General features: G+C 45.3%; 3 protein-coding genes across 15 annotated transcripts; 2 read left to right on the forward strand and 1 right to left on the reverse strand.

Moving 5' to 3' along the window:
- Nucleotides 1-15,614: 15,614 nt before the first annotated feature.
- Nucleotides 15,615-183,984, forward strand: RBFOX2 (RNA binding fox-1 homolog 2). 13 transcript variants are annotated; one of them, XM_054168058.1, is made up of 15 exons: nucleotides 15,618-16,061; nucleotides 54,457-54,507; nucleotides 129,717-129,941; nucleotides 139,529-139,675; nucleotides 152,061-152,114; nucleotides 161,388-161,480; nucleotides 164,341-164,401; nucleotides 166,707-166,760; nucleotides 166,897-166,989; nucleotides 168,113-168,245; nucleotides 173,466-173,505; nucleotides 178,550-178,626; nucleotides 181,098-181,186; nucleotides 182,157-182,229; nucleotides 183,666-183,984. In XM_054168058.1, exons 1-15 carry the CDS (start codon nucleotides 15,864-15,866, stop codon nucleotides 183,718-183,720), a joined length of 1,443 nt encoding a protein of 480 aa, XP_054024033.1. In that variant the 5' UTR covers nucleotides 15,618-15,863; the 3' UTR covers nucleotides 183,721-183,984. The 13 variants fall into 13 exon arrangements, with proteins under 13 accessions (XP_054024038.1, XP_054024036.1, XP_054024034.1 ...); XM_054168061.1 differs by lacking the exon at nucleotides 161,388-161,480 and having other exon boundaries at nucleotides 15,616-16,061; XM_054168059.1 differs by lacking the exon at nucleotides 166,707-166,760 and having other exon boundaries at nucleotides 15,617-16,061.
- Nucleotides 183,985-211,020: 27,036 nt separating this feature from the next.
- On the forward strand, nucleotides 211,021-215,558 carry MB (myoglobin). Its single transcript, XM_009902531.2, has 3 exons — nucleotides 211,021-211,187; nucleotides 214,127-214,349; nucleotides 215,409-215,558. The coding sequence occupies exons 1-3, from the start codon at nucleotides 211,093-211,095 to the stop codon at nucleotides 215,553-215,555; spliced, it is 465 nt and encodes a 154-aa protein (XP_009900833.1). The 5' UTR covers nucleotides 211,021-211,092; the 3' UTR covers nucleotides 215,556-215,558.
- Nucleotides 215,559-241,286: 25,728 nt separating this feature from the next.
- RASD2 (RASD family member 2) lies at nucleotides 241,287-249,860 on the reverse strand. Its single transcript, XM_009902532.2, has 3 exons — nucleotides 249,130-249,860; nucleotides 244,972-245,251; nucleotides 241,287-243,486 (listed from the first exon to the last, which is right to left on the reverse strand). The coding sequence occupies exons 2-3, from the start codon at nucleotides 245,240-245,242 to the stop codon at nucleotides 242,957-242,959; spliced, it is 801 nt and encodes a 266-aa protein (XP_009900834.1). The 5' UTR covers nucleotides 245,243-245,251; nucleotides 249,130-249,860; the 3' UTR covers nucleotides 241,287-242,956.
- Between the last annotated feature and the right edge of the window lie 36,214 nt (nucleotides 249,861-286,074).

Below are 286,074 nucleotides of genomic sequence, written 5' to 3' on the forward strand. Positions count from 1 at the left end.
GGCTGATGTGGTCTACCACCAGTAAGCAACAGGCCCCAAGGACATTTAAAGCAATAATTGTTGGCCTGTACTGTCCAGGAGCATTCACCAGTGTGGGTGCAGAGCGTGGTTTGTGGCACTTGGTGTGGGAAGGAAGCTCTGGGGCTGGTGTGGGTCCCCCATCCTGGCTGGCTACAGGGCTGGTCTGGAAGCCCTGTTCAGTCCTGAGCTGTTTGGTCTGTTCTGGAGAGGCTTTGTCCCAACCCTTCTGGCAAGATGCCAGCTGCCTTGCCTTCCCTGAAGAGTCTGGATCTGAGCTTTGCTGAGGGCATGTCCTTTTGAACCTTGTCTCCAAGCATAGCTGGAGATAATATTCCTAGTTCCAGGACAGATAACCAATGCTAGTAGATAACTGTTTGCTGACCTTCTGGACCTAGTTTTTTCCTTCCCCTGATGCTCCATCAGTGGAAGCAAAAGTAGAAGGGTAAAGGAAAGAAAGAAAGAAAAAAACCAAACTACAACAAAACACCAAAAGCAAAACCAACCAACCAACCAACCTCCCACAAATTCTCCAGTCCTAAATTTGTGACTCTCCCATCCTTGCTACCATTTTGAGCCAGCATGGCTGAGCCAAACAAACAGCTGAGCAGCAGTGCAGCAAGAGGAAAAGAAAAACATGAAATGTCTTGAGAGGTGATGGTCTGGCACGTGGGAGAAGAGGTGCTGGGGTCCCTTCTCAAGTCAGGTCCCTGAAGCAGGGCAGCTTTCCTCACTGAGACTGAGGAGGGCCAGCCTGGGGTGGTTTCAGTTCAGGTCAAGTGCACAGAGAAGGACACTTAAAAGTTGATTAGGTGAGAGTAGAATCAGCTTTGGACTGGGTGATCACTTGGTTGTACATGAGCAGCATTTAAGGCAGGCTGTCTTCTCCACCCCCCACCGGTGGCTGAGGCTGGGTGCAGGCAGCAGAAGCCTGTGGGCCATGGTGCTGGGTGCACATGTGCCCTGCAGCAGAGGTCTGCACTGGAGGTTTCACTCTTGCTCAGCACCACAGCCATAAGGAAGAACAAGGGAGGAAATGGAGAAGTGATGGTGATGGAATGGCTGGACTTGCCTTGCTGTGTTACTCATAATGTGGTGGTGTGCTGCTAATTAATCTGGAATTATAACTAGGGATGGCTTCATTGACTACTGCCTTAATTGACTTCTGATGGAAATTGTCTGGAACCCTGTAGAAGAGGATGTTATGGCAGGGTGGATCACGCAGGATAAATGGATTGCTTTCTCAGACTGATTTTTAGGAGAGGAGTTATCACTCAAATCCCTGGCCTTGTGTGAGGCTAAGGCTAAACTGGGGCTCTGTGGCCAGTAAAAGTATTGCTGGAGACTAAGTGCCAGTGGGGGAGACTGGGGGTGGTCAGCTGAGAGAGTTGCCTAGGAGCACTGAGATGCTGAACTATATAGCTAAGAGATGTGCTGTCTAGCTGGCCCTGTAGGGCAGCCTACACCAGCTTTGTGGGTGAAGTCATGACTTGATGGAGGAAAATAAAGGAGGAAAAAACCCCAAGCCCTTGGAGCTGTGATTGAAGAAATTTGCTTCCAGCTCTTCATTCCTGCTGTATCCAGGGAAACATCTCCCTGTGCTGCCTTATAAAGAAACAGCACTGCACCAGAGTCAAGCCCACCTTTCACTTTTCCTCCCCCAAACTCCAGGCACTGAATGTTCCTGATGCAGCAGCAAGGGAATCATCCCTTCTCCCAGCCCAAGCTCTTCCCTCCCAGAACCCACTTCTCAGACCTGGCCTGTCGCTAGGGCTTGAGAATACCCTGGCAAAACTTCCCAGCCCATAGGCTGCAGGATGGCTGCAGCCTCCCCAGGCTGCCCTGTGTGCATGAAATGAAAGCTTCTTTTGTTTCCTTCCCTGCACATCCCCACCAGGGGCAGTGAGGGGTATGGGGGCTGCGTGCACCATGCCCACGTTCACAAACTCATCCTGGGTTGGAGTTGGCTCTTTCAGAGCCTGTTTCTGCCTCCCCAGCAGTTGTGACAAGCTCACCTCTGGAGAAGAGACCAGCTCCAGTCTCAGGCAAGGCTCTCGGCTTGCATAAGAAGTGCTAATGTTGTTGCTAGGAACTGCAGCAGGCTTTGAAGCAGAGGTATTGGCACAGCCAAAAAAAGGTTTTAACGAGGTAACACGCAGCCCAATTTGCTGTGCAGGCTTTTGATCCTTTCTGCTGTCGATGTAATTGCGTGCGGCACAGCTCGCAGCGAGCAGGCTCATCAGTTTGGGAAGTAGGAGGCACCCAGCTGCCTTGCCCTGATGTGTCCTTGTGAGTAAGGCATGGATAAAGCTCTTGATCAGCTTTTGCTTGAAGTCCAGCTCACCATTTCCCTCTCACCTGGGAAGTTTCTGGGAGGTGACTTCAAGGGCATGCTCCAGAGAGGATCTGCAAGTTAAGAAGCTACAGTGGGACACCACAGGAGGAAAGTGCCGTGTTTGTGCTCTCCATGTTTACTCAGGCCCTTGCTGTGAAGCTGAAGGGAGTTTATTTCCACCAGGACCCTCTCTTTTGCCTAGGGAAGTGCTCATCTCTCTGCTGCAGCCAGGGAGTTTGATTTGGAGGAGAGATGTCCAGCGTGGCTGCAAGACGTGTTCCACTGCAGGTACTGTACAGTAGCTACACCAAGAGTAGACTCTCACCTACCCCAGAGGTTGCTTGCCTGCACCACTTCTCTGGGCAGAAGGTGAAAACTGCAGAGCTGTTTGAACAGAAACAGCCAGTGGAGTGGCTGGGGACAAGCCTCTGGATCTGTGGGGCGGACTGGTGCAGGGCACACGTCCTGGCACACTGAAGATGAGCAAAGCCTGGTACCACATCTTCATGAAGGGGCCTGGCTTGTTTGCTTCAGGCAGTGGTTGCATGAGGATTAGGGAGAAAATCATAGCGGGAGACTGGATCGCAGCTCCTCTGTGGCCTCTCTCATAACCCAGGAGGTGTGCAGTGGAGAGAGGAGGTGGGTGCCCACTGCATAGACATGGGGCCTGGCACAGGACTTGCCTCCAGGATTATTGTGCAGGATCATCTGGAAGTAGCTTCTCTCCAAAGCAAGACTTCAAAGGCTTGGTCCCCAGGGTGGACAGAGCAGCTGTTCCCTGTGCTGCTGTCCAGGATCTGCCAGAGGAGCCCCCCCCGAATCTTCCCTCAGCGTTTCCCCAGCACCTCCACAGGCTGTGCTGCGGGACACCTGCTCTCCGTAGGGCTGCAGTACCTATGGCTTGCCCAGCAGGAGAGGCTGCCTCACAGCACACCACGAGTTATTAAAGGCAGCAAGATGATTAAAATAAACTGTCACGGGATGCTCATACCAAACAAAAAGCACAAGCTGCACTCCTTCATTTCCTTGGAACGTTAATCTGCGTTTGCAGGCATGGAGAAGCCCAGAAGGCAGACAGGCGGTGCTGGCGGGAAGCTCCTCAGACCCACTTCACTGGCGAGTGGTGTGTGGGTAGGAACACTGCTGTGGGCAGCTGATTCTGGTTTCCCCTGTCAAACAATGCCTTTCCTGACAGCTGTGGAGGAAGAAGGAAACAGCCCACAGCAGGCACCATGGCAGGAGTATCAGGCTGGAAAGGCTGGTGCTTTCCTCCTGGCCGTGTCAGAGCCATGTCTGTGCTGCAAAAGGGTGAGAGCCCACAGGGCACCACTCAGCCACAGCCCAGCTTGATGGGGTGTGGGATCGAATCCAGTGCTGGTGTCTCTGGGGTAGGTGTATTTCAGAGGCAGGAAACCTTCCTGCCCAGCTCTTGCAGGGTCAGCTGTATGTGCTTCAAAGGATGCAGCGTGACTCTGCTCACATTTCCTGGTATTCCTCGCAGCAGACGAAGCGTGGGGCTGAGGTCTTCCACATGGCTGAGTGCCTGGCTGGGTCCCTACCAGCACCAACAGCCCCATAGGCTGTGCACTTTCTCTGGATTCAAGTTGAGCTTTGAGCAGCTCTGTCCCACCAAAGCAAGAAGTGCTCCCTGTGAACTGCAGCAGGCTGGTAGGACATTCACCCACCCCGGGGCCAACCAGAAGAGCTCCCTGCTGTGCTTGTTTTTCTCTGACAGGTTATAGACGCCCTGACAATCCTCCAGCTGGTTCCAGCAGCCCCCTGCCTCCATGCGGGTGAGTCACACCCCTTCCCCCACCAAAACCAGGCACTTAGGCTCTTGTTTAGGCTGGGGGTAAAGGCTGAATTGTAGTCACCTGAATACCTCAGCTGGGGATGATCACAGCCACCTCATACCAGCCCTGCACTGCTCCTCTCATGGCTGAGACCAGCTCCACCCGTGCCCAGAGCAGGGCAAACCTCTTGTGTTTAAGCTGACAGCTGAGAGCAAACCAAGCAGCAGTGAGGAGCTGCACAGGTAGAAAAATCTGCTTCAGCATGAATTGTTCCCTTTCCCTGCTTAGATTTCAGCTGGAGCCTTTTCCTCACCATCTGCAACCAGTGCAGTCCTCCTTGCTATCTCAGGCACTCACTGCACCAGGCCAGTGTCTGCTCTCATGTGTTTTTGCTGCTGCTGTGCTCTGATTTTGCCAAGCAGTAAATAGATAAAATATTTACTGTCTTTCTCCTTTTCTTTTTTCTTTCTTTTTTTTTTTCAAACTCCTTTTTTCTCCTCTCCTCTGAACCACCTAGCAAATGCTTTGATGCCAGAGCCAACAACAGCACAACATTTCACAGCAAATACAAAGTGCTCGTGGCAGTTCCTGCTCTGCAATCTGAACTTCTGTCCTCTTAAGAAACCCCAAGAAGACAGACATTGATGGGAGAGGAGTGTGACCAGTGGTGAAAATGTAAGACCTGCCTTTTGCAAATGCTCACACCCACGCCTGCAGCTGGGCACAGGCTCACGCAGAAGCTGTCAGGTAAAACTTGGAGTCATGGATCTGGTGGAGGCCTCCTGCTAAAACACAGCCTTAGAGGATGGTGTGGGAATTGTGGAGGGAGAGCACTGGCTGAGGCTGATGGACTGGGATGCATTAAAAAACTAAGTGTCTCAGAAAACTAATGAAGAACAGTTTCAGCTGAAGAAATTCCTCTGGGAAGGGGAGGAACTAGCAGGTGAAAAGGGGTGGCCTTGCTTCATTGGGAAGCACAGCGAGAGGCGATGTGTACTTACCTGTGTGGATTATGAGCCCTGCTGAGCTTGATTAGAATCTGTTCTCCCAGGCGTGAGTGCTGTGCTCAGTGGCACAGGGGAGGTGCAAAAGGAATTTGTCTGCAGCAGGATGAAATATCATTATTGGCTGCATGCTGCAGCAGGAGCTGCTTTCAGAGGGTCACGGGTCCCATGCCTCTCAGCTAGCCTGTGAGTGCTAAAGGACATGGAGGGAAGTTTATTGCAGCTGATAAATTCTTTTTGGCCTTCTTCTGACTGGTTTGGTGCCGTGACACCTAAACTGGTGTTTCATCACAGCACAGAGCTGATAGCTCACAGCATAGATTGTCAAAGCCAAGCAATGGTTTGATAATAGCTTTCTATTAAACAGGGAGCTCTGCTACAAACTAATTCCAAAGCAGCCACCCTGCAGAAGCAGAGAAGGTGAAAACCACTTTAATAATGGCTTTGGTTGGAGGCTGAGCAATTTATGAAAGGGATTACCTAGTGTGATGTCTGTGCTAGCAGAGCTCTAGCCTCAGTGACACAGGATGGCCAAGGGCAACATGAGTAGGGATTTTGAGTATGCTGTGGAGGGATTTGGGAATGCTGCAGAGAAGTGGGTGGGTGCTGGGGAAGAACAGGACTGAGTGGAGTTAGGGCAGTGAGCTCTCTGCTTGTAGGCTCACACTCCTGGTAGCTCTGGAGCCTTAAATGAGGTTTTGGCAGTGGAGGGGTGAGTTCAGGCCTGTTCATGATCTGAACCTCTGGCTCTTGTTTCTCCTTGTGTTCCTTGCCCTACTAGTGGCTCCCAAAGGAGAATTCCTGCTGCGTGAAAGAGGAGGGAAGGGAAATCCACAAAACTGGAGGGCTGAGGGATGCTGGGGGGGAAGCAACCCCCAAGGGGATGGTCTGGAGTAGTTGCAGAGATGTTGGTGAGGGAGTTGCAGTGGGGGGCAGACAGCACCTGCCCCACATACATCCAGGCTTGGGTACCCGTTGGTCCAGGCCGGTGGGAAGCTCTACAGGACATGCCCCCAGATCTCTAGTGGCCTTCTAACAGCAACATCTCCCTTGGGACCCAGTATCTGGTGGGTGTGGGCAGAGCATCCCCCTTCAGGTGGGGCAGGAAGATGGAGGAGATGGAGGCCCTGGACCCCACTGTTGAGGGGTGGGCAGCCAGTGTGCACGAAGCAGCCCCCTAAAGGAGGAAAGAAGGGCAGTGCTGAGGCTTTCTTACACCCTCAGGTGTCTGTGTGTGCATACATACCTGTAGACATAGCTTACATATGGGTGGAAACAGACATATGTATGTAGGCTGGCATTAAGCAGAATGTGGATCTTATCCAGGGTAAAGTCCATCACAGGAATATTGTAATTAACCTCTAAATACATATTGCAAACTGAGAACACTCAGCATTGCAGTCAAATGCAAGGTGTATTTGGTAAGTGTTTTAGGGGAAGAGATGTACAACTGAGGCACCCTGCTGGGCTGACAGCTGGAAAATGGGAATCAAGGGGAGAAAAAGATACTGTGCCTTTAAAAATCAGTGTGAGTCTGGGAGATAAAACTAAAGGGACTCAGCCAGAAAGGCATGGTTAGAGCCTGGAACTGCAATTACATTTACTTAGGTGCCTTACCTGTGCATTCCCACTACTGAAAAATACACTCAGATTACTTCCAGTTTTACCTTCTGCCCTAAACTGCCTGAATTTATAGCACACACTTTGGAGGCCCTGGCAAGTTCCCCCTTCCATATTTAACCCATGTCACCCAAACCAGCATAACCCAATCTGAGCGCAGCTTGTGTAAAGAAAAGTGGTGTTAATGAAGCCAGAGGCAAGCCTCTGGAGGGAGTGAGGTCAGCGTGGTGGTGGTAATCTTGAATCATACAGCCAGTTTCTGGGTCAGCTGGACCTTGCAGGGCAGAGCTGGTGTCCCTGGCTAGCTCCAGTGTCACTCGGGCAAGGATTTCCACCACAATTTTATTACTGTTTTTACAGGGCTGTGGATTTTCCCTTCTGAATTTTGCATGGGCTGGCAATATTTTATTTTGCTTTGAATTTGTAGCCTTGCTCACCTTCCAAATGGCTGTTGAGCAGGCAGGAAGAGGAGAAGGGGCTGGAAAACATGACTAAATATGGCTGTGTTTCTGATTGCTGCAGACTGTGGGATTAGCAGCCCCGTCTTGCCAGCAGACACAAATGAGGTTCCCAAGGTTTGAGGAGCACTGAGAAGAGCTGCAGCCTGGCCCTCCCCTCTCCTCTTTCTTTCCTCCTTTTCTTTTCCTTTTCTTTTCCTTTTCTTTTCCTTTTCTTTTCCTTTTCTTTTCCTTTTCTTTTCCTTTTCCTTTTCTTTTCCTTTTCTTTTCCTTTTCCTTTTCTTTTCCTTTTCTTTTCCTTTTCCTTTTCTTTTCCTTTTCTTTTCCTTTTCCTTTCCTTTTCCTTTTCTTTTCCTTTTCCTTTTCTTTTCCTTTTCTTTTCCTTTTCTTTTCCTTTCCTTTTCCTTTTCTTTTCCTTTCCTTTTCCTTTTCTTTTCCTTTCCTTTTCCTTTTCTTTTCTTCACTTCTCTTCTCTTGGTTTTTCTCTTCTTCTCTTCTCTTGGCTTTCCCTTTCCCTTTCCCTTTCCCTTTCCCTTTCCCTTTCCCTTTCCCTTTCCCTTTCCCTTTCCCTTTCCCTTTCCCTTTCCCTTTCCCTTTCCCTTTCCCTTTCCCTTTCCCTTTCCCTTTCCCTTTCCCTTTCCCTTTCTTCTCTTTCACTCTTCTCTTTCGCTCTCTCTCAGTCTCTTTCTCCACAGAGAAGTCGGTAACCTATTGTGTGTGCTCACAAACTTGGCACCCTCCAGCCGCCTAGCAAATTGCATTAGGGGTTTCTGTTTCCTGCAGTGGATTGTGTGTTGTCTGCCTTTGGGATGATTCCGGGAGAGAGGGTCAGCCTCTTTTTTTTTCCAGTTGGGGGGGGGGCAGGGGCTAGAAATTGCATTGGAAATAATTTCATTTGTCTTGGAGATAAAAGAGAGCACTGGCAACTGGCAGAGCAGATAGGACATGTTCTGAGGCAGATGCCTGCATCTTGTGCAGCCACTCTGGCTGTGCACACCAGGCACAGCCCCAGTGCAGCCCAGCCCAGCCTTGCCCAGAAGCATGTCAATAACCTCATTGATTGCAGTGATATGTCTCATGCTTAAAGTTAAGCAAGCACTTAAATGTCACGCTGCATCACAAGAAAAGGATTGCTTCGTGCTCTCTCAGAGTCAGTTCTCCTGACCTAGCTGGCTCTGCCCTTGTGCACACATCAGGTTTTTATGTGAACTCTCAGCATTTATGCAGATGCAGCATGTACAGGGGATTTGCTTCACAGACTGGAGTTGGCCTAGCTTTGAAAATACGCCCTTGGCTCGTACGCAGCGTATTTATTGTGCTTTATTTCTCTTTTTCTGTTTTGGGTCTGAAGCCAAAGAGGCAGTAACTATTTCTACAGTGGAGAAATCATATTTAAAAAAAAAAGGCACCATGTTTTCAAATTCTGTTTGAAATATGTGCTGTACCAGCAACAAATGGCATGGTGGAAAGGTAAAACCAGTGCTTATTGGTAGAATAGAATAGAATAAACAAGGTTGGAAAAGACTTTTGAGATCATCAAGTCCAACCTATCATCCAACACCATCTAATCAACTAAACCATGGCACCAAGCACCCCATCCAGTCTCTTCCTAAACACCTCCAGTGATGGTGACTCCACCACCTCCCTGGGCAGCCCATTCCAATGGCCAATCACTCTTTCTATGAAGAACTTCTTCCTAACATCCAGCCTAAACCTCCTCTGGTGCAGCTTGAGACTGTGTCCTCTTGTTCTGGTGCTGGCCACCCTGGAGAAGAGACCAACCTCCCCCTGGCTACAGCCTCCCTTCAGGTAGTTGTAGACAGCAATAAGGTCTCTTCTGAGCCTCTTCTTCTCCAGGCTAAGCAAGCCCAGCTCCCAATGCTATCATAAACTCACATATCAATTTCTGTGCAAAGAAGAGCTGCTAATCTTTTGCAGAGCACGTACAATCCAAGGGTATGATTTTGTGATCGTATTTATGTGAGCGGTACGCGTTGCAGGGTCCCTCTGATACGAATGCTGGACTCGGGAATAGCCAGCAGGGGGAGTCATCTAGAACGGATGCGTTGTGATCTGGAAAGCTGAGTAAGTGCGACTGGACACGTGGAAATTTCAGCTGAAAGCTGAGAGCGAGGAAAATATGAGGAATGGAACTGGAAAACTCTGTGAGTGCAGAGGAGACAAAGAGCTAAAACTTTAGCAGCAGAAGAGGAGGGGCCTGCAAAATGTTTGGAATAGCAAAAAGCTGGAGCAATCCTGGAAATACTCCTGTGGCTTGGATCCCGGGGCATAATTCATGCTGTTGTAATTCGCACAGATGGCGGCTGTCTCGAGGGAAGGCTCAAACAGCTGGGAAACATCAGGGTGTGGGTCTGCTTCAGCCACACACCCCTTCTTTATCCCTGCATCAGCCACAGAAGTGAAAGGTGATACAGGGATCACTGTAGAAAATAATCTGCAAGCTCTCCTGTGCCCTAGGAGATGGCTCCTCTTGCTAGCTGAGTTCTGTCAAGGCCCACCTCAGTTTGGCATTTTGTGTATAGCAATGCACTTCCAGATGCTTTTCATTAAACCCATCAGGGAGAAGGAACCAGCCTTGACTCCAGAGACCAGCCATGTGGGAAATCGAGTTGTAGCTAAGGGGCCCTAATAAACAGGGTGCCTCACTGAAAGGGGCAGCAGTTAAGTGCTAACACCTGCTCTGTTTGCATGGTGTGCCTGGCCACAAACACAGGCATTTGGCTTTGTCCTTTACTCCATCCCTGTGACACCAGGAATGAATACTGCCTCCAGTGCCACATTTACCCTTCTCGAGGTGTGCAGCCTCCAGTGCCGCGTTTGCCCGTCTTGAGGTGTGCAGCCTCCAGTGCCGCGTTTGCCCTTCTCGAGCCGCGCAGCCTCCAGTGCCGCGTTTGCCCTTCTCGAGCCGCGCAGCCTCCAGTGCCGCGTTTGCCCTTCTCGAGCCGCGCAGCCTCCAGTGCCGCGTTTGCCCTTCTCGAGGTGTGCAGCCTCCAGTGCCGCGTTTGCCCTTCTTGAGGTGTGCAGCCTCCAGTGCCGCGTTTGCCCTTCTCGAGGTGTGCAGCCTCCAGTGCCGCGTTTGGCCTTCTCGAGGTGTGCAGCCTCCAGTGCCGCGTTTGCCCTTCTCGAGGTGTGCAGCCTCCAGTGCCGCGTTTGCCCTTCTCGAGGTGTGCAGCCTCCAGTGCTGCGTTTGCCCTTCTCGAGCCGCGCAGCCTCCAGTGCCGCGTTTGCCCTTCTCGAGGTGTGCAGCCTCCAGTGCCGCGTTTGGCCTTCTCGAGGTGTGCAGCCTCCAGTGCCGCGTTTGCCCTTCTCGAGGTGTGCAGCCTCCAGTGCCGCGTTTGCCCTTCTCGAGGTGTGCAGCCTCCAGTGCTGCGTTTGCCCTTCTCGAGCCGCGCAGCCTCCAGTGCCGCGTTTGCCCTTCTCGAGGTGTGCAGCCTCCAGTGCCGCGTTTGCCCTTCTCGAGCCGCGCAGCCTCCAGTGCCGCGTTTGCCCTTCTCGAGCCGCGCAGCCTCCAGTGCCGCGTTTGCCCTTCTCGAGCCGCGCAGCCTCCAGTGCTGCGTTTGCCCTTCTTGAGCCATGCAGCCTCCAGTGCCGTGTTTGCCCTTCTCGAGGTGTGCAGCCTCCAGTGCTGCGTTTGCCCTTCTCAAGCCATGCAGCCTCCAGTGCTGCGTTTGCCCTCCTTGAGCCACGCAGCCTCCAGTGCCGCGTTTGCCCTTCTCGAGCCACGCAGCCTCCAGTGCTGCGTTTGCCCTTCTCGAGGTGTGCAGCCTCCGGTGCAGTGTTTGCCCTTCTCGAGCCGCGCAGCCTCCAGTGCTGCGTTTGCCCTTCTTGAGCCACGCAGCCTCCAGCCTATTTGGGAACCAGCAGTTGCAGATAATGACTTGAACCGTGTGTTTGTCTCTGTGCCCATGTAGACTGAATAATAATGTTGTGGTCATAGCTGCTACAGGCTCATGTCTGAGAGAGGAGAGGGTGGTGCAGCCCTGGGGTACTTCAGAGACACAGCCAGGGATGTATTTATGCAGGGGCTCTTGTTCCAGCAAGGCTACCAGAGGACTGCATCCACCAGCCATCATTGCTGGCCTGTTGAAGTAGGCTCCAGCTTCCAACCACCTCTGGTTCATTCACAACAGGCAGCTGAGTGGAATAAGGGCCAGGTATTTCCACACTTCATCTCTGGCACTCAGATGGTTTTTTGTCTCCTGGTCTGCATCCCTATGCACTCCCTGTGGTATCACCAAGGCTCACACTACTCATTTTAAGTCAGTCATCCCTGCTGCCTGAATAGGAAAGCAAAAGCCCTTTGGTTTCCCAGATGTGGTCTTCATACAGTTTCCTATTATTACATGTCTTGGGGATAAAATAGGAGGCCCTTTTGGATTAGGAGTGCTGAAGGACCTACTTTATTCCTCATCCTCCCAGGCATATACAGTGCAGGCAGGCAGTGTTTTGATGCTATCTGCATACAGGCAGATAACTGCATCTGCACTGCAGGTGTTGTGCTGCCTTAGCAGCATTGGTGCACCTGAAACAGCACAGCTCCAGTACGTGACGAGACCCCACAGAACCACAGAGCAGGCAGCAGTTACCAGCAATGAACATGCTGCAGTGATATTTGAAGCCAGCAGGAAAATGAGTCAGGGAAGTTCTGCTCTGAGCGATCTGGTTGATTCCCAGCTGTTGATATTGCTGTTTTGCTGAAGCACCAAGGTGCTTGGTGGCATGTGCTGAAGCTGGGTGTCCTCATTGCAAGAGGTGGAAAAGACTGGGTGCATTGTAGGTCTTGACCCACTGGCAGCTGCCAGCACCCTTGCATCAGAGTGACACATTGATGTTGGCCTCTTGCCATTGCTTGGGGACTGGTATCCTTCCGGCAGACTGTTCAAGCCAGGTGACAAGGTCTTTGGATTTTGTTGACTCAGGTTATGCATTTTTATCTGTGTGCTAAGTGATGGCAACAAAAGGCAGTACTCTGTTAATGAAATGTTGTATGTAGCAAAGAGCTGGCCTGAGGTGAGCATGGAGAAACGTGTACCCGTGCTTGTTGCTACAGAAAGTTCCATCCCTGCTTCCTGCAAAAGCAGGACCAAAGTGCAGGCTGAAACTTTACCTTGGCGGCACTTCGTTACCTGTGGGAGTACTGCTGTCAGGAGAGAGAGTGTTTGGTTCCAGGAGCTTGGCTGGCAGGACAGAAATGGCAGGAATGAGCAGGGTTGGGCCAGCTGCTAGCCTCCCCTGAAATGCTTGGCAGAGAGACTGAATCCTCCAAGAAGCAGAGGGGCAAAGCTGCAGGAGGCTGCGAGGGAAAGAGGGAGCTGGTCAGCAGGATGTGACATCATGCTGGAAGCAGCAAGAAACCTTTCTCAGTTGTGGTGGTGGAGAGATTTGCCTTGGACTGTCTCAATGATTGTCATGCCTTCAGGTCAAAGACTAATAGTTTGTGCCTCGCTTCATGCCTGCGCCTTAGAACCTGCATGAGTCATTGTCTCTGCTCCCTCCAAGTGCATTGTGGGACCCAGCTTTTTTAACACAGGTGTTTCACACCTGATGTCCTGATGCCACCTGATCTCCAGCCCAGGGGGAGCATCAGCCCAGTGGAAGCACCATCTGTCAAAGGATATCTTTCGGGGGTGTGTGTGAAGAACACACACCCCAGCCCCACCCCCAGTTTACTCTAAAATGATATGAATTTGAAGGCTACATTCTTCACCCCAGCTTCAGAGAGCTCTCTGGAAGGATACCATTTCTTACAGGAGCACCTTGTTGATCTGTCAAGGACAAAGCACTGGTGAGTGTTCTGCAAACTTGTCCATAAAATCATGGCATGTAGGAGCCTTTGGCAAGAGTGCTGTGCAGCAGTGGAAGGGTTAACAGAGGAGTCAGCTGTCTGTTTAGTATGTCTCAGATGTCACATACAAATACCTAAAAGGCAGCTGGGTTGTGTGAAAGGAAATCAAGGGATTAAGATTGCAGCCCCAGCTCAAAAGCTTTTTTGTGACTCGAGGAATGCCTCATATCCCATCTGTTAAATGGAGATAATACCTATCCCACAAGCATACGGTGAAGATTAATTCATTAATCTTTTTCTAAGAGGAAATGGAAAGAGCTAGAGGAGAAATAATGATATGAAATATCATGGCAGTAATGACAAACAATAGCACAGAGCATGGCAGCAGCGGCTACAGGTCAGTTTGGGAGGGAGAGTGCAGCACCCTGCCTCAGCTCTTTTTGTCCGCACCATACATGAGGGTGCTCTGTGCTCTGTGGTGGTCCCAGCTGCTTCTCTGACAGCCTGCAGAACATGCACAGACAGCAAAAAATGCCTCACCAAGGGACCTGCCTATGGCACTGCCAGTTCTCCTGGGCACTGCTTGCTCTGCAGCACAGACCACGTGAACACAGGATGCAAGAGGGAAGTGATAATTTTGGCATCTGCATGGCAGGAGATGGTGGAAACGGGGTAAAGAGAAGATGAAGAGAAGCATGGAGTCTGGGCACTGTAGAGCAGCTCCTTCTTTTGATAACCCTCAAGGAGAGTACCAGGCAGATGTCTAGATGACAGTGAGCAGAGCACTCCCAAGTGCACAGACAGATTGGGCTCAAAACTGTTTATTGCTAACTTGTGCTCAGGTTGAACCCATCTGCAGCAACTCATGGGCAGTATCCTAACCTGTGTCATTCAGCTACAACCCCCCCATGAAAATTAGGAGGAAGATGAACACAAAAATGCTGCTTTTCTCTGAATGAGCAGATTCTTTTCAAGCCAAGGGTGGACTGAACATGTTCCTTCACTATTGTTTGACAGTCTGGCTCATGTTACCAAACCAAATCAAGATGAGTGAGATGTGTGCTTGCCCTTGGTGGGTGAGCAGACAAAAGCTGTGTGTAGTTGTCCACTGGGTGCCTGACGCTCCATGGGGATTTGTAATCATTTGGAAAAAAGAAGAGCTTGTCACTGGAGGAGACAAGCTGGCACCTCAGCACAAAACATACCACTTAAAATAGCTTTTAATGTGGCCTTGAAAAGTATTTTTGGATCAGGAAAAATGTGGCATAAGGCTGTGTGGTGTCTGGACTCACATACTGTAACTGTCACTCAAACCCAAAGGTGTTGCCATTTTGTGAAGATTAGCAAATGTGCAAAGAAATATCAGGATAACCTAACTAGTCTACAAGCTTTATTATACATGGTGGCACTTAAGGCGGCTATGTGTATCAACTCACAATGACCACCTCCCTTGCCAGTTTTCTCCCTCTCTTCTGAAGCTTGGGGAAGGGAAGAGGGCCATTCCCCTCCCATTATGAACTGCAGCTTTGTATTATGATTTGCAGATTAGTTCTCCCTCAACTTACCATGGCTTTCAGACCTCTTTCAGGACAGCACAGGTTGCCTGCATGTTCCCCGTTCTAGAGCAGATTGTTGTCCTTGGTGCTACCAGACAGCAATGGGGAGACATACACAAGGGCTGATGAAGAGGCTTCATTTCTCTGATGACTGGTGTCTCCTTCTCGTTTGAAGTCACGTGCAGTAGGAGGAATGAGGAGTTATGTAGAAGAACATAGGAGAAACTCATGGAGGCTGTTAAGAAGGGGAAAGCAGATCAGCCTCTCTCTCAAGAATCAAGTGCAGACTGGGGCTGTGAGATGAGCTCTGGGGCGAACTGCCCAGAACAGCAGGGAGCGAGCCTGGAAAAGGCCAGAACAGGCATGTGCCACAAGTGATGGGAGGTTGTGCTCAGTGGGAGCAGCACTAGGTACCACCTTGGGCAGTAGCTGGATGCTTCTGAAGCAGAGGGTGAAGTCAGTAACCCTCACTCCAGCTTCACCTCAGCTCACAATCGCTCTTTACAGGAAGAGTCACAGAAACTCTGCCTCGAAAGGCAGCCCCCAGACCAAGGGGGACAGGAACGTGGGTGAGCCTGTGGCGGGGATTACGGCACACGGTTCTGCCCGAGGCGTGAACGCTCTGTGCCCCTTCAGCCAGTGCGACCGTCCCATCCGTGCCGGGGGTCCTGCACCTACCGCGCTCCATTATAAAGAAGCGCCGGCCCAAACCACAAAGCCTCTGGCCCAGTCCCGCTGTAACAAGACGCAGGCAGAGACTAGGCCGCCTTCGTGCCACCACCCGCCGGCAGAGCTGCGCGCTCGTCTCAGCCCAAGCCACGGCGAGACGAGGCAGCGCAGCTGCGGGGCTGAGCGGACGGCGCCTGAGAAGCGCCGTAGCACTCCGGCCGGGCAGGCAGCCATTTGCAGCCGCCCCGCGCGGCTCCTCTGCGGCGGCGGGCGGCCAGTGCCCCGCGCCGGCCCAGCCCCGCCCCGAGCCCCGCCTGCGCCCCGCCCTTCGTCCCGCCCGCCGCCGCCGAAGGTTGCCGAGCGGGGGTCGCGCGGCTCCGGCGGCCCGGCCGGCGTTTCCGGAGATTGCCGAGGGGCTTCGGCCCGTCCCTAGTCGCCGCCGAGCCTGTGACCGAGGCGCTCCGGTGGGTCGGAGCCTACCGCGCCCGCTGTTCTGGTCGCAGCGCAGGGCTCGTCCTCCTCCTTCTCCTCCGGCAGCGCCGGGCGTCGTGGTGACAGAGCGGGGTGATCGCGGCGGAGGGCGGCCGGGGCTCCGGCGGCGCGGATGGCGGAGGGCGGCCAGCCCCCGCAGCAGCAGCAGCAACCACAGCCGCAGCTCCTGGCCGCCGGTGGCGGCGGGGCCGCCCGCGGCGTGAAGCGGGAGCCGGAGCTGGAGCAGCCCATGCCCGGTGGGGACAGCGCCGAGGGTGGCCACAGCAAGCGGCTGCGGACGGAGGCGGAGGCCGACGGCGGCGGCATGCAGGTAGCGGGCAGGGCCGAACCGGGCGGGCCCTCACCGTCTCTCCCGCACCGGAGCTCCGTGGGAGGGGGGTGGCCAGTCCGGGCCGCGTTTAATTTCGGATTGCGGGACTCGGCGCGTTGCTGGTGGGCGTGCGGCCCTTTCCCTCGCTGGCAGCAGCGAGGGGGAGCGGGTCTCTTGCCCGGGGCTCCCGGCCCGAGGCGGCCGGCTCCCGGGCACAGCCCAGCACGTGGGGCGGCGGCGGCGCGGGGCCGTGGCCCTCAGGGAGCTGCCGCTGGGTCCGGCGCTCCTGGCACCGCCGTTCTCGGCCCGCCGGGGACGCCTGGGAGGCCGCGGATGGGTACGGGGCGCTGGCGAGGCTTTCGGAATTGCCCGCGCTGCCTTGGCTCTCGTAAACCACGGGGAGAAATCGCAGGTGATGCCTGGGAAGGGGGAGAAGAGGTCACGGGGCGGTGGGGCAGGCGGGTTCCAGCCTGGCACAGGGACTGCCAGCGGGATCTTAGGTTCCTGTCGTCTTCTGCCAGTACGTTTTGATGGCCCCCCAAACATTGCTCTTTCCAGGTGCATTTGCTTTTGTGTTTGTGGGGTGATGCTGCCAAGGTATTTCTGCTTTCCTTTGTCTGGGTGTTGCACAGGGTTGTTTTATTATGGCAAGTGCACGGGCCTTTAAAAATTCTTTTTAACTTCTGCTCCTTGTGACGAGTATATTGGAGCTCTTGGGAGGCAGTGTGGTTATTAATCTGAACTTGTTTCTCCTCTCACCTTCTCTCGGGCTGGGAGCTGCTGCTGATAGTTGTCAAGGGGAGCATCCTGCCCCTGCCAACGTGCTTCTGAACTAGATGCCAAATGCTGGCCAACGATCTTCCATTTTTATTTCCTTGGCTCTCTTCAGTTTGCTTGCTCGAGTAGTGGTGGGTTTTTTTAAACAGCTGGCAGCAGGAGAGTTTTGTTTATGGTTCTGTTTGATGTGGAGCCTTCCATGGTGGTCTCTCCACCTCACAACATCACTTTTTTCCCTGTTGTATTGGTGTGGGCTGTACCTAGGCTGGAGCTTCACACGAGTGCTGTCTTTTGTGCTCCTGCAAGGGCCAGCAACAACCGTGCTGTGCTCTTTTATTCGTTGAAGTAGTATCTTCTCCCACACGTAGGTGTCAAACATGACTCAGACAATGTGTATAATTGCAAAGAGAAAGATGTTCAGCACTGAAGGAGTGCTTATATGTTGTGTCTTGCTAGGAATTATGAATGAATGTGTGAACATGGTGACATGAAACTCTTCCAGCTCTTCAGTGTTGAGCTGAGGCACAGATCCTGTGTAGCTGGAGGAGATGCACCACTTTACCAGCAGTTAATGGTTAAACTGGTTGGTGTTGATATAAATCGACTAAAAATTGCCTAGGAAGGGATTTGAACAGATTTAATGAAACAGCCTTCACATTTTAATTTGTTCTAAATTCCAAATAAGTACAATTTCTGTATACATAAAAAAAGCTCTCCTCAGTATTTATGTTGAGGGGTGCATTTTATTTTCTTTTCAGTGAACACAGTACAAGGCAGCAGCATTTAACCAAGGGCTTATGATGGTGCACAGTAACATAAAATACTTAGTGGTAATGATAGTAGGGATTAATTGTGAAGCTTAGTGGAAAGTTGGGTTTTGTTTCTGTATCAAAAGCTGGCAAACAGTGGAGAAATCAGGTGGAAAAGTGAAACTATCAGACTTCAGTTTTAAAGTTAAGTGTGTTTATAGGCAGTATAATTGTTCTTCAGTCTGGGACCTTCATATTGGAGTTACTTTTTTTGGTATTCTTGGCATAAATTCATACACATGGAAAAGCTTTTACAATCAATACAAGAGATGAAAATAAACATATCTATAAATCACAGAATTGTTAGGGTTGGAAGGGACCCCAAGGATCATCTAGTTCCAACCTCCACTGCCATGGGCAGGGACACCCTTCACTAGATCTGGGTGCCCAGAGCCACTTCCAGCCTGGCCTTAAAAACCTCCAGGGATGGGGCATCCACTACTTCCCTGGGCAACCTGTTCCAGTGTCTCATCAGTACACACATACATACATTATATCTATCTGTGTCTGTCTATCTAGCTATCTCCGTATCTATCTATGTAGGCACTCCTAACATTATGTCTAGAAGTTTCCCTTGTTTTGTTTTTTTTAACCATTAAAGAGTTTGGTTTATTTATTTGGAAGTACTTCTCATGGTTTTAAGCAAGAAAAAAACCTATGAATTTGAAGGCAAACTTAAAAATCATATCAGAGCTTGGAAAAATGTGTTCTTTAATGCTTGGGGAATTTGATATCTTCTTACCTAAAAGTCAAAACAGAAGACTGTTTTTCAGGAGGACTTCTGTTCAGATAATGTATTCTTTTGAAGTACCTAGTTTTAGAATAACAGCTTCCTTTTAGTTTATTCTCTGTGTTTAGCTGTACATAATGCTTACAAGAGGAATAAAGAGCCTGTTCTTTGATTTTTCTTTTTTCCCCCCTGCCCTGTACTAGAGGTCTTCTGGAAGCTGGAAGTAACACCAGCAACTCTTGTACCTTGTTTTTCCTGCAGATCCTGTCAATTTTCTACTTCCTGTTCCAGAGTCACAGGCTGTTGCTGTGTAAACTTGGTGACCTCCTGTCTCTAGGCTGATAGTGAGGACTCCTGGAGTGCCACACTTTCTTCTTTGCAAAAACCCTTACCTACTGATGGTTCAGGATATGAACATGGCTTGTAATGTTGAAATAAAGCATTTAGCCATAGAAATTACTAATGCAGTTGCAAAAGTAATAGCTTTTTGGGGATTCTCTTAACATGAAATACTAAAAATTGCCTTATAAGAAGGTATGGTTGTAGCTAGCTAGTAAGAACTTGGGGCAAAGTGTGCCTTAAAGCTTCAAGTAGCCCTTCAGTTTACTGGGCTTCTTGTTTTTTGATGTCTCAGGCCAGCATGCTCAGACAGCTTATGCAGTTAGGGTTTCATTATCTAATCCATCTTTGATCAGGCTGGATAAATGGTGTTTGGTCAGTGCTGATCTCGTTAGGAGGGTGGTGTAAAGCTGCTTGAGTTGGGATTGGGACAAATCGGATCATGGCTGCTATCTGCATCTGGGGCATATTTCAGTTAATCGTGGCGTGGGAGGAAAAGGTCCAGCAGAGACCGTTGCTTTTTAGCTCCCTGTGGTCCATAAGTCGCAAAAACCAAATATCACTACCCAGGAACGTCTCCTGGAAGTACTTGGTTATGTTTGTAAGCTTTGAAAGTGAAGGGCCTCAAAGGTACTGCTGCTTTTTAACTGTATGAAGACTAAATAGGAGCTAGCTTGCTTGGCTTGGATGAGTTGAATCATTTGGATCAGCTTGCTGATCTGGGTAAACACAGGCCCTAACAGTGGGGTAAAAAACAACCCCAAAAGTAAGTTATATTGGCTTAAAGCACTTGCAAAACTGAAGTGAAGTTGTTGATGAAGCTGTATTTGTTGCTCGTCAGAAGAAGTCAACTGCTGCACAGATCGAGAGAGTGCTCTTTGCGGTAATCTCTCCTCTGTTCCTTGCATGATGGAAGATAAGATGCATTGTGGCTAGCTGGGAAGTGTGCTTTCTTTCTCTTGAAATCTGCAGACAAGGATGTTGTGTTTTGTCTTCCCAACTGATGTGCTAGAAGTGTAGCAACCAGTTTACATTGCTGAGGAAAGCTATTAAAATATCCTTCAGTTGCTTTGCATGGGGTTGAATTAGTTAATCAATTAATCATTTGATCCCCAAGCTGAATTTGAATTGAACTTTTTTATGGGGTCTAGGCTGCTTACTGAATTAAAATTGTACCCAGAGGTATTATGTCATTGGAATTAGATGCAAGGTATGAACAGAGCTGATCCTTGCTGTTCTTTCATGTATGACTTGGGCTCAGTATCTCCAAGTGTTTGGGGGTCTTACTCTTCTACAACCAGGAGCATGGCTGACTGGTCAGGGAGGACAGTTAATGCAGCTGTGGTCGATGCCTTATCTGGTCCATGTAAACTTTTAGTGGTAGTGCTGAGCGGTGACTTTGTGTTGTCATTCAGGCCTGTGTGCATAGGGTTCACAAAGATGACTAGTGGTGTTGAGATCAGTCCTCTGTGACTAAATCACAATGATTCAGACAATAAGGCTTTGCTCTGCAAGGAAGTCTGTGGTTTCTCTTCCTATGGCGAGCCAGAAGATGGTCTGCCAGCTCAAGTCCTTACAGCTTGGAAGACTGGAAACCTTGAACAGCACTGTGCCACAGAAAAGGGAGAGCAGAGGGATGTCAGTGGTGCTTCATGGCAATGTGTCCTCATTTACACTGTAGCCTGTTTGTGGTGCTCCAGAGAAAGACAAGAAACCAACCTTCTGATAATTTCCAAAGACAGACTTGGGTTTTACATGTAAGAGAGCTGACTGGCACTGTAATCGAGAAAGGACCAGTGAGTAAGTTGTTTATGTTGTAGGGCACTTATGGAAAGTTGTATTTTTAAATCTTACAGGAGAGAACACGTAGTTCCAAAAGTGTGGAAAATGTGTGTAATCAGTTTAGCTTTTTCCTCCCTCTTATTTTTCATGGCACAGCCATCTTTGTAAAGAGATGCAGAGCAATACAGGGGGTACAAGATATTCTAGAAAAGAAATGAAGTTCCAGTTTCTAAGAGCTGACTTTGCATCCAGGATGGGGTTTCCTGGGATGCTGTTTGGATAGACTGTTCCTGATGTGATGAGACATAATGAATCACCTTTTAAGTTTGTTGTTTTTTCTCTCTTTGCTTTTGTCCTTTGGTTTTTAAAAACATTTGAGTGTTATGAGTTAGACCTGACACAGTCTGGGAAGACTTAGAAAATCTCCAGTTCAAAGAAAACGTTTGGCAAACAGACTGAAAGTCTTAAAGATTTTGGAGACGTTTCAGTGCTTTAATTTTGGCTCTTTTCTTGCCATAGTGAGGAAAATGGAAAGCCCAAGTGAAGTGCTCTGGATGCTTTTAGTACTGTTCCAGGGTCTGTTGGAATTTCTCTGTGGATTTCAGAGGTTTGTGTGTTAAGGTGATGGCCCTAGTGGTGAGGTTGGAAGCTGAACAGAGGTCTGGCTTGACTGGAGATGGCTTCCTTCTGTGTGTGTGTACCAGCCAGAGACATATGCTTTTTATTTTTACTTTCCAGGTTTCCCCTTTAGAAACAGGAGCGTGCTGGCGTTCTGCAGAAAGCCTGGCATCGCCCTTGCATCTTGAGAAGGTTACCCACCTGGCTGAGTTCAGAGCAGTGTGCCTCTCTCCCAGGCATGTCCTGTGAGATACTCTCAGCTTTCCCTCCCAGTGACCTAGCAAACAGGGCTCCCACCATGCTCTTTTTCACCTGGGATTCATGCCTGTGTTTTCATGACTGCCTGAGTGAAAGAAGTGCTGGTCACTGAAAGTTTAGCTGCTGTGTTACTGTGCTAGCTTCACGCTTTATTGTTGCTATTCTGAGGGCTTTCAGCAGCTCTGCTGTGGTGAGGCTGATGGCATCAGAAATACCAGAAGAAGAAGATGCAAGGGAGGTAGCAGTAAAATAGAATAAAAAAAGACTGCTTTATTGGCACTAGTGGTAGGGAAGCCGAACTGTGGTAGAGACAGACCTGAAGTGGATTCTGTGTGTGGTCTGCGATCCCCTGCAGACTGCTGCTGCTGAAGGACATACCCCTGTTAGCTTGGAAAAATAAAGCCTGTCACCAGCAGCCTGTGGCTTGCTGCACAGGAACCTCTGCCCCTTGGAAAAATGTTAGGAGTTGCATTGGTGGAAAGTGTTTTAAAACCAGCCCCTCTGTGCTGCTGACTTGTCCCATGGTGTGGCACAGATCTCAGCTTTCATACAAAGCCCAAGAGGAGGGCAGGTGTTTCAGCTGACTGGAAACCTCTTACTTAGCTTGCCCATCTTAGATATTGCTTGACCTTGCGTGTATGTGTGCTTTTGAAATGTGGTGGCTGAGGGATCAGAGGAACATCCAGGAGCAAAGTGAGAGAAGCAATTAGAGGTAACGAGTTCCAGTTCATTGAAGCATTCTGCTGATCTACATTTTACAGTGGTATTGAGTGGACACTGGAGTGTAGCTGTCATGAGATAATCCCGATGCTTAGGGATTAGAGCTGCTTGACTGGATTTTGGGCCTTAACTCCCTTTGCTCTCCAGTAAATTTAATTTTGCCAGCAAGCTTTTTCTAAATTCAGGACAATGCTAATTTGTATGTATTTTCCTTAGCATGAATCTCCTTCCCTTTGCTTCACTTTTCTGAGTGCATCTCCTTTTCTCCAGGCTGAACTTGAGATGTTTGTAGCAGCGACGGCAGGGGCAGTATGAAACAGACTTTGCCAGGCTTGGGCTGTGCCACCCTCCTGACCCTGCAGTGTCAGGGCTTGGCTGAGCTGTCCCACTGAGCTGTGTCAGGGCACCTTTCCTGCAGGGAAGCTGTGCTATCTGTTGTCATATGCTGAAGTTTCTAACCTGCGTTCTTGGTTCTGGAGGATTTCTAGAGTGTTAGGGAAGAGACCTGTGTACTGTTACAGTCCCCTGTTGGGCTTCTCAAGCATACACATGGCATCTATCAATACCACCCCTAGCAGCTCTCTTGCTGGCCTGAAGGAAATGAGGCATACACACCTTAGCAGTGATGGGATGCATTTAAGTACCCACAAAGTGAGAAAGGTTGTGTCCAATCCCCTCTTGTTTAATGAGAGGCAACAGCTGAACCTGGGCTGGATCCAGCATCAGTTTGGACAGAGCAGGAAACTTTGGCAGTTTCTGCCAGCTCAGTTGGTGCAATATTGGTGTTCAACCAGCTGTACCATTGCCACCTCCTAACCTTTGGAGTGTGAGCAGAGTGTGCTACTGATTCATACTGATTAGAAAAGAGGTCATGAGATCTTTTACTTGCATCTCTTGGGTAGGACAGTGGGATTTGATCTGGTATGTTTTTGAAGTGTCTGGGTGTTCCTTGGGCTGTTGCCTGTGTTTGCCTTTGACTTGGAGAGTTTGTTGTGCAGGAAGATTGCTTCTAGCCCACAGTCTTTGAAGCCAGCACCCAATTGTTGCTTTTTCTGTGCAACTATCTTGGGTTTTATCTGCTCATAACTGCCTCAGCAATAATGCAAGTATTAACATAGAGATGGGAAGAACCTGCACTATTTAAAGGGGGGGAGAAACCCACCACCAACATGTCAGCACTTTTTACCCTCTGGCTGTATGTAGCTAAATTTCCTTTAATAGAGAGGCTAAAGAAGCAACCTTATGTGGGATTTTTGTGTTGTGCAAATATCAAGATATTCTCCCCAGAGGCCTTTGAGGCTCTGGGATCTGGATCCAGCTCAGCTTTCTTCAGGGGACCAGACTGTGCTCTTTCAGCTGAGGCTTTCTGCACAAAATTTCCCCCTGCTATTTCTGTAGGAGATTCTTGCAGACACTTGGGGTGGTTGTCACTGCTGGGGGCGATGCCTGGGAAGAAAATCCCACCAAGGCATTGCTTAAAAGCCTTGATTTAGTGCTGTGTGGGCCGAAGAGAGGCTGTAGCTGGGATCCAAGGCCTATAATTTGCTGCTTGTGGTTGCTGTTCCCTTACCCGGAGAGGGACGGGAAGGTCACCTTCTTTCCAGCCTGCCTCCCCCCTTGGGCAGGCGAGGCAGGAGGAAGGCTGGGCTCTGCCCTGCGGCAGGGCTGGATGCCTTCTCCTGGGGCCTTGGTCCTGCAGGCAGCGTAGCCAGGCGTGAGCCTCTGAGCAGCTGCTGAGAGGTGGTGTTTCTGAGCCATCTCAGCCTGGCATTTTATTTTTATTCTGTTCTGTGGCTTTGCTGCCTTTTTGTGGAAAGAAGAAATGAGGGGAAGTGTGTGCATTAAAGAGCTTCTCCATTACCCTTTGTACTCTCCTGTGCTGGGGAGATGGTCTATCAGAGGCCTCTTTCCCATCCTTGTTTCATGTTAAAAGCCTTAGAGCAAAGATGGACCATGTTTTGTACGTGCTTCTTCGTGACTTCTCTCAAAGATCATCTTTGGAGTGACCTGGCATGATTCCTCTTTCTACTCTCAAGAGTGGGACCAGCCACACAACCCAAAGAGATTGAAGTGGCTCTTTCAGGGAAGGAAACCAACTTTGGTGTTGCTGCAGCAGATTGAACCATGGGGTATACTGAAGGAGGTGGAAGCTGGCAATGTGGTATGGGACTGGTGGGGGATGTACAGGAGCAGGAAGCATGAACTTGTGTGATGGTGGTCTCCAGAATGATCTGAATTGTGTAGGGCGCTGAGGCAGTACAATGTATGCATCACTTCTGCTGGTTTCCTGAGGTCTGGATGTCAGGAGAAATCAGTTGACTTCTGAAGCTCCTTCCCATCCAGTTACTTGTTTTGTCCAGGAGTGGAAGTTGAAGTGTGTGAAAATGCAGGATGTCCTCAATGCTCCAATTGTAGGAAGAGGTGTGTTAGGCTGTGGTGTTGCTGTGGGAGTTGGTGTTTGTCCTGGGTGGTCTGAAGGTGCTGGGCACTGTGCCCTTGATGCAAAGGGGTGAGGGCATGAAGAGTATACCAGAGTGGGAACCAGTGGGAGATTTAATACATGGCACCTCCAGCATGTTAGAGCTCATACTCAGCAAGTGCCCAGCAGGAGGATGTGACAAGAAGGTACAATGCGAACTCTTAATTATACAGTTGTAACTTTTATGTTTTTAGAAATTACTTCATCTCTTAAGTGTATCACATGGATAATGCTCATAGAGATGCTATTAAAATCCAGTGGGAGTTTTGTTATCAGTTAAAATGGGTGTGAGGTCAGGACTGAGAGCAATCCAGTATTTCATTTCTTCCTTTTCATCTCATGGGTGGCCCCAAACTGTAGATCATGTAAACCTTGCACTGAATACAGAACAACTCATTTTTAATGGTCTTTCCTATGGTACTCACCACTATAGTGTGGTTGCTTCACAGATACTAATGATCTTGGTTTTGCAGTTATCCTGGTAGGTAGAAAAACTATATCATCTCTTACTGATGAGGTGGAGAATTGGGGTACTGGTAATGAGACCAGTTTTGCAAAAATCCCATTGACACTTGCAACCTGATTTTGGTTTTCTTTAATATTAAAAACCAATATTGTAGCTGATGGGGCTTTGATGGTGCTTAAATCCTTGGTATATAGCTCTCTGCAACTTCCACTGTATGTAGCAATGCCTACCACTTACACAGGCTGATCCCTCCCTCGGTGAGTCGTGTTGGACAAATGTGAAGTGAAGCTGGTTGACAGTCAGCTAAAGAGGAGTCTGCAGTATGCCCAGGTGGCCAGGAGGGCCAGTGGCATCCTGGCTTGTGTTAGAAATGCTGTGGCCAGCAGGTGATCATCTCCCCATACTTAGTACTGTTAAGGCCTCACCTCGAGTGTTGTGTTCAGTTCTGGGCCTCTCACTGTAAAAAGGACATTGAGGTGCTGGAGTGTGTCCAGAGGGCAGTGAGTCTTGTGGAGGGCACTTGGAGTGGTTGAGGGAGTTGGAGTAGTTCAGTCTGGAGAGGAGGCTGAGGGGACACCTCCTTGATCTCTACAATTACCTGGAAAGAGGTTGAAGCAAGGAGGGGGCCAGCCTCTTCTCCCTGGTGGCAAGTGACAGAGCTGGAGGAAACGGATACAAGCTGTACTAGGGGAAGCTTAAGCTGGATGTTAGGAAATATGTCTTCACTGAAAGGGTTATAAAACAATGGAACAGGCTGCCCAGGGCAGTGTTGAAGACACCATCCCTGGAGGTGTTTAAGCAGCATGTGGACCAAGTGCTTAGGGACATGGTTTAGTGTTAGCCTTGCAGTGCTGGGTCAAAGGTTGGACTAGAACATTTTCAAGGTCTCTTCCAACCAAATATATTTTGTAATTCTGTGATGTTGTCTTCATCTTAAACAGCAGAGAAGTGTGCATTAAGTAACTTGGTCATCACTGCAGAGAAACTTTACTTGGAAGAGGAGGTTTGAAATCTTAACTTTTTAAGTAGAAGGAATGTTACTTGTCTTTAAGTACAACCCCACATACCTTTCTGTTTCTGCTGCTCAGAATGTTGTGCTGCCTAGGCTAGAGTGAAGCAGGAGTCAGGAAAAAATAGCTTCTAAGCCTAATTTGTTGTAACATCCCTGAGCATGAGGAAACTGATTAGAAGTTGCATGAGTAGCTGTAACTGGTGTTTTTTAATCCACAGCCCTTGACTTTTGCAGCTGAAGTGCTATTTTAGGAGAGAATGTAGCTATCTTGCCATTTGCCTTAAAAGCATGTTTTGGTCTGTTAGCAAGCAGAAAGCTGCTGTGTGGACAGGAGAGGTGGGAATCAGCTCTCAACTCACTCCCTGTGTTGGCCATATAGGGGATCACCTACATCATCTCCAGGGAGCCTGGGAGAACAAGACCAGGATTGGAGAAGGGCTTTTCATAAAGGACAAGGTATAATGGCTTTAAACTGAAAGAAGCTGGAGCTATATTAGATGTAAGTAAGAAATTCTTCACTGCGAGGGTGGTGAAGCACTAGAATGGGTTACCCAGAGGGGTTGGTTGTGCATGCCCCATTCCTGTAAATGTTCAGTGCCAGACTGGATGTGGTTTTGAGCAACCTGGTATAGTGGAAGGTGTCCCTGCCCATGGTAGGAGGAGTTGGAACTACATGATCTTTAAGGTCCCTTCCAAGCCAAACAATTCTGTGATTTTGGACTGGATGCTCTGTCTTGTTGCCAGGATTGTCAGGTGACTAGGATGGAAGTAGTATAAAACTAGAGAAGGAAAACACACTGCATCTCACTGCTTTTCTCCCAGAGGAGATAAAGACCAACCTGGCAACGCCTTTTTTTGTGCCTCTGCATGTCTTCTATGAACTCCTGTTGCTTTGAAGTGAGGGGAGATGGCACTGGAGCTCCACAGTTCTCACACAAATCCAGTGGAGACCTGGCACCTGTTAATGTCACCAGCTGGATCTAACAGCTTTTTCTTTATATGACCTTTATACCTAAGCACTTCATGGAAATTTCTGACTTCTTGGGCTAGTTAGATTTCTCTGAAGGTGGTGGTCTGCATGCCAAATGCCTCATGTGGTGAGAATTGGGCTGAGAGGTCACAGTCACAAACAGCAGAGGCAGGGCCATCATTTGCCAGGGTGGGATGGATTCAGCAGGAGGTGGTAACACCATTTGTGAACAGTGCTTTCTATATGGTGGTTAAATGTCAACCATGGGCCAGAGAAAGCTTCAGGGAAGAGGAAGAAAAAAGGAAATGGCCCAACTGTGGATTTTGATTTTCAAATAGAGGCAGAGAGTGGGAAAGGGGACACAGTCTCAAGCTGTGCCAGGGGAGGTTTAGATTCGAGGTGAGGAAAAAGTTCTTCACTGAGCGAGTCATTCGTCATTGGAATGGGCTGCCCAGGGAGGTGGTGGAGTCACCGTCTCTGGAGGTGTTCAAGGGGAGATTGGACATGGCACTTGGTGCCATGGTCTAGTCGTGAGGTCTGTTGGGACAGGTTGGACTTGATGATCCTTGGGGTTTCTTCCAACCTTAGTTGTGATACTGTGAAAAACCCTTTGTAGTGTTTCCATGTGCTGTGATTTAACCCTGTCTGGTCAATAAGCACCACACTCCGCTGCTTGCTCACTCCGCTCTGGTGGGATGGAGGAGAGTGAAAGTAAAATCTCAACTGGTGGGTTGAGACAAGGACAATTTACAAAGTTAAGCAAATGCCATGCATGCTGGCAAAGCAAACCAGGGAATCAATTTGTTGCTTCCCATTGGGAGGCAAGTGTTCATCCATCTTCAGGAAAGGCATCCATGACATGTGACGGTTGCTTGGCATGAGAAACACCATCACTCCAAAACTCCCTCTAATTTTATATGCTGACCATGTCATATGGTATGGAATATCCCTTTGGTCAGTTGTGGTCAGCTGTCCCAGCTGTGTCCCTGCCCAGTTTCTTGTGTATCCCCCAGCCTACTTGCTGGCGGGGTGGAGTGAGAGGCAGAAAAGGCCTTACTGCTGTGTAAGTACTGCTCAGTAACTAAAACATCCTTGTGTTATCAACACTATTTTCAGCACAAATCCAAAACATAGCCCCATACCAGCTACTGTGAAGAAAATTAACTCTATCCCAACCAAAACCAGCACACCATCTATCCACTCCTTCTCACTTTTGACGTGTAAGTTAATCTTGTCCCAGAACTGGACTGCTGTGATGGACTTGGATGTGGTGAGACAGAATGAGACTAGCATTTGAGTATGTGTTGTCTGCCCAGTTACCTGATACATGTCTGTATATACGTCTGTGTGTGGCTTTACTAGAAAATGAAAAGGGTGCTTGTAATTAGATCTGTGATTTTGTGTGTGCCTCTGTCCACTGACTGCATCCTTTTAGAAAAGACTTGCTGCACTTCAGCATTTTGCCCAGTCTCTTCTGTCATCCTCCAACAGGAGCATCTTGTAATCAGTGCCAAATATTGCTGATTCAGAAAAATCACTTTTGTTGATAAATCACAACTTAGCACCACTTAGAATTCTTCATGTTTCGTGTTCTGTCCTGAAACCTCTGTCTATGAGGCTGAGAACATAGCTGAGCATATCTCTTTCAGCCAAACTGTGAATAATGTAAAGGTTCTCCTGGGGATAGGTGTTTCCCATGAGGAAGGTGTTGACTAGAATAGATGGAGGTGCTGTGAGAGTTGGGTGTTTTCCTCCTGTTATTCAGTGCTTAAAGGGTTGAGTAATGATTCCTCCCCTGCTGGTCAATGAGTTCTGTTTCTATCTTGAGTGGTATTGGGTATTTGTGACTGCTTTGCATGCCAGGAGGAGCATAGGCTGGATCTGTGGCTTGGACCATGACTCCTTTAAGGACTAGGAATTTAACTGTGCTGTTAGTTGATGGATGTAGATGGAGCATGTCCATGTTGCTTGGGAAGGTTTCCTTAAATAGGCATGACCTTTCCAGTGAATACAGGAAGATAGTTTTTGCTTTTTTTTTTTTTTTTCTTTTCCCCAGCTTGGTGTTTGTTTCATTTTTGGAACTCATGATTACTGCAGACATTTACCATAGAAGTAGCTCACAAACTTGGTAGCTTTGTGGGGCAGAGTTTGGCAGCTCTGTTGAAGTTTGATAGGGAGATTGGCTTGCTTTGCAGTGCAGCATTCAATAAAACATTTGTTCATCCTTTTTCTACCAGCCATTGTGGTTCACCTTTGGTGATCTGGTTCTCATTCCCTATCATGCTGGCATCCAAAAATCTGAGGCATCTCTACATAGAGTGAAAAGACTAGCCAGTCTTCATATTTTAACATGTAAATGGGGTTGGACTAGATGATGTCCAGAGGTCTGTTCCAACAGCTCCCATTCTGTAATTGTGCAAATGGATAGTGCTTCAGTAGGCCTGATGCATCCTATGATAGAAATGTTCCTGTTTCTGGTGAGGTTTGATATCTGTTGGTGTGGGGGATTGCAGGCAAACAGAGGAGAGTGGTCCTGTCTCCTCAGAATGAGGAATCCCCTATGACATGAATGTGGTGTCAAGTCTGCCTGATGTAGTGCCTGTCCCAGACCATGCTTGGGAGGTATAGCTGGAGATGAGTGGTTTTTGACCCCTGTGTGCACTGAGTTTTTCCAAGATGCCTAGTTTCAGCTATTTCTCTGTTTGGGCTGCCATTTCTACTGCAAGGTGTTAAGTAGAGTTGTTTCTTTTGAATTTGGTGCTTGATAAAGAGATGATACAGATGCTCTGTAAAAAGTGTAGTACAGTAGACAAACTGTCCAGCTGTGACTGCACAGTAGTATCAACTGTTTTGTGTGGCTTGCTCTACTTGATCCTGAGGGTTAATCTGAAATACAACTTTTCAGGCCCATTCTCCTAAGGAGTTTCTTATTCTAGGTCACCAATTTTCTTGTTGCCTGAATTCTTGGAAGTTTGCAATTAAGATTCAGATGTGTGCAGATCTCTCTGGCTGGTTCTGAGATTAAGAATTTTTACTTTTGTTTTCAGAATAGGATTTAAAAGACAATCTCTAAATCTCTGGGCCCTTTGGGCTGGAGTAAACATGTGGCATTGTTCCCCTTCCATGGGTGAATTCCTACCATTGTAAGACTTTCTCTGCCTCTGACTTCCTGAGCAGGATTTCGATGATTAATGCAGTTGCAGTAAGTAGTGGAGAAGTTCTTAATAGGTCACTTCCTAACTCGAATTCCTAGGTAAGTATTTTCTGTCTTGTGTGGATTTTCCTGGGATGCAGAGGCTGTTGGACGATTAGCTTCCCGGTCTGGATGATCTACTTGCCTACAAGTGGTTACTGCATAGTGCTTGTCATGGAGGCAACTATCTCCATGGTAGGAAAAATTACAATTAATTTTGTACAGGCTGCATTCAAACAGATGTGCATTGGGAAGAGAGGATGGGTTGTGGTGCCACTTGTCACCCAGAGGCTGCTCCGTGCTAGCAGAGTCAGGGCAGGTGGTGCTGCGTTCTCGGTGACTCACTTGCACCTCCGGCTACTGCTAAGTCAGCCCTGTGCTGGAGCTGCTGGAATTGCGTGTTGTCGAACGCTCATTTAGCATGTTATGTCAAATGCTAATTTAGCATGTTAGGCATGAAACTAATTGGCAGGATGGAAAACACAATATGCCTGGAGGAAACCTTTTTCTTACGTGGAAGACCTTAAACAGTGAAAATGTGAAATGTCCAGTAGGAAAATGTCTTTCCTTGTACGGTTAGCAGTGATAATCGAAAGCAAATTATACAGTGCTGTGTTTGGAGCCCTCTGATAGTATTGTCATGGCTTCTGCTCTTGTTTACAGATTTCCCATGTAGCTGAATTAAATTAACAAGACTGGTCAATTCATTGCTGCTGTATTTAACCCCCTGGGCAGCATTGAATCTGGCAGGGATGCAGCATCATTTTCACGTGCTGCTTGGAAAGGGAGGATGTACAACAAAATGAAGTAGTGTTGTTGCTCAGGGGAGAGGCTCATAGTCACAGCTTGGATGTCAGACAAAGGGAATAGAGAAGGTTCCTAAAAGTCCTTTTTTTCTCCACCACTTCCAGTGTAGCTCAATCACTTGAGTGAGTTAGGTAGTGTGAGGTTTTTTTTGTCTTGTGTGGGCCAGCCAGAGACTAGTGTGTATCCACAGAGTTTGTTCAAGGCAGATAGCATTACAGGAATCAAAACAGATCTTTTGGTTCCTGTTCATAGATTTAATCCTTTGTTTTTAGCAGTTAAATAACTCTGTGTTCTTTAGCCTAGCCTCCATTATTGTGGATTTGAGCCCTTCTTAAATTCTCATGCATGTAACAGCATAGCATTTATGTTAGGAAAAAAAAGGGTGGTGCAAGGTAATGCACAGAGGAATCAAGCAGCTCCCATCAGGTCACCTGTGGAGGAGCACAAATCTTGGAGCACTGGGCTCAGTGAGCCATCCTTCCTCCCCTAGTTTGGAGTAGGTGACCTCCTCGCTTAATTGCTGCCCACTCCATCTAAGGATGGTCCTCGAGGATGTCTGCACATGTCTTGTGCTGCATCAGCTTGCTATGTAAATAGAAGGTATGCTTTGCAGCATTTTAACTACATCTTTCCCCTAGCACTAAAATTCACTTAAATGCTTCTATGGATCTCTGCATCCTGTTGTTAGAGGTATTTCATCAGGCTTGTGCAAAATACTTGGTGTGATGGAAAAGGCTGCACAGATTTCTTTTCTCTTTTTTTTTAGTGCCCTCTCCCAGAGTCTGTGTAGCTTGTGAGACTGGGATTGGTGCTGTGTGCTTAGTCTTGCAGCAGAGCTGGAAATCTGGGCTTCAGCACACCACACGTGCTAGTCTTGTCTGTTTGCTTCAACTTTTTATGTGGAGTTTACAGATACTGGTGCAGTTTGCGTTGCAGAAAGTGCCCCTTTTAGCAGCTGTTGAGTGCATGACAAACAGCTGATTTACCCAGGCCTTCAAAAAGCTTTTGAAAGTAATAGCATGAAGTCTATGCTTTGTAAATGTACTGCTGGATTAAGCAATATTGGTCTGACTGGTAGCACGCCTTTGCTCTGGGCCACTAAGGGTGCGTGTCTCAGTGGCTATCTACAGTAGGCACAGCCCCTATGTAGTGACTCCCTGGGTTGGGGTGCCTGGTGTGAAACCTTGCCTCGAGGCTAAGCTGGTCTGATGGTAAACAGCTGCTGAAATAAATGATCCTTTCCCTCTGCTCTCCATTTAGCTCTGAACATCTTTTTCATGATCTCATAGAAAATGAGTGAGTAATGCCAAGGAAGAGTTTATCACTAAATCCAGCTGACTCAACCGTAGTGGATGTTGTGCCTGTCTGCCTGCTAGGTCATGTTTTAAAAGAGAGGATGGCAGGTGAACCCACTGTTTATTTGGGGAAGAGTGCAAGACCATGTTTTTTTTTCAGCCTGCCAGGTGTTGGAGTAGTTTATCTGTAATGCTCAACCTTGCTCTCAATATGCAGCAACTGGATTTTCCATGGTAGTTTAAACTGATCTGCAGAGCAGCCTGAGGTACCTGACCTCTGTGCCAGTGTGCTGGGAGCAAGGAACACGGGGCACCAGGGACTGCCTGGCAAGACAGGGTGTCCTGGGGGACTGAGGTATGCTGGAAGGGTGCAGGTGCCAGTAAAGTCCTGCCTTTGGGTGCAGTTGTGAGAGGGGAGAAGCTTGTAGCTGAAACCATGGCAGGTAACCCCAGATGTTGAGGGGCTTATGTAAAGCAGTAAACTGGCAGGATTTTTCTGAGTGTGTGCATGTAGCAACAATAACAAAACTTTTCTTTCTCCTTAATACTGATTTTTTTTAAATTTAAAACCCCCTGAACTAGTAAGTGCATGTTAACTTTCTGGAGCCTGGGAGACTCAAGAAATGACCTGTAGAAAAAAAGGTTGAAAAAGATGTTGAAGAGGATGAATTGCATCTGTTGTCCCTTTGAGAGGGAAGGAAGTGTGGAGTGCTTGCTCTGCCTGCCTGGTGCTGAGAGCAGCAGTGCATACGTGGACATGGCATGCTGTACCCACAGTGCAGCTGCATGTCACTTCTGTTACCTGGCCAGCATATGTAGCTCTTCCAAGGGGAGCCCTTTGCACGTTTACTACTATCATTATCAACATAAGGAGAAACTTCTTTACAATGAGGGTGATGGAGCAGTGGAACAGGCTGCCCAGGAGGGGTTGTGGAGTCTCCTTCTCTGAAGACTTTCAAAACCCGCCTGGGTGCATTCCTGTGCGGTCTACCCGAGGTGATCCTGCTTTTGGCAGGGGGTTGGACTCGACGATCTCTGGAGGTTCCTTCCAACCTCTACCGTTCTGTGATTCTGTGATCACACCACTGTCGACCTCTCTCACACCCTCACCGCTTTCAGAGTAAGCGGTTGGCCTCTCCTGCTGCAGAGGACGTGGGCAAACGCTTGTTCACCTGCAGCTTCTCCAATTAACCACATTTTAAAGTCTGCCTTTGTAGCTGACGGCAGCCCCTCCTCGCCCTCGGCGTGCGTCCGCAGCACGCTCATGTGCCGGCACGCTCCTGCTGCCCTTGAGAGCAGACCAAACTTATTAAAATCATTGCTAGTTGCCATGGCAGCTGTTGTCGCTGTGGGCTAATAGGGAAGGCAATTACTGCTGCATGCTGGGGAGAGTATGGGGAGGGTGTGGGGGACAGGCGACTGCGTGCTGATGAGCTGTGCTACTGACAGATCGGCTGCCACAGTGAGCAAGCAGCGGAGGAAAGACCGGAGATGCCCTGTGATGAAGTTTGGCCAAATATGCTGTATTCCCACCTCCTGGGCAGGCTCATTGAGAGATTCCCACCCTTCCTTTGATTGTCAAGGGAAGTCTCAGGGTTGAGGCTCGTGCCTGCAGCTGGGTGCTGCTTGGTAAGTCTCAGCTGGCCCAATAACTGAAACAGGGAGCTGGAAAACTTAAGACACGTTGAAGATGCTCAGCTGGCCCCTTTCCAGCTGCTTCCTCTCTGTAAATATTCCTCCTCATCTCATACTTCACTGTTTCCTGAAGGCTGAAGGTCATGATATAAAATAACTCCAGTTTTCTAGGAGTGAGGATGGTTAGTTATGAAAACTGAGGTCATTTGTGTTTCAGGGTGAGTCTTCTGCGCTGCTGTGCCAGTAGAAGGCCAAAATGTTTTGATTATGGACCTGTGTGTAGACCTGTGTGTGTTTGCAGGTGTTGTGTGGGCATATGGCATATGCTGTGTTTTCATGCTTTTTGTAGTGAATTTAAAGCGAGAGGGAAATGCTACCCTTCATCTTTTTTTCACTGAATTTGGGCAATATGTGCCTGAGCAGTGCCAGTACTGTTTGTGCCCAGGCAAAAATGAGAAAAACAGGGAACATTTTGTAGTGAGGAGTGTGTAAGGAAATTAATAAACTCCTTGGAAGATTCTACTTGGTGAAATAGGCAAGAGCTGAAAGTCTGCAGCTCCTGTAAAAACTTAAGGATACCAAAATCTGTTTAGGCAGTGTTTGACAGAGCCCTACACCCCCAAATCACAGCCCTCTGTCCCCTTCAGTTTGTGCTGCTTTCCTTTTCTCTTAGCCTGAGGCCATGCTGTACAGAAGCTGTTCCAGTAGGCCCTCCCTGGCCGTCAAGAGGCATGTGACAGAAGTTCCTTCTGGCGTCCATCAGGATGTCAGAGAAGCTAAAATAACAATTGTGATCACCTTCAATGGGGAAACAGTTCCAGGAGGTGTGGTAGAGGCTTATGGTCCATACAAAGTGAGAAGAATAAAACAGTTATCTTGGAGCAGACAAAATTGAGACCTTGTCTGAATTTCTTTCCCTGTTTCGGCTGATCCCCCAGCAGCTGTTTCCAACTGCCCTTTGGATCGTGCCCCATTGGGATAGCAGTGATGACTCACTTGGCTTGGGATGGTTTCCGCAGCGTGCAAGAGCTTGGCTTCCCAGGGAGCCGTGGCACCAGGAAGAGGAAGGTTTCTGGTGTGTTTGATCCTTCAGTAAAGATTATACTGTGTCTGTTTAATTAGAGGCTGCTGCTTTCTTTACTGGTGTACTATATATAAATGGAGGAGCTTGTCTAATATACTCAAAAGTTGCAAATGTCAGGAGTCAACAGCTTCATTTTCCTCTCGCCAAATCTGATTTGTTTTTAAGTACTACCACTAAATCTAATGATGCAGTAATTCCTGTTTGTTAAAAGGAATGAGAGATTCAAAATGAGAAGGACTTCATACTCTTCTCCTGTCTCGTCTTACCTTTGTTTACAATGGCAGAGCTGCTGGTTTGCAGGTCTTTGTACAGTATGACCTGAAGTGTCAAAAGACTTGATCTAAATATGCTGTGTAACAAGTATGCATTCAGCTAAAATGTAGTTATTAAGGTTTTCTCTTTCCCCAGTTTTTGATGCAGATTTGTACATTGCAAATGTTACCTTCATGACAGTCAGCAGAGTACCAATAAAAAGTAAAAAAATACAAATTGCAGTGAAGATACAGAAGCTGCTGCTGGAGCCCAGGCTTAAGAGGATTTACTTGAGGCTTCATGTTCAGTTTGGGATTCTTTGTTTGCTGAACTACAGTCTAAGTCTTTCCTGGCCCCAGGGAGATCTGTAATGGGACAGACATCTGTGCTTAAGATGCTTTGCTCTGTCTGTTTGCCTTTGCAGGAAAAAGAGTAGGTAGCAAATTACATGGAAAAAAACCAAGCCATCCCCCCCTGGTGCTCCCACTGAGCAGAGTGGACCTGATCCACCTGCATCTGCTTAGCCTTGTACAGTGCCATAGCATGCACTGTTAGCTTGAGTGTGTGTGTGAGCCGTAGCGTGGTGCCCAGGAAGTGTAGCTCCCTAGGACCCTCCTGGGCCCTGCTGCCCGGTGAAGTGTTTGGCCCCAAATCGGCTGATTAGAAAGTCCTTGAAAGCAGAAATGATGAGGACGACTCCTCATGGTGAAGACCGACTCAGTGCTGTTACCAGCCGCTCAGTGTGTGGTCAGGCCCTGTGTCTTGCTGTAACTGCTGTTTGCTCACGCCCTGCCTCTGCTTTTATTCCAAGCGGTGGGGTAATGTAGGCTCTTGGGGCAAACCTGGTTGCTGGGCTGGAGGAGGAGGAAGCACGCTCATTACGAGCTCATTTTTGCTGTGTTGCAGCATGTGCTGAGGGAGGCATGCCATAAAAGCAGAGCACCCAGAACATCGGGTTAATCTGCCAGGTCTCTTTGGCTTCAAGACTTGAGGTCTGGCAGGACAGTTTCAGCATTTGATGTGTTTTTGTGGAATTGGGAGGAAAGGAATCCAGAGATACTTCCTGCTCTTCTTGAGGTTTTCAGGTTCCTAGTGGTGCCAAGAAGAAATTGTATTTCTGGAGTGTGTTGAGTCATCATCAGTGTCTGTCTTCAGCCTGGGTGGAGAAGGCTGAGACTGTCCCCAGTCTTTCTGTGTGCTCCTGGTCATCACTAGGTATTACTGACCAGCACAGAGGATTCTTTCCAAAAGCTGTTTCCTCTGCTGCATGATGCAATGTTGAGTCAGTAACTCTGTCATTTTGAAGGTTACCATTTTTGATATCCCCAGCGCCTGTTTATTGTCTTTTCTTGTCACTTTTTCCCCCCCTTCAGCTTTTCCTATTTGTGCTAGGCTCACCTAGCGCCGGGGCAGAGTGCCGGCTGAGAGAGCTTTATCTGCGTTGTCTTGTGCTCTGAGCTTTGGGAGCCGGGCTGATGGAGAGCACATGACCCTCTCGGTGCCTTTTCCTTCCCGGCGGGACACAGGGAGCTGTGTGTGAAGGGAACAAGAGGTGCTGTGTAGCGAGTCGGTGCTCCGCTCCCGCTGGTGGCAAGGGTGGGCATGGCTGGCCAGCTCCTGCCAGCGTGGCACGGTTTGGCAAGCCGGCAGCTTTCCCAGGCAGCACGGGGCTTGCCCACCCATATGCACACTGGCTTCCCAGGCTGACCCCAATGGCTTGAGGGCGGTGCAAGCTGGCTTCGTTTTCCCTCGATGTGGTGTAAGCGAGCAGAGTGCCTGAATTATTCACTGCTCCTCGGCCTGCTGTTCCTATTGAATTCCCAGTGTCGGGGCATGCTGCCAGCACCCAGTGACGAATGCACTGCTGCGCCTGGCCTGGGGGCATCCTGCGCCCTGTGTGTTTGGGGAAGTGAGGCCGAGGGGGTTGGCCGCTAGCTCTGGAGTTTTGTAGCCGCGGGTTGGTGAGACTCGGTTGCCCTGCAGTCTTTCCATCCGCAGCATAGGTGGGCGCCGACCCTTTTGCTGCTGTAAGGGTTTTTGGCTGGTTTTCAAATGTTTGTCTATGCCTTGCAACCGCGATGAAGTCTGCCTGGGCTGCCAGGTCCTAATCTTTTCCTACCATCTCTCCAGATGCGGTGTCTGCTATTGTGTCCTATCTGTATTTCGTCTTGATGGCATGGAGTTCTCTGCAAACCACATCCTCATTTTTTAAGCGTGGTTTGAGGTTCTCCTCTTTCCACATCCCGCCTTTTCAGGGGTGGTTGTGCTAAAAAGCAATCACATTTCACATTTTCTGAGAGAAAAGGTTTCTTTTGTTGGGAAATGGTTTCCATTAGAGCACTTGCCTGTGATGTTAGTCTTACTAATCTGAATAATTGTTTAATAAACCTTTCAAAGATCTCTGCTCTTCACTTTATCACAATTCAAAATATACCTTTGGTAGCTTTTATGTACTTTTGGAAGAGATTATCACATCATTTTGCCAGAACTTGTGTGTGCATGTATGTTTGGTACCATCTTTGTTGTGTTGATCCTCTGCTTTATTCCTCTGTATTTTCTTTTCCAAGCAATTTCAGCAGGTGGCAGGTCCCTTGGGAAGCTTCCTTTGACCAGAGTGCTTTCTGGTCTCGGTTGATGGGGTTGGATGGAGTTTCAGGTCCTCCTCCTGGCTGCACAGAGGAGTGTTTTTTCACCTCTAATTGGATCATGTAAATCAGCTCTTTCTTTGTCTCATCCTCTTTGTCTAGAGTCTCCTTCTGGTGATTTTAATGAATAAATCAACCTTGACATTGGGTTGAATTTTTGTTTACTAGTTATGTTGATATTTAAAAACTAGTGTATCCGACAAGCAAAATAGGGGCAATAATCAGAATTATGACCATTAATTTCCCTCAAAAGCTGATAGTAGAGGTGATATGTAAATGAGAACAAAGTGGCAGGGTTTTGTTTTTTTTTTTTGTTCTTTAAAATCCTGTACTGTTACAGCCCTCTGGGGTTTTAGTATTTCATAAAGTGCTAAGGGGTCCCTGGGGTTTGACAGATGCTGGAGAAAACAGAACTTCCTTCCAGAGAGAAACCCAGTCCTTTCATGCCAGTGCAAATGCTGGATGCTGGAGGGGTGCACCTTTTTGCTGGCCAGTGGAAGGCTTTTCCTGCTAAATGCTGGCACTTCAGACAAAGGCCAAAATCTCTCAGAGTTGCTGCTTATCTCCCCAGCCTCAGTCTGCAGCATGTGACTGTGATGGGCAACCAGAGGGGAAGAGTGTGCCATCCTTCTTTTCCTTACTTTGGCTCTTATGCCTGGAGCAGTGGAGTATGCAGTTAACTCTGAGTATCGCTTGTGGTGGCTCCTCTGCAGCAAGCAGCAGAGGGGACTGCAAGTGATTCGATAGAGAGAAGCAAAACAAGCCCTAGGAAAGCCTAGATGATGTGTCTGAGCATTGATCAGTTACTGAATCAAACAAGGTAGGAGGAGGGAAACAGGATAAAGTCACTTGTTCTGTTCTTTATACAGGCAGAAATGGAGAGAGGTTTAGTATTCCTTGTCAATAGAAGAGAGGGGAATGTATGCAACAACCTTTCTCCTGTTGCTTTTAAAGTTAGGTGAGTGGAAGGGAGAGAAGAAGTTGTGAAGGTGTGAAGCCTGCAGTGGTGTTCATGCAGCAACTGGGAGAAAGTCTGAGGCTCACTTACCCATTATGAACACCCAGGGCTTGCAATTAAAAAAACCCAGTATTTTTGTTTCTTCTGTGAGCAAAAGTGTTCAGTCCTTCTACAAGTCGATACAAAAGCTGATGGACTGGGGCTCATGAATGGCATGGGCTACGTGTAGTCAGTTGAGATATGTGGTGTCTAGGATGCTGGAATTGCCATTGCCAGAGTTTGGGGCTGTATGCTTTTTGTGTAGCAGGAATTTTAAGTTTGGGGTCTTCTCGCTTATACCCATTTTGGCTTTGATAATGGCAGCAGGAGAAAGGGAAAAATTACTTTTCCTTCCTTCTTTTTTCTTCCCCCAGGAGATTTTTTTTGACTGTTTCCAGAAGGGAGCAGATTTCCAGCTCTTTCCCTCATCCTCCTGATTCGATTAAAGAGCAGTGGGGAAGAGAAGCAATCTCATTCGGTCTGTGACTTGCATGTGTTCAACCCTTCTGTCCTAAATCTGTTCAGTACCTTTCTGTGCAACTGGTAACAGCTTTCCCATGCAGCAGCAGCATCTGTGCAAAATTCCAGCAGCTTACATTTTTTTTTTTCCCCTTCCTTATTTTTTTTTTTACCTTTTTCCTTTTTCTGCTGCTGCTTTAAAGCTGCAAGTAATCCTCCAGGCACCAGTGTTGTCTTTCAGTAGACTCAGACTGATGCAATGCTGTCTTCATAAGGGATGGGATTTGGGAGGTTCGGTTTTTCACCCAGGAGGATTACAAGCTTCGTTTTGACACAAACATTTATATACTACAGGAGGTAGTGTTGGTGTCTCAAGACTTGGTTTTTGGCACTAGGAGGACACACTGTAAATACAGCAACTTTCCTAGGCCTTTCTTCCTTTCTGTGACACTTTTAGTGCTGCAAAATCCCCACTGGTATTGGTTATTGCCTAAAAAGTTTGGGGGTCTGTTATGTTTCAGGTTTGGTCAGGTTCATGTATAGATATGTGTAACATATGTGCACAAAAGTATATTTTATATACACACACAACATTATCTTCTGCAGTCACAGTTTGGGTGCTTTCTTGTAATGCACGAAGCAATGTGCCTAATGAGATGATGTTTGGTTTTTTCCTGTCCTCTAGCAAAAGCAATATAAACTCCTGTAAGATGTGGTTTTGAAGATTTCTCTTCATTAATGCAACAGAAAGGTTTCACTTTTGTTTTGCTTTGTTTATTTTTTTAAAGATTTGAAGTAACCTCTCCTGGAAAGTGATGAAGTTTGTGAAGCTCCTTGGCTTCAAGAGTAGTGTGTTTCGCAGTATGACCTCTGTAAGTGTTCACCCTGAGATTTGCTGAGCTGCTGTATGGAGAACTGCTTGTGGTTCAAAGCTTGAAATTGTCAGCTCCCAGTTTCTGTGTGAGCTCCAAAGCTTCCTAAAAGCTGAAGTATCATGCTGTCACTGTCACCATTCTCCAGCTGAGAGGTAATGAAAGCATTAATCATTAAAGCCAGGTTATGTTGCAGGCTGGGATAGAGTCACTCTGCCCTTGAATGTGTGCAGCTCTTGCATGTGTGCAGATCTTGTTATTGAAGGCTGTAGCATCAGGCTGAGAAGCAGGAACACTTTGAAAATTTGGATGGCTGTGATGACTGAAGATGTGTGCTTTTAGCATGCTTAATAGTGAGGTCTTCTACGTGCCTCATCCTGCCACCAGCATCCTCCCCAGAATCAGTGTCAGTTGATACTTCCGCAGATGGTCTTGTAAAATCCTTGGCATCTCTTTGTGACAGTAGTATATGGGTCTGTAGCAGAGAGCAGTGCTTTTTGTCTGAAAGTCATGGAGGTCACAAATCCAAAGCATTGAAAACAGAAGGGGTCTATTTATGTTTTTACAAATGCAGTGGGGAGAAAATATTATCAGATATTTCCCCAATTACTGATCTGAAAACTGGCTTCCAAGCATGGGTAGATTTAATTGATAAAAATGCCTTTTCCCCTCTTGGATTCTCACAACTGGTAATAATTAACAGACCAAGCATGACACCTTTGTTTTGGATACTCATGGTTACTCTCTGTGGAGCATCTGTTTGCTCTTGAAAACTCAGTTAAACAGCTGCAGTCTTTGGGTAGAGCAGCGGCAGACATGAGTTGTGCTGTGCTTCTGAGGGATGAAGAAAGGAGAAGAGTATGAGCAGACATAATCTGTGTCTGGTTAGGCCATGCAATATTGGAGACATTTTGGTGTGAGAAAGGGAAGCTGTGAAATGTGATCAGAAATAGGACTTTTTTTTCCTGCTGCCTTAGGTGACGACATGGTATTTGTTTTGATCAGTTCTTCAAGGGAGTAAAAACTCTGGATCTTAAAGCATTGTTAAAGATGCCTGTGTTAAAGATAGAAACTACATCACCCTTGCATTTCAGAGCCTAAGAAGGAGGCCTGTTGGCAAAGCTCATGTTTTTGTGCAGTTTCATCATTGGTTTAAGCTGATCTAAGACCATGCTTTCATTGAAAAAGGACCCCTGCCTTCTCCAGGACTCCAACTACATGGTCCTACACCCTCCCATGTACAGGTGTTGGGGATTATGTGGCCTGTAGTGACCACCTTTATTCATGAAGCTAATCCTCCTTTTTGAGGGATTAGTTTCCAGTAGGATCAGCAAGCTGATCTGACTTGCCATGTTCTTCTGTGATCCCTACTGTGCATGCAAGAGGTGAGGTAGGGATGCACACTTGGGAGCAGTTTGCTTTGTTGGTGGTGTGATTTTTGAGGTTGGTTTAATCTGACTGTAAAAAAACCATGCTCTTAGAAGGTTTGTATCACTGTGTAGCTCAAGAGAGTTGAGTTTTAATCTCTTTATACTTAGGCCAAGCGATTGTTAGCAAGTGTGCAGAAAGGAGAGAGTGAGTAGAACAATTTACAGGGCTGCAACTGTCCGGAGCTTTGTATAGAAATGTTGGCTGTGCTTGCAAAGAAACCTTGAGAAATGAAACAAAAAATACAAGTGGTGCTTTGGCCTGGTTTGAAGCTTGGACTGGCTCTCTTGTCTGCTGTTTGCCGTGATGCCTTTGGTCTGCTCCAGTGCAGGAGTTTACTGCCAGTTTCTCTGCACCTAATTTAAAAAACTTGTGTATTCCGTTGGTGGTTGGCTCCCTTTTTTGTTACCTTCATCTGAATGTGCTGCATAGGAAGATGGATGGTGCTGTAATTGCAGGAGCTGAGGATTTTTATACCTCTTTGGCATTTTATCTCTAGACTCAGAGAGGGAAATGTAACTTCCCAACGCAAAGGTGTCTCCAGGGACTGCATGCAGACACAGTTTTTACACTCAGTCACGAAGGAAACACTCTGTAGGTGCATATGCTGAGACAATCCCTTCCCACGCAGGGACACTTACAAACCAAGCTGTAATTTCAGTAGCACTTAAAAGATGGTAGAATGGCAATGCTGTTGCCTTTCTAAAAGCTGTGTGAAAATTAGTGATGGGGTAGGAGTGGAGAGAGATGCAGACAAGTGTCCTATAGGGCAGTCAGGACTTGAGGATTACAGGCTCTGTGTGGAGCAGGTAGAGAGATTGGTCCAGCCATGCTGTGGCTTGTGCTCCCTTCTGCCTGGCAGGACTCTGTTGGGAAACATGACAAGGGGGGCTGTGGTTGTAGCTGCAGGAGGCTGGGATGGGAAGGAGCCAGGGTACAAATCTGCAAGGAACTAGTTATGAGTAGTTTGATCATTGGTAGAGCTGCTTATTTATTAGTGTTGTGCAGTCAGGGAAAGGAGAGAGACTTTGATGCTTTTGTGTGGTGTTGATAGGAATGTGCAGTCGGGGAGGAGCGTGGGGGTGGAGGGGTTGAGGTTTGAGACCTCCTGGCGGGAGGGTGTGGATCTTTCCCCAGTGGCTTCAGACTATCCATAAAGACAATAGGGTGCAATTTAGGCTCTCTGAGAAGATTTTCTGCTCTTTCTGAGGACTTCCTGGGACTTAACTAAACTTAAAACTGATAAAAAGAGAGAAATGCATTGCAGGCTTGTACAATGCTGGATGAATTGGGCAAGAACCCTGTCTACCTCCTGCCTATTTGACAAACCCAGGTCTAGGTGCCTGGGGCACGCCAACCTGGTCCTTTAATGATTCAGTCATTGCAATGATTTCTGACACCTATCTTGACCTTTCACAGGCCTGATTTGTTCCTATGATCACTTACTATTAAAGTGAAATCTTATTTTTGTGGTTGATGGCTGTGTTTTGTGGCTTGGGTGGGTGGATGTTTCACTGGGTTAAAAACTGGTGGGATGTCTGGGCTCAAGGAGAGGTAGTGAATGGAGTTCAATTCAGTTGACAGCCAGTCACAAGTGGTGTTCTCCAGGGCTCAGTGCTGGGGCCAGTTCTCTTTAATGTCTCTATCAATGATCCGAATGAGGAGATCGAGCACACCCTCAGTAAGTTTGCAGATGACACTAAGTTGGGAGGGAGAGTTCATCTGCTTGAGGGTAGATCAACAGTACTCTCTGCAGGGGGATCTATCTGGACAGGCTGGATCAGTGGGCCAAAGTCAGTTGTGAGATTCAGCAAGGTCAAGTGCCAGGTCCTGCACTTAGGTCATAAACACCCCATGCAATGCTATAGGCTTGGGGAGGAGTGGCTTGAAAGCTGCCAGAGGTTAAAACAGTCTGGAGAGCACTGTTGGCAATGTGCCCAGGTAGCCAAGAAAGCCAACTGCATCCTGTCTCATATCAGGAACAGTGTGACCAGGGAAGTGATTGCGCCCCTGTACTCAGCACTGGCAGGGCCACACCTTAAGTACTGAAGTGAGACATTACTGCTCTGACTACCTGAAGGGAGGTTGTAGTGAGGTGGGCATTGGTCTCATCTCCATAGTAACAAGTGATAAAATGAGAGGAAATGGCCTCAGATTGCACCAAGGGAGGTTTAGATTTGATATTAGAAGAAATTTCTTCACTGAAAGGGTTCTCAAACACTGGAATAGGCTCCCAAAGGAGGTGGTTGAATCCCCATCCCTGAAGGTATTTAAAAGACACAGTGAAGTGGTACTTATGAACATGGTTTAACACCAGACTTGATAGACTTGGATAATGGTTGGACTCAATGATCTTGAAGGCCTTTTCCAACCAAAACTATTCTATGATATAAGCACAGGATGTATAATAGTGTAAGACTATCCAATGTCTGAGACTGCTGGCAGCCTCTCTTTTCCATTAATACATAAAGTTCTTGGCCCTTCTGGGTAAAATACAGGTGGCAGCAGCAGCTTTTCCCTTATAAGCAGGGCTAGCATGCCCATGTGGGCCAAACCAAAGAATTCAGACCACTTACACAGACAGATGCCTTGCTGGATAATTGTGTTCTCCACAGTAACGTGGTCTTTCTTAGAAATGCCTTCAGAGTAGCTTGCCTTGCTTCTGTGCAATGAAAGGGAGACTAGCATACTGCAGATGTCTGGGTTTGTCTCCACATCTGGGCTGGGTGGTGTTTTCTTTTGAGTCTTCCTTTCTGAACTTGGAGCACTCCCTCAACTTTCATGATGCAGCATTCTGAATGAAGGGCAGATCTTTCTTCCTTTCTCTTAAAATTTCAAAACAAAGCATGTACTGAAACTCTTCTCAAAACTGCTCCAGAGAGGAGGTGTTTCTTCTTTGACAGGGAAGGAGGTTCTTTGGTTATTGCTCCCTTCCTCGTTTTCACTCCTTTCTGGTTGTGACTGTTGTCTGCATGGGGATGGATGCTTCATTCCTCCAGCAGAAGTTATTTGGCTTGGTTAGGGTATCAGCTACAGCATGCCACACTAGACAATTTGTCTTGGGAAGGTATTTCTCTTAGCTTAGGTAGAATTGCTCTCTTTTCATAGACTCAGTAGAGAGGTGTGACCACAACTACCATGGTGGCATCTTGGGGCAATCGTGTTTAGCAAGAGTTAGCTTTGCAAGAGCAGTGAGGAGGTTTGGGTAACAGAAGTGGTTTCCAAGGAGTCCTTAGTTAATGGCTGATAAAACATGTTATTTTGAGACTCTTTTTTACTTTTATGAATTGCACTCTGGTTATAGAGGGCCTTGGCATGTGGCCACATCCCATCTAGACTGTCTGTGGTCCATAAAGAGTTGGCACTCTTTATGGCAGGGTGGAGGTAAGAAGAAAAGCAAAAGCTTGCTTCCCGTAGTGAGATGGCATTGTGCTATAGCAGGAATCACTCATGTTACTTTTCATCCGTAATTGCTTAATTGGGATGTTGAAAGGTTAGCTTTGATTTTGTTTTGATATGTTTCTGCTTTTTCATAGGCAAGTGTGTAGCACTTGGCTGTCTAATTAGAAGAAAACCCCTGAAAAATACTGATGTGTGTGGGAGAAGTGAATAAAGGTAAAGGCAAGGAGGGAAGGTTAGAGCCCTGTAGGCTTTGCGTCTTGGTGGAGATAACAACCTTTGCAATGGGAGTACCTCTGTAAGAAATTGTTACATAGGGATTTGTTCTGGTAAAATTCAACAGTCATGACCTCTCTTTTTCCCTTTTAAAATACTAGTGAATGGCATTTTTGAGACAGACACCCTTTTTGTCTCCAGAACATGTGCTGAGGCACTAACAAGCTGTCCCAGCCCTTATCAAAAGAAGCCCTTGGGGGTTGGAAATGGCTGCATCAGTCTCTGTTGCCCTTATGATTCTTGGTACCTTTTGAGGCAGCAGGGGAGCATCAGATGTGCTTTGCATCTTGGTCTTTCTGCCCTCTTAAGAACAGAATTCTTGTGTGAGTCTGGAATATTTGTCTCTGATGGAGTGGGTTCTCTTGCCTCTATGTGCTGATTTATGGCACAGAAATGAAAGCTCTGAAGGGGCCAAAATTCAGGGTGAGCTGTCAGTGTTCATGGCTCCCATATGGGGATATTCTAGATGCTGAATGACTTGCAGTTGATGTTTTCTCCATGTTGGTCTTGGGTACAATTAGTGTCCTGGATGCTCTTTCATCAGTGCCATTTCTGAAGTAGTGTGCTGCCCAGGAGATGGAGGATTTGGTCTTTTTCTGTCCCTTGTGATGCTACTTTGGGATGCCCATTGTGAGGAAAAGGAGCTGCCATGCTGTGCAAGCTGCCCTCACAGCACTCGAGGGGCTTCATTCCCTTGTATAGATGCCCTTTTGTTCCCTGCTGTTGCAGGGAGAGGAGCTTTCCAGGAGGGGGATGAAGAGGCCAGGCTTTAATGGTCTTAAAAGTGGAATTTTTTTTTATTTTTTTTTTTTTTTTCAAATTTGGGAGGGAAGGCCTGGAAGTTGTTTCTCTCTAACTGTTTCCAGATGGTGCTGCTGGAACACAAAGATTTCTAGTGTGTTTGGGATGGCGGCAGCTGAGACCCCCCCAGCCCTCCCCCACCCCCCCGGCACTTCCTGTACAGCTCCACAATCCTGCAGACTTAATCAGAAACAGCCCTGGCTGCTGAGGCACTCCTGAAGCTTGCCTTTTCTTCACCCTGTGCCCCAAGCCCTGTGATTTCTCCTTCCTTCAGACTTTTTAACCCCTTGACATTACTGCTTTGGCCCATCATCCTGACCGCCTCACTTCTCTCTTTCCTCAGGATGGCTGTGTGCATGGCAGTGCCCCAGAGGTGAAACTGCGTTTGGCTGGACTGCTCAACAAAATGATGTCTTTGGGGAAAGGGAAGCTAGTTTTTAATGTGAACCTGGGAAAGTAATTTCTGTAACTATCTGGGGCAGCTTGTGCAACGAGGCCAGCGTGTCCAGGACACTGAAAATTTCTCTCTCGCCTATTTGCCTGAAGCACATGGTATACAGCATGATTTTGTCTGAATCGTGCTGTTGTGCCTCTGTGTGGGTTTTTTGTGCGCCAATTTGCCTAAAAGCAAGGCAGGTTTAATTTTATTTCACAGTCTCTTCACACCAAATTACTTGTAGCTTTCCCTTCTGCAGGTGATATAACAAGCCTGATTTCATTCTGGAAGGCAGGAGAGCTCTTTCGTTTTAGCCTTTGAGCAACAGCCTTGGAGTATCTGTAAAATCAGCCAAGAAGGTTGTGATCAACTGACTTCCTTTCTGGATCTGTCATTCCTATCTGGTCTATCATTTCCTTGTCCTGTTTTGTCCCATAATTTCCATCCTGTTTTTAGGAAAGCAGAAGCAATGATGCCGTTGTTTAAGACAAAACTCTGTAGTATTCTTCACCTATTGAAAGCTTGTAGCCATCATGTTTGAGCAAGCTGAATTTTTATGCCATAAGCATGTTGCTTTGTAATGAGTGCTTAAGCATGAATTGTGTGAAATGCTTCCACAGCCCCATGTAACAATTATGGCATCCAAAGGTGCCCCTGGTGCTGGGGTTTAAAGCCTTGTTATGTGACCTGGCCTGTTCCTGTTGAATAAGAGTGGAAGTGAAGATGAGCTGCCATTTTAAAATGCTTCTGTCTAGTAAAAGAGGAGGGAAATCAATATTCTCTGCTATTGACTCCTGTGCATGCACAGTGTCCTTGTATTTACTGGATCATAGACGTCATACTGTGCACAGTATTCCCAGGGGCTTTATCTTGCACTGGATCTATTGTTGCCGACGTAGGTCATGGACCAGCAGAGGCAGGCTGTATTAGCTTTATGCCTAGAGTAGTGTGAGGATGCTGCCATATGTGGTCTGAAAAAAAAAAAAAAAAGTGTGTGTTTTTCACATTTAAATTACAGTAAATTAATGAGATTTCATCTCTTTGAAAAGCTGAAAATGCCCCTTGGCTGATCCGGAAAATGAAAAACCCAGTTGGTGCAAAGCAGCTTCTGACCTCCAGAAAGCTGCTTCCATTATTTATATACTCAGGGAAGAATCCACATTGTTATAAAGGATCTTGCTAAAATACATCAATTTTAGCTCTTCCATTTCAGCTGTGAAAGTGCCTTCTGTGTATGAAAGTCCTCCTTTTCGCTGCAAAATCAGATATCTGTGTTGTAACTTCATATGGATGCCATCACCTTGAAACCTGAGGGTGCATTTGTAAACTTGTTGCGTACTGAATTTGTTAATTCACCCCAAAGTTTAAATATTATCTTTCTGTGTGGCTAGGTCAGATGTGTATTTGTGTGTATTCCATTCTGCAGCTTCTGCTGCACCAACTAGTTACTACAGAGGCAAGATCTGATGGAATTTGTGGATCAGAAGTGCCAGGAGCATGGAGCCAAGAACGTATGTATTTCAAACAGAGAAAATTCCACTGACACATTTGGGTGGCTTCACAGGATCCCTGTCGGACAGGGATTCAGCCTCCACCAGAGGTGCCCCATTCTGTCTTGCTGGCCACCTCATGGGCTTGCCTAACTAATTGCTCCAAACTAGTCAAACTCTGGTCAGGGCAGAAAGCTATTTTTATTAATCTGACATCACCTTCCTTTCTCGTCTTTACTGTGTCTCTGGGCTTCCCGCCCAGGGAGCCTCTGGTGGGCCTGGCCTCCCTCCATCCTGCCCGTGAATAATGGCTGAGAGGGGGGCCTACAGACCCCATGGTGGCTGGTGAGCTGCCTTGGGCTGAGGGATGCCATGTCCCCACTACAGAGGAACGTCCAGCTTTGGAGAGCCATGAGCTTGCGCCAGTGAGGGTGCCCAGGGTGGGACCCCCTTGTGCTGAGGGTCTGGAGTGAGAGGCTGGCAGCGAGAAGTCTTGCCAGCCATTTCACCTCACCCTGTGAGGCAGTAGGAGCCTGGCACAGGAGCACTCCTGTCTCATGCATCCAGTGTGCCAGCTCCTGTTGAAAACAGGAGAGGAAACCTGGTTTGGAGTGGGGAGGGCCAGGCCGGAGGCCTCTGTCGCTGTGGCAACAGGGCTAGAATTCCAGGAAGGAAGAGGGGCCGGATGGGCCTCCATCCCGGCCTTTGCCAGGCCACAGCCTCTCTAGGCCCTGGAGCAGGGAGCCTGCAGAGGCTTCCTTGTTCCCTTCCCATGGGGCAGCCATCAGCATTAGACCCCCCCGTGGCTGCGGCACTGCCCTGGCTGCCGCACCTCTGCTTTTCTGTCCCTCCAGAAGTGGCCTTGGTCATTTGGTGGGGCGTGGGAAGCCAGGGCTTTGCTAGCCCACATACATCTTCCTAGCCATCAATGGCAGTGACAGCAGTGTGCTTAGTGTGGCACTTTTTACTAAAATCTTGGGCTTTTAGTCCCTAAATACACTTAAAAAGGGAAAAAAAAAAAAAAAAAAGGCATGGGTAAGGAGTAAAATGTGAATTCTGTTACTTGCATCCGGAAAATCATTTGGGCCATTGGTGTCAGGACACTAACAAGGAAACAAAAAAATGAAAGTCCTTTGCTAGATCACAGAATGTAGATGATGTCTGTGCATCTGGAAACTGGCCAAAGCCAAGGAGCAAGTTTAATTGAAAGTGACGAGAGCTGAAGGGAAGCATCAGACACTATAGATGCAGTTATTGGAACTGCAATGATTAGCAAGAGCTATATATCAAATTAGGGTAACTATCAAGGGAGGAGAGTGACATTAAGAACCATTTAAAAACTACTTCAGTTTTTCATTAATAATTGGTAATTCAGCCTTCAGTGCTGCTTTTCCCATTAATTTTATCTAGACACTACTTGGGATAGGGAGATGGCACACAATTGAGAAGGCAGACTGAACACATCAGATACACTTGGCTGAGGAAATGAGTGTCTCTTTTTTGTTTATGTGCAATAGTTTGTGCAAGTAAAGCCATAATGAACAATTGCTATTTTTCTTGGTGACTTATAAATAAGGTCAAGGCATTTAAAATTTTACTGCTGCTCTGCCACAGTTAAGTACTGAAAAGCCTTTTTCCAGCCTCCCTCCCATCCTCCAGCGTCAGGTTTCTTTCTTGTGCAAGAAGTAAAGCACAAAAGATGGTGAAAACACAGGGCTGTGGTGAACAGTGCTGGTATTTCTGTCTGGCTCACAAGCTTTACTTTTTTGTAAGTGTCACTTTCAGATTTATAGCTTTGCTGGCAGTGTTTTCAGCTTTTTTTTTGGTGGGGGGGAGGGTAAGCATCTTTTTGTACATTAGAAAAGTGGCTTCCGTTTGTCTAGCACAAGTCTTTAATAAATGTGTAGCTTGTTCTGTCTCACCCCTTCAAAACCACATTTTTCTTTTGGGAGGAACAAGTAATTTCTTGTAGCCTTTATTTTGTTGCTTTATGTAGTCCAGGAATTTCTGTCTTTCCAGAGCTGGGCCTCTCCCATGCCATTTTTGTCCAAGCCACCAGGCTGCTGTGCTGCGTGTAACTCTAAGGTAGCAGCCAGAGAAGAGGCAGAGAAGCTGCCCTCCTATCAGTTTTGATGCTGTTGGTTAGAACCTGGGAGGTGGTTGTGAAACTCAATTGCATGAACTTCATTCCACTTCTCTCAGCATCATTAGGAAAGCAGATCCAGGGAAGAGATTGCTTGGTCGTGTTTCTGAGGTTATCGTTGCTATCAAAAGGAATCAATACTTCAAATTTGGCAGGAATTGGTTATCTGGCTGGGGAAATAGGGAAGAACTTCCTCAGCTAACAGTTCCTAGTAGTAGCATTTTAATCTGCAGGTTTTAGGTTTAGTTCAAGTGTCAAGAAACAACTGCTAATGAAACCTCACTGATTGTTGCGTCTGGCAAAACGGCAAGTCCACGATGTAAAATTAATTTGTTCTGGAATTAAGTTAGGTCAAAGAGAATTATTGCCTCTTTAAGCTAAAAATGTAGGTTTAATTAAATGGGGGGGGGGGGGGGGGGAAGAGGACTTTCAGACCTTCCATTACATATTATGACTGTGACCTTTCCTCCAGAGGACTGATTTTACTCCAGTCCTCTGTGGCCTTTCATAAGTTAATAGCATCTGCAGAGCCTATCACTTCTTACTGGTATTCTGGTTTATTGACAGTTCCTCTTGTTTTCAAGATATGTCTAATTCAGCAGTTAAAAAATTTACCAATTTCAGAGGTGTCAAAAAGCCCAATGATCTAAAAGCCTGGCTGTTTTGCTAGTGCAGGAGCATCTCCTTTGCTCTTCCGTCATCTGTAAATGGCTGTACATTGTTCACCTTGTGACCCAAGATGGTACCCATGGCTTGCAGTTTGTGGCAGCCTTTTGTGTTGCTAGTGCCAATGGGAAAGAACTTGTGTTAGCAAGGCTGGGAAATTAAATAAGGGGGGAAAAATTAAAGTACAGAGCAAAGGTTAAAGGCTTTGTGGATATGACTGAGCTGTGACTTTCATCGTGTTAAATCCAGTTGGCTGGCACAGTGGCTATTACTATGGGGTATAACCACAGTGCTCACATGTCCTATGGAAGCGTGAAAGCCCATCTGTGAGACTGTCAATAGGGTTTGAATAAAATCACAATATGTGTTGCAGAAAGCTGATGTGTTCTGTATTAGTTTCTTTTTTTCCTCTTCCATCTCTAAAGCAAATCACAAGTACCTGAGTAATGCCTTTCAGTGGTAAACAAAGTAATGAAACATCCCAGTGTCAATTTGATTTGATTTTGCAGGCTAGTGCTGCCTAACTCAATTTCTGTGGGAATGTCTGGTTGCATGTTGGTATGGAGAGAGAAATGCAGTTGGCAGGGGGGGGAGCCATGAGAGCGGTGGTGTTGTCTGGGGATTCCCTTTCCCACCAGACTGCTGCCAGAAGGCAGGGTCCCTCTGTGTTTGTGGGCAGGGTATTTATATGTGTCAGACCTTCCTCCTCTCTTTTCTGTTTCGTGTGTGTGCAGGCAGAGAAGATTGAGCTGTATCCCCAGCCTCTCTTGTCGTCAGTCGTCTGCTAACAGGGTTTCTGTCTGGATGTTGCTGGACTGTCCTGTTCCAGTTGCAGGAGTTTAACACTTTCACTTCTTGCTCTGTTTAGTTTTCAACAAAAGCAAACTCTGTATGGAATAATCATGCAGCAGGCCCTGGATTCACCATTAGTGACCTGTAAAATTGGCAGCAGTGGAGATTATTGGCGGGAGACGGTTTCCCTAGGCGCTTCCTGCCTTCTCGTGGAGAGTTAAGTTCAATTAGAGCAATGATACGCACAGCAGGGATTTTTGCAAAGAGTTCAGTACTTGGTGGTAGCATTGCTTTATGAAAGGCAGAGATATCTTTGGCCTTTTTGTGACCTTAATGCTGCAGCTGCTACCCTCATTCTAATCTCCGTATTCTCCAAACTCTCACTTTCCTTAATAAAACCTTTCACCTCTTCTGTCATCTTCTGACGCAACCGTATCCCTCAAGTGGTTTTAGTTTGAGATTTGTGGAGTTTGTCTGCAAAAAAACATACTGGAAATTGCTGGCAGTGGTTTTTGGTTGTGTTTTTTGGTCATGGAGGTTTTTCCTTTTAGTTTATTTATTTATCACTACACACACACACACACCACACACCCCCTCCAGTTTTTCTTGTTTCTTTGTGTCCTGTCACCTACTGTGGGTTGCCCTCAGATCTCTTCCTTTTCACACTCTTGTGATTTGCTTCTGCTTATGAAAGTGTTCTGTTTCTACAGGTGGTTTCTGGTCATCAAGATCCTTTGACTCCAATTTTGCCTCTCTCTGCCACAGCCTTGTGGTGACAGTCCCTTTTGTTAGTCACTGATGCAAAGAACCTTGCAGTACAAGTAGTGTTAAAAGCATGCCTGGAATGAATGGTCTTCCAGGATGAGACTATCTCCTGATACAAGGTGGACGTTTATGGCACTGAGATCTAATTTGGTAAACTGTAGTGTGTGGGAGAAACAATCACAGCAATTTCTTACAATGTGTACACATGGGAGAAGAGAAGTATACTAGCTGTGCCTTTTCATTGTGGTGTTGCTCGAGTTTTAATGAGGTTCACATTTAAAACCCAACAGCTTTGGGTGGTGCTGTAGCTGTCGGTCTCCACTTGCTTCTTCCAACTTCTCCGTCTTCCCTTCTGTTTCTGTTATTATTTCTGGAGTTTTGTGCCTTACCTGCTTGCTGGCTGTCAGTATTTGAGAACAATGTGCTCACTGGGTGGTCAGCCTAAGTAATTACTGTTAATCCCCAAAACCTGGTTGCCAGAAGTCTTGCTGTCCTTGAAGCTCTCATACTGTGAGCGCTACTGTAGCATTAGTGTGAGAGCCTGGATGTTTCCTGGCAAGTTTCCATGGAGATTCCCCTGGGCAGGTTTGAGGTAAAGCGGAAGAGAGGGAGGACGAATACAAACTTAAAATAGCATTGCTAATCCTTGTATTGAAATAGCACCTTGCCTTTTAGCAGAAGTTGTGTTCAAGTGTTCCTGTGTAAACTGTGAAACTGCTAGTGGTCACACACCCTGTGTGGGGCAGAAGACCTCTTTCTCTGGTTTGTTTTAAGCCAAATATCCCAGCACAAAACCCCAAACATCCCAATGTAAACTTTCTGACAACGCTACTACGTCTCAGTCAGCTTCATGCCCACAATACTTTTACTTTTGACAATCTGGGATTGTTTTGCTGTGTTCCGCTTGGGCTTCTCTCTCTGCTGTCTTTCCCCAAAAGCTCCTGCACAAAGTGCAGGGCTAGCTTAAGAGTTTCTCCTTAGAAGTCATAACAGGAGATAGCAATAGACTTAAAAACTGATTATGGAGGATGACTGCCTCCTTCCCTTCTCTTAGCAATCTGCTGGGAGTTGCTTATGAATGCACAGAGGTACCAGAGTGGAGTACATACAGGCTCTATCTAGTTCAGTTTGTCCTCCACCCAGAGAGGAAGATGCATGCATGGGGTACATGTGAGTGCCCTCTCCCTGTTTTGAATAAAAGGTGTTGGAGGGAGAGTAACAGATAATAAATTAGGATGCAAAAATAAACATTTAAGAAACATGATGAAGTGTATTACCTTAATTCCTATAGTACTGATAAAATAGAGGAGTCTGGGAATTTCATGGAGAAATTCTGACGCATTGGGGGTTCATACAGTCCCACAGAGCCACAAAACTTGTAGGCTCAGAGTCCCTTCTGGGGTGAAGAAAGGAAGTCTGAAGGACTGATTTCCTGTTGGGAGTGTGTGAAGTGTTTCTTAGGCTTACCAGGGTGTTTGAAGTTACACTGACTGCTTTTAAAATGAACTCGATGTCAATGTTAAACTATTAGTGTAGTTTTGTAAAGGAGAAAACTGACACTTCTGTGGCTAACATTTAGGGAAACATTTCTTCAAGACTGGGCAAGGCAGGCAGCAGCTTCTGTAATTTTATGTTCTGCTTTGTTCGGTTTTTATGATGGCAAATGAAGTTTGCATGTAAAAATTCTTTGCAAAACTACAAAAATTATACACAGCTGAAATCAGAGGATAGGTAGGATTAGTTTATGGTTATTTTATGGCTTTAATTTTTTTCTTTTACCTCTTCCTTCTGCACAATTTGGCATAAGCAGTTGAAAATTAATTTTAGATGGATTGGCTAACATGGAAGATAGGAGGTTGGCAGAACACTTTAATCTTGGCTCACGCTTTCCTCGTTTTATGCAGGTCCTTGGTTTTGGCTGAGTTAAGACAGATGTATAATTCCTTGGTTTCTACTCTGTGTAACCCCCTGCTTTCACTCTTTGTTTTCTTGTCTTGCAGAACGAGCCTCTGACTTCAGGTTATCATGGATACCCAGCAAGAGACAATCAAGTAAGAGTCTGATTGCAGTAAATATGTGTGCGCGTCTCTGTACGCTTAGGGGTGTTTTGTTCAACAGCTTCCTTTCTGTCTTATTATGGAGTGGAAATTGCTTTGTTCTATTGTGGAATGCCTGTGGAGATATATGTGGTAAACTAAATTTTATTTTTACTTTTGTGGCCTCCAGCAGTATGTGGCAGTGTGCCTGGCAAGGGGTTAAATGTGATCCACATTGCCAATGGCTCAGGACATTTTTTTATCCTTAAAAATGTTGTAACTTAAAATCTCTGTCCTAAGCTCCCACTATTATTTCCTCAGTGTTAATGAATGTAGATGTGTGGTGCCAGTGCATGCTTGGCCCTGTTTTATACTTATTGCTGTAATTCTAGCATCTGGGGAGCAAAGCAACACTGAGTTTTTTGTGAGAGTCTGCTTTGCCGGTGCAGTAGGGAATGACAAGTCCCGTTGGGTTGTTTCTAATGTCTGTGAGCTTGTCTTGCTTTCCTGTCAAGTCATGCAGGGCCCCTGCCCCTTGCTCTTGCTCAGGATGTTCACCTCCAGCAGTAAAAATTACACTCTTCAGCGCATCGCATCTGTAAGCATTCTCTTGCCTCCTGGCAGAAGAAAGAGAAATCCCAGTTGATGAATTTGTGCGATGGAAGGAGAAGATGCTTTGGAACAAATGAAATGTAATGGGTGGTAGGCTGCAACTGTCACGCATTAAATCTCTTTCCTAGAATGAAGGGTTGGGTTGTTTTTTTTCCAAGTGTTCTGCAGTGCTACTGCAAAACAGAGGGTGAACCAGTGTAACAGGAAATTAATATGCATGGAAAATCAATAATGCAGCACATTTCAGTAATGAGCAAATAACAAAACCAAAATAAAATTCTTTAATACTCTCAAGTATTGCTATATACAGGAAGTGATTTTCATCATGCCTTGATGAGGCCTTGGTATATGTAGCAACAGCTTCACAGGAGATGTTTTTATGAGGGAAGTGCAGCCTCAGCAACTGAACAGCTCGAATCTTTGGTGCTTGTCATGTATGAGTTTCCATACAGGAGGAAAGTATTCAGAATGTCTACTGGGATATATTAAACTGTTAACTAGCACAAATAAATATTACATGCTGGGATGCTGTGAGGGTTGTGTTCCTACTCTGTGCAGGCTAAGTAAGGTATGCTAGGTTAAGAGGCAGAACCAGTCCCAGATTCTTAAAGCAGTTTACATCTGCTTTTGGCTTTTCCATTCTGGTGGCACCCTCTGCATCCTATTTTTCACTTCACTCTACCTATCCAATTAGAGGTGTTTAATTTTGGTGACTACCAGTATGTCCTGCTTCACAGCTTTCTTTTTACTCATCCCTTAACTCTTCTTATTTGAAAGCCCAGACCTGCTTTCACTGGCTGGTCACCAGATCAGTGGAGATGGGCAGGGGAAGCTGCAGAGCAGCCAGGGTGTGAAATGAGAATTAGAGCCTGTGCAGCCCTGCAGGGCTCTGTATGGGTGAGCACAAGGAGTGATGTATATTGGCAGGTGTGTATATGTATTTCAGAATGCAGATAGCTTTATGTAAATGTCTTAGTGGACACAGAGCTTCATTTTAATTCAGGTCTTTTCAGCTTAGTGAATACTTCTGAAAATATTCCACTTTTTTTGTTGTTTTGTTTGTTTGGTGTTGTTGGGGTTTTAATTTTTTTTTATTTATTTCTTGATCTGTGGTGTGTGTTTGTCCTTCTGTCTTGATTTTTGGCCCTTAAGCATCTTAAATTCAGGCCTGTTTTTCACTAATGAAGTTTCAAGGCTTTTAGCTAATCTGATTGGGAGCCTCTAACGTGATAGCAGCAGAGAAAGAAGTCTCCTGTTGCCGTGGACTGGAGCTGGTGTGGGATAGACAGCAATGGCTGATCCACCATCTGCCTTTCTGCACTAGGGAAGGAGGGAAAAAGTGGTGTTGGAATATATGTAGTGATCCTGACCCTGTAACACAAAGTAAATACAAGGTTCAGGAGTATCGTATTTCCTCAGATTAGGAGCTGGCTTTGACCTGGTGAGTGTAAGTGCCTGTATCTTGCTCTCTCACAGTGCAGTTCTTTATTTGTAAATACTTGCACCGCCTTTTACTACGACGTTTTCCTTAGCAGAAGTAGCAAAGCAGAGCTTTCTTTGTAGGGCTTCTCATCGTGTGATGACAGTAGTCCTGCTAGAAATTCCATGGATATAACTTGCCCTTTCTGTCACCTTATGTAGCATCCTGCTCCCTCACTTGTTTGAATGTTGTTTTTGCACCTTCAGGCTCTAAATGCTATTAATTACTGGCTGCAAACCTTTCACTATGCTGTTTTTACACCCTCTAGTGGTTAAATCATACCCAGATGTTCCAGATTGTAGTTGTTCTTCCTGCCCCTGGAAATAAGTGATTGATTTGAGTCCTTGCTTTGGCCATTTGAGAATGCTTAGGTCTGCAGTAACAAGTTTATTCTGTGTCCTTTCCCAAATATTTAAGTGTTTTGTCATCATCAAGCATGGGCACCAGCACTGAGGCAGATGAGATGGGTTCATGCTGAGGCTGTTATTTGTTGCACGATTGCTTTATGATAACTCAAGAGCTTTGTGGTGTTGTCTGACCTCCTTGTTCCTCACCTGTCCTGCAAGGGCCTGGGGAGCATGTCTGCTTAATCACTACCATGCAAGCTTGCCTAAAAAGAGGTGGTTTTCTGTTGCTGAAGTGTTGCACTACTGGGTCTATGTTACAACCATGTAAGGAGCTGGAAAGCTCTCTGGGACTGTTCGTAAGAATTCAGGTTTTGCTCTGTGGATGTCTAATGCATATGCATTAATTGCAGGCTTGCCCCTGCTTTTCCCCAGAGCTAGATTGATGGCAGGGAGGAAGCCCTCAGTAAAGGGGAAAATAAGGGAAGTGTTAGTGTAACATTTTTAACTGAGATAAGAACCAAGTCTCTTGGTGAGGGGAGCTTATTCTCAGGGGACTGTTCAGTTCTTAATCCCTCTGCTGGGCCTGCCAACAAAATGGTGTTTCTTTTTTTTTGTGTGTAATATGAGCGCCTGCCTAAAATGCAGTGAACCAAGACTTCCTTGCTTCATTTCCCAAGCTGTGACAAATAGCTCTGAGGTACTGTGAGTTGGTCTCAACATGGAAAATGTCTGGTACAGCTATACTGATAAAACTTACATATAGACAAACTCATCAAGAATAAATACCTCTAGAAAGCTATTTCATGCTAACTGTGCCAGCTCATCTTCTATAAAGCTAGGCCTATGTCATATTACTGTAGTGCTTTTCATGTCAAATATATTAGACATGATATCTGAAATTCGAGTGCTGAATACTGGCACTTCTGTGACAGAATTTGGCAACTGCACAGTATAATTTTATTTCTCATCAGGAGACAAAATGAGCAAGAACACCTTGTTTAGCTGCCACCGAAGGGAAGAGAGGAGGAGGGAGAGTTTATGGAACCAGGAGGTAATTGTACACACCAGAACTGGGTCAGGATGTTAGAGCTATTATACCTCTTCTGTTATGGAAAGTGATCCTCAGCTATCACAACAGGTTAGGATGTTGGTTTGAAGCCTCTTTTAAAAGCTTGTACTTCCATGAGCACAATTCTTAAATCAAACTGGGCCATTGGCTCGGTACTAATGTGGTGGAAACATCATTACCTATCACAAATGACACTTCCTTCAACAGCTTAATTTCGGTGGCTGGTTTTCCATCTGAGCACTGACCAGGCCTGACCTGTTGTTCTAGTGTATGTAGATGAGACTGCAGCCCAAGGTAGTGTGGGTGCCCATGGCAACTGCTGGGAACAGCTTTATCACTGTCCCCTCAGTCTGAGTTCAAGCTTAAGGTGAAATGCTGTTAAATCCTCTCCTATTGTCAGCCTGTTCCCCTGGGTCTCGCTGCTTTGGAGTATCTGTTGGGGCATCGTAGGCAGCGGGTGGCTGTCTGTAGTCCCCTCCTTGGAACCACAATCTGGTCTGGATGAACTGAGCAGTGGGGGTGGCAGTTTGTGAGAACAGGAAGCCTCCCTGGTTGCTTTCCACCACCCCACTCCCCGATTGTTTTCTTTGCCCAGTCCTTTCTGATGTGGGGAGTTGGGCAAGGAAGCTCTTCATCCTGATATGTGAAGGGTGTGTGAGCTCCCATAGGGAGTCAGGACTGCAGGTCACTGGGCTTCCTGTTGAAGCTGGCTGCACAGAGGCACCACTGTTCCCACTAGTGGCTGCTCCCGTTGGTGGTCTCTCTGCAGCAAGCAGTGGGAATCTCTGCAGAGATGTCAGAGGAGGGAAACCTCTGTTCACTTGTCTGTGTGATCTGAGGCTCCTTCACCTGTCTTCCTTCTCTTTGTCATGTCAATGAAGCATGAATTTGGGGATATTGACACAACTTGATTAGCAGCTGAGTGGTTCAATAGGAATTAGGATATCCACAGAATCTCTTGGTTTAGTATTAACAAACTGGCATGCTCTTGTCATAAAGCAAGTAAGAAGTGACCTTCTGGAGCAAAATGGTTTGGCCTTGTGTTTGTTTTTAATTGTACCATGATAGCAGCAGCCAAAGTCTCTCCAATGCCCTACTTGCATTGGTCTTGGAACAAAGACTCTCTTTCTCAAGAGCTTAAATCTGTAAGTAGTGTTCCTGAAAAGCATTTTGGTTTTTAACTTGTTTTCCTGCTTGTAAATGACCGTGAAAATAAACCCTGTAGTGTGTATACTAACTGGCTCAGTGAGATTGTGGCAGTGGAAGTGTTAAGTTATTCAGGAGCTAGAAAGGAGGGTTGTTTGTAGGTTTTTGGTATGTTGGTTGCTTACAGTTTTGGTTAGAATAGAGTGTATTTAAGACAAATGCTTAAACTGTGGGACAGGGGGAAGTTCTAGGAAAGCCTTAAATAATTTTTTAACATTTTACTCCTTGAGTGAATAACCAGGACAAAGATCAGGAAGTCATTGTGGTCCTCCATATGAAATGGAGAAGACAATGCTTGCTTTTCATGGTGCTTCTGAGGAGTGCCTCTTTGCTTGAAAGCAAGCAATCAAAAATTTGGAATGGGACCAAGCTAATAAAGGAAACTTATAAACATCTTCCTTATGTTTAAAATGAGGTGAACTATACCTAAGACTGCCATGTCTACTGCTTCTTCTCTTCAGACAAGCAGTGAAATGTTTGTACTAGAAAGAACCAAAGGAATAGACTGTTGCTAACCTAACTGCAGTGTCCCATAGAAACTGAAGAGCTTTAGAGAATGTGGTCTGGGCAAAAATGTCCAACATATTTAGGAAATGGGAAGCATCTGTGAGGCAGCTGTACACAGAGGAGTTCAGAGGTATGTAGTGGGATAACTGCTGGGGGGTTACCACATAGCACCTAAGCTGTGAAGGATGTGGGCAAGTTAGGATGTGTTATGGAAAGGCATTTAACACTGCAGGAGGGGAGGAGTTTGAGAAATGATTTAACAGATTGCATCCAACACTGCTTGTAACTCTCAGTTCATTCAGAAGGTAAAAAAATGTTGCTAGAGCTGAGAGAGTAAAATTAAAAGTAATATAAATAATGAAATCCAAGTGGGAAAATGGAGAGCAGAGTGTTTAGCTAAAAACTGAAGGACTTGGTTACACACTGAAGCTCAAACAATGAGTTAGAAGAGGAAAGGTTAGTCTCGGTGGATCCTATCTAGTAATGCTTCTCTCCTAAATCCAGAACTGTCTTGGTAAGACACTTAGTTGAGATCACTTGAAGTGTGAAGAAGTGGTTCTTTGTTTTCTCAAGCCCAGATTATATCCCATAGAAACTGCAGAAAAGATTCAGGCATTGAGATCAGAAAAAAACCTGTAACATACATCTCTAAATAACTGAGCTTCTCTCTGGAATTTCACTCTGAACCAAGTTACTGTACTTATATTGCCACATTCCCTCAGATCTCTCCTTTCCTTTCTGTGTAGCTTATTTCCTACCATCAAAACTCTTTAGATACTACAGGAAGTATGGTGTCTTGCATTTGGCATGAGTCTTGCAAACAGATCAGTCTGGCTGTATATTTATTTCCCTTTTCCCTCATGTCTGCTGCCTTTTGACCTCTCTTGAATACAAGGCAGAGAACTCTTTCCATATGAAACCCTGAATACCTTTCATAAACGCCTCCAGCAAGCTCCATACCAAGGGATGTAAGGTGTTAAGACTTTAAATAAAGCCTCGCTGTTACTCAGTAGCAAGAGAGGAAAAATAACCACGTGGAGAAAAGACATATAAGAAGAAGTGCATTCGATTGAGGTATGTGGGAATACTTCCTGACAATTAGGTCCTTCAGCCCTGTAAACATCTTCTCATGGGTAGTAAGGATTACCTTGCTGATGAATAGTCCGGCCAAAGCTCTGGAGTTGTAAGGCGTTGGCAGGAAATGGGCTAGATGATGTAATACAAATTCCTTTCATATTTGACTCCTTTGATTCAAGCAATTTCTCCATTCTGCTTGGGGTTAAAAAGAGGAGATGTGAGTCACCCTGGGGAGAAGACCAGGAGGCCACTTTTTCTCCTGCAATATACTTTTTGACCGTTGAAGTGTCACTCGATACCCTCAAGAGTCTTGGAGACTCCCAAGCCCCTGTTACTTTTGCAAGAGGGTCAGCATCTTTAGATTTCTGCTTCAGAATGGTGATACAAGCTCTGGAGAGCGTGATGTGTTAGAAGTAGTCTGTAAAATGATCGGTTGGAGAACCAAAACCAAATGGTGTGGAGAAAACAGCCTGTTGATGGATATTATATCCTAGTGAGGTCATAAACATGGCTATTCTGGGTCAGACAGAAGGTCTCTGTCTTCCAGGGTTCTTGCTTTGACAGTGTCTAATAGCAGGTACTCAAAATAGAGGGAGCAGTGCCAAGCTTTGGTGGTATTTCCCCTCCTCCATCGTCTTGAAGCAATCCCAGGGTTTTGGGATTTCCTGCACATAGAGTTACTTATTTATTTACTTATATATGTTTGATGGGGAAAAAGTTCTTCAGTACACGGCTAACTCAAAGTGTAAGTGGTTTTAAAGCTTTCAGGTGGGGAGATCTTGGGGTTTTAAGCTTGCACAGCTGCATTGTCATTTCATAGGTGAGGAGTTTCTTCTTAATGGGAAGAAAAAGACCCTAGTAAAACAAACAAAAAGGGAAAAACGAAAAAAATTGATTTGTGTGCATTTAGTAGAAGTATTTTTTCCCCCTGAAGGATTATTAAAAGGGAAAAAAAAAGTTCTGTCTGGACACCCCTAACTGCACACGCATGTTGCTGGGGGAAGGTACTGCTGCAGCGGGGCAGAGGGCTCAGCTTTTCCCTTCTGGCCGTCGTGTCCTGGCGCGGTGTATCCCCGGGAGAGCTCGGACGGCAGGAGGGAGAGTGCCGAGTACAAGCATGTGCGCGGGGCACGGGCCGGGGCTGGCCGCCCGGCGGGGCCAGGCCCGCTCTGGCGGCGGGCTGCCAGGAGAGGGCAGCCGGCGCACGGCCAGCACTCTCCGCCCCGCCCCGCCGGTGCTGGGGGCCTGGCCCGGGGCGCGGTGCGGGGGCGCCGCTCCTTCCTCCCCGCCTCTCCCTCTTCCCCGCGGCGCGTCTCTTGGCACAAGCCACTGGCCGTGTCCGTGGGGCGGAAAGGGCTAAAGCTGTAGGGGAACAGGAGGAAGAGAGTTCGCAAGCATTTTAGGATGACTTAGGTTTCTGCCAAGGGGAGTTTTGCTCGGAGGGCTGGGGACAGGATGTGTCGCTGCCCAAACCCAGAAGCAGGGAGCATCCAGGGAGGGCTGAGACAGGCCCTGCTGCCCCTCCACGGGGCCTGCCTAGTCATCTAATTCTTCAAAAGGCAGGAAGGAAAAGGTTTCCATAATGCAAATCTTCCCTCTGTTCCAAAGTGTCTCAGGGGTGAGCTGAGGGGAAATACCGGAGGGAAATTTGCGGAGGAGTGGTGGTAGGGGAGAGCTGTGTTGGAGGGGAGCTTGAGCAGGCTCCTGGCCCCAGCTCAGGATTTAGCCAAAGGCACGTGTGCTGCACAGCGCTGCTTCCACTGAGACACCCGGGCAAGATGGATGCATGCTTATGGGGAGAGTTTGGGGGTGTCCTCCTTCAGGCCTGCAGAGGTGGTGCTTGAATGACTGGTCGTTTCCAGTTCGGTGTGTGTTCTGCGTATCATGACATCTCATGGCTCTCAGGCGAGTGAAGGCTGTGTGTGTGAATAAACATTGTTCTTCCATCTTAGCGTTTTGGTTTGTTTTGTTTTTGTTAAAGGAGGCTGTAGACCCCCAGAAATACAGTGTAGTTACAGAACCTTGAAAGATGCTGGAAAAGATTCCATGCGTCTGGTCAGATCCTTTACTAAAGGAAATTAAGGCAATAACAGGCATACATTGCTAATTTTTAAGGACAAATCACGTCAGATCAATTTAATTTTCTCCTCTGACATGGCAGCAGGCCTGGCAGATGGAGAAAGCTACTGGCTTTGAACTGAGTCCCACATGACCTTTATATAAACTAGGTAAATAAAAGGTGAAATTAAGAAGGGGCTGAGCATCTCAGCACAAAAGCCTATTTGGAGAAATTATGTCATGTTTTCCTCTGTGTGTGAGATCTGGAGTCTTAACATGGCCTGTTGTGGCCACTCTGCTCATCTAATGTTCATCAAACTTGAAGGTAATGAAATGTATGTATGTATGTGGAGGGGCTGGCAACCTTTGGAAGGCAGGGTTAGATGTCAGAAAGATCAGAGTAAATTACAGAAATGGTCTAAAATCTAGCAAGGTGAAATTAAACAAAACCAGGGGTTGTACGAACAAAAGGATCTGTGTATGCAATATAAAATGGAGAACAGATGGCTAAGCATTAATATCACAGGAATGATATGGGATGATAGGACATAAACTGGATAGGTGGTGCTGGTTTTTGTGATCTTGAAAGCTTGGAATGCATTTTTATATATGCTGAGTAACTGCAGAAGGTAAGTTATACATCAGAGGTCAGCACATTGACTGGAGCACTGTATCTAGTTCTAGGCATTTGAGGGAAGATACAGGCAGAATCTATAAGAAGTCCAGGGAAGAAGAAGAACAGGATTCTCAGAGAGCATGGCATAGGAGGAAAATACTGACCTCGTTCCTTCTTTAAAAAGAAGAGCAGAGAAATATGGAGGATGAGGATTATTTACTATGTCCATTAAAGGCAGCTTTATTTACATAAAGGAAGGCTAAATTGGACGTTGTGGGGCAAAACAGCATTTTCTAATTCAATGTAGTGAAGCACTGGAATGGTATTTTAGGGGACTAGAGTTCCTGTTTCTAGGAGTCCGTAATAACAGGTTAGGCAGTTCCTGATGGATGTTTGTCTAAACATGCTCTGTGCTGCCTCCGAGCATGGAGGACCTCTTGTCTACCCTGCCCTCTACTTGTGTTACTCTCTGACGGTCAAAGGCAAGTTGTTGCCATCTACATAATGCCACAGCTATATTATTGCTATTGTCTTGGGCCTTTCTCATTTTTATGTTTTTAAATTGTAAGATAAGAGGGTCCTCTGCTCCTGTATGATTTTAAAAAGTGCCAGAGATCCTTTCTTTGACAGCTGCCTCATAGCTCTATTTCTTCCTGAGCTTGCTGGTTATATTACTCAAAGGGTGCGTGGTGTTCACAATCTCTGAGTCAGTCCTTCCCTCTGTCTCACAGGAATAATGTGTATCACATATGAACCTTGGAGCTGTTTGATATCTTGATTTATTTTTAAGCTCTCTGGCCAGATCTCCATCTCCAGTGTGCTTGAAAGGGATAGATTTTAACACTTGTATTTTTTAAATTAACATAAGCTCCTCCTTGCTACCCTACCTGCGACTCCCCGTGCATGAAGACAGGACTGAGAGATTTCAGCAGGAGCATTTCCTCAGTCTGGGCAGGGAGCGTGCTTCCGCCAGCCTGCGGTTGGGATCTGCTGTGGGAGAGCAGCTCGTGTGTGTTACACCGAGTACGGCAACTGCTTCACTGCCCTGCTCCCGCCGGCCGCTTCAGCAGGATCCTGAGTAAATGAATGGGATCACTTTCTGTTCTGCTGACTTCTGCATGGTGAGTGAGCAGCTCTGCATTGGCTGGGGAAGGATGCTGTGTGCAAGTAGGCTACCTCAGCAAGCTGCGCAGATGCTCCTAAGAATAGCTGGTGGATAGAAGATGGTTTCATTCTTCTCAATATTAAGGGAGAGGTATTTCCAGCAGTAGCATAATGTTGCTCGGAGCAGGCATTTGCCAGATGGTTTCAGCTCCCCTGAGGCTTTGGGATGTGAAAGGGAAAGGGCCAGGAACACACTTTCGATTCATTCCATTAGTAGATTAATCGGCACTGTCCTGGCTTAATAAGTCTCTTAGATTTCCCAGTGGAAATGGCACATGTAATTCTGCCCAGGTCACGCTCTGCACACCTGTGTTGAAGCTTTCACAGCAAGAAGCTATGCTGCTGCAGGCAACATCTGCAAAACAAGATTTTGGAGGAGGAGGGGCAGGATTTTTTGGTGGGGGGAGAGGAGAAAAACCTTTTTAATGAGTTAAATAATGCTAATGGGAGCAAGATGGCTTGTGAGAACATGCTTGAATTCTTCTGCCATTTTGTTGGAGGATGTATTTTCAGAATCTTGCAATGGTAATTTGATGTTATGAAGCTTCCCTCTCCCCCCCCCCCCCCCCCCCCCCCCCCCCCCCCCCCTTCTGTATTAATTGCAGGCTAGATTGCATTTTCCAGGAAGTCTCTGATTAGTGGACAAGGGTGCTCTTCCTGATAAAGGTCAGAGGCTGCTGTCTTGGGGGGCTGGTGATAAAATGAAGAGAAATGTCTCAGTGATTTTTAACTGAAAACCTGAGCAGATGCTGTGGTGCTATTTACTCGGGGCGGGTTGTCCCCCATGACCTGTCTCTTCCCCGCCTCTTTCCGCAGGCCAGCCAATTGTTGGGGAGTGGATTTAGTTGCTGCTGCACCCACACAGGACAAGGTTTGTAGCTCTTGGCAGTTTCAGCAGGAATCTGGGATTTTAACTCTTTAGGTGCCTGTAGGCTGTGATGAGCTTCGATGTCACAGCAGCACTGAGCTGTGCTTGTTGCCAGGCCTGAAAAAGGTTTACTAGTGGGATAGTATCTGATGAGATCCGTTGAAATTCCTTCACAGTTGGATTTTATTGAGGAGAGACTTCAGGTTCTAGCAGCAAAACACATCCTCACCCTTTCTGGTCCATTGTTCCTTACATCTGGAGAACACAAGTTAGCCTTTCTTACAGGTCAGGAGGATAGCAGTGGCTAATGTTGGCAACAGTTTGATCATAATTTCTGTTTCTGGGGCACCTGTCACCCTGGCTCCTTGCCATGGGCTCCCTAAGCTAAAACAGTGCTCCTCAATTCCAAGTGCTTGGAGAACATCTTGTTTTCCAACCATTTATGGCAACTAGCTCCAATCCTTTGCAGGGTCTGGAGGAAGACTGACAGGGGCCAAAGGAGTAAATGTCATGAGACTCCAGAGCTTTCTGTTGAAAGCTGAGATAGAGATATCTTACATCCCATGGTATACATAGCCAGATTTAGGCTCTTTGGTATTTCCAGTAGAATGCCATTTCAGAACTGGGAGCTGAACTCTGACAGCAGTGTTGTCCCCAGTTGCTGCCAGCTTCCCCCCAGACACAGAACTGCAGTATTTCTTGAGCAGCTGCTGCTGTGGAGCAGAGCACAGGAAGAGCGATAGCCTCTGAAATAATTTAACATATATGAGCATGATAGACACATAGAGCCAACTCCCTGAATTTCACTCAGGAATTAATCCAATCACTGTGTAATGTGTTTTTACTGGTCTATCCTAGCTAAAGGGCAAACTTAACTATATTAAACACAATTTGGAGCATTTGATTTCCTTCAGACTTAGAATCAGGATAGAGCTGACTATCCATGTACATATTTCGAGGTTTCTGGGCGCCTCTAATACAGTTTGTAGTGGCACTAGTATTAGATAACCATAGTGAGGCCTTTATCTGAGAGGAAATGTGGTCTTCAGGGCACACAAGGATGAAAAAAGATTGTTCTGGTCACTGTTGCTTTCTGGGAATTTGGAAAAGAGGAGAAATGTAATACTTGTTGTTGCTGGTTACTTTGTTATCAAAGTGAGTACTAGCAGGTACAGGAGTTGTTGGATGGTATGGCTACCCTGCAAAGCTTTAATTTGGATTAAGCTAAGCTGAGAATGTATTAAATAGGACCTAAGGTACAATAACTGCACGTGCCGACTGGCCATAGTTACTGCATACTGTTCATCTCATCTCAAACAAATGTGAGAGAGCTGTTGCTCATTGAATTGGTCTGTCTCAGAAAGGAATCGGAAGAGTAAGAAAGTGGCAGGCAGTCTCTGATGGAAGAGTCTGATTTTGCTGGGAATTGATAAAAAACCCTATCAGAATGGAATTTATAATATTTTTTTGTGTTGTGGCAGGGTGTAGGAGAAAGAAAGGAGCGTGGAACAACCTTAACACAAGCTGAGCTGAGGTGTTTGAGGGTCACAGTATGTTTGTACCCCACAGACTGCAGTGGTGCTGAAGACCCAGATCTATAGCTGGTCTGCTCCTAGGAGGCCAAAATTCTCCTGATTCAAGTACAGCAGTTGACATGTAGCAAGAAACACATCTGAATTTGTTGGAACACCCCATGTTATAAACTCTCTGTTTTCAGCACTTACTGCATGTGAGATCTGCAGAGTGGCAACATACCCCATTAGAAGATACAGGGTACCTATCTATCTGCATGTTGTCTTGAAAGCCCTATGTTAAATATATCCATGAAGAATGGACTACTTTTTGCTTATAAAGCAGGAAACAAGCAGCCAGTCTTTACATACAGACTCTTTTCTAAATTGCCTTGCACTCATAATTCCCTGAGGAACCAGTCAGATGGAGGGAGCTGTTTGCTGCAGCCATGAAAACAATCCAGCTCGATGGTGGTGGTGGCACAGGTATGGTTAAGGACTGCTTTGCTCAGAACGAGATCAGGAGCAGAATTGCTTTTCTGACAGCTGACCTTTGCTGATCATTGTCAATTGAAGTTGGAGATATTGTATCCTGTAACTAAATTCCTGCAGTAGCATTTCTGTCCTCTAGAAATCTTCTATAGTTTATATCTATTTATGCCTCTTGTCTTATGTTTTATTAATGCCTTTTACATCGGAACAGTCTGCTGTTCCTTCATGTGGTTTGACAACTGCCAATACCTCTGTTGAAATATTTTGCTCTTAGTTCTCTTAATGGCAGCTTTGCCTGGATTTTCTTACTATGGTTACATAATGGAAGCATCTGCAGTCCCCTGACACGTGTGTTTGGTCTCTTTACATGCACCCGTACTTACCACAGGTTGATGCTGTGTTCCACCAAAATCTTTTAGCAATTTAATTTTGTTGTGCTTCAGGAGATGTCACTCAGTGTTTATCAGTTACCTCTTCATCATCTGGAACCATTTCTTTGCTGACTACATGCTTGTGCCATTTCCCACACTGAAGCCATGTTTCAGGCATTCAGCTGTTTTGTCTTCATTAGGTACATGAAGCTTCTAGGTTATACCATGGACTATTTTTCTTCTCAGAGAGTCAAATGAAAGCATGTTATTTGAATAAAAGAAGAAATAAAGTGGCTGTGACAATACTGATAAAAAATGTGCACAATGTAGCATTTGTTAAGCTGATTTCTTTCCTCTCATAGGCGTATTTGCAGTCTACTTCTGGGGTTTATTAGTCTTTGAGTCTTTCTAAGTTGGAGAGAATGCATTTTATACTCTTGAAAGGGGATGTTAAAACCTAGTCTTTAAACAAAGTGATACAGGATAGAATCTTATTGCTGTTTCTAGCAACTTCACAGGATTTGTAAACTGCTTTCTATGCTGTAGTAAATTAGATCCCAGCAGTACAGGACCTCTGTAGATAAATATAACAGCCATTATAGCTTGATATAGTTGTATTGCCTAGGAAATTACTACTGTTATTGAAAAGGAATTTGCTCAGGGCAAGAGGGTATCCATTACTTCCTGAATAACTCGCTAACATTGTTAACCTTCCTTTGCACAAACAAGCCAGAAGGAGTCCTTTTCTGCAGGATGGTATTGTTCTCTGTCTGTATTCCCCTTTCTCAGCAGCAGGCCTAAGCCAAAGTTTCAGCATATTAATAAACCCCTGTGTGGTCTGGGGAAGAGAGCTGTGCCCAGTCTTCTCCTTTGCCTACTGTTGCAATCCTCTCATCTTCATGACCTTTTTCAATTTTCTGGGTTGTTGCCGTGCTGATGAATTGCTGAAATGGTACAGCCACTTCATATGGTAAGCATGGAGACAAAAAATGATGTAATAACGTTGTAGCTCCATTATGAGGTATTTGAAGCAGTTTCTCTCTTGCCACCTAAGTCTCACACCTTAAATGGGATAACACTTGGACACCATTAGTCCATCCTTTGGTATGGCTTTCCTTGTGGACTATAAAGAGATGAGTGGTTGATGTAGGAGCTGAGTTGCATTCTTTTAGTTATGACTTCCTCTTCAAAAATCTGCAACCAAATAAAAACCCTCTTTAGCACAGAGAACTTTTCTGCCCTTTATCAGTTCAACTGGATATTCTACTCCTTATTTGACACTAAAAATAGTATTTTGATGGAGTGTACTGTGTAAATCTTTCTGCTGCTTTATGGAGAAGTTGAAAGGAGGCAAACTTTGTTCTCTGGATATTACTTGTGAAGATTTTAAGGCAGCTAATAGTTAACTTTTATTTTTTTTTTTTAAATTTACATACCAGGGTTAGAGCTTATTCTGATTCCCTCTAAATGTATTTGCTATGTGCCAGTTCAGTTTGGACTCGAGACTAGAGCCAGGTGTGATAGAATGAAGAAGAGAGTTTGAAAATCAAGTCTGGGGTGGCAACACAGCTGCAGAGGTGCTTTTTCTTCTTCAGACCTTAAACTGTCTAGCCTGTCCTCAGAAGGTATTGGAGGATTGCAAACTTCCCTCCTGTTCTGCCATAGTAAAGCTTGCAACTGTAGGCCGTGAGACTTCCCACTTGGCTGCCCAAACTCATCTTTGCTATATCTGGGGAGCAGTTGCATCAGCGTTTCATTTTTGCAAACGAATGCCCAAACCAGTATACTGCAGGTCTGAAGAATTCCTTCCTTACAGAATTCCTGTTTGCACGCTCTTGAATGTTTAAACTGTGAATTCTCTGGCTTCATGATTCAGTTTTGTTGATATGTGGGTGTATTTTTGTCTGGGAACAGATTTTCAGCAAAATACCTTTCCTAGTTACTGAACTTACTGCAGTTCTCCTAAAGGATTGACAGTGCCTTCCAGAATTAGTGCTCTTGAGAACACTTGTGAGGAGGGGAAAATCCCAAACAAAGTCTGAAAAGCTTTTCTTGGTACCCACTTCCTATTTTTTTTTTTTTTTACTAGTACTTGAATGATAAGCCTGTGAATTGAGATCTTCAGTTTAATTACTTTGTGAAACAGTAGCAGGACAGTCACTGAAAATTGTTGGTTTTGCTTGCATATCAACATGTTTTATTGTTTTAGTCTTTCTGGTTGTTGGTTTTTTTTTTTTGTATGGAAGATAAAGCCCTTGATAGTTTGCTTTTAAATAGGTAATCTCTTTTCAGAAGCCTCTTGCTGTGTAGCCCAACTGTACCTGCAGGAGAAAGAACAGGGAATTCAGTTTTCCAGTGATGAAATGGGTTTACTCTAACAAAAAGTTCTTTTTTCCCCTGTAATATGCCAATGTTTGGCTTATTCACTTGGCTAAACGTCTGAAAGAGATTGTGGCATTTTTCAGGGTGATCCATAGTATGCACTTGGTATTGCTTCCTTTCACAAGCAGGATAATGCAGAAAGAGGCTTCCTGGAGTCCTTTTGGATGTGGATGTTGAGAGGAAATCTACCTGGTGGTTCAGAAATTCTGATAATCGGAGATATTGCCAGGATCCTGAGTTGAGGGAGGCTTTGCAAATGAGCAGTACTCTGCCAGTAGGATAGTCTCCAGCGGTACCCAAAGGAGTAAAGCAACCTCAAAGAAGATCCTCTTATCTCCATGGGAACTGCATGTGTGCCCAGGGCTTCCTCCTTTGCCTTTCCCCAGGTAGCTCCCAGCCCCATTTCTTATCTTTGAAAAAAACCAAACACCCACAAAACAACAAACAAACCAAGACCCAACTGCCCAACCAAACTGAAAAAAAAAAGAGAACCAAAGCACAAGGCATGGCCAAGCCCCTCAGTCAGCAGGAGTCTGATTCCCCTGTTGTCTTGCAGGGACATCCTGCAAGAGCCAGATAAGCCCTGGAAGGCAGCCATTGAGTTGGAGAAACTTTCCTCAATGCTGCAGAACATGTTTTCCTTCTCATCTCCACTCAGACCTTTTGTAGATGGTTCTTGAAGTGTTTACCACAGTGGGCCAACAATTAAGTCTTCATCCTCAGTCTGAATCTACTTGCTGCATAAAACATGACGGCTTAGTCTGACAGTTGGCTGTGAGAGCAACTGCTTCCTTTAGTTTGAAATGAAACTTCCTCTTCAACCTGCCCCAGTCTCTGAGTGCCTCCTCACCCACTTTTTGGCCAAGTAAAGCTGCACAGTGAGGGGGAACATGTAGATTTAATAGCACTTACTAACTATAAAATAATTCCATCTTATTTAGAGTTCAGTCTGTTTTAAAAACTACTTTATGGGTTAGTTTTACAGGAGAGGTGGCCAGGGAGCCTTATTAAACATCAGGAGTAGATATTTTTATAATCAGTATTTTTCATTTGTGTATCCAAACGTTCTCCCAGCTCTATTCAGTTTGTGCTCCCTTACCTGAGACCTTCCATCTGCCCCTTTGGTCTGCAAACTTCTTATTACAGACTCCCACTTCATTTTTTTTGTTGTTTCAGAGGTCCCACCGGGATGCTTCTAGGCAAATCCAGATGCTGCAAAAATTGGTGTTAGCAGCTTCAGTGGTAGCACTGCTTTCCTGATGCAGTCTTCTGGCTAAACTTAGCGAGCAGCCACAGAGCTGGAATAAGATGAGCTCCAGCAAACACCTGCATCAGAGGATGTCACTGCATCACAGTTGTACTTTTGACCTTACATCAGTTTTAATGTTAGTATTGTACTCAGAGCTTAGTTGAGCTGCAAATGCAGGTCATGCAGTTGGATGCAGACTGCAGGCCTTCCTGAGTGTCCACTTCTGAGTATGTGTGAACATGAGCCAGCAGTGTGCTTGGGTGGCCAGGAAGGCCAACAGCATCCTGAATAGTGTGGCCAGCAGAAGTAGGGAAGTGATTGTGCCTCTGTACTTGTCACTTGTGAGGCTGCATCTCTAATACACTGTTCAGTTTTGGGCCTCTCACTACAGGAAAGACATTGAGATGCTGGAGCATGCACAGAGAAGGCTGTAAAGAGTCTGGAGAACAAATCTTAATGACGAGTGGCTGAGGAAACTGGAATTGTTTAGTCTGGAGAAGAGGAGGCTGAGGGGAGACCTCATTGCTCTTTATAATTACCCGAAAAGAGGTTGTAGTGAGGTGGGGATTGGTCTCTTCTTCCTTGTTTCAGGTGATAGGATGAGAGGAAATGGCCTGGAATTGTGCCAGGGAAGGTTTATGTTAGATATTAGGAAAAATTTCTTTACGGAAGGAGTGGTCAGGCGTTGGAACAGGCTGCCCAGGGAAGTGATGGAGTTCCTGCAGGTGTTAAGAAATGTGTGGAGATGGCCCTTCAGGATGTGGTGGCGTTAGGTCAGTGGCTGGACTTGAAGATCGTAGAGGTATTTTCCAACCAAAACAATTCTGTGCTTCTATGATTCTGTGTTCCCAGCTGTAGTGTGGTTAAAACACACTTGTTACTTGGTTACCTCCCTCCTGTTTGCAAGCTCAAGCTAGGCAAGAGGATGACAGTGCTGTTCATTGGTAGCTGTTGGAACATCTTCCTCAGCTGCTGTTGGAATGGAAAGCATTTTGTTATCACAGACTATGACAGCTGACTTTTATCCAAATATAGAACAGAAATACATATTGAATGCTTTGGCTCTTCACTATTGGGGATGTTTCTATCCTTGTGGCAGGTTCACCAGTTGCTGGGGCTGCTGTCCTTGAGAAGCTTTGAAAAACTTGTTACCATCTTCTAGCTCTGGCTGTGGATTTCACTTCCTGTTAGGATTCCCTGGCAAATGTTATTTTTCCCCTTCCTAATTTTATTTCCTTTTCCTTCTCTCAGCTGTTTTTTGTTTTTTTTTCCCACTTGTTAGAATATATTGAAGTGTTCAAGTGTGGGGATGTGACAGGGAAGCCAAATTAAGCAATCTGCCTGTCCAGAAGAAATATGCTGCTGTACCTCAGGTCCCACTTGAGTGCCAAGTGTGTGCTTGGATGCATTGGTTTGGTCTCTGTTCTCCTTCTGTATATCCAAATGCAGTTGTCAAAATATTTTTTTTTCTGTTTTTTTTTTTTTACCTAAGCTATTGCTAATTTCTATTTGTACTAATGATTTTTCTGTCAAGATGGAATCTAAAAGGGAATTGCTCATTTTCAGTGTAACACTCCTTGAAATAAGGAATTGGTTTTTGTAATTTAGAAATTTCAAGGGTGTTCTTTGGCATTAGCCCCCCTCTGCCTCCTGCGAGTGTCACTGCATTTGAAATTCTTGATCAGATGGGTTTCTCCCTCTGTTATGAAGAGGTGCTTAGCTAGCCACTCATCCTGCATGCTATCTAATGTGATTTCAGTAGTATGTAGCAGACACACCAGCTTGTACCCTGTCTTGAGCTTTATCTGCTAGAATGTTAATCCGTGAGTGTTTGAAATCATATGCCTCTGAGACACAATCGGCTGGAAACAGATAACGTCAGTTTGAAACTGTGCCATACCTATCCCCCCTTTTCTTCACTTGGATCTTTTCCTAAATAGGCTAGAAATTTTTGTAAATAATTTTTAGAGCATTTGGCTTATTAGAAACTTATATACCAGCAAAAAATAATTATATATATATATATAGGGTTGAATTAATGCACGTGACTGAGCAGCTATGGTTTTTCATATATGTAATTAAGGCTTTTGATACTGCCACAGAAGCAGATAGAATTTTCCCCCCCCTGTTTTACCAGTGCCAATTATTTTGCCAAATATCTTGATATAATATTAAATAGGTGATTACTTGCTCCCTTTTTTCCTCTTTCCCCTTTTGTTACTTGCTAAGATTTTCCTTACCTCTCTAACAAGCATTAATATCTTTGCAGATGGCTTTCTTCCTCTTTCACTTTGATTCACACAACAGCCTGCCATTAGAGAAGAGGGACCACTAGGATACAGTTCTCTGAATGTTTCTCTCTTAGCTCAGTATATGTTAATTTAAAAATTATTTTCCTTTTTGCTTTTAATCCTTTTTGAGACAGGAAAGAGATCCCTGAGAGCTCATGTGTATTTCCACACACAGCAGCCTTTCAAGTTCCCTGACATATATCCTGTAAAGCACCATTGTTAGGATTAAGACAAAGCATTTTCAGAGGATTCTAGCTACCTGTTTCAGAAGCCTTAGTCATGTCTTTGTTTTTTTGAATTAGACTCATTAACATACTGTTGTCATCTGACTGCTTACAGAATATTTTGTGTTTCCCTAGGATAAGTTTCCCAGAAAAAACCCCTCACATCTTTTATTGATGTATTTTACATACCAGCTAATGTAGTTGAAAATCTCTATAATCTGAATAAAATCTTAAAGAAGTCCTAATAGCTCATCTCGTTCTTATTCCTCCCACATAATTATATCAGCCAAGTAAATCTTTTTTTCTTGCTTATAATCTGAGGCTAACATGGTTACCCTGCTGCCACCAGTACTGTTTGCAACTGGGGCAGTCCTGCGTGCGCACTTCATATTCTTAGCGTTGGTTTGAACATTTGGGCAGCAGCAGCTCTGCAGAATCAGAGCAGTGGTGGTGCCTGTAGAGGCATCTCACAGGATCGTTTCCTCACTGGTCAGGTATTCCTCTCACTGCTTAAGAATATTAAGCTTTGAGAATTCTGCTCTGTGCTTCATCAGAAAGTGCTCCAGGATGAGGCTATTTCATCACCAGAGGTCTCTTGTATACCTTCTGCAAGGAGATGATGACCTAGTAGCAAGTAGCAAATGAAGTTCAAGCCAGTATTTGGATGATTTGAGGAGAGGTCATAGGTTTTGTTTCACTTTGGCTGAATGCAGCCTGTCCAGTTGTAGCATTGCTGGGATGATTTGTTACAAGTCTCAGCTGTTGAAATTAGGGAACAGCTTTATTCTGAAAGTGTTTTGGGCTTTTTTTTTCCCCGTGGAGAATTGGCCTGAAGAATGAGAGAGATTGAGGAAGAAGGGGGAGACTTTTTTCCCTTTCCATTTCCCCCCCTCCTTTCTTTTATTAGGGAGCTTGTTGGTCACTTCAGCTTAGTTTTAAGCACTCATCTTTTTCAAGTCTTTTGAGGAAATACATTGGAAGTAGGGGTTTTTTGGGCTTGCTCACCTGGTCCACATCTTCTCACTTCTTTTCTTCACACAAGGAATCTTAAAAATTACAGTAAGATCATTTTTGGATTGGGATTCTGGATTGGAAAATGCCATCAAGATTATTTGGTGCCAAATTACTTGCCTGAATCTGTAGGCTGGCTGAACTAGTAGGTAGTGCTGGTGTGACCCTGCTGCTGAAATGTTAACTGAAGTGTCTAACCCTGATGCAAATGTCAACATTGCTGCTGTTTTGCTTCTCTCTGAGTATTTCAGAACAGCTTTAAAATAGCTCACATGCTTTGCTCTTTGAAGACTGTGATGCATAGGCTTTGGTGCAATAAGTGATTTTGAGGAACATTGCTTTTCATTCTCTCAACATGACCCATTATGTTGAAAGGTGACAATAGATGGGAGGGCCAATAGATGCTGTAGTTGAACGTGTTAACATCTGAGCCTCCCGAACTGGGGCTTCTGCTCCTTCCCCTGAGCAGCAGGGCTTGAGTTTTCTTGTCTGGAAAGCTAAGTGGCATACTGCCTGTCTCTACTGAGCCTATCTCCATGGCTGCTGTATCGCGCTCATGATGCCTCCAAGTTTTTGTGCTGGACTGCAGCGAGAGTCATGTATCTCCTTAGAGCCTGTCGGCATCCCACGTGTTTGCGCCTGTTGCTGGGACAAGCCTGGCCTGGGGTGCGTTTGTGACTTGCTGAAGGTGAGGGAAACCTGGGCAGCGCAGAGCGTGCCTGCGCTCGCTGCAGCAGGAGCCACATCCATTTGTCGCCCCGCACAGACAGGGCTTGACTTGTGGGTGGAGCGCAGCAGGCCGCATGGCTGCTTGCTTTGCTCCCAGCTCGCTGGATTGCGCTTATCTCTAAGTAAAGAGAGAAGAGGTGATATATGAAAGAGCACCATTTCTGTATCTATCTATAGCCGAGATAAAAATATTTCTTTAAAACTCATTTCCAAGGAGACCAGTGCCTCAATGAAAACACTTTTTTTTTTTTTAAAATTTATTTTTTCCTTTCTTTTCCCCTGTTGGATAAGAGGCAAATTTTAATTTAACATTTGAAGCCCAGCAAGGGAAGTCGATTCTTCATTCTGAGGTGGGAAAGGAAGGGGGCGAGAAACCAGTTTTCCTAGTTTGGAAGAGTGGTTTAACTGATTAATGAGATGAGAGGTGACACTCGTCCTGTGGCATCGGCCATGGGGGATGGGACGAGGACTGGCTCCTGCGGGGAAGGGCTTGCTGGAGCCTGTCGAGGTAGCTGGGATGAGAGTGTCTTTGCTGGGTCTGCCACCCCACTGGCAGAGCTTTGCAAACTTGAAATTGGAGCAGGCTGGGAGTACAAGGCTGTGAGGGTGCTTGCTCCAGTCAGACTTGGGGGGAAGCTGCCTCCAGGCAAGTGGGAACCCGATACGCTCAGAGGAACCGGAGCCAGCTGCTGCTTTCCCTTTAGCAGTATGTAAGTCTGTAAAATACTCATGCAGAGCCACCTGCGAAAGCAGATTAATTCCTTTATCTGCGAGTCGTTCCTCCTCCCCAGCTCATGCTGACAACGACACTGGTTGTTTCTCCTGCGGGAGGGAGCCCCAGGGTGGCTGACACACCACAGATTTTTCTCCTTAGCGTCTAGATCCCCGTAGTTGTGCTCCTCGGTGCCTGTCAGTGGCTAATGATTAAATACAGTTACTGAATTGTGACCGAATTTCGGGTTTTGACTAATGGGGTAGATGAAGATGTGCAGAACCTGCCAGTGGCATAGTGCACGGCTCCTGCATCTGTGGATGATTCCTGGAGAAGCAATTCGCGGGTAGGGGGGGAGTGAGTCGTCACCCCTAGTGACTTCGGAGGACAATGCTGTGCCTCATTCATGTCCCTTTTCTAAAGTAAGCATGCTCCGGTGCTGGGAGCTGGACTGCATTTATTACTAACCCCACCCATCCCTGCCTCTTGCAAGAATCTTGTGAGGCCGAGATTGTGTTTTTAGAAGCAGAATGACAGAGAGAAATTCCCTGGAGGCGAATGCAGAGTGTGTGCTGTGCACGCCAGTACAGACACACGGGGCTGGGAACTCCCAGGGAGAGATTAAGTGCGAGAGAAGAGTGCAGAGCCGCCAGAGCTGGAGGAGGGGGGTGGAGGAGGCGAGACGCTTTCCAAGCCTCAAACTGAGGCGTTTGGATTTTTTTTTTCCCGTGAAAAAAAACCAAAACAAACCACCAGCACAGCCCACCTCAACCAACCTCGGTCTCGAAAGTCTTACTGAAGTGCCTTTTGCATTGCCGGATCATTTCACTGCTGGGTTTGAAGGACCCAGACTAACATGATGTACCTCTGGGTGAGTAGAGAAGCGTGTGTGAGGGCTTGCACACTGTGCACATATAAGGAATGGAAAGCTGAAGGGCTCTGCACTAATGTGAGCGGCCTTTGCTGTTGGGCTGAGCTCTCTGCAGCCTCTACACACAGTGGGCTGTAGTTTTCCTGTGTGAAAAATACTATTTAGAGCAAGTCCTGTTGACTGGGTATTGAGCAGGCTTTTCCTGTAGTTCTAAGTTCCTCTGGAGGAAACAGTTTTGGCCAGGTGTCTTGGAAGAAAACAATTTTGATGTAATGGTGCTCACTACCATCTGTGAGACCTCTATATGTGTGTGTGTATATAATATATATATATTTTTCTTTTTTTTCATGGATAAGACTGTTCCCATGTAGCTCTACAGTATGTGATTTTGCTGTTACTGAGAGACAGCCCAGGTAGTGGAGGAATGCTGCTGAATGGGATCTGTAGTCATTGAAGGTTAAGAGAGAAGCGGCAAACAGTTTTGCAGTTTGGGGCTTTGGGGGTGGGGGGAGAAGCTGGTTCAACAAAAGTTGGATGCAAGGTTGTTTTTCCAGAAGTGGCACAGTTACTGGAGTTACTGGTGGAGTATGGAAAATAATGTCAGGAAAAACATGTGTGAAGTGTTATATAGATCCAGCAAGCAAAGTAAAAGCATATATAAAAGTATATATATTTTCAGCCTTTGAGCAAGGACTGGAATTTCCTCTGGAGCAGGCAGCTGTGAGGCTACGTGTGGTTTTGTCTGCTCCAGGGCACCATTGAGATCAGCATTTTGTCCTTGGATTCCTTACCTTGATACATGGGGTGAAGAATAATCAGTCCCCAACTTTTTGTTTGTTTGTTTTTTAAATGTGTTCATAGTCTGAAGGTAGGCTCTCACTGCTGCTGCTTTTTAGAGTCCAGCTCCCCATCGCTCCCAGGAACAAACACTGGTTTATTTTAGCAACAAAGCAAGCCTTGGAACCCAGGCAGAAGGATTTGACTTCCCTCCTTTGCACACACACACACAATCTTTGTTGCAGGGTAACTTGATTCTGTGCTGGGGTATGCACACTTGCCTGGTTTTGCCCCACAGGCTCTGCTGGCAGGCACGTCCACCTTCTCTGCTCCTCTACCTTCTCTGCTCATTGTACCGCCTTCCCTTCCCACCCTCCCACCCCTTCCTCTTCCCCCTCAGCCTGGTATGCAGGACCCCAAATCGGGGTGCCAGTTTTTAGTGATAAAGGCTGGGCAGTCCCCATGGCTCAGCTAAGATTTGTGCTTCATTTGGTGGGTGGAGTAAGAAGAGAAGTAATTCAGCCATGCTGCTGCTGATTTTAGATAAGCAGTAAACAATAGAGATGTTCCTTACCCAGCTGAAATGTGGAGGATGCTGGAGTGTGGGAGCCAAGGAGAGCTGCCCTGCTGTCTCGCCTCCTCCTGCTGGTGACGGGTGCTGTACTGTAGTATACGGTGGAGGTGTCAGCCTGCATCAAGACTGGCTTTGGTGCAAAAGGTGAAGTGCTGTTGTGGATTGTTGAAAGAGAATTGAATTTTGGGAAGCTTTTTGACAAATGAAGACTGGTACTCTTCTGTGGGTTGCTGCTTCTGCCTGCACCCTAAACTTTGGGCATCACTGCTGCTGTGCTCATGTTGCAGTTAAACTTCAGAGAAGTGAGGGAAAGAAGTATTAAATGCTTGAATAGCTGAGGAGGGTTTAAGGGCATCATCTGGGCGCTGTGCCATGATAATTACAAAAAATTAGTGAATTTGTTCTATCTGCATATGATCTTTCCCTTCTCAGCACAGGTTACCATAATACTTTCGGGGAATCTTCCCTTCCATGGTTCTTTCATGAACCCTTTTCCCCTGTGCCTGTTTGTATTGCTACCTTAGGCTCTCTTTATCCTAATGGGATGCATAACCTTTAGTGGTGAGACCAAGCAGCCCCAAGTGACAGATCGGGTTTGGTGGGGGGGTTTACCATGCTGTGCTGGTTTCTTGCATCCCTGCTCACAGCTTCCCCTTCATTCCTTCCTCATTCCCTCTACTGTGGTTTTTTTCCTGTTCAGTGCCTCTTGTCCTTGGAACATCAGGACTAAAGTAGATGCATGGAGATTGGTACTGAGTCATTCCTTAATTCAATGCATGAAGCTACATTAATGCAATGTTAAATTTGAGGCTTTAAATATGCAAGTCCTGAAATCCAGAATTAAGGTTCCCACAGCAACCATAATGTTTCTCCCCCCATCCCTCCTAAGGTGCACGTTACTGAATTATTTCCTTGAAGAGATTATGCAATATTGGATGCTGTCACATTTGACAAATAATGAAGTAAAAAGGAGAATGCTCCTTCCTCTGAAACTGTAGTACTGCATGGATACTGAACCCCAAAATATAGGCTAACTGCAGCATCACAGTCCCTGATTATAGTGCCGTCTCTGAAATGAAGTGGTGGTGTGGCCATGGTTCAGACTGACATTCCTGCTTGCTGAACTGTATTCCCTCAGGTGAAACTTGTTGCAGGATACTCTTAAATGAGGGCCTTGTAGACTGAAGGGAATTGTGGGCTGTGGAGTGGGAAACTTAAAATATCTATCATGGTGACCTAATGCTTGGCATTGTGAGAGAAGTGAAGGCGGCAGACTAGCTGTGCCATTAAATACCAAGAGAGATTATTTATCTTAACACTTTTATTGTGTAGGACGCAGTTGTACAAAGTTTTTGAAGCAGAGACAGTACGATAGTTTTTCTGATGATGCATACCGTTCAGGTCCATACATCTGATCTTCTGTGTGTTGAAACTCCAGGTGAGTACTTTGCCGTGTGTATGGGAGGTATGTATATGAGTTCTGGTTTTGCAGGTGTTTGTAGGGGACCATCTAAATTTGACTTTGTCTCTTCTCTCACTGATTCCATATGCCTGCATCTGTTTGGGCTCCTAAATTGCTCAAGAGGGCTCCTAGTTGTCAGTGCTGTGGATGGGACATGGAGTGATTTGGGCTACCTAGGGGAGAGGGTATATGCTTGGAGGGAGGTGTGTACTGACAATGCAGGGGCAGATGTTCTGGTGGTGACAGCCAGAAGTGGAGTGGTGTGAGTGTGGGAAAAGTCCAACACTTTTCTGGATAAGAAAGCCCTATTTTTTTCATTTATGAGCAGATGAATCTTTGTGTGCTGTGAGTCATAAGATATAATCTAAAGTCATTTCATTCCAAGTATTTTCTAAAGAGCATGATGTGTTCTGAGAGTTGCATGTATGAATGTTGCCTTGTTGGAGGTCTGTTGTTACAAGAAAGGTTGAAAGGAAGGGGCAGCAGCCCTAGTGAGCAATTTATCAACCATCCTTCTCCTGTGCTTAAAGACAGCTGAAACTATCAAAGGCAGGAGGGACCAAGGTAGGGGAGGTCCATGCTGTTGCTAGGCTTCTGGTAGGAGAGCACTGGATTCATCACTCTGATCTGAGATTATAGTGGGTATAGATAATTTCCTCATTTCTCACAGCCATGTACAGAGTACATGCTGAGTGTTTGTGAGAGCACTGGCTGCCTATTGCCGCTAGAAATGATTTCTTTCTCCAGAGCACTGTGAAAGTGAAGATCTTGCCTAGACCTACTAATTATCTGACGTACAAGCAAAAATAGTGCTAGTGAGCTTGCTAAGCTCATTTTGAAATCTATTTTGTTGGGTTTCATCTTGACCTGCCTTTTGCTTGCCTTTTTGTCACTCAAATGCCTCTCTTTGCATTCACTGACATAATTTTTCTCTCTAGGCTCCAAACTCATCAGCTTTATCACCAAGGGATTGGAAATCCAACTCTGCTGCCAAACTTGGGTCTTAGCAACATGCTCTTCCTCACTCTGTGCCTTTCTATTTTTTGTTAGATATTTTTTTTTTCCTTTCATGAGAGGTAGCTACTGCCAGTGAAAAGCACAGCCATTAGGATGTGGTTGTCAAAGCATGCATTTGATAGCCCCAAAGCAAGGGACTATCTGGGGGAAATGGCCTCCCTGCTCTGTTCTGGTGCCAAGCCTGGGGCAGGTATTGCTGGAGAAGTCTGGCTGTGCTGTATGTCTTTGGCTGGAACCTGTTTGGTAGGAATGGCGAATAAACATGTCAGCCATCAAATGAAGCTCTGGTGGGATGGAGAACACGTGGTTGCTGTATGTGATAGGTGCATGCATGGTGTGGTCAGTAGTAAGATAGGTTAAGAATGTGGCTGTGAGAGTGCAGGAAGGTTTTCCTTAATGCATGACAAAGGTTAGGTCTGGGTAAATTTCTTTGCGTAAGTGAAAGGCACTTTGTGTTACCATAAACACTGATGGTTGGATTCTTGTTCTGGAGCAGGAGAGTCTTGAAAAGTCAGGAAAAATTGTGCAAATATCACTCACCTAGTAACCTGTAAGCTTGTTCCCCAGCCTGCAAGTCCCTGTGGTGCTATACTGTGGCATGCATATGTAGCAGCTTTAATCCAGAAGTAATATAGCTGTGTTTGTCCAGCACTGCAACTGAGATAATGAGTTCTGCTGCTTGATAAGCTTTATTAGCTTTGGTGCAGCATCTCATGAACATGGTTATACTGCTTCCACACCCAAGCTGCTCTGTGCACAGCTGGTTTGGGGGTGTCTGCATTATGTTCCCCTGAGGGTTAGTGTGACAAAGCAACTTGTGTCTATTTGCATCTGGGGTTTTATACAGGCTTTACAGATATGGGAAACAGAAAGAAGAGTGTGTGAAGGAGATATATAATGTGACCGCCTGTGTCATTAGAAAATTAGAGTTGATAATCCAGGTGATCTTTTCAGTTCTGTGTTCTTCCAAGCCTGTAATCCTGGAAGAAGCCAAGGTCACTACTGAGACAAGAAAGCCCATTGCAATTCAAAAAGAGAAGGCATTTCAAATTAAGATACTCAATTAAGATATTAAATAATCTTCCATTAGGGAAGGGAGATTTGGGATCAGGGTGATCTGTTCTAAAGGCTACATTTGATTAGTTTATACCCAGCTAAAATCAGTGCCCAGCACGTTGTCATCACATTCAGGAATTTCCTTCCCTGATGAGTCTAAGCAAAAGAATTAGAAGGATGCAGGCTGGTTGAGTTGGTGTGAATTTCTCCAGTGGCACTTCTGCTCGACTGCACTATTCCCACCTGTCCAAACAGTGATGAGCACAGGGTACTCTGCTGTAAGCCTGTCCAAGTCTTGGAAGACTGACAGGGACTGTGTCCTATTTAAGTTAGTTTTTCACAAAACAGCCTGTTTATCTTGGAAGGAAGAGAATAAACCTCAACCTTCCTGATTTCCAGATGAAAGCTTGAGGAAGAACACAGATAATGGTGATCGGAGCCTGAACATCTGTGTTTCCTGCACTTCCCGTGGTGCTTATTTGCAAAGCTTAATTCCAGCAATGCCAGAACTTTACCCTTGTCCTAAGCCCCAAGGTTATGGCAATGATACAGGAAAGGTCTTTGAGTGCACCTGAATTTGGATGGGTTTTTTTGGCACAGCTCTAAGCAGTCACTAGAGTATCACTGTGTATGTGTTCGTGCTTAACCAAAAGTATGATTGAATGGCTTGTGTGATTAGCTGGAAGAGATCCCTTTGTCCTTCAGTGGGGGATACTGGGTGCAGCTGGATTTTGAGTCAGGCTAGGATCAGACAAAATGATTTCTGTAGGGAGTTACCAGTTTTGAGGAGGATCTAAGGTCTGTCCACAGTACCACAGCTCTGGATGGCACTCTGTACCAAAGGCAATATGACACATCCTGTGGCTGTGTACTGGAGAGTCAGGCTGTGCTGATGGACCATTGCAGATAGTTCCATGCTGGAAATGAAAACAGGCTTGGAGAAAATGAAGAAATCAATTGAGGATGTGCTTAGTGCCCTCTGATGTTAAATTCTTTGGCTGAAAGTGTTAAAGATTCTTCAAAGCTGTGAAGAAGCTTAAACAAGTAATTAAGTTTCCCTTGTCTGTCCCTTAAATTTAGGTTTCATTGTTCTCAAAGTCCTACGTCTCATGACTAATATACTGCCTGCACAATGCTCTGGCTGATTTTTTACCAGATGGTTCTTGGGTCTGTAGCGGAATCCAGGGCAAAGGCAGTTAGTTTTTCTTTGCCTCAAATGAAACTTGCTGTCCCCCACACAGTACTCTAATTGAATCCTGGACATTTAGACAATGATGAACTGAAAATATTTTGACCAGATGACAATTTTTTTTAGATATTCTTAGGGATTATTATTCATGGTGCTTTAAGAAGCTGGCACAGGCTGATACTGGAACACTCCTCTGTACTTTTAAAAATAATTTATAAATCATCCAGTGTTGAAAGAAAGTTTAAATGGAGAAAAAGACTGGAATTCAAATACGTATCTGTGGCTAGAAAAGAGAATGTGTGCAATGTTGTTTGCTGTTGCTGCTGCTTAAGTTTTTTGTTTCTGTTGTAATGGCCTCCTTTTTCATCCCACCCTCAGTCATTATGGTGTTGTCTGCTTGCATCCGTGGTGTACCTTTTGGATGGAGAATCCTGCTGCTCACACCTCCTGAGAAGCATTGTCTCTCGGGAAGGTGTTTGACATCCTAAGTGGGGTACGGAGCTCCATTAGGACCATCTCAGTAACGCTGTAGGGCAGCTTTGCTCACAGAAGCCTGTTGGATCCAGCAGTAGTTTCAGCTATTTTCCCCAGACCTCGATTGATTACACTGAGATTTTTGGCTACCGCTCAAGTGAGGAGGAGCAGTGAATGCCAATTACTTCTCTTGGCCCAACCAGCTGAAAAGGAGAAGCACATTCGGCACAGGCAAAGCTATCGATTGTGGCGTCTTTAACGAACTGGGCAGTTAACTGCGTTTTGAAATCTTAGTGTTGGGGAAGATTTTATTCTGCGGCAAAAACTTCGCTGGAGTGTATGTAGGATGTATGTAACTGGGGTTTTTAAACACCCCTAGGACTGAGAAGTGCTGTGGAAATCCGAGATGCTTCTCTGCCTTTTCTCTGCGTGGGGAGTGTTGCTCTCCACTGCAGCTGTTTGAGCTGTTGCGAACAGGTGTGCAATAAACACCCCCTCCCTCTTCAGCCAAGCTGGGTGGTGATGGATTCCCTCTCATTTAAACATGGTTGTTTTCTCCCCTACAAGAATTAAAACTTTAAAAATAGTATACATATCTAGAAAGAACCAAGTGCCTTGTCTCGTTTCCCTTTTTTCCTCCCCCCTGTTACCAACTCAAATTACCGGCAAGCTTTGGAAAATTTGGGGCAGGGGAATAGAGGTGCAGCTGGCCTGCATGTGTTGCACTAGCTGTAATGCAAATGATACATGCTGAAAGAGGCTTTTCTCACTTTTGTCATTCTTGGATATTGTTTTGCAATGGGGACATGGGACAATTTGTCTTAAACGTGTTTGCTGATACGTTCCGCAGAGTATACTGCGTCCTTTGTTCCTCGCCATCAAGAGGCAATATCAAATCCAGTTGCCTGTCGGCAGCATGTCTGAATGCAGCTGGAACTGTCCTCCTGGCTTTCCCATCCATCAGTCCTGTGGTGATCCCCTCACACTTGATACCAGTTAATTTAGAGCTGCCCGAAATGTGGGCTTTGGTAAATGCTCAGCTTTCTTGGCTGTTTGGGTGGTTTGTTATAAACCACATGTTTTAAATAGCAGTACCTATTGCTCTGCTGCCCTAAGAGGGCTGAAGAGGGAAGCACATGGCTGACTCGCACGCTGGTTGTCTATAGGTACCAACTTTTTGCTGTTTACCTGAAGTGACAGAAGCACAGGCACTGGGGGTTCAGCTGGGTAAAAACAAAAGCTGATGTTGATTTAATCCCATTACATTGCGTTGATCTCTCAACCACTGGACTCTTAGTAGGATTCCAGCTTTAATCCTGTAAGGATCAATCTGGCCCATTGCTTTTCTGTCCTGATCCTAAATCCCCCTTTAATCTTGTTAATTATACCAGGCCTTTTTTGGTTTCCTTTTTCCCCCCTCTGTGGACCAGAAAACCCACACTAAATCGTCACGTTTCCATCTCTGACCTTGTGTTTTTACCCTTTGTTCATCCTGTTGAGAAGAAGGGTGCTCCTGAAGGCTGGTTTTACCATTACAGCAGTGCCTCATCAGCCTTTGGTGGTCTGGTGGCCTGCTTCAGGCTCCCGTGGAGCTGGCTAGTCAAACTGTTGCGCTGACTTCCTCCTGGTTCTGTTCAAGATGGGAATTTAAAAAAAATTCAGTCTCTTGTTTGATACTGTGTTGTCTGAAAGGGGTGGGGAGCCACTTCAAGGAAGAAATTTGAAAGAAAGAAAAAGGCTTTTTGTAGCAGAATCCCACTGACTGGCATTGAGAGCTTTGGGGGAGAAGGCAATTTTGGGGAATACAGAGCACTCCTAGGGTGATGAGGGGAAAACTCTGAAAAGGAAAGAGGCCCTAGGAGAAGACGTAGTCCCATGGTCCACAGATATATTCTGAAGGTCACAGAGAACTTTAGCTGCTTAAATCATCCTTTTTATGTTTTTGTGTGTTTGGTGGCTTAAGGATAGAAATAACGTGCAGTCGGACTGGAGGCTCTTTGTCTTCACATTGAACTGTCTGCAGGCCTCCAAACCTAGTGCTGCCTTTTCTGTCTAATGCACAAGGCCAATTTCTCACTGTGACAATCTGCTCCTGGCACTTGCAATAATAGAAACTAGCTGTGCTTAATGTATTCATCTCTGGTATTTCCTATACTGTAAAGAAGAAAACCGACCCAAAATTGCACCTCCATTTGCTGTAACTCGATCAAGAGCTGACAGATCATTTCTGGAACATGTCTGTGCTGGGATCCTGACTGTTCTGCCAAATTTTATGCCTTTATCTTGCAGTGCTTTCCTTCCCTCTTCCCTGTCCATGCTGTTCTGCCTCACCCAGAGCAGAGGCTTCTGCTTTTCCAGCCTTTCAGCTAGATCCCAACTTCCTACCATCTTGCCAGAGCACTGCGGGTATGATTTACCTCCTTGCCAGAACGCAGGCTGTAGGGATGGGTCTGCAGTAGAAGTTGCCAAGCTGATTCCCTTTTAACCCAGAGGGGAAACTGGTTTTGGATCATGGAAGATGAGCTCTCTTGATGCATTTATTCTAATGAAAGCTGCTGGTGCTTAGTTTTTGGAAAACACTTAGAGCCATGACAAGAGATGGCAATTGCTTTCAAGCAAATGAGGGCATTTCCCCAGCAGTTCTAGGGTTAAGGAAATTGCAGAGGGGTGACATGGTGACTACGTTCCCTATTTTTGTGTGTTGCCAGTAGCAAGAAGGGGGAAACTTTGATTTCTAATCCGCTTTGGAGGAGGCTCCGTATCAGGGCTGCACAGAAACATCCAGTCAAGCAGCTCCTTTATCATAAAGGGGATTTTAATTAAAACTGTTCTCGCATCATGAGCGGAATGAGCGTCAGTGCCAGCCAGCCCTGTACTGGGCATTTATCTCCTTCAAACCACATTACCAGTAATTGCTGCATTAAATCAAAGTCGAGGGAGATTACAGGTCTGAATTGGGCAGGCGGCCGGTGCCAGTGTGGGGAGCTCCGTGCTGCCGAGCCACTGATATGGGAACCCCCTCAGCCCCCCAGCTGGGGGTGAAGAGTCGGAGGGCTGTTGCATCCCGAGAAGCCCTTCTCATTACAGGGCAAGAATTTTTGTCCTAATCCAGGAGGAATGGCAGGCTGTGTGCTTGGAGCATTTTAAGCTGCTGGTGTTTTTCTGTTAACTTCCTTTCAAAACAAACAAACACAATAACGAAACAAACCCTGTGGCATTGCCATCCCACCCTTCTTTCCTGTTTGGATCCACCTCAGACATTCCCTTTTGTTCCATCTTCTACTGCTTATTCCAGCTCTGAAACTCCAGAGTAAGTTGCCTCTTCTCTTGACATGTCCCTTTCTCTTTACCCTTCTTGCCACAGCTCCGCTTTGGAATTGCTACCTTCTCTGCCCTGACATATGAGAGCTTGTCCCTTTCTTCACTTTTCCCCCCACTGAGGAATTGTTTTTTCCTTGACCTGTAGTTCCTTTGCCAACTATGGCTCATTAGTTCATTTAATTGTTTCTCTAGGTTTTTAAGCATTCTGTCATCTCTAGAGCAGCTGTTTCCCCTCGTCCCTATACTTGGACTGCAGTGGCTCCAAAAAAATGTTAGATCATCCCAGTGCTGCTCTTGCTTCTACTCCCTGGACCTCTGACGGGGCAAGGATGAGGAACAGCCGTGCTCACGTGAGGTTTTAGGCATGCAAACTGGCTGAGGTAATTAGATCTATGTGGGCAATCAGTAAACTATCAAAATGTGACAGCTGGATTTCTAGGGGCTGTTATTAGATCTGTCCCATAACTGTCAAAAAGGTAAGTCAGGAGCAGAATGTACAGAAAGCATTTTTTTTTTAATGTTATGTGTCTGTCACTTCCTTTGTTTTCATCTTGATGGCAATTATGTGTTTTCCTCTTCTATTGTAGGCAATCTGGGGCAGTTGGGTGGCAGTGATAATTTTTCTTCATTTTGCCCAGAGATGCCTCTGACATTCTGAATTGTGCTTCCTGGGGAGGGTTTGTGCACCTACCATGTTCTTGTGCTGCAGAAATGGGTCTCATTCCCAGCACCATACTGAGGACCCAGTATTGTATGTGAAAGGGAATGCTGCAGCTTGACCTGCCTGCTAAAGCAGTTCAGTGTCAGGCCGTTGAGCTGAGATTTCAAGATTCACACAAGTTTCTCAGAAGCTATCTAATTCAGAGCAGTTGCAGGAGGTGTGCCTGCTGTGCCCCTTCAGAGCTTGAAGTTGCAGCTTTTGCTTCGTTACTGTGTGAGCTTAAGTATTGCCCTACTTTAACTCTGGCCTACGCATGAATCTCTAGCCTGAGATAAGTGGTTCTTTTAAATTCATGTTAAGAGTCCTATAAAGCTCTAGAGGCTCAAGTTTGAGTGCTGCTGATATCCAAGCAGATAATGCAGAGAGGTTGCAGTTAATTTTTGCATTGCTAGTCCTCTTAACATGAAGTGAGAGTAGCCCCACTGCAGAGAACTGTAGATACCTGCAGAGAATGTGAGCCAGGTTTAGTGGAGATTTCTTCATAGTGACAGAAAAAAAGAGATAAAGGTTTTTGTGGGAGCCAGGAAACCTCTTCATGGATTCCTGATTTTTGGGGCAGAGGATGCAGGCAGTGGCAAACTGAGGTGAATGAACGTGTGTGAATAACACAGAATGCCTTTGGTGATGGTTGCCCAAGCTTTTCAGCTGCTGTGGTTTGGTTTAGAATTTGCTGGGAATTGAAGCTGACACATATGAAAGGGCTTGAGCCATGCCAGGCTTTACTCTGTCCTCTTGTCTGCTGGGAAGAAGTGTGCGTAGCAGTTAGCTTGCATGTCTACAGCAGACCTCTGTGCTCATGGCTTGGGATGCTGTGTGAGAATAAAATGTCCAGAATCTTGATCCCTGCTGCTTTCTCACAAAGAGACATTTTGACAAACCAAGATCTAGGTATTTTCTATCGTTTACTATTTTTGTCTTAGTCTGAGGCAGAAAGTGATGTGAAGACTACTTTTTGCTTAAGAGCTGACCTAGCCTTAACATACCTCTTTTCCACCACAGCCTTCTACCTCTCCACTAAAACCACCATAGGAGGGGTACAGAAATAATTAGCACCTCTGCCTCAACAAGAGTAGTCCCCGGGGTCACTCCCTTACGTTATAGCATGACTTGTTGCTGTCACCATTCATTTAAGTTTGCCTGACTTTCTTCTTTCAGGGTAAACTGCCTTCTTCTTGCCAAACCTTGGCTTTGCATGCTATTTCTGGATTCTTTCTGTGCACTCAGCAAATGCACCAAACTGCAGCACTTCTGGTATTTTGATCTTGAATATCTTTGGGAGCTGCCAGAGTCTGGTTGTTGTTGGTTGCTTTTTTCTTTTTGAATGGGAGAGAGGAGAATTCATCATCTGAAGTTTAGCAAGCAAGCAGGATTTTGAAGTGAGGCCTACAGAAATTAATGGGCAGATGTAATTTTTCTGTCATGAAATTGTCTTTGCAGATTTATGCTGAAGGTGTTCTGTTCTGTATATTGCTGTGCTGGAACTGTTTCCTAATGATTTCCTGAGATTTATTTGGTGACCAAAGCTAAAGATTCTGCCTGCACGATGATCTCCAGTTCCTTAGTTCCTGACAGGAATGCAGTCTTAGACCCAGCTATCTCACATAGACTGTGCTGCCTGGTGATTTCCTTTACTTCCATTCAATTAAGAGTTTAGTTTAGTACTTTTGACATGTTTTGTCTCTTGCTTGTGTGGTTACAGCATGTGGGTAGCTGCTCTGCTATTTTGTGTGGGCAGAGCTGGGCAGGGAAAGCCTTTGCTCCTGTGTCAGAAGAAGAAAATGCTGCCCAAGAAAACCTTTCCCCCAAAAGTCTGCTTTTGCTTCTGCTGCTCTAAGACAGGGATAAATTTAAGGTGACACTAGTGTAATTTATTGTGTAGACATGCTTTAACTTGGAACAAGTGCCTTTTTCTATTTTAGTTTGTCACATGAAAGCAGTTTGGTACGGCGGGAGGCAAGGCGGGGAGGAAAATCCATAGCAAAACCATCTCCATTAGGGAGTGAGCACTCAGCCGGATGAGCAAGACATGGCCACATACTGAAATGTTCTGCAATAGTTGATCTGTGCTCCCTTCACCCCAGGCAAAGGCGAGGTAAAACATGTTAGCTCAAACCCTTGGTGGAAGTGGTTGATCCCGCGGGCATTTGCTGGGATAGACTGGGAATGCACATGGCATCACTGACGGCCCCAGGTGGCAGCTCACTGGTAGAGCTGACAACGGTGTAACTATACTTACACTATGGGGTGCATCACCAGTGAGGCCCAGCCATAGTTTGTGATTCATTCAATTAAAAATACTTGGTGAGAGCATCTCCGATTCTACCATCTGGTGACTTCTGTTAATACTTATTCTTAGGAAGATCGTCCTTTAATTAAGGAATTAACCTTAATTTTTGTAGCCTTAGCGTAGATCTGGAGAAATGTTCAGGCTTAAGCTGCTGTATTTTATGGAAGAGTCAACTCTTTTTCCTGTCTTCCTGATGCCCCCTCAAGAATCAGCTAATTGAACTGCTGCTGCTTGATAAGTGAAAAACAAAATGTGACTATGAGAGACAAAATGGTCAAAGTTTTTCCCCGATTGAGGCTTTGGAGCTAGCCAGTAGATCTAGCAGCCTCTATAGTGGTGGAAAACTGCCTCCACTCTGTTCTTTCCCCTTTTCTCCACTGTATCCAACTGAATACAGAAAGGGAGCATGACTGTCATGTAATGTCTAAACTACAAAGAGAAAAGCTTCTTATGTTGAAATTCTGTATCTGGACACCTTTGTGTTTTTCATGTAACAGGCAAAAAGCATTTTGACGGACATGTAGCATTACTAAGATCATATTCAAGTGGTCCCAAAAGAAAGCTGTGCTATGATCACCTTCTTTGCCAAATGGCTTATCCCAAAAGTACACTTATATTCTTCCTGAAGCAGTGCCAAGCACTTGGAGTTCTCCTTGACAGTAGGCCCAGGCCCAACACATGGATTCTTTTTTGTTTTCTTCTTTTTTTGCTCTCCTGTAAAATCTGTGTCTACTTTCCCATTTTATACTGTGCCTCTGGTAATAACTAAGGCAATGGAGCCTGTCTAGTTTTAGAAGCTCCTTTTGGACTTGTTGCATGTTATACTTGGGCGTGCTGGAGTTTTCTCAAGATAGCATAATTAAAGCCTGTTTCATGATCTGTGTAAAGCGCTGGGTTGGGGTAGAAATGAAAGTTGACGTTGTGTCTTTTGTATGCTACTGGTACATCCAGGCTGCTGCCAGCTTTATTTTGCAACTTAATCACTAGTATGTTTTTGTGAGTTATTGTTCTGTTAAAGCTGCCTTCCAGGGAGGCAGCTCATTAGCTAGTGCCATGCATAAAACCTTGGTTCTGGGAGCCCAGTCTTTCATCAGAGGATTTTTCAAACTTCAGATGAGTGTTCATCACTGCCTTACTTTTTTGCTTTGTAGTAATTTCAGAGGCAGACTTTGGGCAATCTGAGTATTGCCTGAACTGACTGTGGGTCCTAGTCCAGCAGCTGAAGTTGTGTGAGCAGGATCTGTACTTCCAACTTCAGGACAGCTCTGCCTACACAGATCTAACTTTAGGATCAAGAGTCTTTCTTCTCCAGCAATTTCACCAAGAGCCTTTATCTTTCTTGGCAGCTGTTACTGCATGATCAGGTACTTTAGAGAGCTTGGTTTTCGCCTGAGGATGACCCAAGCTTGTGATTTCATGAGTCTCATAGTGGTCTGTAGGTCTCTGGAGTTTGCTAATGCTACCATCCTACTGGTAGGATGTAAGAAAGGTCATCAAAACAACCCCAAAAAAGCAGTTGTCCATATAACAAAGGTCTTGTAGCATTGTTGCTTTAGCAGACCACTGTGGTATATTTGCTCTTCCTCTATTTTCAGTGTCCTCCCCTAAGGCACTTTATTAAGGCTCTGAAAATAAGTGGTACTTAAGAAATAATTATTTTTAATTGTGACCTATCCTTTTATACTGTGTATTTGTAATTGCATTTTAAAACTACTAGTTTTCCAGTCTAGACAAACCATTAATATTTAATAGATATGTGTGGCTTCTGCAGTGAAGAGCTGAGGACGGTAACAGGATTCAGGTATCTTATGTCTATAGTTCAGAGCATGCCTGGTGCCTAGCTGTTAAGTGACTTTAGATCAGTTTCAGGACTACAGAGTTTGGCTGAGGAGTGTTAGGGCAGTAGAGGCAGATGCAGACTCCATTGCTCATAAAGTAAATTGCCTTTCGAATAGAGAATGTGTTGCCGAAGAAGATTGAAAAGGGAGATCTCCAGTGCTCCAGGGCATGACTGGGAGCTATTTCAGATCTTCCATTTGATAAAATATTGTCTTTGGTATTTTTCTCTCTTAAATTTTATTTAAACCATGCATCTTACCATTGAAAATTAGAACACGTAATGACTGAAGTTCCATCCTCTGCCTGAGGTATTTCCTTGGCAAGTAGTGAGTGTGATGGGACTGTCCTTTCTGCTACATGTAACCTGGTATTTGCTAGTTTCTCTAGCTTTGGGCTTCTTAGCCCTTTGCCAGAGGGATTTTAGATTCCTTGGAGTCAAAGTGTATTTTTGGTAATTTCATTTGAGCTAATGTGTTTTAGGAACATTAATCCTAACGAACACAAGGAATAGTAGCACTAACTAATCAGACTGAGTTCAGGCAAGCAGTGGCTCCTGTGGCTTTACCAGCGCCTTCCCTGTGATGTCCTTATTATGCTAATCCAACGTGCTCTCATTTACTTCTGCTGCGACTCTGCATCCCCCAGAACCGCTGGGTCCATATTTGCTTGATGCATCCCATTCCTGATCTTCAGCATTTGCATGCTTAACATGTTTCACTTGCAAAGAATGCACTGGCTTGGTGTGGAGTTATTCGTTCCCCTGCATAGATGATCTACTACCAGATCTTTTTGCTCTGGAGATGAGGACACCTGTGTAAAACTGCTCAGTTTCTGAAATGTGAGAAAAACCAATTCATGCAGTCACCAATTTGTCATCATCTTTGCTTCTACTTGCCATTTTGGTATATTGGGCTTTCCTGTGCATGCTCTGCCTATGTGTTTATGTCCTCTCCACTTGAATCTCTGATGATTTCAGGGTCAGAATAACAACTAAACCACGTGTAATATTTCTGGTCCTTGGTTATATTAAAATTGGAAAGAAAAAACACCCATAGAGCTTTCTGAAAAACATTATGCCTATTCAAACCAACCAAACAATACAGTCTAGAAAATATAGCCCTATAGAGGAATGACGACTCTCCAGTATAAATTCTCACCTGGAATGAGTGAAAGCCACCTTTGTGCTCTGCTCATGGGATTTGCTTTGGTGCAAAATGAGGATATCTTGCAGTTTAAAGATGTAATCTTGGTACCGTGTGCTGTTTGTCTAACACCGGTAGGAACTGGCTGAGCTGCTTGATCTATTTAGCTGCTATGGAAATCAGTACATCCCCAGACAGAAAATGCATCCTTGCTTGCTGGCGTCTTTCCTACATTTACATCAGTCTTTAAAAAGCAGAGACATATTGTAAGCTGCTCATCAGATCCCTGATGACCCAGTTTAGCAGATGTAGTGATTGGCTAATTGTTAAAGATGCCATTTTTGGTGGGTGAGAGGAAGAGCATCAGCCAGGCTTCTAGCGATGAAGAGTTAGAATCAGCGGAGGTAAGAGCTTTTTAGTGGGAGTAACTAGATAAGGCTTGGATTAATTTGTCTGGAGAACAGAGAATTATACTAAAGATTTTATAAATTCAGTTTATAGAATGAAACTGTTGGTGTAATTTCCTTAGTAAAGATCAACGTGGTGTAATGACTGTGCAGCATGGAAATGTCTCAGACTCCATGTATTGCTGTGTCCTCACAGTAGCACAGTTTTTGGCAGTTGGGGGTGTGGGGGGGGAATGTACATGGAAAATGCCTGGAACTACCATGGCTGTGCTATGAAGCATAGGGACACTATGGCGAGTTTATGTTCTTATAGCTGTGCTTGTGATTGTGACTTAGCATGCTTGCTATAAGCAGTATGAAGAACGCAGGCAAAGCAGAGCCTGAGGCTGTGGTCTTGCATTTTCCAAAAATGCTGCTCAATCTGCAGACATCAAAGAGAGCAGTGAAACAAAATCCTGGGTTTTGAGAACGTTGGGGAAAACTTGTGTAATCTCTGTGCCTTGCTTAGTACGCAGAAAGAGGAGAATTAGGTACGTGCTATTAAGGTAGCCTGTAAAACAGTATCTCTAGGCAAAGCAATGGGTGGGCAGGAGATGGAAAATAATAAAATGCAATGTTATAAAAAGAAGAACAAAATTCAACAGTAACTAGATGGGTGAAAATTCAGCAGTAACTGGATGGGTGATGCTCTTGAGGGAGCTGGGAGCTGTGTGATTGGTAAATGCATAAACGTATCAGGGTATTTTTTTCAGGCTCCTGGCATTAGAAATAAGAAGTAGAGGAACCAAAGCTACTGGTGCAGAACATGAAACTGGATATTATAGGGATAATATCAATCTGCAAAAATAGTAATCATGGCTTTAACATGTTTTCAAGATTATGTGTGGCTCAGATAGGGTAGATGTAAAAGGTGATAGGCTGTATTGTGCGCAGTAGACTGTAAAGAAGAAAGAAGAGTAATACTGATAACACAGGATCTGTTTCTGGTCAAAATTGCTGTGGGGAAGAATGGTAAAAGAGATCCCAGAGGGAGTACTGTGAGTCTGCTGTAATCCCTCACAGGACTGGGTTTGGATGCAAACTTGAGGCTCTGAAATGATACTATTCTCAGTATCATTAGAGAGATAAATATTGGTATGAGAAACTTTAGTTTCTCAGATATAGCTTGGAGGACAAATGCTGCTGCTAATAATGGGGTCAAAAGATTTCATCACAGCATCATCAGTAGGTGTTGTTTAGACAGTGGATGAATTATTGGTGTTATGACTGTTACAGGCAAAGAAGCTGTTTAGAAGCCTCCCTGTCCCCACTTTTGGATGCAGTGATTGTGACACTTGAAGGAAAATATTTAACAATATCAGTGAACTGGATTGAAAAGACAGATTTATGTGTAGAAGTGTGTGGCTTTGGTTTGTAGTTTTGTTTGTCTTTTTTTTGTGGTGGTGTTTTTTGTTTGTTTGGGGTTTTGTTTTGTTTAGAGTTGTTTGGGGTTTTCATTTTTTGTTAGAGGTACTCTGGATACAGATCCTTGATTATAGAAAGGGGGAAACACTTGTAAGAAAAAACTTCAGTGTAACTGAGGCATATTCACCTCATGGAGGTTGTTAGGTGGAAAAAGAAATTTTGCAAAAGAATTTGTCATCTGAGATTGTTGTGCCCTTAAAGTCAATAGGGATAAGATAAGAGCTGCCCAAACTTGGGCTGCCTTAAATCTTGCAAATGTTGCTAGGGAAATGAGTGACAGCTTCTCAAAATACAATTGAAGGAAAATGTGGGGCTGCTTAGTGTTGGCAATAGTTAATGAGGCTACTCCTGATGGGAGGACAGAATTGAACAAATCTTTGTGGTGGTTGATGTTAGAGCCAATCATGGGAGCAAGGGACAGGGTGGGTGATAGGCATGAGCCTACTGTGGAAGCAAATACTGGATGTTTCAAAGACCCTAGGGACATGCAGTCTAGGCTTGGGAGCAGGGTCGCCTGGGGAAGGGTGATACCTGTTCCTGAAAGAACCAGTTCATGAAATTGCATATCTGGTACAAGTTTTAATCTTATCAAATCAGGACTGCTATCATATGTTTGGAGAACAGGAAGCATAATAGACTGATTAGTGGTGGGGCATACTCTGAATAAACACAGACTTGTTGATCTGACCTTAGCTGTCTGCTGCCACAAAAATATTAATTGAAGTCTGGGGCAGAAATGAAAAATGCAATAAAAGGCAATATAAATCCATCAAAATAGTGTTGTGCCATACCAGCCTATCTGTTCTTAAGATAACCATTTTTTGTTTAAACTCAATAACATGCAATTTTCCTAACAAGATGATGTTTCTTGCTGTAGATGGGTCCTATGGCATCTGATGTGGTGCTATAGAGGAAAGTACTAATGAGGCTAGAAAAGATGCTGTTTAGTGCTGGAATTGTAAAAGGGATTAGGAGCTAACAGTGGTGTTCTGCTAATGCCTTTTGGAAAAAAAATAATGAGATGAGCACAAGCTAGATCAGGTGCAGAAAAGGGCTTGCAGAGATTGGGGAATAGCAAGCCTGTGATGTGACAAAGGACTGGAACAGCTGCTTGCTTGGGTGTGTGGAGAAGAGGTACATAAGGAAGGTTGATTGTAAGGGAAAGAGAAAATAGAGAGGACAGGCAGAGGACAGGACTGGCACAAGAACAAAGAATAAGCAGAAATTGCTCAGGAATAACCAAGCTGGAGGTGAACACAGTTCCCAGCTGCTGGGGAGTGCTGATCTAGAGCAGCCTTTGGGCCAGGGTAGCATAGCTGTAAGATCCAGTTCTAAGATGCAGCATGACAAATTTTATGGAGAGATTCAATAACGTTGTGTGATAGCAGTTGCTCTGGCTGTGTGTGTGAGGAGGTCTTTTGCAGTTTTCCTGGTTTTGTAAAGCATTTGCAGCAGCAAGGCTATGGTTGTTAGTTACCCAACTTGTGTTACTGGAAATGCATGTGCATAGCAGGTTATATGGTATCTCAGAATGAGATTACGGAGTGCAGGGCCATCTTCTACTTCATTCGTATTTGTTGTGGGTCAGTGTGCAGTAGTAAACCAAACATTACAGTCTGCAGAGTATTCAGTAGTTCACTACTGATCAATAAAGTCCTGCTGTATCCATCTTGGCACATACACATTTAAAGCTAGTTTTTGTCCTTTATTTTCCTGTGGGACACAGGAGGTGCAACACTGCCCTTACCAAAGTGTCACCCAATTATCTTAATGCTGGTTAAGGCAGAGTACTTAAATCTGCATCAAAAACTTGAAAGCATAGAGGCTCTATCTGGATTGTAGTTAAAATAAGAGGAGCTTTGGGGATGCTCCTGCTCCCCCTCCTTGTTTTGTTTTGCCCGTTTGATGGTTATTTATAGATAGTAAGATATCTGCACTAGGATTTGGAAACATTTTATTCCCCTGAGGCCTGGTTGGAAATGACAAGAACTAGACTGTGAAATAAATGGAAGGTTTTTAACTTCGTTAGGGATTTGGTTTTAAAACCTGGGGCAGTAATATGGAGCAGCAAAAAACAGGCTGTGGCAGAAACTTCTCTCTCTTCTTTTCTTTTTTTTTGGCTAAATTAATGCCTTTTCATGAAAAAAATGTTAATGGACATACTGAGTTGCCTGAGTGCATAGTAAGGATCTATGCAAAAGAATGAAGGAAAGGCACCGATTTGAATGTGTAGTGACAGAAAGGAAAAGGAAAAAAACAACCTTATTGATTGTTCAGAGAAACCCAAATATTGTCTGTGCTTCAAAGCAGGGCTTGCAAGGGTAATGCTGAGAGGTGGCCAAACAGCCCTCTGAAGATCAGAAGCAGGCATAATGTGAGCTCCAGAAAGCTAGTTTGGCTCTGGGGTGAATAAACTGCCCAGAGGCAGAACAAGATGGAGTCCATTGTGGCAGTCTCATCCTTTTTCCCCAGTGAAGAGATCACAGTGGCTTTCCCATTTATGGGCAATTAATTTCTCTCAGTACAAATCTTCACACAGAAACAATGCCTATAGAAACTTCCTTTTTTTTTTTTTTTTTTTTTATTTTTAAGATACAGAAATTGTCATGCTTTATACTCCTCAAATTGGCCGTGCTCCTTTTGTGAGGAGGAGGCGGCCCCATGGCCCTAGGAAAGATGATGAGAGTGGGTGGCAGCTGCTGTAACCACTCACCCAGCTCATATCTGTCCTTTGCTGAGGCGTCTCAGAAGGAAGGGGCAGTGGGAGCAGAGGATGAGCAAAGAGCTGTGCTGCTGGGCTGGATGGATAGGAAGGATGCAGGTTAGGCACTCCTTACCTAAATTACAAAGTCCTGCGCATGCAAATTGTGCTAGATAATGATCCATGTAGTTAACCTGTTGGGAAAAAAAAAGGCTGAAGTTTAACTCTTTCTGAATGGGAAGAAATTATCACTAATGATGGAAAGGCAGGTACCCCAGAGCTAGGCTGAGGTAGGTGTTTACTGGTGCACAGGAGTAGTGCAGAAGTGTTGAGATTAGAAATGCAAAAACCCCTGGTGGTATACATTTAAAATGGTGGGAGTGGGACAGAATTGGGATAGCCCTTCTTGGGTTTGGTCACTGTAACATCTTTAGTTTTGAAACCTTGAAGGGAGGGGTTTTATCACTGCTGTCCTTTGGAGGAAGGTGGGAATCTTTTGTAGTTCGGGGCTGTTAGCTCACCGGGTTTGGGCCATCAGCTTGATGTGGTTTGGCACAGTGATGGGTGAAACCTCATGCAGTTTGCAGCGGGAGTTCAGGCCCCTCCAGCCACAGTGGAAATCAGCAGTGGGCTCTTGGGTGTCCAGTGACATGGCCGGCGGGGTGAGCCTGATGGCCTCTGTCCCTGCAATGTTCCATCTGTCCCTGTCGGTCATGGAGCAGATTCCTCCCTGGGAATAGAGAGGACGAGCTTCCTAAAACGGACACAACTGTCCCTCCCAGCCTTCTCCCCTTCTCCCCACTGCTCACTGTCCCCTTTGGCAGAGTTAATCCCCTCCTCCTACCCTAGTTTGACTAGAACAGCTGAAGGGGGCAATCTGCTGGCCCAAAGCTGGGGTGATGGGGGCCATCCCGGGGCCCAGCTCCCCTCACCAGCCCCAGTTCCGGCAGCTGTCCCTGCCCGCCTCAAGTGCAGAGGGAGGGAGAGGTGTTAAATGATACGGGCACATACTCCCTTGTGAAAGAGATCCCTTCAGCACAAGATATCAATGTGGCTTCTCCCCTCTCCCTCCCTCCCTGACACCAAAGGGTTTTACTATGCTAATCCCAGCACCTGTCCCTGCCGAGGACAGCAAGAAGGGTATGGAGATGGGGGAGGAACAGACCCATATGTTTTTCCCTGTCCTGGATTGGGAGTGTTCCCTCTGACGCACCTAGAGCCCAGAACATATGCTCTTTTCCAATCCTAAATGCTGTTTGCTTCCTCCTATCCCTGGTGGCAGTGGCTACGAAGATCCTGTGTCCCCCTCTTTCTGGCAGTCTCTCTGTTTGCTGCCCAGGAGTCGCAGGACACTCCTCACTCGAGGCTTGCAGGGCTGTTTTCAGTAGGGGATTTCTAATTTTAGGAGCCTCTGCCGCCTATGGTTGAGCGCTGCCTTGCTGGATCCCAGAAGAGAGGGGCTGAGCTGAGCCGAGCCAGGCAGTTCCTTTTTATTTTCAGCTGAGCTAGTGTCAACCTGAGTGGCCCCAGAGGCCTGAGCCAAGCACTGCGCAGGGCTGCCAGAGTCCTTCCCACAAGGCTGAAAGACGGAGACTCGGCTTTGAAGCTTCCAGTCCATTTGGCCTTTAGCTGGAGGATCTTTGGCTATGTATGGTGTATATTGTATGGATTACCAATACCCAGTTGTGCAGGTAAGCAAAAGGACAGCGGTGACTTTACAGTAGAGTGTTGGTGTTTGCTCTATATGTTCTTTGGGCAAAGCTGGAGCTTACGTGCAGGCTTTGCAGAAGAACATTGCTTCCATGCTGGGCTCCTTGGCTTCCGTGTCACAGGCCTTGGCCGCCCAGAGTCTCTGTGGAGGGCTTTGAGGCTCCTGCATGAGTGGTACCGCGTGACACTTTAACTCCAAGGTCTGTATTGTTTGAGACTTGTGTGTTTTGGTTTGCATTTTTTGCCTTTTTCTGAATTTTTATGTAGGGGGGTTTGAGCTGACAGCAGAGCCATTCTCTGCAAACCACTATGGTCTTGTGTGCCTCATTGCATTGTCCCGGTTCATGTGACTTGTACGTGTGACTACAATCTGTGCCACAGGGATGGCAAGCCACTCAGAGTGGCTTCTCACCTATTTTCTTACTCCCTCCTCTGAACCCCCCCTCAAAACCTCTGACAAAGGCTTGTTCATCACCTTTTTGCTTTTGGAGGTCCAGTGAGTATGTGTAGAGTGAGGAATGGGTGGGCTTCAGAGCAGTGCTCAGGGCTGGGCAAAGCCAGTATTGCAGCCTCTGCTGGGGGAGGGGGCTATATTTGGAGCACACGTGAGATTTTCTGGCCTGGCATGTAGAGTCTTGCAGAAGCCAGAGGCCGTGGGTCAGGCTCAAATACTTTTGGAGCCAAGTGAAAGATGATGTTCTCTGCACAGTCCTTGGCTATTCAGTGTCAGCATTCCTTGCCCTCACAGGCACCAAATTTATCCAGAAAACATGAAATGCAGACGAGTCGTTGAAGATTATCTACGCTGAGATACGTCAGATAGCCTCTAAAGAGTATTTTGTTAGGTTACCTTGTACTGGGGCTTTTATTACACACATGAATAGAATCCACCAACAGAAGTGTGTCTTTTGGTTGTTAAGATTTGTACCTGATAAATTGGTTCTTTGCACTTGAAACCTCTTTTTTCTCTCTCTGGCCTTGATCCAGCTGGCAGGTTTGCTCCATCTAAACTTGAGCCAGCACAGAAATGCAGGTAATGGGATGTTAAAATGGAAGACTGTGCTTTCTTTCCACCCCAGCAGCAAGGGGGTATTACAGGCATAGTAAAAGAGAAAGGAAATCTCATCCTGAAACTTGCTGAAAGTAGAGTACTTGTGGCTTCCTCATCTCTCTCCGTTTCTGTGAGTCCTATGAGTGTTAAACTAACCTAAGCATTTGGAAGCATGTGTGTAGACCACGTAGTCAAACGAGAGGTTAGTTCTTCAGCTGTGCTGTCACTAGTCTGATTTCAGTGGCCTTGTCCTGTCACCTGCTGCATAAACATACCTCTCCAGCTAATTTTCCATTAGGGTTTGAATGGTAGGAGCTAACCAAACCCCATCATGTACACCTGAGCAAACACAGAAGATAATATAAAAACGGCACAGATGTGCTCAGGTGGGAGCAATGAGCTTTGCCTGGCACAATCAGGATGATAAGCTGTGCCGTGGCACTGCAGAGGCAGGCTAGTTAAATTTGCCCATAGTTATTTCAGAATGCTACTTCTCCAGCACAATAATGAAGCTTCGGTGCTTACGTGGCTGAGATGCAGAAGAAATCATGAGAACTTGTAAGTATTGGCATCTAGGGCTGTTCTGAAGATGTTGCTTTTTGAATGACTTCAGTAAGTAGAAAGGGATGATCTCATGGCTCTGTGTTACCCAGGCTTCCAGCCTTTACTTCTGCTTCTGTTTTTCTGTTGTTTTCAGCAGCATGTTGTGCAGTTTGAGTCTTGGCTTTCCCTCAGTGGTGGCTGGTGATGGTAAATTGGGTAGTGGTTCCATGACTTGCATTTAGAAGCTAAGTGGAGGCCCTCTAAACTTAATTCACTTGTCCATAAGACAACATCTGAACTTCCAGACCTCAGTGAGGAAAGGTGAGTTTCGCAGATTCACCCATTAATTTTATCAGTCTTATTGGTTATCAGGTGTTGCTTTGTGAGTTCCAGTAGAGCCCAAGACAACCAAAACCTCAAGTGTTATCAAACCTGGTCATGTTTTCCGTGGTACCCGTGAAGCCTTTGAAAGTCTGTATGAGATGTTTATTTCAGTTGCTTTTTTGGCACTTGGAGGTCCTGCAGACCCATGTTTCATGTTGCCTAAGCACATCCATTGGAAATTGGTGCTTTTTCAGTAAACAGGAGCAGAGGTGGATTTATTACAAGCACAGAGGAGGAGGTGCTTTGTGGCCTACAATGAAGATGAAAGAGGGAGACCAGCAGTAGATCATGCTGAAGGGAATTCCCATTCAGCTGGCACATGAACAAAGCAGTTGTACCAACTGGGTAGTGGGAGGCAGTACAAGTGAGGGTTCAGTGCATGGTTGGGCACCTCTTTTTCTTAAAGGGTTCTTTATGATGGCAAATATTTCTAGAGATTCCTAAGGAGAAGGATTAGAAATGGTTCAATTCTGGTTAACTGCGATGGGGTCATGGTGGCCTGTCCTTTTTCTGTTGTGGAGGTCTGTTGCAATAGCCCTAGATCTGATACAAGAAGTTGCCACCCTATGGCATGGAGGGGACAGAGGGAGTGCAGCAAGTAAATTTAAGTGGAGAAAATAAAGAGATTATCCTGAGTGATTTGCAGAGGGCTAGTGAATGAGATGCATGTTGCTGAAACCTGGGTGCTTTGTTGTGGCAAAGATACAAGGAGGTCAGTGTGTTTTATGCTGCTTAGAAATGGAATTTACATTTGACCTGGAACTGTGCTCTAGAATCTCAGGTTTGTAATAGGGGAGGGGAAAAAAAACAGCCAATGCTTTCCCTGGTTTTGCAATATTGCCTGTAAACCTGCAGTATCACAAGATGCAAGGATGAGAGGATGAAATAACCCAGAAAAATGTGGACTCTGACTTGGAGCCCTGCGGGCTGCAGCTGTGGAGGCTGGCTCCTTCCCAGAGGACCCCACACCATGATTGACTGACTGGTGGCACAGGACGGATGGCCCATGGCTTTCTGCATAAGGGCTTGCCTGGTGTCAGGGTCTCAGGTTTTTCATGCCAGAGGAGCAAACTGAGCTGGGGCGGGCACTTGTGCTGGGCTTGCACTGAATTAGGAAAGAAGGGGGAAGGGAAGGAGGGAGCCAGAGGTCGACTTGCAGTGAGCGAAACTGGGAAACTGAAAAGCACTGTGGGTCAGCATGGGCAGCCTGGAGAGCATCAGCAGCAAAATTACTAGGCTTTTATTTATTTATTTAAAGTGGACAGCTGGGCATATTCATAATGAAGAAGAACACATGGGGATTCAAGGTGTTACTGCACCATAATTTGGCTTTTCTACTGCTAGAGCCTGAGGAGTCTCTTGAGGACCAGGTGTCAAAAAGAGGTACATCTGAGGGGTGGCTTACCTGTGCTGGTTTTATCTCCACATCATGAGTGCTGGAGCATCAGAATAGTCCTCTTGTCTAACTGAGGAACTGGCAGACCTGTCTGTGGATGTGATGTTGGGAAAAATCGGTTAGAGCATCTCCAATCCCATCTGCCAAATGGGGCAGCAGTTTATTGGTCTGTTTTACAGGGTCACCAGGAGAACAAATGCTGCCAACCGTGGCATACTCAGGTGTTAAGGGCCAGATGCTTACTGAAGATAAATGGGAGGGGGAAAAAAGCAATCTGGGAAGGAATCCAGCTGTCTCCAGCTTTTATGATTAAAGAAATGCAGATCCTGGCAGAGATACTGTTTCCGGTTCATCCAATGCACCGAGCAACCCACGCGTTCTCCCCTTTGTGACAGGAGGGAGGTCTGTGCAAATCTGACAGCTGTCTCCCGAACGTCCTCCTCCGGGGAGATGCTCTCTCCAGCCTGGTGAGGTCCGGGCCGGGGAAGCCTGGCCGCCAGACCCGATGGGGATGGTAGATACGGAGGAACGCGGGCAGGCTCTGGGGTCCTGCCGGGCCGGGAGCAGCGCTGCGTGGGGCCACCCTCGCTTTTGTTTCCAGCATCTCGCCACCGAGCTCTTCGATTCCCGGAGGACGGGCAACGGGGGCGTCCCGGCGGGCAGGCTAAAGAGCCCCTCGGCGGAGCTGTGGGCGCGGCGGCGACCGGGGAGTGGCCGAGCCGAGCCGGGCGGGGCAAGGCGGGGCGCGGCGGGGGCGGTCCCGGTTCGCATTAATTACCTTCGGCATTCGGGGCGGTGCTTCCCGCAGCCATCTGGCTGAGCCGGGGGGGACGGCGGGGGGAGCGGCGGTCGGGGAGGGAGGGGGAAGAAAGGGAGGAACACCGGAGAAGAAAGAGAGGAAAAAGGGCTCGGGGGGCACCGCGCCGGCGAGGCAGCGCAGCGCAGGCACCCGCCGCCGCCTGCCTCCTCGGGGCTGTTTCTTCCCCCCCCCCCCCCCCTTTTTTTTTTTTTTAAATCATATTTTATATTTTTTTCCTCCTCTATTTTCCTTCCCCCTCCCCTCCTGTGGCCCGGCTCCCCCATTTTGGTTTATGGAGAAAAAGAAAATGGTAACTCAGGTAAGACTGGTGGGCGGCCCGGGCTGCCGGAGCCGCGTCGCGGCAGCTTGCCTGCCCGGCTTTGTCTGGGCGGCGGGTGGGGAGCAAGGGGTTCAGCGCGGTGCGGAGCGGAACGACCGGCGGTGGGGCTGCCCCGCTGGCTCTTTACGGTGCGGCCGCGGCTCCGCGCCGCCCCCGCTCGGCGCTGGGGCGGGAGGGAGCCCTGCCGCGCTGGGGAGCTGGGTTGGGCGCTTCGGGGAAGGGATTCCTGCACTCCCCCGACCTGGAGCAGCCTCGCAGTGCCCTCTACGGCGAAGAGGTGCGTGAGGGGCATGGGTGCCCCTGCTCCTGAGTTAGGCTAAGCCCATCTCTGAACGATGGATCCCGGCCGCGCACCAAGGTAAACGCCTTCCCAGCCGTTCTGCCGTCCTGCTGCTGGTCATCGTGAGAGCTGGGAAGCCCTTGTTAGGTAGCTGAAGGCGTGGGGCTGCCCGTGTCTTCCCGAGGGAAAGCGGCTGACGTTTCCCGGGAGCGTACCCAGCTGCCATGGCCATTGCATTTTCCCCGCCTCGCAAGGGGATTTTATTGGCCAGGGCTCGCCTTTTAAGGCTCTTGTGTGGTTTTGGATTTAAAAATTGTAATTTTTTTTTTGGCATGGTATCTGCAAGTCGCCGCCGGAGAGAGGGGGCAAAGAGAGGAGGAGAGTGGCATCGTGGAGCTGGAATCCTTTGGACTTCGGCATTATATAATGCCCTGCAGTGCCTTGCGGAGCTGGAAACCTTTGGGGGATACTCCCAAAGGGGGTGGAGGGAAGGACTCCAAGAAGGAACTTTTTTTCAAATCTGGGTTTCACAAGTGCTGGTTTCTGTGGAGCTTTTTGGATTTTTAGACTAGATGCAGATTGTCATCTTGGTTTTCCTTAGCCCTGGCTGAGTCCCCCTTCGTTAGCAGCTACTGAGATCCTGTGTGTCCCACTGTAAGGGACAGTGTTTTCACGGGTGCCTGGCTCAGAATGAATCTGCTGCGAGAAGTGACACCTGCTTTGACCCTTTATGTCTCATCTCATATTGATTGTCAGTGCCTGAAAAATAGGTCTCTGTCTACTCTTAAGGTATCTCCCCAGGCTCCCAAGCCTCACTTTCTGTTTCTGTTATTTAGTCCCTTCCATTACCAATTCCTTTTTATCCAGACCAAGGCTTTCTGTTTTGAGATGGAAGAACTCTACAGAAATCTCCTGAGGCTTTCTGTACCTATATTTAGTTTAGTGAGTGATGCTGAAAGGCTGCCTCTGCAGTCAGGATCCATTTGTGTATTCCTGTGTGCCCAGAGCCTGCCCATTTAGATGGAGGTGTGTGCCCCTGAGCTGCAGGTTAACATGTGCACGTTTCAGAGAGTTGTTTTGCACAGCCTCATACAGCTTGTGTCCATGCAGTGCAGAAAAGTGCCCAGGTTAGTAATACTTCTGTGTGTAGTTTGTGCATGCATGGAATCAAGCACCCTGAGGCGCGAGGTGGTTAGCTTGGAGACGTGTGGAGCTTGGAAAGATGGGATTCTGCTGGAGCACTGGCTGAAATGAGGGAAGGTATAAACCTACTTTAAGGCTTGAGATATCCTGGTAGACTTCAGGGAAGTCTTCTGTTCCACAGAGATTGTTAATCTACTGATCTGCGAAAGGAGACATTGAGACAATGCGTTACTAGTGTTGGTTGACCTTCAGTTGTGACTTGTCTAAAGAGCCTGTACTGTCTGGGATAGGTTTTCTAGACTTGTGCTGCGTATTTACATGCCAATGAAGATTGCATATTAAAATAGCCAGTAGGGGAGGAGAGCTTGGACTGTCTTAGGTGGGGTCTCTGAATGAACAACAGATAGCCCATTTATACAGAGTTGAGGAATTCAGCAAAGGTGAGTTCAGCGGCAGCATAGTGCTGCTGCTTGTAGTGGGAGCACTTGGGTTATTAGACTGGTCCTTAGCGGTACTGCAACTGCAGTTTTGGCCAAATGTATGTCCAAAGGAGTGTGGCACATCCAGAACAATATCCCCTGTTTTGTTAGTCTCAATCTGCAGTGCTGTTTGAGGCAGTGGAGTGGCGTTACAACCTGTGAGCGTATTTCACTGGGGCTCTGTCTCATGAAAAGTGTATGCTGTTGGTATGTTAAGCTGGTAGTTGCCACTGAGTGAATTTAGCATTGCTCTGTTTGGTTCATTCTCCAGACCACTACCTGCCTGGTCTGTGTTCTGTTGTTTTACTGAGCAAACTTGCCCACCTTCCTTGGAAATCTGGGAAATCAGCTTCTGTACAAGCGTGAGAGGCTGTTAAAATAAATGAGAGCATGTGGGGTGGAAATACCAGAAACAGTGATGAGAAGAAGGAGGAGTACTGGAAGGTAGAAACGTGCTTAAAAAAGAGGAAACTAAAACTGCTAATGAGAGCAAGTGCTCAGATTCATTAATGGAAAGTATTCTGGTCTTATCCTCCTTAATCCTAAATCAGTGAAAATGAGTATTAAACGAGACCCAGTACATCATGTGCTAATTGCAGATAAAAGAGAGAGAGAGAGAGTCTTCGGTGGGTAGGAATTATGTGCTAAAAGGCTTTTTTTTCCCCCCCCCTCTGTGTGGTGCATGGTGAGGTTGCTGGCTTGCGTGGAGCACAAAGCCCTCCCTTTCTTGGACAGCCCAGTGCCTTGCTGGCGTTTTCCTCCGAATCTGTTTCCCATCAGGGCTGGGAGAGGGGGAAGGTGTCGAGCATCTCGGCGAGCGGGAAGGGAGCTGCTGCCTCCTTAAGGAGTCCCGCCAGCCCATGTGGCAGCCGGCAGCGCTGAGCGAGCGTGTGTATGTGCGAGTATGTGTGTGTGTGTCTTTGTAATGAATGCCCCCCGCCATTGTCTGCCCCCCTCCCTGCTGCTGCCGGTGGAGCCATTCACCTGGGCTGCTGCCCGCCTTTGGGCCTTCTTCCAAGATGGGAAGAGGAGGAGGAAGGGCTGCTCATGGTAGTTAAAGCCAGTCTGGGCAGCGCTGCTATTTTCCTACTGCAGCACCCCATTTTCCCTCTTTCTCTGTCTTGAGTTCTCAGCTTCTGATGAAGATGTAGGCAGAAGCATCTGAAGGTCTGCTTTTGTGCAGCTGTAGGATCACCGGTCTCCATTTTGTGGCACCATTTGAAGCATCTTTTCTGCCCTGCCTGCCAGCATGCCCCCTCTTGGCCCCCAGCACCCCTCAGAGGCTCCAGCCAGCGCCGTTTATCTTGGCACGTGTTTGACTTGCTACACTCTGCCCAGGGCTCAGGGAGGTGATGGCGTTTGTGGCTTTGAGACTAATTTATGTCCTTGTTAAAATGAACCAGCAAGCAACCTCATTTTTTCCAGAGGTTTTCTTCCCTTTCCCTTCCCGCTTCTATAACCCTTTCCCTCCCAGACAGCATGTACAGCTGTGAGGCAACCTTTTGCAGCCAAAAGTTGCTTGCTTAGTCAGTGATTGTTTCCACCCCCCCCCCCCCCCCCCCCCCCTTTAATTAAGGAAAAACTCCAAAACGCAGGGCCCCTTAAATGGAGATCTTATTTAAATCAGAGCAGCGGCTGACTCATTAAAGGCCTTTCTGTCTCCTTTTCGTTTCTCTGCCTCATTCCCCTTTCCTATCTTTTCTACCTCTTGTCACAGTAATAGTGTGATAAAACGGATCTTTGTCTGCTGTTCATGTTGGAATCATGCAGGGGGTGCGTATTTGGAGTGGGAGGAAGATGGGGAGCCCTATCAGACGGCTACCTTGTGCTAGCTAAAAAATGTACAATGCATCCTATTGTAGGAGACTGTCCTCCTTTGTCTGAACTGTCTGCAAGGGAGACCGAGCCCCAGAACAGCCTCCCTCCTCCTGTTCTCTTATATCTGCTTTAGGGTCTGTTCCTTTCCATGCATGCTGCAGGACTCTACTGTTCCCCTAAAAAAAAAATCACTAAAAGATACCCAAGTAACAGAATAAAACAATCAGCCAAAAAGAACAAAACCAACAACAACAAAAATGCATGAAAGACCAAACACTTTGTGTGGTGGAAGCTTGCTTTATTTTCTCTCTGATTGCTCTCTGGAGCTACCACTATTGCTCTGTCTCCTTTCCTTGCTTTAAGAATTGCATCCCCCTTCTGTTTAGGGCCAAGTGTTTGCCCCTCAGTTTGATGGTACTCTTGCAAACTTGTGTGGAACTGTCAGAAGGGGATCGCTCTTTTCTCAGTCTGTGGCCTTGGACTCTTTAATTTCTTTGCTGTTCAGAAAGCAATGCTTGCTCACATGGTACCTGCCTCTGTGCCTATACCTGTCCTGTAGTTTTTGCTTCCCTTCATCTGTTCATTACAGGACTTGTTTTAGCATTGCAGACACCATGTCAGCAGCTGAGGTTTGTGTAAGAGGAATCCTGGCCAGTCACTTTTTTTCAGGACAATTTCCCCCAGGAATGGATCTGCACCTCACTTTTCCTGATGTAAAGTCATTGTTGCTTAAGGTGGGCCTGTGGATTGTGTCTATAACTGTTGTGATAGGGATTTAACTACTGGTTGAGAAGAGCTTATTCTTAACTTAAAAAAACCAGTGGAACCTGTCAGAACCTGATGAGTGTTTTTAGAAGTCGTTTTGTCTTTATGACCTTTGCTGAGCACTTTCAGATGCCCTGGAGTGGAAGCAAACTGCTGTAGGCTCTTGCAGAGCAGCCTTGGGATGGCAGAAGCTGCGTTCAATGTTGCCTAGGCAGGATGACAATATAAAAGGGAACTTGATATAGCAGTGCCATTTCCTTAAGTCCCTGTCCTAGAAATAACCTCGCTGCTCCCTAATGCATTTCTTCTGCAGGTGACTAGGTAACTCCCCTGGGTACCTGGGTGTTGAGAAATGAGGATGCCTCATTTTGCCACAGTACATGTTGTGATATTCGGGTGACGAGGCTGTGTAAATTTAACACACTGTTTCATTGTTATTTTAAAAGCTATTAATTTCTGAAGTATCCAAACTACTGAAAAGGTTACAGTGAGCTACCAAAAAATACTACAAGTTGTAGGTTGAAATCAAGGGAAGCCCTTAAAACCAACAATGTCTTGCCCTGCAGGTTATTCATTCATGGTGGCTCCATTGCACTTAATTAGTATTGACCAGCCTTCTACTATAAACTTCTAATACCAATGCAAAAGGGAGCTGCAGTGGGGAGAGGGAAGGTGGGCTGACTTCCCCCCCACACACCTGGATTCTGGTCTTTTTCACTTTGAATGCTTGATCTTCCTGTTTTAGATACATTTTCAGCAGTGAGTTTAGGCTGGAGGTTAGGAAGAAGTTCTACACAGAGAGAGTGATTGCCCATTGGAATGGACTGCACAGGGAGGTGGTGGAGTCACCATCATTGGAGGTGTTCAGGAGGAGACTTGATAGGGTGCTTGGTTGCATGGTTTAGTAGATTAGGTGGTGTTGGATAATAAATTGGACATGATGATCTCGAAGGTCTCTTCCAACCTGGTTTATTGTATTATTCTATTCCTTAACCTACTTATCTCCCAGCTGCAGAGGCACAGAATTCACAAACCAGCATCCCATGTATGTCTAAGTACCAGAGAGGAGGTGGTTAATTTGCTTCAGTCTGCTCTCAGATATTTTTTAAAGGGATGTAGTCAGGTATTCTTCCTGGAATAATGTGTGTTCCCTGGAATCAGAGCAGACAAATGTTAACTTCCCTACCCAAAGTATTTTGGTTTGCTCCTGTAGAGATATTTACGGTCCTCTGCTGTGCAGGATGCGGTGGGTTTTTTTTCTGGACTCCTAGAGGTTGTGCAATGACCAGTGAGGGCTGGAGATGTATTAGGTAGTTTTGTAGGGTTCGCAGAGGCTAGAGCAATTAGTGCTCAACTGAAAGCTTTTTGTAAAAATAGAGTGTGCTTTGCCTATGTAAAAGAAAATGGGACAAATGCTGGGCCTGTTCAGCAGTGTGCTTTGTTTAAAGGATCTCACTTTTTTTTTCTTTCTTTCTTTTTTCTCCTTTGCCAAACTGTCCATTGAGCAATATTATTCACACACTGAATTGAGAGCTATCAAGATGGTAATAGGAAGGCACTTCAATTCCGGGGCATTTCCATATTTTTAAGTTGTGAAATAAACCTTCATTTGTTCTCTTTCTTTCTGTGTCTATTTATGATAGTCTTTAATCACATGATTACATGCTATTTTGTTCCACAAGAAAGGAAAGACAAACCAGACAACCCTCCACCCGTCCCCATCAGCCCCAGTAGATGTGGCATCACGATGACCTCTGCAAGTATCAGTAGCTGTCCCAGATGCATCCCACAGACCTCTGCTGCTTAAACTGAATGTGTAATTAGCTGTTGTTTTCTGTGCAGGCCAGCTTGATCTGTGTTTGCCAGTTGGTTTTGTGTATTTGCTGACAGCAGAGGAATAGTGACTTCTCACAGTATTAGGTTCTGGTTTAGGCTTTGGGAGTGTACAGTTGTAGGCATATTCTCCCATCCCTGCATGACCTCTCCTGTCTCACCTCTGCCACCCATTGTGGATGAATGGGTTGTCTTCCTCTTGATACCTGCCCAGTAGCTTGTCCTATGTAAATCCATGGCCATGCTGTCCCTATCTCTATTCCTCTCCAGTTATGTGTCATCTTATTTTGGCACACTACTTCTTCACCTTGATCATTTCAGTTCTTTCTCGGATGATTTTTAGACCTGATTATTCTTTCTCTATTTCTCCTCCTCCTCCTAATCTCCTTGTCATATGCTTTTTTAACTTCTCCTCCCACACCTTGCGATCCTCACTTAGTTTGCCTTTTCTGCTCCTATTGCAGTCAGACTTCTCTGATCTCTTTTCCTGCTATCACTGCCTGTCCTGTTGGCACCTAGGCTTCTTGTCCCAATTTACTTTCCTTCTGCTACACTTCCAGCTCTATTTCTTGGGTTTTTTGAAGTGGGTAACTGCTGCTCCATGTTACTTGATCACTACAAAAGGGAATGGTGCAAGGCACAGAAGGTGGGTCATCTCCCTGCTGACATTGATCTCCAGACCTGGATCTGACATAGCTGGCATCTCCTGTGAAGCTGTAGATAAGCTCTGAACAAAACCATGAAATCACAGAAGATGGGGTGCAAGTGGCACTGCCAGCCACCCTCAAGAGCATCTCTATTTCCTGCTACTGTCTAAACCATTCCTGATGGCCTTAAAAGCTGTGATGCCATCGCCACCCTTGACAACCCGTTCTTTTCCTTTCTGTGTGTGGCTGAGTCTTTCCTAATATGTAAGCCATTGTAAAGTGTGTTGCCACCATTTGATTCTTTCCATGGTAAACATGAAGAGTGGATTGGTTCTTTCCTTTTCAGCAGGTTTTGTATACTGGAATCTCTTTCTTATTTTTAGCATTTTTTGGACCACCGTATATGGCTTTGCTAGCAAATTTAGCTGATGAAATGTAAGACAAGCACTGTAGTTTTCCATAGTTTTGCTGTAATGTTGGTTATGTTTTGTTGGCTGTGTGGTAGGGTTGCTTAATATAGATCCCTGCAGTTATTCTTTTTCTGTTAAATAAGAAGTTCTCGTAGGCTTTTCAAAGTGTGTGGGGTAGTTTGTGAGTGGGGTTTTTTTTCCCCCCTTGGTCGTAAAACAAGACAAAATATTCCCTCTGCTTTTTTCTTGGATTGATATGGCAGAAGTAAATTACTAACCCTGAAATTAAATGGCACAAAGCATGGGAGGAAAAAGATTAGTTGAAATGGTTTCTCAGAATTACAAGCAACTGAAAACAGGGTCTTAAAATGGGAAGGATCCTGGCTTTACCAGCCCTGTCTGTAATGGAGACTTTTACCCTGAGTGGTCTCTAAATACCTAAGTGGAATTGCACTCCAAGTAGCCTGTAATCAGAGGATGCATGGAGACACCAAAAATGTCCAAGTAATTATGAGGGTAATCTTTTAGCTGCTTCTGAAGACTACCCTCAGGCTGGGAGTCTTGAGTATGGTTAAAACTCTCAACTGTCCTCCCAGTTATCCTGCTTAAAATTCATAGTCTCTGCAGTTGTGGTCCTGTAGAGTTAGGATTTCTGTGTGCTTTATAAGTCCTAGTCTTGCCAAGCTATCGGACTCGGAGGGCATATTTGACTTTCAGATAATTGCTTTTGATTAACCAAGATTTAGATAATCAGAGGTTGACCTATGCAGTGCATAGACTGTCATTCACCTGTTGGGTCTCACTGAGGCTCCTTATCTGAAGCCTGTGCTCTCCCTCCAGTCCTAATGGCAAAACCTGCTGTAAATGACTTTAAAAGACTGGCTTGAAAATGCCTTGGAGAGGAGTTCACATTTCTTGGACAACACTAGTCCTCCTTTGTTTCACATACCTGCCATGAAGAATGGAGCCCTTAATTTGTTTTGTTCTTTGTAGCTCTTCTTGGTTTTGCTGTTGCAGCATACGGAAGGAGGTTATCAAAACTTAACATTTATGCAAAGTACTTCAGAATATTAAGGAGCAGGAGTAAGAAAGGCTTTTGTTTTCCAGCGTGTGTTCCTTCCTGCTTTGCAAAATGTGGTTGAGATAAATAGGGCAGCAGGGAACAGGATTTCAGAGTTTAGTCAGAGTTTTAGACCTGTATTATCTTGGAAAGGAACCTTCCAGCCTGAATCAGGAGGTAGAGGACAAAGAGCATGGTGATTTGGTGAAACCGGTGAATTAGTCTATTTACCATTGGTTGGACTACAAGGTATTGTGGTGTGTTAGCTTTGCTTAGTGTTCAAATATTGAATGCCTGTTAGTTTGCTTTAATTTTCCCCCTTGCTTCGTGTGTGTGATAAAGCTGTTTAATGTTCTGTTTGATTTGCAAAATCCTTCTCTGATCTGCCTCCACCCCAGCCCAGGATAAAGTGCTCTTCTTTCTCAAAGCAGTGGGTAGAGGAAGAAAAGTACTTCTAGGAGTTCTTACATAAATTTGGTTTGATCTGGGGGGAAGGGATGTTGGTGGTTTTTTTGGGTTGTGATGGATGTTGGTGTTTTTGGGGGTGTGATGGAGCCTGTCTGTGGTAAAGAGTGTAGTGTGGTGAGAAGCAGGAATGAAGAAGGTGGTGACTGGAGGCTCCAGTGAAAACTTAGGACAGTTCTCTGCTCTAGTTGTCCTTCACAGGGACATGGGTGACAGACTGTGAATGAGCATATGTTAAGTGTGACTGATGAAGAGGTGCAGGCAAGGAGGCACTGACCCTCTTGATGGCAGATAGAATTTAGGTCATCCAAATTCAAACTTTCATCCTAAGAGGAACTTTTCTGTGGAAGTCCAGGTCTTCAGAGCTTCTTTTGGTCAAAGTGCTGTAAGGAATGTGAGCATGAATTTATCTAATAACATGGACTTGAGAGAGGTGGAAAAAATACTGCAGAGATCTCAATGCTCCATCAGAAAGCAAGACTTCTAAATGCCTTATTTGATGAGATGAATCAATCTAAATCAGGTTAAGTCAGAGTAAAGGTCCCTGAGCAGTGTTTTCCATCAAGTCTGAAACTGAAGCTTTGAGGAGCCTGATGGCCACTTTGGTCATGGGCAAAGTAAAGGTCTCCCTGAAACAAGCTGTGATTTGAGGAGGTAAGGGAGGCGGTGGTGTTACTGTCCCATTCAGCTCAAATGGGATTTCTCAGGATTTCTGTGGTTGTTGAATACTCCTAATTGGTTTTGATGGTGAGCTGCAGGAGTTACTGCAAGTGTGGCACAGAAGCCAGGAGAAAGCTGCACCGGAGGCTGCAGACGCAAGCTTCTCCTTTCAGATCCATGCCTGCCCTGATTCTTGCCTGACAGCTTCAAATCTTCCTGCCCTGATGGGTGGCAGGGGTCCTGCCTGGAAGCTCAGCCACGTGGCAAAGCACCCGTGTCCCAGCCAGATCTCTGCTTAAAGCAGAAGTATCCACACAGCTGAAGTGGCTGTGTGTTTCTTTTTGTAGTGGGCGGGTAGGAAACTCTGAGCTGTGCTATTTGTAACACAGAAGAATAGCTAAAGCTGAGTAAAAGGGATTTCTTAATGTTTTGGAGGAGCATAAAGGAATATAAATTTGTCTTCTAGGGATTTGTAGAGGACTGTAGTGGCTTTCAAAAGTATAGTAGGCCTCTAGGTTAGCTGTGAGGCTCTATGTCACCATACAATTATTCTGAGATACTGGCCTAAATCTAGGGGAAAAGAAGCTGGTGGCAGGAAAGAACCATGTTTGATTGACCAGATTTACACGTAGAGCTGTGATGAGCCTCCTGGCTACTATTCTGGCCATTTTAGCAGAAGAGTGTTACTGTGAGGCAGGGCCTTCTGCAGCCAGTCCATCTGTGAAGTGGTGTGGGAATTGCTGTCACCTGTGACTATCCCAACCTTCTGCCAGGGGTTACTGTGTCTGTGTGAGCTACTCCTCTGCACCTGTGTGACATCAGGTGTATTAGTCTTGGAGTTTCTGGAGTGAATGGAGACAAGCCCATTAATGAGGTATAGTGCCTAGCAGAAGCAGGGTGGAAAGCTAGAGACAGTTGCTCAAACCATTCCCTCAGTGACCAACAGATGTTGACCATAGCAGGTGCAGGTGGTTCTGCATTCTGGGATTCTGGAAAGGCATCCTGTAAACATCCTGGATGTGTGAGAGGAAACTATAAGAGCAATTTTCATCCTAATCATTGAAAGGAGTTTGTTTTTTACATTCATCCATCTTCCTGTGAATCTTCTAGTGCATTTTGAAGGCCTAACAAAGAAAGGGACTTAAGGTAAAAATAAATATGCTGGTGGCTGTGGGCTACTACTTGTGTAGTCATTGGCCATCTTTGAGCATTAACCCTTCCTAACAAATTACTGGAAGACAACCAATGTTAAGTTTGTTATGAACTTTACCAGCCTGGTTGGATGAAGTTGGGAAGGATCACCCAGAACAGGAAAATGGGTTGTGGAGCTCTTGCATTCAGCACCTGACTGGTCCTGTAAGTTCTGTGTTGCCTACCCTTTGCTGCCAGTGGAGTGGGGCAGTTCAGATCCCTTCAAACAAGGCGAAGTTAAACCCAAGTGGTGAGGGGTTGTGCTGAAGAGCATTTCTCAGGTTTGACAGGGATAAGTATGTCTGTGGGCTGTGCTGGCCCATCTGGGGATGATTGTGTTGTGACCATCCAGCAAGCTGGGTCTTCAGCTTCCCAAGCCTAGAGCTTGTTGGGTTGCAGAGGGACATCTGTTTCTAAGGAGCATGTTTATAGGACAGAGCAGTTGTCCGTCTGTCTGTTCTGTGCAGTAGCTTCAGACTGATGAGAAATGATTCCAGTTCCTTATGTCCTTACTGCTTTGGACTGAAACTTTTACATTTTCAAGGGAACATTTTGCCTCTGCATTTTTCTTGTTTTCAGTTAACTGTGCTCCTTCTAAAGCAGCGAGGATTAGCGTCTTGGCTGCTTATGTACTTGTGCTTCAGAATCTCCTTCCTCCCTGACCTCAGTTACAGTGTTACGCATTTCACACATCTCATTTCTGAAAGGAGGCTGTTGCATCTTTCAAAATTAGAAGAACTGGCAGTGTCTGCTGAAATCTTGTGGTGTTTTAGGTCAGCCATCAGTGATAGTAACCTGATCTGTGGCAAATCTTTCGCTCCCTCTCCCCAGGGTGCCTGCTCTGCCCTTTTTGTGCCAGTGGGGCTGATATGATCCAAATTAACTTTTTTCATTTGTTTGCATTGTCTGAGTCGTGAGAGGTCCTTGGGAGCCCCAGCATTAAATGTTTTCCTTCTTAAGACTTTGTATTGCAGTGAACATTACCTTTTCATTCTTGCCTGGGATCGGATGCCGGGTTTTTCTCCATGCTAATGTGTGCTGCTGGGTATGAGTCCCATCATGGGAATTACATGGAGCTGCACAGTCAGCAGAGGAGCACTCATTATTTTGATGTCTGCTGCAAAATGGTGGCTCCTGCTCTAAATTACTTGGTCAGGTAATTGCTCACCTTCCAGGGTATTTTGCTTCCTCTGTATGAGGTCCATTAACAGGCTAGGAAAGTACAAGGTGTTTTCTGGGCTGGATTGGGCCTGACTTCTGACCGGATCCTTTATGAAGGACAGTTTGGGTGGTGGTTAGGAGCAGAGATGTAAAATCCCAGCCTTGCTGCTGGCAAAGCAGTTGGATAGTTGCTGTTCTCTGAACTATGCTGCTGTGATAGCAGATTTTAATATAAGCTTCATCTTTTTGGTGGCATGGCTGATGGCCATTCCTGAAGAAGGGATGCTGCTGCTCTTTCAGGAGCCTTTGGTCAGAAGGGCCAGAGGGTGGTGGCAGGTAATTGATTCACCTCTTCAGCAGGCAGCTGCTTTTCCTTGAAATGCTGTCTGGAAAGAGGTTTTACTGTTTTGCTCTTTGGCTGTTCAGTACATCACTTTGGAGCCAGTTTATGCCAGAGAGCAGAGGGATAAAAGAGAATTTCATTAGCAGGGAACCAGCCATCCTGAGCAGGCTGTGCACCACTCACCATGGTCTCTTCCCTTGACCATGAGGACCAGGGATGGAATAGCAGGAGCTCTCTGGCTTGCAGTAGGAATCTCACTTTTAATGTGCTGCAGGACCCTTTCTGCTTCTTCAAAAATCTAAAAGCAGCTGAAATGAGACTTCAGGGAAACTTAGCAGTTGAATCCAAGGCTGTGCATCTGTAGACCTTGCTGAGTTGTTGTGTACCCTTGCACATTCCCAAACTGTTGCAAGGACTGAACCACTTGGTGCCCAGCTTGTACCTTAAGCTGGGCCAGATCCAGGTGCAGGCAGTCTGAGAGTCTGAAAATGTGTGACAGATTGAGATTGTGGTTTAGTTACAGTCAGCTTTGAAAACATGGGTGCCTGGGAAGGCAGAGAATCCTTTTTTAATGTACTATTAATTGCAGCCTTTACCTGGGAAGGAGGTGTCCTGGTACAGCTCAGTTAGCCAGGAGAGGCTAGATTGTGCCTGTCACTTAGGATAAAACTTTGGCTGCTTACTGCTGTTCATGAGGGTGTCTGTTTGGCTTCCCTTCATTCAGAGCAGGCCTAACTGTTTTCTGGAGGCTTCTCAATATGCTTGGTGACCAGCAAATATCTCATGTCTTTTGAATCTAGTGAGAGAGGCAGGGGAAGCTGGTATGAAGAGTCCCTTTACTGAGCATGGCCATGGGTTTTGTGACCCTATAAATCTGATCCTTAACAAGTCTTATATGGGATTCTGGTTTCCTGCAAAATTTTAGTTACCCCTGAAATTATCTTTCAAAAAACCCCTTAAAATTCTTTATGGGCAAGAGCATAGCTAAGATACTAGTTAAACCCCCAAGCTTTCATCACTATGAAAGTCAAAATAGCCCCCAGTACATGAATGACATGCAGATGACATCTGAGTAAATTAATGGATTTTTTTTTTTCAAGTCCTAAACCTGTTTTCTGGCTGGTTTTATTTGAGCCAGTGATGACCAAGTTGTGTACATCTGTTAGCATCTCTCAGAATGCTCAGCAGTGTTGCTAGCAATGAAGAAGTGTTTTGAGTAAATACACTGAGGAAATTAGGGGAGATTATTTTCTCCCTGAGTGTAAGCACTATACCTAAAAGCCAGAGGCCCCAGGTAAAAGCAAAGCAATTGGTAGTTGTGTTCTGCACCTCTCTGGAAAGCAAAGAACTTTTCAACTTTTATCCACGGTGGTTTTGGTTGCTTGCAAAGTAACTGGGACTGTGCCCATGAGATTTTGAGGCTCTTGGGTGCCTGTTGAGGGCTGAGGGAGAGCAGGCATTGTGGGAGCCAGAGGGGCAGAACAGGGAGCAGCCCTGGCCCTGTGTGGTTGTCTTGTCTCTCTTATGCTAGTAGACTTCTCATCGGGATGAATGTGCTCTGAAATATTTATTGCCCTGTTTAAATATTCATCGCTGCAAAGGCAGCACAGCCTGATGGCAGCAGCAGAGCCTCAAGGGACAGGGGCTGCAGCAGTCCCTGGCATTTCCTTTCAGTAATATGATAAAAATATACTAAAAAAAATATTAAATAAAGTAATGGGGCATTCCCCCACTGCAGGATTGGCAGGAGCAGTCAGGCGTGCGTCTCGGTGTTTCCTCTTGGTGCCAGGGACTTGTGTTTGCTCTCAGGCTCGAATGCTGGGGTGCTGCTCTTGGCTGCCAGATGCTAATGCTTTTTTTCCAGGCCTGCATCCTGGAGTGAGTGGCTTTGTTTAGCCTGACACTGTGTGCGTGAAAGGGGATGTACAGAAGGGCAGACTGACTAGCTGAAAGGGTCTGAGTTATGTGTAGCCTGTTCTCTTGTCTTTCTGTAGGTGTGAGCAGACAAACACAGTGAGGAGGGGGGAAAAGGACCTTTAATGCACTTGACTGTGGAAGGTGGATGTCTGCAGGGAATTATGGATGGGTAAATTTCCCAGGAACTCAGGCAGGGACATATTAATGGAGCTGCAGATGCTGATAGGCGTGCCACCAAAATGAGATGCTCTTACGTCAATTTAGCTTTTAAGGTTTATCGATTTAGCTTTCATAAAATAGAACAGTTTAAAAGTGAGGCTACCAGTAATATGCAACCATTTAATGTGAATATTTGGTATATTGCTGTCGTTAAACCCACACATTTTATGTGACCAAGGCATTGATGCAGTTGTTGAGGGAAAGCAGAGTGCTTCCAAAGATGCTGCTGAGCACAGGGCCTGGAGGCATTAACTACATCCAGCCCAGGAGGAGCCATCTGAAAGGTGGTCAGATGTGCTGCTGACCTCAAGCTTCACCTTTGAGCCCTGCAGGTGGCCTGTCTAGGGGGAGAGGCTTGTGGTGGTTTGTGATTACTGCAGGAATTTGGTAAACTTGTGTTAGCTGGAAGGCCTGGTGGAAAGAGGTTTTAAAAGGATTTTTATAACAATGGGGAAATCTTTCCTGAGATACTTGACATTCACTGTGTATAAACCACCTTTATGCTGGCATACATGGGGACACTCCAAGAGTTAAATATAAGCAAAGCAGACAGTGGCAATAACATATGCTAAATGTCCATGTAACCTCTTGTTCTGGGATGAAGTGGCTTTCAGGTGCATTTTCAAGTTGCGCTTAATGTAGCGTAACTGTGGGCTGCTGTGAGAAGAATAGTCCCCTTCGTCTCCCTGCCCTGGCCATATGTTCAGCCTCCTCACGCTTTGGGCATCGTGCTCAGGCAGATAGAAAGCGAGACAGTTCAGTTTATGCCCAAACAGACAACTATTGTTTGAATTAATTTTCTGGCTGTGGCCGTGGCATGACTGGATCTCACAACAGCTGGGGAGGAAAGCAGAGCCGCTGCTGCTCAGGCCAGTTTGTAGTTTATCATATTAAGTGGTACATGAACCTATACTTCTCAGTAGCTTGTTCCTCTCCATAAGGTGAAGTCATTTTAGTTATAAATGGGTCTGCTGCTTAGTTTAATCTGCTTTAATTTATGTGCATCGACTTTCACCAGCTCTTCTTAGCTTTCCAGAGCGTTGTCCTACAGGTCTGGCTTAGATCCTCTCTTCTGGCTGTATGTCCATTGTGGGCAATTGTGTCACTCAGGTAGCTCTGTTTTGAATGGCAACGTTGAAAGCATGGAGAGATGGGAAGGACTCAGTCCTCACTGGCTGACTTAATGACTGTCACTTAGAAATCAGTAAACAAAATGAAATGCTGTCTTTGACTAGAGCTGTATTTATCAGACTCAGCTTCTGGCTATTGGTTTTCTTGATGTCTTTGTTCATTAGATTAAATATTATTAGTGCTTAATATTTCTTTTTCCCCTCCCTTACCATTAATATACTTCCACAAAATAATCAGTTGCCACTTAATTTTTTTTGTTGGTAATTCTGGGCAAAACACACTGGACTTGCCAAGTCTTTCAGTGTACAGCCATGTGAGTTTTTCCAATCTTGTGGTCAATTTTTTAATCTCTTTCCTGGCTCTTTCATATTCCCTTGTGAATTTTTCAATTCCCTTTTTAAAGTTCATATGTGGAACCAGGTATCTTAGTTTTCAGCTGACTGAGGCCACGTACCACAGTAGTAATGCTTCTGCATCCTACTTGCTGGTACTGTATCTGCACAACAGTAGCTACTCTTTGTACCAGGCTGCCATACTCGTGAAATGCTTCTCCATGACCCTCTGCTCCTTTCCAGAACCTCTGCTTTCCAAGACTCGTAGTGGAGGCTTCCTTGAAAATGGAAAATTTCTCTTGGAAGAAGTGAGTGGTGGGAGATAGGAGAATGCACTGCAAGAATGGAAAGTAACTCTGGGAAGAAATCTTCATTTTTAAACCATCACATTTCTGTTCTCGAGCGTGTGCCAAGTCAGTTGCAGATTCCCTCTGTCCTGCACCCTGAGGAGCAGCTTGATGCAGCATTGTTGCTGTGTTACTCAGTTCTGGCACTTGACTCCCAGATGAGTCCCATTTGCCTCGGTTGGGACTGCGTGCATCTCATCCCCTCTCTGCCGTACTGAATTCTGACCGTACCCAAGATAAGCCAGTGACTGAAAGTGTGACGGAGCTGAGATGGTTAGCTACTTGCATGCAGGAAAAGAGCCCCAGGAGGAGCTCTGGTTTTGTGTTTAAGTATGCTGTATGTGTCTCGTCCCCCACCTTTGCTCCATAGTCACGTCCAAGCGCACGGCTCCTCGCTATGGTTTCTGCCAGCTCTGCAGTTCTTCCTGAGGCATTCAGCACTCTCCAATTGATTCCAGATGTGCTCTTCCCTTCCCAACTCTTTGTCCCTTCCTCCTCCTCCTGAATTGGCTGTGGAGGCAGGGCTGCTTTTTCCCTGTGAGGTGCTGGAATGGGTGCAGGCATGCAGGAGGATTTTCCTGATGGCCACTGAAATGGGAGGAATTGAAGGGGCCTGTGTATGTGCTGTGCAAGTGAAGCTGCCTGATGGGACTTTGGGGTTTGTCTATCCCTTGGGAGACAAGTCAGCTCAGAGCAGCACCTCTGCCCAGCTCAGTACTGTCTTCAGCTCATTCCCCTCACAGCAGGGGAGAGAGGGATGGGGAAGCCTGATGCAAAAAGTGGTCTTCCAAATCTTTCCTACAAGAGCACTGGGTATAAAGCTAGATCTGGAAGAGTCTATTACAGATAGCTGCACCACATGGTAACAGCTTTGAAAAATTCCTGTGATTAAAGTAGATACAAATCTTTGTTGGGGCTGAACGAGCTTCATGAGGATTTAAACATTCAGGAAAGCAGTTTGAATTCTTGAGGCTGTAGGAATAACTTGCCATGCTCTCTCAGATTTGATGATGTGCTTGCAGGTACTGCGTGATAGTCCAATCACAGGGTAGGATATGGGATTAAAAATTCCTTATCAATCCAGCTCAGGTACTTGTCTGGGGTTGGAGAAGCAGATACTGGTTTTTAGAAAGGTGAGAGAGCGAGCGAGCTACTGTCTTCCTTGAAACAAAGCTGTCTGATGTGAGTAACCTGATTGCAGAATTAGCTCAGCTGACAGTAGCTGTGACACTACCCTGACAACCTGGTCAAGAGTTGCCATGGCACAAGGTGAGCTTTTCTTCCCTATTTCCATGTTCTGCAGCACTTCTTTAACTGAGCAGGCCAGGACCCACTCGTTAGCAGTCAGGAGTAAGGCAGAAAACCGATACAGACAGGTCCTCTGTCTTGTACACAAGCGTCCGGGCACCCTGATGCAACCGTGAACCCCTCCTGAAAGAGTAGTTACCACAATCCTTCCCCACCACTGGCCTCTGTTTCCTGCTGCCTCCCTGCATGAGGAGCTACAGTCTTGCAACTGTGAGTGTGATTGGTTTGCTAATCCACTGAAAAGCTAATCGTGGTTAGCTTGTATTAAATGTACGTGACACATCTGCATCACGCTGCTGCTTAGCTGTGATTCATTTGAATTCTGGTCCAAAAAAAAGAAATTTAACCCTCTTCTCCTGAGAGTAAAAGTAATCTTCCTTGTGTGGGAGATGCTTGTGCCGCTCTGGGTGCCTGCTGGATTAACGTATGACTGCATCTGTAGTATTCTGAGACTTAATATTCATACTGATTTGTTGAAAGCTGGATGTCTTGTGGAATTTCTTTTCTTCTCCCCAAGAATGTTTGACTATGAATGTGAAGTGGAAAATATTCACTTGGAATATTGCAGGGATGGGAAGAACACGGCCAGGGTAGGTGTTAAAGGACCGATCTGGAACAAAAAAGAACTTGAGCCTTTCTCTTAACTCGCTGGCTTGCTTTGCTGCTCAGGGCATATCCATCCTGATGACTTTTCCCTTTTTTCCACACCCCCCACCCCCTTCTTAATAATTCTCAGAGGTAGTTTCATTCCTAATATGGAATGGAAACAGATGTTGAGACCTCAGTGTCGTCTCTTGAAGCACAATTCTCTCTTTCTAATCAACCCCAGAGAGCGTGAATTGATTGAAAGCATTTGTTGGGACGCTTTTGTGCCAGTAACGTTTGACTGCTGGGGTTTGGTGGTGGCTTTTTTTTTTTAATGGAGAATGATGTAGACTTCAGGAGCAGAAAATGAGGGCTTCTAAGAAATCCGAAAGGTATGTTTCAGGTCGGTAAGTAGATGTGGCTCTGGGCCTTATGAATGTTGCGTAACCAAAGCTTTGGCTCCGTCCAACAGGAAGCCTCTTTGCAGGTTGCCCAGAGGCTTCTTAATTAAGCGTGTACACATTCAGCACCAAGAGCCTGTGTTAGTGCTTTGGGATAGAGCAAAAGTTGACCATTAGTGACAATAATGACAGCGTGGGGATGAGTGAGTGCTTCCTGTGTGTGAGGGTAAGATAAGGCTGTAATTTTCTTTCATCCTTTCCTACAGAAGAGGGGCTTGAACTTCTTCTCCATAAAGTTCTTCAGTGCATTTAAAGGGGAAAAAAAAAAGGGGGAGGGAAGAAAAGCCAGCTGTTTTATTTTACAGAACAGTTTTCAGTGGCCTGTAATGATAGAGTGTATATTGGAAGATAACGTGGGTCTTCCCTTGCTTTACATATCTAAAAGAAAGAAGAGCAAGATTAGATAATCCAGTGCAAGCTTGCACCAGGAAGTTGAAGAGAACATGCCTTTAAATGGTTAGCTAGGTGTAACTTGAGTGCAGGCATCTCTCTTTTTTTTTTTTTTTCCTTGGTGGAAAAATAGCATGTTTAGGCTTAAGTTAACCCAGAATAAAAAGCTTTCCTGCAATTGCTGCAGCTGATTTAAAGAATGGATACATACACATTTTCCTTTGTTTTAACAAAACTGGCATGAAACTCCATCAAACTTTTGCAAGGCTACTTATAGATAGAGCACTGCTTTTGGGAAGATCCAGGAGGAATTGCTCTTGTTGCCTGTGGCAGTAGAGTCAAAATCTAGCATCCTTTTCTGTTACCTCAATATGTCATAGGTCAAACAAAGATCAAGCTCCAGATGTGCAGATGGAAATACAAAACATTTGTTACCCGTGATTCTCTTTAAGGTGTTTTTGTTATCAACCACAGCAAGAAAGAGAGAGGTGATTTTGTCAGTCTGGGTTGCCAGACAGACATTCCAGTCTTGCTCTCTGGAGTAACAGAAATGCCTTTGTAGTGTGAACTGTGGGTGTCAGGTTAGGGGGTGTCAGGTTAGGGTCATGTACCCCTCTGAATCCAGGTACAAGATTGTACAAAGATGAAGAATACAAGATGGTTATATCCTCTGTTTATATCCTTCTCACTTCTGAACTTCCTTTATATAGGCATTCTATGCACTGTTCAGAAACTAATCCATTGCAGAAAGCATTACTACTGCATTTTGGGGTGAAGAACTTGTATGATTTTCCTGGGCATCTGTGGGGTACACATGACTGAGTCACTGTTTTGGCACGATTGGGGATTTGGATAGCTGTCACTTCACCACTCCGTGCATCACTGTGCCTTGTGTTTGGCAAAGTGACCTTCATGGTCTTCATGACCTTAAAGAGCAAAAGCACTATTTTTGAAATCAAGGCTTAGGTTCCATGTGCTGCAAGAGCTACTGCTGTAGGTTGGGGTTTATCTCTGATGTAATGCCCCAGCCTGTGATTTTCTGGAAAGGATAATGCTTGAGTGTCTGGTGGGTCTTGGAGCATCCTTTATGATGATTTGTATCCATTTCCATTTGTGAAGAACTTGCTTGGTGATAAGTTATCAGCAGGCAAATTGTGGAATTGCCTGGGGAGAGGGTTAGTGCATGCCAGAGACTGCAGCTCCCCAACAGCCTGAGCTCATCCACGTGCTGGTGCCCATGGCCCTTGCCTCCCCAACTTCTCCACCCCCTCTTCTTTTCGGCTCTTGTCTCCTCCAACTCTCTGCCAAGTTGTTTCAACACTCTTAACTGGGAACAAAACTAACCTGACAATAAAAAGCAAGGTGGTGTTGTGTGGTGGTGGGGTTTTTTTGTTTGGTTGGGTTTTTTTCATGGGGTATGTGCTGAAATGGCTCATTGGAGGGTGGATGAAGTGCTGTAGCTGGGAGGGAAGACAGGGCAGGAGTGCACAGGTGGAGATGTGACTGTGACATCTGTGGCCTGAGTCCCATCAAGGGGGGAGGCTGTGTTGGGAAGGGGCTGGGAAGGGGAGCCGGCTGCAGCAACCTTAATTTGTGTTTAGCTGTGAGAAGCAGGGTGAAAAACCCTCCAGCCGGTGTTCCTTATTATTGTTCTTTTGTTCCTGGACAGCAGTGGTGTGTGGTAGGCCCTTTCTCTCTTGTCTGTGTTACAGCCAGAGGGCAGTGCTTGGCCTCTTCTGCCAGAGCCATGTGTTGCTTTTACCTCCCTGGCAGGAGGCTGTGACTTTGCGGTCCTGCATCCCCCTCTTTGCTCACAAGGGTCCCTTTCATGGGGAGAGCTGAGAGCAGGCAGCAGCTCCAGGTGGAATGGTGGTGCCAGGCTCTTCAGATCCGAGCTACAAACAGTGTTGCTGTTTACGAAAGGGATTAGGCTAGCACAGAGAACAAACAGTCGTAGCCTGTGACACACTGGTCTTCACAAATGGGTTAATTGCCTCCATCAGCTGCAAGTTAGTTGCTTCAAGGTTTCATAAAACGGGTTCACTGAATTTATAGCTATTGGAAGCCCTATTTCACTAACAGGCTCTATAGTCACATCTGTCTCAGAGACTTGGGGATCACCAAAGTTGAAAAGTATGTTTGAGAGATTACTTGGTGCTTACATGCTGTAGCATTTCTCTGCACCTTTCTCTGATGCCTACGACTTGCAGTAGGGTTATGGACAAACCAGACCATTTACCTTGTGGCAGTTTGCACGGGAATGGCTCTACAGAAATTGTACTTGTTTAGCTTTACCAGGTTTATAATGTGTATTTGGTAAGATATACTTAAATATCTATGCATGCTATGGCATACCAATAAAGGAGAGATCTGGAGCTGCACTGCTTTAAGGCTCCTCTCACATCCCTGTAATTACATCAGTTTTTCTAATGAGCAAAACAAAACCAACCCATCACAAAGCAGACTGATCTTTGACAGTTTTATGGAAGTAGGAGGCCTTTGTGTGTGTTTCTGGTGTTTGCTCTTGGCGCTGCAGTGCCGTGATCTTGGATCACCACCTGCTGTCTGTTGAAAGAATTCATCCTATGTCACATTTGCTGAACCACATTGCTGCTTGTTGAGATGTGGTCCCCAGCTCCCACCCATCTACAAGGTAGGGTTTGCTGTTGTTACTTACTGTTTCTCTGCTTAGCTTGGAGCTACAAAGTTGCTTAATTAAGTTAAAGCTGTGTAAGCTCTTAGAAGTGTTTCTCCATTAGATTTTGTTTGTTTGTTTTTAGTTTTCCCCCCACTGTTTTATTTTGTAAGTAAGATTGGGGTGGGTTTGTACTGAGCTGTGTAGGCAAACCCCTGACTTGAGAAAGTGGGTCCTTGGGAAGATGTGACTGGACCCTTGCAGTGCTGGGAAAAGGGGCCTGGAAGGGGAGGCCAAACATATCTCATACCCTTCATGTTCCCTAGAGGCTTAGGTGCTGATGAATGAGATGTCAACATTTTACAAGAGGGGACCTGCTTTGAATTCCTGCCTGATGTGCATGAGTGATTTCTATGGTAGCAGTGCAGCTATAGATTAATGTACATTGTAGTGAGGTTCTTTCCTGTTTATTAAGGCACATGTGTTAATTATACCAAACTCCAGTTTCACTGAACAGCCTTTCCCAGTTCTAGCCTGTGATGGCAGTTAGTGTAGTCACTATATGGCAGTACAGACTCATGGAGGAATCAGTTAACCTGGAACTGCCAAAATTATTCCTGCAGCCAAATGTGTCTCAAGCTCTTCTCCTGGAGTCTGACAGCCACCCTGAATTGTGGCTGAGAGCAGTGTCTGTCTGTTCCTGAGCATTAGTTAAGATTTATTTCGTGCCATCACACAAGTTGAAGATGGCAATAGTTTTTATGGAGGGCTGCAGCCCTGCTTTTCCCAGTCCTGTGATGGTGTCCTTGCATGTGTCTGAGCATGGTGACTACTCTTGGATGCGTCCATCTCAGTCTGTTGTTGCATTTGAGTCAACTTTTAAGAGCTGTAACAGGCAGGACTGGCAGTGCAGTGAGGTACATTGTCCAGATGGGATAAACAAAATGCTTTCAGTTCCATCTCTCCTATGTATGTACCATTACCAGGAAGTCTGGGCCTTTCTCCATGTTCTTTGTACCTCCTGAGAGCAGGGAAGAGGAGCACCTCTTGACTGCAGGATTTTCCCTGGTACATTAGAAGTAAGGGAAGGAGTTCAGGTGCTGTGTTTGAAGATAAGTAGGATGTGCCCCCCCCACCGTGTTCTTGAAAATATGAAGTGTTGTGTAAATGTTGAAATTGGGTAGAGTAACAGAAGAGGTAGAATCTCCTCTGGGTTTGGAGGATATCAGTATGCTGTGAAACCTGCAGAGATCTCATCAGGAGTCCTTTTCTGTAGACACTAGCGGAAGCAGAAAAAAGTAATACCAAAGCATCAAAGGAAATTAAAATTACCTCCCCCCCCCAAAAAAAAAAAAGAAATCAGATGGGAAATGTGAACATAATCATATCAAGAGAAAAATAATTTGAGATCCAGATGCTCTGTGGAATGATGAAACCTGGACAAGCGTCATGGTGATAAATCTACAGATAACCTGAGACATGAAATCAAGGCTGCATTTCTATTAAAAGATGGGATTTTGCATGGTAGTGTGATTAGGGGGAAGGAAAAAAGTTACAATGGTATGGAAAAAAAAATTTGTTCTGCCCCAGAAATCCCTTATTTGAAAAATCTTGGGAAGGTCAGAGAGAGGTAATAAATTAAGTTACCGGCTGGTTTGCCTCGCAAGATGTGATTAAGCTCGGCGTAAATACGCATCGTCAAAGTGCCACAAGCAACAGAAAAGAGAGCGAGCGTTTTTCATCCTCCAGACGTTTGCTGGTGATTGAAGAAGGGATAGAAAATATTTCAAAGGTTGAAATGCATTTAAACTGAGAGGAACAGTGTTAACTGAGAAGGTAAAAATCTTGAAAATAAGATTACATAAGGTTTGTGGGCTGGCATTGCAAGCAGTGTAAGAGTGAGCTTAAACAAAGTCGTTTGGGGAGCAGCCCTGCGCTGTTGAGAGGATGGCAGAGGTATGTTTTGTTTGTGGCTAATTAGCATTCCCTTCCTCCTATTTGGGGTGCTGCTGGCTTGTAAATCTAGTTTGTTTTAAGAAAACTGGAGATACTTTCTGCTGCTGCATCTTTCCTGGGGTGACTGTACCAACTTTTAATTCTTTTTTTCCCCTTTTGTTGAAAATCAGTTCCATTTTTGGTTCCTGCTTTTAAACATAAGGGCAGACAACGTGGGCTGCATGGCAGCACACAGACGTTTTGATATAATTACAATATTGTAAGCAAGAGAGCTTGAAAGGGAGGCAGAATGCAAAGAGAATGGAAGACCATGACAGGATGGTCCAAATAGGTGAGCAGCAGGGTTTCTGGTACCTGGTTTGCAGTCATCGTTCAGCCTCTCCTTCCTCCTGTAAAACTTGCCCTGCAGAGCTTTGATAGCTTAGGTCAAGTTAGAAGCTCTCTGGAAGATGAGAATGGCAGAGGAGTGAGTAGAAGCAGAGGGCTGGTGGAACTGCTGTCCTTTTGTACAGGGGAACCTTGTCCTGCTTTTGGAGTGCGTACTCAGTGTGTGAAAAACCTCTGCAGAACTGCCAGCACGCAGCGCAGGTCTGCAGTGGCTTGGAACTGAGCACTGGCCATGGCTGGCATGCTTGCCTGAGTTTTCCTTTCTCAGATAAGACTGCAGAGTTTTGTGTTTCTGCAGGCAGAGAGGCTTTGCAGCAGCTGGACTTTAGTTAATGAAACTGCCCATTTGGTGCGGGCCAAGGCTGCAGCTCTGCTCCACTAAGTGGTATTGAATGCCCTTCTCTCTCCTCCCCAGCTGCAGGAGCCTGTGGCCACGTGGCCCCCAGGGGAGGCAGACCAGATAGACTAATGTCAGAGCAAATTTGGGATTCAGCCAGTGTCTGAATGACCCGCTGCTGGCTGGAGGTGCACTGCATTTATCATTGTTTCCTTCCCCCGGAAGGGAAAGCTGCAGGTAGGCTGATAAAGGCACTGACAGATTTGTCCGGCTGCACTGGAGGTCCATCAGCCCCTGCATGCTCCCTGCTGAAAGGCTGCTTGGTAATTCCCACTCTGCCTCTCCTGTCCACGGGATAAGGTCTGCTGCTTTTTTATGCCATTGATTTAAGCATGCTGGTATCAGAATAGACTCGAGCACCTCTGGGCTTTGTGGGGGAGGACCCAGGGCTGGAACGGCAGCCAAAATTTAAAATCAGGATTAGTCTGTTGACATGCACATAAATCAAACAGCTCTCCTATCATAAATCTTTCCTGTGGATTTTTTTTCTGCTGTGTCTGTGGAAGCAGTAAGGAGCGGTGCAGCAGCCTGGGTTTCCCAGGGTTGGGTTTCAATGTCAAGGCTATTCTCCTTCGCCCCAGGTGGCTGAATGCTGCTCCCAGCTCCCCACTTGGTGAGATCTCTGCAGGGCTGCATACTTCTGTGTTTGCTTTGGGTGGTTTTCAAGCATGGTGGGGGAGGGGTTTTGCTGTCTTTTGGGGATATCTTTTTGCATGGTTAGCTGGCTGTTTCTGAGTCATCTGGTTGGTGTCAACTGCATGTAAGGCAGTGCTAAAAGCTGCTAAAAAGGCCACTGTCCTCGTGTAGAGGTCTCTGTGGGATACTCTAAGATGAGGGAGGAGTGGGTAATTAATGCCTTGTGTGATGGCAGTGATGCTCAGAACCGGAGAGAGAGAGTGTACTGCAGGTTTGTGTTCTCAACTCTGGTCCACAATTCTTCAGAGTCTTCTTCAGAGTCAGTGCTAAGCAAATGGGATATTCTAATGACTGGTACCTGAACACTTGTGCTCTGTACTCAGTGCTGCTGGAGCAAAGGAAGGGGCTGCTGCACAGATGAGTTTTAAAATGAGTACTACCTTTCTCTTGCTGTAGCACAGCAGAGTCTGCTCTGAGCCACACGATAAGTATGCTTGCTTGTGAGCAGAGCCATTTTCCAGCTCCGTAATTTGTTCTTCATATGCCACCCAGTAAAGAAAAACTTGCACCAAAAAGATTTAAGACAACAGTGTGATGGCTCAGAGATGTGAGGCATGCTCATTTTCACAGAGAAGAAAATAGAAGAGTGCACTCTTATGGTGGCTGAGGGAGGGATATTGGCATAAAGGTGTGTATCATTTCTTCACCTGATGTTTTGATCTGTTTTCTATAATATAAAACTGTTTTCTCCTTTTCCCTTTCTTCAGGGTAACCAGGAGCCAGCAGCAACTCCTGATGCAATGGTGCAGCCATTCACCACAATCCCATTTCCGCCACCCCCACAGAACGGGATTCCCACAGAGTATGGGGTGCCACACACTCAGGACTATGCAGGCCAGACCAGCGAGCACAATCTGACGCTCTACGGCAGCACGCAGCCGCATGGAGAGCAGAGCACGAACACGGCCAGCACTCAGAACGGATCTCTTGCAGTAAGTGCAGAAGGATGCAGAGCAGAAGAGCAAGGTGGTGCTCTGGGGAGAAGCAGCTATTGATTAGATTGCTGGCTGCTTAAGCAAATCAGTGTCAGGCTTGAAAAGTTACGATCAAAACACTAGATGCTTTTCTTTTTCTTTTAAGCGTGCTCTCCTCTGAAGTGGGTGTCTGCAAAGAGCAGTGATACTTGACTTCATGGCTTTTTTTACCATGGTGGCGTTGTCTGTAGACAGTCCTTTACAAAAGTGTTAATTACCTTGTGTTAATTGATGGGCAATTCAAATGAATGCGATGGAGGCAAATTCTGGGAGGCTGATGGTACAGAGGATTAGGGGGGAACACTAGGTGTAGGGTGCATTTTAGGTGTAATCCCAATGTGGTTTTGTTTTCAGGAATCTAGCAAACTACAAAAACACTTTTTCTTTTTTCCTGACTACCTGAAGATGGTGAGGAGCTTCAGGGCTGAAGGTGGTAAAGGACCTCTCAGTTATGGGGCATCTATTTGACAATCAAAGATTTTTTTCACCTCCTTATGTATGTATGTTTTTCTTCTTCCCATGGCCTGGAACTGGCACTGGGCAACATGCTGGCAGATTATCCCAGGAAAAGCTTTATCCACCCCTTAAGCCACTTGTTAAGACTTAACTTCCTAATAAAGAGCCTTATGGTGAGAGCCTTCAGTGCTCAGGGGCGGATTTAATCTGTTAATGCTTTCAGTTTTACTTGTAGTTGGGTGTTTGGCTCATGGAGATTATTTTTCCCCTGCAAGTGCTGAGTAAATTCAGAGCCAACGATTGGAAGAACTGATAGTGCCAGTTTGTGTGCACGGTGCCTGGCATGTGCCTCTGCTCCTTCTGCAATGGGCAGTGGCTGCATGGTTGACACCACTGGTTATGACTGTGATTAAACACCTTAGAATTCATCCTGGGAATGGCACAACATCAACATCTTGAAGAAGAAAAAGAGGACAAACTGAAGTGCGTTGACAAAGGAAGAGGACCTTCATGTGCCTTACTCAGCAAATACAAATGTAGATGAGATCAGGCTGGAAATAAAACTTAGAGCTGCTGTGCTCTGCAGAAACGCAAGTCATCATTTTAGCACCAGATTGCCCAATGTCATTCCAACCCATAAGATCTGGGCTGCCAGTCTACAACAGACAGCTACCTTGAGCACTGCCAGTTGGATGGGAAAGCTGAAAGCAGTAAAAAAGAGAAAAAAGGGCAGCAGCACTGTGGCTTTCCCCATGTATTTTTTTGCTGTTCCCATCCTTGTCCAGAGCTTAAGAGCGTTTCTTTTTAATGGAAATGATGCGAGCCTTGACCTTGGATGTAAGCTCTTGCCAACCCTCCTGCTCCTCTTCCATATTAGGAGCCATCTCCATGGCACTGCAGGGCCAGGCTCTGTGTTTCATCAACTAATGCTGACTCCGAGGAGCCCACAGTGCATGGGAAGGCTGGGTAGCCTGTGAGGAGGTACTGGGAGCCCGTCTGTGGGGGAGGGAGCGTTGCTGGGAGCCTGCTGGGAGGCCGCATTGTTGCCAGGAGGCTGCAGGGGGAGCCTGACTGGCTGGGGTTACCCAAGAAACAGGCTGAATAACATGTAACATTTACACTGGCTGTTGGAAACAGGTAGGCAGGCTTGGTCTGACCATTTAAGGTGGTTAAAGATGCCTGAGCTGAGGATGCAGTGTCAGGCTCACAAATTGTAGGTAGCCAGCAGAGGGTAAGGGCATAGATGAGTCTGTGCTGCTGCTGCTATGGCTGGGAGTGATCAAACCCAGAGGATCCCAGATGGTGACACATGAAGAAATCCAGGGGGAGAGGGAATATGCCTCAGCCAAGCGCCTTTCACATGCCAGACTTTCACATGCACAAGGTCCGGGATCTTCTGAGTCCCTTTATCCTTATGTCTAGGATTCCTTCTGTATGAAGTTATTTTCATTCTTTGGGCTGTCTTGAGATGTAATTGCTTGTAACTTTTCTCTTTAGTACACTGATTAATGATGTAGGAGCTAAGGGATGGAAGAAAGCTCAGTAACTACTCAAGGTAAAGAGCATTATTAAAACAGAGCAGAACGGGCTGGTTAGTTCACCTTGAACATCTACAGCTAACATCAAGCATCTTGTCCATCACATAGGCTGGTTGTTACTCATTTGACATAGGTGTTCAGTCCATGTGGACTAGGCTGCTGTGGTTTACAGCATCTTTTCCTTTCACCGTTTTGTTGTCTTGCTCAAAGAACAGCGCTGACTTTAATAGAGCAGAAAGTCATCACAGGTGATCTGTGCTCCTTCTCTCCATTACTGCGATTGACAAGTGCAGCTGCTGCCATGTGTGAAGGTGATACCCCAAACTGAACAGCTGGTGCATTTTTCAGCTACTGCCTTGAAGCCTGTGCTCCCCTGGGATGATTTAGAAATTCCTTCAGCTAAACAGATAAGGTCTCTCCTTGCTTTTAAGAGCAGAGCTTGTGCTTGGTCCAACTGGCAGGACACAGTGAGGTAGTGAAAGGTATGCTCAGATGATGGGGCTTTCCCGCTCTTTAATACTGTTAGCTTTTAGGATAATTGCAAAAGTAACAGAGGCTATGGTCTCTCATGGAAAGGGGAGTTTCATCTCACTGGGAAGATGTTATGCAGCAGTGTGGTGGGGTCTATAGTGCAGTCCCTAATACACTGGGTGGGGAGGAGTGTCTTTTATAGAAACTGGGCATATTCTGGCAGGCAAGTCAGATTGAATAATCGATTTGAGATTAGTGGTGATGTCTGAGTTAATAGACAGTGGTTGGGAAGCCTGAGGTCAAACACTGGCAGTGAATTTAAGTAAAATAAACTTTGAGAGTCAAAGTCCATGCCTTTCTGCAGAGTCTAAAAGCTGTGAGCAGAGGGTAATGACTGGATGGTGTCATCAGCTAAGGATGAGCTTGGTTCTGGTGGTCTGAGTGTAGTGGAAAGCATTCAAAGCTCTCAGCTCAAAGCACGGAAGAGAAACTGGCACAATAGGTGGTGTAATACAAACGGCTTAGTATTTTGGAATCTTTATTTTAGGATCAAGCCTCATCTGTGGGGCTTTGTTTCTTGCCTGGCATGTGGGTCTCCTGGTCTTCATCTCTATGCATCTGTCCTTTCTCTTGATACTGTCCCAAAGCACAGCTGAAAGACCAGACTTAAAAATAGACAGAGGTACTGGACCATATTTGGCCTACTCGGTCTGCCCGTAGCTGCTTGTCTCTTAACCCATCGACCTTCTGCATTTCACTTCTCATGGTGCTGGGTCACCTGCTTCTTCCCCTTTCTTGTGTTACTGTGCATATCCCTAATGGAGACGCCCAGCACAGAGAGCTGCAAATGGAGATGCTAATTAGGCTGCAGTACCTCTGGCAGCTGAGCTGATCTAAAGATTCACTGCTGTCAGAAATGAGAGATCTGGCTCCAAGAGCAAACTCCCACTCCTATTTACTGGCTCTGGCATGCCTTACGTGAGCCACTTTAATTCACTGACCTGGCAGAAAGCTGTCAATTCTTTTGCTGGGTTAATGAATTAGAGCAGCTCTTGGAGGGATCCAGCAAATGCTGTTGTTGCAAGGTAAGCGTATGGAGTGGAGTGCATGGCCAGAAGCCGAGAGCAATTGTCATCTCTCTGCATCTCCTGGTACTCTACCCGCCGAGGGAAGATTAATCATCCACTGAACTAAAAAAGCTTGCTTGATAGTGAATGCAATGCACTTAATACTGTGAGCTGATTATTCAACTCGTTTCTCTTGTTAATGTCAGAGGGAAGAATTTGTGTGTCTGTATAAATTACGGAATGCAGCTGGAGGTATAGAAGGAGAGGAATAAGTTTATGTAAATTGCTTCGCCTGGGAATGGCAGGTGCTGTCGCTTTGGTGTTACGTTGTCATGAACCCAGAGAAAGCATTATTTAATTAGAGTGTCTCTCAGCTACTTAATGTGCCACACTGAAATGTATTCAACTCCTCTTCCATACCATAAAGGACTAGTGACTTTCTGACTTCCTAAGAGAGACACATCTGGGGTGGTGAGACCTCTATATATTGTGATCAGAAGCAAGACGAGGAAGCTGCTCGGTCATCTGGCTGTGCCCCATACATCTAGCAAGGGTTTGGAAAGAAGGGAGTCAATGGCACCAAGGGTTCATCAGCTGACTTTTGTAACACATGGATGATACTACAATGATGACTTTCCCTTGGGTAGGTGCTTCTTGCCTACTTTGAGATTGCAGAATTTTCCGCTGTAATTACTTTTCATCACTCCAGTAATTAAAGCAATTGCTCATGTGAGGTATTTCAGGTGAAGAATATGTTTAGTGAATATCCTCACTTACCTTTTGATACTGCTGAGCAGGTAGGCATGAGGAAGAATTAACTTCAAATAAGTAGCTAGCTGCTGGTTATTTGGCCACCTCATCCTGGAAATTGCTGTCTTGAGATAGCGAACTCTGACATTCATCATCAGGAATTTGCTTTGAGTATGAGGCAGGTTATTGTCAGCGGTTGTGGGCTTGTGTCTGGTGAGGCAGATTTAAAAATTATTTCAAAAGAGAAATAGGAAATTAATCAGCAAATACTATACTGTTAGAGCATACAGCTGTGGTACTTCTGCATATCTCAAAGGTTGTAGCAGATACAGAAGTAGTAAGGGGAAAGATAATAGTGATGATGAAAGGGATGTAGCAGGTTCTTTATGAAAAGAAATGAAACATTCGCTTCTGAAAAGAGCTGACAGGAATGAGGCATGTGACAAGTACATAGAATATTCAGTGGTATTGGAAATAAACCAGCAAAATTTCCCATTTGCACTTACAAAGATGCACACAGGAAACAGTCAGGTGCCAAGTATATAAAAAACTCCCCAAGCCTATGTATTTGTTTCTTTTAGGTTTTTTTCCCCCCATATAATTAAGAATTTTGCAAGTATTCTTTTGTCCATAGGACAGTTGGGAAGTTGAGACATCACGTGGCTCAGTTTGCTGTGGAAAAATCACTAAACCTTTGCCCTGTTCTTCCAGAGATGGCACAACTTTGGCATATCTGAAAAATCAATTACCTGGATATAGCTCTAAAATTATATTTACTGCTCTTGAAAGGTGATTATTAGCCCTGTGATGATCTGTCTGCTAAACAAGTGTCATTTAAGCAGCAGAAGTTCCCATGCCCTGTGCTCTTGAGTGTAGGAGTTCAATCCTAGTAAGGTAGATTGTGGCAGGGCAGGAGAAGGATTTTGTCACTCATTGTTCTACCAAACCCGCTCAGTAGGTAGCTGTGCATTGGTGGGTGACTGGTTGCTTTGATGTGAGTTCTTCACTAGAAGTTGCAGAGATCTTCCCACGTCATCTGCACTCTCCTTTGCAGTGAGAAGATTGCCTTCTGCCCGTCATGGCTTTCAGTTGTTGTCTCTACGCAGTTCCTCAAGCCCTTGATGCAAACAAGGTCTAGAAGCAATGGAGTCAGCAGAGTCTGTCTCCCAGATTTTGTAAGCCACCCAAGTCCCCTTTTAAATATAGTTATTAGTTACAGTTTGTGTTTTGTAAATATTTTCTTTGCAGTGATTTATGGCTCTTAACCTCCTCATTATGCTTCACAGCATTTTGGACCGCCTGCTTCCTGGGAGAGAGGAGGGGGGAGGGTTGGTTTTTGTTTTTCTGTAATTTGGACCTGAAGCGGTTCCAGTTCTGAAAGCAAGTGGGAGATGAAAACAGAATGTGCTGGGTATTAATAGCCTCTGTGCTGGACAGTTGTGTTGGTGTTTGTCTGGTCCATTGGAGAGGTGGTTCTCTCTCTGGCCAGGCAGATGGATGTCTGCTCAGACCTCCTCTGCAATTGCTTGTTCATCAGCTGATTTTGGACAGAAGAGTCTAGGCAAGAGGTGGGAAAATGGTTGTGGGACTGCCCTTAACCATTTCAGAACATTGTCAGTGCCAGATACCCTGCTCCCCTTTTACATTCATACATGAGCATCTATACATTCAGACTTCTCTTTGCAGTTTCCTCCTCTTGCTTGGAGTTTCCTTGCTGCTGGTGGGTGTAAGAGAGGAGCTGGCATGGGCAGCGAGTAGTTAAAAGTGAAGCACATATTGCACATGTCCTGAGCTCTGATACGTTTCTTGGTGACCTTGAGCAGAGCTTAAAGCTTGCCTGTGCAGGCTTGAATGACATTATCACCTACATAAGTGTATGCTATGCAGACTTTGCTGAGGAGGTGAGGTGGATCCAATACTCCATCTAAATGCAGGATCTTTGCTGCAGCATGTGTCTGTGTTGCCTGATGACAGACACTGAGACCTAGGGAACGTATATTTAGCTCCTTTTTGAGCCTAATTGCTGTCTGTGGTGAAGAGAGAGGGCCGTTCTTCTCTGTGAAGTGTTGATGTGAGGCCAGAAGGAAGGAGCTGAAACTTGGTGCGGGGAAGGAGTCAGGGTGGGCAGTGCATGCTTGGTGAAATGCAGGCTTTTATCTTCTGGCTTCACCAGGGTAGTGCTGTTGCCAGTCTCCATTATGTACTGCCTGAGAACAAGCTTCAGGCTCTTCCTTTCATCTCCTTCCTGATGAATTAAGATGAAGAATATAGCAAAAAAAGAAAGAAAGAAAAGAAAAAGACAAGTTCTGAGGAGGCTATTTCTTTCATTTATGTGCAGCTGACTGTGTGGTAGTAGACAAATGTGGCTGAATGTTCAAATCTTGCCTTCGGGCCCTGGGTGCTAGAGAGGCGGGAGCTACAGCATCCAGAAAGAGAAGGTATTTAATGTTAAACTACTGCTGAAAAATCAGGATATGTGAAAACCTAAGAAGCGTTTGGAGACTCTTAGTGTAGTCAAAAGGTAACAGTGGACCGAAATCCTCTGTGCCTTCTATTGCTCTTCCTCTTTGAAGCCTTTGTCGTGCTGTACACTTCACTCTTGCTGCAGAATGACTCCTGTGAGGTGGCGGCACTTTGCTATGTGCAGGAGCATCTGTTGGTGTTTTTGAGCAGACCACTATACATGATACATTGCACCCTTGGTAAGAAAAGGGTTCTGCCCTCTGCCCCTGAACAAATGGATGGGAGAGGAGTGCAAACAACCTCCCAGCTTCCTCCCCCATGGAAGCAGCAGATGCAGTCCTGTGCAACCTACATTTGAATTCAAAGACACAATGTTTTCATCGTTACTGTTGGGAATCTGTCGTTCCTCATTCACACTGCAGAAGATGCACCTGTGTGCACGTTGGAGGGTGCACCTGTGTGCATGGGTGTTTGCTGACTTACCAGTTCCTCACAAAGCTGCAGAAAACATGGGATTTGGCAAATGGCAGCAGCAGGGCTTGAAAATGGATTGTAAAAAAATCTCTCTTAGCAGAAGTGTTGACAATTTTGGGGAGTTATTTTGAAGCACTCGCTTCAGGTGTTGCATACGGTGGTGATGGCTGGACTACCCTTGTGCTTTCTTCTTTTTGGACAGATTTGCCCTGGGGAGCAAAGGACTCTGATGGAGTCATAAAAATAAAACCACCAAATAGCATAGTGTGATTTAATCATAAGCCAGCTGCATCAACTTTTCCCTTAGGGTGCACTCTCCGTATGTTTGGAGATGGATATTTTTTGTAGGGGTGAGGACAGAGAACTTGGTGATGGGGAGGGATGGAAGTCTTAGAGGTTGCTCTTGAAAATTTGGTGTTTGGAGAATCGGTGAGTCTTAGCCAAATAAAAATACTTCATCCTGCTAGGCTTCTCCCAGGACTTGCATGGCTCTGGGGAGTAGAGATCCTTGCAGGGCAGTATCTCCATTCTTCTTATCACAGGTTTATTTGTATGAACCAGATCAAATGGGTTTTGTGCTCCCTGCACAGCCTTACTAAAATAAGATGGAAAAGCTGCCACTTCTTTGCTCAGCATGAAAAGACCCCAGTGCTTACTGTTTACTTGCTCTTGTTAGTGCTTTATAACTGATACATGTTCAAGGTCATGTCTGAAAGAGACGTTTCTGGTCAGAAGAATCTCTCTTAATGGCACTTGTTCAGTTCATCTGTAAAGAGATATTTCTTTCCAAATATTCATGAGGTGTTCTATATTGAATGATGTGCAGAGCAATCTGGCAAGTCCAGAAAGAGATTGATGAGTCAGTGTGGGCAACTCCTCTGAGATTTCTTTCCTCTTTGGTACACATTGTGTATTTAAAACAGGAAAAAAGGAAAAGGCCCCTGAACAATTAAACCCAGCCCTACTCTGAAATCTTTAGCTTTAAGACCTGTGTGTGTTCTTGAAGGTGCCTAAAAAGAGGCTGGCTGTAGCAATTATGTGGTCCTTGCTTTCTCATACAGCTTATTTTCACTTGATGGGTTAATGAAGAAGTCAGATTGGCACCTAAAGAAATGAAATGACACTTAAAAATGCATCACACAGGTGGCCAACACATGTCTCCTAGGGAGGCTGAGACAAGCAGCAGGAGAGTGCTTTTTGATGAATACTTTGGTCTGTCAGTGCTTGCCTTGCAAAGGAACAGAGCAATAAATCTGATCAAATTGTAGTCTGCTTTACTCTGTAGATTGGAGGTTTTTGAGGTCACTTTTCCAACTAAAGTGCAAAAAGTGCCATTTTCTCATCGAGCCATTTTGCAAGGGGGCCTCCTCACTATACTTAGTCCTGTGCTCAAATTTTACCACTTTTTGGTCCAAGCCCAACACAGGTGGTGAAAGGGTCTTCCTTTTATCTCCTGTGCCCATCATACCTGTTGGGATAATAGGTCTCTCCTCTGCTGCACTGGTGTCCCTATTCCTCTGCCTTCTCACTGCACTTTCTCTGTGCACAAACAGCCCTTGCCTGCCCTTTGACCTGGTTTAGCTCTACCAGGCAGCGGTTGGGAATACTGAGAAGCAGCATTCCCTTCTTTTAGCTGTGGAACTGATAGCAGAAAGTAGCACTTGGAGTTTTAATAAATCCTGCAGTAGTAATGAATGTTTCCTGTCCCTGGGCTGACTTCTAAGTGTATGAAAAAAGTTAATCAGAGACATCCATAAGCTGTTTGTGTATGGATTTTACCATTTAATTACGGATCTTCTTTTGGGGTAATGTTTCTCTGAAGGGAGCTTGACAGAGCAGATGCCGTTTTGCCTGGGGATGCATTTCTGGTATTGGCCCAGTGAAGAGCTGCCACTTCAGCTGTGGGATTTTGATGATTGCATGAACATCCTGCCACATGAGATTAGAGTGGCGGCACTACCTCCCAGCTTCAGGATGTGAAAGATCCGCCTCTTCATTAGGGCTTTCATATGGTGGCAGCTGAAGGGAAGAAGAACAGGGGAAAAGAGAAGCAATTTAAGAAAACCAAAGGCAAATCTGCTAAACTAGAAGATGATCTGAGGGGAGGGAAGATAAGATCTCGTTACTTCTTTCCTCATGGAAAGGGAGGGGAAGAACAGCAGATCAATCGTTCAGCCTTACTGGCTTTGTCGAAGTAATGGTTGAGTGCCGAGGTACTTGCAGTTACCAAGCGTAGTACTAATACCTAAAAATAGATAGAGACAGAGTGTGAAAGTAATTTGTGTTTTTTCAGTTCATACATGTGGTTTTGTCTTTCTGATTTCAGCAGACAGAAGGAGGTGCACAGACAGATGGACAGCAATCACAGACACAGAGCAGTGAGAGTACCGAGAGCAAATCTACTCCAAAACGACTCCATGTGTCTAACATTCCCTTCCGCTTTCGAGATCCTGACCTCCGGCAGATGTTTGGGGTAAGTTACCAGCACCTCTTAAAGAGTGGCAAATTCTCCTTCTGTGCAGGTGGAACACGTGGTTCTAGGGTATTTGTGTGGAGGAGAAAAATCCTTTTCCCTCAATCAGTACAGTGTAAAATGTTTGCAGGACTAGGACCATTGATAATGTTTACCTCAGCTGGTAATTACACAGGAAAACTATAACTGCATTGTTCGTGTCCAGATGATGTGTAACCGAACATTGGGCTTGGGAAAAAACCATCCCAAAACTTCTCCTTTTCTCTCAGTGAAGACTAGCATTAAACATTGACTTAATATATCCCTTGCAAAGCACTGTTTTGAAGTTGCTTAGAAACTTGCTGAAATATTTATGTCTTTCTTCATGACCTGCTTCTGTGATGAAAAATTGCTGCAAGGAATTGACCAACTAGCTATTGCATGTGGAAAAGCTAGTGCAAGTCAGATGGTATTTTATGTTGTGTATGATACACATTCTATTTCTTTTGGCCAAATAGTTTGTCTTGCCTTATCTTTGTATGCTAGTCATCATTCTCAGTTTAGAAGCTCATTGAGGAAAAGTTTGTTCACATGAGTATAGGTGGACACAGAGATGCTGGACACAGAGATAAATGAGTTAGATGCTTCATGACCTAACCTGCAGGTGAGGCTGGCTACGTATCGTTGTCATGAGGAATCCTTGACTTGTTGATATGATGGTAACATCCTTGATAGATGGCATGTTTTAAAGTCTGGAGAAGTAGTTCTTATTATATGAACTTAAGGAATTTAAAATGTTGCTGCATGTTTAAGACTCAAGTCAGAAAGGATCAAAGCAATAATTCCTTTTACCATCTTAGGCCTTGAGTGTATACCTTGGTTCTAACTGCATAGCCATAGAATTGTTTTGGTTGGAAAAGACTTCTGAGATCACCAAGTCCAACCATCAACTTGACACCACCATGGCCATTCAACCATGTGCCAAAGTGCCATAAACACGTGTTTTGTGAACACCTCCAGGGATGGTGACTCCACCACCTTCCTGGGCAACCTATTCCAAGGCCTGACCACTCCTTCCATAAAGATTTTTTTCCTTATATCCAATCTAGACCTTCCCTGCCACAATTTCAGGCCATTTCCTCTTGTCCTATCACCTGATACTAGGGAAGAGACTCTAGCCATCTGCTCTTCCAAAATATTTCCGTGTTTCAGTTGTTGCATCTCTTGAGCTTTTGTGTTGTTTAGCTTCATTTTTGCTGCTGCAGGGATGCTGCTAGGCTGTTCCATCCTGTTTGGATAAACTAATTGCTGAAATCCCAGACAGTTCTTGGGCCACCTGCTACAATACGTGCTGTATTTAGCACGTCCTGTGCTACTGCTGCTTCCCTCTCTTGGGAGCTACGTGAACTTGCATAAACCATTCCACTTGTTGCTGCCCATTCCCTTGGGACCAGTGCTTGGCTTGACAACTGGCCCCTTTCACACTCATTCATCTTGGTGCTGTTCCTCCCCCTTGTGTGTGGGACACGATGAGATGGAAATGTTAGGAACACCCCTGTCCTGACGGCTCTTACCTTTCCTTTGAAGTTTGGGAGACCAAGACAATTTGAATGAACTGCTGTCCTGAACAGTAACTTGCAGGAAATGCAGCCTAGCCACTTGCATTAAGGTTTTTAATCTTTATTTTTGGCCCATGTGGTGCCACTTACTGTACATAGAAAGAGTGAGGAAGTATGCTGCATGAGTCGATTTCTGGTGTTCCTCAAATTATTTGTTGTTTCTTCGGTTTTACTCTAAGCATCATCTCAAGTGCCAGAACAGTGATGTAATTTTAACTGGTGTAAATGGTATATTCCCTATAGAACCTTTTGCTAGTTCCCCTCACCCTGTGTTTGCTGAGAGGTGTGCCTACCAGAACAGCATTTCATCTATTGTGGCACAAACCCCGCCATGTACCATTTTTCTGTAACAGAAAACTTTACTACTTTGCCATGGAAATAATCAATGGTTATTCCACATCTCTCTTTTTCTCTTCATGCTGCTTCTGTCAGCATGCTCAGAGCCTCAAGCAGGAGAGCATTTCTCTCTGAATGCTGCTTGCTCCTATTTCTTTTTCAGGATCAGGATGCTTTCCCTTGGGTGACTTAGTGAAACCAACCCTTTCTCCTACAGGGGACTCGTGGTTGTCTGAGTCTTCAGCTGAGGCTAGCCTGTAACCCCCATCTTCTCCCTCTCCCTTCTGTGTGTCAGGTCACATTTCCTCAACGTCATATCTGAGAGACTCAAAATCCTTGCCTGGAGTGATTTTCCCAAGCTACTGTACAAAGAAAGGAATTGGGTAGACAGCAAAGCCATAGAGGAAAAAATAAATGTGATGGAAAGGAGGTAGTAAAGAAGTCCCCTGAGGATGAAACAGCATGCAAGAGGTCAGCCCAATCCTGGGGCACAAAGCATTAGCTAATGCTTTTGTCCAGACTCCAGTAGAGATGGACTTCAGACATGTTGCCCTGTGTGTGATTAAATGGATGTTACATAACACTTTCCAAACCCTCACCATTTGTGAGGGCTGCAGACATAAGGATTTCCTGATGAATTCAAGTTACTCGGGTTTCAAATCATCTCTCACCTATTGCATGTTTCTAACAGGTCCCTGAGATATCCAGGGAATGGAACAAACACTTCCTTATGTATATGCTTCTTATAGGGAGGCAAATAAAATAGGCTGCTTAAAGCAGGTAATATTTACCTGACATTTCATGATGCCAATAAAAAGACTTCCAGAAAGCTTCTAGGAGGTATAGGTCATTTTTTAATGCACACAGTTCTGCACCCACTGTGGAATAAATCAATAGTTGACCTTGTTCTAGCAGATAAAGAAGAGTTAATAGCTGACCTGAAATCCCGTGGTTGCCTAGGTACCAGTGATTGTTATTTGTCTGTATTTGCGTTGTGCAAACAGAATATGGCATCAGGCAGTAATGTAAGGAGCTTTAGAAGTCTCTGCTGCTTTGAGTTTAAACAATTGGCAGGATAACTACCCAGGGAGGTACCTTTAAAAGGGAAGTGTTAATGGAAGCTATAAAGTATTCAACAAAATCATACTGGTAGCCAAAAAGGCATGATTCCAGAGTCACTGAAACCCTGTTAATAAAACACCAAGCATTCTGCACATTAGGCAGGGAGGAAGTATATGGCAGTGAATGTAATTGCAAACTTAAACAAGCAGGTGAGAAAGGAAATGTGCTAATCATGGAGGTATCGGTGATTTGCATTCAGAGGAGAAGGCATCCATTTTTTGCATGCAAAAAGGAAAGATCTTGGTGTAGGCACAATATAAAATTAGGAAATAGTGATGTCTTCTGGGGAAAGGAAAACCAAACCACCACAAAACACACAAATTACAAACAAAAACCAAACAGAAAAAAACAGTAGAAGACCCAAACTTGCTATATTTATGGTTTAAAAGGCGTTATTTGTACTATAGACTATTTGTATGTAACTGATAACAAAGGAGGATGAAATGGTGCTCACAACTATTTAAAACCCAACAGATGTAGGTAAGGTGTGTCCAAAGACAACAGCCAAAGCAGGAAGCTCTTCATTAATGCTAAATTTTAGCCACTTCTTGTACATTATGAGAGTTGCAAAAGGCTGGAATGCTGTGCACTGGGATACACTATTGAAAAAATTGAAAGGGCTGGCCCACAGAGCTGCAAACTATGCATCCATATGTTGATCCAAGAGAAAAATAATTGTGGAAAGTTTGAAAAGATGTGAAGAAATGGTTTAGTGTCTCTTCAGCATGACTTCTCATAAGGTTATATGCATCTCTGCAGATGCAAATATTGTCTTGCCTGGTTTTATGATGTTACAGTATCACTAAGGTTGGAAGAGACCTCAAAGATCATAGAGTCCAACCTGTCACCACAGACCTCATGACTAGACCATGGCACCAAGTGCCACGTCCAGTCCCCTCTTGAACACCTCCAGGGATGTCGACTCCACCACCTCCCTGGGCAGCACATTCCAATGACGAACGACTCGCTCAGTGAAGAACTTTCTCCTCCCCTCAAACCTAAACCTCGCCTGGCACAGCTTGAGACCGTTGTATGAAGCAACACTGATACAGCTGAGGAGTGCTTAACTAGTTGAATTTATCCAAGTGACCAATGTTGATTTTTAAGAAAAAGAAATACTTACCTCAGATCAACACAAGACATGCCAAGAATTTCAAATCTCTTCAGTGATAGATAATAAAAAGGTGCTGGGGAGACAGTGGTGATCAAGACTGTTTCTAGTGTAAGTTTGCACAGGGATCTGTTTCCTGATCAATATCTGTATCAACCCATGGAGACGGTACTATGAAAATCTTGGCAGTAAAGCCTTGAGTTTAAAAAGCTATTTGTGGAGGAGGAAGGAGAAAGATAAGGTTACTGTCAGAGAATTACTTGAAATGCCTGGTTAACTGACAATAAATCAAACAAAATGTATTTGATGCACCTCGGTGCAGAGTACTGAGTATGTATGTAGGAGGCTGTGCTTGTGGGATGGAAAGCTGTCTCTGGAAAACACTGCTTTGGGAGAGTACTAGTGACTGTTGAAGACAGTTATGCTCAGAGGTAGAAAGAGCGATGTAATCTTGCTCGTGTTCAAAGCTGAAAGGACTGCACAATTTTGTTCAGTTCTGAGATCAGTTGTGGACGAAAAGTGTAATCTAGGGCTTGGAAGCTGAGTGGCTTTTTGTGTAAGGTGTTGGGTACATGATTTACTTGGCTTATTAAAGAGAGGTTGGGAGATGACAAGTCTGTTCTGTACAGGTGCTTATGCATGGATGATACCTACTAATAGGGGGTTTAGGTCTTGTTTACAGTCATAATAAGATTTTTCCAGTTGGAAGCTGAGATTTAACACAATTAACCTTGAAATAAGGTAATCATTCTTAGTAATTTAGGCTAATTTAAGCGGGGAGTGAAAGAGTTGCAATCAGTGTTAAAAATAAGTTAACAACTCTTTTCAAAACCTTGTTATCTTGAGGGACATTCTTGGACTAGTGTGTAAGGGCTCTGACATGATGGCGGTAGTTTTCTTCTTAACTGCTGCTAGGCTGTCCCCTTCCTTATTGCATTATATATGCAGAAGAAAAACTCTTGTTTCTCTCAACACATTTTCAGGCCTTTCAACTTTGCTGTGGGGACAGTGTCTGTGCTTGTACCTCATGGCTAGTAGCCTCAGACCTTCCCTCTTAGGCTTCAACAAGCAGTTTTCCTTCCAGTGTAAAATTGGCTGGGATACCCTGGTCAGTTCTGGACTTCAGAGTCTTCTGAGGTAGGTGGAGGCTGGGTTGGACTTCCTATGAGAGGAAAATCTGTTCTCAAGTCAAATCATTAATTGCCTCCACAAGAGCAAGCAAAGTGGATCATTGTGGTAGTTCATATGGGTATCTGAATATAATCCTCCTTAGCTGTCGTGAAAGCAACAGTATGAAGAGTCAGAACTGACACTTCTCAATTTACTGTGGTGAAATACTCTCTGCTCAAGAATCTTCAACTATTTTTTAAAAAGGAGATAGTGTAAAATAAGGATTATGCTGATGGCAATTGTAGATGAAGGTGGGATAGCACAGTGTCAGGTGTGAAGTCTTTCAGACTCTGACTTCAGATGGAAACACTTTTTTACAACATGCTCAGACCACAGTTACTGCTTGCAGACCGTTAGCTGCTTCTGATGGGGAACATCATCAACCTACTTGATGTAAAGCATTGTTGTTTGTGATCAGCTATGACAGTAATAACACATAGCTCTTTTATATACAGATGATCATTGGGTCACATTTAATAGCTTTTTCAAATAATGAAGTTATTAGTAACTTCATTTATTAAAGGTGATAGAGTGGTAGCTGCTTTTGGTTTTGAACATTAGGTTTTAAGGGAAATAATGTTGTTATCCTTTTCCTTCTTTAAAGCATAATTCATGCCTTTACTGCAAGGTTCTTGTGGTGTATGTTTGTGGTAGACCACTGCTTTGTATGACCCAAGCAACACAGATATTTTAATAGATATTTTTAGAAGCTCTTGTAGCCTTCAGATCTCAGCCTCTGGGGAAATATTTTGGCACTTTGCACTTCCTAAAATATCTCAGTGGATGTGATTTCTTATCCAACTTCATTCTGCTGTCAAGAGTGCAAAACACCTCAGTGAGCCTACAGTTTGAGGCTGAAGCAGTAACAAGAATACAGCAGCATCTTGCCAAGTATTTGGTAGAATTTTAAGTCTGTATTTACCAGTATATAAATTTAAATACACAAGTAATTTGTGATACCCAAATCTTAGCAGAAAAACTGCTTGTTAGGCATTAAGGTAAGTAGGTAAATAGTATGATGGACCAAGAAGCTCTGAACTGCAGGTGTTGATGCCATGAGGTACACCAAATAGGAAAGTTGCTAAAAGCCACTCTACTTTGAGTGGATTGGACATCTGAAGGAGTAAATCTTGTCTTCTGGATATCCAGATGCAGGCTTTTTTCACCTCTGTAATACTGGCCACTGATCACATGTGACAGGTCCTATGTGCCAGTATTGGAAAACAAACGTTGTGGCACGAGGTTGCCCCTTTGTGATGATTCTTATTGCCAAGCTCTTCCTGTGATAGGAGAGACCTCCAGCCTTGTCAGAGGGCAGGACTTTGTTTCTGCTGATGTTGGCTGGAGTCAGAAGAGGCACTGCTATTTATCCTGATGTGTTTTCAGCAGTGTGATTTCTGGGGTTACCTTTTGACTTGTGCACACAGTGTTTGTTTGAGCATCCTGTGCAGCTGTACTGGGTACCACGGTACTTCTGCACAGGGGTATTTCTGCTGCTGCAGCAGTCAGCATCTATTCTACTATCTGTCTTGCTCTGCAAAGCCTGTGTGCTGCTGTCACATGACACAGAAACTTCTGTGGTGACTGCCTGATGGAAGGCAGCCGTGGCTGGATAACACTTCTGTGTAAGATTTGTTTAGGTTTTCATATGAGTTACTGGAAGAATCTGCAGTGAGAGTGGTCTGAACATCATTTAGGGAACAGTGCTGCAGCTGGATTTTGGCAGGGGGGTTGGATTCAATGATCTCTGGCGGTCCCTTCCAGCCTTTAACATTCTGTGATTTACTTGCATAGAATGCATGGATAAAATTACAGGGTGTTGTCTCTTATAGTCCAGTTTTATACAGATTTGGTTTACATGTGTGAGGAGTCATCTCAAACTGAGCTTTGAATGCATGCTGCTTCTGTGAGTGTGTGTCCAAGTACCTTTTCTGTGGCAGCAGTACCAGATTATAGTGCGGTCATACCTGGGCATGGTTCAAGACATGAACGTGCTGGCCTGGTGTGAGGATCTCTGGAACAGTACCCTGTGGTACTGCTCACCCCACCTCACTGTTCTGTCTGAGAATCTTGTATTTGTGAGTCAGAGGATAACAAATTACTGAGAAACTCTGTCTGTTGTCGCTTTGTTTGCTGGAATGGCTGCAATCTGTAAATCCTGTTAGGAATCTGTACTCTTTGTGTGGCTTCCTTTTAAAGTCTGCTTTCTTAAAAAGCAAGGGCAGCAGATCAATCCTAATAAGGGATTGTTGGTGCTTTTTACTGCTCCTTCAGTTGGTAAACTGTGATTGTGATTTGGTTTATAAATACTTCATGCTTCTTTCTGACAGCAAAGCATACTGGTATCACTGGGCTGAGAAGGATTGGCTCTAGCAAGGCTGGCCCCACTCTTGAGAAGAGATGTGAGCAGGCTTTAGGTGAGGAAATTCATACACCGATAGCAATGTATCTGTGGCAGGCCCCATGCTACCATAACTAAGAGCTGTGATGAAGCCAGCTGTGCTCAGCTGAAAATATGTCCCCTGGAGTTGGAAACTAGAGTAAGGACTCTGCAGTGTGGGCCTACCCTGCATATGAAATGCTCTTGTTCATGCATTGTAAGCTTGAGCATGTGAAATGTTTCTTTCATAAAAGGCAGGTTTCCTGGCAATTTTGAATTCCAACCATCTTTGAGAATGGACTGTTTGGCACCTTCAAGTTTTAACTAGTTCACTGCAGGCCTCTCTAAGGGAATTTTGTAGGGCTGGTGCAAATCCTCTTGGGCAGAGAGAGTTCTGTTGTAGGGATACAAGTTTGTTGGATGGTGGCTTACATCACCTTTTGTTCTGTGCTTTCTAGGGAATTTGCCTTGTACTCTTTTGTTTCTATCTTGAGGGTTAAGTTATTTGTCTGGCACATTTTGGAGCTGATTTTGAACACTCTGGACAGGGAGAGGAGACAGGGCCAGCTGGAACAGAGCATACAGGAGGGGCTCTACCAAACTGTCAGTACCTTGGAAGGCAAAATCTATCTGGTCCCAGATCTCTCAAATTTATTTTATATATCTATATCTCTCTCTCTATATATATATAATGTAGTTATGGCCTCTGTTGGAAAAAACCTGCTGCCTTCATGTCATCTGGGTGGAAAGGAACACACAGCATGCATGTGCCCTTCCTTCCACAATGCCCTTGCCTCTGTGATAAGGTACAATGTGTTCAAGCAAGAACATTGAGTTCTGGTCATAGCTGATGTCTGTTAATACCTTTATGCCTCTTGCAACTGCTATTTCTAACAGCCCCTAATACCATTGTGGAGGAGATGATTGTCATTTACCTACTTTACACAAAAATAACGAAAAGCTGCCACAGGGTCACTCCAGGGAATGGAGGAGTAAGAGCAAGCTGCTGTGCCGTGGCATGACTGAAAGTGTGTGTATGTGTGTGTGTAGCCATTATGTGGTGCATCCATGAGCAGTTCATGGAGGAGGCCTTTAGCATGACCTGACATGTCAGAGGGGATGATGGCTTTTTTGTCACATAATAAAGTTTTTAAGCCACAATGGACAGCATTTGAGACCTGCAATGCTGCCTTCAAAGGCTGCGAACTCTTCTCAGGACACTTTTTCCACCCCCCCTGCTGCTGTGCAAGGTTGTAAGTAGTTCTTGATAATCATTAAGTGAATGAACCAAGTCTGTGAGAACAGGGATTCATGTCTTCAAGGTTAGACATTAGAGGGCTAGTCTTCATGGATGACCTAAGCATGGATCTTGTTTTTCTTTGGCCAGACCCTCTGTCTGCTGGAAAATACAAACATGCCTGCATTCATGATTTAAAAAAAAAGTACTATAGACCATTTGGTGTTGACCCTTGTATTCAGACAGCCTAGCATTTTCTCTACAAAAATTGTGACCTTTTGCTAAGGAGCTCTTAAAACTCCGATTGTTTGCAGTAGACTGTTGACATTTGGTAGGGGAAGCACCATCACAGAACAAAGTGCCTTTTTATGTTCCACTAAATTAGATTCAGCTTTGAAGGAGATATAAACTGTTAAAATGAACTGGTTCTTTTTTGTCCTGCTTTCATTCTTCAGGAAAAGTCTGGCACACTACCAAAAAAAAAAGTGTCTCCAGTGCTGGACCTGCTGTAACCATTGCAGCAGTGTGGAGAAGAGCCATGGTGTTAGGAGCTATCTGAGCATCTGTGGCGATAGCCACAGCAGAGTCTTGAAGAGCCCAGCACATGTCTGCTGTCTCACAGTCACACTGCTTTCTTCCAGTGAATTTCAGAGCAGGAAACCCCTCCTCAGCAAACCACAGTTCAGCAGATATCCCTGTGCTCTCTGTTCCTTCTCTCCCAAGCAGGTCCTTCTCTTCTGCTTCTTCAGACACCCACAACTCCGAGGCAGAAAAGAGATTTGGGGCAGTTTGTTTGGATGGATGAAGCCCATTACAGTAGTGGTCAAGAGTGTACTTGCTGCCTCTACAGCATTTGGTGATCTTTATTCTATCATCTAGGAAATTACATACTTCCATCTTCTACAGAGCAGGGAGGCAGCCCTGCTGTCTCTCATGGAGCTAGGTCAGACCACTTGCATTCAGCCTTAGTGCCAGCTTTTTGTCAGCCACAAGAAATTAAACACACAAAACAGGATTCCCTGTTGGTGTGGAAACCCTGTGCAGTGAGCTCAGCTGAGCAAGGCTGGCAGGCAGCACTGGCAGTAATACCCGAGGATCCAGGCCCAGCTGGGTGTGGAAAAAGGGGAAGATGGCACAGCATAATTGTGCACCAGAAGCTGCACAGTTTGTTCTCTCTCAAGATGATTCTAATGAGGTAGAAAATGGTGACTCCTCTTTTTCTTTTTTTTTTTTTTTTTTTTTTTGATGGCTTTGAAGATTCTGAAAATAATTCTGGCATTTGCATTTATCAAGATCTTGACTGTTTCAGCATGTGTGGCAAGGCTAGGCAGCTGAGCTGATCTGGCAGCTACAGATCCTGTTCTCAAGCAGCTTGTGCTGCTTTCTGCTCTCCTTTGCTTCTCGGAGCCCTAGTGCTCACCTGATCCTTTGAGCCACTTCAGATCAGTAAATCATCAAAACCATTGTATTTAGTCTTTTTGTTGGACTGTGGGTTGTTTTTTTTTGAGGCTCAGTGAGTTCTATCAAATTGTGTGAAAATGAAAACTGGGACTGGCTTTAGGAAGCTAGTGAGACCAGACAAGGCAGGATAAAGGAGCAGGGATAGCCCTTCAGCAGCTGTGGGCTCTTCAGCCCTTGTAAGGTAACAACACTGAAATAGTCTGCCAAGAAAGCAATCATGGCTGGTTCCTTTCATGACAGTGCCCAAGCCATATGCAACAAAGACAACAAAAAGCAATCAACAGCTAATCTCTTTTATAGACAAGCCCACACCAAGCGTGGGATAGAAATAGAGAATGTATTTTAGCTGTGATTGGCACAACAGTGGTCAAAAGAAAATCTAGCATGGATTAAGCTTGAGATGTTGAGGTTTCAAGGGAGATGCATGTTTACATTAGCATTATTCAAACTTTGCATAACGCAGAATGTTCTGAATTCAATTGTTCTTGGGATGAATAGAAGATCAAGTATTGTCTTTAAACAATAGAACAGGAAAAACAACATCTGTAAGGCAATATTTGTGAAAGAATACATCTATCTCCTTTTTAAGAATGGAGAATGGAAGCAGACAAACTATAGCTAAAAGTGTTGGAAGCATTTTATTTGGTTAAAGACAGTTGTGGAATACTTGCTCAGGGGACTTAGTAGCTCTTTATTGCTTTTCATAATCAGCAGCCATCACGGCTTGCTGTTGTGAATGTTCCATGCTTGCAAAGCTGGACACAAGTTTTTCAACCAAAGTATTGATAAAATGAGCATTATACTCATTTGACTTTGAATGGTAGTGTTCATCAGAAAAAGAAGGCAAACACTGCGTTAGGAGAACTGTTGCAAAGTGGAGAGTATCCTAGTGCCTGGAGACTGTGTTCGTCATCTTTGCTAACTGTGAAACCATCCTTTTGTTTCCTGTTGATGCTTCCTTCATTTGCCTACTAATGCTTCCTTCATTTGCCTACTACTTTTATATCTTTTCCAATAGTCAGATCAAAACCTTGTTGATGGAAGCTTTCATAAATAATGTAGGAAATACCCAAACCACAGCATTTATCTGAGCAGGGTATTCATCTGCCCCATATATATGCTGTTGAAAATGAATCTTAGCCCTGTCTTTCTGGAGAGCAGATCTCCAGTTTGGAACATTGACTCTTCAAGAAGACAGAAAGTTGTGGACCTCTTTTTGAAGTGCTGATGCTTCTGCCTATAAGTTTCTGGTTTAAATCTGGCCAGTTCAGTGAAAGTATTATTGTATGTTCCAAGGTGAAGAATGTGATGCATATATGGATCCACTGTGTGTGCTAAATCTCCTTTCTAGCTTATAGCTCTCATTTTTGCTCTGTACTAAGTAGGCAGATTTTTGGAACTTGAAACAGTGCAGAATAGCAGGGTCCTGCCCTCCTCAGGTTCTCTAGGCTGAGACAGAGGTCAGAATTCTGTCATGTGATGAACTTGCATAGGTTATTGACAGATTGGGGTCTTAAGTGACTGTCCCCTTCCAGAAGAATAGCATCACTGTTAAGTTTCTCTTTGTGATAGCCACTTGAGGAAGGAGATGAAATGCTGAATTACATTTGAGAGACACTGTTAGATGTCAGGTGAAATCATGCAACTGTGTCTTAGACAAAATAGTAGAATGAAGGAAGACGTGTTTAGACTAAAAAGGGAGAAGGAAAAGCTGCCTCAACTCCCTAAACCTCTTCTGGAGATAGTTTTTTTTTCTTTTAGACTATTGTGAGAAAACCCAGGTTCTATGACCAAGAGGATCTGCGTGTCCTGACCCACGAGAGCTAGGTCACGGCACTGGGATTTTACACCTTTGCCTTTATGCTAGAAATGAAAATGTTTTTAACTTCATTATTGTATTAAGCCAGCCTCCAAAAGGAAGGCAAAATGAATTGCCAAAACCAAATCTTTTCCCATTTGTCTCTTTGCAGCAATTTGGAAAAATCCTTGATGTAGAGATAATCTTTAATGAGCGTGGCTCGAAGGTAAGTCTTGTTTCTGTACCCACTTCTCTTGTTTTGATTGCAGAGTGAAAAAAGGCAGTTCATTGCCTAGAGAATATACTCTATAGAGATCAGCAGGAATTAGTATGATGGGGGAAGGGAAAAGCTATTTTAGGGGCTGTCTCCTGTTCCCTCTGACTCCAGATTCTGAACATGGTCATTTCTGGGCAGCATGTACAAATGCTCCTAGACATTCCCGTCTGTAATGTGGGATCAGGTTCCCCAGCTTTTTGATAAACAGGGAGTCAGTCACTTGACCCTTCATACCAACCTGTTCCCGTTGCATCAGCAATGGGTGCCCTGTAAGGAAGGCAGAATAAGCTAAAACAGGTTTGTGTGATAGGAGACTGTAAGCACAAAGGCTAACCCACCCACCCCTGCAACCACATTTTTGTTGCACTAAAATACTTCCATAGAAAAACTGTCATATCTCACATGTGAAAGGATTTTGTTTACTCTCATTTGTAGAATTGTCTGATACTTCTGAGATGCTGACCTTTCATGTTTGAGATATTCCATGCTTAATATAAGTGTCTTCATTCAACTTTCCCTGCCTCGTGGACCTCTCCCCACTGAATTTGCATCCACACCCCTATTTTGACCCCACAGATCTATTAAAAGGGAGGCTTTCTTGAGGGTTAATGGTAATTTGTTTCTCTGGAGATGAGATTTCAGACCAGCTGCAGAGAGATTCAGTGATCTTTGTCCTAATTGGCAATTGGTTCTCATCATGTAACCAGTATCACCACAATGACAAATTGATGTGATTCTCTCTCTGCCCAGGAGGTTCAGCACTGGAATAGCAGGGAGTTTTGCAGGTCAGGAGTGAGGTGCATTGCCAAAGCTCTATGGGGGAAGCTTGCACAGTGCATGTCTATACTCTGCTTGACTTAATCAACGCTAAGATTCCCATTTTCAATTAAAACAAAATTTCCCTCCTTCCCCCACACACGTGTGTGCACATGTGTGCATGCACACGAGATTTTGAAGTTGCAATTCAGCTAAGCAGTTTTGATTTCAAGTCTATGCCTTTTGCTTGGATTTGAGGTTCACAGTCCTAAGGTGACCTCTTTGCTTCAACATATTCCTGGGCATGTTCATGTTCAGAGCCCTCTACAAATTTCCACCCGTGTTGTCCATGATGCCTTCTGAAGTTCTTCAGTCTTTGTATTAGCTGGAAACCAGAAAGCAGTTGGCCTGTATACAAAATAAATTAATCTTAGCCATTTCCTCATCCTTTATTTGTGCATAATACCATATTTTTTTATTTTTGTGGTGGTTCTTTTGTTGTTGTTTTGAGGGATTTGATTTTAATAAGACAGTTTGTACAAACAAATGTCTATATGGCTTAGGGAATTGTACTTCCCTTTGTAGATGAAAATCTATATGCTTTACCACAACAATCAGCTATGCTGAGTTTGTAAATATTTATTCTGCTCTCTGCTGTTCTTTTGATATTTATAGGCCAGGAATATCTGTGAATTGGTCTTGATTTTAGTAATTTCTATGTGGCTTTGGAGCTAGCCTCTGGCCTCTATCAAATCCCTACTTGTTTGGATGTAATTGCAAAGGAAAGCACAAAATAACTGGCCTGGCAAAGTGTTGATCTCTACCCTTCATCCCCCACTGCCTGCTCTTTTCAGAGCAGTGATTTCCTCGCCACATATGAACTTCTCTCTCTCCCATCCGTACAGCCCTGTATTAAATACCCACGGCTGCCCTTTCTCTTTAGTAACGCTAACGATGATGGCTTTCTCCGAAGACTTGATTTATGATGACTATGTACCTTCCCATGCAGTTGTTAAAGGCCAAGGCTTCTGGTTTTCAGTTAAAACAAAAATTAGTGCTGAAGAGTTCTTTGACAAATTTTATCCTGAGCCCTTAAAAAATACAGGAAAAACTAAAAGTAAGCCAAAGACATGTTCTCCCAGTCCTTGACCATGCCGTTTCCCACTGCTTTTCTGTCGTCTTGCAGCAAAAAGCAGTTGCAAAACTCACAGCCTGTATGAGGGATGGGGCAGAATCTGAACAGAATTAGAAAACACCCAAAGAGTAATTTTTTTTTTGGTATATTTGCAACCTTCTGTACCCAAAATAATTCCTGTTTTTAAAAGAATGCAAGATTATTCCTGCTTAGCGTGAAAATGGGAGGCCCCAGTGTTTGAGTGGGGTGTAGCTGCACGACGCACCTAGTATTCACATAATAATGGAAAAACAACAGTTTGGTGATCTGATGGTGAAGCAAAGGAAATGGATCTTTCTGGAGGCCACTCACTCACTCTTGGGTTCTTCCTCCACCTTAGGAAAGAAAAAAATCTGAATGCATTTTCCTGCCCTGTGGTTTCCATTCTAATCTAATGATATGAAACCTCTCTTTCTTCTTCTCCTCCTACTCTCTCTTGGGAATCCGAAAGCAGATGCTCCTGCTGCCTGCCTTGTGCTGTGTTCTCAATGCTCCTTTCCCTTCCCCGGGTTCCTAAGGGTTGTAGACTTATGTGTATCTGTTTTGTAAATATGTAAAAGGTACAGTGGTAAATCCCAAACTGCCCTGGGTTCACCCCCACCCAGTGTGCGATGGGGTTGAGCAGCGCTTTGTCCCTGCCAAGTTATGGCAGGAGATCTCTGCTGAGATCGCTCCAGTATTGGTCTGTAGGAGGGGACTGCAGGAAGCATGCAGGTTGCATTCTTCCTTTTGAATCCACCTGAGATGACCAGGCAGTTTTCTTTGACAGCCTGGAGGTACTATGTCAAATTGGGTGCATCCTCAGGATTTCTATGTATTTAGGGAATTTGATGACCAAAGAGTTAGCAGCATCCATCACAGCCACCTCACCCCTCAGGTTCTTGCATTTGGCTTAGGAAATGTTGTTTGACTTCCTGTACTGGCTCAGAAAGGAAACAGTTAATAATAAGTTTTGCTGATTCTCCCCTCACAGCAATTATATAGGCCCTGGTAGACTTCACACTGGTATTGCTTTGCCACATAGGAGAAAGAAGATACAAACCTGAAACATCTCTTGAATTTAATTTTGTTTTATTCTTATTTAATAGAATGACATCAGTCTTCCCTTGATGTGTCAAGGTTTTTTGTTTGTTTCCAGGAAACTAGCTGTTTCATTTATCCTGTTTACCGTTATGGTTCTAGTTCTGACCCATGTAAGTGCCTTTAAATAGCGTTTTGCTCACGGTTGCAGTTTGCCATGCACTTCGCTGAACCATGAATAAAATGCCTCCAGAGGAAGTCAAGAGAGAGGATTCCTATTCCTTTTGTTAGTGGAGATGCATCCTCTAGATGCCTATTTTGGCACTGTTGTGCTGAACAGAGCAAGTGGACATATTTGCAGAATTAATGCAGTCTGCCTGTAACGAGTACCCTGTGGCGTTTGTAACGCTGCAGGAGAAGGGAATCCAAACTCTACTCATTGGCTGCATACCATGTGGCATTCCAAGATGTGCCCTCGATGACATTCAGAGCCCAAGAGTGCAGAAGCACACAGCAAAATCTTGGCTGAAGAGGGAGCCTTTCTTACTAGTTTTTCAAATGGTAAGAGTTCATACGAGTGCAGATTTCAGGCTTGTGATTTTGTATAGTCTAAGTTTATGTCCCTTCACCGCAGTCTATTTGGGAGATCCAGATCTCCAAATTCTTGTATAGGACTGAAGTGTCTAGAGGCACTTCAAATTTAATGAAAAGAATGGTTGTATAGTAGCTGACATCTTGTTTTCACAAAGAAATTGCATCCATTGATGAGGGAAGTTCTGTAAGTAAACCAGTGCTAGCTAAAAAGTTGTGCAGGAACACTTGGGGGTTTTTAATATTTGGAGTTAACTGTCAGTGAAGATAGGAATATGAATTTAGGTTTTGGTAAATGTGCCTAAATACTAAGTCTTTTAAATATATGCTTGTCCATTTGTTTCTTATTTGAATGGATTAGGTGCTCTTGAGTTAAGCAACTCTTGTTCTGGACTTAGTTTCCACTCAGTGAACTAGATAAAACCCTTTGTGACATAAAATAAATTAGAGGTCTTGTTTTCCATTTAATTCTATTTTTATAATTTCTGCTCATATGCCATCAGCTGAGCCAGAAATACAAATAGTCTTGTTGACATAAAGAGGCTTAGTAACAAATTAAGTACCAGTGACCAGCATCAGTTTCTGAGGTCACTAAATCCCTTTATAATGCCAATAGCCTGAAGGAGACACACTTTTATTGTAGCTCACTGTAGTATAGTTTTCTACTTTCAACTCAGTGGTACTAAACTGATGAGTTAAATTAGTCCATACACAGTTAAATTAGTCCATACACTGAACTAGTTTAAATAAACCTGAATAATTAAGGCTGTATTTGATGGCTTGATAGTATAAGCTGATTTACTGCTCCTGTGGGAGCACTTTCCCAGTAGTCTTCATTTCACTGTGCAGGGAGTTGAATCCATGATGCTAAATTAGTAAAAAACCAGATGCAGCAGGGAGAGAGAAAAATGAGCTTGCCTTCTGCCAGTTTAGCTAGTTGAACTCACAGACCACATAGTAACATCCATGATTGATTGAGGTGATGAGGAGGAGCACACAGCCAGGGATGGCACGAGGTTGTTGAAGCCCCTGACCTGAGTTGGCTGGAGCTGCTCGAAAGCTCTAAGCTCTCACTGGGAAGCAGTGCTGGCTGGGCTCCCACTGTTTACTCCCAACCTCTGCCCCCCACTTCAGTTTTGCAGGAAGGATTGGCTGTGGAGCTACAAAACAAGCTGGACTGGGACAAGGATCCAGCCTAAAAATAGCCTTTCAGGGTTTTTTTTTTAAGATATATTTATGGGTTTTTAGCCATATTAATTCTTGCATCTGATTCACCAGGTTGTATTGCTTTAAGCCAATGTATCTTAATGCATTCAAGGTGCACCATGAGGGCAAGGGGGAAGTGGAATCGCTGCTGCAATTGTGGCCACTTGTTCTCTGCTGATTCCTTCACTGATCTAAAGTCTGTGTTTCTGTTTGTAACTTTAACGATATGTTCCTGAAATTTTGTGCTGTTTGGTGCATTCAGTCCTGCTCATCTCAGGTGGATTATATTTGAAACCTTCCTGCTCTCTCCATGTGCCTTGGAAACGGGTAGCCCAAGCTGCTGTATCCTTGGCCATTTTTTCAGGCTTCCAAAAGTTTATTATGGAAATTAGGGGGTATAAAAAAATATTCACCCCCCCCAAAAAATAAACAACAAACCACCAAACCCCCCAACTTGGTTAAAAACAAGCAGAGCCGCAGATGACGGCAAGGCTGGTTGCTGGCTGCGTGCTCCAGTGGTACAAGACAAAGACGCTGCTGCTGAGGTGACTGGTTAAACTCCATGACAAACGAAGGGTTAACAATGCATGGATTTCAAGGGGCTCTGTTTAGTTTCCTTTGGTTTTATTTTATTTTATTTCTGTTTTACTTTATTTTTATTTTATTTTACTTTATTTTTGTTGTTGTTGTTGTTCTTTTTTTGTTTAATTTCTGTGTTCTGGCCACACCCAGGAGAACCGTCTGCTTTTGATTTCTCCCTTTACGGTTACATGGTAAATTTTCTTTCTCATTCTTCAGAGATGGCAACGTTCAAATACTATATATATATACATTTATTATTTTTTTTTTTCCACTGCTCATCATGTTGCTTGTTATTTATTGCAGAGTCTGAGGCCAGACTAAAAGGGTGACAGTTACTCGGTCTCTTCAGGCCCTTTGAAAAAAACCTTTGGGCAAAAAGGGGTTAGTCTGGCACTGCAAATTAACTTACCAGGCCTAAAAATGTTTGCTGGGGTTTAGTGTTTGCTGGGTATGTTGAGACTTAAACTTATTTTCTGCTTGGAAGAAGTTCTTGGCAGCTGCAGGTGGAGAGGAATTGTTGAAAATTTCAGCCTTGTTACCATAACAGCATTATTAAACCCAAGTTATTTGTATAAACTAGATTTTAGAAACAATAAGCCTCTTTTATTTTTTTTTTAACCAAGATTGTGTCTTCCTTCCTCTAGCTCCATGCTTACTGCTGTGGAGCAAAGCAGTACCTGCTGTACAAAGCTAAGCTAGTAAATATTGGAGATCTGTCACTTCTTTCTTTCTCTCCCCCCCTCTTTTGTTTTTTTCAAGGGCAAGACAACCTTGGGAGGGAAGACTGATAATTGCTTGTTGTATCTGTATTTAGGTACAAATTAATCCCTATTCTTTACAGGTCATCTGTAAGAAGGAATTAAAAATATCTGTATGTGTATATGTATATATAATTGCTAAGCTTTAAACTCAACAATGATAAAAATGTCAAGTGTGGCTTACCTATTTCTCTTAACAAAAATTTGAATGACTAAGATGCATTAGGAAGAAAAAGCAAGGAGGCACAAATGATGACTCTGACAGAGTCACCTATGTAAAGCAGTAATTCAGTGCTGGTATTAAATGGCTCTCAACAGAGAGCTGCACAAGTGAGGAACTGTTCTGTCAATAAACCAAAAAAATTGTGGTTAATTAGTTATGCTGTTCAGAGTCAGATTAATTCTGGTTTAATTCACATTGTTAATTATTTACATAGTCTGCATGTGGATTGTGCCCTGCCTTGAGTTAACTTATTTAGAATATTGAAGATTCCTATTCAGTTTAAAGGTATTTAATGATAATGTGGTTTTTAAAATCCCATACAGACTTCACTAATTGCAAACAAATGTGAATTAAAATAGTCTTAGTTTGATTCCAGCTTGCACAGATTAATGTCTAAAAAAATTACCTTCCCTCTGCTCTCTGGCTTTCAGTTGACATCATCACTGAAGACATAAATTTTGTTCAGTCTCCACAGGCTTGTCTAGAACAAACAGAAATTTTAATGTGAAAAGAGAAATGAGAAACAGAGGATCTTGTTGCAGTCTTTACCTCCCCTCCTCCCCCAGCCTTTTAAAGATGCTTTTTCCCCATTATACAGAGACAGAGGGAAAGGTGTTGCTCTGTTTCTCTATTGTGCCTTTCTCTGTAGGGGGTCTTTGGAGCAGACAGGATACCCTGTGCCTTCATAATCAGCTTTGTTACTGCACCCTCTGTCTTCCCCAGCCTGGTTGCCTGCAACGTATTTGAGAGTTATGTGCAATTGGCTTGTTTTAAGCCCCTATCTCTTGTAGCTCCGGTTTTAGTTCATTTAAACAGAAAATTTTTATTCTGTTCTGCAAAAAAAAAAGCATTGCTTTGTTACTTACATGATTTTTCATTTATAGCTGGAGAAGTGAAATTATCTGAAGCTTTATATTATTGAGTTGGAGCCCAAAGGAATGCTGTCGTTGATCTCAACTTTGCAGTGCTTGGCTGAGTTCTTTTACAATTGCCATTCAGGAGGGAAAAAAGGCAACACAGACACCACCACCAAAAAGAAAAGAAAACATACCTCTGCATTTTACACAGTATGCAGTTTTGTGCTGGAAACCTTGTTGTGGATTATAAAGGCCAGCATGTGCAGAAGGCTTGGGCTTTTTAAGATTAGTGTTGTAAAGACCTTTAAAAAGCATTTGAAGAATGATGGTTTGCTTGTGTCTGGTTGCTAACAGTGCTTAGAAATTAAGATGCTGGTTTTTGGGGGACGTCCAGTCCCTGTCAGCTTCAAGGTGCCTGGAGGGAGCTGTGAGGCTAGCATGCCTTTTCCCTGGCAAGGCCTAGCTTTAGATCGTTCACATCACCTTGCTCTCCAGTAAGTATCAGGAATTTCCATTGCAACAAATGCAAGCTTTGTTCTTCCTGTCCCTGAGGGTATTGGAGCCAGCAGAGATTACTCTCTGTATGCTAAACCTGTATTTGTTTTAGACTAAGCCACAGGAACCAGTTACTTCTGTTCTTAAGATACCCTAAGAGCAAAACACAATGAAGTTTTTGTTTGTCCCCACTCTCTGTAATGGCATGAAGAATATTTCATCACAGTTGACTGTAGTAAGATACTATTTGTTACCAGTTCAAATCCGAATTCCCTTAGTCACATTGGCTTCATTTCAATGTCAGTACGCTTGTCTCCATGGAAGGAAGCATGATGTCTTACTGTGCCCTGTTACATGACTGCACGGGTTGGCAGCAGCATGAGCATGTAGGACAGGTGTGTTGCATGTACCTTCATGGATGCCCTAAACCCCACTTTGTTGAAATAAAGGGACGTTTTAATAGTCCTTGAGCCTTTGTGGCTGCTCCAAGGAGGACATACCAAGTTTTTCCTCAAAATTCACAGTCTGTCTAGGCAGAGATTTGTTTCTATCCACAATACAGAGGTTGCCATCTTGGAACAAAACCAAATAAGATGGTTAGTAGGGCTAGAGAGAGGTAGTAATGAGTTAACAGTGAAAGATAAAACCTGCCTTTACTAACGAATCAATGTTAAGGTATTGAGAGATACTCTCGAGTCCAACACTTCTATTAGGAAAATTTTAAAACTAGAATATATGATTCACTAAATCTTTTCCTGTTTATTTGATGGTGCCACCCAGAAGCCCTGCTTACTTTCAGGGCTCCATGCATTATTAGGGAAATTACAGGCATAGGAGTAGGCATGAGCTGTGCCCCGAAGAGTTTACAAGGAATGCTTTACAAACAGCCCTTCCTCTCAACAGCTTTCTAAGGTAGGTAATTATTATTGTCTACATGTTACAGGTGGGAAAAGCAAGGTGCAGTGTTTGATTTGCCCAAAGCTTCGCAGAATTCCTTGTGCCAGGTGTGATCTCAGATCGCCACTTGCTCTCAGAGCAGTTTCTCAAGAGACTGAAGTGCTGCTCAGTGTCGCTGTCCTGTGCTGTGTTTGGGGCGGGCAAGGGCTCCTGCAAAGCATGTGCATTGATGAGCAGAGGGAGAGGAGCCCTGCTTGGGCTTGACCAGCTTGCCCGTGTCAGAGCAGGGGTTTCATGGTTTTAAACAAACAAGCAGAACAAACCAAACCAAACCAAAAAATTGTCTCGAGTAACTTTGTACTTCTTTTTTGGTCTGGCCTCAATTGCTTTTATGTTTTCTCTCTCCTTTTTTTTTTTTCTTTTTTGGTTGTTTTTAATTACTCTTATTATTCTTATTATGATTACAGTTCTTTTATTTTATCAAATTTAATTTCTTTCATTTATGAAACATGCATGAACCGACAATGTGACTCTAGGAGGTTATTGCTGAGTTGTGCTGATGTCGATTTCATACTGTGATATTTTTTTCTCTATTTACCTAGAGATCAGTATTTCAATATATAACGATGTGCATGTTTTCCCCCCTTCTCCCGCTGCATGCAGGGATTCGGGTTCGTAACTTTCGAGAATAGTGCTGATGCAGACAGGGCCAGGGAGAAATTACACGGCACCGTGGTAGAGGGCCGTAAAATCGAGGTGCATGTCTTCAGTAATTCAATTTCTTCTTTATATTTATTCTTTTGATTTCTTTTTGTGTCTTGCCTCACTTATTTCACATTTGGATCCCAGTCTCGTGTGTGCGTGTGTGTTTGTGTCTGTGTCCTTCACCTCCCTGCACTGAAATGTATAAAAAGTTTACACCCCTTATGGAATATTTTTATTGTTGTTTTGGGTGTTTTTATCTTTTCTTTCTTCTTTTATTAAGTTGTTTGTTGTTTTGGTTGTTGTTTTTTTTTTTTCCCACCCACTCCAAAGTTTTGCCCTTCTGCTGTCTTGATTTTTCCTTTGCTTCAGTTTGCGAGGCTCCAATTCCTGTTATCAGGCCTGAACAAAAGTAACTGAAAGAGTACTGTCCAACTTCTAACTCTGTGTCCAAAAAAGAAAGCAGGGAGCCAGCCAGTATCCTCTGTTTCCTCTGAGGCCAGTTCTCCTCCATCCAACTGTGATATGATGCCCTTGATGGGAAGGGACGGGAGACATGGGGCAGAAGCCCTGAGTGGGCTGTGCTATACACGCTGCTGGTTTCTTGACCTGCCTGCAGTCAAAGAATCGCTTGGTGAAAGCTAATCCTTAATGCTTCTAGCTCTCACCACAGGGGGTTAAAAGGTTAATGCTGCTGGCCACCACGGCCATGTATTGGGCATGCCTGGTATTGACCAGTTTGGTGTTCCACTGTGCTGAAGGCTAACTGGCGTCTTCCCTCCCTCCCTCCTTCCCTCTTTCTTTAAAAAAAGAAAAAAGAAAGAAAAAAAAAAAAGTACAACTATTGAAACCAAAAAGCCACCGTTTTTGAGTAAGATGTCTGCATATTTTGCCTTTTTTTTTTTGTTGTTGTTTTCTTTCCTTTTTTTTGTTTATTTCCCTTTTCGATGGTTTAGCGTTTAGGGCCCTTCACTTGACTCACTCTTTCCATGGTAACTATACACAATGCTGGCGATGGTACGAGTTGGCGGTAAGTGAAACGAAAGCGCTAGAGAAGAAGCTTTTTTTTTTTGTTCCTTCTTTATTATTTTTTTAAATTTTTTTTTAATTTGAATTTTCTTAAAATTGCAAAAAAAAAAAATGAAAAATTTAAGAAAGAAAAAAAAAAAATCCATCTGCCATCTCACATTAACACTACGAAATGTGATTTGACTTGTTGTCCCCACCCACCTCCTTCCCCCTTTCTCCCCCTTTTATTTTCAATGCTGTTGAGTAATGCCGCCTGGACTTTGGATGTACATTATCGTTTTGTAGCAGTCTGAGCTGTTTGATTACTGACTTCATGGTGATTTCCCCTTGCACATCTTACTCAGAGTTACTGAACTCCAGTTTGGCTGGTTTTTATTAATGCACCCATTTCCTCTTCTCTCTTTTCTGCCCCTCCTTTCTGCTGCTCTCTTTCTGAGACCTGTTTGTAGCTGTTACTGTTTGTTTTCCCTCTTTTTCTTTCTCTATCTCCCCCCTCCTCCCTGGTTTATTTCTTTATTTGGTTAAATGCAGCTGTTGATCTCTTGCTGACTGGTGGTTTCTGATTGGTTCTGGCAATTTTTCCTTTAAGTGCTTGTGTTGCACTTTGCTGTAGCAGCTGATTTCAGGCACTCGCTCCATCTTAATGATTGTCTGTGAGACCCTATCTCCTTTCTCCTCCTCCCCTCCCCACCCCCTGAATCAATTGTGGTTGTTGTTTTTTTTTTCTTTCTTTCTTTCTTTTATCTGTGTGTGTTTAACTGCATGCTCTCAGTCTCATCATTGTTGTTTCCCATTCTTTCTTTTTAAATGTGTAATGTTTCTATTGTTTTGGGGCTGAAATGAGAGTAAAATGTAGCTTCCGGACTCCCCACCCCGCATAAACTTAACCATCCATAGATCTCAAGTGCCTAAGGCAGCTTTTACTTTTATATCAGGTTTTTTTTCTTCCACACCCTGAACTCAGTTCCCATTTGGCATAGGTTTTGAAAAATTATTGATGTTTGACAAAGACTTCACCCTCCTTGCAAGAACTTTGAGGCTGTCTGACACGGGGCTGCAGTAACTTGGCTTCCAAACTGGTCCATCTTTTCTTTATCAGCACCATCTCTGTGGTAACACCCCACTTGCTTGAGCAATCAAACTGCTTGAAACTATACAGAGCTCTGTAAAGAGGGTGGAGGACACTATAAAGCTAAAAAAAAAGACCCATGTCTATTGCTATCTATTTTTTCTTTTTGCTCCATGAGATTTCTGATGAGTAAACGATAATTTGGAAAAAGATCTGAAAATTATGGGGAGGAAATCAGTGTATATAGGCAGTCCAGATGCTTGATGGTGTTCAGATATCTTCTCAACCCTTAGAAGTTCAAATCTAAAGCTGATGGACTCCAAGCTGCGTTTCTCTATGTAAAAAGTAAGCCTGCCAGTGACCTGCTGGGCCTCAGTGGTGAGCTTGAGAAACAAGTCGGCTTGTGCATCACCTGGTTCAATTCCCTTGTCCTGGGCTGCAGAAGTTATCACTGCCTCTTGGAACAGAACCTGGACAAAACCTCCAACGTTTTGCCCTTTTGATCCAGGAGCTGACAATAAGCACGTGGTGTGGTGGTGGAGAATCTGCACTTCACTCTCGCTGGCCTTTTGTTTAATGCATAGTTTAAAAGTGCCATGTTTAGCTTAACTTTTATAATTAAATGACAACTGTTAAAAGTAATTTAAAGATTGCATTTTTATAAAATTAGCTTAATTTTTTTTTTTTAATTTTTATTTTTTTTTTGCTGATAGAAGTAAAATATGTGTGTGTGTGTTACTGGAGAGCTTCCCACCATTTTCCCTAACGTCCTGTGCTTCCTTCCCTCTCCTCCCCCCTCCCCTTTCTTACTTTTAGGTTAACAACGCTACTGCACGAGTGATGACCAATAAGAAGATGGTCACACCTTATGCAAATGGTAAGAGAGACTGTTTGTACTAATGATGACCTGAAAAGTTGGAAGACAGGCAGAAGGGAAGAGGCATCATCTCTCCTCAGGAGCAAAACAGACCTCAAAAGAAACAACAAAACCCCATAAACACTAATTTGTAGCATTGTCCTTCAGTATAACCCTCAAGGATGTATGGAGGAATACCATTATACAAGTGGAGAAGTAGGGACAGAGAGGAGTAGTGACATGTCCAACATGGCCAAGCTGGGTAAAGAAACCAAGCACCGATGGATTGCCTGCCACTACTGCAAGCTGATGCTGTACAGTGGGATGTGCAGTACTCCCGAGTCTCATTGCCATCGTTTAAAGTATTTACACCATTTAAAGTATTTACACCCATTTAAATACTTACATAATTGGATGTACTTCAGTTTAAGTTCTAACTGTAAAAGTACATCTGTCCCCAAACAACCAGGAAAACAGAGGCATTGCACTACTTGTTTGCTTGCTGTTTGTTACAGACTGTGCTTGCGCTCAGTCATTTTCCAGTCAGCCTGAATAGAGAAAGACCAAGTTGTTTGGGTAATGAAGAATTATGTTTTGTCAGGATATCTTGGTGGTTCTCTCTGTGCAATAATTTTGTTGCATAGGCATATATAGCATAAAAAGTAATTCTTCCCTTAACAGAACTAAATACTGAGATTTAGAAGCTCAGTCTTTGTCCTGAAACAGGCAAAAAAGTTCTTGGTCTGAAAATGTTCCCAAACAGCTACAAAAAGGCAGGAAGCTATATATTGGTAGTTGCTAGTGTGAGAATCCATTTTGATTACAGTGTAAGACTTGTAAGTTTAGAACATAAGAATTTTATTTGTGCCTCTTGGCAGATAAATTTTAGAGTGGTTACAGAGCTGGGGAAAGAGGGACGAGCAGAAAGGCTGGGGTTCTGAGTGTCAGTGTCTGAAAGGAGCCAGGAGATTTTGTAGCGAAAGGCAATGTAGCTATGTTGCGTTGTCCTGAAACAAGGGCAGAAATTTAGCTTGCTGGTGAAACCCTGATAACAGACAGGAATATTTTGCTTTCATAGCCAGCAATTTAATGGCAGTTTTAAAGCTATACAAATGTATTTAGTATTAGGCTGGTCTTAAGGCATACCCATGAGTGGTTGTATGATTACTAAGTTTGAGGGTTGATCTTGGTTCTCTCATTGCCACCACTCCAGTATTTTGCCATCAGGACGGGCAGCACAACAGCAGTGTGCCCAGTTTTGCAGAGGGAGCATGCTCTGCATCTCTCGTTGATACTCTGCCAGCCGATGAAGGGGTGGTGTTGATGGGCTGCAGTTCACAAAGTTGTTCATATGGTTTCTAGTCTGGTTAGTGGTGTTGAAGTGCAGTAAGTGCATCAAGACTCCAAGAGACAAGGGAAGGGTATGGATTTTTTAAAAATCAAAATGCCTCTATGATTGCAAGCTGAACAGCTGAGATCTTACCTGAAAGGAATGCTTTGTGGAAGCCAGCTCACATTATGTTGTTAGCTTTACACCCCTTCTCTCCTGTGACAGAAAGATGGGGGTGGAAAGACAGATTCCTAGATTTGGCTGGAAATGGGTTCCTCCTTTCATACCTGGGCCATGACTTCTTTAAGGGCTGTTCTCCTGTAGGCTTTATGTTGATGATTTGCAGTTCTGCCAGTTATCCAGATAATACAAAAATCAGTTTGCTGGGAAGTCTTCCACCTGAAAAGCAGTGTAAAGAGGACAGGAAATACTGAAGTAACAGAGAGAAGAAACTGAGATGAATAGACTGGATTGCTTTTCTGCGCCATCTATGTGTAATTCAGTTAGCGGTGTAATTCAGTGTTGCTTTTTAGCAGATTTCTAGTGAATAAGACAGAAGGATACTTTGAGAATTTAAGGCTGCAAATTGCCCAGGGTGGCAGCCTGGGCTGGTGGCTTTAGAGAGGTTTTTGGATCCGCAGCATTCCCAGTGAAAGCAGGGAGCAGCTGGAGGAGCTGACAGCAAGGGTCATGCAGAGAACACAGGGTGGCAAGGCGCTTACGAGGTAGTTGGCATTCCCTTTAGCCTTCGCTGTGCTGCGGATCATGTGATGTTTTGCTGTTCCCTCTGATACAGCAACCTGTACCTAGAGCTTGACATTAGAAAAAGGCAGTTGGCCTCCATCTACACCAAGGGGGACTGAGGCGATGCAGAAATTGGAAAGAGCTGTGCATGTGAAGCTGGGGCGCATGCAAGAGACTGTTCCCCCTACCCACGCTGCCCGCTCCTTCTCTTGGTGTAGATGTTGGCATTCACTGCAGTCTTTGTTGTTTCAGGTTGGAAGTTGAGTCCTGTGGTTGGAGCGGTGTACGGCCCTGAGTTATATGCAGGTAGAGCTTAAGTAGACACTTCCACTTCTGCCATTTAACTGCAGTGGTGTTTCATGTTCTCAATCTGTTGTTTCTTTATAACCTTTTTTACATCTTGCTTTTTTTGTTTGTTTTATTATTTTTTTAATTCAATTAGCATCCAGCTTTCAAGCAGATGTCTCGCTGGGCAATGACGCCGCAGTGCCCCTGTCAGGAAGGGGGGGTATTAACACTTACATTCCTTTAATCAGTAAGTAGCTCCTGCTGGCCCCTGTGTTATTACTGTGCTTGAGTTAATGATGACCTGTTACCCTTCTTCTCTCCAGTCTGTATAATATATACTTGAAAGGATGGGTCTCACTGGGAGTGAGTTTACCTTGGGCCAAAGTACACTGTGCAGTTGCTGTAGCTTGTTCATCTGCATTGTGTTTCTGTACTGGTGAATGGGTCTTTCTGAGTGATGAGGAGGCTGCAGAACAAGGGGAGAGTGTGTGTGAGGAATAAACCATTCCCTTGCCCCCCTCCTCATTTTGAAATCAAAGAAACCCAACAGACAAATCCCAGAAGTACATATTATACAAGCTGCTAAACTGCGAGTCTGCAGGGCCCCCAGTGGCATGTACCTGGACACAGGTTGGGTTGGGTTTGGACCTTGGGACTCTTTCCCTCTTGGGCATCTGTTTTTATTATGTGTTTGCAGATGCCTCTGAGGTTTTACATCCTTTCATCCTGAGCCAGTTTACTCCAGTGTAAAACACAATAATGCAGGCTCCACTATAGATGGAGGCAGTCATTGACTGCACTTGTTAATTGTAGGTGGGCTCGCAGAGAACTGGCACTTTATTGGAAATTTCTGCTGCTGTTATATGGGATATCTTGTCTTTCAGGCTTTAAAATGAACATACAGAGGATTGGGTGGCAAAGAGTGGGAGGGGAAAGGAGGGAAGAGACTGATGTAAGTTGATGGACTTCAAGGGCCTCTTGACAAATTATTTTAAAGAGCCTCTGCAGTTTTGGAAGAGCCGCCTGCTATATTGATAGCAATTCTCTGCGCTTCTCAGACTCTAACCAGACTGCATGGCGGTGTCAAAAGGTGGGGGGATTTGTACCCTGTATGTGGTGGGTGAGGCATGCCAAAGCATTAACCTCTTGCATGCCAAACCTCTCTGCAACCCCTCTTCCCTGATAAGGCCATGGTGTAGCAGGAAGTATGTATTGGGTGCTTGCTGGGTTATAAGCATGCCCCTCTGCAGGACTGATGCAAAAATGTCCCACCGCTGTGGAGCTATTGTGTCACTTCGTTTGAAGCAGGTGCTTGTTCTCTGGGCAGGAGCTTGGATCCTTTTCACCCTCCACCTTGTCTGTCTTTGCAGTTCCAGGCTTCCCCTACCCAACTGCAGCCACCACAGCAGCCGCATTTCGGGGAGCGCATCTGAGGGGCCGAGGAAGGACAGTGTATGGGGCAGTCCGGGCAGTACCTCCCACAGCCATCCCTGCCTACCCAGGGTAAGCACTGGTCATGAGAGCAGAGTGCTCTGCACAACCGTGTCAAAGAGCTAATCAGTTAACTAAAAATACTAAACTTGTCTGGATGGTGAGAGTCAGGGTATTGCTAGTGCCGGAGCATTCTGCACATGGTGGCATCAAGTGGGGGGCAAATCTAAATTTTTCCATGTTAAGTTCTGGACTGAAACAACTTTCAGTACTTACAACAGCTTAAAATGCTGATGGATTCCTTCTCATAATTTTGCAATTTGTCTATGAAGTATTCCTCAATATGTTCAAGTGCTGCTGAGAAGGACACAAAGAGAGAAACTCTAAAATTTCTGAAAAGGTTCTGCTCTTTGCATTTTATTTGCCTTTTCATACCCAGGAATAAGGAATATTATCCATTACCTTCATGCCTCACCATCTGACAGTAGGATACAGAAGAGCCAGTTACCCACAATGGATTTGCTTTCTTTGTTGGAGACGGTTTAAAAAGGTTTAAAACAAAGATTAATCAAGTCCATTAATTTAAAGCTGGGAGTGTTTGGGATAGAGGGAGACTGAAAGTGCAGCATTCTTCTAACTGTTCTATGAAGCACTGGTGAATGCATGGCCTTAGTATTCTTTGCCCTCTGACTTTTTGTGAGTAATACAGTGGAGCAGTTGCTGTATAAAAGTACAGGGAGGTAGGTTTGTATGTGAGTGTTGTTCTGGGGTTTTATTTCTCTTAAGTGTGATGGAATGACAGATAAATCAGCAAATCCCTTTCAAACTGTCTTTTTGTGTTTCTGGTCTTGAGGATGCTTTATCCCTATTGCTTGTCTCTGCAATTCTGTTTGCCATATTTTCAGGCAATGGAAGAGTAGGAATAGGAGTGAAATCTTCCCAGCACAGGGAAGTGGACTTACCCTTTTTTTCTTCTATACTAGCCCCGAAAGGGAAGAAAATAAATGATAAATCCTTTATTAAAAAGAGAGGTGGAAGCAGCTCACAGCAGTATGAGGAGCCAGCCCGATGTATTCTGAATAGGTTTTCAATACCTTCTGTAGGAGACTGGCCCTTTCCTTTTAGAGTCCAGTCTGATATTTAAAGTAGAGCTTAAGGAAGCAAGCTGCAGTGGTCACGTGTCTGTCTAGCTTTGCTTACCAGCAAATCTGGCAATGTTTTTATTTAAGTCATTGCAAGACTTTAAACAAAACCTCTTGTCTGAACATATTGGCCTTCCAAATACAGCATTTTGGGTTTTCAGATCCACCTCATTTTTGCTACCACTCCTAGTTCATCTTCTATATCCTCTAACCATAGTCTTTGACCTGCAATGTGTATGTCTGTTGCTCTAAAAATGACCCAGTCCAGTTAGGAAGTGCTCAACAGTGAAGCAGAGAAGCAAAGCTGAGTTAAGTGCTGCCGTCTAGCAGAATATTAAATACTTGCAGCAGGGAAGGGGAATGAGCTCTTCACCCCTGGGAGTAACAGCTGGAGCACTCCTAGCAAGAGGCTTTCGTGAGTCACTGGCCAGGCTTGTCTTTGTAGATCTAGCCTGAGTCCCATATAAAAGGTTTATTTCCATTTGGATTATGGGCCAGGCTCCAATGATTATCCTCTCCAGATACTGTCTCTTGACTGTGTTTATGTTGAATTTGTCTGACCCTGCTGACTTCATGTCTTCATGGGCAGCTTATTATCCAGTAAGCATTTGCAGGACAGCTGTAAGCAAGGCAGGTTCAGAAATGGCCCAGAACTGTCCCTCGTCCCAAGCACTGGAATGTAATTAATTAATTTTGGTGTTGATTGTCATCACAGTTTGAATCTCTACAAGGTATTTTGTAGAGGGATTTTGATTCCTGGTGGAGTAATACAAAACGTGTTATTGAGTTCCATGGTGCAGTAAGCTCTGAGGACAGCCACCACTTTATATGGGCACCACTCTCTATATGGCACATTCCTGACACCTTAACCCTGCAGCAGTTGCTTTCTTCCTGGCAAGTGGAACGATGACACCATGAGATCAGGCAGCAGCGCACAAATGATCAAGACAAAATAATGTGAAAGAAGACAGTAAAGCAAGCTGAAGGTTAAGTCAAACCTGGTAGAAAGAATTGTTTTTCATAAACCTTTAATGGTGTTTAAAATTTAAGTTGCAGAACTTAATGGTATCACTGCATTTGAGAGCTTAGCAGAATTTAACAGAAAATAGAGAATGTAGATCAATAAAAGCCCATTGGAATTGCCATGCTGGATCAGACCTGAGGGCCAGTCAGGTCATAGTAATTTCAGGTAGTGTATAGTGCTAGATACTCCAGATGAAGGCACAAGAAATCATATTGTTTGTCATAGTTTTAACAGGCTATGATTTAGTAATGCATATGTGGAATGTACATCCTTGAGTATGGAAGGCTACTCTTACCTTAGCAATTGGAGAGGATATTGGATAGTCACCTGAGCCTGACTTGAGAATACAAATGCAACCTTCAGTTTGTACCCTGGATGGTGTTCAGTAGAAGTAAGGTGATGTTATACCCTCTGATTACACAGTATGAGTAAAACCTGTACTGGAGTATTGCCTTGGTTTGCAGCAGCCATGCTTTCTGAACAGAAATGCTGACAAATTGCACTTGAAACCAAAATGCATAAGAGTTAAGCACTTTGGAAAAAAACAAAACCTCCTCTCAAAATTAAATAAGCTTGATCAATTTATTTCTCAAACTGTAGGATATTCATTGACTTGTTCATGGTCATTAAGTACCATGAAGAGTAGGCTGGCCATAGTAAAGAATAATTTAATCTAGGAGTGTAACTCTATCGACGATTCACTGACTCAAAGCTCAAAGTAGATAAAAGTCAGACTAGATATAAGGCAGTAGGGAGCTTTGTGGGTTTGGAGTGAATTTTTTTGCTTCCTTTTGCAACAGAGTGAACTGTTGGGACACCAAAATGATATGATGCTGCTGCTTTACAAAATCAGCATATTTCTTTTTCTCATGGATATGGTTTAGCTCAGCTGCTGGGCTTTTTGCAGATGCCACTGAGATTGGATGGGCTTCTGGGCTGGTTTATGTTTCTGGTCAGTCTACAGAACCAGAACTGGTCTCTGTGGTTCTCAAATGAAGGAATTCTGTCTGGTTTTGCTAGCATTAAGAATCACAAACATGGATATTGTAGCTTGCAAATAAACCTTGCTAAATTTCAGTCCTGGCAATTGGTGCTAGTCAAGTCCTAACTGAAGGAGAGAGAAGAGGGTGCATGTGTGCTTGATTGTTTGGACCCAGAAAGTCTTACTCTTACCTGTTACTAGTGTTCCTTGCAGGTTTTTTTCTGGAGAGCTCTGCTAGCATCTCTTACTGAAAGGATTCTAAGTTACAGGAATAGTGGCCTGATCCAATGTGGTAATGTTTATATTCATCCAGCTGATTGTGTTCAGAATAACTGATAAAACTGCTAACCTGTTCATAAACCGACAGTCACTTCCTCTGTCATACGTTTGCCTTTCCTGCAGGAGCAGGTGGAGTATCACTGCTAAAACTCCTGGTCCTAGATAGAGAACCCAGCAATGTAAGTCACTGCCCCAGGAGCCAAATTCCTTGTTATGTGGTTGTAAAAATACAGCTTCAACAAACATGATCTTATGGCCTGCTTCTCCCTGCTGAAGTGGCTCCCCCTTTCCTCTAACAAGGGTCTCTATCTTCATATCTGCTCCCAGCGCTCTTGAAGGCCATAGTAACTATCCATTGGGAATGGAGTATACTTTTCCTGGGGAAGACAGCAAGACTAAATTATTCAAGCAGTAGCTAACACTGCAACAGATTTCTTTTGATTTTATTTTCCTTTTTAGTAATAGCATGCAGAATTTTGGCGAGATTGCTGGGCTTTTCTGTGTGTGCGTGCCTTACAATAGGTGGGTGTCTGAGGGTGGCAGGCTCTTGTCAACATTTCACATTCCATCTGATGAGTAAAAAACTACAATCAAAAGAAAAGTTAGTGTTCCATACCTTTTGCTTTAATGCTACTGCAATGTCATGCATATTAGATCCATAAACATCACAGATGAGGCTACTGCTTTTTAAAGCCTTGAGCGAGTTTGTCCAGAGCTATTGAAAAGGAAAAGCAGGAGGAAATTCCTCAGTATGAAGTACATGCTGAACTCAATGTGGGTGGGGGGCATCCCTTCTCTTCCTTCCTCATCCTTCCCTGACCCTTGTCCCCAAAAGTGAGCTGCGTAGTCTTAGGCCAGCGAATGCTCATACAAGAGTGACTCTCTGGGAACCCAGGCTCTGGTTTAAAAGTTGTCCTCCTTGAAGTTCTGAGAGAAAGAAAACAGTGGTTTAAAGCAGAAAAAGTACCATCCCATGGAAACCCTTCCAGTTGCTCCTCTCTGCTATGGAATAGGTCATTACTACCAGGGACTCCCACTGCACCTTTCAATTCTCGGACCTTGGACCAGTCACCTAACCTTTTTAGCTCATTATCTCTGCTTGTGAAAGCAATGCATTGTGGGTATTTTTGGTTTTTTCTTTTTAATTACATTTCTCTGTGTTTACTTTGATCAGAATTGATTGACTTGTTTTTCTGAGGTGTTGCATCAGTTCTTTAAGATGCTGAATAATAATACTTTGCATGCTTGTGTGATCAGCCAAATCTTATTGCATGTCTAATGTGCAGGGCAAAAGCAGGTGATGTATGGATGTCAGAAACAAAGTCATGCAGCCCTGTGGAGCTCAAAATATGTAATCATACAAACTCTCTGAAACGTGCTTCCAACATAGGTGACTCCAGCCCCTCTGGGATGCCTTCTGAGGGGTTCCTTGATTTCACAAACCCACTTCATAAAGCCAACGTTTCCATGTGTTTAGGGGGTAACTAAAAGCATTCTAGGAGAACAACCAGAGTGGAGGTTTCTAAACCCTTGTTTCTCTTCTTCAGGACATGAGATCTTTTTAGAGTCTACTTTTATTGTACAAGATGGTGGTTCCCCTCCCTCTCTCCTTTGCATACTGTCTCCCCCTCTGCCCGCCCCTTCCCCTCTGCATGCCGTGGAAGATGACTTGAAGCCGTCTAGCGTGCGTGCGCACACGTTCTCTTTGCTGATTTGCTCCTGCCAAAAGCCCAGGTTGTGGATTCATACATCACCTGCCTGTGTAAAACGCATGTGCATGCTGCCGTCCTCAATAACCGGAATGTGTTTTCTGTTCTTTTGTTTTTTGTTTTTTGTTTTTTTGTTTTTGTGTGGATTTTCTGCAGTGTGGTTTACCAGGACGGATTTTACGGTGCTGACCTCTATGTAAGTACACAACACCGGAGCCTTCTCGTCCCCAACCCCTGACAAGCCAGCCTTTTTTTTTTTTCCCTATTTTTTTTCTTTTTTCGTTTGGTTTGGTTTGGTTTGGTTTGGTTTTTTTAAAATATCATTTACTTTAATTTTCTTCTTCCTTGTGGATATATATATTTATATATTTAGGAATGCAAGCATGCTTCTCTGTCACTGCGCTTGCCCCTGGGTGCAAGACCTAAGCCTTTGGGTTTCCTGATCATTGCCAGGGTCAGTTAACTGGGTGTCCTGTCCCCCACATGCACACCGCTACTAATCAGCCTGAGAGATGATTAGTGAATTAAAATTTGTCTCAACACTTCTCCAGTTTACATAATTCGGATACAAAAATAACAGGACTGGTTTAGCCTCAGACCTTCCTTTTCCTTCTCCCCTTCTGCCCTCCCCTTTCTCTCCCCTCTTGGGGCCCTTTCAGGTTTGATTTGTGCAGCCCACACTAAACTTGAACGAGCTGTATGTTTAAAAATGTTCATGTGCCACTGGGATGTAGAGATTATCCCTTTGGGGAAGACACTGGGACTGATTAAAAATTGAGACCGAGTTGCTAGAGTGAAAACTGACATCTCATTTTGCTGGTAGAAACGGTACCTAAATAGGCTAGATTCTCTCATCTCTTTGGGGAATTGTAAAGTACAAATATGTGGAGATGTTCGCTTAGAAGAGTCAGCAGCCCTCCTCCTGTCTGAGAGATAGCTCTGGTGTGACAGGAGACTGTCCTGTCCTTTGTCCTCTCCAGCCAGTCTATATTGCACATCTCCAGGGCATCTGTGTATACACAGGTAGCTCAAGGGTGGAGAGAATGACTGGCCAGTGAGAAAAGTGGTTTCCTCTCTGATGGAGAGCTGTTGCAGAGCAGCTATCGTAAGATACGCCTTTCAAAGCCAAAATGTTCAGGTCCACTACTGCCATCCCAACTTGTGGTCTGCCTAGCTCTAGCAGAGTTCCCTTTCATGGTGCTGTAAGTGATAGCTCCTTGGAGCTAGGGAAGTTTTGTATTGAGTAGTGGCACAGGTGTTGGCAGGGATTTCACCTCCCTGCTCCTTTGAAGATGCTGCTCCTGAGATTTATGAAGAGGACCCTGGGGTTAGAGTTAAGATGATAAATGGATGGAATTAGCTGTTGGCTTTTGTTGGTTTATACGAAGGGTCATGTCTTGTGCTTCTCCCAACACAGTTGCAGCAGGTGGAAGACATGCGCTCTGCATTGGGTGCATTTCTTCATTCTTAAGGACATTGTTGTATGCATAGTCCTTTAAAAACTGATCTGCCTAGTCAAGCATTCCTTTATAAAACCATGGTGAGGTCTGCAGAGGGTTCTGGGGTTTCCCACCTCGCTCCTTAAACATTGCTTTACAGACCACTGATGTTGCTAGCAGAAGTAAGCCAGCAAATGAGCAGTGGTTAGTGCCTCCTCCCTCACAATATGCCACATAAGAGGCTATCAAGTTGAAAGAGAAGACTAGGCAGGGCTACTCCATACTTATTTTGAGAAAGCTGCTTCAGAGCTTCCATTGCAGTTGGAGAGAGGCTTGTTGAATATATTTTAGGGACAAGAGACTTCAATAATGAGGAATGCCTGTAACCACTTGGTGCTGTAATGCAGTAGCATGATGTAATGCTAAAACAAGCCCCCGGGTTAGAACCATTAGGTGAACTTCCGATGACTTTGCTGTTGGTGGCTCTGGTCTCGCTATGAGCAAGCAGGATGATACAAGAGGGGACTCCTCAAGGTGGATGGAGGTGCTTTTTCCTATGTTATTGCTGTCTAGAGCCATCTGACAGAGCTCAGGAAAATGTTACCATAATCCAAACATGGAGTTATCCTTCTAAACAATTTGCATGGCACGGATGGAATGATTCCAGCGTTCCTGTGCCCCACCGATTGGTTGTGCCTTTCGCTGCTGTGCTTCCATCCCTCTGGTTGCTCTGAAAGGCTTGTCCAGATTGTGGAAAGGATGGCAATAGGGCACTTCAATTAGGACTGGAAGGGAAAGTTCAGCTGACATTCCCTTGGGTCTTCTGAGTCTGTAGTATTGTGACGAGGAAGGGTGAAAAGGAGCTGAGCTGGCAGGAAGTGGTTAGTGGTAGGCAAGATGAAGGGGAAACGTCCCAAGTTTGGGCTCCTTTTCTGCATACGTTCTGCACCAATTTCTCATTCTTCTTCTCCTCCTCCTCTTCCTCACTCCTCTTTTCTTTCCTGGGGCAACCATCCTGCTAGCCATTTCTTCTGTGAAGAAGGCATTCCATCTCTTGTTGGATGCATCTCACTCTGGCAAGACACCCGAATTCATGAAACAACCTGCCCCAGGATGCAGAGGGCTCAATTTTGGATTGTACGAAAGGTTGTCTGTCTTCTACAACGGGGTCAATCTGGGTGGCGGGGGGGAAACCCAAACGAGCCCACCTGTGCCAAGACCGCTGCTGCCTGTGAAAAGCGTGCTTGCATCCACTGGAAAGAAAAGGCTGGTGAGCCCCCCGTGGGCTGTTTGTATGATTGTTTCTTTCCACAGCTGTGTTTTTTTGAACTGCTCTTCCTGTGTTCTGTTATAGAATAGTCTTACAGGAACCAATCATTAGCGCTAAAATACCTCAGGTAGGAGTGCCAGTGTGACCTGCCAACCGATCAGATTGTGGATTGCAGTGGAAAAAACTGAATTATACTAACCATTCCAGCACCACGTTAGAGATGGGAACAGAGGCTTTTTTAGGGCAGCGCAGACTCACGTGTGATCCGAGCCCCCGCTGCGGCGGGGCGGCGCGTGTCCAGATTACACACCGAGTGGCATTTCATTACAAAAAATAATGATGTTAATGTAAATTCAATGGAAGGGTTAACAAGGTCATGCTTGTCCCATTACCATGTAGAAGCACCTGCTACAATGGACACCGTTGTCCTGTCACCTCTTTTAATTCATTCATGCTCATTCCTGGTGCACGTATGCCACCCTTCTAATACAGAAATACTGGAAGCTGTTCAAGCCCTTTCTGCTTCTTTAACTTCTGTTCTAAGGCAGTTTTGGGGGTGGGAAAACACATTTGAGATACAATCAAAGATCCCCAAACTGGGCTTGCTACGTAAACTTGGCAAGTTGTTAAATGTATCTAACTGATACCATGAGGTACACATTTCTCCAGGGGTATGGAATGCTTGTGTCTTGTGGCATAAAGACTTTGGAGTAAAGACAGCCAGCAACACACTTTGTGCACCTGTCAATGGCAGCAAGGGAAAAAGAAAAGGGAGGCTTACAGCATAGGATACACTGACAAAGTAAGCTGTAGTTTTGGATTTCCTCATGTTCTCATTGGATTGATCACCTAATATGGACCTGAAGAGTGGAAGAGAAGATGGACATATTTTGAGCTGTACTGCCTAGTCTTAAAGTGCTCATTTATCTATATTAACATGCTCAGTAGCTGGAATGCTGCTTTAGCTGGGATTGCAGCTTCATGTGTATGTTGTTTTGCCATGTCTGTGTTACGTCAGGGAATATATGACCATATTGTAAAAGCTGTCATCCAGCCTTTTAAAGAAGGGATTTGAAAAAAAACAAACAACAACAGTATGTTTTTGCTTTGTGGTTGAGCCAAGGATGATAACATCACAGATGAGTCATTTTAAATGTGGGCTTTTGTGAATACCTGAGCCAATATGGTTGTTGGACAGCTGAGATCGATAGGCTTGAAAGCTACACATTCATGTGGGGAAGGGGGCTTAGCACAGCCCCAACAACACTGGCAGGATATTCAGAGAAAGAGAAGTTGAATTAAAATAAGCAGCATTTAGGGTTGTGTTCCTTTTGCTCACATGCTCGCCAGACAGTACACAAGGCTGTACTGGAAAGGACCAATCTTGATTTAGCAGCCCTTTTGGTTGTTGTTTTACTGCCCAGAGAAAATGCATAAGCCTTTCCCTTAGCTCTCCTATGTCCTTGTTGAGGCAGTGTTTCAATTACCCTATTGATGGAAACATGTCACTTCACAGCTTTACAAGAAGCTCAACCACACTCATTTCTTCTGAGATGAGGCTTAAAGTTTTAAAGTTAACCTAGATGGGTAAACCTCTCCCTGTGGAATCACTTTGCTTAGAGATGGGAGTGGGGGTTTGCATGGCTGTCCTGTGTTTCAGGGACTATGCCACTCAGCGGTGTCTTCTCTTGCAGTTTGGCTGTGGCACTGGAGGAGCATGGTGCAGCTAGCAAGGGGTGGGGGTTTTTGGGTTTTAATTATTATTTCTTTTATTGGGAAACATGATTTTTCATGTTTGTTGAAGATGCTCTACTCTGTTGTCATTTATATTTACTGGAGTACCCAAAGTGAGTGGCATCAGAAATCATTAGGGATGGTAGGACTGAGTAGCTGAGGTTATGAATGAGCTCTGTGTGTGTGAACAGGAATAGCCAGAGAAAAGAACTGGTGCATTGGACAAACTGCTAGGGCTTTAGATGCATTGATGGAATTATAGGTGGGTCTTTGGTTATGGAAAAGAGGAGCATCAGCTGGGTAAGGCAACCTGCACAGCATCTCCTTTTGCTTTGTATTGGTCCCAGAGCTTGGTTGGAAGCGTTTCTAAAATAACAAGTAATAATCACAGCTTTCCTCCTTGTTCCTTTGCCCTCTTTTGGTGTATTTGGACCTGCTGGTTGTGCTAAATACATTCCTGTGTCAGAAACCCCCCCAGCTGTCCACACTCATTGCTCCTACGACAGGAACGTACCATGGCCATTATAATTCCCCATTTTTGGTTTTATTTGAAGTACACACAAGTAGAATTTGCAGACAGCTTTGAGCTGAGCAAGTCTGCCCATGCGTGTGTACCTCTGTTCTGTGACTTTATCTTTTTTTTTTTTCCTCCTCTTTTTTAATTAACAGTAGCTTCAATTTTGCATCAGTGCATGGTTGAAAAGCAATACACATGTCAGCTATTTCTTAACTTCATTTCTCCAATGAATTATTTCTCCTGTTTTTTTGTTTTGTTTTTTTTTTTGTTTGTTGTGCAGTTGACTGAAGAAATGTTAACATCCCGCTCTAAATCTCTCAGTGGAGTCTCTGTTCCCTTCTCTGATATAACAGATGGGTTATTGCTTGTTATAATTATTAACATTGTGGTGTGGGACAGGGCTAGGGTGGGAGCCATTCCGGGGTGCGAGGGTGGGAGGCTTCGGGAGTCGTTAAGGTTGGAATGTTAACTCCAGTGGTGACTGACTGTTTCCGTAATAGCAGGTTGTTGTGGCTGCACGCTCTAGTACTTGAGGCTGTGTACTTCACTGAGCTTGTGGTAGAGCCTAGGGCAAACTGCTGTCCCAAGAGAATGCTGGGATGGATAGAACTAGCCAATATGAGTCTGAACGTGGTGACTTTGCTGGTTGTTCTAGCTCCAGATGTCAGCATGCTTAGTTTTTTAATTTTGATTAATAAATGTTACTCCATTCCCCTTCCCACACCTGATTCCAACCCTTCTTTTCTTTTCTTCTTCTTCTTCTTTTTGTTTTGTTTTGTTTTGATTTGGTTTGGTTTCATTTTCCTTTATGAGAGACATGAGTTAAAAGAGAATTACATGATAACCCTTTTTGGTTTCAAACTGCATCTTGCTCCCATGTTCAGCGTACGTGCCAGGCACATTTGAAATGGCTTCTGATCTGAAATGTGGCTGGCAAATGTGAGGCAGAGTGGGAATCTGGGCATGCACTGAAGCCAGCTGCCCTGCAGAGTGTAGTGCCAAATGAAAATGCCTTGTATGCTGTGCCCAAGCGATAGACCCCATTGAGAGTTCAGGAAGCTTGTAAGCTTAAGGGAGTACCACAATGACATTGGTATAGTTTTGTCTCGATTTGGCCAAGTTAGTAAAGGTTTGGCCAGAACTGAGGCTGTACCTCATTACACTCACCTCTGTCATGTTGTGAAGGTGGGAGTAATGGTGTTGCAATGATAGCATGCCAACACCAAGCTGAACCTCCCCAAAGCATCGGTCCAAAGTGCAGGGAATGAAACAACTAGATGAGATTAAGAGAGCAAACTGTTAAAATGACATCTTCTCTTCCAGGCTGTATGGTAATGTTTAAGCACTGTAGATTTGTGTTGCTGTTTCATCTGTTGACTAGAAGATTTAAGAGGCTGCAAGTACCTCTCCCCCACAGTAGGAAAGAATCCTCAGGCTCATATTGGATAGCACTTAGCCTTCATGAACCTAACAGGTCCCACAGAAGCAACCAAAATTGATTTAAAATCATTCCTTATAATTTAAAAGCCAGTTAGCCCCAAACTGAGCTCTGCTGAGCAAACTTCTAGCCTTGTAGCAGAGCTGATCTTGTACTCTTAGGTACATGTATGCTGAGCTGACCCTGAAGGTGAAGAGCGTAAATTTACTCTCTGATCCTTCCAACTCTGATGTGTCAATTGGGAAAAAGTTCAAACCAATCTGGATTTTTCTACTGTTATTTGTTGCTCATTATGTTTCTAGCAAAGCGAAGCCACAGTTCATTTAGCATTGCCTGCTCCCCAACCCCTCAAAGCAACAGAAATGTGTTCAAAAGTATACAAGAAGGAATGATCAAGCCTGGGCTTTTAGAGTCCTCTTGGCTCTGCTTGCCATGCGGCCCTTGCCCCTGGTCTAAAAGGTGACTGTCCTCCAACTTTCACTCCCACGGGGTGTGCAGAGCTGCCTGTCTGAACCAGGTCTTCCTCTGCCCCTGAGCTCCTTGTACAAGTTCCAGGAGTCTTGTCCAGTAGTCTTCTGGGTCAAGATGCACATTTTGCTGACCCAGCTATAAGCACACTTTTAGTAATTCCCTCTTACTGGGGGTAGCATTTTGAAGACCTTTTCTAGAATTGTGTGGCAAGGGCAGAAATGCAGCAGGAGTGGGCAAAAATACAGACTGGGGTATAATTTCCCCCAACTGGTTTCTTTCTTCCATGGAAGGAGGCGAGAAAGGTGTGGTTGGTGCCAGTGTCAGCTTGCTTGTCAGCTCTGAGCCCACCAGAGACTGGCTTCTCTGACCAGTATTTCCTGATTGTGTTCTGACTTTTCTAACTGTTGATGCTTTCATGCATTTACAATTATTGCAAATGAAATTCTAGCCTTTCAGGTTTCCCAGGCTTAAAAAAGAGGTTAGAGAGGACAAAAGGAATTCCTCTGATGATTCCCCTTTCTAAAACACACACTTTACAGACAGCATCCAGCTCTGATTTCCCCAGCGTAAGTGGGAGAGGATATAAAAATGACATTGTACAGAAAATTTCGGTGCTCTCCTGGTTTTCAGTTCCTCCATGACAAATTTAATTTCCTGCAAGGATCTAACCATGCTCAGACTTGCTTTTAGTTTATTCCTTCTGCTAAACAGGATAATGGAAGAGTCTCCCTGGTCCTTCTAAAGCAAGGAATATACATGAGTTAATGGGCAATGCTTGCGATAGACATGACATGGGAGCTGATGCAGTTTGAAACACTTCCTCTCCTTGTGATGTGTGTGACTTTATTTTTGATTTTATTTTTTATGCTCTGCATGGGAGGGCAGGTATCTGTAAAGTCAGTTCTCTTCTCTCCTGCAGGGTGGATATGCAGCCTACAGATATGCACAGCCTGCTACTGCAACAGCAGCCACAGCCGCTGCAGCCGCTGCAGCAGCTTACAGCGATGGGTATGTAAGGGGGAGGTGTCCATGGGGGCTAGCTTGCTGTGCTCAGGGGTTCAAGGAGCATTGACTCATCACAGTACTTCTTTCCCTGTTCCTTTGTCTCACTTGCACGCGCACACATGCATGCACGACCCGACACCAAAGACTTGAATGCACGGTTTGTGTCTCTGCTCCTGCGCAGCGTTGCCCCACTGGTGTATGTGAGCTGGCACAAGTTCTGGCCTCTTCCCTCTCCTTGTGATTCTCTCTACAAAGGAGGCAGTGTGGTTATGGCCTCCGAGTCAAAAGACCTGTTTTGACTTACCAGCTCCTTGCTCTGTGACTTTGGGCAGGTTGTTGAATCACTGGGTGCAGTTCTCTCCCCATCCACAGAGTAAAAGGTGACTCAGCTTATACAGTACTCTAGGATGCTTTAGTGTGCAGTTCTCTATAGCTACAAAGGATTATCATCATCAGAGTGCTTGCCTTAAGGGTTTTCATCTCCTGTGCAGTGAGGCTGTGTTTTAATCCTAGCACATGCAAGACCATTAAAATTTATATATGTACTCCTTTCTCATTATGGAGAATCCCTCACTGCTTTCCACTTAAGCAGCTGTTATTGTGCCAGTAGCACTGGCGCCAGCAGTTACTCTCGTCCCACATTGTATCACGCGAGGTAAGGGATGCACTAGCTGATGTTTTAATGGTGCTGACCTTTTTCTACAGGTCAAGCTCATAGCTTCTACCGTATTCCTCCTTGCAGGCTGTTCTCACCCATCTTATGTGATGCATGGCAGCATGCCTACAGGATGTCTTCAAAGAGAGGCTGCCTGTGTGCATGTATGCATACATGTGTGTAGAAGGGCATGCTGCTGCTTCCATTGCCTGTTGTCAGACAGCCATTTCTCTGCCTATCTGAAGTGACACTTTTCCCTCTTTTTTTCCTTTTTTTTGGTTGGTTTGTTTGTTTTGTTTCTTCTCTTCTTTTCTTCAGTTATGGCAGGGTGTACACAGCAGATCCTTACCATGCCCTTGCACCTGCCGCTAGCTACGGAGTTGGCGCTGTGGTAAGTGGGATTTTCTTTATTGTGCTGTTTCTCATTTCCAGCTTGGGGAACTGCTTTTCACTGAGTGTCAGGTAGTGAAACCTCACCCAGAGTGTCATCTTTCTTTAGAGAGGACATCTTTAGTTGCAGTGCTGAGTGCCCAGTTCTGCATTTGTGTGTGTGTGTGCTAGGAAAGGAGCCAGATTGTAGATCAGTTATTGCTTGGTCTTGTACCTTGCCTGATACAAAGGAGATGGCACATCAGACTCCCTGTGTCCCTGCACAGCCTGATCTAGTTGGAAGTGCCCCTGCTCACCGCAGGGGGATTGGACAAGATGACCTTTGAGGATCCCTTCCAACCCAATGCAATCTGTGAATCTGTGAGATAGCAGAAGAATGACCAGATATGCCAGGAGCCATAACATTGATGATGAATCAATAGAACTCTATTAAGATCATGCATAGAGCAAAAATCCACAGTAGTTAGAAATGCCAGACACCTTTTCTTGCCATTTTCAACAACCTTAAAGGCTCATGTTGCACGTTGAGAAATCGGCTTTAGGAAGCAAGGGAATAAGTTGTTCTTGTGACATCTTGTCGCAAAGCTGCTCCACTTGGTTCCCTCTTCCACTGGTGGAAGGATGTGGTGTCCTGCCTGCCAGCAGTAGTTATGCAAGGGTAGGAATGAGGTAAGCTGGCATCGGAAGGGAGAGGAGCAGCTTGGTGAAACCGCATGCTTGCCCGTCTGCTAGCCAGTGCAGTATCTGTGGTGTTGCAAAGGCTGTAATACAAATGTGTTGAGATAGAAAGACACCTAAATGTTGGATTCTGCTCAGGGTCAATGCAGGAAAAGTAGTACTTCTAGGATACTAGGTTGTTGTGTCTATTTTAGACCTTTACCTTAAGGTGAGGTGAAGACCATCATAGAAGTCCTGGTCTCTGCTATCTACAAGACAGCCTAGACAACTGACTCAGAGACCAGGGCTCAGGAGTCTCCTCTCCGGTACTGAACTCTTTTCAACCAAGAGATGCCAAACTTCACCTCCAGCTGGCTGGCCATGAGCATATGTTAGGAAGAAGTTCTATACAGAGAGAGTGATTGCCCATTGGAATGGGCTGCCTGGGGAGGTGGTGGAGTCGCCATCATTGAAGGTGTTCAGGAGTTGACTTGATGGGGTGCTCGGTGCCATGGTTTAGTTGTTTGGGTGGGTTGGATTGGTTGATGGGTTGGACACAATCTTGAAGGTCTCTTCCAACCTGGTTTATTCTATGTATATATCTGAGCTGTCTCTTTGGTTTCACAGGCAATGTTCTCTTGTCTTGCTGCTTAGAGGCGCTGATGGTGGCGGGTCAGTGACAGACCATGTCCATTAGCCCTTCTGGGAGCTTTGGGTGCTGTCCTGTGTATTTCTTCAGCTCTGCTCCTAACCCCCTCTTTTCTCATTTCCTTTCTACAGGCGAGTTTATACCGAGGTGGCTACAGCCGATTTGCCCCCTACTGAAGTGACGTGAGCCCCCTGCAAGTGGGACAGCCCCCCCAGTTCATGAGGCCTGGCTATTGCAATATTTACTAGTAGAGGAACTCTATAGCAAGATGAGGAGGAAAAAAAAAACAACAAAAAAAACAAACAAAAAACCACAAACAAACAAAAAAAAAAAAACAACAAAAAAGAGAAAATACTTTTTTATACCTCACTATGTTCTTTGAATATGTATTTTTTTTTTCTCCCTTTAAATTTCTGCCTTTAATTCTTTTGTTCCAAAGATTGTGCTTTTTTTTTTCCTTTTTTTTTTTTTTTTGGGGGTTTTTGTTTGTGTTTGGTTTTTGGTTTGGGGTTTTTTTTTTTTAACTGTGGTAAAAATCCTGCATTTCCGTGTCTGTACGTTGGTGCATAGCTGACCCTTACCCATCACGGAAAAGGCGATTAGCGCTAAGGAGAGCAAGCGATATCATGCAATTAATCAGCAACACGCAGACAGAGTTGCTTCCCTGGGTCTGGTGCTTGGTGCCTGTGAGACAGGAGGACGTGAGGGAGGAGTCTCTACCTGCTGTGTTTCTGGTCTGCCGAAGGAAGTATTCTCTGACTGTGGCCGGGGCCTAAATGCTAGTGGGAAGTAGTCGTTTGCGTTTGGAAACGCGGAGACGTTCCTCGTCTTTATCGCCATCTGACGCGCGCAGGTTTGGGACAGATTCAACAATGTCAGGATTTTAGACTTGATGAGAGATTTCCTCGACCTGCCCAGAGACTTTGGCTGGTGTCTGCTCTCTAGGGGACAAGACTTTGAAAGAAATTTTGAGGAGGATGCCGTTTACAACCCCCCCCACAACTTACTCTAGCTGATTGTTGTCCATTGCTGGTGGCTGTAATTATCTTAGTTTTCCTTCTTCCTTTTCAAAATCCTTCACCCTTGCTGTCCTTTTCCTCCTCTTCTTCCCTCGAGGAGCGGCAGATGCGATGCGGCATCACACAGAGCACCTCTGTTGTGGACAGCAAGCGGTTAAACTTGCGGAGGGGAAGTACATGCAGCCTTGCAGAGGAAGAAAGCTGACAGAAGAGCCATGCATCAGTGCCGTGTGTTCAGGCACTCTGAGGTTCAGTGTGCAAGGTCTCTCCTGTTCGTCCTGAGGTGCTCAGGCACTTCTGCAAGTAATCTGTTTCAAATAACAAGTGAGGGAAAACAAGTCATATAAGCTGCTTGAGGCAAGGGGCAAGCATGTGGATTTGTGGGTGGGAACATGATCCTGAAGTAGTTGTTATGTTGGAGCCCCTGGGTCTGTTTTGCCCAGCCTCTCACAGAATGTTGGGCACCTGGTCTGCTCAGTCAGTATAGACACTACATATTAGAAGATTTGGAAGTAGGGAGAGTTATTTTGGGGAGACCTCCATGACTCCTAAGACCACCTCCCTTCTGCTCTCATGTACAGTGATTTTGCTGTGTTTCAAAGTCAGCATTTTTAGATGACTGTGTGAGCTATACTGTGATGGGGAGTTGCTGCTTTCCAGATCTCCCCACTCAGCTGCTGGCTACAAAAGTGCTCCCAGTAACCCCAGTAATCAGAGACAGGGTCTCTACCTACTCGATAAAGAAAGGCAGAAGCGTGGTTTTCTTAGGCTGCCTCAGCTCCCTTGATTGGTGCTGGGCTGAGCTTGCTACCCCCAGGAGGGATGTTTGGAGTGTGGGTTTGTTGGTGGAGCCTTCCTGGCTCCTGTCATATGCCTGCTGCTCCATCCACCGCTGATACCAGAATAGGAAACCTCCTTCGTTTAATACTAAGTGATACCAGCAAGCAGAGCTCTGGGGGAGGTGTCCTGGCCCAGCCATGCAACACCATGCTTTTTTCTTGCTCTTTTCCAGGGATACACATTGCCTCTCTGTGCACACCTCAAATGGGAAGAATGGGGAAGCCATTAGTTGAAGTAGAGACCCTGAAGCTATTGATTCTCTGGAGGAATAGCTAGATAAAGGGGACACCAAACTGCCAGCCTCTTGGCCACCTTTTTTCTTTGTTTTCTTTTTGGTTTTATTGTTGGTTTTTAACTTTTGTTTTTCAAGCCAAAGTTTGGTTTGTTGCTGTTATGACAATTTTTTTGTTGTTTGTATATAAACATTTTAGTTAGCTTGAAAAATAGGGAGGGGGGTAAGAGGGTGTTGGGGCTTTCACAGAATCTAGGAAATGAGGGGGACTTGGGGTGTTTGGGGCTTTTACTGCCTGAGTTGGGGTAGGGGAGGGAGGACTTGTGGTAGATATAGTCATATTCAAGGGAAGCCATTTCCATCACAGGGCAGCCAGGGAACTTGTGGAGCTTAGATGCAGCAAAAGCCTCTACTGGACTTGTTTTACCCACCTGTGGCTGAAGGGATTAAGTGAGGCCATCCCTTCCCTTGCTCACAGGCAGTTCCCTGTGCAGCAGGTCTGCAGGCTGCCAGAGAGAGGAGTGCAGCTTGCAGAGCCTGGCAGGGGCTGCTGCTCACCCCTCTGCCCCTTTCTGACATTTCAGTTCAGCTGGTTCTGACTGCAGCTCCTGAAAAGCTGGGTTCTCCCTCCCCATGTGCCCTCCCCTGACTTGGCAATGCCACCTGCAGTCCCCCTGCCACTTGGCCTCTCTGGGAGTAGGGACCCCAGCCCTGTTTCTGCCTTCGAGCAGAGTCTATGCATGGCAGCTTCAGCCCGCCCAAGTATGTTAGGAATGTGAGGGGTTTAGTGCAGAAGCGCCCAACTTCTGTGGGGCTGTGGTCCCCTGCTGTTTGATCTCCAAGTAGTACCTGCTCTAGTCTATCCAGCCTGATTCCTCCTGTATCCAAGTCTGACCTACTCTGGTTGCTCCCTGCCAGGCTCCTCTGTTGCGTTAAGCAGCTGCTGTCTTCTCAACCCTGTAGTTAATGCTGTGGGATCCCCTTGAGGCAGCTTGTTGATCACCTGGCTTGCTACTCAGTGGTGAACTTCACAGGGGACAGTGGCATGCTTGCATGGCTGAGGGCTGGAGATAGCTCCCTGGTTCCAGGACTCTGGAGCCCTAGACTTCCCAAAAACTTGCACGCCAGCTGGAATTTTGCAGCCAGGCTTCTCAAGTGTGTGTTGTGCCGTGGCAGAGAAGCTTTTCGGTCTTTCTTCTCTCTTGGCAAACAACAGCTCTGGTTTCACTTGGATGTGTTACGAACTGGCTTGAGATTAATTCAGAGTAGCCAAGTCGTGGCTGTATCCATCTTCTGAAGAAGTGAGGGCAAAGTCTGTATCTCCCTATGCAAAATGAATTACACTTAATGAATTAAACTGGGCCCTGGCTTATTTGGCTGATGGCAGCCTAGTGCTTGTCCCAAAGATGGGTCTGCAGTCACAGGTCCCACACAAAGCAAGGCTTGGCTTTCCAAGGGAAACTACACAGGCAGCCTGGCAAATGGCTTGCTGGTTGTCACCTTCTAGTCTGGTGGCATCTGGGATTCTTCTTGATGTAGAAGAAAAGATGTTTCTTTTAAGTGTTGCTGTTTGTACTGTCTTGCAATAGGTCTGGCCAGCATATGGTGTTATACTGGTGAAATTTTGGACTGAGGAATTGATTTATGTAGTGTGCTGGTCTGTCTTTTCTTGTGGGTGCAGTTGTGCTGGTACAAAAATGACTTCTACTGGTATAGTATATTCTGTACTGGGAATAAGTAATGTTGCTGTCCAGCGTGTTAGCACACTGTTGTCACTGTACCTGTGCCAGGGAGGCTGCACTGTTGCAGGTGGGTTAGCTTTTCTAAGAAAAGCCATGCTGGGACCTGGAGACAGCGTGGAGGTCAGTGTGAGCTTCCTACAAGCCAGCTTTTCCCAGGTCAAGCAGTTACGTGGGTCTCGTGTCGTGAGTTCAGATAGACAAAGCCATGTTTTCAAATAGCTGTGGCTTGGCTGTTTCATTGTCTGAGAGAAAGCAGACTTGCCCAGCAAGAAAGACCTAGCTCAGGAGTCCGCTCAGGAGTCCGAGCCCTGTGTTTTGGGCAGGGCTCTGTCAGTGATCCTCAAGGGTTATCGTGGAGCAGTCATTTCACTACTCTAGACTTTGTTTCCCTGTCCCTAAAGTGAAAGTTTATCCCCTGTTCTCACCTGTTTTGAGATCTGTGGATGTGAAGTGCACAGCAAGAGCTGAGGAAGGTTATCTGAATAGCTGGCTCGCGTGCTGGTTGTGAAACGGTTAATGGAACCATTTCCTTGCCTGAAAAGAGATGCTGGCTGTAGGGGTTTCAATTCCAGCACCCAGATCTTGGCAGCAGGGAATACAAAGCACAGCATCTCAGTTCCTACCCACATTTTTCCACAACCCAGCCCTCGCTGTATCATCCCAGCCCCAAGAATGAGGCCAGTGGAGAACAGGTTTGGGGAGCACTTAGGAATTGGACAAAGGGAAATAGACAAACAACAGCTCTGGGGAGTGCTTTTGCTGAGTCTAGCTCCAAAGGGAAAGCACGTGGGCAGTGTGGCAGATGGCCTACTGCCTGTGACCCTCCAGCCTCGTGGGGTCTCAGGAATGCTGTCCTTGGTGCAGAGGGGTGATTTAAAAGTGTGTTACCTGTTTGCACTGTTTTAAAATAGGAAGGGGGGGAAACAAAACCCAACCTAGTGAACAAGAATGGACATCCAATGTAAACTTCTTTGTGTTTTTATTTTGTCATGCTCTTGGAAAATGTCAAAATTTTGTAGTACACACCAGTGAGACTTGATTCTTTGTTGCATAAAACACTATTTTTGGTGATGTTAATGTCTGAGAAACCCCTTCCCTCCACCCCCACCTTACTGATTGCCCTCTCTGCCCTCAAACCCCAGTCAACTTCTCTTCTACAATAAAAACTCCAGTCAGTAAGGCAAGCAGGAGTCTGATAGCCAGAGCGTGAAATGGGGCCCTTTTCAAGTAGGCTCTGGGGTTTCTCCCTGGTATGCTTTGCTCTAGCCAGGAGCTGGCAGGGTAGCCCCTGTCCCTCTGCAGCTCATGCGTCACTGGCAGACTAAACAGGACTTGGGATGTCCCAGTGCCGTCTCCTTCTCCACCGCTAACCCTGGAAGGCAGCCTCTTGCCGGTGGCTAAAAGCGCTGCCAGCGGTTGTCTTCTCTGGGTAGTGGGCTGCATCTGGTCCAGGCTTGTGCAGGAGACAAGCTTCCCACGCTGCCTCTCAGCTTGTGGTAGAGCAAAAATGCATCAGCTAAAAATCCTGCCTGATTTCACCAGGAGATTTCTGGTGTCCAGCGCCGTCCACCTGAGTATTTATTTGGCTGGCAGTCAGCAGAATGCCAGCTCCTCTTAGGAATGTGGTTCATTCTTCTTATCTTTTTGTTTTTATTCAGGAGTGGGTAAATAAACCTCTTGCCAGATTCCCAGTTCTCTGCTGGTGGAGGGGCTAGTTGCTTCCCTGAGGAGTCAGTTCTTTTTCAGCAGTTGGGCCTCCCCTGTCAGTGGTCTCAGTTTTAATCATGTTTTTCTTGGTGGTTTTTTCAGTTTTTTTCCCTTTTTATTTTCTTTTTCAGTATTTTTTGTGTGTGTGTGTGTGTGTTGTAGCTTTGGCAGCTTGATTTGGCTCGGTTATCAAGTGACAAAACAGTCCTCTTTTTACCCCAGGAGACAGAATTTGGTTTGGTTGTTTTATTTTTTTAAGTATGATAAATCCTGCTTGTAAATAGCTGGAGCTAAAACCTGGGGCTGACAGTAAAGGAGAACCAGGGCTGTAGAGTGATACAGAGCTGGTGGAGTGTTTTACTGACCTCACAGGCTGATCTACTTGAGACTTGGAGATTTTCAGTGCGAGGCCGAGATGCCGCAGCACCTCCGGTGGCAGCGACCGACTTGCCCCTTCACGCAGTCTCCCCAGCACCTCCCATTGCCAGGTACCGCCGAGGAGCAGGATGCATCCCCGCCGGGATGCCGCCTTTTCCCCTGGAGCATTTCCTAGGACGCCCGAGCCGCTTGCCCAGGGTCCCATTTCCCTGCTGACTCTGGAGAAGCAGTATCTGCATCCCAGGGCTTTGTGACAGCCTCTAACTTCCTGCCCTCCCTCGTTAAGTATCATATTGTATAGTAGCTTTCAGACCATACAGTATTCATTGGGTTATTCCTATTATTATCAAGTAGCTGGAATTGTGAAGGTCGGAGTAGTTAGATCTTTAGCTTTTATTCCTTTTTTTTGTATTACTATCCATGTGTATAAATTATTGATCATGTTGCTGGCTTTTATAAACTCTAAGCAAGGGGGGAAACCCTTCCTAACCCTTTGCAAATGGTAATGAAGCACTGTTTTTAAATAAAAGAGAGAAACACCACGCTGGTGGCTCCTGTGTGCTGTCTGGTTTTTCAGTGCCTCCGGATGAATTTGCTGGTGCATCTCCCTGGCAGGTAGCGTGCAAAGAAGGGAAGCTGGCGTGAAGAATGAGCTGGGAGATCAGATCTTCTTAACAGTGATAAAGGGCTAAGCCTTGGCAAGGTATGCTGGCAAAATCCCAGCACTGCCTGTTCACACACCAGGCTCTCCCTTAACCCCACGCCTTTCCCTGCCTTTCTTTCCCGTTGCTGCAGATTAGCCAAAATAAGGGCCTTCTGGTATTTGATAAGGAGACTTCCCCTTCCCCCTCCCTCCCCCCTTTTCCAAGCCTAATCTATGTTTGAACCTGTTGGAGTGGAAGGAGAGGCAACCATTTCAAATTACAGCATCAGTGTGTTCTGTAGTGCCTTGTGCAGCCAATCTCCTGCTGTCTGTGTTAGCACAGGTTTAATAGTTAACACACACAACTGGAGCCTGGTGTGCATGAGCTTGGCATAAATGTCCTCTGAGAGTTGGGACGTGTCTTTGAATCACTGCTCCTGTTGTCCTGCCTGGAAAAGGAGCATCGCTGCAGACAAGCAGAAGTTCATTCGTATTCTGTGAAGCGCTTGGAGAGCCTCAAGTGAAGGATGCCATGCAAACACATCTCCATATAATCAGATGCCTTTTCCACTGAAATGATCCTAAAAATAACAAATAATAAATCCCTCTGGCCAGTTTGCAAGTAATTATCTAAACTGTTAACTGAGTGAAATGATACAGTGAAATATGCCCAGTACAGCTGAGACCGGCGCTGGATTTTAGTGCTTTTGGAAATCCAAGGAACCAGGAACAAAAGGGGTGGGATCAGGTGTGTCCCCAGGGGGTAGGATTGTTGATACTGATGCAGGAAGGCACGTGAGCTCCTTAAGCATTCCTTCCTGGTGTTTACCAAGGAGCTGCAGTGTTCCTGTCAGATGATCCTCATTTCATTCTAACAATAATTCAAGAGGATGTTCAACGGTAACTGCTAAAATTAGCTGCCTGAAAATGGGGGCTGAATAATTGTTGTGGAAGAGCTGGTTAAGGTATTCTGTATTGGTGAGGCTGGGAGAGGTCTTGAAATGAAGCCCCACTGTGCTGGGAGAGATGCAGTGCAGAGGTATGCTTCAGCAGTGAAGCAGAGGTCCTCCAGGTCTTCCAGCTTGCCTTCATTTCAAGGCAAAGCCACAAAATGACTGATCTTGACATTCACTGATACATCCCTGAAAGTGGTGTAATGTTACTGCCCTGCTCAGTAAGGGTTTAGCAAGGGCAGAGCTTTTCAAAGCAACCCAATACAGGTCCTTTGAATGGACTGTAAGTTGGCTGAGGAAACAAATGCTGCTGAGTTAATAAATGTCCTCTTTAAAACTGAATAATTATTACAAATAGCAGACAAATCAGGAGTCACAGCTGGTCATGAGCCACAGTGCCCATTTCAGCATGTGTAGGTAGCATCCACTGAGAGTGGATGGAAGGAGCTCAGAAGAGAGTTTGGTAACAACCTGGTTGTAGGCTGCAGGCAGCAGGGCTCGGTGCCAGCCCCAGGATCCACCAACATGGTTGCTCAGCAAGAATGCCTGTGCCACACTGCTGTGATTGGCAGCTGTGTGCTGGGACTTCAGTCAATAAATGCTTGCTGGAAAGCATTTGGATTATGTTGAAATGGTTTATAAATTCAAATTGAATCTGCAGAAGAGCTCAAGGGTGAGGTTAGTGTGACTGCCAAGGCTGTGTCTTAGTCTGGTGCTGACAAACAGCATCAGGAGATTTGAGCCCAAAAGCCTAGGAAAATGCACTGATTCCTGTGCCAGGGGTGAAGCTGACCTGCTTTGGGGATTTTGCTGCTGGTCTGCCATTGACTACAACAACGCAGGGACAGTGGCCTGAGCATCCCTGTGACAGGAAAGCTTTACAGCTGCTGTGGCAGGGAAAGTTATTTGCATGCTTCCTTTCTGTCTTCATACAGAAAATTGCAAGGTCATAGGATAATTTGGGTTAAAAGAGACCTGTGGAGGTCATCTAGTTCTAAGTCTTGCTCAAAGGTCAGTCAAGTTCATGTAACTAGCATCTTCAGCATGAGCTTGGAGGTGAAATGCATTATGGAGAGCAAATGATCTCATCATGTTCCAGGAGGTGAGAAGTGACTCATGGCCTCCTGTGCTTGCCCCATTTCCTTCTCTGTACAGGCCAGGGTTGGTTGTCATTTGTGGCTGTTTCACTGGGATGTGGAGAAGAAGAACTGCAACACAACTAATTTTGATCTGGAAAAGATGTGCTTTCTGTGACCACTCTGCCTGAAGCAGGGTCATAGCATGTCCAGCACTGGCTCCTGCAGCTCCAGATCAATTGGGAGCAGTTCAGTGAAGAGCTTCCACCACAGTATCAAGGGTTTGAACTAAAGTGGGCTGGGGCAGAAAGAGGGTAAACAGGGAAGCAACTGTAAGAGCTCATCTGTTTGTCAAGAAAGACAATTCATTTGTTACTAGAAGCACCTTGCAAGGAACAAAGATCTGACTTTTCCTGGGTCTTTCCTATCAATCAGTGTTGTAATATACCCCAGCCCTTGGAAGGTAAAGCCAGACAGGTTCAGCCTTACCTGTGGGTTAAGGGACATGCTGCAATTAGTTGTTTCTGAAACGTTTCTGAAGGTCAAATCCTAATCCGGGAGTCTCCAGTGACTGGCACTGGCCAGTCCTCTTGGTCACCTCATCGGGAATGAGCTGTCCTGGGTGCTCTGTTAACCATGGGCTTGCACCGGCCCTCCCGTGACAGCCCAACCTTGTCACCTTTTGGGTGCTGCTCCTCTTCCTTCTGCTAGCTGATGGAGACAGCCCCACAAACCAAGTCCTCACCCACAGGACCAACACCAGCGTGCTGTGACCAGCATGCTCTCATGCCTTCCCCTGCAGCAGAGAGCTCCTTGCTTGTGTGAGCCCTATGATTGGGGAAGCAAAGGGTATTGGAGTTGAAAGCAGAGGATATTTTGTTTGTGGGAAAAGATAGCCGTGCTCTGCAGGCCTCTGAAGGTGGCTCAGGGATGGTTTGGCCCCTGAGGGGCAGTGACCATTAGCCTGTGACCGGAGTCTAGGCGTTAGCCTTCTTGCTTGGATAAGCCTCACCACGTTTGGCTCTTCTCCTGCTGCAGGGTGCTGCTGCCTGGAGCTGGCTGGGAGGGGATGCGCAGGGCCGGCGCTGGGAGCAGCTGTCCCAGTTTGCGGAAACTTTCTTGCCTTTTTAAGGACATGGTGAGTGCTGTGCTCTAACTTTAGCACAAAGGTATGGTTGGCTTAGCTTCTTTTATTAATGGATGAGTATAAATATATCTGCTCTCGCTGCCTGTCTTGTTCTTCCATGTGTAAACACTGAGCTCTGGCCCAGCTCCTTTTGATGATAAATTCCTCATCTTTTGAATCACAAATCACCTTTTTCTGTGTCAGGAGGAAGTGTCAAAGCCCAAAGTCACTCTGTTTATTGCAGCAGCAGCAGCGCTTTCCAGCTGAACTCTCCTCAAATCACCAATTTCACAGAGCTCTGCAACGACAGCAGCTCTGGCATGTTTACATTCTCTCGGAACAGCCTTTGCTCATCTGGAGCCCTCCTGCCGCAGAGCGCCGCAGTCCGCCCTTATTTTTGCAAGGGTATCGCCTGCCCTCCCTGGAGGGAGGCTGAGGAGCCTCACTTTGCATTCCCAACGCAGACAGTGCTCCGGTGCACGGTCGGTGCACCCCAGTTCTGCCATCTCTGCTCTGAGAAGCTGCTCTCCAGAAATAGCTCTTGCCCAGCACAGCTCACGTGGGCTAGACGCTGCTGGCTGTCCCCACACTTGCTGAGCATGGGGGCAGGTTTCCCCCAGGGAAGGGCAGCTGCAGCCACTGGTACCCTGAGCACAGGAGGCTGGGCAGGGCTTTCTGCTCACTTCAGCACAAATGTGGGCAGGCACCAAGGAGACCTGCCTGCTTATGCTATGCTGCTTGTCTGTGGTCTCGGAGGGTAGGAAGGGAAAAGGGAAGCTATCCCCTGAAGAGCTCTGCGTGAATTTGTTGGTTGGGAGGAAGCCACTGGCTGCCTAATTGTGTAGTTGCTTTGTGGGGTGACAGCTGAGTTGGCTTCAGGGCTGTGGCCTCGTGATAACACTTCTTCATGGACCAGCTATGGTGTTTGTGGTGCTGGTGTGGATCTCGTCCATCCTCACTTGCCATTAGCACCCCGGTGTGACTGGCACTAAGCTGAGAGCTGCTGCAGCCAAAGGTCCAGAGAAATGAGTTTAGCACACTCCTTAGAGTCAGAGTGGGTGAGACAGCCCTGAAGCAACAGAGATGACAGCTAGTGGTGAAGTTGAGTCATGCCTGATTAAGATCGAGGTCCTGCTGCAGCTGACAGGGTTGTTAGTTCCAGTGAGGAGGCAAAAAAAGAGCCCAGCCTGACAATTCAGGTCACCTGAGTGGCTGGGCTCTCAAATAGCTTTGTCTAGAAAGGAGCAAGTACCTGGACTAACTGCAGGGTTGAGTGGCACGTGCCATTCCCACAGGCTTGTTAGTGGCATTAAATGCCCCTTGCAGTATGGAGTTGGGACCTGTAAACACCAGCAAGAGTAAGTACCAGGGGCCCTTCTACTGAGCAGCATGAATGCTGGCAAGCCACTGGTTCCCGCTGTTACCAGTGAGCTGTGGGCCACAGTGAAACAATTCCTTGCTGTCAGCCAATGTTCTCCTGCTGAAACTGGGCAAAAACTCTACACACACAGCTAAGGGAGCTTGCTCCAGGCATCCCCTGGGGAGCAGTGTGTGGGAGGTAGATGTAAGGCAATGCTAGCACTGAGGGGGATCATAAAAAAACCCTGGGGACAGGATGCCAGGCCTCCTGGTTTTGCTGTGGCTGATCCTGGAGCCTTCAAGCTCTCAAGCACATTGTGTTTTGCTGAGGAATGTTGCCCTCAAAACTAAAAATGAGGCTGTGGACAAATTTCATTCCAGGGGATGTTTATGTCCAGCTGGATCTGCTCAGGTTGTGGGTGTGGTGACCATCCAACGGCTCCCAGCAATGCCCTGAGACACTCAGAGCCACACCAGCCCCTACCCCATGTGATACCTGAAGTGGAACATCTTGGCACCTGCAGGAGCCCTGCTGTGACTTGCAGGCCAGGTATGACCAGGAGCTGTGGCATGGAACCAGGGGGATTTTCTCTCGGTGATGAATCAGCACTCAGGGAGCTTTGTTCATGGTTTTTCTCTGCCCGCATATTTGAAGGTTTGAGTTGTGGCTGGGGGTGAGCAGCAAGTCTCCCCCGGTTTCTTGTATTGGGAAATGCAATCAACCTCCTTCCCTGGGTGGGAGGTTGCCCCCAGGTGGGCAGTAAACCTGCTTAGAGAAAAATCAGTGAGTCTTCTGGGACTTTGCTTGTCTTTGGGGTGCTCTCAGCCTGCTTGAGAGTCCCTTGAAGCTGTTTTTCCCCAAGCCTGCCCACTGCAAATGAAACACCTTGATAAAAGTAAACCACTTTGGCTGAGCATCCCTCTGCCCACTGGGAGCTGATAGCACTGGGGGATAGAGTCATGTGGCTGTGGTGCAGAGCCAAGAGCCAGGTTGTTCCTGTGAGGCAGCAGCACCCAGCACTACTTGGAGCTGGGCAAATGCACGGTGGGTTTATACCTGGGTCTCCTTGGGAAGATCTGAGACACTTGATTCTGCTGTGCACTTGTCTGACTTTGTGTTCCTTTACTGGGGACTCTCAAAGCCGAGAGGCCCTAAAGGCACAGAGAAGCATCCTTGAGGGCACTGCCAAGGCTGAGATCCCAGCAAGCCTGGGCATGCAGAAGGGATGTTTTGAAGAACAGCCGAGTCCCAGTACGGTACATCCCCGAAGTGAACCCTGGAGACACTGCTCACCACGTGAGTCCACCTCCACATTCCCTCCCCACAACTGCAGCTATGTAGGTCTTCTGGGGCCATGTTTCTAGATCAGTTACCAGCACAAGTCTGAGCATCTGTGCCCAAAATACGCTGAGAATTGCCAGGAGGAGAGAAGAGCTGATGTGTGAATCTCCTCTCTTCTGCTTTGCTAATGATCAGGTCCCAGGCTTTGAGCTCTTCTACGCTGCCCCAACTTCTTGGCTCTTTGGCAGGTGGCTGCTCAGAAAGTGCTGCAGAGCAGGGGTTATCTTTTCCAAACCTTTCGTTTCTGCCCTCTCTCAGGCAGTCCTCATGGGGAAAAGTCCTCGCACAGAGCCAGGATTCAGAGCCAGAGATGTTTCTGGCCTCAACTTCATTCCAGGCTTTGGGAGAAATACTAGCACTTTTAAAGGCCATCGGAGAAACCATGTGCCATGAGTGTGCCCAAAAGAATGACCCACAGGAACAGCAGGGCTTGAGCAGACAGGACAAGCCAAGGCAGCAAAAGCAGGAAGGCAGATTTGGAGTGGTGCTTTAACAGTCTGCTCCTCTCAGAACACAAACCTTCCCCTCTCCACTTGCTCTGCATATGGATTGTCTGGATGTGGCTGCAGGACTCTGCAGTGCCCTGAACACCCCATGCTGTGTCTTACCTATCAGGACAGTCAGGGCCTGGACATTTCTGGGATTCCTCTACACTTCCTCTTCATTTCACAGTTTCTTTCTTTAACACCGCTTTGCTTTTGGTAGTGTTTCTGCAAACAGTCTGGAGAGGCCCCAGAGTTTGGACTCATCAGCCCTTGCCTCCAAACCCATGGTATGGTTTCTAGGTCTTTGCTATCCCAGGTCTCTCCTGGTTCTGTGTACAGGAAGGCCATTGCCAGAGCCAGAGCTGTGCTGCACAACTGAAGCCCTGCAGCCACACTGGTAACAGGACTGGCTGCTTCTTTTCTCTGGCCTTGCAAAAGTCACTGACCAGTAAAGAACAGCAGACCAAGGACCCATTCTCAAGACCTGGCCCCACTGGTGGCCAGATGACAGCTGCTTCATGCAAACAAAACAGGACCCTGGGTGGGAAATCTAGAGGACCAGTGGTCCTAATGATAAAGATTAGATCACAGGGGTGACCAAATGACAAAGGAAAGACACAGCCCAGTGAGCATGGCAGGGTAGCCTTGGGAAGGCATCCTGCAACTGGGAAGGATCAGGAACAAAGGGCTCTGTGAACTTCCATTCCAAACCTAAGGTCCAGGAGAGTGAGGATGGCCCTGTTTGCCCTGGTGACAGCAGGCTGGAGGCTAGTATGGAAGGATGGACAGGGCACAAGCTGTGGGTCCTAGAGCTCCTGTTTCCCAGCCCATCTCACCAGCCCTGGGGCCATGCCTCCATCCCCTTCTGCTATGAGCTCATGGCTACCTCAGAAACCCACCAGGGTTTGAGCCAAAGCTTTTGGAGTAGTCTGATCTCCAGGTACACTGTATGGACTTAGAGCTGGAGCTGCTGCTCCTGCACCCCTCTGCTCCTCAGCAGCTCTGGGGTGTGAACACTTGGAGATGAGCTCTCCAGTATTTAAGGGTGAAAAGGTTATTTTTCCTACACCACCTGGCTCTCACCTGTCATTTAGATGTCAAAATAATTTAGATATGGCAAAGGTAGAGTCACTTTGGGTCTCTCAGCTTGCCGAGAGTTGAAGGTCAGGTCTCGTACATGAGGGGACAGGAAGACCCTTTAGGCTTTCAGAAAAAGCCAGGACCTAGTTTGGGGTCCCAAAACTGGAGCAGCTGCTGGGCAAGCCCTGCTGTGGGAGCGTGCATGTCTTGCTGCAGTGGTGTTCACATGAGCTTACCACAGCAGCTCCAACAGAGGCGGGCGATGCGATTCCAGCGCTGCCGGGCTCGGCTGCCCGGCAAATCACCGATGGCGTTTTACAGGAGAGGTTTGTGCCTGCGCTGTGTCTGTGCTGAGGGTCAGGGCTATTTCTGCTGCTACACCATGTCTTTGTAAATTGGGTTTGAACGGCGTGCAGTGCCTGCAGCACAGCTCCTTTCAGATCATCTGTCATGTCAGAAAATGGTTTGGAATGTCTGTCTGCTCATTTCAAGCTAAACATTTTTTCTGTCATTAGATTGTTTTGTTTCAAATGCCTTTTTTATATATATATATATATATATAAAACAACAAAACAACCCAGCAGTAGGAACAAGAAGTCAGTATTAGGCTGCCTAAGTGTGATGGGGATGTGCAGCTAGAGAGCAAACCGCTTCTGCAGAGCTGGTGTGAGTGTTTAGCCCTGGTGAAAGAAATGTCCCTCTTTTTTCTTCTTATTTTTTTTCCTTTTCCCTGTGGAAAATGTGCTCTGTGAGTTTGTAACTCAGGTCATGCTGGCAGTAGTGCAGCTGTGTGCATGGAGGAGAGGCAAAGGTTTTCAGCCCAACCTTTCTCCATCTGGCCAGGCTCCTCAGCCCTGTCTCCCCAGATGGGCTCTCATATCCCTGTGAAGCCTTTGATGCCCTGGCTCAAGGATGCTGTCAGGGTCCCCCTGTGTGCTGGAGCAGTGCATTTCTGCCACTCAGTGCCCTGCATGTGCTGCACAGGAATGAAGAATGATGGAGCCCTGGGGCAATGTGGTTTAATGTTTGCCTGCTGCAAGAGTCTGTGCTGAAAGTCATGCTCTTGCAGAGCTGGAGGAAGGCTCATCGTGTGTGCACACGTGGGCAAAGACAGAAAGGGAGGGTCAGGTTTCATACTTCATTGAAGAACCAGAAAAGCATTTGCTCCTGGTGTAATTTCACCCCCAAAATGGCCAAACCTGTGGCTTCTGGTTCACATTTGAGTTCATGGTGTGGAACAAAAGGACAGAAAATGTTGATACCAGCCTCGCTCAGGATGAAAATGTATCTTTCAGGTTCTTGGCAAGCCAAAAGCCTCTTGACATCCTGGCAGTGTGTTGCATCAGGGGCCTACATGGTTTGACTCTGAGAACAGATGACAGTGTTTCACAGGAGACCTTGTTCCCAGCTCTAGTCTCAAGGCAGGACTCTTCTAACCCTTTGTATACTCCTGAGCTCTGACCTTCAGGTCCTACATCAGGGCAGAGAGCAAGGCCCTGGTCAATGTCACAGCTGCCTCCCCGCTGCCTGACACCGCACAGCCAAGATCTCCATGGCCCTGTCTGGCCAGAGCGTGGGAATCTGCCCCAGGGAACCTGCAGTGTGCATAGGGAGCTGCCTCTGGATTTCAAATGCTGCTCAGTGGAGAACAGTGTTGCACAGACACACAGGGGGAGGATGTTTGCTTGTTAACAAGGGCAAGCAGTTATTAAATTCATGGCTGTGTGGATAATAGACTAAGAGAGAAATTGATGGTTAGAAAGGAGGATAAAGATTTAAATTTGAACTAAAACTATTGCTCCAAAGGGCACTGTTGTAGCTAAGATGCTAGGGAAGATTGGGAATTGGGGTTTGGGATTGTCTACAAGAGACAGTGGACCTGAAACCAATGCCAGGATAACTCTGCCTCAGAGCACAACCTTTCTTTTAATTACTTCCATTTTAATCTGTATGAAGTGACTGTGTATTATAGAATTACCCCACTTAACATAAGAAAACTTTGTATCAGCAGTAGAAGCTTTTGTTTTCCTTACCCTGTATAAATATGGCACATGCCCACTGGTTGTTTGGTAAATGACCATGCTGGCTCATCCCTACCAAGGAGTAGCCCTTCTCTTTCTTCTTCACTTTGTGACCTCTGGTGGTTTTTGGTTATGGTATTTCCTGTCAACACACCTAAAACCAAGTTCAAATCTTCTACCTATGGCAGCTGTGTTTGCTAAGCTGCTGCTTATGCTGTTGCCTCACTGTGCCTGCCCAGGTTACCCTATGGGAGCAGGTAATGCTGAATGAGATGCTCTGACTGATTGCAGGAGCTGGTGTTAGGTGCTGGCTCTTCACATGGCACATTTCTGCACCCACCAGATGGTGATAAGCTGCTAGCTGTGTGCCTAAGCTTGCCCAGCCCTAGAGTTATAATTTGGAGCAGAGTGATTAAGGCTTTGGCTTGCAGTAAAGCGGTCATCTCTCTCTCCTCTCTGTGTCTTCTGTAGATTTGCCCTTCCTCTCCTCCCTCTCAATGTGCAGTGTGTCTCACAATAGTCTGGATGTCCTGCAAGCATGCTGATAAATCACTTTGCTTTGGATACAGTAGACCTCTCCTTGCCCTGCTTGCCTGATGTCCACAGCTGGGCTATGGACCACACTCTGCTTCTGAGGTCAGGTCTTTGGCCAGTGGTCAGAGGTAGGAGCTCATATACTTTCATGCCAATGCTTCTTCCTAGGGTAGTTTTGTATGCAATGCCTGAACTGTTAATAGTAGCAGGTGCAGTGTGCTTCAGAGGAAGAGGCCACAGCTTTGTTCCTCGGGCTGGAAATCCCTCTCCCCAGAGGGAGCCAGCAGCCTGGTTTGCCAGGGCCATTCTGCCAGCAGCTGCCCTGCTTTGTTCCTTTCCCTTGGAGAGCTGATTTTCTCCTACACACTTGCACAATCAGCACTGGATGCTGCTGCCACTGTGCCGCAGCCAGCTGGGCACAAGCAAGGCTGGCTCTGGCAGTCAGAGTCTAAAAGTGGCTGGGGGGTGGCCAAGGTGCTAGGAGCCATGCTTGGGGATCTTGTGGTGATCCTGGTGATGTAGTTCATACAGACTCCCTCTGGATACATTTCTCTAAGTTTTCAGGTTAGGAAACTGCCCCAGGAATGCTGTGAGCTTCTAATAAATCACTCAGCAAAATCATCAAAATGTATCTTGTAAGCTTTTGGACTTGGAGGCTTGGGGATGTTGTTTGTCGAGCTGGTGGGATGATCCCACAGGGAAAATTCTCCTGGTGCTTATGCTGCACTAGCACTGAGGACCACCTCCAACCACAGAAGGTGGAGAAGGTCTTGCCAAAAAACCTGGTGGAGGAGAGCAGGGAAGAAAAGGAAGAGTGAGATACCAGCTGAGGTTGTCATGGAGCCCTGACTGTTCAGTGTGGAGGATTCACCCTGGGAAAAGCTGCATAGTGCAGGGTGTGTGGACCATGGCAAGGGAGAGGCATGTGGACCTGCAGCTGACAGGTGCTCATTCCTACTGCACATACCTGACCACTGGTCCATGCCTCCTCCCTCTGAGGATGTGAGGATGGCTGGAAGGAGGTAGAGAAAAATCAACTGCTGATAGAGCAGCTTGTGGTGCCCCCAGCCCACACTAACTGGAGGAAAATAAACCAAGGCTGGACATCACTCGAGGGTAGAATGGCCTGGATAAAGGTCACTGTTTTGAGGGGTTCTCAGAGCTCCAGACATTGCCAGAGAGATCAAGGGAGAAGATCAAAAGGGCAAGGCAAGAAAAACAAAAGCAGAAGAATGATCAAAGAAGGTAGGAAATTACCTGTCCTAGCAACTCTGTAAGAACTGAGGCCCCAGCATGTTGATCAATGTGGATCTTTGCCCAGGAGAGTATTTGGAAAAGAAAGATAAAAAATGAAGGTTGCAGAAAACAGTGCTCCAGCTGGGGAGGGGCAGTTCTGGAAGGCCACTCTTGCTGCTCTGCCTGCCTTTGGATACAGCTGATGCTGCTCTCTCAGTTGTTTACGGACCACAAGTGAACCCAGTAAGGATTCCACAGACTCTAAACCATAGAGGTAGCTTCTGGGTCACTTGGTTCCCCACATCATCTTACTCCTGGATCATTTTTTTTCTTTCCCCCCCTTGCACCATCTGTGGTGCAAGACATTCCACACTGTTCATCTCATGATCTGGGGTCTTGTTCCCACCCTCTTCAGATGTAGCTACATCCACAGACCTTGGCCCATGAAGAAAAAGCAGTGCATATGAAGGAACTTCTTTTGGCCTTGTGGTCTCTCTGCTTCACCTCACCTGGTCCATCCTTTTCTGTGTCATTTCCATATCACTGGTGTCTTCTGGGGCTTCCTTGCAGTAAGAAACTCAAAGACTTCTAGGCTTGTGTTGTTGGTAGCCATCACCTCTTTTTGGAAAACAGATTGCCAATCCCACATCTCAGTGGAGTCTCTTTTGGGCCTGGGATGCTGAGGCTGAACACAGGGCCCAGCAGGAGCAACCAGTACTTTGTGTGCCCATGAAGGCTAATGGGGCTCCCCAGAGGAGATGATGTGGGGTGCCACCTACAGGTGATGAGCTGGGCAATAGGAGAGGATGCCTGTGCTGGGGCTGATAGGGCATCTCCTTTCATCATGGAAGAACAAAGGTGGGAGGAAAGAGCAGAGGAATGTCTTAATCACACTGCTTTGTGGATGGCAACGTCCAGCACCTGCACGGGGTGGCCTTTGGGCATATCCCATGCAAAGAAGATGAAATCCCAGTCACCTGGAGAGAGGGGAGGAGGGAAAATAACATGGAAAGAGGAATCTCCAGAATGAAGCACTTCTGCTGAGCTAAATGAAGCAGGGGGAACAATGAAGTGAGCAGAACAGCTCTCTTAGAACTGCCAGACAGCAAAGTGCCATCTGCACAAAATCACTGCCGAGACTGGCACCAACTCTCCCTCTTGTGGACATTCCTCTGTATTTTGTGTAGTGTCTGGTAGCTGCTGGTGCTGCTAAGCACCCTTGAACCTGTGACGGTTTTATCATAAGCTGTAATGAGCTGGTTGGATGTGATGGTTCACAATAACTCCTCCACTAAATACCTCTGTGAATTAGGCCAGGTGGGACGATGTGCAGAGCCAACGCCTGGAGTGCCCTGGCCATCAGGTTCATCACTCAACAGATGAAAGGTACATCTCTGTCCACAAAGTGAAACACCCAAAAGCAGGAACCATAGTCCTGAAATGGGAATAGATATGGAATCATGACTTCCTGTGCTCACTCTGCACATGTCAGAGAGGAGGGGAGATTTGGATTAGACATCAGGAAGAAGTTCTTCCCCATGAGGGTGGTGAGACACTGGAACAGGTTGCCCACAGAGGTGGTAGAAGCCCCATCCCTGGAAGTTTTTAAGGCCAGGTTGGTTGTGGCTCTGGGCAACCTGATCTAGTGGAGGGTGTCCCTGCCTGTGGCAGGGGGTTTGGAACTAGATGATCCTTGGGGTCCCTTCCAACTCTTACAATTCTGTGATCCTGTGATTTCCAGGCAGATCTGAGCAGCTGAGTCACCAGCACTGGAGTGTTTAGCAGGAGGAGGAAGATCAAAACCCAAAAAATGGTGTCTGGAGAACTGACAATTAAAAAGGCACCAGAGGTGGGAGCCCTGTGCAGTACATAGATGTTTGAGGGTAATGGATCTTCATTTTTATTGTTTGGGGATTGTTTTTGTTTTTTTAATGGGCCATTTGTGAAGAGTTAGAAAGTGATTAGCAGATTATTGTCTTTGCCTGTTGGTTAATCTGTTGCAGAGTCACCAAGTCAGCAGGTTGTGGATAGCAGTTTGGTGCAATGTCTGAAATATATTTTGGGGAGCACACATAAGAGGATTAGGAAATTATAAACTCCTGCAGAGTTCTGCCTGAGGCTGTGGAGCATGCAAATCTAACCTTGGAAAGTCCTTTATGCTCAAGTTGCCCTGATGGAGCAGGACTGTTCCCACTTCTTACAACTTTCCTGGGCATCTACCTCTAGTGCTGTTGGGGAAAGAGATTTAGATGAGCTTCTACTTGTCTATGGATCCTGTGTGTGTAAGATGCTTACAGGTGAGCTTTCTAAAGATGCCCAGCCTGGGACATTTGTACACCCTTGATGCCAAACATCTGAGAGGGCTAGCCAGGCTGAGCATTTGGTAAAGATGCTGTGATTTGCTTACTACCAAAGGAACCTCAGGACTAGGATTCTCAGCATAGGTGAGATCTTCCAGTACTTGGGGTTTTTCTGGCCAGTATCAGGCCCCACTGCTGTGATTGTCTTGCCAGCAGTACCCTAAAGTGGACCAGTCAAAATACCTGATTGCAGGCACAGCAATGAAAATGAGATGAAATTGTGAGAATGACGCTAATGGGGAAGAGATGCAGAACAGAGATCCCATCTCAAATGCCATGCTTAGGCAGCCAGGCCACCAGCACAGCACTCAGGGTGCTCACCACCACCCAGTGTTGATCTGCTTGAAGAAGACATTCATTTTTTTTGCCATGTATTTCTTTTTTTTCCAGAGGGTTCAGGTTCCCTGCAGGTGTTCCCCATGAGACTCATGGAGCCCAGAAAGTGCTACTGGATGAGGGACTGCTTAAATTGGTGCTGCTTCTCCTCCCTAAAGCAGTGCTCATGCCAAATGAGACCGTGAACTTTGAAAAGGGCCAGCTGCATCTGGAAGCAAGAACCTGTTGGAGCTCATCAAAAGGCAAGTGTAAACATCAATACAAAAGAAGGGTAGATCTTGGCTTCCCCACCAGCTCTTATCTTGCAGAAACTCCCTGCTTTCTGATAAAAGGCTGTTTTGCAAGCAAAGGGAATAAAAAATGGTGTCTATTTCCTCATCTCCCATGCCATGAAGCTCAGGTCCTAATTTGTGTGTGCTGTGCCACCGGTTAGACATGCTGCCTGGGGTTCTGGGGGACGGCTTGATGGCTGTTGCTTTCACAAGCAATCTCTATATAAGCAGCTTTGCCTTCCCTGCTGTCAGCATGTGTCACTCTGGCTGTGTGACAAACCAGGCTGCAGAACTGATCTGGTTTCAAAACAAACTTAACAAAGGATAAATGCAGCTACTTTAAACTCAGACCAGTTGTGTGATCCAGTTCATTTCAAACTCTCATAACGAGCTGGAGTGGAGGAGGCATTGCCTCCAAATCCAACATATAAACATGCACAGCCTCCTATTAAGTGCTGGTGCCTTGTGTGTTACTTGTCTGCCCACTGGGGCTGAACTAGGCAGTTTGCAGCTGCATCACCCAACTTCACCATGCAGCAATGAGCTCTCTCATCCTTTGTAGGGAGGCTGAGAGCCCACTGCTGAGCCCTGTGCTGTGTTGTGGCCTGGTTAGTTCCTCTTCCCTGAGAAACAGCTAGGATGAGAACAAGAGGACACAGTCTCAAGCTGTGCCAGGGGAGGTTTAGGCTGGATGTCAGGAAGAAGAAATTCTTCACAGAAAGAGTGATTGGCCATTGGAATGTGCTGCCCAGGGAGGTGGTGGAGTCACCATCACTGGAAGTGTTTGAAAAGAGACTGGATGAGGCATTTAGTGCCATGGTTTAGTTGATTAGCTGGTGCTGGGTGATAGGTTGGACTTGATGATCTCAAAGGTCTTTTCCAACCTGGTTAATTCTGTATTCTGAAGTTTTCATTGTTGAGAGAGTTTAATCAGCAGGCAGGCAGTGCCAGCTCACTGTAGACTCTGGACGTGTGTTTACACGTGTCCTGAGGAAGGGTGGCCAGCAGAAAAGCTGCCTGTGTGCACAGCAGCTCAGCTCTGCCCCCTCTGCTGCTGCTCTCACTCTGGTCTTGGCCACGCTGCAATTGCTGCTGCCTTTGCAGGCGCATCAGTGCCACTGCAGCTGCACTCAGCCGTGCCCAGAGCGCACCCCACACTCTCGCAGGGCAAGTCACCATGCAAGGTGCCCAAGGGAGGAAGGGGTCGAGGACCCTCTCTGGCATAAGGCATGGTGTGGGAGAAGCCACCCTTTCCAGCTGCCTGGATTTCAGTCTAACTCCATCACGAAGGCCATGGTGGTGTTAGGTTGGCAATGTTAGGCTGGACTTGATGATCTTAGAGGTCTTTTCCAACCGGAACAATTCTGTGATTCTATGAAATCCCAGCCTCGGCCATGCTGCAAGCACCTCTGTTACACCCTCCTACAGGTAGCTCTGAGCTAGACTTCAGGCTGTCAGGTAGAGACACAACACTGCATGCTTGCTGATTGATTTGGACTATTTTTTTTTGCCTGTATATGATTTTTTGGTAGTGTTTTTGCCTTTCCCATTGTCCCTTGGCAGGTTCTAGTTGCAGTGTTATGCTGGTAGTGAGGGATGAGGGAAGAATTCCCTTCTTGTTTTATTATTTCAGTGAGTGGCACACAAATCCCTGTGTGTGGTTACAGTGGTAGGAAGTTTAATCCATCTGAAGGGACTGCTGTATGCCACAGTTCCTTCATGTCTTCCCACTGACTCCTAGAGATCTCCAGGGTCTCGCTGGTATCATCTGTGCTCTTACCTCCAAAAAATAATTTCCTCCCTTTGCTCCTGGGATGAGTAGGGCTTTAAAACCTGCCTGTTGTTTTCTAATCATACTCCTCCTTTTAACTGCATTCACAGCTTCCCACAGAAATCTTCAGTCCTTTTTGTGTTCTCTTTTCCCAGCCCTTCAGAGGTCTGCATCCCTAGAGAGGGCTCAGGCAGCCTCAGAAACAGCCTCAGCTTCTGTACTGGAGCCTAAATAATCTGGCTGGGGCTGTGCTGCTGCTTTTCTCCTTATTCTCCCACTGAATCCAAGTATTGGTTTGCAGTAAGCATCCTGCTTAGCCCAAATAAAAGCTTTGTCCAGGTGCTGTGCAGTGTCACATAGTGAGGTGCCTCAATGATTTCCTGGTTGCTGTGGGTCATTCCTGTGTTATCCTGTGCACCTTCTGGAAAAAAGAAGATGACTGAGTCATAAATTGCCTGTCCAATAATTACCAAAGGCTGGATCCTGTGAGCACTGAAGTGAAAGTAAGCTAATTCTGACTTTATGGCACAGGGCATGATCCCTGAAAGAATCCATGCTGAGATACTGATAAGTACATAGCACAGCTCTGCAAACTCACAGCCCAGATCTTGTCCTGATGCTGAAATCTCCTTCTCCTAATCTTTCCTCTTCCTTTTAGGCAAGCGACTCAGGTCACCTCTCAGCTGCTGAAATCTGTCGGTGTGGGAGAGGCCTTGCCTCCAAACACTAAGAATAGTGCTTAAGAGCGAGTGGAAGAAAGCAGAGAGGCTGGAAGGGATTTGGCTCCTGCCACCACCAGTCAGACTCCACCTTGTTTCCCGCAAGAGGCGGGCGCTGTGCGATGCATGCAGCTTCCGACGGTGCTCTTATCTGACAGCCTTCCAGCCCTCTGAATACTGGAGTCAGTGACACAGCCGCAGAAATCCCAATGCTCTTGCATTGCTCTGGCTATAGGACCCTGCTACTGTTGCCCTTACCTCCCCGGCTAACTAACGATGAGTTGAGCACAGGCTCTCACCTGCCTCTCTGCTCGGCCCGAGCTGCAGGCTGCGGAGCCCCAGCGCAGCTGCCGTGGATCAGCAGAATGCCATAGAAACGGCGGCCGGCTCACGGAGGGCCGTTCCCTGGGCATTATGCAATAGGTAATTATGTAAGTTGGAGTTATATAATGTCCCTGCCTTTTGCAGAGCCCCAGCCTTCCCCTGGCCTCTCCCCTGGCAGAGCCTGTGTCATGCCATGCTTCATACAACCCAGAGTCGTGGCAGAGCTGGGGCTGCTGCTGCCACTGTCCCCAGCCACAGGACCTTTGGCTGCTCTCAGGGATTATTTTCCTCTGAGTTGTTTTGCTGTGTAAGCACACAAGATGGTCTGGGGTGTTTCTTGAGGAAAATGGGCTGGGTCTTGGAGCCTCTCTCTCTTCATCTTGCAGGAAAGTTTGTGTCATGAACGTACTTCAAATGAAAGAAATCTGTGACTTGTGCTAGTGCCTTTCTCTTGGGTACACATTTCTCCACAGTAGATTTGGCTGCTGAGAAGACAGGGCTAAAAATCGTTGGTGATTTGTTATATGAACTGCCAAGGCAATGCTGGGGACTGCTGGGCTCTCTGATGTTCACTTTACAGGCCAAGGTTGGCTTCCTTTCACAACAGCAATACTCTTAAGAAAAAAAAAATTGAATGTGGCCAAACTGACTTGGAGCTGGTCCCTGCCTGGTGTGTGAATTCTACCACACTTCCCAGCTCTGCCTGGGCAGCTGTGCCCTGTATTAATAACCACCAAGCAGCTGGTGTTTCTAAAACCATACCCAAGAGCCAGCCCTTTCTCTTTCACTGGCGTGTCTGTGGGCTCAAGGAAGTCACAGAACTTCTTTGATCCCTCAGAAATGGGGAAAACAAGCTGCATTGTCATTTGTGTAATTGGCCTAAATTAATTTACACCTGTAGAAAAGTTTGACATCTGTTGAGGGAGGAGCAAGACACAGATGAGATTGCAGCCACTGTTTAACCAGAAGTGCCTCTTCCCCTGCCTGCTGGGGAAGACCTTCCCTGAGCATCCTTTGGAACATTTTTGAGTAGAAACTAGCTCCTAAGCCCCTAGGACAGCCTTCCTCCTTGGCAGTACCCCAGGGCTCAGCTGTGGCTCTGTTGCTGTCCCATGGGATCTTATTCTGCCCCAGTCCCACCACCCGAGCCATCTCCAGTGCTCAAGGCTGGAGGGAAGGCACAGCATCATCCCTGTGCCTGAGACCTGCCACAAGGCTGGGCACGACGCCACCCAGCCAATCCAGAGCCCTGCCACCCCCAAAACAGGCCCTTGCTGAGGAAAACAGACCGTTTCTATGCTCTGCACCAAAGTCAAGTCCCTCACACAAGTTCTGCCGCCTATGCACAGCCACAGCCCTGTGATGGTGCTGGCACTGGGACGCTGCAGTCCTGCGTGCCCTGGGATCACTCTCCTGCCTCTGAAAAATGAGGGCTACATGTTGGCCATCTCCCGAGCCTCCGAATCTCAGGCAGGGAGCTGGACGCAGGCTCCGATCCCCATGGCTTTGTCGCCCGTGGCCACTAGATGGTAGCAAGCCCTGGCCGACGGAGCCGGGCTGCCGCGACGCCTCCTGCCCGGGCAGCGGAGCTCCCAGCCGGGTACCTGCGCTGAGTGGTCGCGGTCCAGCCGGGGCGGCCGGCACCCTCATCACCCCAAAACATGGCCCAAAACGTTAGCGATACGTTTGCTGCTCGTTCAGCGAGAGTGCCCTAGGTGGGCTGGGGGGATCAGCGTCCTTTGAAATAGGGTATGAATCCCCTGGTGCTTTTGAAGGGGGCAGCTGATATTTTGGGTCCCTAGTTTACCGAGATGATTCTGCAGGTGACAGATTTTGCCCCAAAGGGGGAGAGGAGAAGCCTGTAGATATTAAAACGTGTTGTCCTTTTCACAGCAGCAGGGCTGAGGGGCAGTCTGGTGTGCTATGAAGTTTTCAGTACTTCTGCAGACAAATTTATTTAAGCTCTAGGGAAAAGAGCTTATGATTTCATTTCATTACTGACACTCTTGTAGGAAAAATAAAAGGAAAGAAAGAAAAAGCAAAAAGCAATATGGAATCTCATTCTCTTTTTAAGCCTTCTGACTATTTAACATTAATGTCCATACCAGGACTGTTGGCTTCATGGCTCAGGGAAAATATACTGAGCAGCTTCAAAGGAAGTTATTATGGCAACTGAGTAGTTTCAGCCTGGAGAATATGACAGAGCTCAGTGCATAAGCAACAGTCTCTCTTGCACCAGAACCATACTTCTGTCCTGTCTGAAATGTGTGTAAAACAGTAAGGTCACTATTCAGGATCCCACCCAAGGTGGAGCCTGGGAAGGTGCAAATGCTTGTTTTACTGCTCAAAGTGCTCATGGAGTGAGGCTGCAGGTATGTGACCTCTCCTCTCTCACCCCTGTGCTGTGGAGAACGGCACAAGGAATGAGGTTGAGAACTCCTAAGCTCTCTCCTTTTGGTTTAACTTAGCTTGGTGTTCACACAGGTAAACCAGGCTGAAATCTTGGCCTTGTATTGTTTAGGATGTGTGTCTTTGGATGTGAACTGGTGTATGGAGGAGAGACAAGGGGAGGACTTCAGGGTCACAGGTTGACTTGGCTGACCGAGCCGTGCAACATCTAACAGCCAAAATTCCCTTACCTCTAGACTTAAACACCAGCTGATACCTCGACTTGGCTTTTGCCATGCTTCTTACCCAAACTATTCCCTTTATTAAACCTGTGTGTTTCTGAGGGATGTGAGGCTTTCTGCCTCTGTCCTCCTCTCTACCTGGTCACCCCTGTACATGGGCACTTCTGTCCCCTTGCAAGGCTGGAGCAGAGGCACTGTTCTTGTGCTGCAGAGAGTGGATGGGTGCAGAGACAGCAATGAACTTTATGTCCTGCAGCACTGCAGTAGGGGCTGCAGAGTAGCATGCTCTTCTCCTGACCCCCAAGGCAGAGATCTTCAGCCCTTGTTGAGTTTTGCCTGCTGAGGCTTGTGGTGTGTGTCCCTTCGGAAATGTCCAGAGGTAGGTGCATACTTCAGGACAGCAATAGAGGAGCAGAGGAGCTGGGAGGTGTCCCAAAGCTTACCCGTGTTGTTTGCTATACCAGGGGCTTTTCCTCCCAACACTGATACTTGGCCTGCCAGAGGTAGTCAGAGACCTTAACCCCTGGCTGGGTGCATGTTGAGTGAAGCCCTGCTGTGTCCTTGTGCCTCTGGCCTGCTGCAAGCTCCCCTCATGGTTCAGCTGTACATCTGTTGGCTCTGACATCGTGGTTCAGCCAGTGGCTAATCTTGGATGTCCTCCAGAGAGCCAGGCAGAAGGATTCCAGAAGGCAGGTGTGGAAAAACTGGCTCCATTATAGCTTTTATCCTCTTCCTCTCTCCTGCAGGGGCTGGGGAGATGACAGGTGTGCTCTGAACATGGTTAGCTCTTAAGGACATGTCTCTTCTAACACTGTGCTCTTCTCTATTACGAAGTGGCATGTGTCATCCCAGAGGACAAAAGAGAGTGAAACCAGCATGGGAAAGGAAAAGCCTTTGGAGTTCTGGAGCCGGTGCTCCTGGCTGTCCCAGCTTTTTTCTCTTGCCTGCCCTTGGCAGGCCACAGGAGAGAGAGGCATGTTGGCCTTGCAGATGACAGTACTCTTCAGGAATCTCCTGCCATAAAGCTTGACACTGTCCTGGGTCCTTGGGAACCTGGAACAGTCTCCTGGCACAGTGTTTCGGCAGTGCCCTTTCTGTCTAGAGCAGGACATGTGCCAGACCAATACGAAAAGCAGAAATGATGCCATCAGTGGCACCCACAATAGCACCTGACCCAAAATAGCTTCCTAGAAAAAAAATAGGGAGGCTGATTAGGTTAGACAAGCTTGAAACAGAGCAAGACGTCCAGCTGACGATTAACAGGTGTAGGTCTGTGAGCAGGGGCTATAAATCCCACGGGTGAGCTCTCCAGCCACCTTTTGGGGAAAGGCAAGCGGCTGCTGGGAGCTCTCAGGATCTGCCTTCAGTGCACCATGGGGCTCAGTGACCAGGAATGGCAGCAGGTCCTGACCGTCTGGGGAAAGGTGGAGTCTGACATTGCCGGCCATGGGCACGAAGTTCTAATGAGGTAGGCAGGAAGCTTTGGTCCGAAGAGTAAAGCTGAGAGCTCTCGATGAGAGGACCAGGGAAGGTGGATATTTGGCATGGGGGCTTCTGTTTGGCAGTGTTTTTTCCTCAACAGGCTGTTTTCTTTGCTGTAGGGTGGTGGTTTTTCCATTGCTATGGTTTCTGGGTTAAAAATTACTCACTATGTAAAGTGGCTGTGCTTTTGTCTCTCCATCTGTCTATGGGTGCAGGAGCAGGCCAGTGCTGCTTTCAAAAGATGGTTGGACTTTGTCACTCCCTCTGCTTTGGCTGACAAAGCTCTCCTTTGGATCCTCCATTACCCAAGCACCATGGTGAGAAATGCTGGAGCAAACTGTGTGTCTTTGGCCTTTAGATGCTCTGCATCAGGGAAGGAAAAGTCACCTCTGTGACAATTTTCTCTACTTCAGTCAAATTTCAGTATTTCAGTAGCTGACTGTTGTCCTCTCCTCACCTAGCAGAGCCCTGTCCATCCTGCTTTTGGGCCAGAAATCTAGGTGGTAACACTCGTCTTCTAATGGTGAATTTGAGACCTGGGTGAGAAATGAGGCACATCCTTCCCTCTGCTTCACTCTTCCTTGAATCTGGTGTCAGAGTGGAGGTGGGCAGAGGACACCCTCCCCACCATACTGTCCTTGCAGTCCTCTCCTCCTGAGAGGGGAACAACTCAGGTGCCATCAGCAGGTCAGAGAAGTGCAATCTGGAAAGGATCTCAGGGCTGCACAGTGGGAAACTGAGCATTGGATGCCAGCCTGTCCTTCCAGACCAGCAGGGATGGAGACTTTGAGGAGAATATCTCCAGATCTCCCTCACAGCCTGTGTGCAGCATGATCTACTAGAAGGGTACAGACACTGAAGAGAGCAGTGGAGATATGGCACTCACTTGGGGGATTTTCTTGCCTAAGCACAGCTGAAGAAAGGACCCACACCACCAGGGAAACCCTCTGAAAAGCTTTTTCAAAGATGAGGCTGTCGTATTTACCTCTTATCATGGCCCAGTTCAGCTGCTGTTTGAAGGGAGGAGAGAGATGGGGGCAGCTGGGTAGCAGCTCTCCCCTCATGTGGTCCAGAGCAGGCATGCTGGAGGAGTATCAGGAACCTGAGCCCTCCCAACAAATGAGGTGGGTTCTTTGGCCACAGGACAGTGGGTCACATCTACAGGATATTTGTGCTGCAGAATAGTGTGTGCTTTCCATGTGACTGATGTATTTGTTAGTGTGGTTTGACTCATACTTAGATCATAGAGTGGAGAGTCTGGCCCTCATGGCAACATAATAAGGACAAATGTCCAGTTCTAGATGGGATGCGACCCTTGGCAGCACCGGCACACTTGTGAGGGCAGAGCAAATGTGCAATCCCTGTACCATGAAAGGGAAGCTGAGATCCTGGAGTGGAGCTCCAGACACTACTGCAGATAATGTGGGTGAACCACTTTGCGGGTGTGAGCTGTGGAGCCCTGGATGTAAAGGCAGGCATTGCTTTTGCTGGTGCTTCAGCCAGTTGGATTGTGCTCATCAGAGTGTGTGGTACCTCAAAAGAAACTCATGCAAGGGAGCTGATGTGTCTCAGCACCTAATTGTTAGACTACTAATAATCAGGACAGGCAGTATCCCCTTTTCACCTCAACTCCATAATACTGGCAAGGAAAAGAGTGACATTTCCTACTGGTTTGGTTGGCAGTGGTGTCTGCCTCCTGTCTCCTAGGAAATGCAGCAGGAAGGAAGCAGCAGGAGTGATACTATCCTGTCTTTTAGCCACTCTTCCACCTTATTGATTCCATATCCATTTCAGGATCATAGTGCCTATATATAGCACTGTGTGGCATGGCAACAGCATGCCTGAAGGTCCCACACTCTTGTTATCCACTTGCTCCCAAGGACCCTGAAGTGCCATGGCTCCTGATGGAGGAATCACATTGCTGGCAGCTGAGATGAAGGGTGGGGGGAAAAAAGGCAGGAACTAAACTCCTCCATGTCTGTGGTTAGAGAGTGGAAGCACAGTAACCTCTCCTATCCACCTGATGTTCAGGAAGACCTCAGGCTGTTGTGGGCATGGGCTGCTCCAGGTTTTTTGTTTTGGTTTGGTTTTATTTTTGTATAAGAGAAGCCCCTGGAGCTCTCTTTCCCTGAGCAGTGGAGAGAGAGGCTGGAAAGAAGGTCCTGGTGAGAGCCTGGGATTTACAGGTTGGCTCCCCAGCAGTAGTCAGTCAATGAAGACAAGTGGTTTTATTTGGTTTTGGTTTTTCTTCAGATGAATGTAAGAAATCATCTCTGAGTACCAGGATGAGCCTTGGCTCTTGTCTCGACCTCAACACAGTTGACATAAAGCAGGGGACTGGTGCTAAAGAGTTAGCAGAGCTATGCAAACAAAATATAGACACTTGCTCTGTTGCTTTAGTTGGACATGTTCAGGGCATTGTTTCTGTCACAGCCAAGGGAATGGAAAAAGGCAGCAATGATGTTACGACACGTGTAAGAGGGTGGGATTAAAGTCAATGCAACACTCGAGGGAGGTATGTCAGGAGCTTCTGCTCTGCAAAGACAGGAGGCATTTTATAATTTGCTAGTGATAGAAATTAGCTTGCACAAAATGCAGTGCAGTGATGGCTACTGGGTTGTGGAACAACCTACCTGAAGAAGGATGAGAAACACTGAAACCAGATGGGCTAGGCGCTCGCCTGGCTTACTGACACGCTAAAAGGAGTGACTGGGAATGGTGGTAATTTGGAAAGGATCTGAAGTGTCAGTGTTCTCAGGTTAAAGTAGCCTCTACTGGCAGGGACTAACTTTGGGGAGTGAAGCAGATTGTCACACCTTCTTCACCTGTCCGTATACTCTGAAATACCTGGAGCAGATGGACCTCAGCTCTGGTCTGGATGACAGCTCTCGTAAGTCTCACAAGTCCCTCTGCATTTGTCCACAGACTCTTTAAGGATCACCCTGAGACCCTGGATAAATTTGAAAAGTTCAAAGGCCTGAAGACTCCTGATGCAATGAAGGGTTCTGAAGACCTGAAGAAACATGGAGCTACTGTCCTCACCCAGCTGGGCAAAATCCTGAAGCAGAAGGGTAATCATGAGGCAGAGTTGAAGCCCCTGGCCCAAACCCATGCAACCAAGCATAAAATCCCCGTCAAATATCTGGAGGTATGGAAAAGGCAGGGAATTTTGGTATCTGATGTGTAGTGAATGTGTGCAAGGCAGCTATGTGTGTCTCACTTTTATTTATTGATGGCTAGTTGGACCAGTGAGCCGTCCCTCAAGTCTGAGGACTATGTACAGGCAGGAGGAGGCACAGAAAGGGCTCATGGTATGTGATTTGTATGTAAACATCCAAGTTTACATTTCCCATTCCAAACACCACATCCAGTCTGAGCAACCCTTGACAATAACCAGCCCAGGCAGCCTCTGCGTGCCTAAGAAACTACATTACATAAGAACTGTCAGTGGCTGGACACAAGGGACATATCATTTAGCATAAGCCCTGGGGGATCCATTGTATCACAGTATCACAGTATAACCAAGGTTGGAAGAGACCTCAAAGATCATCAAGTACAACCTGTCCCAACAGACCCCACAACTAGACCATGGCACCAAGTGCCACATCCAATCTCCCCTTGAACACCTCCAGGGACGGTGACTCCACCACCTCCCTGGGCAGCCCATTCCAATGACGAATGACTCGCTCAGTGAAGAACTTTTTCCTCACCTCGAGTCTAAACCTCCCCTGGCACAGCTTGAGACTGTGTCCCCTTGTTCTGGTGCTGGTTGCCTGGGAGAAGAGACCAGCCCCTTCCTGTCTACAACCACCTTTCAGGTAGTTGTAGAGGGCAATGAGGTCACCCCTGATCCTTCTCTTCTCCAGGCTAATTGGAGGCTGAGACCCACAAAACTAAGCGCTGGAAAAATAAAGGGCACAAATTTTCAGCTTTGATGGATGAGGTGGACAAAGAGGGAGAAGTGCCATAGTCTGCTCAAGGTCACGAAGCAGATCAGCGTCAGAGCCAGGAATAGAGCTCAGTTCTTCTGCCCAGCCCAGGCTCTGTACATGCTAGACCTCACCGTCTCTCCAGAGACTGCGGGAAGGGCTACTGAATTAGCTCGGAGATATTTCCGGGCTCTGCAACCCATTTCTCAGTCTGGCTTTTCTGAAAATAAACTTCGAGCGTCCCTTCAGTTTCTCTTTCTCTCTTTCCTTCCTCACAGTTCATTTCTGAAGTCATTATCAAGGTCCTTGCTGAAAAACACGCTGCAGACTTTGGGGCTGATGCCCAGGCTGCAATGAAGAAGGCGCTGGAGCTGTTCCGAAATGACATGGCCAGCAAGTACAAGGAGTTCGGTTTCCAGGGTTAGCACACACGCGCAGAGGAGCATCACGGCGGAGGCCTGCCCGTGCACCTTAGAGTAGCTTCCCCAGCACTGTTTTGGACTTCTCGTAATCAGCTGTCCAAGATGTGTGGGAAAGCTTTGATGAGAGGCCAAGAGTCACTCCGGGCAGCATAGAGGCACTCAGAGCGATACCCATGACAAACCGTTGTTTCCTGGCTTCATGTATACAAGAGAAATAATCTGCTTTCTTAGGAAAAATAAAAGGATTATCTGTGAGCTTCTGCCTATCCTATCCCCCCCCCCCTTTTTTTTCCTTTCTCCCTGAAACTCAGTCTCATCTGAGAGGTGAATGGAATGGCCAGAGATGAAGGGATGTGGAGGAACAACAGCGCTGTTGAGGAGTGTGGTGAATGGGAGTGTGAAGGGATGATTCAAATGGCGTGAAAGAGACAGCAGGATGGGGAGCAGGAACACAGCCTCCCACTCCTCCCATAGGTGAGACTGTTAGCAGGTTAGTATGGAGAGTTTCCAGTACGTTATTCCTTGCTCCATGAGGGTGAACACAGTCAGTCACTAGGATCTGCCAGGTCAGAAACTTTGGCAAAAACTCCCATCAGCAAAAGCACAGAGAAGTGCTTCGTGTTATCTGTAGCTTTCTGGTAGCCACCACTATGCATTTGAAGTTCTGTTACACTGGGAAGTGAAGTGTGTGTCTCAGAAAATAAAACTACATGCACCAATGTCCTGTGTTTACTCCTGGCTTTACAGGCGCCCTAGTGAGAAGTGGGGGAGAGGAAGAAAGTGGAAGGGTGTTTTGAATCCTGCAGGGTCAGACCATGACTTAAGCAGCATGTGGCATCTGTCTCAGCCAGGGGCATCTGGGTGCTCAGATGTCACCGTAGGGTCTTGACCTGGTTAACAGATTTCACAGTGGAAAATAGCAGCATAGACTCAGTGCCCTAAAGCTGAGAGAAGCAGTCCCTGACTAAAGGCCACAGCTGTGCTGGAGGAATGTGGTGAGGGAAGGCCCTTTGTGTTTCTTATGGAGAGGTAGCATGTGCCTTGGGTCCTAGCGCATTGCTTCCTCCAGATGATGGAAAGCAGGGCTGATTAGCACAGCAGGAAGCTTGCAACAGCAGCCTGTGCTCTTCAGACCAAATCTTTGGTCTCTCTACCATTTTGCATTTTTGCTGAGGTGCATGCTGCCCTGTGTTTACAGATGTTCTGTGGAGGAACTTAAGGGACAGACACAGCATCAAGATGCCTATCTCTGCCTGTTGCCCTCTCCCCATCCTGGTACCACAGTGAGGTAGGACTGACTTAAGAGAGGCTGAAAGCCACGTTTTGCTTAAGGCAGCCCAAAGGCTAGTGAGAAATCATTGCAGCATGAACAGGGTTTTTTTGGGTGCAAAGTCTTGACCTGACACCCTGGTCCACAGCAGACTATCTGACTCTCTGGGAATTATGCATTTTCTCTGGCTGGACCTAGTCAAAGGGGCAGTTAATACTCTGCAGTGCGTACTGGAGTCCTCATTCCCTCATCTTCCTTCATTCCCCTCATCTAGCTAGGCAGTAGGGTGCTTCAGTCTCTTCTGGCAGAAGTACTCAAGCTGTCTCTACAGGGAAAGCAAGGTGGGTGAACAGTCTTGTATGTTTGCACATTCATGGCAGAGTCACATTTTGGCACAGCAGTGGAGTGCTAGAGAGGAGGAATATATGGGGTCAACATGACTGCTCTTTTCTGTTGTGGAGGTGCTTTGTCTCACAGAGAGAGTGTGAGGGCAAGCATGAGAAAGAAAAGCAGGGGTTCTGTATTAGGAGCTACTATCAGGATCTAGTTTAAAATGCTCCCTGCTACACTATGTGCAATGGAAACAGAGGAGGAGGAGACACCAGCTCTCTGAAAAATCAGTTCTGAACCATTCTGAGCTGCTTGGTCAGGGCAAAGGCCACAAAATTTGCCTCCAAAAGGAAAGGAATGAATTCCTTCCCAGAAAAGAGCGTCTCTGATTTCCTACACTTTATAAATCCTCACTTTACCTCTGGGAACTTGCTTGGGGTTTCAACCTTTCACAGCAAGTCACAAAAGCATATGCTGTCACCTAGATGAAGTTACAGCCAGGTGGTCCCTGGCTTAAGCAACTTGTTTCGTCTGACTCCAGTCTAGTCTGTCTGACTTTGCAGGGAGGGCAACCTATTTAATTAAGGTCTAGAATTCCCTGCCCAGCACAATAAGATTTCCTGCCAGGGACAACAGGCTATGCATTGGGATTAAAAGGTCTGCTATAGCAGCTGCCCCTGTCAGTCTGAGCAGGATCCCAGTCACATCTAGATACTTTTATGTAGCGCAGGGTAGTGGAGGAGGGAGGCTTTGTATGCATGCTGTGCCTAGCTACTGGTTATTAGCTGCCTGGAATAAATGCTGGTCTACTGGGAGCACTGATCTTTAACACTGCCTTAGCCCACTGTGTCAGTGCCCTAGGGACCATCCTTAAATCTGTGCTGGTCAGGTGTGGGGCCTGATGTACCTTGCTTGGTTGTGCCTATGGCCCAGTGAAGATGCATAGAATACCAGGTTGGAAGGGACCTCAGACAGAGATCATCTAGTCCAACCTTTCAGGGTAAGAATACTGTTTAAATGAGATGGGCCAGCACCCTGTCAAGCTGGGGCTTGAAACTGCCTAATGTAGGGGAGTCTACCACCTCCCTTGGGAGTTTATTCCAATGCCTAATAGTTCGAATGGTGAACAGTTTTTTTTCCAGGCACCCATTCCAAATCTCTCCAGTAGAAACTTGTACCCATTACCCTTTGTCTTTAGATGCTCAAGCTGAGACGAGCCAGCAAGTTCAGATACCAGGAACAGTGGAGCTCCAGCAGTTTCAGTGTGTTGGGATGCTTGCAGGGAAATCTGTGTGCCTGCAACTTTGCTACTCTGGGAACTGAGCATGCCCTTGGCTACGGAGCTGACGCAGTGTAGTGATGAATGCAATTCCCACACAGTGAGCCTACAAAGCTCCTGCAGCAGCCCCTGCTTTCTGGACAGCAGAAGTACCCTAGAGGAAAGGAGATGGTGGGGAAAGGATTTTTTAGCTCCATATTATGCTGATTCCACATCTCTGTTGGTTGCCTTTTCCACTGTGCTGCTAGCACACGTAGCTTTTCTGGTATGAGACAAAGTCCCTTAGCATAGATAAACCATATCAGCATAAGCCCAGACATTTTCCTGCTTTCTTTCCAGGAATAGCTTGCATAAGGAGGATGGGTCCCAGGGGGTTGTGCCCAGCCCTACTCCCCGTTAGCACTATTTGGTGTCACCTACGTGGTCCTGGTCACACGACGGGATGTAGATTGTGTGGCTGCCAGCCTCCTTGCTCCAGCACGTACACACTGCCTACTGCCAGGTCAGGCTTATGCCTGTCCTATGCTTTCCATGCACTCCCACAATTTTTTAATGCTAATGATGCTGTCTCTAGCAGCAAATGTGTTATCCGCCTGCATCCTCCCTTAGGTTGAAAAACATCTTTGCTGCTTTGCACTTGACATACTATTATTCTTCTCCCACTGCCATGGTTTCCATTGCATGGCAGAGTTCCCCATGACATCAAGTAATTGACCTGTCTGTGTTTGCTTGGCCTTCAGTGTCAGAGGCCAGTGACTCATCAGGATCTCAGACAATGGGGAGCAGGCCCTTGCTTCCCAGGTGCTGTGCAAGTGAGTGTCAGCCCCAGCCAGCGTGCAACAATACCGCAGGCTGCACTGCCGGTGTCCCTTGATTGTGCTTGCTGATCCTGCCTGGCTGCAGTACACCTGACAAAGTCAAGTGGCATCAAGTGCTGGGGACCATACTAATAATCCTGTGATCTGTCTCTTGGTCACCTCAGAGGGAGAAAAGGATGGGGCTCCAGTGACTAATTATGTTAAATATTTAGCTCATTAGCATGAGGCTTGTGATACTCTTCATGTTTGCCTGTCCCTGCAGGGCTGATGTGAGAAAAGAGCAGGGAAGTTTCCAATCCAGATACAGTCACTGAACAGGTATGTCTGCTTTCTGGGTATTGAAGCACAGACAGTGCCTGAAGGATGTACACTGTCTATATGACAGTGTAATTTACTAAGGAGATTCAAATGCTCACCTGTACCACATGATTCCAGATGTGGATTATTTTTGTCACAATCCCTGTGTTTTCTACCACCTGGTCAAAACCCTCCTGCATGTTATGCCACTGAGGAAACCAGTGGTGGAGCCAGGTGTTTCTTTCATGGAGACTCTGTTGCTCATGTTTTTTTTCCAGAGGGTGCATAATGTCAGAATATGTCCTCCTACCTCCTGGACTCATTCCTCTCAGGTCCACTCAAGGCTGCATCCTTGCTTGATCAGGCTGTGCAGGACTTAACATCCAGAGTCTGTGCTGCTTCTCAGACTGAGCACATGCACACACATGGATATCTAAACACAAAGCATGAGATTCACACATCACTAGCAAAGCCCTTCTTTGTCCAGATCCTTCATATTTAAGTGTACTTGTGTGTTTGGTCTTCGCTTGAAAGGATTCTCTGTATTAGTTCTCACACCGTGCTTAGATGAAGTATGGCTGTGAAACCAAGTTTTGCTAAGGTCTAACCAAGCTAGAGGACAGACTGTGCAAGGATGTGGCACCTGGAGATTGCTGGTAAGGAGGGGGCTGTTAAATTTTATGAAAGTGTGCTGGCAAGGAAGTTACCTGGAACTACAGTAAGGGAGAAGAGTAATTCCAGTCAGCCTCTTTCATCCAACAGTCTGATAAATGAGCATTTATGAACATGAGAGAGTCATAACAATGCAGCCTACTTGACCAGCATAAATTCTTCCCTCCCTGGTGATAGTGGGCACAACAAGCCCATTTCCCAGTCCTGTGACTTCTATAAAATCCTTATCCAAATGTCAGCAAAGGTGACCTTGTGGCTTTTTAAAGCAGTACTTTATAGTCCCTTGGCTGCACTGTAACCAAGTCCTTTCCCAGTTTGGCTTTCAGCCCCTGTAAATACGCAGACAGAACAGGCTGCCTACACCTTATCATGCAGCTCTAGAGAGACCACCCATGGTGAACTACAGCAGACAGGTCTGGGGCTGTGTTGGGCAAGGCAAGGCAAGCCCTGGTGCAGGGCATACCAGCATAGCTGGTAGCTGGGTGGGCAAAGCAATTTTTATTTGAGTGGGGAGAGTATTGGAACCTCCATTCCTTCCCCATGTCCCAAGAAAAGCATCACATGCTGACAGCAACAGTGGTTCAATGGTCCTGAGGTGGCTTGGGTTATGCCCATGCAAATGCAAGTGCTGCAAGGTGACTGGGGACAGCCTGCTGCACATCATGGGGTTGTGAGGCTGGTTTAGTGAATTTACCCAGACCTGGTGAGAGGAGGCTGGTGTTGATATGGTCACCCTGCAGTCCAGCAGTAGTCTTGACTTCAAAACAGCTTCCTATCTCAGGTATTAAAAATGAGTCCAACACAGATAATTTTGTCTAGGAATGTGTGAATTTCCTGAGGCCATAGGGCTGAGAAGGAGGCTGTAGCTATGCTGTTACTGGCATTCAAGAGGGCTACTTTAAAGCTACTCTTGGTTTGTATATCTTAGTTGCAGCATAATGCCTGGAGTAGAGCTTAAAATTATGCCTGTTTCCCGTTCCTCTCCTCCAAGGAAAGCTTGGTATGAATGCAGCTGCTGGGTGCCTGATCTTATTTTAGATCATCCTTAAAGCAGGTTCAAATGTTATAGTGACAGAATAGCTTTGGGTGGAATACATTCTGGATTATTAGCACTTAATTCTCCATGCTTAACTTGTGGATCTCCTGTTGCTTCCTAGTGTGTATAAGTAAGGGTGGTTTTATTCAGTGCTGTTTTTCTATTCTCCCCCCAACATATCTGTTTCCTTCTTCAAGCTGAATTTAAGCATGAAAGCTCTCACCAAAGGGATGGAAAATTCATGGAGCTGCTACCTCCACTAAGATCTGTGATTGCTCTGCCCAGGGCTTGCTAGTCAGCAGGCTTTGTCTTCCTGGCTCTTGGTGATCTTTGGGTTATCTGGACAGTTAGCTGACATGGTGTTAAAGTGAGTCTGTATTTTTTCACTCACCTGCCATATGGATGAATAGCCTGGTGCCCTTTGAGGGATGTAGCATGTCATGGATTAACTGTGAGCTGGTTGGGGAGAAAAAGAAACAACAAAGCTTTGCCTAAACCAGCCATACTGTGTCCCTGCAGAGTCAGTGGGGGAGCTTGCACTGAGCAAAGGGTTTGTATAAGACACAGCCAAGCTGTACAGAGATGGAGGAAAAGCAGGCAGGGCATGTCATGTATCTTGCCTGCAGTTACCCCGCTCTGAGGGCCGATGGATCTGTGAGGTCTGTAAGGAAGAATGAAAATGAAATGCAGGTGGGAAATGGAGGCACAACTGCCTCCCCCAAAGTGTATTTACTGCTATTGCCTTCTGAAGAGCAGCAGCATTAGTCTGACAACTTACTGTAATGTAATGGAGGGAGTTTCCTAACACAAACTGGCAATCTATGTGCTTTTGTTTGGGAAGAAAGATGGACTTGGACTTTTCTCATGGTACTAGCATTAAGGATGTGACACTCTCACAAAGCTGGCCCATAAATCATGAGAAATAAACATTTTGTGCCTTTTGGTTTTGCCCTGATAGCAGCATGTATTGCTAACTCCCCAGCTAATTTCAGCATGCCACATTTAGGATGCTATCCCCATGTGTTTGCTGTGTTCCCCTTAGAGCTGAAATGATCTCTTAGTGTATAATAAAGTCATAAATTCTCTTGCTTTCCAGTCAAAATCCTGTCCCAAAATGGATTTTTTTTGTCACAGTCACAAATTGCTAGCTCATAACAAGAATGATTAGAAAATAATCCTTAACATATTCCCTGCTATGTTTTTTTTTTCTAGTTCAGCTGTGCTGTAGCTTCCTTGTCTGCTTTAGATCAGAAAGTTGTTGACTGTGAGTGTCATCTGGGACAAGCACTGTTCTGATGGTTAATGGTAATTAAGAACTCTGTTTCATCCAGTTTAAAGCTCCCAGTCTCTAAAATGCACTGTCTGAAACAACACCCTTCTTACAAGATGCCTGAGTTATTTGCTATACTGTTACTACCCTAGACCTTACTTAGAGCCCTGTCCACGCTGCCCATCCACAGCAGTGTGCCATTAGCCCATTTTACAGAGGGTAAACTGAGGCACAGCCAGACACCAGCACATCCATTGTTTCATGGTTTGGTCATTCAGCTGTCCAGTGGGCCAGGCTGCCAATGGTATGTCAGAGGATGTTTGTGAGCTTCTTGTGTAGGAAGAGATGTGAAGTTGTGCCATCTGCCTGTAAGCAGCCCTTGCTTTGATGTGGTTTATTTCAGCGGTTGTCAAAGGACATCCTGTACGTAGATGTTCATTTGAAACAGTGGTGTGGTGTAAATACCCAGATAGATTACAGATGCTGCATACAAAGCAAAGCAGTGTAAAGACCTTTGGGCTGAACTTGGAATGAAATGCTCTAGAGATTAATGAACTATTGGTATCACTTGGGACACTGCTAATCTTCTCACTTGCAAAGAAACAGGCCCTGGACTGAGACAATAAAGGACATAAATATCTAAACAAGGTTATTGGCATAAGCAAGGTCCCTAAATCCAAGTGTAGGAACCTTAAATCCTCCTGTGTAAATCTTTACATGCTTACATTTTCATCTGTAACCCTCTACTTGACATCTAACACTCTGCCTCTGCTATGCCCTCATCTTCTACTGTCTTGGGCAGGTCTAAGCCAACCAGTGTTTAGGCAGTGTTCATCTACCTGAATTAATTTATAATCCTCAGGAGTGATGTTCTGTTGCATACTATGGCAGAAACCAAACATACTTTACCTACATCTGATCTCCAGAAAAATGCAGTCCCATCCACTTCCATCTAACAGTGTGGTTAGTGAACAAGGTTCAGGTGCATGCCTGTTGCCTCATAGATATCTCAGCTCACATTGCTTTGTGGTTGTTTGTGTGGTTGTTTGTTTGTTGTTGTTTTAATGAGCTGTGCCTTACATTACATTTTGTAATGGGTTGCCCTTGGGTGATGAATCCTTGCCTGACTTGGCTGTCTAGGTTCTAAAGGAGGAGGCTTGGAAAAAAGAATAACACCAGAAACCTCAGAGCTGGGTTTCATACTGGGTGTATGTAGATAGGCCACCCCACATGGGTGTCTGAAACCTTTTTCAACCTCTCTAGAGGTCTGCTGGAGTTCTGAGCAAGTAGCTCAGCCTTCAGATACTACTTCAGGAACCAGGGCCAACTAAAAGCTTTTCTACACCTTTGAGGCTGCTGCTGTCTTGATGAGACCACTCCTTCCCAAAGGGAGTCTCTTTGAGAAGCAAAATGGAGAGAGAAGGGAGAAAAGATTTCAGTGCCTGGCATTAAATGACATGCTGCAGAGCACATAGGATCTGTTGGGGAACGAGCAGCTATGTGAGAGCCTGCTATATGTGTTCAGAGACTCTGTGTTGTTGGTTTTTTTCCCTGTGAGCTATGCTTACAACTTCCCCTCTGACCTCATTGACAGTAACATCTGGATATACCCTCACATACAATTCTCCTTGGAAGTGCAAAGGAGAATGAGGGTCTTCTTCCCACATTGCTCTGTTTTGAGGGTAGCTTGCAGCTGTGCCTGACTGGAAGGAATTTAAAGGTCTTAAGTATGACAGCCAAGAAATGTTTCTTCTCCTAACTTCATCATGTCCACATTCATACACACAGTGGCTCATAACAGGGAATTCTTCAGTTCCAATCCTTCTGGCAACATACAGTGGTGAAAAATAGATAGAAATGGAAGGAACACTTTTTCTTTCCATCTACAGTCAGGGCAGAGATGAAGAATACTGCACTCACCTCAGTAAAGGGGTTAATTGTATCTGTGAGGAAAAGAGTGTTAGAACCTCTCAGCATTAGAAATAGACCAAACCAGAATAAGTTCTGCAGAGAGCATCATCCTTTCAAGTACTGGTGCTGGAGAGGTAAGAGCCTAATACATACTAGAGAGTGGATATTGAGAGAAAGATTGAACATCTGCCGTTTGTATCTTGAGGGCAGAGCATCTTAGAAATAAATTCAAGAAATAACCTTTCTTCAGGCATTGAATTTCAATCCTGTTGGGAGTGCTTAGCTTACAATTAAGTCTGCGATGAGAGAGAGTGTGTGGGGGTGTTGAGTATGTATGTACAGCACAAAGCCTATAGTTAGTACACCGCACTAAATGTTTTGTTCTGGAGCCTCAAAGGTACACAGCCTCTCAGCACTCATTAATTTCAGTGGGTATGAGACTTTTCAAAGACCTGGGTTTATATAACAAATTTCTTTTGCCACAGGCTTGGGACCACTTAACTTCATTCTGTCTGTGATGTCGTAGGAACTTGGAAGCCAGCTCTGCATCTATTCATCAGCTGCTGCTTGAGCCCCTTTGATTAGTGCTTTCTGTGGCTATAGCTGTGAGCTGTTTAAAGCAGTAAGCCTTCAAACTGCAGTTCCCTGCAACAGATGTAGAAGCAGATACCCATGGAAGTGAGAACTTTTGGGGATGCTCAAAGGATGGGCTCTATCCCAGTCACTAACAGTTATCCAACTCCTGCTGCATGAAGGTAGGCTTTAGCTCCTTTGGTGGTTTGGGGCTTGGAGGAAAGCTAGCTTTCCTAGGGAAGTTGTGCTGCAATTTATGTTCCCTGCTTCAAATCCACTCTCCTTCATTTCTCCTACTTTGAGGGCATTCAAGGAGAAGGAGACAGTGCCTACCTCTGCATCATCAAAGACACCATGGCTAAATCCATGTGGCATGACTGCAAGCCTTAGTCCTAAGGTAGGACAGCAACAAACTCAGGTGATCCTTAAACCCAAACTTTAAAGCCGCAGGTAAGCAGAGGAGCTAAGGCAGTTCCTTTCACAGGAAAAACAACTAAGATTTTTCTTTTTCTTTTCTTTTATTTTTCTCTTCTCTTCTCTTCTCTTCTCTTCTCTTCTCTTCTCTTCTCTTCTCTTCTCTTCTCTTCTCTTCTCTTCTCTTCTCTTCTCTTCTCTTCTCTTCTCTTCTCTTCTCTTCTCTTCTCTTCTCTTCTCTTCTCTTCTCTTCTCTTCTCTTCTCTTCTCTTCTCTTCTCTTCTCTTCTCTTTCCCTTTCACCACAAAAAAAAAAAAAAAAAGAAAAAGAAAAAGGTAAGACATCTTTTCTTCCTTGCATGCCACTTGGCTTCACAGTGGTTAAAGGAATTTCCTTGAACTCCATGCCCCCTTGGGAAAGCTAGGTCTCTGGGAGCTGCCATGCTTGGCCTTGTTGGTGAGAACCATGGCTAAGGTGAGTGGAGCTGCCCCAGGGGCTGCCACGATTGCACAGCTCACAGCTGCACTTTCCTGATTCAAGGACATGCAAAGGACAGGGGGAGGGCACCTCTTTGCCCCGAGTTATGCATGGGCTTGGGGTGCTTCATTTTAGGGAACCACTTACAATCCAGCTGCCCTGGGGTCAAGACAACTTCTATTTGCTGTTGCTAAGAAGATGAAAAGCCCTTCCCTAGTGTTTCAGCTCCCTTCGGGAATAACCCAGCCCCTCAGTACTGAAATCTGCACTTTGATTGCACCTTGTGGGGAGGATGCCGCAGGACCTGGCCCTCCTTGCCTGCCTCGGACTGAGTGGTTCAGGCACTATTCGGGGAGAGGAGGTCGCGGGATGGTCAATCCCCTGCCACGGTGAGGAGGCGCCACAAGATGGCGCCCTGGTGCCTCGTGCCCCCTCCCCCACGTCCCCCGCACAGTCGAGAAGTAGCGGCGGTCGCGGGTGCCAGGCTCGGCAGACACCGCAACGTTTGCTTTTGCCTTTCACCTTTTCTTTGTTTTAAATTTTCCTTAATTTTCTTTTTCCTTTATTTTTCTTTCTATCTTTTTCTTCCCCCCTTCTTTATTTTTTCTTTTTATTTTCCTTTCTTTTTTTTTCTTTTTCTTTTTCTCTTTTTCTTTTTCTTTTTCTTTTTCTTTTTCTTTTTCTTTTTCTTTTTCTTTTTCTTTTTCTTTTTCTTTTTCTTTTTCTTTTTCTTTTTCTTTTTTCTTTTTTTCTTTTTCTTTTTTTTTCTTTCTCTTTCTCTTTTTCTTTCTTTCTCTTTCTCTTTCTCTTTGTCTTTTTTTCTTTGTCTTTGTCTTTTTCTTCTTTTTCTTCTTTTTCTTTGTCTTTTTTCTTTGTCTTTTTTCTTTGTCTTTTTCTTTTTCTTTTTCTTTTTCTTTTTCTTTTTCTTTTTCTTTCTCTTTTTGTCTTTCTTTTTCTTATTTCCCTTTTCCTTTCCCCCCTTTTCTCTTTTCTTTGTGCTTTTTCTTTTTCCTTTCCCTTTTCCTTTTTCTTCTTTCCCTTTTTTCCTCTTGTCCCTCCTTTTTCTTTTTTTCTTTGTCATTTTTTAAAATTAGTTTTCTTTTTACCTTCTTTTTCTTTTTCTCCTTCTTCTTTTCCATCTTCTTTTCCTTATTTTTTCTCTTCTTTTTCTATTTTTTTTTTCTTCATTTTTGTCTTCTTTTTCTTTTGGCCTTCTGAGCCTCTGCAACTTGACTTAAAAACTGATCTCAGATCCATTGAATTAGAATGGAACAAAAGGCTTTAGATCAAAAAATGGAGTGGAAAATATAATAACTGTTCTCTCATTAAAAACCAAACCCAAATAGCAGAAACTGTTCTTTCCTCATAGGGGTTTTGGTGTATAGGAGTTTACTAACTCGGTTAAAAATAAAGCAACCCCAAACTGACTGACATGGAAAGTCAATTAAAAAATTAAAACAAATAAAAAAAGAAAGCTTGTAAAACATTGGAAACAAATTACTTTTGGAAAGATATTTTCCCTTAATTGGACATCTCTTTCTCGGTGGAGTAATTTGTGTGTGGAGTACAGCTGCATGGCTTTTGTTTAACAGTGAAAGGATCAGTTCCTCAAAGTGTGAAAGTCACGTGGAGAACCCCACAGCTGCCTTAACAAGGATTCCTGCCCTAGCAGGGCTTTGTCAGCAACGTCAGAGGGTGCAAAATCAAGCTGTGCTGTAATCCCTAACTGTATGTCATTGCACAATGGCCTTTTAATGGTAGTGATGGCTTTGTGGGTTGTACTTAGAGCCCCAAGAAGGGGGTGGACTTCCATGTGCCAGGTCCTGCTAAGGGCTGGTGTAGCACAGGATCTGTTGCTTTTACAGGTCTTTCAGGAAAGACGAGTGGATGTGGATCTGGGTAAAGGCAGGACAAGCAGCTGCCTTGAGCAGCCATCTGCTCAGTAGACATAAGGCAGCCCCCTCCTGCAGCTGACCTCACCTCTGCCAGGACCCTAGAGTCTGGCTAGGGCTTCCAACAGATTTGGTGTAGGGGGAAATGACTAATGCTGGGAAGATGAGCCGCTGCTACCAATGCTTTCTTTCTCCCAAATGACTGCAGGAGCATCTACTGCTACCCTTATGAGTTGTCTCCCAGCCAAACATCTAATTTGTACATCTTCTCTCCTTAACTCTCCCATTCCTACAGCAAAGCTGGCCTGTTCAACCTCCTCATCCCAGAGATGTCAGAGTTCATGAGACTCCAATCATATAGCTCTTCTACAAGCCCAGTCCAACCAGTATGTGACTTCACAGATTCACAGATTGCACCGAGTTGGAAAGAACCCTCCAAGGTCATCTTGTCCAACAGCCCTGCGGTGAGCCAGGGCACCTCCAGCTAGATGAGACTGCCCAGGGCCATATCAAGTCTGATCTTGAAAGTCTCCAGGGATGGAGCCTAAACCACATCCCTGGGCAATCTGCTCTGTTCTTTATCCCATTGCCATGAGTAGAAGTGCTCAGTCAGGCATGCCCACTGTTTGACTTCTTGGGATGGTATTTGGGCTCCCCTATAGTCTTTTGCAGTCATTCCTAGGCTTCACAGTGTCTATCTCAGCAATATTAGCAGCATAGTTTTGCTGAAGGTGGAACTCATACCATACAGTTAAATCTCTCTCCTAATGAAGAGAGGATATTCCCTCATTTTGCTCCAAAACTCCTGACTTCAAATGTACTATTAAGCAGCACAGATATTTCTATCCCACCACAGTCTGACATAAATTCCTGTTCCTCATCTTCAACCAGATTTAATTTGGGACCCTCCAACCTCCCTACCAACTCCATAACATCTAAACTGGCTCTTCACAGGATGGTAAATACACCTCCAATTCCCAGGCACACTCAAGCTTTGGAGAGATTGCAGTTCAGATCTTTGCAGTTCAGTGTAATTTGTAGCTACCACAAGTCACCTCTCCTTTAGCAAAAGCCTTCTGCATCAAGGTTCCAAGATGCTGGCTGTCAGTATGCAGACATGAAAACCAGCCTCCCACCTTCTTCCCCACTTCTCTCCCTACCTCTGTATCATACTTGCAGAGTCTCTTGGGCTCCTGCCATGTGGAGCTAATCTTGTAAAGACAATCTAGCTGTCTCTGGCAGATGGATATTGATTACCTGCTTTTGCAGGGACCCTCCACAGGTAGCACAATTTCTCTGTGTATTCCCCCACCCTCTGAACCATTTCCTTGCCAAGACAATCACACTGTGTTCCTAAAATCAACCCACATTCTTTCTTCCCCTTTAGCAAATTAGACCATTTCTCTTTTACAAGACATAAAAGCAGCCATGAGTTCTTTAAGGGAAAGATGTTTTCCTCTCTCCTCCCTTCCACCTACATGGCATGAATCTTAGGCTGCTTTTTGCAGGTTTGATTTGCAGTTGGTTTCTTACTGCAGGCAGAATCTGCCTCCACGTCCTCTCTGCTCATTTGGTGAGTGACACTAATCAGTGGTGTAGGAGGTAGGGACAATATCAAGCCCTGTGTGACTGACAAGCCTCACTCAGAAGGTACATGTACCCCAACAGGTAAGTGACGGTGAACCAGAGTGGGTCTATCAATCTCTTTGTATCGTGGCCCATTGCTTTCATAGTTTTTTCATTGAAATTAATAGTTCACTGAGTGGAGAAGAATAAACAAAGCAAGTTTTCCTCCCAGAAGCTCTGTTGGGTGAAGGTTTTGCAGTTTGGGTTTTTTTCCCCTGTTAAATGAGCAAATGTGTCCATATTAATCACAATATACAATCGACATGAAAAGTCAGGCCCTGTTGGGCACGGAAAGATACTTTGAATTATCTCAGCAGGAGAGCTGGCACTAATTTACTGCTGTTGTGCTCCAAGTACTTCTGATGCAAAAGATGAATGGAGCTGAAGGTTTGTAGCTTGACTTACAACTACTTTTATGCTTTTCACATAGCATCCCCAGGGAATGTAAATTGGCAGGAGACCCTCGAAGCATGGTTAGAGTCAGCAACCTAGTCCTGTATGACCTTCCCTCAGACCTCATTTTCTTTTCTTTTTGATCAATCTTCCTTCCCTCCTCTCCACTGGATATCCTGGAGCCCTAGATGTGGAAATGTACTGCTGTTTCTCTGCAATGCCCTCCAAAAGGGTGAGTTTTATGGCTGTTATAGTTTATTTCCACGAGTTTACCAGTGAGCCACTTTGCAAACACAGATAGAAATGAAGGGAGCAACCACAGCTGTGTTTTGCAAATAGATGTGAAGGGTGATGTTGTTTCACACTATGAGCAGGCTACATCAGAGATATTTCCAAACCCTCTGACCTTTTCTACCCTGCTCTTTGAATGATACTGTAGGCTGTAGCTGTACTAGAAAATTAAATGTAGGTTCTTGCTCTGTCACTGAAACTAACTGGAATGGAGAGGTCTGCATTCACTTTATTAAACCTCATTACCTTCCAGAAGTGGGTGAAAGCTTGCAAACTCCTTATGAAGAATTAATTGTTCCTGGCCTGGGCTCAATCACAGACTGCTTGAAGGGATTGTGTGGAAGGACCCCTCCTTGGTCGGTGTCAAAACTGCGACAGGTAATGTGCAAACAATTAATAGAGTCAGTGATGCAGTTCTGGAGTCTGGGAACACACCCTGACACCAGTAGGTTTGTTAATATAGTCATGGCCAAGGTGCCTCTTGCCTTTGAGCATTTAATTTTGTAAACCCTCTAAGCCCTGCTGGCAGAAACCAAAAAGCAGCAGCAGATGGGAATCTCCCACACAGCATCTTTCTCTCTGCAGGGCAGAAGCTTGTGTTATTCCACCTCCTAGCAGGAGAACACCAGAGGCCAGAATGGCCCAACTGGGAAACCCTCCTAGCTTTCTTTGTAGCTTCTGTTTCTTAGTTTCTCCCTGCCTGAATGTGCATTTGCTGTCTCTGTGATGAGGCAATAGGTGGGAAGCTGCACTCCCCAGGCCGAGGGAAGAAGTCAAGACTTCCAGCTAAGGATAAAACCAACATAATTAATCCCCACTTATTATGTGGAGATAAGTTGCCACTTTAACCACTATTTAGCTTCTCAAGTTTTCTAGTTAGATATCAAAGAGCAAGTCTTAGTTTCCAGTATCTTTGGTTAACAATCAAGAATAACACCTCTAGCTTTTTGGGCTTCCATCAGGTTACATGTTAGTATGGACTTGCCCTGGCAACACCTCCTCACATGATTTTTGAGGAACAGGCTTTTGTGATACCTTGCATGGGTTAGTGCTTTCATATCACCCTTGCAAGTCACAGGCCATTGGTGACCAACTGCTACTGCTGGCTTGGTGTCAAACTCCTACCCCAAGAACAGCACTACTGATCAGCTAGCCCAAGGGAATGCCTGACATAGGTATCTCCTCAGACACTTTTTTGTTCATCGGTGTTTGCTTCCCAAAGCCTCTTGTTTCCCTCAGAATAGCTTTAACTTGAAACTAAAGGCTTTTTTTTTACCCCTTTCTTTCCTTTTCCTGTGTCCCCCTGAGAAAGAGAGTGAAGCCTGCAGATGGCCAGAGCCTGGGCTCAGGAGCACACTGCTGGAATGCCACTCCTGGGTCAGGGTGTCCATTTCCTGACTGCAACAGCCTATCATGTCACACAAGCCTCCTCATAATGCGTCAAACTGATCTTTAAAAATAGTCAGGCTTCTTGTCCCTGGTTGCTGTAGCAGGGGCAGAAAACAAAACTTTTCAAACAATCCCAGAGAAACATTTCTTGTGCACAGGACAGACATCACCCAGTGCTGACTCTGTCCACTTAATTTTTCCCTGTTCTTGCATGCTTTTTGGGTGTGCTGTCATCTCTGCCTCTTTCAGGCTCCAGGAAGTAAATTGACTCTAGCTGTTTTGGGGGAACCTGAAGACTGACTTTGGCACTTCTTGGCTTGACCTTTTTCAATACACTCAGCTGCTCCCTCTGTGTCTCTCCTGGCAATCAGGCAGGCAGTACATCCCACCAGAGAGCAGCTGCTGGCTAAATGCCCATGTTCAGTTGGAGTCAAGGCATGGCCCATGTTGACATTTCCTGTCACAGACGACAACTGTTGAACCAGTTATCATGCATCAGGGACTTGTGAGGCTGCTGCTTTGCTGGAATGGTGTCAAAGTCCAGTGTGTCCTTAAAGTTACCCTGATAGCTTGTTAGTGTGGTGCCAACACACTCTGGTCCCTCTGAGGCTACTGACCCCAAGCTCTGGGCTCAGCTGTGCTTTTCTGTAAGCACCTCAGGATCAAGCTGTTTAAACATGGCACAGCTTATTCAGTGAGCCTTGCATAGCTGGCCTTGGATGCATCTGCAAAGCATCCACAGTGCTCTCTTTTTGACTTCTCACAGTTAAAATAATTTTGACTGGCTGTACACTGATTTCTGGGATCCTCTGTATCTGTGCCACCCAGCAGACTCATTAGAGCAAGCCATGCATCTGTTAGAGCACACCACAAAGCCCTTTTTAGGGTATTCACCTGGCTTTCCTATCTCTGCAGACCAAAACAGTGTCATGCCTGATATGGGATGCAGACAGGATCAGCACTGTGGCATGGAAATTCAGAAAGACTCCTGTAATCTAGACTTACTCTTTACAATATGATTTCTAATGCTTTGCCTGGCACCAGTGCATACTTGTATGAAGAATGGCAAGCCAGGAGAAGACCCTCAGTTCTGGCAGATATTGTCACTCTCTGTATTTTTGCCATGGCATGAAATGATGTCTAATGGCTTTGTGATGGAACACAACACGCTGCAGAGAAGAATCACTGGGCTGTGTGCATGAAAAGCCCTTGTCTCCTCAAGCTGTGACTCTAGAAGGGAGTAGGCTCAGGAAACTACATCTGTGGATACTCTGGTGTCAGGTTTGAGCATTCCTGCAGGGTCATGAACTAAAAGCCACCAAGTGGGCACAAGCTTGGCACTGCAGTATGCACCAACATGCAGGTGGTGAGGAGGTTCAGAGGACAAGGGCTGACATGCAAAATGGGGAATACTTGGCAGTACAGACACAGCTCAGCAGAGCATTTGTTTCCTCTTGATTCTGGCTAAGCAGGAAAATGGGGAAGCTTTCACCTAAAGTTTAGAAGTGCTAGAAATAGGAGGTGCTATCTTCCCCTGGCTTGACTAGTTGTCAAGAACAGAAGAGGACAGGACCTTTCTAGCAGCTGACATAAGACTTACAGCCAATTTAGAGATAATTTTCCCACTCACTTGCTAACGCTGCTCTTCTGACTGTCTCAAACACTTGGAACATCCCACACACCTCTAGTCAAAAACAAACTGGCTCTTTCATCTGTTCTTTCTTCAGATTCTCCTTTGCCAGTGAAGAAAAAGCTAGAGGTAGAGCACAGACCCAGCCAAGCTCAAGTGAGGGCACAGATGACATTATGTTTGGGCCCCCAGTGTCTCTTTTGCTTTAATTCCTGGTTGACTAAAAGATACCACGGGGAAAAAGGACAAAACCAGCATTTCACTCTGGAATATGTTTGTTTTTCTCAGTTCTTTTAAGAAGCAGCAAGCTTCTCTCTCTTTTTAATTTTTTGTCTTTTATGTAAATGTGTGGGAAAGCAGAAGGGCTTCTCAGACAGTTCTTGGTTTACTCAGAAAGCCTTCACTACTCAAGAACTTCTTACAGAAAATCACTTATCTTTTCAGTTTTCTCTTACAGTGGAAAATTTGCTTCAGAACAATGTTTCCTCCTGATACATCTCAATCTCTAAATGTTCCCTCTTCACATGACCTGTTTGGATAAACTTGAGAAAGTGTTTAAGTGAGCCTAAGCTCATTTCATTTTCAAAAGTCAATTCAGTCTGAAGTCTCAGGGAAAAATCAGCAAAACTCAAGGCTCCTTAATTAATGAGATGTTTTCAGATATTTTCCTCTTTGGCATAATTCTTGTCTGAAAAGAGAAGATGCTTTGGGGAAGATGTGTCAAGTCCCAAGAAGAAGGAATAAAAACCATCCTTAAGGGTCACCAAGGGCTTTCACTTCTTAAGCATCTGCTCACTGTCTAGCACCGTAAAGTGTCCTGCTGCTTATGGGGAGCTCTCCATCAGCTGAGATCTATATCATCTGAGAGAGTTTTACCATTCATCTGAGGGCAGCCCTTTCTCCAATAATCACACTGTGGAGGGAGAAGACAAAATATTAGGATCCTATGAATTGTTTTGCCAAACTTTGTGTCAGAGATATTCCCGTCAGGGATATCAGGGGCAACTAACAGCTCTTTCATGGGCTACAGCAGTACAAAAGGGCCACTGAGGAGTATCTCAGTCCTTTCCATGTTTTTTTCACTGCTTTCAACTTTAAATTCTGTGAGTGGTTAGAAATGCCTTCTGTTCCTCCAATTTGTATCTCAGAGCTGGGTAGACACCCTGCACCTAGCAGTATATGACCCATTTCTTTCTGTTGAAAGCTTTGGAGGTCCTGGCCTGGCTCACAGCTGGGAGAGGAGCAGACATCCCTTGATACATCACCTGGTCATCAGGTTTTTGTCAGGACTTAGCAACATGGCTGCCTTACAATCTTGCCCTGCCCAGATTCAGGTTTCACAACAGCCATATGTAAGACAGCTCTGCTGCCTGTCACAGGCCACGGTTCAGAGTTAGCGCCGAACTACCATGAGTCATGCTTGGCTCAGGGCTTGCACAACCACAGGATCACCAACACAACCCAAAGATGCTCTTTCTCCCTAAGAGTACTCTCCTCAATTAAACTGCTAGGAATGACTGCAAGGAAACTGTGCCAGGATAATAAAGAATTTGCACATCTCAAGAGTAGTTTGGAAACAGTGCACCAGCCTTGCGTGGGCTTTCTCTGTTTCAGTAAGTACAGCTGAAGGAAGAATACTACTAAACTGCAATAGGTCTTGGTGCTGTTGCTATTGCAGTGTAGTAGTCTCAGGATCTCTATAGAAATAATTAGCTCTCAGAGGTTAATCAGGGAAGTAGTGTATTAACATTGCATATAGCAGTTTCTTCTCCCTTTGGGTTAGATAGCATGCTGGTAAGAAATATGTAGCTAGCCATCGCAGGATAAGGCATGCTGTGAGGGGCAGGGTGGATATGGTGGATATAGTTCATGAGTAAGGTTCAGCTCTGGCCTTTGCATACATTGGGGCTATCCATTTGTTCACAGATTCATAGAATGGTTTGAGTTGGAAGGGACCTTGAACATCATCTAGTTCCTATTCCCCTGCCATGTGCAGGGTCACTTTCCACTAGACCAGAGTGCTCAAGGCTTCATCCAGCCTGGCCTTGAACACCTCCAGGGAGGGGGCATGCACAGCCTCCCTGGGCAACCTGTTTCAGTGTCTCACCACCCTCACGGTAAAGAATTTCTTCCTCATGTCCTAAATCTCCCCTCTTCCAGCTTCAATCCATTCCCTCTTGTCCTATCACTGCAAGTCCTTGTAAAAAGTCCTTCCCCAGCTCTCCTGTAGCCCTGCTGTGCATTTGTACACTGAGTGGTGTATCTGGGCCCTGCTCTGTGGGCAAGGTGCCACAATACAGATAACTACCCCATGACTAACGACAGACCTTGTGTAACTGCCCCAAACGCCACACAAGTTGTGAGCGGTCTGAGTCAGTGCCATTGTGTAAGGGGATAATTTTTGCTTTGGCAGTGTTGTGACCAGCTGGAACTGTTCTCTCTAATAATTGCCAATCTGGATTTCTCCCAGATGGCAACATCTCATAAAGAGTATCTGAGAAGAGCTCTGGCCCACTCTCTAATAAGACTCCACAAGAGGGCTGCTCATCCCTGTCACCCTTTATTCATTGCCTCAGGCAGGTCGCCTGTCAATTTGCAGAACAACTTGTTGCTCTGTGTTTATTTTTCCTTTTGGTTTTATTTCTTTTGAGAAACTTGTATTTATTACCTTGGCAATGAACCACCTAGCAAGGAACAAACTGTTTCGTGACAGAAAAGATGAGACATGCTGCACTGGTTGAGGCAAAACCAATGCCACTCATCTTCCCTATGTCATCCTCTAACCCCCAAAGTCTGTGTTTAACAAGGCTGTGTTTCCATGAGACACTCATTTCTCCAGCAGAGAGAGGATGAAAGGTTATGCTGTACCTTCACCCAAGGGCCCCTAAGTGAAAGCTTCTTCAACACACAGGTATGTAGTGGTTGAAGTGCAGGGAGTAGCCAGTGCGTGGGTTTAATCCTGAGGCTCCTCAGGCTTGCCAGCTCAGCAAAATATGAGGAGAACAAGACTGTAGGTAGGGCAGAAATCAGGGATTATGCAAAATGTAATCACCCTCCTCTGCAGCTGGCACTGATTGAGGTGGTATTTGGTTTTGGTCTGCCTCTTCACCTTTTACCATCATAGCAGTACCCAAGTGCCTTACAAGCGAGAAAGCATTTATCCTCTCTCAGCTCTCCCGTGAGTGCTATTTGTCCTCTGTTAGGGATTGGGGACCAAGATACTGATTTATGTGAAGAGTTTGGAAACTGGTGGGGCTGTTAGATCTTGGACCTGAAGAGTAAGACAGAAAGCCATGGTACCTAACAACCAGTTTTGTTAGAGACTTTAACTTATTTTACTTCTGGAGCTCCTGGGAGCTTCGCAAATACATTGAAGTAGGAGGGATCTGTCACAGTTCTGATGCTAGTGAGGTTTGAAATGCAAGATCTGACTTCCCTCCTGGGAGTGTGTTTCTTGTGTTTCTTTGTTGCTTTCTTGTACAGAAAGATCACAAATCCCAGTTTAATAGAGGTGTACAGTTTTCCAGATAGGATCAATGTGTGAAGAAATAGTTTCTTGGAGCCAGAAATCTCTTTTTCCTTGCCCTCCCCTTATTCCCCTCAATTTCCTTCACCACAACTGCAGAGGTTTCTTTTCCTCTTTCTTTTTATTTTTTTTTAACTTCAAAATGTGGGACTGAAGATATAGCACTAAAACCAGCCTAAAACACTCAGTGCTCTAATGTGTCAGTTGATGTTCTGTACTAACTACTGAAAGCCATATGCTTGTGAGAGGACAAAAAAATACAGTCCATCTGAAATCTTTCCTTCAACAGTCTGGTGGGGAAGAATGAGCTGGAGAGAGGGAGTTTGCTTCCCTTTAGATCAGAGTGATGTGAAGACACATCTTCAAGTTGGGTTTTTTATCATTTATATTCTTTTACTTTGCTACAAGATGCCCTGAAAAACAGTGACCTCACCCCTCCTTGACTTCAGTCTGAACTAATCTGATTTATCCATCCCAGCCGAAGCACAGGACACGGTTGCATAAATCATTCATCAAGTATTTTTGAACAATAAACAAATGCACAAGAAACTGTTCATGAGCAATTCTCAGAAGGAGCTTCTTCTTTTTTTTTGCTGAAAACAACTCAGGGATCTCTGTGGAAATGTTCTTAGAAGCAGAGTCTCACGCAAGAAGTCTTGTCTTTATTGTTAGTGATCTGGCAGGAGAGGACCAGTGAATTGAACCTTCCACTTGGGGGGTCAGGAGCATGCAGTGAGGACATGCAGTCTGAGGAAATGTCTTTGAATCAGTCTTGGGATGAGGCTCCAGCTCAGATACAAGTGTGTAGGATCAAAATATATTGGCTCAGCTGGCCTCTCCCTGCCAATACCAAGTTACCCCATTGTCTGTGTAGATTTCAGTGGTTTTCCCAGTGTTTTCCTCACTTTCGTGACATCTCTTAGAAAGTATTCCAATAGGTTCCACTGCTGTGAAGTCTGCCTTGCTCTATTGGCTATGATTTCCTGGTTAATATTGTTGTTCTCTCTGAGATACCCTACTGTCCAGCTCAAAGTGCTGGCTCGGTTGTCGCCTCCACCTTTACAAAAAACACGTGGTGGTTTTCAGCCAGCCTCTCTCAGGCTTTGTTTACCTACATGGCACAGAATTACCCCTTTCAGAGTTGTTTTTTAAGGCTCACTCAAGTCAGTTCCTGCAGGCTCACAAAATATTTTTCTTGCTTGTTCTTGGCTTGCTTCCAAACTGTCAATAACTTTCTAGGAACACGATGCCTGGGACTTATGGCTGTTCTGCATGCTATGAATGGCCAATGATGGTAGGGGCAAAGAAAGGTCTTTGGCTGATGTCATGAGAGAAAAAAAAAGACATATTTCTCTGGGAAGTCTCAGGCTCTGCCTGTACCAGATGGTGGTCTATAAAGACAGAGAAGAGAGAAGTTGGGCAAGGCTCATAGCTAACCAACCAGATCTGAGTACAGAAGTTGGTTTTATAGCAGTTTGCAATATGTATTCTCCATATCAGGTAGTGTACCAGGAGCAATACCCTAGTCTGCAATCACATCATGGAAATTACATTCTTATCTGTGGTAGCATACCCATCCCACAGCTTTACCAGACATATTGAGTGGTCTGTGAGGTGGGGCTGGCTGGAGGTCTTTGTTGCTCCACATAACAGAAACTGAAGAGTGGAGAACTTCCCATGATGACTCAGAGGTGAAAGATCTAGGGCAGAGCCACTGCTACTCATCTCCCCCCTGGAAATTCCCTGATCTTTCTGAATGCAGAGAAAAGGCTGTTGCTATAGAAACCAGTGGGGAAAATGTACATTATAACACGTTTTATATATTTTTTCCAAGGAGATCTTTAATCTGAGCCTGCCCCTATGCAATTTTAGAGAAACAGTAATGCTAATAAGATGTCTAAGAGTAATAGTGATTTCAAATCAAATCAAATAATCATCACTTCAAAAACACCTCTGCCTGTAACGTTCTGCCCCAGCCAAGACACTGGGACAGGGGTTGCAAGGCAGCCTGCAATGTGGTACATGACAGGAGAGTAAATATAAGGCAGTCAAAAGTATATGCGAGGTGGGGGGAGGGCCCTACACACAAGCAAGTGGTGGAGGAGGACAAAAATGCTTAGGAAATTGTCTGCAGATTTGACTTGTTGATCGAGAATGATAAAACAAAGGTGAAAGGTACCTTTTGTAACACAAACTCTATACTATCTTTTACTTCTTTACCCACCCAATCTCCTATTGCCATCCTGCCTTTGTGAGCCCCCTTCAGAAGCTCTTTTCTGATGCCCTTTAAAAAATTATCCCATCATTTCTTACTTGCCTTTCAGATAATAACAAGCCATTAGGCCTCTGAGCCAATCAGACCTATGAGCCCTGGAGTCTCAAGGTGGCAATGCTCTTTGTGAGGCTGCACTATGAAAGCCTCTCTTTCTGCATCAGCCTGGCCTGGTGGTAGCAGTTCTCTTGGGGATCCTTCAGAACAGAAGCCTAATTTAGTCCTGTGGATGTCAAAACAGGCTTTTGCTCTGCTCTTCCCACCCTCAATTTATTTTTTACTTAATTCACCATGACCACTATTTCCTTCCTGATTTGTACTGACCCTGTGGCTTAATTAGATTTTTGTAATTATTTATAGTAGCCCCTGTAATGTGTTGACTTGTAATTTCTTCAGGACAAGGACTTTCTCACTGTGTAGAACAATGTTCAAAATAAATCTGAGCCCTGTCTTGTTCCAGAGCTGTGACTGATCCTCAGGAAGGTGTATGTCCCTGCTTGTTGTCCTGAAAGTACATGAAAAACATCAGTGAGGCTAATTGATAGGTTTAACATACAGAAATGTAGGACATGGCATCTATTGGAATAAAGCACCTTCATTACACCAGGTAAGAGAAAGTAAGGGCACATCTACTCTCAGCGTCTTTGCCAGACAACCCCCTTCCTCCAGACTTGCCCTTAGTCCTGTGTATTGTCATAACTTCTGGGGTTACAGTAAGTTCATTGTGGTCCCCCTGAATCCCAAGGGAGAGAGAAAACCCTTTCATGTCTCTTCTCATTTTTCCTGAGGTCTGGATGTAGGTCTGCTCTTTGCTTCTTTCAGGATCTTGCAGAGTCTTCTCACATCTTACAGCGTTCCCCATCAAGCCCTTCCCAGATCTGTCTCACAGCTTCAGTGGTCAGCAGGGAAGAAACAATTCCCTTTTCCTTCTCCTGTCTTGCCTGATGTCTCCTGGCAGGCAGGTAGCCTTGCTCACTGTTTTCCAGTCCAGCCCTTTCCACAGAACAGAATGGCTGCTAACTGTGAATAAACAGCTGATACATACTGTCTGGTTTAGGGGCTGTAAGCACTTCTAGAGGCCAAATAATATGTGAATATTAGTAGAATGACTGTAATGATAAAATAAAAACAAAAAGAAAAAATAATATCCCCAGGAGCACGATAATCTAACTTCCAAAGCAATTACCATCAGTAACAAAATGCAGAGAGAAGACTAGGATTGCTTTAATAAGATTACTTGCTTATTGCCATTTGTTTCTGTGGGTGACAGTAATCCTGCTTCACCTTCATTCCCAGCCATTTTCTTAGATGCTTCTCGCTCTGAGCATTGGCAGGTTAAGCTGGACTGTGAATCTGAGGCTCATACAATCCAGCACACTTCTGTGAACACCTTTTCCTTTGTCTTCAGCTTCCCCTACTCTTACAGCATTGTCACTGGCAAAGTTGTTTTTCTGTGCCTTGTTGCTTCTTGTCCACGGTGGAAAAGGCAGGAATGGGAAAACATGGAAGGATGAGGAAAGCTGGTGTCTTAGGAAGGGTGGAATGACAGTAAGGAAAAGAATTGTAAGAAGGTTAGTGTAGTAAGACAAAGGCAGTAGACTGATGATTATGAAAGGTCTATGAAAATTCATCTTTATCCAGCAGGCCAAGAAGAGGGGGCACAGGCTCAGAAAGGCAGCACATGGCATATAGTGCAAAGAGCTCTCCTTTAGCTTCCTGGAGCCCCTTCACCCAGCCAATGGCCAGTGGCATGAGTCCCAGACCCTGATCAGAATACATTCAGTAGTCATGCACTTCAGTGGAGAATCTGCAGAGAGGTGAACATGTGCTCAGTGGGACCAACGCAGCTGATGAGATGAAGCAAATGGTAAGATGGAGAGACTGCTGAGAGCAACAGTGATGTCTCTGCAGAGACCACATTAAATCACACTACAGACAAGAATGTTTGCTCTGTGCTCAGAGGACAGAGTTGTTGTTCTGTTGTGTTTGAGGCAGCATGGGGAAGAGGAACTGTCTGCTTTTGCTTATGAGGTTTCTATATATAAGATAATATTCAAAAAAGCTAGGTAGAGGTAGGTAGATTAGATACATAGATTAGATGATAGATAGAAAGACAGACAGATAAATAGAACTGTGTATAAACAGACATGGTTCTGTTCCAAGCAGACAACTGTGCAGTCCTTGGTGCCTGGGGGTCATAAAAGGCTCTTCCAGAACTTAGTAGATACCTCATCAGGGTTCTCAACCTACAACTTACTTGCTTAGCTGCAACTACACCACAAAATTTTTTTTCCTGTTATTTCTGGAGAAAGTGAAAACAATCAGGACACAGATAATAAATAAACCAGGTTTAATCATAAACCATGTACATATTTCTAGATAGGGAGGGGGATGTAGTCTGAAAGGTGCCTGCTCTGGCAACAGGAGTAAAAGAACAGTGTGTTTTACCAGTCAATATACAGTACCAATGAAAGATGGAACTGATAAATGAATATGGGATTTTGAGTCCCAGAGGCTAATTTTTACAGACAACCATCATTCTTAGTTTCCTGTCAAATTATAGTATAAGCTAGCACACAGCTCTGCCCAGGACACAGCAAGGCAGATACAACCACGAACAGAATTTGAGGGGAAGGGGGACATGAGATACATGAAGACTCTTCTGAGGTATATATAACACAGATACTGTTGTGTAATCTAGGGGACATGCTTTGCCCACAGTTATGTGATACACATCTCAGTCTGCTCAGCAAGGGGCAAGCTCACATCTGAGAGAATATATTGAGCTTTGGGGGAATACAGGAGCACATCAAACAGCAAAACCAGAAGCAGAACAGGGAAAGAGCTGAAGACAAGGAAGCCTGGACTAGGCTGAGAAAGGGGAGAGCTGAATGGACAGCCCCAGATCTATCTGTCCAGCCATTTCAGCCCTGTTTGGAGAGCCAGCACAAAGCTTCTGTTCTGAAGAACTTCTGCAGTGCAAAGGTTTCTGTCAAGAAAATCTTTAACAGACAACAGGGAAAACTATGAACAAAATGACTGAAGGCATGTTGACAGGAGAACTGATGGAGCTGGCCCTATGTCTTTTTGGTTCTTAATTTTAAAGGAAAACTCAGCCTTGTCTGAGCCTACATATAAATCTGGTCAGCCTTGGCTGACCCAGACAGAGGAAAGGAACCATTGTCCCAGTGGCCAGCAAGACAAAGGGTGGCATTTGTACTACAGTATTCAGTGTGACTGCTTTGAGAAACAATATCACACGAGGCTTGCAAAGCAGTCAAATGTATTAGCTTTTGGCAGAACAATTTCACTCTCAATCAATGCACATATTACATAATTATACAATTTAAAACCACCTTTCACTGCTAGAAAGTAGACACTGTTTTGATATCAATCACACTTGTCATCTTTGCTAAGAACCCACCCCCCAACAATAAAAAAACACCCAAATCCCAAATAAAATCTATAATACAAAACAACATTCATGCTAAGGAGAAATTATAACCATCCCAGCAAACAAAAAAAAATAATCAAGGTCTTCTTGATGCAGGTCCTCTCAGAAGTGAGTTAGAGTCATGTGTCCATGTATAGTCCACTCCCAATCTGGGAAACCTCAGTTAAGACTGCTCCCTTTGAAATGCAAGTCTCATTTTGTTATAAGTAGTGCTCCACACATGCATGCACACAGACACACGGATGTAACCTCCTCTCAGCAGAGCTGCATGCTGGGCAGCTGTCAATGCCTTCTGTACATTTTTGACCTTCCTTGATAAGGATGCCTTTACTCCTCAGGTCGTTAAACAAGGGGAAAGAAGAGGAACCACATTACAAAGACAGAAATGCACTCATAGCTCAGGGATATGATTTTCCCCAGTCATTTACAAGGACAATATTATTTATATTCATGAGTCAGCAGAAACCACAAGAATAGTTGTCCTTTCTCAATGAACCCCACGAGCCCATTCCGTGCTTCCCAGATGACTTTTCTTTAAGGCACTGCATGTGGAGGATGACTTCAGATAGAAGTGTGAGCCCCCTTCACTGGATCGTGCATTTTTCCCTCTCTCTAGACTGGCCTTCCCTGAGAACTTTTGATTTGATGTACTTCAGGTCACTGTTGACACTTGGCCGACGAGCAAAGGGGGAGATCATGCCGTAGGCATCCATGTCCTTGACGCGCCGCATCCGGAAGGATTTCTGTTGGAAAGTGTCACCATACTGGATGGAGATTTTCCTGTGGAGGGAAGGGCTCATTTCGTGAGGTAGCTTGGCCATGCTGAAGAGGACATAGAACATCTCATCCACATTGGTGTTCTTCTTGGCTGAAACTTCAAAGTAAGCGCAGTTTTCATCACTGGAGACCAGGTCCTCACCCTCGTCTGAGCGTACCTTGCGGAAGACTTCACTGTGGTCATTTTTATTGCCACAGATCACCATAGGGAGGTCAGCAGATTCCTTGGTCTTGTTCTTCAGGCAGGATTTGACCTCAAGGATCTGTTTCTGGAGCCTCTTGACTTCATCAAAAGATTCTCTGTTGTCCAGGCTGAACACCAGAATGAAAACATCCCCTGCAATTAAAAAAAGATACTGTAAAGCCTTGCTGGTCACAGCCTGTGTCAGAGGAGCTAATGTTAAAAAAATCAATAGGTTTATTTGCCATCTCCTCCCCATAGTTTTAGTTTGGTCCTTTTGAATCTATTCACTCAGCTATACTTTACCTCCACTCCTGATAATTCAACTTCCCACGCCTTTCTGTAGTGCCATGGAAAAGACTTGGCAATGACGTTGAATTGTGCTCCGAGGTTGTGCTGGACTTAAAAGTTAAGGCCCATTTTACTCTCATTTGTAAACCTGTTTCTGTCTCAGCTCTGCTGCTTTTCTTTTCTTTTGTCTTCCTTGCATTAATATCTCTGTGCAAAACACAGCCTGTTCTCACCCCAGGAAGAGTGGAGAGCCACTCAGCCTTGGCCTTTTGGTTACACAATACAAAAAACAACACCTCAACTGAAGCTTTACAGTTAGTCAGTCCTCAACACCTAAGTCAGGAAGGAGAGGTTTCCCATTGTGCAGTGCTCTGCTGTCATGTAATTTGCTCAATAGAATCTGATCATGGGAAAAAAAAAGACATACAAAAATGACACAGATCCCCTGGCATTTCCTTTTGACATTTCCTGACTTACAATTCCTTTTGCAAATATAAAATAACAAATCATTGCCCATTACATGACATCCATGTGGAACGTGCTAAGAGTTCTTCCAAGGACAAAAGCTCACATCCACATCTAAGAAACTGGCCCTAGGACCTTGCTAAACGTGGATGCCAGCCTAGTCAGATGTGAATGTCACGTTTCACTGGCTAGCTAGAAGGTTACATAGCAAATACAGGAAGTAAGTTGGTGGTGAATTGTGGCTGAATATATCTCCATTTCCACAACTGAAGGTTACATCTTAGCTCACAACAGGAACAGCTTGACAAGGAGAATGTACAAGATGAGCCCACCATTTCCTTTCCCCCCCCTTTGATAAATGATAGACTAAGAAGAAAGGGCAAAAGTAGAACTATCCTTGGAATATTAAACCAGGGGCATCAGGCTGGAAATGTTAGGGGGAAAAAAAAATCTTGAATATTTTCTCATTTGGAATTCCCTTCCTGTGCCTTTTACATTTGTTTGTCACTGCTTGGGTCTCGCAACAACATTATTCTTTTGTCTCTTGATGCGTTTCATGCCTGTGAGATTTTATTCAGCCATTTATTTGTGACTGCGATAAAAAGTACGGAGCGGGAAGGGAAGGTAGGAGGGAAATAGACTACAGAGAAATCTCAATTTCAGACTTTCACCCAGTGGACTTCTTTGCAGCTAATATGCTTCCAATAGTGCCTGGAGCATCCTAGCCAGGGAATATCTCCCTAGAGAAGTGCATCTTGCCACAAAATCGAGCAATTTTGTTAGCTGCCTCCCGAGAAATAGTCATCTCCAGGCTACGGTTTCCAGGCTAACGTCTGTTCTTATGATCACTGTTCCCCACCTGCAGACTTCCCCCCAGTTTCTCACCTGTCAGGATAGAAAGCCTCCTCATAGCAGGAAAAGGATGATTCCCAGAGGTGTCGAGGATGTCCAGCTGATACATGTCTCCCCTGATGTTGTAGACCTTGCGATGAAAATCCTCGATGGTGGGCGTGTACTGGTCCTCGAAGCGGCCGTTGAGGAAACGGGAGACGATGGAGCTTTTGCCCACTCTGGAGGCTCCCAGCACTACCATGCGGTATGAGTTCTTGGCTGGCACATTCAGGTTGCAGTTCCCACCAGACATAGTCTTCATCATTGCTTGATCCTGAAAGAGGAAATAGCAGAGCTGGGGGAAAGACCAGAAACTAGAGGGACAATGGAGCAAGGCAGCTCAGAGCACAAGCTCGTGGTAAGGGAGTGTAGCCCTGGTTAACAGACGAGCGATCCATGCAGAAATATTTTAGTTGGAAATGCTTCCCTTTTTCAGTCTCATGTTGTTGATATTATTGTGGTTTTGTTTTCATTGATTTTAAAGTCCTATAAAAATGAAGGCCTAAGGACTGAAAACAGGATGGGCTTGGATTGTAATTTGCTGTTTTATTTAACATTGAGGGCTCAGTTTATTGGCTGTGCTCGACTTAGACACTTAGTTCCTTTCCGCCATCTGCGTCACTTGGATATTACCAGATTTGTTCAGCAGAGCTTGGTTCTCATTTAGATACATAAACACAGAGGTCAGATTTCCCAACGTATTGCACCCGCTGTAGCTACCAGTAGGGCCTAGATTACTTCATTTGATTTCCCAAATAACACAGATTTTCTGAGATTAGCCAAAAGTCAGACAGAAGCAAGAATCATGATTGACATCAGCAGAAGCTAGACATCTCAGCAGCTTTAAATAGCTGGTCCCATACAGCCTTCCTTGCTGATTCAGGGAGTTTGGGCCACACAACAGCCTTCACTGGCCTTTTTAGAAACCAGATTTTAATCTTGCTTTTTGGGCTGGTGGTGTGGGAACTTTCTCTGTCAACAAACTATCAGGATTACAATAGATGGAATGGCAGGAACGCAGATTTGGTAGGAGTTTCAGTCTATACACACACATGGATATCACAGTCGTTTGTGGGTGCTAAGTACAAGATGAAGGACGGCCACCTTAAATAGCTACTAGGCAAGATTTCCACCCTCTGACAACTAAAATCAATCTTACAACCCTGGAGATCACATTTTGACATAGCACTTGGGTGCAGAAAACTTTGATGGAAAACAAAGAGTGTTGCTCAGCCATTTTTCTTGTGCCAGTTCAAGTGAATCGTGTGCGGAGAGGAAAAATCTAACCCCTGTATGAGGGAAGTTAATTGTTAAAGCAAAGAAGGCACATCTTTGACAGAGTTTATTTTGGTTACTAGGATCTCATTAAAGAATAATCAGGTTCCCACTGTGCTCTTTATTTAACTTAGGTGTTGTTTATTTCATATTACAATGCAAGTACTTTATGTACACTGAAAGACCATGTCTGGGTCCAGATCTGGATTCCTATCTTTCCCTCAAGAGAATTTTATCTCTCACTCCTTCGAGTGAATTTTATCTCCCAAGTTTTTATGCTGCTGACATTTATCTCAGTCAAAAGCTTGAAATCTTTTCCTTTGTTTAACATATGCTAAGCACCAAAGCAGCTCTGAAGATATGGCCACTGCTAAATAAAGGAGTCCCTGGAATTCTGATACAGCATCATTAGAAGCACCATGATATAGCCCAAGACAACAGCAAAACATTACTATTTATTATTCCTGCATTTGCTGCATGCCAACAGCACATTCAGCCCTATCTAAAGCACACAATAAAATGCAATGCTTTCCTCAAGAATATCTCAAGCTCTGAATTATATTCAGTGGGCAGGACAGTGAGCTGTTAGAGCCAGAGAGAAATGCCAGAACATAAATTTGGATGGACATACACATGCAGAGTATTGGGTACTGTTGGGACTGCTGTGGTGGGAATGACAGCAAGAAGCACACCTGCTATTTGAACAGGACTTTGTGTCTTATTTAGAATAGGACCAATCTCCAACAGTGCAGAAACACCAAATGCAATCTCTAATCCAACATTGCCATGTATCCTGCATCAGCCCTTTCTCACGTACCTAGTCAATACTGTCTTGCATCCACAGGCAGACAAAATGTGACAGAGCTGCTTTGGGATGTTTGCTTTCACCCTTTCAGGATTTATTTAACTGACAGAGAAAACCAAGGAAATAGATTTTATGAGAAAAACTACAAACTTCTCTGCAGCCCAGGTTCAGTATTTAGAAATGAGTCAGCCCTTCGGACTGGGATGGACCAGTGTCACTACATGAGGACTGGTTCATACCTGCTGAAGGTCAATTTTGTACAGCTTGGTGCAGCAGCATTTGAAAGTGAGTGCAGTTAAGCTTTTCAAGCAAATGCCTTCTATGTCCTGTACAGAATGTGCATGCTGGGGGACTTGGCCAGCAGCTTTACAAGTCAGACTCCTGGGGATTGCATGGCTGACTGACAGGTAACTACTGAGATGCTAGTGATTAGAGAAACTCCCATCATACAGCAAAGGAGGTGGACTGTGGCACTGCAGCTGCTTGGAAGGTGATTTTTGCACCTTTAGGCATGTTTCTCCTCCACCTTGAAATGAATTCCACTACTCTGGACCTCAATGCACTGAACAGTTTGGAGAAGGAATTGCCACCACAACTTCCCACAGATAGGGAGAGTAAAGAACAGGGAAGATGAGTGACATCCTGAGGTCAAACAAATGGAAAGTATGAATGGACTCTGGGACTCCTACCTTTCAAACCCCTCACCTTTCCTCATTCCTGCATCTCTGGTCCTTAAATCATACTGCCTCCATCCCATCAAGGGAAAAATCCTATGTGCAGATGCATGCTTATTTAAGGATGCTTTGCCTCAAGGTCAGAGGCGTGATAAAGAGGAAGAGGAGGTTTGAGGATATGAAGATTTTAATGTATTAGATAGTTGTTCCATGATGTTCTTGTTCCACCTGTCAAGGCATTGATTCAAGAGGACTTTTGTGTTCTCCTGACTGCATTTCATTTCACATGAAGTCAAAAGATGCTTTTCAGTACTGTGATTTATAGAGTTGCTACCCATCTCATCACCTCTGCTGTAAATCTGACTCAGAGCGTGCCATTGAACCAGGAGCTTACATTTGTGTTTCCTGCTCTTTATTCTTATCCCCTGTCTCCAGTTTTTCTCTAGTTCAATATAACCTGTCTTATTTCCCCCTCAGAAAAGGAATGAAACTTCAGCTTTCACACCCAGGGGTGTGGGGGAGCACAGGGACTCATACATTGAAAAAGATTAAAGACACAAGAAAGGAAACAGAGAGAGACCACATGTTCATGTACTAAATAAAGCAAAATCAATCAGAAGAGAATGAGGAGACAACCAACCTCCAGCTGGCTATAATCTACATCTTTTCCTCCCAGTTTATTAAATGCTTAAGCATAGATGAATTCCCCATGGTACCTTCTGCTTTATGCACCAACTTGATGCTAGAAACTTTACATTAGTACAGCACAGGGATCTAAAACTGCCATACAAATGTAGGCAATGAGTGCTATCTTCACTTAATAAAGGGAAAGGCTCCTACGCCCAGAGAGAGCTGAAACAGCTGCCCAAACTCAACATTAAACCTCATTTCTTTTAACTCTTTGTGTTATCTTATACCTAACCACCACTGCTTGTTTCATAGATAGACATTGGAGTGAATGTCAATGCACCTGCTTTTGCATGCTCTTGAAGCGTGCGTGTTAGAATTGCAGTGAGGTGCTGACAGATTTGATCCTGAGTATCTGGAGAGAGATTCCTAAGGAAGGCATTCTTCATTCAGCCTTCCTAGACATCTTACACTTTAGTTTTCCATCCTCACAACTGAGAGTATCCTTCATACCACTCCCCATCCATGAACAGACATATGAACTGCCTCTCTTGCACTTTGCAGTCTTCATCTACTGTTTGTGTCTCTGTCTGTCATCCCAAGGTAATTCACTACATCCAGCTAAAAGGGACACAGGCAAACACAAACTGTACTGTACATAACAGACCTGCCATTTTTAAATCACTGCTAGGATCCCCACAGTTTTCATGCACACCAAAATCTCTCCTGTGGGATGTTTGTTTCATCCCAAACGCCATGCTGCTGTCTTACCTCTCTGTCCTTGGAGGAGCAGTCCTGGGTCTTGATGTCGTCTGTTGAAGCTGATAATTTCAATCGGAGGTGGCTGCTGCTGCTGTAAAGGGCTGTTGTTTTGTGGATCCCACGTTGCTTGCTCTGGGCTCAGTGCTTCACCAGTATTTCCTGGGAACTTAAGAGGATTGGGAAGGACTGCAGGGCTCCAGAGGGTGTTCCCCCATGGATGGTAAGTACTGGATCAAGCTGAAGAAAGGTCTCAGAACCAGCGACAGCTTTTCCCTTTGGAGAGATGAGCTCTTCCGCTCACAGCCTCAGCTGGAAAGAAGCAGAGGCAGAATCTCTCCCACTCCCACTAGCTTCTCTTGCAAGTTGCACTTGGCAGGGGGAGGGGGTCTCTGGAGCGACACCTAGTCGTGCAGAGTCCGGGGTGCATCCGGCTGGCCCACCCTGCCTCTACTCCGCCTCAGCCCCTGTGGGGACAAATCAGTGAAGTTCTCTGTGATGAACCTACACTTTCCTGGGTCTTGCCTGGCACAGGCTTCCAAAAGCTTCTTTTCTTCTGGTCTGAGATCTGCTTTAAAATACTCTAAGACAGAAGGGTCTTTTCCTTACATTTGTCAGTCAAGTATTTCTTCTTCCCTCCCTGCCTTTCTCGCTCTCACAACTACTGGCAAATTGCAGATTTTCCTTCTGTAGGACTCACAGATAATTGGCTCAACTCCTCCCTTGAAGTCAGTGTCAGACAGAGGGAAGGAGGGCTGCTGAGGGGGTGGGATTTTCTGCCTATTGGAAAAAAAAATCTTTTCTTTTTTTTTTCCCCACTAAAGAGAAAGTTCCTAGGCATTGCAGACTGCACATTCCCTGTCTTTCCACCAGAGACCTCTATGTATGTATGTATGTATGTGTGAAGAATGAGCTTGTGTATGTGTGTGAGAGACACAAAGACTTCACTTACTTTGCCAGCTATGGATTCATAAGCTCTCCCTGAAGGATCTATACTTCCATGACCATCGTTTTTTGCTAGATAGAACCAGACTGATTCACCTTCCCAAAGGGGGCTTTCCTTTAATTATTCTGCAGTATGGAATACTTTCTCTTGTTCCCTCAAACTCACAGATGATGTATTAGGTTTCCTGCTTGATTTGCTTTGTTGTCCCTTCATTAATATTTACATAAATGAAAAATTAAATCATACCTGGGTAATAAAAATGGAAATAAAAAAGTCAAGCTGAAAGTGTGGGGGACCAAGGGTTGGGTTAAAAAAAAGAAACACAAATCAAAATTAGGGTGTATTCAAGGAGTTTGTTCAACTCCAAGTGAAAAAAAAATAATCATGCTTGCAGTTTATGTCACTGTATTGACTATTTTTTCCTCCTTTTTGAGCTGAAATAATGATTTAGATCTACAAGTCTATTGTACATTATTTTTTTTACCTCGTCTGTTTCATCTCCAGATCCCCACAACAACTCCTGCAGTTTTTGAGGAATTCCTGAGATGCTTTGCTTTTCCTCATTTTTCTCCTCCAAGCATGAGGAGGTTTCTGTAGTCAAATTCAGAATAATGCTTCCCTCCTGTGTTCCTGGCATTGCAGAGCAGCCACCAGCAGCTGTCAGCAGCTCTTGAGAAGGGTGCCAAGGCTGATGCAAGCACATGATCCGACACACCTGTACATCTCTCTGTGCCAACAGACTTTGAAGGCCCCAACAGAGGCTATGAGATGGGTCCTGCTGTAACCATCTGCGAGAGGCAGCATCTCCCACTAAGGTCAGACCTGTGCAGGAGGCAGATTTGAAGGTCCCAGGCTAACACAAAGACAAATATCATTGATCAGATTTAGGAAACAGTAGCTCCTGCAGACAACTTTAGATGTGGGAAGGGAGGGCATGGCTTGGCACAGCACCATTGGAACACAGCAGTATTAGTGAACTGGTCATGTCCTGAACTCAGGAGTCCTGGTATTGTGGTCCAGGAAGAGCTTTCTCAGCTAATGAGTCTTTTCTCTTTGGTAAAAAGTAGAGGACTATGTTTATGTCTCATAAAATATTTTGAAATAAGATATGATACTTTCCATTCCAAAGTCAGACCAAACCTGGTCCAAAAGCTGCTGTCTTTGGTGTCCAGTCAACAGTTTGTGTAGCTTAGATCCAAACAGGGTGACTAGCATCCAGCTATCATTGCCATGGGAGAAATTGCTTCAAAAAGCAGCAAAGTCAAGACCTGTAAGGGTACAAAGAGTAAACTCCTCTTTCATTCCCTTGGCTCACATATGAGTATAGGGGTTCTCTGCCAAGAAAGAGAACTGTAGTCATCATGGAGACCATCTCATCAGCCTGGAATCTCAGCCTACTCAAGCCCTTTTGTACGCCAAATGCAAACCACTTGCCTAAGTGGCTTCACTCAGCCCAGCCTCCTACTCAGCTCTTTTCTCCAACATTTAAAGTAGCCAATTGAGTTCCTTAAATTATATCAAAATAAATAAGAACACACTTGACTGGGCACCTTGTCTGTCTTTGATCTCTTAGCAAATAGCTAGGAAAAATGGGAAATTACTTCTGAAGTAAGCTTTTGAAAGCTAATTTTTACCTGTGAGCCCTCAGAGAAGATGTTATTGTAGTTACTGGATTGGGTATTTTTGCTTCATTTCTTTTCTGGTTTGCTCCCAGTTCAGGGGTTGACAGAAGGCTTGGTCTTCATGTCTTTTTTCAGGGCTCAGGAGACCACAGCTCAAAAATCTCTGCTTTTCCAAAGGTGTCCTGAGGGTTTCTGGTTGAGAAGTCACATTATATCTTCCCCCCATCTGAGATGTTGGGATGGCAGCACCTCTTTGCTTTTAGGGTCACGAAGTAAATAAGTTCAAATCACAGGGATGAAGAGAAATAATTCCCTTCCTCAGCAGTTTCCTCTGGTTAGTCAGAGTCCATCATCCTTTCATAGAGCTTACAGGTATTTACCAACTTAAAATCCAGGCTCACAATGAATTACTCTCTGGAGGCATTTCTCCCTCCTCCTCCTCCAGTCTAAAAGCTTAAATGAGGCTTTTATCTGGCTAAGGCTGTCTCAGGGGATAACAGGCTATGGCTGCAGAGAATCACCATCACCAGGTGCTGTACCTAACTCACTGGATGATACTGGCCATGGCTTGTGGTGCAGACTTTGAGTCTGGGTGCTCAGAGCGAGAGACAAGAGAAGCAGAACACATAGCAGATGAGTTGTATCAGCTCAATAACATGGGATATGTAGGAGTCACTGACAGCAAAGGACCTCCTTGATGCAGCAGCTCATTAGTGTGGGTCCTGCCAGCTCATCCATGGAGCTGCCTCAGCTGTGGAAGGTGCCACAGATGGTGCAGCTGTGGCCAGCAGACAAGACAGCTGTGCTTATTTTGATTCTGCCTAGACTGTGGGTGAGCAGAGAGGGAGTTCTTGAGAAGGCAAGCCAAAAGAAGGGGAAGAGAAATGTTGCAGGGAGGGGCTGGTTAAAAAGATGTCCAGAGGAATGGGGAAAGGCAAAGGCAAAGTACTACTGTCATATATTGCACTAACCACTTGGCTTCAAATGGTAGTAAAGACCTAAAGTGAAGTGACTTACTTTGGGGTGGGACACATCAACAAGCCAGTGTTCCTCAGACCCCTCAAAGTAGGTTCCTCCTCTCTGAAGAAAAGTGCAGCTCCCAGGCAGCAGAGGCACTGACCACTTCTGAACCAGTATCTGGTGAATTGTGGACTCGTGGGATAGAGATATTACTGTCACAAGTAATTTAGACCTTCTGCAGCTCCAGATACCAGCCACGGCTAGAGACAGAGACTGATGTGATGGGTTGCTGCAGCAGGACCAATCTGTTTTTCTCCACCTTAAGGCAAATGACAGAAGTGACAGCTGCATGCTGGTCAGAATTAGTTCAAGACAAAAGATGTTCCAAGGCTTTTGTCTCCTCTTCAAAAGCAAATGCAACAGAGATTAAATATTTAAACGAGGTTTTCTCTCATCTTTTCTCATTGATTTTCACTCCTCTCATTATTCAGTAAAGGAGGCTCATTTTTCCACCCCCTCACCTTCCCTCTTTCCCACACTAATTTCTTGGTGCCCCTCCCTTCAAGCAAGGCTGAGAAGTTAGTCTTCAGGAGTCAGTAAACTGCAGGTATCAAGTCATATTCTGAACAGCAAGTAGGTGAGCAGCTGCAAGTAATACTCCCCCTGCATTACCTGTACATCCCAGGCATTTAAACTCAGTGAAGTGCCCTCCAGGGGTGTTAGAGTGACTGGGGAGATAAGTAATGATCATCAGTTACAAGTGGGAACAGTAATTCTTGGGAGATTACAGCTGGAAAAGGCATATAGTTGAGAAGGTGGTGGTCTGACTTATATTCCTGGTGCTGTCACAGAATTTGTGTGTGACTGTAATTTCTCAGCATCCCAGGGTGTAAAATGGGTTAATAATACTTGCTGAGATCCCTGAAAAATGTTAAAGAACTGCTTTGCTGTGGAAAAACCATCCAGGTCGTCTCTTATTTGCTGCACTTGCTGTGAATGTTTTAAAAAAATACATTTTAATGAAACTTTTTTGAGAAAGAGGCTGCATTTCTACTTCCCCTCCTTTCCTTTTGCTACTGACACAGCATGTTCACATTTCCTCACCAGAGATGCATGCACCCTTTCATTTTCATTCCACTGCCGAAGCTTTTAAATCTTCCCCATCGTTGAAAAATCACTGAGAAGCAAAATTAAAGCTTAAAGATTAGCCACTATTCAAAAAAGCCTCAGAATAGAACATGGTGGGGAAAAAAAAAACAACCCAAAGTGTACCATTAATTTCTTTACTCTCAATGAATACCAAGGTGGGGGTGGTTTACAGTCTCCCAGGCCCTGATGGAGGAAAAGTGATCCCCACAACATCCATCCATGTAGCCTGTGATCCTGCCAGAGTGAAGGACAAGTCATGCACTCACCTGACACTGACTACAGAATGCTGTGTGAGCTTTTCAAGAAGGAGTAGGTGTAGCTGCACATTATGACTTTCAGTCTCTGTTCAGCATCCCATTTCCCTGTCTCCTTTGGAGCCCTGTGTCCAGAAAGAGAACAGCGTACCTGGGAAGATGCCAGTGCACAGCTCTGCTGCTGAATAATGCTGGTAAGCAAGGGCTTCATTCAAAAGGCCCCCAAAGTTCTCCTCTGGCTGATATCATCCCCAGTGCTTCCAAAAGACAGAGAGGGAAATGATCCCCTTTTGGGTCATTTCTGTAGCTGTGTTCACACAGTTGCTACTTAGCTCCCCAAAACACGACCTTACCTGTCCTCTTTTATCATCCATTCTGACTCTCTTACCGTGGCTGATGATTGTCTTCAGAAGACTTTGACCTGTGAGGGGAATATGAACAACTAAAGTGAGCATAACTAAATAGAGCTGAAAACAGAGATGAAACAAATGGCATAGAAACAAGAGGAGATGCATAAAAAATGTATGAAGCAGAGACTGACAAGCCAAAGCTCTCTTCAGCACACGTGATGCTGCCTGTGACTGGCTATTCTATTTTGGTCTCCATTAAGAAGTGGCAATCACAAGGCTGGGCCTGGCCACCATAAGTGAGATCAGCTGGGTCTCTATAACACTCCCATTCAGAAGCCCTCTTTGCCTTGCAAGAGGCTGAGTGCAAAAAACTGCTTCTCTAAGGGTATGGTTTCTCACATTTGTTCATATTCCACCAACACCTCCCATCTACACCTGTGCTTCCAGAAAATGGGTTAATTCACCTGTAAAAGTTGACTATTTTTACAGGTATCTCCTCTGCGCACAAATCTGTCAACAGTGTTGTGGTTTTATGCTTGGGAGATGGGCTTCTCTAAATCCACTGTTGCCACCTCCAGCTGATTGCTCAGATGGTTTCCTTGGTTGTCTTGCTGGAGCCAGAACCTGGACACTGAAGATGTTTAGTACTAAGAGATCTTCATGGGTTGCCTCCCTGAAACTTCAGGGAGGCTCTGCCTTTGCATCTGCATGATTCTGCACAGGTTTTAATTGACACTTGGTTTTACTGTGGTCACTTCCAAGAACAACAGCAAAGTGTTGATGATTAATATGAATTAGAGCACTGTGTCTTCATACTGGGCTAGTTGTTTCTGTGTTCTCCTCTATCTAGAGGACCAGTCCTGTGCTAGAACCTGTTTCATTTTTTTACTGTTCCTTTCATTAAGAGACTAAGAATGTTTTGGCAACTGAAAAAAATGTCTCATTCCTTTGATTTGTGAGACATTATGCACCTTTATTAATAATCAAATGAAGCCAGTGAATGGGAATCATTCCAGATGGAAGAACAGGTGAGAATGACAGATTGTTCTTCTGTATTTCTTTTTGTTCTAGTTCTTCCCCCACTCAGAGCATCTTATGCACTTGAGATCCAAAGTGAAATCTATTATAATAATAATAATGGCAATACTAGGTACTCCTAGGGTAACTTTTTCACTATCTCCACATATTCTGCAAATATCTAGGAAGCCAAGATCAGCCCCTCCTGTGGAGCAGGACCATAAGTACTTTAGCAGATTACAGTTAGAAAAAAACCAATGAATGCACATACAGGTTTTTGGGAGTAACTTTCAGGTGACTCAGGGTGAGCTTCTCCAGACTTAAGCTCACTCTGACCTCACTCCAGACTAACTGAAAATTAAGCAACCATCACTAATGAGCTGCAGAGCATGAGTTAATCAATCTTTTTGAGAGATACATTGCTTTTATCCAGTTTGGAGCATGAGCAGAATGGGTTCTGTTTGTCTGGAAAGGGCCATGCAAATAATAGCCTCCAGACTGCAGGAGTGGAAAGAAGAGTCCACATGTCCTTGTCCCCAGGGCCAGGCATGAGCTGCATGGCCAGGAGGAGACAGAGTACATGGAGTGTATATAACAAATGCTTACTGCAGAGTACCAAAACCATCAGTGAAGTATTGTTAATGGATGTATGAATAACCTCATCTGTGTCCTTGAAAGGAATCAGAGGATTGAAGAGTTTTGGCCCCTTAAAAAGGGGCAGTGTTGCCCGCTACAGTCTCTCCACAAATATACATCAAGTCTGCAAAATCACGGAACAGACTTAAACCCTGCAAGATTAAAACAAACTAGATAAGAAGAAAGAAGCCCTTAGGGTGCCTCAGGGTCAGGTTTCATTCTGTAGCAGAAATGACTAGAGAGTTATATTTTCCCTAAAAAGAAATAATACAACCCCCCAGAGCTCTGTATTTGCACACATTTAAGGACAAAGTCCAAATCCGAATGGGTCTCTTCAGTTAATGTGAAATCAGAGAATTTTCCTGAACCAGCCTGGTTCCTCTGCCTGCATATCTCTCTGGTGATCTGGAAGTGAGAAAATTCATGGTTTTTAGTGGTGGCTACAAGCAGTTCTTGCTTGTATGAAGTGCTGCTGCTTGCCTCTTCAGGGGCAAGATTTCAAGCCTAGAGCAATTCAATCTGAGTCTCTGTCCTGACATCCTGCCCAGTTAAAGCTTTAGGGCAACACCAGCCTTTTCTTGCTGCGAGCCTATTTCCTCTGCTCAGGCTGCAGGCTGTGCTAACCTGGCACTTCAGTTTTAGCAATGTAAAAAGCTATCTTTCTGACATGAAAGACTATCAAAGTGGCTTTTATTCTGGTGTAAATGAGTAAGCAAGCTGCTGAGTCAAAGAAAATCACATCCAAGGCATTTTCTGCATGTTTGTTCTGGCTGAAGACTCAGAGGACGTGTACAGGAGTATAAATTTACCCATTACCTTCTCCATCACCCTATATTCTCCCAGCCTCCCTCTGTCCAGAGGAGCTTGTTCCTCGTCAGATAACCTCACAAGAATCCAATCAACAAGAAAACTTTCTCCAGCACTGGATGAGGCTACCAGATTATTGAAAGTTCCCATTGGCTTTGACCTGCACTTTTCTTCAAAGCAGAAGGCAACTGGAAATGAACAGAAGGGACACACTTAATTACCAGCAAGATAACCCATCAGGATTTCCACTCCTGATAGTGCTGGAGTGTAGAGAAAAGGGTATGTGATTTATGTGGCAGGTCAAACAAAGGGAAGGGAATAACCATAAGTATTTGTATTGGAAGTCACTGCTAATTAGGATAGGATACAAAAACTTGGAGTTGCTTCATCTGCCAGTCTCTTCCACGCATTACAGACCTATGCCACACCACATTTTTGTATTGTCTCAAGGGTTTGACCCTTTTACCATACAACCTAATTCTATATAGTGCCCTTCTTAAGGGAGGGAGTAAGGGAGGAACATAAGGAGTTCAATTTTTCTCTGCTTTTGCACTTGATGACAGTTTATATAAGCACATGGAAATCGCGGTTCCTCCTTCTTGGTGTTTTTGAAAGGCACTTTACACTTTAATGCTACAGAAAGGAAGCCAAGCACACAGATCCAGGCTGCACCTGTGATTCTTTTGATGAGTGACAGCACAGGCTCAGTGCTGCCAGTGAGGACTAGAAATCAAATTCAGCAGTAAAGGTAAAGCACGCAGGATAGCAAAGCAGAAGTGCTGCAAACCAGTCCCTCTGGTGCCGTCCCTTGTTGGTTGCACAAGGACTACAGGTACGCACACCTCTCAGAGTTCTTCAGCCTGCTCCACCGGTTGAATAAAGCCTTTGTCGCTGGTACATCATTCTGGGGTGTGCTGCCACTCTTGCAGGCCCACAGTATTGTTCAGACAGGGAGATGGATGGGAGGAATTAGGGAATCAAGTTGGCATAGCAACCTCAGGCTTTGCGCTCTCAGGCTTATGCAACTACAAGCAGGTTGGGAAGGTGCGAAAGGGCACTTCCCTTCTCTTGCACACGCAAAGCTTCGTCAGCCCACGCTTCACATCCTTGAGTAGTTAGGCAGAAATCAGTGATCTGCTGGAGCTTTGTGCTTCCTTCAAAGCCTCCCCTCTGACTTGAATTTCCTTCTGGATGCTTCACAAGCTCTTGGGCAACAGCAGGAGCCTCCAAAGCACCCTTCAATCTATCCATCATTCATCAGAGCACATCCTGAGAAAGGTTATTGGTTCAGTGTTTTTGTCCACCAAGGGTTCTTCAAGTACAAAGTGCACCACTAAAAATAGGATTTATGACCCCTTGACAACTGTGCTGTAGGCCTTGGTGGATCTCAGCACACCTACCTTTAAAAAAACGTGTGCTCCAGGCCTGCACCACAGAAACCAATCTGGCAGCAGCAAGGACAAGATGAAGAGGGTGTGTGACGGCATTTTGCTCTCATCGCCAGTGGAGATTTTAGGCACTAAGGATTTTCAGGTGAACTGCTAAGCAACTTTCCTCTCCTCCCCTTATCAGCAAAGGGGAAAGGTGGCGAGAAGCCAGGGGTTTTGTTTGCAGGATGAATCTCTGAGAGGCTCTTTCAGCATATAGCAGTCTGTGGGGCTGATTGGAGATTTGCTGTCAGCATGGCTCATCAAAGCCTCAGTTATGATTTTTTTAGACATTACTAGCGACTGTATCTAGCATGCTAGACAAATTTTATTTGAGAATACTAAAAAGGGCAAATAGAGAATAAATCTGATGTCCTCACCTAATCTGAGCAAACTCTTGCCAGCAGGGAGAGCTTTAAAGTGGACAGGCAGGCAGCTTTGGTCAGAGGTGCCAAAGGGCACGGTGCTGAGCCGAGCATATGGCTGCTCAATAACCAGTGCAAATCCTTGTGGTTTTACAGTAAATCTCCAAACAGCTGATGAGATTCAAGTCCTCTTGGATTTGGATTTGTGTGCTGAGAGAAAAAACGAAATCTCAGTTTTAGTTTGATTTTAAAGCAGGGAAAGCAACACAAAGACAACAGACCAAGGTTTCCATGCATGGAGAAAATTTAGTAAGCATCATTCAAACTAACCCTACAAATTCAGATGCTTGGATGTAAAGGCAGATTATTCCTATTTTCAGTCAGAAAATGAATACTAATAACTTGCAAGCCAGTCTTGTGACTTGGGAGGAAGTGACTCAAGCTTCAAAATGCTTGGCGTGGTAGTAGTGACATTGCTACAAACATTTTCAGTGTCCCATTAGCACCTAGTTAGAGGTGCTAGGACTTCCTATATAGCCACCACATAAGCAAAAAGCCATGGCTGCCCAGGTATTAATATTTTGATATCCCTCAGTGCCTTGGCCTGTGAAACATGCTCTGCTATGTTTCTCAGTGAATTTAGCCAAGCTTCCTTAGGCATGGATCACCAGGGTGGATGAGGAGCATTTGTCTCAGCAAAACTTAGCTAGTTCACTACTTGCTTTGTGGCTGGACATCTTGTTTCATTACAGAAATCATCTCTAGACAGGGTACAGCTTTTCAGCACTCCAGAGACTGACCTTCAGGGCAGATATATTATGTGACTTGCTGGAGCAAATTGAACATATACATATTCTTTGGGGTGCTTCAAGGTATTTTTCATCCTTTGGTCAGCAGGGAGCAAGGGCAGGTGACAGAGGAGTTGGCAAGCTTATCACACATATTCTGAAGGTGGATGTACTTGTGGAAAGAGAACAAAGCAAAGTTGCCTTGAATGTCCTTTAGTGGCTCTAGCCCCTGCCCCAACTCTTATCTTACAGCTGTTCCTTGTGTGGCACATAGGATCCATCCCTGTGGTGGCACCAGCAGCAAGCCTAACCCAGTGTACACGTATGGTGGGGAAGCTGAATCCCAGGAGCTGTGGGAGATGCGGTGAGCGCCCTTCACAGTGCTTCATTTCTGATGGAGCTCTGAGAATGAAGTTAACATGGGATAAATTTAAAAATGAGCCAAGTGGGTCTTGGAGGGGGTGCCCTCCTGGGGGTAGCAGAGGGATGGCAGAGAGCTGCTCATTGTTCTCCTCCCTGGCAGCCACCCCCCTCAATCTCCCTGGCCACGCAGGGATTTACAAGCATTCTGTGCCAGCCATTTTATTGAATTTGGCCTGCTGACCAAAGCCATGTTAAATTCTTTCACATCTGATGCCTTCTGTTGTCTTCCATTGTCAGGGAAAATACAAGACAATCAGATAAAGTGCCCAAACACGATGGAGTTGGAGTCAGGGGCTCTGAGGAGCATCTGGCATTCTTGCCAAGAGATCTTTTCAAATCCCACTTTGTGGTAGTGCAGTGCTTGTGCTCTGCAAAATCCCACTTTGTGGTCCCTCTTTGGACGCCAAGTGAGTAAGCACTTCACAGAGTCCTTTCAGATAGTGCACCCAGAGCATAACACCACACCATTGGGGCTTGTCTACAGTGGGATTTGGGGTGGGGGAATAGCATGAATACTTTCCCTGTTTTGTGCTCTTCTGCTACTTTCCTGCACCCAAAACTTCTCTCACTCTCCAGCACTGATTTTGGCCAGTCCCATTCACAGTTGGACACTGGTCCCCTTGCTATAAAGCTCTTCTGTTCTCCCAACACTCAGTGTACCAAGTTGGGTAGTGCAGACAGCAAGCGTCAGAAGAAAAACAACCTTGTTAACAGAAATGGATTTTTCTCTCCACACAGATAGTCAGTGAATATTTTTAAACACAGTCTCAACAAGATGTGCTAATTGGTACCACTCTAACCCCATGAACCTTTCTCGTAAGCAAGCTAAAGAACAGATGGATATTATTATGAAACTCCAGGGAGATGGATGGCTGCATAGTGAGGTGGACACATTGGCTATGCAGGCCATGTATGTCAGACAGAAAACAAAACACAAGCAGTTTGGCTTGCATTGGTTTCTATCACAGCCTTGGAAGACAATACATACAATACCTACCTTGACTCTGGCCAGCCATCTATTGAAATAATGAGCTTGAGTGCAGTCCTTTATGAGAAAGATCTTGAGGAACAGAGGAGTGTCCTGTGACTGCTTGCCTGGAGTCCAGCTTAAACCACCCTCTTCTCCCAGAGGGTCACAATCTCCCTGCCCTCTCAGTCACACCCTGCCAGAATACACAGCAGAAGCCTGTGTAGAGAGAAAAACCTGCTTTTGACATCCTTATTTTGCCTTGTTTAGAGCAGGGATTGAACCCAAAGGCCTGGGAGCATGACCTGACCACCACACCCCTTATGATTTGAATTGAGGACCCCAAATTGTGCTGCTGCTACTCTTCTCTGGAAAAAAAAAGAGGTACTGCCAAAAGCAGGTAAGGCTATGCCACTCTCCCAGGGACCCTGAAAGAACACCTTTCACTTCCTCTTTCTGCCCTCCTGAGATGCTCACATTGATGCAATGATGATCTCAGCAGATGAAAGAAGTATGCAGTTTTAGGTGCAAGATACCCATAAAACCATTCCTGTAAGATAACAGATAAGCTCCTTTGTGAAGTAAGTAACTAAAACAAGAACATCCACTACCTCAAATATAGATATAAGGAGTTTTTTTTAGGGGGTCCAGATTAAAAGCAGATTAGTGGCTTTTGTCTATTACTGTTCCATGAAGGTCTTTCTGCTTGTGAAAAAGAGGCATTTAGATAAAGAAAGGCATGGGAGAAAGAAGCCTCTGTGCTATATGATTTTTAAAAGGTTTCAGGGCCCATGAGGAAACAAGTTCTCCCTACCTATTTGATGCCTGCTGTGTGCACATAAGCAGGAATTCATACCTCCTTACAGAATCATGTTAAAAGCCCCCACCTGCATTAACAGCTTCTTTGCCTGATGAAAACTACCTCTTGGTTGAAAGAGACAGTAGCTGTGTATCTATCCCTCCTTAAGTGGTAAAACCTTTGCCCATGGGAGACATGTTAAACAGGGATATTAACAGAGGATATAACCATAGTTGACTAACATCCCAAGGATGCAGACATCAAGAAAAAGAGAGAATGGTTTGGCATGAGTTGAAGAGCAGTCTGATGCCATGACAGTTTCTGAATGTCATGATCTGGCTGGCTTTGGTCTAAATCTCCAGGGGAAGTGTTGAAATCCACACTGCTTTTTGTCCCATGCGTAACTTGATTGACTGAGACATTGGGAGGTGTCATGTAGGGATCAGTCTTCTTCTGCCAAGCAATTACCTGCTCAGGTCCTCTTCCATCTCTAGAACTTCAGAGGAACACACCATCACAACAAGCACCAGCCTTTCTTAAGCCTAACTAACATAAACAGAAGTGCAGCTATGCCTTTCATGAACAATCCTGCCACAGGAGTCCCAAGGAATCCTCTGAGAGTAGGCTGCAGCACATTTTAGCCTTCAGACACACTTCAGGGAATGCTTGCAAGCAGAAATCCAGGCCTTGACTGCCATTAGAAAGATGGTTAGTTGGGAGGCAGCACAGATAAGTAAATAAGGAATGCACATCTTCAAATGGGAAGCTGCCCATCTGACTGTCCCTTAGAAGAATTTTCTTTGCTTCTAAGATCCAATCCTGGTCAACTCCTTCCCTGTCCTGAATTCTGAAGCTATTCTTGTTGGTGTCACTGGGTGACAGGAAGCTGAGAGGTAATGTATGACACTGTCAAACATGGACAAAGAAAATCTTCCTTCCAGGTAAGGAGAGAGCAGTGCATCAAGGGTGGGAAGACATCAGCCAATATTTGTCTCCCTCAGTAAGGCTCTTGCTCTCTTGCTCTCATCATGCTCTTCCAGCAGCAGAGATGCTAATTATTGAGTGAGCTGGTTGTTCTGCTGCTTGCAGGCTGACTGACAGCAGTAAATGAAAGCACATTTCTTTATGGGGCATCTTGGTCTTTGTCATCAGAGGGAGGCTGAAAAGGCCACACTGTCAATGAAGTGTGGACAATCAATACCAGTGTAGTGCAGACCCTCCCACCATGCAAACCCCATTAGATTTTTGCTGTATTTAATGTTTTCATGCTGCAGATCAGCTAATTTTCTTTGTTAAGTTAGAGTTACAGCTGTTAAAGCCTAGAGCATGACTGGCTGATTGGGTTTTGAGGAGTATGACATTCTGTAGCTAAAAGCTTTATCAAGAGTAAGCAGCGCTGACCTCTTTTCTTGCTTCCTTTTTTTCCTTTCACATAAGAGAGAGGTATTTGATCTCTTCAGCCAGACCCCTTGCTCACACCAGGGTCTGGGCAGCCCATGATAAATGACTGCTTTCCCATGGCTTTCCAGCCCAGTTTTCCCAGCTCAGCTGGCAGCTGCCACAGCCTATTGCAAAAGAGAGTAGGTATCTCCATTGAACCATACACCTGGTGTGACACAGTCACTGTGCAAACACAGAAGTGGCAAAAAGTCACCTAAATGCAATATCCCAGGTGGGCTGGGGCTCCCATTTACTTTAGTAGGAGAGTGGCAGCCCTCTTCTGCCCCCCTCTTCTGCCCACTCATCCCACCTCCCCAGAATGCATTATGGCCATGTACAGGTACAACATTTTCTCCTCCCAGTCTTACTGCCCTTCACCTACTTATGCATCTACCTGCACACTTACAGGAAACTCTCAGGTAGGGAGCAGCTTTGGTGGGCCCTTAGCATCAATTACTTGTGAATTCTTAGCAAAGGTAAAACAAACCAGGGACATTCTGGAATGAAAATCTTTGTTAGAGAGCAAAGGGAGGTGGTGGAGTCACCATCACTGGAGGTGTTTAGGAAGAGACTGGATGGGGTGCTTGGTGCCATGGTTTAGTTGATTAGATGGTGTTGGATGATAGATTGGATTCGATGATCTCAAAGGTCTTTTCCGACCTGGTTATTTCTATTCTATTCTATTCTATTCTATTCTATTCTATTTGTACAGAGACATTTCCCTGAACCCATTTGGCTCCACTCCATTCTCTGAGAAGCAGTGCTATGCTCCAAAACCCTTTTAAGCTTGTCAGAAACACCTCCACCTCAGAGGTGATTGACAGCTGTAATGCTGACTGGAGTCTCAGCACAATAGACCAGAGGATCACCGTTGGGGAAGGTTTGTTGCGCTAAGTGATATAACAGGAGAGCTGCAGAGCCTTCTGCCAGAGCTGCAGCAGCTAAAAGACACCATCCATGTAGACAGGGATGGCAAGAGCTCAGGAGGGAGTTTGGACAAATGTCACATTAATAAAGACACAGAGTTTACTGAAGCCATCAATGCTGCCAGAATGGCCCCAAGCCCAGCTGCAGCGTGACTCTGCAAAGGCCACGAGCACATGGGTGACCGAGCCGTGGCCTCTCCATCTTGCTGAAAGCACAGTGCCACAGTGAAGAGAAGCAGGCAACCTCCTTGCAGAGCTAATCCAGGCTGGGCATGTGACACCTTTTCCTAAGCCTCCTTCTGTATGATTCATTTGACAAATAGTGTCTTGCAAAGCTTTTGATTATGGGTCCACTTCCAAAATGGCAACATCCCTTCGCACTCTGCCAAGCTCTGAAGGGATTTCCTCCTCTCACCCCGCCTAGGTGGATTTTCAGTTGGCTAGCAATCCACAAATAAATGTTTGACAGCTGGCAGCTGTCATTTTACCACTGGCTATGCACCTCCTCATGAACATGATGTAGGCTCTTGTTTCTCCCATATTTTTTGCTATTATGTCCAGCAAGAGGGAACCTCATTGTAGCCTACTGCTACTGCTAATTGTCTTTCCTTAGCTGGAAATGAATTTGTTTATGGCTCTGCTTCTGGTCCTGTGTACATATTTAGAAAGACAGGGGATAAAACTGCCCAGCAGCTCCTCTGAACTTTCCCCACTCTATATTAGGGGGTTGAGGCAGAGACTGCTCCTTACCTTATCTGGTGTGGGTCATGATACTTCGTAAGCCAAAGGAAGGGCTAATGGGTCCCTGCAAACACTATCTTTTTGTAGAAAAAGGCTTACAGCTAAAAACTGACTTTTAGAAGGCAAAGGAACCCAAATCCTTCAAAATGTGTCTGCTTTGAAGATTAAATCATATTCAGTTCAGCTTATTTGTATATTTAGCACATTTTCTTGGCACAGATAGAGATGCAATTCTCATTTCATTTACACAGCTGCAAATCTCCATCTGAGTTAAAAGAAGCGAGTAGAGTCAGAGCTTCTTTTAATCCACCCTGGAAGAAATATTCAGTCTTGTAATTCACAGTTTGCACCAGACCTTAAGTGCAAGAAACTAAGAGGTTGTCTTTCTACTGTTAGTCAGGGTGTGGGACTTACAGACAGACTAATGCAGTTTGCTAATAGAAGTCAGTTTTACCCCGCTCTGTGCTTGCAAAGTGTCCCAGCACTTTGTGGGTAATTAGCTGCTCAGCTGTGAAGGTTGCTGTGGTTTCCGTTGGGATAACTCACATCTACAGTCTAAGCCTTGTATGGCAGCCTGGCATCACTGTCAGAACCTGATTCATGAATGGCCTTTGCATGGGCACAGCTGGAAATCCAGAAAAAAACCCCACAATTTCTTATTCTTCAGAAGGGAGAGCTTAAGCAAAAAACACTTGTGGAGAGACATTCCATGGATACATGGAACCACCAGAGACACTGGCTGGAGTCAGTTTTGGAGGTGATTCAAACCTGCAACCAAGACCCCAGTCTTAACTGGAACATAGGGATCTGGCAGTCTTCCCCAGTTTCCATCACTTCCTTAATGATAAAGCCTGTTAATTGTAATTTCCCCTCTCTGCATTCATTACTGATGGACCAGACTATACTTTCAAGACTTTTGTAACTGATACATGGCATTTTACTGATGCCATAGTTTTACTACAAGCACAAAACATGTTAGACAGCGTGAGCATGAACACTGCCATAGAGTTAAGCATTAGAGACCCAGTGAAACTCTGCTGTATGTTGGATAATTTTGGCTTCCTTAGAATGTTTTCCACACTGTACATGTTAATATAAATACCCCTGAGTTACACTCCTGATTGAAGCCTGGGTCCAGTCTTGAAGATCTTCCTGGGAGATTTCAGGCTTAGATATTCTTTCTCTTAGACAGATGAAAACAGACACCAGGGTCTGATGGATGGAATAGCTCTGCTCAGTGCTGGCGTAGCTCAGAAAGCTGTGCATGCATGTAGGGGGAGATGGAACTTGACATCTCCCAAACATTGTGCAGCATGTGAGCTTTGTGCAGAGGCTGCTTTAGCTTACTTGGGAGAAGGGGACAACGTGAAGAAATCATGGGCTAGGACAACATTGTGTTGTGGTTACCACCCGGATGACGGAATGATGCTCACCCAGCCCATCTACACTAGTGTAAGTATTAATAGCCTTCTTGTGCTGGGAACAGACTGAGGCTCTGCCCTAATGGCACCCAAGGCAAGAACAGGAGCAGGGGAGAAGTTACATATCAGGCCTTGATAGTAAAAGGCATTTCAAGAGACTCCAAGGCCTGAACAGAAATAAAGCTTTGGCTCTGAACTCTGGGTCCTAGATCACAGCTATAGGGTAGAGCTGGTGTGATTCTGGGTCAACTCTTCTCCCCCTACAACACAAGACAGTGGAGAACATATCTAATCTGTGAATAACTTAGCTCCCAGCTTTTCTCTTGAATTCAGGTCATGGGATCATCCACACTGCATGTACATTAGTTCACTCTAAACCAGCTGCTACCAAGGCAAAAGCCGAGTGTCTTTGTATGGGTATTTAGTTCTGCCCTTCAGGCAGCATGGTGGAGTCTGTCCCAGACTTGGCTTTCTCTGCCCTGTACATCCCTCTGGTATTTTGCTCCCAGGCACTGCATGCTCACACACTGCCTGCTCCTTTCCAAGGAGCAATATCCTTTCCAAGGCATGCAATATCCACACCCTGCATGGAGCTACAAAACACACTCCGGTGGGCTGCAATGAAGCCTTGGAATTTCAGACTCCAAAGCTATGGGGTGTGGGGGAAGAGTAAACACAAGAGGAGTAATAAAAGTCTTTGGTGCACATGGGTGCCTGATGAAGCTCAAGGCCAGGCACTGCGCAGTGTACAAGCAGCCTCTTTCATGCGGGTGGTTCTCAGCAGGACAGATACAACTCACACTGTTACTGCTGGCCAGGGAACAGAGAGCTCTTTCTGGAGTGGAGGGTTTTGCAGTGTAGCCATAGTCACCTTCTGCCAAGGATACTTTTGCGTCGCTTTCTCTGGCCCAGAGCACCGACTGTTTGGTGTCAGCACTGGGATGATCTGTAGGCACCCTCCAGAAACCTCCAGAAGGTTTTCATGCACTTTCCAAACCTGTGGAAACTGCTTTTGAGATGGTGACCTCAGCAACTGCTTGCCACTGCTCCCCCAGCATCCATCCAAGAATCATAGAATCTTTATAATCATAGAATAGACAACAAGGTTGAAAAAGATGTCAGAGATCATCAAGTCCAACCTATCACCCAACACCTCATGACTAACTAAACCATGGCTTCAAGTGCCATGTCCAATCCTTTTTTGAACACCTCCAGTGATGGTGACTCCACCACCTCCCTGGGCAGCACATTCCAATGGCCAATAACTCCTTCTGGGAAGAACTTTCTCCTCACCTCCAGCCTAAACTTCCCCTGGTGCAGCTTGAGACTGTGTCCTCTTGTTCTGGTGCTGGTTGCCTGGGAGAAGAGACCAGCCCCCACCTGGCTACAACCTCCCTTCAGGGAGTTGTAGACAGCAATAAGGTCTGCCCTGAGCCTCCTCTTCCCCAGGCTAAACAACCCCAGCTCCCTCAGCCTCTCCTCATAGAGCTTGTGCTCAAGACCTCTCTCCAGCCTCGTTGCCCTTCTCTGGATGCACTCTAGCATCTCAATATCCTTAAATTGAGGGGCCCAGAACTGGACACAGTACTCAAGGTGTGGCTTAACCAGTGCTGACTACAGGGGCAGAATGACTTTCCTGCTCCTGCTGGACTTAATTGCCAGAGGAAACTGCAGAGATGGGGAGATTCCAAGTCAATCTTCATATTTTAGGAGGCTAACAATGCCTATAAAGACACGAAAAAGCATTTGATTAGGACCTCCGAACTGCTACTTATTTCCCTGGAGAATTTGGCTGTTTACAGCTAAGCACATTATTCTGTAGTCTCACTCCCAACCAACTGGAGGTTGTTATTTTGGGGCTGAATTCAAAAACATCCATATGGGAAGAGCATAAGCCACTCTCAGAACAAAAATAATCCATGGTTACATACATGCTTTAAAATGCATTCAGCCCCTATCTGCTTCTTGCAGCAGTATTCGAGCACCTCGATCCTTTGCAGTATTTACCCAGCAATTCAGTCAGCAAAGCACCTGAGAGGGATGGGATGTAGCCATAACTCTCTTTTCAGACACATATTGGCTAGTTTAGGCACTTAGGCTATGAGGAAATGAACTGCAAACACTAATTCTCCTAATGAATTGTTTAGGCATCTAACTGACGGTGAGCCATCTGAGTGGCTATCTCCTCCTCTCCCATAGCATCTGCCTGCAGTATCTTCTGCCCCTTTCCTCTTCCCTCTCCCCATGTAAGAGGTGCCAGCTGTACCTGACTGTATCCTATCTGTTGGCCTTTGCAGCTTAATGGGGAACAGGGGAACACAGATGGGGTGAGATGCAAAACCTGCTAATAGCTTTAACGGTCTGGACTGTTTTCTCTGGGGAGTAAGAAAGGTGAAGGACCAAGGTTTAAAAATAACAGCTGTCAGGAGAGATGAACTGCTTTAAATTTTAAAAACTGTCTCAACTGGCTAATGGCCAGGAGTAAGAGTTTACTGAGGTGGTAGATTGCTTTGACAACCGAGATCCATTTTGCAGTTGAATAACACCTTCTCTGCTTTTTGTTTCCAGTTTACATCAGTCCAATAGTTAACAGACTCAAAGCTAAGAACATCAAAAAAGGGAAGTTTATTTTTCTCCTTTGAATCCAGGATTAGCAGTTAGGCTGGGGTCAACTAGTTCTACAATCCTGATGAACTCCAAAAGGGAAATAATTTCCATTAACATGTGCTCTTTGGGGAGCAAACCGTGTATTTTAATGTGAAATAGTTTGATAAGAGACTTTTATCCAACGCATGTATTGTCATCTGGCTCAGCTAATAGTATCTGTTCAAATGCTAGTTTTCTGAACTCTCATCTGTTGCTTCACCTTTGTCAAAAAATATATTTATCTAGTTTGTAAAGTTTTAAGATGTAACTAGATTCAGAAAGCTGTGACTGACAGCTCCATTATGCTGACATGTTTGAGTGGTGCACAGGTTATTCCCTTGATTAGCAAAAAGAAATACTTCATTTATTCTCCAGGCTGTAACTAGTTGCTATCTGACTGTCAGGTAGCCAATAAGAAGCCACTCCTCTTTTCCCAGAGAAGCCCTTTAAAAGCAAAAATGCAACAAAACTCTCTATGAACAACAATGACAAAATGAACTCCCTTGTCTGCTGTCTTTAATCACAGCAGAATGGGGTGATTTTAAAATCAGCTAGCTGCCCTTGTGATGGTGACCTGACATTTCTGAGGAGGGCAATCAAATATGATCCTGTTATTTGGTTGTCCACCTGTTACAAAGCAGAGACAGACAGGTCCCTGTGCTGAAGAGAGATTGAGTTCCCATGTCCTCTGGCTCAGCCATCTCTAACCTTGTGTGCACCACACAGTCTTTGTGCTCTGTGGGATCGCACGCTCACCAGAGACATTCAGATGTGCTTCATTGCCTGCATTCTGAGGCTTGATTAAAGCAGTGTAAGAGTTGTATAACTCTTATACACAATTCTTATGTGTGGTCCTTTCTTGCTATGCTGAGGAGTTACTTGTCTCTGTAAGAATCAATCGATAACCTCCCATACAGCCTTGCTCAGTACGCTCCGGTTCAGTACACCGTGGACTCCAAATACCTTTCCAAGTACAGCAACCTTATGATGCAGTGCTTAATGTACCTCAATCATGTGGCCAAGTAAGTTAGAAAGATTGATTGTCTTGTCTTTTCGTGTTGCTATAGCTCTGGGCTGAGTGATGGGTGATTCCTGACTCTCCTGGGTTAGCTTCACTCTCACAGATTGTCCTAGCAGCCTCCTGCTGACTCCTCCAGCTTTTGCCATTGATGGGTCTGCCTGCACAGTTAGTTCACAGGCTCCTAAAAAGGCTTTGGCTACAAGTGCTTGGATCTCTCCCAGACATAGTGCTTTCCCAATCTGAGAAAGTTACTGCTGAGTTGACTTCTGCAGTCCCTGAGGGCTTTGTAGCTGTGGGTCCTCATCTTGGATGTGAGCAGTGTTTTTTCCTAGCCCCCAACAAACATAGCAGCACTGCAAATGTGGGGACCCCATGTCCCCCAAGTATGGATGCTAGACGTGGAGCTATGTTGCAGATGAGCAACACCCTGGATTGAAATATGCTCTGAGGCACTGTAAGGGGAATTTGAAGGAGAGCATTTACCAAGAGCTTGCCTCTCCTTCCCTCCTACATACACTGTGGGAGAAAAGTGCCCATACTTAAATTAAGAATAAGGCTTTGTTAAGTCAAACCCATGTTTTAGGACAAGCATACATATGTGTGATGCTATATCAGCAAGATCAGATCTCCATCATCACAGAGGCAGTTTTCTTGGAATGCACCCTTCATAGAATCATTGAATCATAGAATTGTCAGGTTGGAAGGGACCTCAAGGATCATCTAGTTCCAATGCCCCCTGCCATGGGCAGGGACACCTCACACTAGATCAGGTTGCTCAGCGCCACATCCAGCCTGGCCTTAAAAACCTCCAGGGATGGGACTTCTACCACCTCTTCAGTTCTCTCTTGTCCAGGTGATGCCTGTACTAGGGGCAAAGAACCAGGGCTTTGCCGCCCTTAAGAGCCAGGAGAAAGGGTGGTATCTGCAAGTGGAGACAGGGAGCCCTGGGCAGCAGGTGTGGGACAGAGAATGTCAACACTTTCCAGCCTTGCAGGAGCACTAGACATGAAATGCCCAGATGGCTGTGAAGTCTTCAGGTATCCCAGGAAGGGGAGCTGCAGAAATCCTTCAGGAAGGTGTATAAGTGCTCTCCCAAATTAGTCAACCTCTAAATATAGTGTCTCAGCCCTTGGTGAATGGCATGAACGGATCTCTGCCTTAATGCTATATTGTATTGTAGTGTTGCATGATTGGGGATAATCATCCAATATGTGTGATTAATATACTAATACCAACGTGGTATATAGTATATTAATATACTAATACCTACCTTTTTCTTTTCCAAGAGGCAATAGATATGGGCGTGTGTGGAGTGAATATAGCTTTTAAAGGCAGTCTTCAAACTTTCTTGAGAAGTGAATCATCCTGAGGGGGGTCGAAAGCTTGCTATAAATACGTCAGTTACAAACTCTAGGATAATTGCAGTTCACTGGCTTGCTTTTCAGATGAGGATGATAGTTGTTCTTTCAGTTTTCTGCATTCTGGAGGGCTTTGGGGGTTGTTTTGGGCCAAAAGGATTCAGTTTTCAGAAGCATAATTCTTAAAAATATGAAAGGGCCAGTTGAAAACAAACACACAAAAAGTCTAACTATCAATGATCACAAGATTCCCTCCAAGATGTTATCAGATACTCACAGATGTATAAAATTTTTCATGAGGTTGCAATAGGAAAGAAACTTTACAGGATTTCTGACCTTTAATTTAATTCATTTATTTTTTTCCTAGTAAAGGATGCTTGGAAGAACAGCAGCATCTTCTTAGGAGCAAATGCTTGGGAAGACAAATTAACTCCATTTCCTTTTCCATTGAGAAGCACATCTCAACATCCAGTTCCCCAACTATCCTAGCTCTGTTTTAAAAGCATCAGTAGTTTTTTTCCTCACTAGTCTTAGCAGTGGAGGTTGCTCTACGTTTAAGTGCATCTTCGGAAAACATTTTCTCATTGGTTTCTGTAGTTTTAGCAGCTTCTCTCCCCACCTGGTATGTTCTTACTGCTGTGGTTAGCTGGAGCCAGACTCAGCAGATAGGCTCTTAAAACCTCTTGTCAGCATTTTCTTCATCTTACCAAGAAACTCCTCTGTCTGTTGAATTCCTGAATATGTCTTGACTGAGGCTGAAGGCAGCCTGCCAGCCTGGTTTTCACTGCAGCTGATACCCACTGTTTGTCAGATATCGGAGCATCTGCAGATCGGTTTTAACTCTTTGAAGAGGTGTTCACATGTATCCTTAGGCAGACCTGGACTCAATCCTTGCTCACTTAGGAATGTCTTTTTCTATGCTTCATTCCAAAAAGCTTTTCATTTCAGAGGCAAAAAGCAGAACAGGTAATTAACCCATGGGATTTACAGCTACTGTCATTTCCCTTCTCGTTTTCAACCAGGTAAAGTCTTATCAAGATGAGATTCCTTTAATGTAAAGCGTGAAACTTCAGGGCAGAGAGATAGCTTTGGGGGATGCTTGGCTGTAGCAGCTAGTATGCTAAGACCTTGTATGGTGTTTTTTGCTCTGATATTAAGCATTAGTCAGATTATTTCTTTTCCATGTCCTCTCCAACTCTATGTCTGTTGTGTCTGTTTATGCATTTATAGACCTCGGGGCAATGGGTATGTGTTCTAATGCAGGGAGTAAAACCTAGCAGCTGAGATTCAGCAACTCCACTTGCTGCTGGTTTAAATACTAGTAACTGCATTTCGTTGAAAACATGCTTTTGAAGTAGGAATTCTCCTCCCATCCCAGAGGCTGACTGCTCTGACGTTATCAGCGCACAATTCTACTGTAGCTTTACCATTTCAGCCCAAAGCTGAAATGCTGCATCATGGGAGTTCAGGGCTTTGCGAATAGCATCTTTCCTATTCACATCAGATCATTCAGCATGTAATCTTTTTATCTCCAGCTGCAATTGCTTCTTGTGGCAAGTCCAATCTTCTATTGCAGCATTATTTGAAGTGATTAGCCCTGACAGATTCTTAAATTCTGACTCCCTAAGTTGATTTTTGGAGGTATTGAGCTGTGGTGTTTCATGATATATTTCCCCCCAGATTACAATAAAAAATGGAGCAGTGATTGTTGTTTGTTTGAAGTTGAATCTTATTTCCCTTTAGGCATCTGAATAAGGCAGTTTCCTGGAGCTTGATACCCACAGAGGAAGTGTAAGATTAAGAGCTTAATCAAACTGTGAAACAATGCCTGGCAGGAGCCAAATACCTCTGAGTCTCCTTCTCAGTAGCAGCTTCTGCTTAGAACTGTTTGTAACAAAATTCTTGGTCAGGAATTTTCCAAAGAAGCATGTAGACTTTGGGTCTGGTTTTGATGTTATCATGGCAGTGGATGGACATCATGGTTTTTTTTCAGGGATATGCCGTCTGGGATGAAACTGTCCTTGAGGGATGTTAGTTGTCATTGAGCGCCTTGGGGTGTATTGTTTTGCCATTAAAACTGAAGAGAGAGATCCCCCCAGTAGATTCACATTGGTGCACAAATAGAAGAACATTTGCCATTGCAGTAAATTATAAGGATGGCAAAATACATTTACTATCCATATTCAGTCTGACATACATATCTCCCATTGAAGACAGCAGGCAGATTCCTATCTTAAATGAATCACAGACTCTTCCATGGGCCTGTGATGACATTCTACATATATGTGGTCTTCTTACCCCAGAGAACTTGCAAAGATCTTTTCATTCCATACATGTGTGAGCCAAAGTCAACAGCAGGTCTTACCACTTACTTCAAAGACCTCGGATTAGTCCTCTCTATATACAGCAGGAACTACTTGAGGAAATACACATCTGGTATGAAATGTGCATCTGCTTAACAGCCTGCAGAAAGCTTTGGGGCTGCAAGTGAATAAAAATATTCCAACCCAAGCTACAATTAAAGTTTGCCAGAGTGGGTTCTTGCCAGGACATGAGCAGTGTCACTGCTGCTCTTTGAGAAGGTGCTTTTTTGTTTGCAAATGTTATAAATGGCGAGTGGCCTGTGGGGGTTTTTCTGACAAGAATGGAGATGGTCTTTTGATACTTGAATGTCAGTCTCCTATTAAAAACATTATTCCATTTTTTGAGAACAGAAAATTGCACAGTTATGCCAAGTAGCAGGAGCAGAAATGCCTATTCTGTGAGTAAAAGCTAGGCTAAAACCAGTCACTTACTTGCACTAATACTGTGAGCGGAGGTTCAGGGAAAAGCCAAATCACTAAACCAAAATGCCAAGGGTCATACCACAAAGACAAGTTATTTCATCAAATGGGAAACACTGTGGTGGGAAGAATTGTGGTAAATAAATATCTATTTGTAACATTTTGAAACCTTTTGAACTGCAAGGGGTGGGAGAAATCTCTATTATCATCCATAATGGCTGACAGTTCCTTTTGCACAGGGCAGGACAAAAGGCTGCACTTTATTTTAATTGTCCTTCTGCGCTTTATTTTGATCATCCCTCTGGCTTTAGCTGTTAGTGGAAACCACCTAATTGGTAGCTCAGAAGAGTGGAATCTTCCATTTATCCACACACAAAAAAAGAGAAGCTACAGCTGTGACAGCAGTAAGGCGAGCTACTCAGCACCGGGAGAGGACTGTGGAGGGAAATACTTAGACCAAGTGAAAAAGGTACTATTCATAATCCATTTGATCCATTCAGTACCACTGAAAATGGTACTTGGGGATGTGATGTTGGCACCTGGCCACTGCATTAAGGATCCACTCCATTTCACCTCTTTTATGTAGCTCAATGGAAAATCCAGCAGGCAGGAACCACTTCCAGTTACTAATGACCAAGGCTGGATTTGAGTGAGTGGCTGGCAGAGGAAGGTATTAGCACTCTCTAATTTCAGTCCTTTTTGTAAGGACTCTCTTAAACCTGTAATCTCTTGAATTTGGTTTGGTTATTACTCGACAAAACTTCAGTTTTAGTAAGATTATTTTTAGTGAGTATCACTAGTGAGGGAAGAAATATGCTAGGGAGGCTCAGCAGGTTTAGGCAAACAGATACTAGCAGTTCAGCATCTGGGCCAGCACCAAGATCCTTGGGCAGTGCTCCTCATCCACTGGACCAGTACAGTCTGATGTGTGCGATTTCAAATCCAGTGGCGAACTATCTCTGACAAGTTTGTCCTGCACCCTGTCTCCAGCCAGGTGCCCCCTTGCCCTGATACTGGTGACACTCTGTCCATAGAGTGATCCAGAGTACAAGGCTAAGTCACAGGAACAAAAAGTATTAACTCTCCACTGGTTTTGGTCTCTGAATCAGCATACTGAAGGGTCAAAACAGCCCCAGTTTTATCAGGAAGGAGGGAGGGATATTGTAGCTGTGAGTAGAGAGCAAAATAGAAACATCCCTTACAGCATGGTATCCTCAGATGGCACATGAGAAACATCAGATTGTGATCAGGAAAAATGACTGCAAAACCCCTTCCTTCCTAACCTCCTCCTACTCACCACTCTCCTGATGTAGGAGATGAAAAATACACAGACAGATGGAATAAACGAAAGTAATTAATGCATTTCTAATGGACTGATTGTTACAGGATTGTGAACTAAAACCTGCATGGTGACACACAGCATAGGATGTCCTTGGAGCACCTTCAGAAAGGAGAGTGGCCCTTGGATTTAGAAAAACTTGTGAAACTGATGTAAGGGCATTTGTGTTTCAGAAGGTTAGCTCTAGTGGCTCTACACAATAAGCCAGAGAAAGGCATTTCTTTGTTACTCTGAGGGAAGTGAGACTGCAAAGGAGATGCGTGGGCAAGAGGAATGGTAAGCACCACATCAAGGCCTTTAGTCAACAATAGTGAAAAAAAATCCTTCCAGCCTGAATGGGGCTTAGTAGTCACTGATAACAGCACTGGCAGAAGTAGCCCAGGATGGCAGGAGATATGCCAGGAAGGGATACAACCAAGTGAGGCAGAGTAACTTGAAGCCAGATGCTGCAGCCAGAGAGGGAAGGCACATGTGGGACAGCAGAAGTCTTGTGTGAAGATGGGAAGGGGGCTTTGAATGTGTGTCCTTCACTTACGTGAAAGCCCTGGATAGAAGTGCTTGAGTGGGATCAACCCCCTTACACAATGTGCATTTGTACATCAGACCTCTGATTGCTCATCCTTCCCCAAAGCTGGATGTCCCTTAGTGCCCTTGTCCCATCCTCTTCTGAACGAAATCCCAGCCCATCCACAAGCCCTTGCCCTTCCCATGCTAGGCCTCACTGCAGCTGAGCAGCTTAGTGGCAGACTAACTATTTTTATTTTGTGCTTCAACTAGTTTTCATCCAGCTTAGTGAGTCAGCAAATCAAGAAGTCCAGTCTGTGCCCGAAGTATGCATGAGCAGCTACAGGGTGGTATGTCTTTACCCTTTGGCAAATGGGATACCCTGGATTAACTGCATAGCAGTGCTGGGCTTGTGTGCATGTAGCTGATGCATGGCAGAAAGTGGTTCTGTGAATTTAAAGTAGGGATTAGAGCAAGGAATCAGCTAACCCAGCATTGTTCTTCTATAATTAATACTTTCCCACCAGATCACTGTACTTTGTTTACAAACACATTCTCAAGTATTTCACTTGAACCTTGACATGTTCACATCGGCTTTATGTATAATTCTTTTTCTTTGCTGCCATTCCCTGCTTGCAAAGACAGAACACAGTGTTATTTAATCCTTCTTCAATTCTACATTGCCAAGCAATTGTAGGTCAGGTTGCTGTCTATACTGTCCCTTTCTCCTACTGAGGAGATGGTGTTCACCATCTGTGATCACCCTAAGGCAAAAATCTGGCCAAGTGATGCTTCCTCTTCCTCCACCAAGCTCAGCTCAGCACAGCCTGGCTCCTTGTTTCAGGTGGTGCTTGCAAGAGGCTCCATAAAGTACTTTACCTGAATGTGAGGCCTCATACAAGTAGGGCAGATCTGCACATCAGTACTTGCAGGATGAGATGGAACCTAAGTGAAGGCATTGTGGTTCTCCAACATACTATAGCACTGGGGTTTTGTGTTTCCAGATGCTATTTTTACAGGAGATTGTTTTTACAGATTGAAAGCTAGGGAACTGCCAGAGGAGCCTGTAACAGAGATTTAACCATCATGTAGCTGTGGCCCTCTCTGTGGAGTCATTCCTCTTTTCTGAGAATACCCAAGAGCTCTCTGGTTTGTTGTTCTCACCAGAAAAGAATTCAAAGAATGAAAAATGACCTGTGTGAATCAGAAAACTAAAGGCAGAGTATATAGGACACAGCCAAAGCCAGATTGCTAGTGGAACAATGGCACCATCAAGGATTTAAATATTTTGATCTCATGTGGAACTGAGAAGGATGCTCTGGAGTTACTGGCAGAAAGGATGGAATCAGAACAACTTGCTATGCATACTGAGGGATGCTCATCTGGTTGTGCAGCAGTGCTGATTGACTCTAGATGAGGACCTACCCCATTAGTCCTCTGTGCAGAGAAGCTAGAGCTTGCAGTATCTCTCATCATTTAACACTGGAGAGATGAGTACCACTTTTTCCCCAGCCTTTCTGTGAAAGGCCCTATCTTGCTCAGATCTCTCAAGCATCCTCCTGTGTAATGATTGAGGGACTCACACCCTGTGGTATGAGACATATCCAGCATATCTGGGAGTATGGGGAAGGGGCTGCAGTTGGCAGCAGCAGCTATGGAGGCTGGTGTACTCACTGAGGCAGTGCAGTAATGCTCTGCCTCTCCTACCCAGACACCACAGAGCAGAAGACACCCAGAGTGCCCAGCTTCATCTGGCCTAAAGGGGCTGTGGTGAAGTAGACAGCCAAAACATTATGCCTTACATGCAAGACATGGAATACCTGGCCTGCAGCAATCATCAGGCTCTGTTGTGCCTCTCTCTACCACTGCTTGCATAAGTCTGAAGCTGCCAGGTTTCCTTAATCTTCTGTATCCTTAGGTAAAATGTGTGAGCTTCCCCCAGCCCTTTGGGTGAGTCCTCTTTTCCATGGATGACTCTCCAGCTTAAATATCACAGGACAGTGCAGACATGAAGGAAAGCAGATCCACAGTTATTTTCCACAGAAGCCAGTCCAATGTGTAAATAATAAGAGGGAGGAAAAGTCCCTGTGTGTCCAGAGGATCTGCCTGGCTCTATCTGTGGTGACATCTCTCCTTGAAAGAGTCCAGTGCAGAGTCTCAAAGGTGATTAAGGGAGTGAAACATCTTCCTTATGAGGAAAGGCTGAGGGAGCTGGGGCTCTTCAGCTTGGAGCACAGGAGACTGAGGAGTGACCTCATTTATGTTTATAAATATGTTATGTTATATGTTATAATATAAATATAATTATGTTTATAAATAAGGGCAAGTGTCAGGAGGATGGAGCCAGGCTCTTCTCAGTGATGTCCAGTGATAGGACAAGGGGCAATGGATGCAAGCTGGAGCATAGGAGGTTCCACATGAACATAAGGAAAAACTTTTTTTACTGTGAGGGTGACAAAACATTGGAACAGGCTGCCCAGAGAGGTAGTGGAGACATTCAAAACCCACCTGGACACATTCCTGTGTGACTTATTCTAGGTAATCCTGCTCTCAAAATTTTCTGGTCTTTATGTGTCAGCAAGTTCCCACCTCTGCTTTCTTTTACTGCCTGCAGAAGCTGCCTCTATTGCCTTTCACTGGTCTTCTTTGCTGTGTAGTGGGTCTGCCATTGCCACCTCACTAGCTCAGGCCCTGGGCTGTAAAGAGACTCAAACAGGTTCTGAATGAAGAGGGTTTACCATCAAGCAGCATGGTGTTACCCAAGGAGGGGATCATCTGTGCTTTTAGTGTCTTGTTCACCTAGCACTGTGCAAATTGCACAGAGCTTCTTATCACCTGCTCCAGGATGTGTCTGGGCAACTGGGGCTTGGCAATGCAGGGATAAAAATTCAAACAAAATCTTGCTTATTGCAAGCAGGGTTGAGAGCTCAGAGTCTTAAGTCTGTCAGGCTAATGGGAAACAAATTAATCACCCAGCTTTATCCCCTACCTGTGAAGCATCCCTGAGCCTGCAACTGGGACTTCATACTCTCCCTATTCCTGGCCAGCTCAAATATATGTTGTGCAGCTGGCTGTGCTTAACCCTCTGAATGACCATCTTAACAGACTCTGAGTCTGCTTTAAATGAGTTTTTTTTGCATTCAGTTCCTTACTGAGCTGGAATAGTGTCCCGAGATAGTTAGTGTGGCTTTGCTGTCACTCATGGTTTATTTTTGTTGTTCCAGTTATGTCCCTCTCTGTCTCCCCTCAGTTCTTTTCCTGACACATTCTGCACTCCAGGTTTTCCTCCTACTTCGTGTTATCTGAGAAATGCCCTTGTTGTGACACCTCATTTGCTGAATTTAAGCATCCTCAGTGAGGATGGTGGGCCAGGACTCTTAGTAGAGGTGCCCCTGCTCAACTACCCCCATCCCCGCCCCTCCATTCCTTCCTCTCACAGCCCTTGTTGCTGCAGCACATGCCTTCCTCTGGCCACTCACCTAAGCATAACTCGACCATCTGTAAATTATTTGGACAAACATTAAATGTAGCTGCTTGTAAAACTGGGTCAAAACCAGCAAATAATTTGACTGGAAAAGAAAACCTGTGAAGAGAAGGAGGAATTTTGAAAATGCCATGCAATGTCACTTAGACATGTTAAAAAGAAAAAAAAGAGAGAGATGTACCATTGTGGAAAAGCCTAAATTGCACCAAAGGGTTTGGGTTTTTTTTTTTTCAGAGTGACTTCAGACTTTTAAACAGCACTCCAACAAAAAAGAGTGGCTTTTGATTGACTAGCTGACTGGAAGTGTTGTGGTGTTCGTTTGTTTGTTTGAAAGGGAGGATTTGCAGAAGATTCACAAGACAACAGTCAAGTGCTTTCTCTTGGCCTGAGCAAAAAAAAAAGGCTTCAGAAAGATCTGAAACACTGTTTTTCATGCTGGTAGTTTTTGGTTGTTATTGAGAAAAATGTATGTAAAATGTTTCCCTCCAGTTCAACCCAAACAATCCTCTCTAGTCTTCCTGGTATCTATGCCATTGAAAAGGCACACCAAGAAGGATCCTCTTTCACCCAGACTCAGTCAGGGTCTTGATTTCCACCATTTTCACCATTTTAAACAGAATTTTTAACAGCTTCTTTCACCTTTGGCTACAGGGCTGGCACCTGAGAGAGAGTTTGGCTTTGCAAGTCCACCCAGCAGGCACACCTAGAACTTAATTACAATGTAAAGCTATCTGAAGATTACATGAAGGGTTTTGAAGTGAATGTAATGCACTTCTTCATACAGCCAAGCCCGGAGACAAGTTTTCAGTTCATGGTGCCTCATTCAGAGAATGAAGGAGGTGAGCCACTCCATGGCAGTTTAAGGTTAAAATGGAAATGAACTTCCCCATTCATCCGTGGCAACATTTGCACTGTAAAAAGCTGAGGCCAGCAAAAAACAAAGCAAACCAACCCCCTCACCCCAAAATCAAACCAAACCTAACCAAAAAATCCCACCCAAACCCCCAAAACCCTAATGTAATTTTAAATTCTGTTTCCGTTATGATGGGACTTAGTTTAATGTAAATTCTGAGGAATTAGCATTAAACTTGGGAGAGAGCCCAGAAAAAGAAGGAAAAAACAGGATGAATGTTGTGTGGTTTATGGGGATGTGAAAGAGAAGGCTTCACGACTTGTTTCTGAAGCGAGGTGCCATTTCCTTCAGCGAGGAGCAGTCCTAGCAGCCTTCTGGCATACCCAAGAGTCAGATTTCCAAGCGGGACCTGCTGTGCAGAGCATGTGCCTGGCCTGGCTTTCCCAAGGACATCCTTGCTCAAAACAAGCCTGCCCAAGCCCAGCCATCAGCCCACACAGCCACAACGCCACAGCTGGGCTGCCATGTCCCCAGCTGGTGCCTGCCTGCTGCAGGGTTTGCAGGCTGTGCTCTGCCCTGCTGCACTGCAGGGATGGTTTGTACTAGCCCATCTGCATCCGTTTCTGCACATGGAGGATTGCAGTGTGGACTCATCTTCAGCACACAAAGGTGTCAAAAGAAAATGTGACTTCAAAGGCTAGAAATGTCACCCCACAAAGCCAGGAGGCTGACTGCAAGATCTGAGCTTGGCTGAGAGCTGTGATGCTTGATCCTGTGAATGATTTGCGGCTTTTTCTTCCCTCCAGCATCTCTTTGGTCTCTCTCAGCAGCACTGCTTGCTAATTAAGTATGCCTATTGTGGGTTGCTTGCTTCTTTTGAAATGTGCTAAGATACACAGTTCTGGAAAAAGCACACTGATAAAATGGCAACACCTGTAATTATCTGCTGTAATAGCTGTATCTTGGTTCCAATGGTAGTGAGCCATACTAGCATATCACATCCTCTGCCTCCCAGAGCAGCTTGTCCACAACAGAGCTGTAGCACCTGGCCCTCTGCAGCAAAAGAATGCTCACTCCAAGAAGGAAGCAATGGCATTTCCACCACATGCTCAGAAGCATGTCTATTGCTTTGGGAGACTACTGAATACAACTGCCAAAAATCACCAGGAAAGCCATAAATGACACAATGAAGATATTTTGACTACCTTCCTTGTCATTTCATTTTTTTACATCTAAATCTGCTGTTCCTGTAGGACTTAGTCAAGACCTACCTCATGTTTGTCACTGGCATGTGCCTGGCACACACTGCTAAAATCAAACGTGAATGCCGTGAAAGCTGGATCACTGTATGCCACCTGAAGCAGGTATCAAACCTGAGGGCACAAGCAGTATGAAGCAGAGGAACCACTGCTGGAGAAACCAAACATTGTGTTTTCTTAATCAGGACCTGCCTCACTGCCTGGTAAGGACACTAGTTTTCGAGTTGTTCTACTTTCTTCCGACCTACGCGTCAGCCCCTGCATCCTCGCTCAGATCACACAGCATCTGCATGATCTGAATCACAGGCAGGGTTTATTCATTGTCACATGGCTGGAGCAAGCCCACACTTGTCACTTGACATATCTGCAGCTGAACTCAGGACAAGGGAGGGACCACCACATTAGGTAGCAGTTGGAAGCTCCTCCTCCTGAGGCTTTTTTGGGACATGGGGACCTGATGGAGCTGATCAGGCCTCCAGGCAACTCTGTACCAAAGAGTGCTCTAGCCACAAAACCAAGTGTCCTCAAAAAAACTTCATCCCAAGCTTCTCAGAAGAGAAACAGGGCAGCTGAACTCAAAGAGCAAAATGCCTTTTTTTCCCCTTTAAGATGGGCAGCCATGCTCCCCGATGAGTCTAGAAAAAGGAGCTCCATCTTTACCTAAGAGTGGCCAGCCTTCCTGCTCATCCCTGAAGTGTACACCTATGCCCTCACTGTTCCTTTAGCTGGGGTTTAGGCTTTCAGGTGGATTTTTGTCATCTGTGCCTTGTCTCCTCACTGATTTAAAAATACCCACATGCCCTGTTCCTTTTTGTTAGGTGCAGCTTTCTGTAACCCCACAGAGCAGTTGCAGCGTGGAGATGAATTGCACAGCTCAGGCCACATGTCATAGTGTGGCCAAAGCACAAGATAGCAGAAAAGGTGAGGTGCGAGTCTGACACTTGGGATTTGCAGGTGTCCCCCCTTGAAGCAGTGACCTGGAAAGAGATAGCAAGATTTCTTCATCACTCCTAAGCTAATATCCCTGCCCCCAAGGCTTGCCTTGCTCACATCTGAATCACTCTATGATGATTGCTTGCTTGCTCCTTCCTGATCTGTGTCAGTTTCTCACCTGGTTGTGGGAGCAAGTGAAGGCATTGTCCTGCATGGTTGCACATTAGTGACTCCATATGACACCTCTGCCACTGCTGACACTGGTGTGGCCTTCATCTTGTCCATGAGGCTTGGAGGCAGAGCACCTGCTCACCGTGATCAACCACCATGCCAGAGGGAGGAGGCAGGAAGGGAGACTGCAGAAAGGGAAACTCTTTGCTGTGTGGAGTAGGACAGGAGGCTCAGAGGATGGTGGACAACACTGTACTTCTCTTTTGAGTTTGAAGCCATGTGGCAGCAGATTCTATGCAGGACCTGGGAGACCCTGGTCTTGCAGAGAGGCAAGAGGGGCCAAGGAGATGGTAGGAGGTCCCTTGTCCCTGCAGCCTCTCTTTGACAGCTCCCCTTGTCCCTGTTGAACACCAGTCCAAACCTCAACACTTGGTCTTTGACGACAGTGTAATATCCATCCTTTCAGACAAAAGCATTTTGGAACATGCATGTTTAACCACCTGTCTGAAAACAGCTCAAGAAAGAAACACATTGTGTCACCAGTCCTCTTCAGAGGATTATATATCTGCTGTGCATACATGCAATGGCCCAAACTCACTCAGATTCACCAAAATAGAGCCAGCAGACATTTGACAGCTGCTTCTGCAGATGGCATAACCAAATTTCATAATTCTTTTGTGTTTGACTGCCTTAGAGAAACGTGATTTAATTGCACTAGCATTGTTAAGGTAGTTTTAATCCATTTCATCAAACAAGCAGAGTAAATTTCATTTGCCCACGTTCTATGTGTAGATCACTTTCGATTCTTCATCTCTATTTTTTTCTCAAATGCTTCTCCATTCTTCCTTTCTCCTCTCATATTGGTTTAAAATGTATTCTTCCTCTAGTCCTCATGGCTCTCCCTCCTTCCCTTCCTCTTCTCCCTCCCATTTTTTATTTTTATGTTTTTTTAATTAATTGAAATAAAACAAACCAAAGGTAGTAAGACAGAAGACAATGCTGCCTGGCCGTCGGTCTCCCCAGTTTCTGCAAGTGAGAGTCACAAATTCTTACAAGTTGCATGAAAAGATCAACAACCAAGTGAAGATATCCAAGCTAGGACCTTGTTGAGGGAAAGGCCACAGTGTATATTTAACAGTTATTTTTCCAGTTTGGTATGCTGTCAAGCCAAACTGCAAATGGGTATCAGTCAGATGATCACTGTCTGTGTTGTTTGAGCGCCGAGTGGAAATAGAGACAGGGACAGCGAGTACAAATTTATAGGAGCTCACATTGCATTCTTTCTGCTCTTCATTGGACAACTTGCTTTCTCAATTTCGTAGAAGACATTTTATTAAAGTAAAAATACACAGCAGCCCACCCCCCTTGCATACATCTGGTTTATGGGGAGGACAAAACAAAGCAAAACAACTAGCACTGAGAAAGGGAAAACACAGGAATGAAAGAACAGAGAGAAAAAGACCTTAAGACTAAATGCTGGCTCAAAAATATGAACAAAGAACCTGCTTCTGGCTGTTTCATGCCTTTTTTGTCCAAAGAAAAAGGGTTTCATGTAACTTCTTTGTAAATAAAGCAGGGCTGCAATAAAGGAGATAGGGGACTCCATTATTAGCTCTTTTTTTTTTGCCTACATGAAACAGTCCACAGGACGTTTAAAATTGGCTAACTATGCAAGTCAAAAAGGGATAATAGCTATGTGAAGTGAACCAAAATGGTCTCGACACTGAACAGACCTGGGGTGTGTGCATTATCCTAACACTTCACTTCTGTTTATTTTATGTGTGTTGTCTCATCAGAGCTCTGACAAGGCTGGAGCTGAGTTTCCATTCCCTGGGAAACTCTTAACCCTCCCAAGACTAACAGCCTTGCTCAAACGAGCAGAGGTGAGCCTAAACATCCTCCCATCCTCTTGAACCTATTCCTGTGTCTGCTGTTTCCCCCTGCCCTGCATTACAACTCCTAAGTTCTCTTGGCATCCAAATTGCAGTACTGATGGTTCCAAAGCATTAAACTGTCGTCTAGGACATTCCCCATTGGACTTTGAACTGTGACATGTTCACAGCTGAGAAACTTTGGGTTCATCATCTTTTCTGTCTGATTTTGAAATGGTTTATATTTTTTGTTAGATTTGTCTCTCATAACACAAAAAAGTATTTCACCCTCCTCCACAAATTGTAGAGTTAAGATGGTCATCAAAATCCTGATTTCTGAGGTCTGGGCCTCAAGCCCTGTGAGGAGAGGCTGAGGGAGCTGGGGTTGTTTAGCCTGGAAAAGAGGAGGCTCAGGGGAGACATTGCTCTCTACAGCTTCCTGAAAGGAGGTTGTAGACAGGTGGGGTTTGGTCTCTTCTCCCAGGCACAGCCTCAAGGAGGACACGTTCTCAAGCTGCACCAGGGGAAGTTTAGGCTGGAGGTGAGGAAAAAGCTCTTCACAGAAAGAGTTATTGGCCAGTGGAATGGTTTGCCCAGGAAGGTGGTGGAGTCACCATCCCTAGATGTGTTCAAGAAAGCATTAGACATGGCACTTGAAGCTATGGTTTAGCTAGTCATGAGGGGTTAGGTATTAGGTAATAGGTTGGACTTCATGATCTCTGAGATCTTTTCCAACCAGGTTGATTCTATGACTGGAAAGCAGCACCCCAGGTCACAGCTAAAGATTGTGATAAAAATTGAGTAGTACCAGTGCTCACTTTAGGGTACTTACTCTGACATATCTGCTCTTGTTGTCTTGTTTTTTCCTACTTGTCAAAGATCTGTCTTGACTTCCAACATGGAGCTTTTTGCCCTCATTGTGATTAAGAGAATTTCTGATTCCAGGAAAGAAAATCATATATATTGAGTACATCATGACTTAGTCAAAAAAGGACTCACAGATTGTCTTGCTTTCCAAGTGGTCTCTAAAAACCTTACCCTAATTTCCAGCTCTGCAATATTGATATCCCCATTTCTTAGACTGCAGATGTCCTTTGCCTTTACTGGACACTGTCTGGTGACTGAAGTGTTAAGGATGGTTCCTTGAGTGAATTCTGTTTTCATTCTGTCTCTACCATTCCCCATCCCACACCCCCTCAGGATTTTATAACCTCCATGCTCTATTTTGCCTAGTGATGTCAGAGGCAGAGCAGTTACCATGGAGAAGATGGGGACAGACTCCACTGAGACGGACACAAACATAGCCTAAATCTCCAGCAAACTTGTGATTCATCAGCCAAATTGCATGTCATCGGTGTCATCATTAATGACTTTCAAAAGAGGTCGTCAATAATGCTTCATTTTAATGTATGTGGAGGTGGAGAAGTTTATTAAAAACTTTGTGAAAGCCTGGGCAATGTTTACATCAGAATGAGCCACAACACATGTTATTAATGAATCAGTGGAACAATGTCAGGCACCATCTCAAGAATGGTTACAAGAACATGGCTATAGAAACCAAGCTAGGGAGCTGGAGCTTTCCTCTGAGAGCAAACACAATTGTGCATTGCATACTAGTATCGGTGTTGCAATGAGGCACAGATAATACAACTTCCTCCTTAAATGGTAAGTAGAGAGCAACCCCAATAGATCTAGGG

Source organism: Dryobates pubescens, chromosome 15 (assembly GCF_014839835.1).
Source record: "Dryobates pubescens isolate bDryPub1 chromosome 15, bDryPub1.pri, whole genome shotgun sequence".
NCBI classification, from domain to species: Eukaryota; Metazoa; Chordata; class Aves; order Piciformes; family Picidae; genus Dryobates; species Dryobates pubescens.

Coding starts and splice junctions, on each gene's coding strand:
- RASD2 (XM_009902532.2), bottom strand. CDS start 245,242: ATGATGAAGACTATGTCTGGTGGGAACTGCAACCTGAATGTGCCAGCC. Junction 243,487..244,971: donor GAGGCTTTCTATCCTGACAG/GTGAGAAACTGG, acceptor TTTTAATTGCAG/GGGATGTTTTCATTCTGGTG.
- RBFOX2 (XM_054168058.1), top strand. CDS start 15,864: ATGGCGGAGGGCGGCCAGCCCCCGCAGCAGCAGCAGCAACCACAGCCG. Junction 16,062..54,456: donor CCGACGGCGGCGGCATGCAG/GTAGCGGGCAGG, acceptor CTTGTCTTGCAG/AACGAGCCTCTGACTTCAGG. Junction 173,506..178,549: donor TTTACGGTGCTGACCTCTAT/GTAAGTACACAA, acceptor TTTGTTGTGCAG/TTGACTGAAGAAATGTTAAC.
- MB (XM_009902531.2), top strand. CDS start 211,093: ATGGGGCTCAGTGACCAGGAATGGCAGCAGGTCCTGACCGTCTGGGGA. Junction 211,188..214,126: donor GGGCACGAAGTTCTAATGAG/GTAGGCAGGAAG, acceptor ATTTGTCCACAG/ACTCTTTAAGGATCACCCTG. Junction 214,350..215,408: donor TCCCCGTCAAATATCTGGAG/GTATGGAAAAGG, acceptor CCTTCCTCACAG/TTCATTTCTGAAGTCATTAT.